The following is a 216,982-nucleotide window of genomic DNA, read 5'->3' on the forward strand; positions in this document are numbered from 1 at the left end:
TGATGCATGCGTCCTAAGAGTCAGAAAGCCACACCAAAGCCACGCTCCAGTCCTTAGGACTGGAGTGTGGCTTTGGCATCACTTCCAGACTCTTAGGATGCATGTGTCGTTTAAACAGCATACCTCCAAAGTGACCCAAAGCAGCTTTATTTTGGCCTGTCCGTATGGGGCCTAAGATAGGGGTGGGGAATCTTTGATCTTCCAGAGATTTTAACTTTTGGCTCCCAGAAGCCCCAGCCAGCATTGCTTATGATAAGAGATTGTGGGAGCTGTAATAAAGGCGGGGTACAGACCGCCAGAAAGAGGCGGCCAGCAGCCGCCTCTCTTTTCCACGTTACTGCGCCACAGCATCCAAATTGTGTGGCGCGGCTAGATGGAAGCAAAAGAACCGCTAAAAAGCAGCTCCTTTTCGCACCACTGCAAACTGCCTGCTGCAGAGCGAGGACATCGCTGCCGTACGCGCCCATCTGGAAGGTGCACGGCAGTGACGTCACAGCTGTGTGCACTGTGTATACGGTGACGTCCTGGTGACATCCTAGGGTTGTGGGGCATCTAGAAACGTCACCCCGAGGCAAACCTAGCACGTCGCCAGGATGTGCTACAGGGCCCATTTGTCCAGGGCCATAGAGTGTTTTTTAAGAGGGTTGAAGTGTGCAATGAGTAATCTTACCAGTTTTCTCCTCACTGTGAAAAAATGTTTGAAAATCATATAGCTTTAAAATTCTGGTCACAATTTGGGCCTTATTTTGCACAAAATTTTGCACAAAATATTGCCTTTTCTTCTAATACTCAGTGTCCACTTTGTTGAGAGTGCAGATGGCAACTCCAGAAATTTCTGTTAATAGTCCCAGAAGAAGGCTAATTGGTGACAAGGCCAAAATGTGTTGGGCTTTTTAAGATAATAAAGTTTTTGGACCATCAACAGCACGTGAGAACTTGTTTCCTTTAATTCTTCTACTGTGAATACAGGCGGCCCTCTGCTTACGCGTTCTGGATCCCCCCATGTAAGGGAAAATCCACCTATGCTCGAGCTCCATAGTAAATAATGGGGCTCGTGCATGTGGCGGAGCAGTGTGCGCGTGCCATGGGTGCACACATCATTGTTTTCCCTCCCGAAGCAGCTTCCGCGTAAGCTGAAAGCTTCATAAAATGTGTCCAAGCATGGTGCGGCACACTGTACAGGCCTTCCAGATTTTTTTCTGTTTGCAAAGAAAGCAGCCTTTTCTACACAGAAAATAATATCCCAGCATATAAATATTATTTTCTGTGTAGAAGAAGCTATTATCTGCACCCAAAGGATGCTCAGCAATGGCTCCTTTTCATCCTGGAGAGAAGTGACCAGTGGGGTCCCACAGGGGTCTGTCCTGGGGCCAGTGTTATTCAGCATCTTTATCAGTGAGTTGGATGACAGAATTGGGGGCATACTCATCAAATGGGCAGACAACTCCAAATTAGGAGGAATCCATAATACCCCAGAAGGTAGGATTCAAATTCACAATGACCTGAATAGATCAGAAAGCTGGGCCAAAGCTAACAAAATGAATTTCAACAGGGAGAAATGTAAGGTAATGCACTTAGGGCAGAAAAATGAAATGCACAGATATAGGATGGGTGACACCTGGCTGAACGAGACTACATGTGAAGTAGAGCACAAGTTGAACATGAGTCAACAGTGCGATGCAGCAGCTAAAATGGCCAATGTGATTTTAGGCTGCATCAATAGAAGTATAGTGTCTAGATCAAGGGAAGTAGTAGTGCCACTGTATTCTGCTTTGGTCAGGCCCCACCTGGAATACTGTGCTCTGGGCACCACAATTCAAAAAGGACGTTGAGAAACTGGAGTCCAAAGGAGGACAACTAAAATGGTGAAGGGTCTGGACACCATGTCCTGTGAGAAACGACTTAGGGAGCTGGGGATGTTTAGCCTGGTGAAGAGAAGGTTAAGAGGTGATATGATAGCCCTATTTAAATATTTGAAGGGGTGTGACATTGTGACATTTTCTGCTGCTCCAGAGAACAGGACCCGGAACAATGGATGCAAGCTACAGGAAAAGAGATTCCAGCTCAACATTAGGAGGAACTTCCTGACAGTAAGGGCTGTTTGACAGTGGAACACACTCCCTCGTAGTCTAGCGGAGTCTCCTTCCTTGGAGGTCTTTGAGCAGAGGCTGGATGGCCATCTGTCGGGGATGTTTGGATTGAGAGTTCCTGCATGGCAGGAGGTTGGACTGGATGGCCCTTGTAGTCTCTTTCAACTCTATGATTTTATGATTCTAGAGACATGTACGAGTACACATAAATTCTGCAGGTCTTACTCCCCCAAACAAGCATCTGTAGAATCAGATTTTGTATAGCTTGTACAGCAAGGGTCTAGCGTTTTGACTTAAGAAAATTAATGTCTTATTCCTCAGAGAACTAAGGCTACTTCTTGTCAAGAGTACAGTCTCCCATAATATTATTGCTCATCTCCAGAGCTATTGTCTCTAGAAGACAGGTGGACTACTATTGTGGGTTACCACCACATTGTACACCCAGGAGACCTTGCCAAGCCACATCCCTCACTGCACTGCCTACAGGGAGCATGAAGACTTTGAGAAATTTCACCACATGTATTTCACCTAGAGAAGATCCTGAGGTATAAAACTGTATCACTGAATAGAGGAAGCCCTAATTTTTCGATGGCTCACTTTTTGACACCTTGTTCATTCGACACTTGAAAGTTACAGATAAATTCCATTAATTTGACAAGTTTATAGCTGCCCCCTCCCCCAAAAAACAGTTTTTCACAGTCCATTATTCTTGACTAGAAAGCAGCTGATCCAAGATAGCAAGGAAAAGTTGTGCCTGTCCCATAGAGTTTCTTCCCTGTTTTTAATTTCTATGGAAACGTGGAGCATAGCACATGAAGAAAAAGAACCAACGCTTGAAAGCTTTTTAAAACAGCAATGGTTCTGAGGTTTATCTGGGCTGAAGCCAGAGACCTTGAGGGGCCTTTCTTTCCTGTCTCATTCACAGGAGTTCAAGCCTATAGCTGGAAGGAAGATCAGCTTTGATTTCCTAAATCCTCGTGTGAAACAAGACGAAAAAGCCTTTTATCCAGATTTAGGAGGCTGGTGCCTGGATTACTCCATGCCATATGAGTGTGTATGGTAAACCTCATTCTCCCTTATTTTATTCTCTCTTATTGTTCCTTTTTCTTTTAGGGTTCAGGTTGGGTGGTGATGTTTTTGACATTAGTCTTTACTACTGGTTTATGACTGGACTTTCCCTGTTGGTAGATTAAAACTACTAAAAAATCCAATAGTAGTTGTAAGAGGAAGAGAGTGACTAATATTATAGGTTCCTAGTCTAGACAGTGTTGGGAGGTTGTGGTATTTGTTGCTGTAGTTTTGTACATAACATTTCCCTACAAATCATATCTTCTCATGATATGCCCAAAGTAAAACAGCCTCAGTTTAGTCATCTTAGGCCCAATACAAATGGGCATGAAGCACCGTGCTTGTGCCGATTTTAGGGTTAGGGACCGGTGGCAACCACACAGTCCCCAACCCTAACATGGCATGGTGCCATAACAATGGCAGTGCCCCGTGTACACGGGTGCCGCCATTATTATGTAAGCACTGTGCAGTGTCTGCACATTGCCATGCGGCGCTTACATAATGAGTGCGCCAGTAGTGCACTCATTACGTCGACCCTGCAGCACAAAAAGAACCCGTTTTTTATGGGTTCATTTTGCTGCAAAGGGAAGCTGTACAGCTTGGTGGCTGTGGCTTTCCTCTGGAGGAAATTAGACTGCCGGCAGGCCACCCTTTTTGAGCAGTCTGTCCCTTGCCTCAGTTTCTAGGAGACCTCAGGTGTGATTTCCACTAGTATCCATTTATTTATCTTTTTAGCAGTCCATGGTATTTTCAAAATCCTTCTGCAGCATCACATCTCAAGTGAGGTGATTTCCCTTCTATTACCTTTTTCACAGTCCAGCTTTTACATCATCAAATAATTTTTGTTTGTAAACCAACCAAGAGTTTTCAGAAACTTACGCTGCCTCTTTATCTCTGCCTGTGCTATTTCAACAATATGCAATGAAGAATGATGTGTTTCACCTATCTTTACATCAATGCACAGTGCAGAAGAAACGTATTATTATTATTATTATTATTATTATTAACCTTTATTTATAAAGCGCTGTAAATTTACACAGCGCTGAACATACAATCTTTTTAATTGGACGGTTCCCTGCCCTCAGGCTTGGACCCATGTTGTTATTGTTGGTACTGAAAGTAAAATGGAAACTGTAACAGACTGAATCACAATCTTTCCAGCAAACACCTTTTATAATCCAGTTCCATGTGTGTGGTCCAGTATAATCAGGATGTTGAAAATTAAAGAGATGTAAATTGTTGCTATGGATAGGTGCACTGGAGTGCACTTCAGATACTGTCCATGATACTCTTCCCGGTGTATTTCTCCTTGGCAAGCAATAGAGGCAAATGCTACTCCTCTTAATCTAGAGCAGATGTCTAATCCTTTCCTTTCTTTCATTCATAACTTAATCAGTAAATTACAACTTCTGCCTCTTCATATAAAAGATCTGGCAGCGTCTGGTGCAGCCAGGCCAACAAGGCAGAGCTAAATAGGCCTGAAAACCTCCCTCTTCTATAATTCAGTGTATTGAAAATTCTTACCCTTGGTATCTCCTGTGGGTAATTGTGGTTGTTGTTGTGTGCCTTCAAGTCATTTCTGACTTACCGCAACCCTAGGTGAACCTATCTCAGAGTTTTCTTGGCAAAATTTGTTCAAGGGGGAGGCCTTTGCTATGGGCAAGTAATTCCCAGTGCTTCCCTATGGGCAAGTCATTCCCAGTGCTTTCCTGTGGGCAAGTCATTCCCAGTGCTTCCCTATGGGCAAGTCATTCCCAGTGCCTCTCTATGGGCAAGTCATTCCCAGTGCCTCCCTATGGTCAAGTCATTCCCAGTGCCTCCCTATGGGCAAGTCATTCCCAGTGCTTCCCTATGGGCAAGTCATTCCCAGTGCCTCCCTATGGGCAAGTCATTCCCAGTGCCTCCCTATGGGCAAGTCATTCCCAGTGCTTCCCTATGGGCAAGTCATTTCCAGTGCCTCCCTATGGGCAAGTCATTCCCAGTGCCTCCCTATGGGCAAGTCATTCCCAGTGCTTCCCTATGGGCAAGTCATTTCCAGTGCCTCCCTATGGGCAAGTCATTCCCAGTGCCTCCCTATGGGCAAGTCATTCCCAGTGCCTCCCTATGGGCAAGTCACTCCCACGGCCTCCCTATGGGCAAGTCACTCCCAGTGCCTCCCTATGGGCAAGTCATTCCCAGTGCCTCCCTATGGGCAAGTCATTCTCAGTGCCTCCCTATGGGCAAGTCATTCCCAGTGCCTCCCTATGGGCAAGTCATTCCCAGTGCCTCCCTATGGGCAAGTCATTCCCAGTGCCTCCCTATGGGCAAGTCATTCCCAGTGCTTCCCTATGGGCAAGTCATTCCCAGTGCTTCCCTATGGGCAAGTCATTCCCAGTGCCTCCCTATGGGCAAGTCATTCCCAGTGCCTCCCTATGGGCAAGTCATTCCCAGTGCTTCCCTATGGGCAAGTCATTCCCAGTGCTTCCCTATGGGCAAGTCATTTCCAGTGCCTCCCTATGGGCAAGTCATTCCCAGTGCCTCCCTATGGGCAAGTCACTCCCACGGCCTCCCTATGGGCAAGTCACTCCCAGTGCCTCCCTATGGGCAAGTCATTCCCAGTGCCTCCCTATGGGCAAGTCATTCCCAGTGCCTCCCTATGGGCAAGTCATTCCCAGTGCCTCCCTATGGGCAAGTCATTCCCAGTGCCTCCCTATGGGCAAGTCATTCCCAGTGCCTCCCTATGGGCAAGTCATTCCCAGTGCCTCCCTATGGGCAAGTCATTCCCAGTGCTTCCCTATGGGCAAGTCATTCCCAGTGCTTCCCTATGGGCAAGTCATTCCCAGTGCCTCCCTATGGGCAAGTCATTCCCAGTGCCTCCCTATGGGCAAGTCATTCCCAGTGCCTCCCTATGGGCAAGTCATTCCCAGTGCTTCCCTATGGGCAAGTCATTTCCAGTGCCTCCCTATGGGCAAGTCATTCCCAGTGCCTCCCTTATGGGCAAGTCACTCCCACGGCCTCCCTATGGGCAAGTCACTCCCAGTGCCTCCCTATGGGCAAGTCATTCCCAGTGCCTCCCTATGGGCAAGTCATTCCCAGTGCCTCCCTATGGGCAAGTCATTCCCAGTGCCTCCCTATGGGCAAGTCATTCCCAGTGCCTCCCTATGGGCAAGTCATTCCCAGTGCTTCCCTATGGGCAAGTCATTCCCAGTGCCTCCCTATGGGCAAGTCATTCCCAGTGCCTCCCTATGGGCAAGTCATTCCCAGTGCCTCCCTATGGGCAAGTCATTCCCAGTGCTTCCCTATGGGCAAGTCATTCCCAGTGCCTCCCTATGGCGAAGTATTCTCCAATGATTCCCTATGGGCAAGTACTGCCATTTGATTTAGTACATCCCCTTGAAGACACAACAACAACAACAACAACAACAGTGGAAACGACCTGAAGACCCCCCCTCCCCCCACAGCTGGCTCTCCCCGGAGCCCTTCCCTGCCACTTTCCCCTCCTCTCCTCTCCTCTGCTCTGCTGCCCCGAGCGTCCCTGGGTCAGTCCCTCCCTCCCTGAGAGTGGAGGCCCTTCCAGCCCAGCCCTCCCTGAGTCTCTGCTGCTGCTGCTGCTGATGCCTGGCTCTTTTGGCCGCGGCAGCTAGAGGCTCCGGAGGCAGGCAGAGAGAGAAGGCAGGGTGGCTGGAGCAGCCGGGGCTCAGTCTCCCCTTGAGGTACCACAGGGGCTGGGGCGGGGGTGGTTCAGGGGACTCTGCCAAGGGGAAGGGACAGGCAGCCCCAGAATGGAGGACCTCCCAGAAAAAAAGGAGCTCAGTTTCTGCCCTTTGCAAATTTACAGCCCTTTATATTTATTTATTTATTTATTTATTTATTTATTTATTATAAACAATAATTATAAATCATTATTTGTAGATGATTATTTATAAATTATTATCATTAAATATTATTTATAAATTATTATTATTACTAAATATTATTATTAATAATATAATAATTAACATATTATTATTAAATATTATTATTTATAAATTATTAATATTATAAACAGTAATATTATAAGTTGTTATTTGTAGATTATAAATTATTATTATTCAATATTATTTATAAATTATTGCTGTTTTTATCATTATTAAATATGATTATTAATATAATAATATAATAATTAACCTATTTTTATTAAATATTATTATTTATAAATTTTATTAAATAATATTTATAATATTATTGTTTTATTATTAAATATTATTAATAATATTGTAATATAATAAATTTATTATTAAATAATATTTATAAATTACCATTGTTTTTATTATTAAATATTATTATTAATATAATAATATAATGATTAATTTATTATTAAATATTATTATTTATAAATTATTATTTTGACTGTTAAATATTGTTATTAATATAATAATATAATTTATTATTATTATTAAGCCTCATTTATATAGCACTGGAAATTTACACAGCGCTGTACATACAATTAAAATAGATAAAATAAACCTGCCTATGGAATACACTCTATGAAAATAATTAAATATAATACATATTAATACTCGTTAACATTCAAACATTATTATTGTTGTTGTTGTTGTTATTATTATTATTATTATTATTATTATTATTATTATTGCATGCTGCTTGGTCCTCCCCCAAATGGGGGACATTTGGGAATTCCTCCTGGACATTAGGCTGCAATGGAGGGCCACATCCTGGAACAGGAGGCCCTCTGGTCACTCTGGAAAAGCACTCCTATAAAATATAAACTCATGCTTCTTAGTCATGCTCAAAATGGGGGACATTTGGGAATTCCTCCTGGAACGTAGGCTGAAATGGAGGGCATGTCCAGGAAAAGGAGGACCTCTGGTCATCCTGTAGAGGCACTCATATAAATATAAATTCATGCTGCTTAGTCATGCTCAAAATGGAGAGCATTTGGGATTTCCTCCTGGGCCGAAGGTGGAAATGGAGGCCATGTCCTGGAAAAGGCGGGCAGCTTCTCCAGTACTTTCCTTCTTTGGTTTATTTCTTTTCTAATCTACTTTTTCCCTAGAACTACAACTCAATGACCTAAATCCTGTTGTTCATCCTGACTAAAGTAGACTCATTGAATCAACCAGATTCACTTATGCGTTAATTCATCATTTAATAATTAATTCAGTGTCTCTGCTCTAATTGGGATTAACCAACAGCATTCTAGACAAGGAGGCTTGCGCTTAACTCATCCAACCTGTGCGTGCTCAGAGGCACTTTCTCATTTCTAACCACTTGGTGTGTCCAGGAACTAGAACCTACATCTAATAAATTGTTTTTATTTTACTTGGTTATTTAGCATAGGAGTCCAAATGATATGACAAGCCAGTTTGTCAGAAGGCCTCACACAAGGAAACCATATTCCCAGGAAAGTGTTTTCAATCTGGAAATAATTATCCCCCCCCCCCCCTTTTGTTAGAAAGTGTTGTCTTCACTCCTTAGGCTCTGCTTTTGACAATGATGGGTTGAAATAATTAAATAGAGAGGCAGCCACAAAACCTATTATTAGTGAGTAGTTCAGGATGGGCAGACGAATGGAGTTCTGACAAATGGAAAGAAAGTGCTGCTTCTGTCTAAAAAAATTGCATTATCTATCCATCTGAAAGTTTTTAGGGTCTTTTATGGTCGTGTGGACATTGCAAGCTTGCTAGGTACACAGATATTTTCAGAATCGCGTTGTGTGTGATAAGAATCTGGTTTAAACAAAGAGATTATTCAGACACTGTAGTTTTTTTTTTAAATGCAACTATCCAAATAATCTCACTCACTCATTCCAGTTTTGTTGCTCACACTATTTTTTTTTAACTGGGATCACATCTCTGTGCATCTCTGCATGTTCTGTTGGTCACACATGTCAGCAAATGATATGGATGTATTTGAAATACAGTGAAGGCATAGGGGTCATTCAGCTGTAGTTTTTGGCATGATGATGCAAATCATCTCATACATTCTGGGTTTCCACTCCACCAAATGCATCTGAGGAAGTAGACTGACGTCTACAAAAGCTCATGCTTCCAATTTCTTTCTTTCCGTTAGTCTCAAAGGTGCTACAAGATCTCTCTACCTACTGATTCTACAGACTAACACGGCTATATCTTTGAATTCTGGGTTTGTTATTCACACTGTGGAACTGCATGAATGCACATCTCTGTGAGTTCAGTTGCTCACATGTGAAAGCATTCAAATAAGCGTGGAGTCTGAAGTCAAAGATGTCATGGAGTCAATGATGTGAATGCATTCAGAATTCCTTTTTGGGTATGCAGCATTTTATCCTGGGTCTATTCAGGTCTCTTTACATTAGTTATTCACACTACTGTCAATGCAGATCTTTTTTAAAAACTCAAGGAAAAACCCAGTATCGGTTATCCCAGATGAGGTGGGTTTTTGGCAACCTTCCCCTCAAACTCAATCGGGTGCATTCAGGATGTGTGTGAACAATGGAGATATAATCTGATTCATCCTGGATTATTTTCACAGTGTGCATAATCCCCTACAGAGTTTTATCGCAGTTTATCCCAGGTCTATTCTCATTAGTTATTCACAAAGGCAACAATGCGAATCTTTTAGGAAAAATCAAGGGGTGGATTTTTCCAGGTTAAGTGGGCTTTTAGGCAGCCCCTGCCCAATTTACTCAGGTGCATTCAAAGTGCATGTGAACAACAAAGATTCAACATGCATTCTACCAGAATTATTTTCACCATCCGAATAACCCCAAATGAAGACCACTGGAGCAATAATCCGTCTTGACACTGCTTTAACTGCCATGGAATTCTGGGCATGGTAGTTTGTTGTGGCAGCAGAGCAAAGCTACCATGCCCAGAATTCCATCGCATGGAGCCGTGGCAGTTAAAGCAGTATCAAACCAGATTATTGCTCCAGTGTGGATGGACTCCAGGATTTCTTCAGGACCACTCCCTTTTTCCATGTTGCTGTCATTTGGCTGTTGCATTTCCTTGTGTGAGACCTCCTGACAAACTGGCTTGTCATATTATGTGGACAGTGATCCCCTGTGCTCTTGTCTTAAAAGCCGGAAGATGTTATCTGTATTTGCTTAATTCACATTTCTGACATTTGTAGTGGGGCAAGAAGGAGTTTGTGCTAATCACTGAGAAGCAAGGGAACATTCCAAAACCATGACTGAATGTGTGGTGCGTGCATATCCTCTCTCTTTCTCTCTCTCTCTCTCTCTTTCTGGAATCTGACAGTCTAATCCTTTCAGGGCAAGTCAGGCCCCTAAATCCTCCCCCAGCTTCTAAGAAAAACTCCAGTGAAAATGGCACTCGCTTTTTCATGTTACTTCACAGAGATATTTGTGATTGGCAGATGTTTTGTTTGTGCCATGGGGCTCACCCATATCTATTGGCTAATGAATAAAAGGCAAGCTTGCTCTCAGAAGTGAACTTTCTTTCTTTCTGTTTAAAAAAAAACCCAGCAAATTGAACAGTCTTTCCAAATGGACAGCTCCTAGCACTACCAGTCAAAAGGTATTGTGCCGCGACATTGCCTTTCTCTCCTTAAGAAAAAAAGACAGCAATAGTTATGGGGAAACCTGGGAGGGTTATAAGTGGAGAATGACATCATCTGTATCCCTCTTAAATTTGGTATGTAAGGCAGATCAATCACACAATAAAACTACCCAAAGCCTCTTTGTTTCCTGTGTTTTAAGTTCTGTTAAAGATAAGAAGTATGTTTTGCCTTCCAAAATGGTTGACATTTGGTAGATTTGGTTTTTGAGTCATTTGAGGCCACAGCTTTGGCACATAATTGTCAGGAGGTTCTCCTGCACAGCCCCTGTTTTAATTTCATTCTTGTGTAACTCTTATTCATTTCAATGGAGTGCGTGTGCAAGAGAGAGAAGCTCCAATGAGCTGTGTTGTGAAGAAATAATTTGACTTTTCACTGTGATGGCTCTTACCGAATTATTGCTCTGTCACTTTTAGCTATGTGGAGAATTTCTTTTAAAAAAATTTAAAATAATAATTTAAATTAAAAAAACAATGACATATATATATTATCTATATATCTGTATACACATATGTGGATAACAACAGAAATAAAACTATAAAAACTGCAAAACAACAAAAAGAAAGAATACTAACACTATTGATTTCCCACCCCCAATGAATGATTATACCGCACAAGGTACTATACTTCCTTTAAAGGATAATATCTCTATGCTTCTACATCATAGAAACTGTTTAATTTACAAAACCTAAAAAGATGTATGACTTGGACAAGAAAGTAGGAAAGTAATAAACAATTCCCAATATTTCTTAAAGTTATTGAAAGATTTCTCCTTAATCAGCACTGTCAAGTTCAGCAAGTTCAATTGTCCTCACTGACCAATCTTCCATTTTTGGGTGTAGACTATTGTTGCTGCAGTAGTCAAGTATTTTCAAGTCCTGCCATATTTCTGCTTAGTTTGTTAATGTAACATTCCCAACACAGATATCTCTTGCTTCAACTATATTTTGTTGCAAACAGAGAGAGGAGGGGACTGAGGGGTGGACAGGACAACTGTGTGCTGGTGCTGTCCACACTACAGAGTGTGTCACACTACATGATGTCACACCACAGAGTCCCACTACATGTTGTAAATGTTCCACAAATGTTATGCTGGGGGTACAATAGAATGGTGTGAACAGGGAATGTGAAATTCTGAGCATGTCACTAATCTTTTTTGTTCATGTTTTTTTGTTTTGTTTTGTTTGCACAATAACACAGAGGGCGAGCATGATATAGTGGTTTGAGCATAGGACTATGATTCTGGAGACTAGAGTCCATATACCCACTTGGATGCAAACCCACTGGGTGACCTTGGGCAAGTCACTTTTACCCAGCCTCAAGGCAAAGGCCCTTCTGAACAAATATTGCCAAGAAAACCTCATGATAGATTTGTCTTAGGGTCGCCATAAATCAGAAATGACTTGAAGGCACACAAGAACAGTGAAGTTGCAGTGATAGAAAGGACAGCATAATCTTAGATAGTCACCTTGAGCTCTTAGCAGGCAGCCAATCTTAGGAGGAAGGATGGGAGTACAGTATAAATAGGGAGGAAAAAAACACATTTTAATGAGCTGAAACACTTGTACATTACGTAATGTTACACAAACAATGAATTTTTAAAAAGCAAAATAGACATAAGGGTAGTTTAGTGCCAAGTAAATTATTATTTTTATTATTTGATTAGAAAACTATTGAAGTTGTGATAGATGTATAACTATAGTTCCATCCCCCACAGTCTATTGCTGCATAGTGTAGTGGCTTCAGTGTTGAACTAGGAACCTGGGAGGTTGGGGTTTGAATCCCTGCTCAACCATGAAAACCCACTTGGTCACCTTAGGCAAGTCACATTTTCTCAGCTTCAAATGAAGGCAAAGGCACATCCCCTCTGAAGAAACCATAATAGGGTTGCCATAAGTCAGAAACAGCTTGAAGGCACACAACAACATTGTTGCAGCCACACCTCTAAAAAACCAAAGAGTAGTGCTAAAGAGGCATGTGTTACAGAGATTGCTTTACAGTTCCAGTTTTTAATGGTAAAACTGAAGGATTTCCTGTAGGCTGAAAAGAGAGAGAGAAACAATGAGAAAAATACATGGATTTAGAAATGGCATAATCATGTAGATTTCCCACTGAAAAGTAAGTGAACAAAGTGTCACTGTTCTAATGTAAAGACCTACTGTAGTCTGTGGAAATACCTTCCAGCACAATTTCTTATACTTTAAGGAGGCTGCACATTGCAAAACAGAGAAATGCAGAATGAAGAACTGGAGCTCCTATCCCAATAAAGTCAGTAACTGGCAGTTAACAAACATATTTTGTAACCTGCTGCTTTTTATAGAAAAAGTAATGCCATGCAGTACTTGGAATATATTAAGTAAATATTGATTGATGCTAAGGCTGTAAGATAATGAAAGAAATAAAAATTGAATGAAATTAAAGAATGAGAATATATTCTTATATATGCTCCTAAACACGAGTAACTTGTAAGACATAGGGTAGACCTCTTAGGGGCTCCAGCATAAAAATAAGGGCTCCACAAGTCAAAAAGGCTGGGAACCCCAAACCTAGACAATTACCGTTTTTTAGGTACATGTCCCCATTTTTAAAAGATTCTCACAGCAATGCATGTTACTTAAATCAGGTCTCATCTTAAATCAGATGTGAGTGGCAAAACCACTAAACATTCTTTCAGGGAACTAGCAAAGTGTTCTTTTATGGAGTAATTTTTAAAAAGTATACTCCTTTCCAAAATAGTTGTTGCATGCTTATCTGACTATGGGGAGTGGAAGACTAAATGAGTGCTCTTGCATCTTTCTTGTACAATATCCTCTCTCCCTCTTCCTACTAGCTTATTCACAGGGAGGTGCTTGTCATTGCTGCCAAATGCACAAGGACAGGCCGAGCTGGCAAACCAATCTTAGATTGTACAGTACTGAGTCACACTGAGGCAGTACAGCAGAGCTTATTCTTCTTCCTAAAGATTTCTTCCAATCCAATGAAAGGGTCTAGATAAAGAAATCGATTGCAGACCTGGTAAGCAAGCAGTCTATCATTTCCCAAAGTAACTATCCTGCCATTCAGTTCTATTTCTGTCAGACTCAGGGGACAAGAAAAATAATCATCAGCAGCACTGGTTTGCCAAATTGAATGAATGTGGTCATTGTCCTCATTGAAAAGAAATTATTCCATAATCTGACTTGACTGTAAATCTGGTAGAGGTGGGGAAGGAGCTTGTATTTCGGTTGTTTTTATGACTTTCAGCTTATATGATATGATTTAGCTTTCAAAGTTGAGGTATACCAAATGAAAAAATTAAAAAATACCACAAAAGAAAAACTCCCTCAAAGCCATCTGCTTAGTTTGGCTATTCTGAAAAGCTAACTACAATGGATCCTTGTTATACGCTGGGGTTTGGTTCCAAGATCCCCCGTGTATAACAAAATCCGTGTATGCTCAAGTTCCATTAAGTATAATGACATAGCAAAATGGTGTCCCTAATAAAAAGTGGAACATCAAGGTAAATTTATACTTTTTTGGAACATTTTCAAACCGTGTATGCTGAAATCCGTGTATAAAAAATCCGTGTATAAGAAGGACCGACTGTATGCATTTTTTGCTCTATTGTGACACTTGACAAGAAGGCTTCTGTACTATAATTTTGAAGTTCACATTGTGACACACATCACCAAAACCAGCTGGACTAGTAGTTGAATCAACATTGGTGATGGCCAGTGTCCACCTCCAGCACACCTAAGGGCAGCAGGCTAACTTAGAGGCACAGAACTCTGCCTTACAGCATCTTGCTGCTATGCTCTGCCTCTCAATATCCAGTGCCTGTGGTGGCTGTCTCACTATTGGTGGATCCAGCCCTCATTACCACGTCAAGCTTATTTGTTGGTGTGATTTTTTTTATGAATGTTATGATCCATTCTGCATTTTGTTGTGTGGGCTGAACTTTAAAATTGCTTTTCCATGGAGAAGTGGAGAGTGTGTAGATTATTTTAGAAAAAAAAATCCATACTCAGAATACAGACTGAACAAGCAAAGTGTACAGCTCTCCAGGGTAATGGAATGGCCACAGTCTATGCAAAATATACTGGAATCAAAGTAGGTTTTTGACAAGACCTGCATCTGGGTACCAGAAGTGATGCTGAAACTTTAAAAAGAAATAAGTTTACTGATAGGGACATGGAGAGGAAGGGTTAAGTACTGTATCTTTTCCACTTGCTGATTCTCTCATCATGCTTTCTGTTCATATAAAGCAGCTGCTGCATTTCTAACTTATGATAACCCTAAGGTGAACCTGTCATGGGATTTTCTTGCCAAGATTTATTGAGAAGAGGTTTGCCTTTGCTTTTCTCTAAGGCTGAGAAAATGTGATGTTCCCAAGATCACCCAGTGGGTTTCCATGGCCAAGCAGGGATTCAAACCCTAGTCTCCAGAGCCCAAGTCAAACATTCAAACCACTATACCATGCTGTCTCTATAATTTAAACATGGTTTAAAGTTTTGATGTCTTAACAGACTTATTTTCGTATTTGATACAGCCTATTAGTCTCTTCTAGCATTGCAACAAATATGAAGATAAAAGATGGGAAATGTATACACATCCTATTTTTGATCTTGGACTGAACAACTTAATAGGAGTATAACAACAAGATAAATAAGAGGCTAGTTGTGTGGGAATTAACTGGAATACTTAAGAGTGGTCTTCTTTAGGATGCTTATCTGTGCAAACAGGGCTGGCAATTTCTTATCTTTTGTGTATTATGCTGTTTTTCTAGTTGTGTGCAATATATACCTAAATGGATCTACAATTACTTTCTTTGCCAAAATCACATCATCTAGATCAAATGTCTGCCACAGAGATCAATGCAAAAGCTGTGGAAGATGGGAACCATCATTTTCCATGTCTGCTGCTTTTCTTGTTTGAGTCAATTTGTCAAGCTTCCTGCTGACAGTATCTGAAATCCTAGATTGCGGTTCAATATCAATTTCTCTCCCCTGCCCCATTTAGAATGCTCTGTATATAATGTTTCCATTACCTGAAAATTTTTTGAAAAATTGAATAGACTTGGTTTAACCCTGTCTGCAGTGTCACAGTTGATTTCAACTATACAGTCCATTTACTGCTAGGGGTTGGCCAAGGACCTAGCGTCCATACCGGCCTCACCCCTAGCATGTGATGGGGGCGTAATAATGGTGGCGCCCTATATACATGGGCGCCACCATTTTGACGTATTGGACGCATAGCGTCCGTATGTCATGCCCCGGATGTGACGCCATGAGTGCATGAGTAGCGCCTCGCGGCGTCCCATCCGGGGCGCAAGAAGAAGCGTCATTTTGGCACTTCTTCTTTGCTGCATCCGGGAACCGCGCGATTTGGCTGCTGCAGTTCCCGGACGCAGCAACCAGCGGTGGCGGCAGAGCGCCGCTTTTCAGCGGTCTGTAACCCGCCTAAAAGATTTACTTTGGGGTGTGCTGTGTCTGCTCTAAAGAGATGCCTTGTTTGTTGCTGTCATATTTTTCTGTTTATAGCATCTTAAAGTGATACATCTTCACATCTGGGATTTTGGTATTGCCTCTGGACTGGCATACTTACGTTCTTTTCTCTATGCAGAATTTCTGTGAATACTCAGAGTCCTATTCATGCTCCTGTTCATTCATTGGAGTTACAGAGAAAGTGTCTTCTTGATAATCCTCTTGGTAGGGTTACCATGCAGCATTTACTTCTCACTTCCCTCCACCCTGATTTTGGGCTGTAAGACTGAATTGCTTCTCTGTCCATCCTTTTTCACAAAAGCTGCTTGACCAGTTGAAAATGATGCACTCTTTCATAGTTCTTAAATAGGTTGTGCTAATGCTGATTTGTATTCAGGCAGACACAAAAATGAGAGAGATATTTTCTCAGTAACTGGATGCGCCCTTACAACTCATTTTAATCTATTGAAATTAAATATTTAGGGCAGTTAAATGGCATCTCTATTCAAATCAACCAGTACTGCCAATGCAATATGCAAGCTTTTTTGAATAGCACAGAACTCTTCATCATGTTTAATTTTTAAACCATGCTAAATCTACTATTACCATCTTAGCACTGAAATAAAATCCAACCAAAGGCTAGATATCATCCTATTCATGTCCCCTCATATCTTCAGGAAACACATGTTTAAAATGATATTCTGAAACAACAGCCTTGTAATGCATTTGAATGCTTGTTGGTTGCTTTGTTTTCTAGGCCCAAGGAACTTAGTGTGTATTTGCCTGCTACTCTGCCCTAAAGCTTCCGTAGAATGAGCAGCAGCAGTAATATGCTTAATTTGTTGTTGCTGAATCGAGTCATTACTGACCTATGGTGACCCTAAGGTGACTCTATCCTTTGTGAGGCCTAAAGGCACCAGATCATGTCTGATCATGTCTGAAAACCCTATAAAATTCATCAGGTGACTTGATGGTACATAAACACAAGGTGAATGTATCAAGAGGTTTTCTTGGCAAGATTTGTTTGGAGTGGGTTTGCCTTTGCTTTCCTCTGAGACTGAGATTTGCCCATGGTCACCTAATGGTTTCCATGGCTGAGTGAGGATTTGAACCCTAATCCCCAGAGTCATAGGCCAACACTAATCCCATCACACCTCATTGGCTCAATATATTTAATTATTCTACGTAAATATTTCTCACAAGAGGGTCTTGAGCTATAACTGGGAAATATGGCTGGAATCTTAGGCCTGAGGCAGACAAGCCAAAAGGGGCATGGCAGCGGCAATACTAGGGTTCTGGACCAAGCAGCAAGCGCACAATCCAGAACCCTAGTATATAATGACGGCGGCCTGATGGTGGCATCCCATTCGCACAGCCACCACCATTTTCACATAACGTATGCATAGCGTCAGCATGTCATGGCACATCTGTTATGTTACGAGTATGCCATTGGCGCACTCGCGACATAACCCAGGTGTCAGTAAAAGAACACAGAAAAAAACGGGTTCTTTTAACTCCAGAGGGATATCACGTGGTCTAGCAACAGTGGCATCCCTCCAGAATTAAAATGGGTGGGTGCGTTCAGACTGCCATTTTCCGGCAGTCTGTACCGGGCCTAAGACTGGATAAATAATTACTGTAAATTGTGTTTTGCAGTCTTATGAAAGTTCACACTCAGGTTCCCTCAAGCCTGTCAATAGTTACATGAATGCAGTTAGTATGCACTCATGAAATATATAAATAGGAGCTGTAGGGAAGCAGGGAACCAACACTGGAGGCTTCTACCCTCTGTCAAAGCAGCTGATGGGAACATAGCTTTTATTTGTGTGGTTGCGATTACAGAAGCAAAAAAGGGTTAAACCTTACCTGCCAAGTCTCCATGCAGCTCTTGTCCCCTTTGCCCACAGCTATTTATGTTTTAAAACAACATGCACATTAATTGCATTCATGCATTTATTGTCACATGTAGTTTGGACCTTAAACCAGCACTTTTGCAATGCCTTCCTTCTTTGAAGTCCCACTGAAGCAGGCACTAGACTAGACAGAGATAATTTGAATTGATAGCTGCACAATGTAAGGCTTAGGAATTGTTTGCATAGCCAAGAATCATTGGCTGTACTGGTCAGCAATTAAGTGATGGGAGTCTTGGTAAAACAGAAGATAAATGTACACACTTTGCTACTTTGGCAGCTGCTGTCTGCATCCCAGATACAGACAGAACCTTTCTGACATATTTGTTACAGGGGCCAATTTTCCACTTCACAAACTGCACAAGGCCCCCCCACAACTGATTTTTGTCTCTGTGTGTTTCTATAAAATCCTTTTTTCAGAGGCAAAACAGTGTGCCCTGAGCCTTGTCTTGAAGGAGAGCTGTCATTTGTGAAGACACACCAGAGCAAAAAATTATTCTGGGGCCTGTGAAAACAATGTTGCATGGCCATATGAAGACCAAGGGTTACATTATTCCCACCTCTGCTTTAAATGCAGGACTTCCACTGAAACTCATTGCTGGTTTTCATGAGGTCAAACTGTCAATATTGCCTCCTAATATATAGTATTCCTGTTTACATCTCAAGAGCAGTGAAGGGCTCGTGCACTGTACTGATTATTTATATATTTATAGCATGTGTTTCTCACTTCTCAACCCATTTGGGCCCCTAAGGTGGTGCACAATGGATAAAAACATTGAAAAGATTCAGTGCATGGGCCCAGAAATTTTTTTTTAAATGCTCCAAAACTCCTCTTTAAAAATAGTTCTAAAACTTCAAAATGAAAAATAGCCAATTTTAAAAACCAAAATGTAAGAGCCAAAGGCCAAACAAAATATCATAGTCATGATTGCCCACTGGAAACTCAGAAAGGATGGAGCCAGCCTGATCTTCCCCAGGAGAGAATTCTGCTACAGAAAAAAAAAATTGGTTGTGTGTGCCCACTAGTCTAGCCTCATGAAGTGGTTGGACATGTAACAGAGCCTTAGATTTCAGACAGATTCCTATGGAAGGAGGCAATCTTAGGTCACAGATGACTCATGGGCATGCCATAATTGACACAGGGGATAAGACTATGTGGGAGGCAGGAGTATTATATCCCTAGCAAAGGTGTGGCACCACTGCTTTCTTCTCCTGTACTGCTTGACTATGTACCCCCAGAACAGAGCAGTCTATGTATCTTGCGACTCCTGCAGCTCTTCCAGCCATGCATTGGGTCCTGCTATTTTTGTGTGACTTCCTTCCTCCCTCTGAAGAATTCTAAGCAGTTAAATACCTTAAAGGCCCCAGATCCCTTCTGAACCTGAAAGCTAAGCATGGATGGGAGACCACCAAGGAATACCAGGTTCATTAGGGTATATTTCAGAGGAAGGAATTGGCAACACCACCTCTTACCTAAGAAACTCTATGAAATTTGTGGGGTCACCATAAGTCAGCAGATGACTTGAACATACATATGCACACAAGCAGCAAACCCAGGATGTTTATCAAGCTCCTGATGGGCTGGCGTTCATGGCAGCTGGATTGCATTCAGTGCATAGGGTCACACATTGACTAAGCTTGGATTTGAATTAAAACCACAGTTTGGAAAAGTAATGCTCAGATCAAAACCACTCAAAGCAGTGGGGATAGAGATTGCATATACACTATAGTGCACTTTGCATTATAGTAAACATGCTAACTCACATTTAGAAGGAAGGAAGGAAGGAAGGAAGGAAGGAAGGAAGGAAGGAAGGAAAATAAATAAATAAAGAAAGAAAGAAAGAAAGAAAGAAAGAATTGGCTATCACTGATCTTCTGTAACATACATTTTTCTTTTTCTTTTATGGCTCCAGGTCTTATCTATACAGTTTCAAGTAACATTGTTTGTTATTTCCCAATTTACTTTTCCAGTGTTGCATGTGAATGCTTAACATTCCAGAACAGTGTTGCCCAATGATTTAAGGCATGGTTTAAGGCAGGAAAAATTAGGCCTACACTGACAGCTGAAATACAAACATAGGTTGCCTCATTTAAAAAAAATGAAATTGAAATGAACAAAATATCTGACAGCAGTAATCCATGCACAGGCAACTTCATTACAGCATATATTTTCTTGTTTTGCAATATCTTGATTTTATTTCTTTCTCTGAAGTTTGGGGCAAGCCACTAAATGTCTGACCCAGGAATTAAGAATACTACGCTGCTCACAAAGTTAGCAGAAATTGTGCTTTTAATTCACTGGAGCTTGTACATATTTTGAAACATGACCTACTTCAGCATAATGGCTAAGAGCCTGAGATGTGGTTGCCAACAAGCCTTGGAAGATATTCCCCGGGACTGTTTTACCAAAATCCAAAATCCCCGGAATTCCCCAATATTTATTATTATTATGCAGTCAAAATCCCTGGAAAGAAATTAATTAAATTCCCCAGATTCTGGGGAATTCCCCAGAAATTGGCAATTTGTATTGTAGTGTAATATAGTAAGGTAAGGGATGTGTATGAAGACTGAGGGCTTTACCACACAAGTCCCATTCTTGCAGCAATTGTGTTGTGGGGGGATTGGAGACATACCATATTCAGAGCCCAATATCACACTTCTTCAGAATTATGCAACTGGGGCTGCTGCCACCATTGTGCTTTCTTCATGAGTCCTCTTTAACCCTGCTTCATGCCTCATTTTGGATTTTTTAAAAAAGAAATGTTAACTCATGCATTTCCAGAGCTTTGCTGCACCTGTTAGAAAATAAAAAAGTAAAATAAGACAGAAAGAAAAGAAAAGAAATCGGAATGCTTGGGAATAGCATGGGGGAGCGGGGACAAGGGGAGAGGAAGGTACATTGATATGACATTACTGGAAATAACATGACTGCCCCAACAGTGATGTTTCACACCTGGACACTTGTGTTATTGACAGTTCATTGATGAGTTTCCCCTATCAGGATCAGCCCTGGTGAATACTTGGATTGGAGATGGCCAATAAATATCAGGTGCTGCAGGTTATATTTCAGAGGAACAAGCAAAACCACCTCTGAATATTCCTTGCCTAAGAAAACCCTATGAAATTCATGGGGTTGCCATAAGTTGGCAAGCGACTTTAAGGCACACATATACACAAAATTGATTCAGACATTTATGCAAACACTGATGACATTCTTGTCTGTGTGTGCCTAAGTAAACATAGGTGAACTACCAACAGACCTGCCAGTGTATCAGAGCAGTGCAGTACTACTTTGCACATTCCATACTTTACAACTCTGGTAGCAAGTCAGATGTCTGCGTTAATCATTTACACAACAAAGATTACTCTGTATTCAGATATTGGAATGACTCCAAAGTCTCCAGAAATGACCCCTAAATCTCTCCTCTTCAATCTTTGTTTCTGTTTAATTTTAGAAAAGGACTTCTTCAAGGGCCAAAACATTAAGGCAACTTGTTTTTGGATATAGTAACTTATTTAAAAATGCATACTCTGTATATCTAGAACAGGTGTGGGCAGTTGTGAAAGGAGGCAGGTTCATTACCCCCACATTCCTCACATTTAATCCCATCATGACTGGAAGTGACATCACAACATTTCTGGCTCCAGGATTTGGTTTAGAAATGTCTGATTTTTGCAGTTTTCCCACGGTTTGGGTGTAGTGGTGGGCAAGGGACCCAAGCCACCCTATTTTCATAATGGTTTGGGGGTAGTTGTGGAGGGTGAAAATTTAGCCAGGGCTTTTGTTTGTTTGTTTGTTTGTTTGTTTGTTTGAGGTCTCTGGACTACAGGGGTCTTCTCGGGGGTTTCAGTGCCACAAAATATGATATTGGAGGTCACATGTGGACTTGGCGATCCTCTTCCCTTATTTGAGTCATTATCTCCAGTCTTCAAAGGCTGTGCCTGCACTGCAGAAATAATGTAGTTTGATACCACTCTGCCATGACTCAGTGCTATGGAATCCTAGGATTCGTAGTTTTGTTAGGTATTTAGACTTCTCTGTGGTGCCATAACAGATTACAAATCCTAGGATTCCATAGCACTGAGCCATGAAAGTTAAAGTAGTGTCAAACTGGATTATATCTGCAGTGCAGAGCCAGGTAAAGCCTTCTACACCACACTGGCTCCAATTTTATAATCTGTCTCTAATATAATTTGCTGAGAGACAGAGATGTCAGCTTGAATTTCTTGTACATATTTATACACATCTGTGATTTAGAATCAAATGTTATCTTTTAAATAAATGTCATATGATAATATTTAAGAGGTAATGTGGGGATGATGATGATGATGATGATGATGATGATGATGATGATGATTACAGGGTATTTGGCCTGATGTATTTCTCCCTCTCCATCCATTTTGCACCACGGGAGCAATATTGCAGTGTGGAAGAGATAAGATAATCTCCTTGCCAAAAGAATGTTTCTGGTATTTTGTGAATGTTGATCACAGATCCTACAGGAATGTTCATTTGACTTTCTGAAGATCAAGTAAGAAGAAAATCTGTATGTGAGGGGATAGAATTGTTCAGGCCACTTTCTTTTGAGATACACTCATAGAAGGGAGCTGCTCAGTTGCTGATGGTCTGATTTCCTGCCAATCAAAATAAATTTCACTAAATTTTGTTCTTTCTTTTAGAATAGGTGAATTGTAATTGATCTATCTATAACTGGATCAGATAGTCAAACTGATGAACATCCAGTGGTGGCTAAGACCCACTGGGACTCAGGAAGCAGAAAACAGGGTTACCAGAGGCAAAATCAAGGGGTCACCAACAGCAGAATTAACCACATCTAGTTTTCTGTTCAGTCCATTTCTTTGCAAATATTGTATAACTTTTTCTCTTTTTGGTTCTCTAGGACTAATTGTGAAGAATACTGCAAAAACAATCACAGTTCAAGTCCAATTTTTTTTAAAAAAAAACGAGACTAAAAATGATAGACTAATTGAAACAGATATCAACTGTCTCAGTAATTCCATGCATCCAGTAAGGTGCCAGAGTAGGACTTGATTGTAGGACTCGTCTACATGTACTGCTCAGCAGTATTGCAATTTTGGCTGCCAACCTTAAATAAAAGATTTAAAATAGGTATAAATACACAATAGAAATTCCACAGTAGTAATTTACCCTCTTGTCCCCTCCTAAATACATAATTGATAATTCTTCTACCTTATTCAAGATGAAAAGGGCCTAATCCTTATCCCTGGCAACTACAGTGCCTCGCCTCGCCTCGCCTTGCCTCACCTCTCCATCTCTCTTCTTCTGAAGAAGAAGAGTAAGTACAGCCCCTCTTTATAGGGTTTTCTCACTCACTGGGCTAAACCAATTCATATACAGCATTTTGTACCTTCACTCCATTGTGTTTGAGAGGTATGTTGGGAGATTAGGGGGCTTATCTTTCCAAAGAGTAGGACCACCCCACAAACACAAATAATTAGTAGCTATCCAGAAGACTCATTCCAAACTGGGCCATGGACTGAATTTTGTTGCTGTGTGCCTTCAAATTGTTGCCAATGTATGGGAACCCTATGCCATCATGGAGTTTTCTTGGCAGGTTTCTTCAGAGTGAGTTGGTCATTGCCATCCTCTGAGCATGAGAACCAGGCCTCAATAATTAACTACCATCCCAAAATGGACACTTGTTACCTAGGCAGTGCATTCAGGTCTTGAATATCACAGACCACCACAACATGGCATATAAGCACCCAATCATGTGGGCCAGAACGTTTGCAGTAATTTCACAGCAGGCATAGATACCAAATCCTGTCTGATCTTGGAAGCTAAAAAGGGTCAGCCCTGGTCAGTACTTGGATGGAATCATAAAGTCATAGAATCATAGAAGATTTTCACATGGCATTGTTATATCATTCCTTTATCATCCCAAAGTGTAGTGGAATCATCATAACAGATAGACGATTGCAAAAGATTTTCACATGAGGCTGTTAGTGTTCTTAAAACGTTGATATATCAGAAATCAGCAATAAATGATTACAAAACGATTTCAGAACAGTTGAATTGCTGAATTCTGATATATCAACATTTTAAGAACACTAACAGCCTCATGTGAAAATCTTTTGGAATCGTCTATCTGTTATGAATGAATGAATGAATGAATCTTTATTTGTATACCGCTATTCCAATGATCACAGCGGTTTACAATCAGTTAAAATATAATACAACAAATCCAATAAAAGAAATCCCCCCACATTAAGCAATAAAATACAACAATAAAAATATCCATCATTCAATCACCTTTTAAAACCATTAAAACTAATAACAGCAATAACCCCAAAGACATCCATTACATTACAATTACAACAGTTATGACGATTCCACTACACTTTGGGATGATAAAGGAACGATATAACGATGTCGTGTGAAAATCTCCATAGAGTTGTAAGAGACCACAAGGGCCATCCAATCCAACCCCCTGTCATGCAGTTTAAATCTCAATTAAAGCATACCCAACAGATGGCCATCCAACTTCTGTTTAAAGATCTCCAAGGAGCGAGACCACCAATGAATACCAGTTGCTGTAGGCTCTGTTTCAGAGGAAGGAACTAGCAAAACCATTTCTGAGTATTTCTTGCCTAAGCAAACCCTGTGAAATTCATGGGGTCGCCATAATCCGACAAGCGAGTAGAAAGCACAGAGTCAAGGCTCCAAATCCTTTGCATTAATTTTGAGGAATTGGAGCCACCATGTCATTTGGCCTAATGAACTGGGGAGGGGGGTTGGGGATTAGGGGAAAGGGTTGAGGTTTCCTAGAAAAGTAATCTATGTGTGTATGAAAGAGAGAGAGAGAGAGAGAGAAAGTATAAATCAGTGCTTTAAATAATGAATCAATATTTGGTTGCTGAGTTGACCCTGCTTTGGAAGTTTGACTAGTCAATGCCACTTTCTGTAAGATACAGAACATTTGATATGAACAACATATTGGAGGGATAACTGTCTTTTCCTATCTCATATACACATACTTCTGATATGATAAATATATCATAAAGTTATTTAAAAATTATTGACCTCTAAGGCCCCATTCCCACTCACCTATTTGCGCTAGATGGAACTGAGCAGATTCAGATCCCTCCCCCACCCCCACCCCGAATCCCTCCGGAAGCAAGTGCCCACTAGAAATTTACTTCAATCAGGGTAATTTAACCCTGAATTCCATTGCAGCTCTTGCGGAGAGTTCACATTTGTGGAACTGGTTTAAAATGAAGTCGTCTTTGCTGTCAATCAAATTCAGTTTTGCTTTCATCAAGGTGATGTTTCCTACAGCAATTGGGCAATCTGATGTGTGCTTTCCCCCCTCCTTTTAAAAAAAAAACAGGTGATAGTATCACATATTTTGTCAAATTTAAAAACCTGCAGGTGTGTGTGTGTGTGTATGTATGTATGTATGTGTGTGTATGTTGTGTGTATTTGGGTCACTACATGTTATGGATCTTCCCCTGCCTCTGTTTTCAACCCCAAAATGCAATCTAATGCCATCTCTGCATCCTCCCTCCTTGCGACCCCAGAATGCCTCATATACATACAACAACAACAACAACAATAATAATAATAATAATAATTAATTCCTCACCCCAAATGGCATCTCTGCATCCTTTGCTTTCCCTCAGCTACTCCTGAATTCCTTAGAGACAATAGCAAAAGCATTCTGTATCAATTTGCCAAATTGAAAGAGAAACATTTGTAACATTCGCATTGTAACATTTGCATATAAAAAATAATTTAGAAAAAAAGCCTCTTGCAGCACAAGCACACACACATTCTATTCCAGGTGCAAGGAAATGAAAGGGAAATGTAGTACAAGCAGACACATTCTATCTATATGTGTATCACCTTGTAGCAAAAAACATTTGCATAGTTTGTCCAATGTATAAAAAATAATAATAATAATAAGAGAGAAAGCTGCCTGGTGCGAGAGGGAAACTTGTTCGGTTCTGTGCCCTCCCTCTGACCTACCCTGAACTTGACCCTTTCTCCGGCTCCTTCCTCTTGCTCCGTCAGTCACCCTGATTGCCCTTTGCACCTTTCCTCCGGCTCCTTCAGCCTCCTCCTCCTCCTCTTCTTTCATGAAGGAGAGGAATGTTCTGCCCTCTGCCCTCCCTCTGCCCTAAATCCCTCCCCTGATCATAATCGGGGACAAGTTCGTATTCGCCGGACCCATTTCCCCCCCAAAAGATACAGCTTTTACTCTCCTTTCAAAAGACCCGCGCCAAGGGGCATTTGCCCCTGAACAGGTGTGGAAGCCTCGGATTTGATAGTGAAAGGATCAGGGCCAATATGAACTTCCTGTGGTTAATCCGGGTTCTGATCCGGGGTAAAAGGTAGTTTGAATGGCCCCTCTATTGCACCAGAATATGTTGCTTCATGCAGGGTCTCCTCCTGCCATATCCAGTAGCTAACTTGGGTGAGACACATGGAATGAGGACTCAAAATAAGGCAGTCTCCTCATGTGCACACTGTCTGATTGATCTGTTTGCTAGTATGAGCAGCTGAACTCACAGGCCTTCTGTCCATAGTATGTTTACTATGATGTCCAAATGCAGTGGTCTGGTTTATCTCTCCTTTGACAAGCTAGAGAAATAGCCTATCGTGTTCAAGGATTATTGGACTGACTTCTTGTGGAAGAGATAGTCCAGATTGCTAGGTTTGGACACCAAGTTAAACAAACCATTGACAGAAGATGGTGGTGAAAGGTATGCAGATTGTTCTTCCAGTTGCAGTGAGAGGGACAAAACAGCATACTGCCTCATCTTACTTCATACTCCCCAACAGTATGCTGATCTGTGCTGTTCTGTCCTTCCCATCTTATTTTGTCAGAATTCTAACTTGATCTGCTAGTGTCAGTTTGCTCAGTGAGGAGCAAAAAACCAATGGATCATCACCATAAATGAGATTTATCACTGGAGGTGGAATTTTTATTTGTTGCTCTGCATGAGTTTCAGAGAACAGATATTGAATTAGATATTGAATTATACTGCAGATCTTTTTTCTGTTTTTACAATTGTGCAGATTTGTAAAATGTAAGAACTTGTGTCCTAGCTGAGGTATCTTTTGTTCTTGTTTCTTTAACTGAGTTTATGTTGACTGACAGATTCCAGAAAGGTTACCAAATTATGGAGAAAACATTTCCTCTAATTGTCCTCTGATTGACAGAGACAATGTCCCAATTCTCTATCATCACACCTTTTCAGCTTCTTTTAAAGGATTCGAGTTTCTCTCTCCTCCTCCCACTTTCCACCTCCCCTTACTCCAAACTGAGTTCAAAGAGTAAAAGTAGTTTGCCCTCAGTTAACTAAGTAGTGGAGGAGAGAAGAGAATGGGATGAAACTTTGCTCTTTCCATTAGCTCAGGCAAAAGCAAAAGCTGCAACCTCTCCTAGCTTATGCGTTCTTCCTCTTTAATATTTGCCATCTTGACCACATTCTGATATCACCCAGCCACATATGTCCTGATTTTCATCTGTGAAATGTTGGAACGTATAAAAAACTAAAATCATAATGGCAACAGGAAGATCCACAAGGAATTTATTGTGGTATGTGATGTAATGGGTCTTGATCAGGCAAATTTGTGTACCACAATATATTCATTAATCTAATAGTGTTACACAGTACTCTTGGTGGATCAATTTTGGCTAGCCTTGCCTGCAGTTATGGATGTATGAAGGCTGCAGGGATGTATGTGGCTGTTGCTTTGTGCAAATAGATCTGCATGAAAAGTTCTCTTATCTTAAACTTTCTTTTCTCTGAGTTGCTTTCTATAATGACTTAATATGGAATAGTTTTAGAAATCATTTGGTCAGCTTTCTGTATGAGCAAGGGTTTAAACATATTGTGTAGATTCTGAAAAAAGGAGCCAGAGTCTAATCAAGGAACTTACAAGTCTGAGAGAGGGCATAGTCCACTTCTTAGCTGCATTATTCATGCTCCAAGTATTTTCTGGTACAAGGGCTGCAATTTTTAAATGAAGTCTTTGCACAGTAAGTGTTTCCTATATTACTTGTCTCCTTCTGTTTACAGGCACCTCATTTAAACCCTTATGTTTAAATGTTTGACACATGCTCTGATAACATCCCGTTTAGATTACTGTAGTGTACTCTGTGTGGAGCTGCCTTTGGACACTGTTCATAAACTGCAGCGGGTTCAAAATGCTGCATCCAGTGTGTTGACTGGGGATGGATACAGATTCCTTAGCATCCCATTTCCTGTCCCAAAGGTCCATTAAGCACTGGGAGAAAACTTTTCAGAGAATTGGTCATTATGCACCACATCCAGTTGTTAGTCCTAGCCACAGTTGACCCATTGAAACAATGGGACATAAATAAACATTGACTTAGCAAGTCCTATTCATCTACTGTATCCAGTCCATTCTAGTTGGGACTAACAATTAGATTTAGCATGTGGTTTGCAAGTGTAGGTTCCAATGATGTTTGAATTATAGGGTGTTCTCAAGGACTGATGTGGGGCTGAGCCACCTTCTTGCTACTTCTCAGCTGAAACCCTTCTCCAGACAGGCATACATTCCGGTTTTACTTCTCCATTTCCATTCATTTGAGAAGAACAGAGTTAGTAGGTTCATAAGTCTTACAGAATTAGAAAATAGATCCTCTGTGACAGGCATAGAGATCATGTGATCCTCCAAATGTTGTTGGGTTGGAACTCCTGTCATCCCTGACCACCAAGTTACAGTCCAACAACATCTGGAGAACAGCCCATTCCATATGCCTGCTTTGTGAGATAATGTCTTCTGTTAACTCACAAGACTGCTTCATTTCTGTGCTCAATTCTGTGTGCTTGTTATGACATTAAAAGCACTATATTGCTTAAGTCAAGACAATTTGAAATATTGTATCTCTTTGTTTGAACCTATATTAGTCTTAACCTCCTTGGGAGAGGCTTTCTGAGTCCTCCTACTGTTACGGGCCCATTTTCTGAGGACAAGGGAAGGAGCCTTCTTGGTGGCTGCTTGCAAGCTGAAGAATTCCCTTCCATGGGAGGCTACCCCTGGCCCTGTTTGCTCTCCTTTTGCTGGCAAGCAAAGACCTTTTTATTGAAACAAACATATGATGGCTAAATGTTTACAGAGAGTCTTTTCATGGTATGTGTGTGTTGCATTTTAAAGAGGTTTTTAAAAATGATTTTATGCATTTTAAAATGAATGATATTCTAATATGATATCTTGTTTAATTGTATTATAACTTTTTATTATCAAGTTTTTAGCTTTGTCTTGGTTTAGTCTTATTGTAAGCTGTCTTGGCTTAGGAGAAAGGTGGGATATCTATTCATTCCTTCACATTCACTGGGGTTAGGGGCACAGGATCCCTGTGAATGTAGAAAAACCACAAATAAGAAAAACACGATGTTTTTACCCTGAGAGAACTTCTCTGTAGGAATCTTTAGGTCATCCAGTGCAACTTTGTGGTCAAGATCTGCCAGACATTGACCATAGAATTGTGCTGGAGGAGCTACAAATGCCTACCGGAGTGTTCTCTCTAGGAATCTCTACATCTTTCAGTGTGACTTTTGGTTGAAGTTGACCATAGAGTTGCGCTAGAGAACATATTAATAAAATCCATGAATAATCAAATCTGCAAACTTCAAAGCTGCAAATGTCGAGGGATGAGTGTAAATAAAATATGATCATCCAATTAATCAACACTTCTGATCTCTCCTGTTCAATATATGAAATACAACTTAGTAAGGCAACTTTGTTCAGGGTTGTCAACCTTTGGAATGCTGCCTGGCCATCCCTAATTAAGGCCCATACCTAAACCCTGGAAAAAATTAGCCTTCTGGACTGCAGCAGCCAGAATCCCCCAGCCAGCATAGGGGCTATTTCAAGAGATCTTCCTGATTTACCATAACACAGTGGTACTCAAATTTTTTACCCTTGGAACTACCCTTTACATCTGTATGCAGGTGTTGCCTCCCTCCCCATTTGATGTAGTACAGTCAGCCCTCCATAGCCACTTATTTTTTATCCACAGATTCAAGCATCCACAGTCTGAAATTATTTTTAGAAACATAAATTCTAAAAAGCAAACCTTGATTCTGCCATTTTATATAAGGGATGCTTATATTTTACTATGCTAGTGTATTTAATGGCACTTGAACATCCACAGATTTTGGTATCCATGATATATTCTGGAACAAAACCTCAGCAGATATAAGTGCCCACTGTATATAAATAAAATATTTTGTTTATTTAATTTGTGTATTTTCATTTGCACATTCATGTATATCCATATTTTAATATTTTTAAGGAAATAACATTGTTCAAATTGGAACAGTTTTATTTAAATAAATTTAATATTTAACTCTACACGTGTAATTTTTACACATTAAAATTTTTGAGAAGAGGAGGCAGAGGAGGGGTCAGATCCTCAAAGTCTCATGTTCCCCTTGAGCAACTCTCACAACCCTCTGAGGGTCCTGCCCCACCATTTGAGAACCATTGCTTAACAGTTTGCTTCCAGAGACTAAAATGAGAAATAGTTTGGTGTCCAGAAGATTCAAGCCAAACTGAGCCATGGACTAAACCAGAGAGCTGTGAAACTCACAAGCCTCACATAAGTCTGAGTGTTCTATATACAAACTATATAAAACTTAAATAAAGCTGTGTTGGCTGGGGGAGTCTGAGAACTGTAGTCCCAAAGGATAATTTTCCCAGGCTGTAAGATAAATGTTGAACATGTCACACACAGAGCTTTGCTGTATATGTAGATGAGATCTGTCTGTAGTTTCCCATGCAGGAGAAATGCATGGGACACACTTCCCTTGGAATTCCCCATGACTTTCTCTGAATTCTTTTTGTCTTCTGATTTACTCATAATATCCTGGCAAATTAAGTTTGCCTCTCTTCCTCCCTCTCCTCTACTCATGCTCAAATGCCTTTAATAGCTGCCTCAGACTCAGAAATCCAATAGGTACAGATGTTTCTGTGTGGAACTGACATGATAGAGGAAATGCCACCTGCTGAATTCATGCCTGTCAAGCAGCTGTCACACAGAGATGCAACTGTTCAGTACATTTGCTGGGGGAATTTAATGACAAATGGTACTGGCACTACAGTTTTTGACTCAGTGTACACATTTTGTCTCATGAAGATGTATAAATAGTGAAGGCCAAGAGCATGATTGGTACAAGGCTTGTTTGTGACCTGTATATGGATTTGGAGAAGTGTGAGAAAGGGTTTGAAACAATGGCTAGAATCTGTTGATGAATTACAAAGCTGTAACTCAGACTTTGCACATTCACAACTAATTTTTTTGGTCATTGCAAACATTAGAATTTTATAGCACATGTTCAGTGACCATAATCTCCCCCAACATCCCTTTGAAGCAACATAGCCTCTGCAACACAGCCATTTCCATATCGTTGGAAAGTGGGGTGATCAATGTAGATGTATTCAGCTATTTTCCTGTAGTTGGATGCACTTCAAGGACATCGCCTGAGGGAACCTCCCAAGGATCTTAAGAGGTCCTTGTGGTAACCTGTTCAATCATTTCCAATCTACAGGTGGTGTTTCCACTGATTCCCCTGCTCTCCCGATGGCAAGGCAGTCTCTGTGTTGTCAGGTCTGTGTTGTTTGAAAAGTGGATTCTGATGGGGGTAACACTGAGTGATGTAGCTACAGAGATGCAACTGTGTGCCACCTTTATGTCTCTTGATGCAGAATTCCTGCCATCATTTATTTTCAAATGTAAAAAGATGGGAGAAACAAAAGCATACCACATATATTTTAAACACTGTTTTTATTGTTACAATTGCATGTATACCTCTCACTCCCACAATTTCTTCCTCAGTAAAGACTGCCTTCAACAGGACTGACTTTCCTGAATGTAGAATATATTGTTTTAACATTTTAGAAACAATCTGCAGCCTTATAGCTCACATTATAATTGCGTTTTTTAAAATTACATGCCATTTCTGTATGATCCCTAAGGCTTGAGTGTTGTGTTCTGCCAATGCATCTGGTAATCCCCAAACCCTCATGCTAAAATAAATTGATCACTCTCAAAGGTGCCACAGGAACAAGGACATAGTAAAAATCACAACAGATGTAGAGAAGGTATCCTTCCATTGAGAAGGCAAATCCAGAGCCCTGAAACATGCAAATAACAATTATTATTATTATTATTATTATTATTATTATTATTAACAACAACAAAACAAAAGGAAGTGGTGAGAATGAGCAGCGTCCTATCTTGATGACTGCTTAGGTTTTGGCTTTCCCTGTTTTGTTTTCCATTTATACTTATTTTTTGTAGCATGCTTCCCAATGTCTGTCGTGACACACAGTCTGAAACCAGTTTCTGTAGAGGAAATATTATCGATTAAGAATGAGAATATTTTGATGCACTGTGGGGTATACATGTCTCTGAATCATAGCTCATATTTACTTTTTCAGCAAATGAGTCCAGTGGGACAGGTTGGCATTTCCTGTCACAGAAAAAGAAGAGTGAAGGGAAAGGGAAACTGTCAGAATTGTCCCTTTTAGAATAAAATAATTTGTCTCAAAACAGGTGGTGATAATCTTCAGAGAGAAACATGCAATTTTTTTCCTGTGTGCCCCTGGTTTATGAAAATGCTGAAGATTGTTATTACTTTCCAGTTGCTCTCGTACAAGTTGCTGTTGTCTTGTTTGGTACAGTGTGTGATTTGGGCATGGCCTAAGGTTTCCTGCTTGGGTAGTTTTCATTGGGTTTTTCAGACTTCCTCTCGTATCCTTATTCTAGTTTCATATCATACTTTTTTTCTTTCTGCATAAAAAATCATACATATGTATAAAAATATGCATAAAATGCATAAAAATTCATACATATCTGGAATACTTTACCCTAGAAGTACAGCGTTTTTACACATTTTTCCAATTGTCTCAATTAAGACATAGTTGCCATTCTAATGCACATATGGACTACTAACAGGCATAAAGTGGGCAAGGCTAACTTACCAAGGGAATGAAACACAGAAAATAAAGATCATTCAAGCTTTTAACTCATATTTTATGTGTTTGCACTCCCTCGGTAAGTTAGCCTTGCCCACTTTCTTTGGATGCCTATTCTTTCTAAAAGCTAAAATGAAGGATTAAGCTACCACAATCCTAGAAATCTGAGGAAATAAAAAAAATTACTTGGGTGGGCATTATCATAGTGGGACAATGCCCTCCTGTTGTTACATTACTGGTGTAAATTAAATGAGATGTACACTGCTAGAAACTGTGTGGTCACCTTTAAAATGTGTGTGTTGGTGGGTGATCTGTGTGGAAAGGCCTTTGTCCTTTTATGGAACAGCTCACATTCATTCCAGTGGGAAATTTTCCTTTATGCCTCCTAGGGGTCCATATGTTCATTAGAATGGCAACTATGGAGTTTATCACACAGGATGAATCCCATGCAGAAATTGAATTTAAACTAGAAAAAACCAACAAGTGGGTAGATTTTCAAACGGCGTCAGGGGTTAACCCAAACAAAAAGCAGATGATAATTGTGTGAAGGTGAAATAATGAGACATTAACCCGAATGGAAAGTCATCAAACCCCACTCCTTTTTACTTTCACGAACTTCCAAAATTAAAAACGAGTGGGTTTTGGTGACTTTCTGTCCGGGTTAATGTCGCATTATTTTGCCTTTACCCAAACACGTCTGAAAAATGTTTTTTTAAAAAAAACTTTTAAATTCCGTTTCTGCATGGGATTTCAGCAGTTTGCCTCCATGCGATAAACTTCTATGTCTTAATTCCCTCCTAGCCCTCCCACCCTGATCTCAGACTCAAATAGGATTCCAGTGCTTCCAATGAAGTGTGATTGGTCCTGCTATGGAAGGAAGCAAACTCAGCTAGAGTCACTCCCCAATTGCTGACTCATGCAGAAGTGCTGGAGTACCTCGTACTGGAGGCATGTACAGTTGGCCCTCCACATTTTGTGGCTTTTACTTTTTGGATTTGATTATTTGCGGAATTGATTAATACTGTATGTTCTCTCTGGGAATCTCTAGGTCCTCCAACACAACTCTGTTGGAAGTTGACCATAGAGTTGTGCTGGAGAACCTAGAAGTTCCTAGAGTAAACACTTCTCTGTGCATATGTATGTTCTCCAACATGATTCTATGGTCAGTTTCTGGCAGATATTGATAACAGAGTTGCACTGGAGGACTTGGAGATTCCTAGAGAAGTGTTCTCTCAGGTAAAATAAATAGTGGGTTGTTTTTTTACCCCTAACCCCAGCAAATGTGGATGGACCACTGTAAATCTCTGCCAGCATACTTACAGGAAGTGGTGGAAGTTGTTTTCCTGGCCACTGCTTAACCCAGACTTGTTCTGGCTATTCTTAAACATGAAGGATGGGGTAGTCAGTCTGCCAGCATAGGGTTGCTCTTTCCTCTCAGGTGCACCCCACAGCCAAGCAGTGGCCAGAGAGATGGAACTCTACCTGGAACTCTCTAACCTACTGTTGCATTGTGAGGTTGGGACCTTGTGGAAAGAGATACCATGTACCTTCTTGTTCAAGGTTTAAAAAGTGCATAAGCAGGTTTAATCCCCCCTCCATTCCTACATGTCAGCAACAGGATACCAGTCTCTCAGTATAACTGAATGGTTCATATATTTAAAACACTTCTGAACTAAAATATTCTGGTATGTAAAAGGTCTGTCTTATACTTCCAACACAGAAGAAAAGTGTGATTAGCTATGAAAACCTTAGAAAGTGTTTATGCTAAATGCTTCCAAACTTCAGTCCTCTGGACCTTTCAGAAGTATAAATGCTTTTATAAATGTTGAATTTTGTTTTCATTGCATTCAACTAAAGTGAGTTTGGTTGGATTAAAACCAGCAGAAAGTCTTGCTTATAGTCATATTTCTGTGATATGTATAGTTTGATCCATATAGCTGTTCTGAAATGTAGCCCAGTCATGTTCTCCAAGGGAGGTCAATAAGAAGTTAAATAAACAAAAAGTGTAATGGTTTAGCATTGTAGGATGAATAACTTTGGAACTGAATTGAGATGTGGAAAGGAGTATGTGATATTTGTAAAATGAATGTTGGGCTTCATGGAACAAAGGAGTTTGCACCCTTTTTGGTGTCTAGATTTTTCCACTGGCATCGGTAATATACTGATGGCTGATGAAGAGTGCAGCCTTCTGTGATCCTGAGCATATTATTGTCCCTGGCCAGACATGTGCCTGCATTTCTCATGGCAAATTACTAAGGGATTAGCACAGAAAGCATAGATCACAGGATGTATATGACTGATGCATATGGAGCTCATCAAACAGGGAGAACGGGCTACAAAATGACAAATGAGAGCCAATGTAAGCAAGTGTAAACTGATGCGTATTAAAGTGGTGTAAAATTTGATTATTTCTGTAGTGCAGATTTAGCCTGAGTAGAGATTCTGGACAGATGAAAGAAAGAAATTCTTCACATGATGCATAGCTAAACTGTGGGACTCACTGCCAGAGGATGTAGTGAGAGTTACCAGTTTGGATGTCTTTGAAAGGGAATTGGAAAAATTAATAGGAGATGGAGAGTATCAATGGTACTACTAATTAGGGTTGGCCATATGCCAACTACAGTATCAGAGACACTATGCCTTTGCATATCAGGAGTTTGAGAATGTGAGATGTGGAGAATTTGAATACAGTTGGCCCTCGATAGCCACAAATTCCTTATCCACAGATTCAGCAAGCCATGGCTTGAAAATATTTTAAAAATATATAAATCCCACAAAGCAAACCTTCATTTTGCCAATTTATATAAAGGGTACCCTTTTATTATGCCATTGTTATTAATGGGATTTGAGCATTCATGGATTGTGATATCCATGGGGGTCTTGGAATCAATCAGCAGAAATCATGGGTCCACTGTACACTGATCTTCTTAGTGCTAAGAAGAGCAAACCAGCAGGTTGTGGGAGTAGAAATGTAGCATGGCTCCCAGCCTTCTTTATTTTCACTACATTACTGGATAAGTGTTATGTGCATACTTTAAATCTGTTTTATTCATTGTGAAGATATTAAATTTGACATTCTGGGAATGATTCCTTTCCCCTGCTTATTGCTCACTTTCTGTAATTAATTTAGGGAATTTACCTGTCTTTGATGCAAAAGGTGACATATTTGGCATGCCAGCATAGTGTAGTGGTTTGAATGTTGGACTACAGCTCTGCAGACCAGGATTGGAATACCCACTTAGCCCATGCAAACCCACTGGGTGACTCCTCACATTCTTGCACAAGTCACACTCTCAACCTCAGAGAAGGCAAGGGCAAACCCCCTCTGAACACATCTAGCCAAGAAAATCCTGTGATAAGTTCCCCTTAGGATCGCCATAAGTCAGAAACAACTTGAAGGTACACAGCAACAAACACATAGCCACAAGGGGAATTTATGGGCTCTCTGTTATATGCTGTAGCTCTCTTAACTCTCTAGTGAACTGCACTCCAAAGCTAACCTCCTTTCTGTCTCTGCAGCCATGGCAGCCATAAGGAAAAAGCTGGTGATTGTGGGAGATGGTGCCTGTGGGAAAACCTGCCTGTTGATCGTGTTCAGCAAAGACCAGTTCCCAGAGGTCTATGTGCCAACTGTCTTTGAAAACTACATTGCTGACATTGAAGTAGATGGAAAGCAGGTAATATTCTCTCTCCATGCCACCCTTCTGCAAGTATGCATGCTTTTATCCCAGAGCTCAGTAATTATTTCTGTTATCAGATTCTGTTGTGGCTTACCCATAGCTGCTGGGTTTCATGGCCTAAATCATATCGCATACTCTCCAACTGTCCCAGTTTGGCAGAGATAGTTCCAATTAATCCTCTGCTGTCCTTTTTCAGCTGCTTTTAAAATGTCCCAGTTTCCCTCTCTTTCTCCAGGTTTCCCCCTTTTGACCTCAAATTACTTCAGTATCTGAAACTTTGTGGGACTGAAACTCTTCTTAACTCTGGTGGTACACCATGCCTTCTGTTTTGGGGCAAGCTGTTCACACTCCCTTTATACAGATTTCATGCCACTATCTCAATGTGGCTGCACCACTTGTAACTTGCTCTCCAAAGTTTTTTTGAAGGAATGCTTCTGTATTTCATCTTGGTCATGAATACCAGGTACTGTAGGCTATATTTCAGAGGAAGGAACTGGCAAAACCATTTCTGAGTATTCCTTGCTGAAGAAAATGCAGTGAAATTCATGGGATCCCATAAGTCAACAGGAAACCTGAAGACACATACGCATATACACATACACATTAAACACCTTACAGTTTTATATCATCAAATCCAGTTTGGCTGTGTCCCTGAGGATAACAGCAGAATAGAGCAGTATAATGGCCAATTGTGGGATTAATTAGTGTAGATGGTATACCATACTGCCTTAAAACTGCTAGTTAACTAAGATGCATGATATGACAGAAATAAAATTAGTTGCTTTCCTGTTTGCTATAGTCTCTGCTTTTCTTGTCAGATACAATGATTGTGACAATTGTTGAAGTAACTTATCTTTCTGTGTAGGTAGAGTTGGCTCTCTGGGATACAGCTGGGCAAGAAGACTATGACAGACTACGGCCCCTCTCTTACCCAGACACAGATGTCATCCTCATGTGCTTTTCTATTGACAGTCCAGACAGTTTAGGTAAGGCTGAAACTGCTAGTTTTTAAGTAAAATGTTGAGAACGCTGATTCTGTACATTTACCATGGTGTTCAGTGATAAATGGAGGAACCACTGCTTGGTGGAAAGAATGAATGCTTTGTATGTACAAAGTTCCAAGTTCAGCTTCTTGGATCTCAAGTTGAAATGCCCAGATAGTAGGTGATGAGAAAGATGTCTGGAAGTCACAGTAGACAATACAAGACAAAATGAACCAGTTGTCTGTCTTCATGTGTGCAGCTTCATGTGTGTAAGCAGGGGGTGGGGTACTTTTGCCTCTGCAGTTATTTTGCATTTCAGTTCTCTGGTCCAGCTAGCATGGTCAAGGACAAAGGGACTATGGGAGTTGTAGTTCAAAATATCTGAAGGCTCCTTACTCCTAGTCTAAGGGGATCCTTAATGATAAGTGGTAATACAGTTGGGTATAGCATGAAGACCTAGCTCTGAATTTGTTCATCCTCAAACAGTTGTAAAGACAAGGATGGAGAGATTTCTAAGGCACTTAGCACCTAAAAATGCTAAAGAAACAATTACCAACCTTCAGTATGCTGTGATTGATGGGGCCTTGCAAGGCCCTCATTGCATGGGAGGTGTCCCATAGACAAGCCCTTTAACAAACTAGTTATCAGAACATCTTCCCAATAGTGATTGTTACTTGAGGAGAGTGACTTTTTTTCAAATGGATGAGTTTAGTTCAGGGTTTGGTCTGTGGCCTGTACAATGGAGAGGCTGCTCTGTCCTATCCTATCAAGTAAATACTTCTTAGAATCATAGAATCATAGAATTGGAAGAGACCGCAAGGGCCATCTAGTCCAACCCCCTGCCATGCAGGAAATCCAAATCAAATCATCTCCAACAGATTCTTAACCATCATCAGATGCTTGTAAGGTATTTCTTGGTTCTGAACAAAGGAAAACAATGTATTCTGTTCACTGATGCTTAGGAATGCGTTGTCTCTAATAGGAGCATCATTTCTTTCTTTGTTTTAAATGCATTAATTCACATAACATGTTGATTACATGGCCATGATATTGCCTCATCTTGGCAAAACAACAACAACTGGAATTTCAAAAGAAAAGAGCTACAAGCTCTGAAATACTGAACTATACCATGAACATGTGCCTGAATGAATGCAAGAGGTGGTAGAGGTTTTGGGATATGATTACCAAGAGCCTTGTTAAGAGAGTAGTCTTGTCCATTTGGTTAGATGTTGGGGAAGGAGCTTTCTGACTGACGATGGATTGGGCTCCTCCTCTGTATTCAAAACACAACAGTGATCTGGGGCTTTCTCAACTACAGAGCCCCATTGGTTCCTTTGGGGTGTACTTGGTATTATGATCCTATTAATAATAATTTAATTATAAATCATCAGCACTTGGCAATAAGGATTCAGTTGCTGCTTTCAGAAGAAAGGAATGAATGAATGAATGATTATAATTAATTAGTGACAGCAATATTGGTCATACCTGGATTGTGCAAGGATACGGATGTGGGTACTGCTTTGATCTCTTTTGAAGATCTCTTTTGTGGTCCTGATTCTCTCTGAAGCTTTTCTTGCACATTATTTCTAGGGAGTTTGGTGGCTGTGGCCTTCAGATTTGGATGGGGACTATCTCATGCTTTACCTCATCTTTTTTCTCCTTTTTTACTGCTCCACAGAATGCTTTGTTCCTGTGGGTGGTGGTAGATGTGTGCTGGCCAAGATTCTGGAAATAAGTCTCATCATATGCAGTCTCACTCTTGGCAAGAAATTGGAATTATTTATCTCTCTTGACATTATTGGGACTTTTGGCATCCCTAGCATTGTAGTTTATAACCATATAAGGATTATATAGGCATGAATCTGGCCCTGGGGTGTTGGAAGGGGCTTTAATTATATAGCTGGTCTGTTCAATTATATGTTCTTCTGATATCTTTTGCAGAGAACATACCAGAAAAATGGACTCCTGAAGTGAAACACTTCTGCCCTAATGTGCCCATCATTCTTGTGGGAAACAAAAAGGACTTGAGGAATGATGAACACACCCGCAGGGAACTGGCAAAGATGAAGCAGGTATGGGCCTTTCCTGTAAAGAAAAATAACAGGGTTAGGGACATCTCCCCTTCCTAGTTGTGCTTGCTAGTAGGAACCACAGCTGGAGGGCCATACATGTTTTTCTTAAGTTGTTTGAGCTTTTTTGAAGCATGGTATCTTCACTGGCATAGGAAATGCTGTATAGAAACTTTACTGAATGGCCTCCTTGAGTTGTTTCTAAAAGCGTTCCCACCAGCAACCACCACTGCTAGAAATAGGCAGCCAGAATAATAATAATAATAATAATAATAATAATAATAATAATAATATTTATTTATATTTCCAGCCTCTCCCTGTGGATAGAGGTGGGATTACATCAATAAAATAATACAAGACAGTATAAAAATATTGTCAATGAAATGCTAACATTAGTACAATAAAATAGCTAGGCCATCGTATAATTATTCAATAATCATACAATCATAGTCTGAAGTGGAGCATTTCATTTTAATAATCTCCTGTATGAGATTGGGTGGGTAAGCCCGCCAGAAGAGATCCATCTTAAGTGCCTGGGAACACTTCACAGCAGAACAGCACTATGGTTTGTACTATATGGCACAGTGCTTGTGGAGAGAAACTTTCATTTAGAAACAGTTTTATGAGCCTCTGTTCAGTGAAGATAATATATATGCTGGCCTTAAGCCACAGTTGAGAAATCTTCTTTCTGAGCTTGGAGGAATACAACATTCTTCTACCGTCCTTTCTACATATAGGTCTTCCACTATTGCTTTGAATGGCTTAGATCCCCAAATATACATCTTTAATTAAAAACAAAGGCAGACTTCATTTTAGTGACTCATACCTCTCTGTAAGTCAATCTTTTTGGTTGTTATGGAGATTGGAATTCTCTTCTGACCTTGCACAGTGAGGGACCAAACTCCTACCAAAAGCTCATATTTTAGATGCTGCAGCCCTCTCATCCAGAATGCCAGTTTACTGACTGGATTGGCAGAAAAGCATCCAGCTATGTTCCTATGCATAAAGGTAAAGGTTTCCCCTTGACATGAATGTCTAGTCGTAACTGGGAGTAAGGGGCGGTGCTCTGTTACTAATCTGAGGAGCCAGCGTTGTCTGAAGAAGACTCTGCAGTCTTGTGGCCAGCATGACTGCACAGAATGCTGTTACCTTCCCACCGAAGTGGCACCTGTTTATCTACTTGCATTTGCATGCTTTCGAACTACTAGGTTGGCAGAAGCTGGGACTAGTGACATGCAGCACTTGGGTCTGGAACACCCAACCTTCTTATCTTACGATTGTCAGAATTAGCATCTTAACCACTAAGCCACCATGTCCTATGGAGGTCCCCTGGGAGCTCCTGGGAATGCCTCATCACTGTGTGCTCAGCTATAGCAGGAGTGGACAAAGTACAGTCCTTGGGCCAAAATGTGGCCCCAAAGCCCCCAGAACTCCCAAAGATCACCACCCTCATTAAAAAAAGAAATTGAAACAGGTTTTTATGATTTTTCATCTGAAAACTTGTCAAACCTGGCCACAAATGTAGCAGTGGTATTGGAAACTTCCTTCTACAGTATCTTTAAAAATATTCAATGCTGAATTCTTCCTGGGAGTGGGGCTAAAGTCTAGACACAAAATGGCTTCTGTGCAGAGCTGTGCTTGCCTAGTCCACAAAAGCGTAAATATAGTGTTACCTTGCAGTTTTCTTAATTAACCCAGACGTTCATAATGGATCATTATTTTTGTGTTTTTACATCTTATGAAGGAGCCAGTGAAGTCAGAGGAAGGACGAGACATGGCAAACAGGATCAATGCTTTTGGCTACCTTGAGTGTTCAGCCAAGACAAAGGATGGGGTGCGAGAAGTGTTTGAAATGGCCACTCGGGCTGCCTTGCAAGTCAGGAAGAACAAAAAGCGCAAAGGCTGCCCTCTTCTGTGAAAGCAAAGCCTCGGACAAGGATCTGAATCTGCTGTCTGAAGTGTCTCTCTCCTTCCACACATCCCGTGGATGCAAGCGTGGGGTCAGGGTGGAGAGAATGGCTTGTTAGCTCTGCCTAGTATAAGAATTTCAGACCAGCTGTGCCTTCCAACCCTCTGTGCATTGTAAGGGTGACCTGGGGCATACAGTGTAGGAACCTTATGGCCTTTCCCTGTGCTGGGTGCAAGACTTTCCTCCCCAACTCACTCTGTGCTTGAGGGTCTTAGATAAACTCTGGATCCTTTCTTTGGTAAAGAATATCAATTTTTTAAATTGGGCAGGCAGTGTAGCTGAACTAACACAACATTGCTCTTTCCTCCCATTTATATTAACTCAACTGTTGTACACATTTCACCCTTGTCTTCCTGTTACTGCAAACAAGAGCCCAGATTTCTGAACTTTGGTATCTACATTCTCATTGGCCTCTCTTCAACAATTTGCTAAGACTTGCCAAAATGCCTGCCTGTATTCCTGTTGAGGAGCTGAGCTCTGCCACAGTCAGCAGTGCTGTTTGTGCTTCTGTTTGGGGGGCAGTGTCTTCTGTTTTAACTATACCATATTCTCTCACTTCATTCATTAAATTAAATGAACCTCAAACGTATTGGCTTTCTTTGTGGAGGGCAATGTATGGCTTTCCAGCTGCACACTGAGAAAACCAAAGCTGTGATGTTTATAATGAGCTCATCCCAGAGACTGAAAAAGTTACATTTTTATAAAATCTTTGAGTCTCCTAGAGCTGTTGTGTTCACAGCTGCCTTATGTTCTTCTCTGTATAGAGCTATGCATGAAATAGGACTTGTTTTCTGAGTGCTGAGGTCATAGATTGGACTGCAGCATTTTAGCTCTGAGTTTGGGATACCGTTTTGAACATATCCACATAAGAAGCTTCTCATAGATAGGAAACCTAGCACAACAGGGAGGAAATTCAGATTTAACCTTTTTCATGCAGTGCTAAATGCTTATCTATGAATAGGACACTGCATGAGCACTCTGAGCACTGGCTTGTGACTCTGGTTTGATCCCTGCTCCGGCATGGAAACACCCTGGGTGACCTTAAGCAAGTCAACAACCCTAGGCCTCAGAAACCCCCACAGTGGGTTCACCATAAGTCACAAACGTCTCGAAAACACACAATTTTCTACATAGAGATTAGGGTTTGAATCCAACTTGGCCATGAAAACCCACTGGGTGACCTTGGGCAAGTCGCATTCTCAGCCCTCAGAAAACTCTGATAGATTCACATTAGGGCTGTGATGGCAAACCTATGGCACGCGTGGCACACACCACCATTTTACCAAGCACAGGGCAAGGCATAAGGCAGAAGAGGCACGTGCGTGCTTGTTCCGCCTCCCTGCCATTTTCGGGCCTTCCAGCGGGAAGGCAGAAAATGGCACTCAGGAGGAGCCAGAGGTGTGTGTGTCTGGCTCCTCCTCCCAGCCTTCGCACGGCCTGTCCAAGACAGTTGGAGGCTGGGAAAATGGCGAGGGTAGGAGGAGCGACTGGCATGTGCCAGTGGCTCCTCCCCAGAGAGATAGCTGGGGGCAGGGACAGGTCTGTGAGGAAGAGGGATGGGCTGCATGCCCAGTCCATCCCCCCCGTCCAGCTTGCCTTTCCTCCACCCGAAAGAGCCCCATAGAGCCCGTTCGGACAGAGGAAAGGCCTGGGGAGGAGAGGCCTGGGTCGCGTGACCAGTCCTTTCACCCTGGCTTGCCTTTCTTCTGCCCGAAAGGGTCCCATGGAGCCTGTTCGGACAGAGGAAAGGCCTGGGGAGGAGAGGCCTGGGTCACGTGCCCAGTCCTCCCCCCCCCCCGGCTTTCCTTTCCTCCTCCCAAAAGAGACCCGCTGAGCCCATTCAGATGGTGGAAACACAAGCCGGGGAGGAGAGGCCTGGGTCGCATGCCCAGTCCTCCCACTTGCTTGCCTTTCCTCCACCCATTCGGATAGAGGAAAGGCCTGGGTGGCGTGGCCAGTCTTTTTGCCCCCTCAGCTTGCCTTTCCTCCACCTGAGCAGGCGCCAAGGAGTCCGTTCCGGTGGAGGAAAGGCCTGGGAAGGAGAGGACGGGTGGATACCTCATCCTCCTTCCCGCAAGGCTTTGCCAGACCTGAGTTGTCCTTCCAGGGACACCTCAGGGCTAGCAAAGCCTCGAGGAGAGGAGCATTGCTCCTCCCCCCTACAGGTCCTTACTGGTCCCCAGCTGTCTCTGAGAGACAGCTGGAGGCCAAGGGAAGGGCAGGAGGAGCAGGAGTGCTCCCGTCAACCCCCCCCCCCCCCCCCATTTTCCCTGGCTTCTAGCTGTGTCTCAGAGACAGCTGAAAGCTGGGAAAGGGCAGGGGGGAAAGTCCTGCCTCAGAAGCCCTGCCCCCAGAAGGCAGAAGCCCCAGCCCCACCCCCAGCATGCAGCCCTGCCTCTGGAGGGCAGAAGCCCTGCCCCCAGCACACGGACCCAAAAAGGTTTGCCATCACTGCCTTAGGGTATCCATAAGTCAGAAAAGACTTGAAAGTACTTAACAAGAACTTACCGAATAATAATATTTCAATAATGACATGTCCCTGACAATTTATAATAGTACAGCCTGTTCCAATAATGAGATTCTATCACCACTGTCACAATGCTCTACTATATATGTAGACTAACACATTCCTTTCAAAGTTATTGATTCCATGGTCCATGTCTAGGAAAGGAATGAAAGTGATTGGAGTCCTCCAAGTAGTTCTTTCTTTTGGAAGCTGCAACCATCAGTCACGAGCCTCTTCTCACCTCCCTCTGCCTTGCATTTTTGTACAGATTGCATCTCCCTTGCCCAAAATGCTTGGGACCAGAAGTATTTTCTATTTTTTCCGATTTTGGATATTTGCATACACATAATGAGAAACCTTTTTATTATAAAAGTTTAAAAATGTTTTTATCTGTGAGCCATCTTGGGTCCCTTTCTGGGAGAAAGGTGGCATACAAAGCAAATAACTAAGTCTCTGAGACTCCAGGATCACCCATACTTGGACCAAATTTATTATGTGTTTAGTTCATGACAGGGGAAGAGCCAAATGCTGGCAGTCCAGGCTGTACACTGTACCAGCTGCTCCATTAACATGCAGCTCTCCAAGGGCCTGCTGAAAAACAGTTGCTACTTGTACCAGTCACAGCTCTTCCTTCAGCAAACTGGAATAATAATAAACAAAACAGCAGCAATAAAGAAGATCTTTAATGAAAACTGCCATTTAAGTGGAGAAATCTGGAAATTAGCTTTTGCACTGGCCATATCCATGGGTAAATTTCCAGTGGTTAAGTGAGAGTTTCAAGGCCTGCGTGTAAACAAATGCAGTTACTTTACAGTTTTTCTTAGGACTGTTTTCCAAGAGTATCTCCTTTCAGTCTTGCAGGCAGTTTACTTCACATTTACCCTTGTTTAACAGTATACTGGGCCATACAGAGGCACTTGTTTCCCAAGGTCTGCAGTGATAAATGGAAATCATCCAGCTATTTGCACTGGAGATATCTGCATAACCCTACTTATTTGGGAAGTATATGGAATCAACATGCAAAGAGAGCATGCTAGCCCCCCTTTCCTGTCCAGTCCCCTCGCTCTTCTCATAACACACCTGTACAGGAGCGCTTCCCTTGGCTGCAAACATTGCCCCATAGGGGTGTGGAGAGGGTCCTCAATTCAGAAATTGAAGGCTGCAGTCAAATGATCTAGAAAGAATCCAGATTCAAACTAATCTGGACCCTGAATCCAAATATAGGTCTAGAAATGCAAATTGATAGCTCCCGCCTCACTTGACTTGCATTAGGAAACCAAAATGGTGTCCCCCCATACATCTACATTTAGAGATCTGGTAGATCCTAGAGTGGATTACCAAAGTGCATACAGGAGTTTCTGATAGAAGGCTAGCTGTTTTTTAAGAAGCCAAAAACAAATTTTAAAATGTGACTTGTCAATCTCTGCAATTCATTTTGCTTTTATCTTGGCCTACTTTCCTTAGTACTAGGATACTACCCTTCTCCAGCATCTAATGGTTAGCCAACCTCTACATTTGAAGAACTTCACTAAAGTGTGAGCATCAAAGAAAGCAGGAGGCACAAGAAGCTACACTGAACAGAAATGGACAGGAAAGGGGGGAAACATGTCTTTGTACACTCCTTGAGTTAGGATGGCAAGCAGACAGCATCAATCAATGAACTCTGTTAAAGTATAATTTATTATAAGATGTAATGACAATGAAATTGCAGCTTATTTGAGGAGTAAGTTGCCTGTTGACTTAATAAATTTCATAGGGTTTTCTTTGGCAAGGAATACTCAGAAGTGGTTTTGCCAGTCCCTTCCTTGAAATATAGCCTAAAGTATCTTTTTACCTATCTGTATTTTTGCTTTATTCTGGTGTTGTAACAACTGGTATAATGCAACATAGCAAAAAAGAAAAGGAAAGGGAGGACAAGAGGATACCTTATCAGTTAATGATCTTTGACAAATGCCCTTTATTCCCCTTTAAGTGATCTGGTTATACCCTTAAGGCGATCTGGCCCAGCACAGGAAATTTCCATCTTGTGTCCTGGACTTCACCCACAAACTCCTGATCCTCCCTTACTGAGCAGCAGCTGCTGTGAGCAACAAGGGTGTTCTCCTGTTGACTGGGAAACAACTGTTGTTTCCACCCTCTTCCATGATCAGTCCCCAGTGTGACAACTGGAAGCAGGGTCCCCATCACAAATCCCTCTTGTGCCAGAGGTTGCATGTGATGTGATGTGTAATATGTGATATGTGTGTGCGTAATCGACGGGAAGAGACCCATCACTCACAGCAGCTGCTGCCCAGTAAGTAAGGACTGGGGAACTTTCAGTCCCTATGTATTCCCTAAACTAGTGAGCATGTAAGGACTGTGAATATGAATCAGTCACAAATTTATAAGTAGGTTATGCACACCTGTCTAAATGAATTCCAGCCTAGATTCTTAAGTCGTAGAAGATCCAAGCCATTTTATATTCAAAATGCTTTGCAAGCAAGTCACAGCAAATTCTAAATCATTTTTTTCCCTTGAGGGCTTAAAGCTGTGTTCAGCAAACATCTATCATTGCTCTAGACACCTACTTCCTTGTTTCACTCCACAAGTAAACCAGGATACTGTATAAACCTCACCGGACAGAAGATGCTTAGTTGCTTGTACCCACTGGCAAACTTGCCTCTATATAGAGATAAGCCAAATACTGACAAAACAGCACCACACTTTGGCTCTGCAACTTTCTGAAAATGACGACACATCGACATCCTAAACCAGGGGCTGGCAACCTACGGCCCGTGGGCCGGATCTGGCCCGCTGAGGCCTTGGGACCGGCCCCAGCCCGGTCCTGCCACCCCCGCTGCAGCTTCCTCACTGCTATGGGCACCCGCGGGGCCTCGCTGCCCTCCTCCTCCTCCACCGCGCATGGCTGCGTGGAGGAGGAGGAGGAAGAGGGCAGTGAGGCCTGGGGCGGAGGAGGCGAAGGTGGAGGCAGCGCCTCCTGTGCGCGGCCGCGCCACCCTCCTCACCTCCCTGCGGCCTCCCCCTCCCTCTCGGTCTCTGTGGAGGCCGAAGCCTCCGCAGAGGCTGAGAAGGGGCCTGCCGGGCCGGTGGCAGCCTCCCCCTCCGTCTCGACCTCTGTGGAGGTCAAAGCCTCTGCATAGGCCGAGAAGGAGTGCGCAGGGCCACCGGCAATTGCCGGCAGCTTCCTCCCTCATTTAATTACTTATTTTTTGGCTTCAGCCCACCAGTTGTCTGAAGGACAACAACCCGGCCCCCGGCTCAAAAAGGTTGTCTACCCCTCTCCTAAACAGAGGAATCAAAAATGTGCTTTAAAAGTCATTTCTGGTCAAAATATGCACTTGTGTTCCTTCCTCCCCTGTTCTATTTTTCTTCTTCTGTACAATAAGAGTGAACAGAAAGTGAAAAATCAGGAGAATATGACTGTTTGCTCTCGTAAACTTTAATAAATTCAGTACAAAAAATACATGATGATAAAATCTGATTGTCTGGAAAATGGCAATGGTTTAAGAATATCCTGGCATCAGTTCTTGATAAAGGTTAAAGCTGGCTGAAATTTATTCTCATTTATTCTCATTTCCTGAAATATCAAATATGTTTTTTAAAAAATTATACAGGTGCTTACTGTCAGTTTCAAAACTCCAGACATGTGCAATAATCTTTTTTCAGCACCACAACACATATATTCTGTGTGTCACACACACATGTACATAAAGTGAAATGAAAAAGGTCTCAAAGAAATCAGTCTACCCTTATTGCCCAATTAAGATTTCTTAACCACAGGGATTTGAGATTTCTGTGCATAATACTAGGCACTGGCCTTTAACACCTGAGAACCAGTAGGTACAGGGCCCAAGTTTTTTAAAGTGGGTTATCATCTGCTTTTCCGTTAGACAACAGGAAAGTGAATTATTCAAGAATTCAGAGACCAGCAGCTACAAGACAAGGGCAAGATTGACCCTCAGTGTTCATGCCTCCATCCTGGTTCCACTTGTTGTTGGATGTGACTCTCTCCTAAGGTGCTTTCTGCAAAGAGACAGAGAAATGAATAGGCCAGGGGAGCGGAGTGAAAAAGTTGTATTCCTTTACCTTTCTTTACCCTCACAGTAAACTATCAAGGCTTCAGGAATTCTCAACAGATGTAGCAAGGTTTTTATTCTAGTATGAATCTTTCACACCATAGATCCTTATTCTTTAAGATATATTAAGTTACCCTGTAGCAACCATATTTTAAGACATGTGGGTTTTTTTTTAAAAAAAATACAGGAATAAAGACTTCTATTTTTTTTTTTAAAAAAATCAATTCTAGGTGAAAATGGGGGGAGGGTGTCAGTCTGTTGGATGCATACAAAGAAAATCCTCAGATACCCAGCTTGCAAAGTGGTTCCTGACTTTGCCCAAACTTAAGATTGCAATGCTGTAAAAAATGGGTGTTTCCCTTTCCCATTCAGGGATTGGTAAAATAGCTCCCTTCAGGCCTAGTCTGTTACACTGAATACAAGTAATAATGAAAAGTCTGCTCTTTTTAAAAAAAAAAAAAACTCCAAGAGGTGATTGGAAATGAAGCCTTGGCTTCAGTGTCACTATAGCCTCTTACCAGCTGGCTTTCTATCCAGGCTCAGAGAATGGAGCCCAGCTGCCAGCACTTCATCCTCATCATTCTCATCTTCCACATACTGATATCCTCGGTAAGCATTGTTTTCCCTGCAGTACTTGAGGAACCTGAAGATACAAAACAGAATGATTAAGATCACCAGTTAGAAGATCAAAGTAACCAGAATGTGGGCTGGACTTTGAAGGATGTCAAAATGAAGAAAAAGGATGCACTTGTGCTAACTGAAAAGCACTCTGTATCCAATGGGAGTCTCTGTCTCAACTTCTGATGTGCCATACATCTTTGAATTTCAACTCCCAGAAGCAAATGGTCAGTAATTTTGGAAAATGACATCTAAAGGACCAAATGGTGAAAAAACTGGCAACAGACAGTTTGTAGATGATGGTTTTAACAATCCACACTTAGTTCAGTCCTACATTAGATGAAAGCATGTTGCGGTGAACTGTTCACACAATTGCTCTCTTAGCTGGGCAAAACTCAGGAAAATTTAAGCCCCATATTTATAACAAGGAAGGCATTTAGGGAACTGAAGGACAGCACTTACTCAGCCCAATGGAGATCTTTGGCGAGAGTCATTGGATTTCCTACGATTATCAAGAGTGCCTTGGCTCTTGTAATAGCCACATTGAAGCGCTAAGTGGAGAAAATAAACCAGAAAGATAAAATGTTGTATGCTCATGTTTCCCGGTGAAAGAGCGCAGCATCCACTGGAGGAATACGCCTATCACTGCCACTTGGAAAGGACTCTTTGACCTACCACTGTTAACTGAAGCTTCTTGTTGCTTCTTCAAAAGCAGCAAAGAAGGTGGGGAGAAGGCAGAGACTGACTCATAGAGTCATAATTTGAAGGGTATATTATCCACATGGTGATAAGAAGGTCAAGCCTAAGCACATTAGGGTACCTGCTGTACAGAGGGACAACTGAAACTAAGATCATGCATTTTTACATATGTATGTGTGTGAGGAGGGATTTCCAGCAGGGGCATTGTCATCCTCTGTATCAGCTAAGCAGGACAATCAAAGATGGCAGTCTTGACATGATCCACAATGCAAGCCTCTGGGTATCACCATGTAGAAAAGAGAATTTGTTGATTTTTCCTGGGACATTACCCACACTTGCAAGGATGAAGGAAAAGGGACTACTAAAAGATACCTTTCAGATACAAATTACAGTGCCACCGCATCATATGCGGGTGCGATATATGCAGTTTTCAGCATATGCCAGAAGAAGCCTTGCCGCACTTCAGAAGGAGTAATGGCACATGCCTCGCCATGCCACAGGCATGAGCCCCATTATTTTTAATGGGGCTCAAGCATACGTAGAATTCCCCTTATGTGGGGTGGGTGGGCGGGCAGAATGGATCCCCCACATAAGGGAAGGGCCCACTGTACTATCCAGTTATGCCATAACAGCACAACCCTAGGAAAGAAACAATGAACTGGGAATCTATGTGCCCAAAGAAATCCTGGTGGCACAGTGGTTAAATGCCTGTACTGCAGCCATTCACTCAAAACCACAAGGTTGCGAGTTCAAAAGGACCCAAGCTCGACTCAGGCTTGCATCCTTCCGAGGTCGCTAAAATGAGTACCCAGACTGTTGGGGGCAAATTAGTTTACTTGCTAATTAGCTTACTTGTTGTTCACCGCTATGATCTTTGGAATAGCGGTATATAAATAAAACAAACAAACAAAGGGAAGCATGGCAAATCTCAAAGTGAAAGGTATCAGTTCCCTGTGTGATAAATAAGATACACATTGATTTATACCTTGGGGTTCTTGAGGAAGCCAAGTTTGAACTTTTTATCAAAACCTAAGTAATGATTGCTGCTCCGCACAGTTGAAATGAGCACCACACGCCGTTCTTGACCTTGAAATTCCTCAACAGAGCCCACCTGGGGAGAAAGAAAAAAGGTAATAGTTAAGTAACAGGGACTGGGATGAAAAATATTCAGTCTTCCAAGATCAGAATGCAGTGTCTCAAAGTGTCTTTCTCCTCCTAACAAATCAAGGATGCAAGTCATGAGTAGAAGACAAAAAAAAAATAAAAAAATAAAAAAAACCTAAGAAAGAAGCATCATAGCTGGAGTGACAATTTGCATCTGCACCCAAAATCAAGGGCCTTCTTTAGTGTTGTTGTTTGTGTGCAAGTATGTGTGTGTTTTCTGGTGGCTCTAAATTGAAATTGATCTTTTTGTCACTTCATTTAAGGTGAAATAATCTTATTTTGGGAGGAGCTGCAGTCCCTAGAAAGTCCCTCATGTTCAAAGCTGGGCCCCAGAGTTTGCCCATCTCTGTAGGAGAAGAAAGAGGGCACCACGAAGCTATCATGGCCTGGGGGAGGGAGGGGGTTGCAGCTGAAAGAATTGGCTGAGCCATGATATGAACTTTCCTCTTGGTACACTGCTGTCCTCTTACTGCAGCACTACAATCAGGTCCACTCACATAAAACTTTGTATGTGAGCTTTTCTAGACTACCTAGTTATCCCAGTATCCAGTTAAGAGAACCCAAGAGAGAAAAACCCTTAATTAGAAACATACAGATTTATCCAGAGTTCAAAAAGTTACTTCTAAGATGACATGCTGATTTTCAGAATGTCATCCTATCATGGTACATTAAATCCACTTTTCCTAAAAGTAACTTCCCAAAGTCTGGGCCCATCTATTTAAGATGTATCATCTAGACATGAATGTTTTATCACAATTGCATTTCTCATGTCACAGTCAGTAGAACCACCTCTCACCTTCAGATCCTTGATATTGTTGAGATTTTTGAGTTCTGTTTCTACATTAATAGCATATCTTATCTTTTCAACCTAGAGAGATGAGAAACAATGCCAGTAATTCATGAAACCCGATAAGAAATGTCACAGCCTGAAAACTGAAATAAGCTAACATATTTCTGAGCAGGGGGGCAGGGACAATCTCCAGATTTATTTTCTATATTTGTGGAGTACTTTTATACTACAGGACAATGCACTTGAGAGTCCAAACAATGCTCAGTGACTCTTGTTGGTGTCCAATATCTGATTGGGATCCATTGTTTTTGAAAATGGGCTAAGGAACCTCTGCTTCTTGGTTAATGAGGCTGCTAAGTTATGGTTCAAATAGTCAATTTACCCTCCACCCATGTTTCCATCTTTTTCTCATCTGTTGCTCATGGATGACCAATGCAGGAAGAGAAAACAGAAACAGGGGTGAGGTTTCAACCTTGCCTTTCCATAACATCCCCACCCCTCAGCAGATCTGTGGGAAATAGCTCAAAAGTGGTGGAAAAAGGACTGCAAATCATGTGTGTGAGAGAATGGAATATAGAAGAGACTGTTGTCTTTCCATACTGCCCCCTTGCTGCATGCTAAGACCTGAGAAAGACATTATTTTTACATCACCAGCTCACTGCACCATCTCTGTGCTATCTCCTTTTCTCTTTGAAAGTAGGTGGTGATGGTGGTGGTGGTGATAAGGTGGGGGTAAATGTCTAATCCTCTCTGTGACTATTTTAACATCTGTATGAGGCCACAAAAAGAAATCACTGATGGCAGAGTTTCCCAACAGGAAACTTTCCAGAAGGTTTGAACGACAGTTCCCATCTCCCAGCAAGAACCTGGGTGAGCGGAGATGGGGATTGAAGTCCAAAACTTCTGGAATGTGCCTGGTTAGAGATGGAAGCTAAAGTGGAATGTCATTAACATCCAACAATAATTTATTTTCAGCTTCAGTGGGCACAAGTCATATGTGTATGTGTGTACAGCCACAAGAGTTTAAGTAAAAACAGGATACAGATAAGATGTAGTTGTGCATGTCACACTGTCACCTGCATCCTGACCCCTCAAATTTAACAAGTGCATGCTTTTCTTACTCAGTTGAATACCTGGAAGAAAAACAAAATGCCTTTATCTGTAGGATCAAAACATAGTTCCTACACAGACTGTGCCAGTCCTGATTTATATATCTATCTGTACTGCAGCAGAAGGTAGAAGCTCAGGGCAAGACTGAATCTTGATGACACTACCCAACTACAATCCTATTTTTAGTTTCTACAAGAGAAGACCCATTGAATCAGAAAGATGAGTGTTGATTTATTATTTCACAATTAGTTCCATGGATCTTTTCTAGTTGGGAGTATCAACAGGATCATGGCAAAAGGATCCATGTGGAGAATGGAAGGTACAGTCTCGGACATTCATCATTTATAAAGTTACCAATAGCAATGTTTGTTCTTATAATAGGTGAAAAGGGTGATGAAGCAATTTCAGTGCCTCAGCTGTTGTCAGCAGATGGCCTATTCTACATATAACATACTCCAGCAGGTCATAGGCAGGTATACCACCCACTGAAGTTACGATCACATCAGGTGGAAGATGTTCTAATCTTATGATAAGGCTCCAAGTTATCACACCCCCTAGAAAGCAATCCAGAGCTTGTAAAAATGCATGTATGCACTAGTTTCCAAAATTTCCAACCAGCACAGGTAAGCAAGTAACAATTCCAAACTCTGAGAGAATCATAGTCAGCCAGAACCAGGAGAATATCTCACCTGTTTTCTGTATGGAGAGATGACACCAATCTCTTTCGGAAGAATTCGAGACTGGCCTTTCTTGCCTCGATCTTCTAGGAGTAGTTTCTTCAGGTAGTCGATCAGAACCGAAATCTCAGTAGTGTTAAAAAAGGAAGGGCTGTTCCCTTCACGCTGGTCTTCTCCACAGACTCCATGAAAGATGATGGGAAAACCCTGTAAGAAGAATTATATATTAGAGCCCATGTTTATACTACACGGCTAGTACAGTCTCATTCAAGGCTTACTCCTCCTCACCTGTTTGACCAGTTCTTTCCATTTACAGTAGGAATGGGTGATTGCATGGTCACCATGCTCCTGCAGCTCCCCATCATAGAACTTGTCATTGGGATATTTGAGAATGGCAGGATGGGATCTAGGGTGGAAGATGGTATCTTAGCACATAAACCAATACAAAGTGTCTGAGACAGAGAGTAAAGTCAATGCTTTCCTTTCTTTTCTCCCATAGAATGAAATTATTTTTCACTGTTCTGCGACCACAAAGCAGGATTGTACAACTTATGTTTGGTCTAGGTAGCTTGAACTACTTCTTGCCAGCAAGACTAAAAGTGCCTGATCACATGCAGAATACCTCTCCCATGGCACTCTCATTGCCAGACTCTCCCACAAAATTAAGAAAGGTGGCATAGTCTCTTACTGGTCTCTTTATGCAAATTAATCATCAACCTTCACCTCCGTGGCAAGTTAAATTACAAATAAAATCCCTGCCTAAATAATCTACTCCAGGCTTTTTCCAAACTCCTGCTTTGCAGGTCCACACAATTCAAATATTCCCCTTCTCCCAACTCTCTAACTCAATAGTAGACAAGTTGCAGCTTCTGAATTGGACGGTCCTCTAGTGCTTCTTGTGGTGCAAGCCCATTTTCGCACAGGAAAAACTGGAGTATTGGGTCACTTCTGGTTATTTTTTTCTCTGTGTTTTTTTAAAAAAAAAAGTTTGGCACAAAATGGATCCTCTGTGGATAGCAAAGGCCAACTGTATTTCCCGACTGCAGCCACTGAATTACTGGGTGGCAAGGATTCCAAATTCTTCTCTCAGTCTCAGACTCCACATACAAAACTGGAAGAACAATAGCAAGGGGGCTGAGAAGAAGATTAAGAATACTGGATGGAACTGCATACACTAAATCTGCTGTGTTATCTGTATCTGTCTTCATTTTTCTGAGATCATACTACCAAGCACACAAAGAAAAGGTTTTTCAAGTCCTTGAGATGACAGCAATGAATGGGAAGTGGCATTTTTTTCCACCCAGTTTGAATAATACATTTGGAGAAACACCAACCTAGCAATTTGCAAAAGTTTAAAAAAATCCACAAAATATTTCTCAATTAGTGATCCAGAGTTTTCATCTTAAACTGGAAGGAAAGAAGCCAGGGACCCTGCTCTTTTAACTCATGACACAGTGAGATCTCTTACAAACTGAAAGCTGCCTTGCAAGAAACAGGAGGAGGCACCTCTCTTGCTCCCCCTACTGGAATTGTGAGGCATAGCAGGACATTACCGATAGTTCCTCAACAGCTTGGTAACAAATTGTGTGTTGTAGCTGCCATCCTCCTTCTGGTACAATGAGTTGTGCTCCATTAGTCGCTCCAGCAAGGAAAGCCCTAAAAGAGATTGCAAGTTAATGTGAAGGACTGGATCTGTATGAAGGACTGGATCCCAGATTTTTACCTTTGGAGGGTACTCATACATGTGTGAAGCACTCTCACATTCTTAATGCTGATCTAATCACACTGACAAAATCTCCTTCGGTGAGTTTTTCTTGGTGTGCTTAAAACTACCTTCCCCAAATCACAGGTGCTGGACTGCAACTCCCATCATCCTTAGCCATGGTCATGCTAGCTGGGAGTGATAGGGATTACAATCAGACACATTTAGAGGGGCTGTGTTTTGGGGGCTGAATGGATTAAAATAATGCCAAACTGCATGGACCACAGCTGCACTACTGCTTCACTACATACTGAGCCCCGAGGTAGATTGTGGAATGGGGATACTTCCATAGACACACCATTTGAAAGAAACGTTGATCACATTAAAACCTGGAGGATATATAAGCAAAGGTGGGAATTCTCTGGCCCTCCAGATGTTGCTAGACTGCAATTGCCACTAGCCCTAGTCAGCACAGGTAGCGATGAGAAATGCTGGGAGTTGCAGCATCTGGAGGGACTCATAGGCCCGTTACAGATGGGCCTTTAAGTACGTAGTCAGTCTGTATTAGGGTTAGGAAGGTGCAGTGCTTCCGCACCCCCCCAACCCTAGTACGGACTGAGCCCATACAAAATGGCGGCGCCCCATCTACATGGGGGCCACCATGATGACGTCGCGACCGCACCGCCTCTATACGGGGCGGCGCGGACGTGACATCGTCGCTCCGCGTGAGGGCGCTTAATGCACCCTTTGCGCGGAGCAGGAAGGAGCTCCATTTCGGAGCTCCTTCCTGGTTTGCGGCGCTGCTTTGCATCGCTGGGCGCAGCCTTCAGACGGCTGCGCCCAGCAATGCAAGGGAGAAGGGGGCCAAGCGGCCCCTTTCTCCTCCTCCCCGCCACCGTGGGGTGTCCTTGGGGCTTGAAGCCCCAAGGACAACCCTTTCCAGGTTGCGAGGAAGCGGCCTTTTGCCGCTTCCCCACAGCCTGGAAAGCGGCGGATCGGGGCCTTGGAGGCTGCCAGTCTGGCAGCTGAGGCCCCGATACCCCGGAGAAAGGGGCGGGTACAGGCTGCCACTTTTCAGCGGTCTGTAACGCACTATAATTCCCACTTCTCACATAGGGTTTTCACTTCAGCGCTCTGATACAGAGTTGACTACTAATCAGTTCCCCACGAGGAGTATATGACTAATCTGCCACTGAGAAAAATGCAAGTCAGGTTTATTTGTATTACCTGCTGCTTACCACCGGCTGCTTCTCACTCACCTAAGCCATGCTCAGTAGCCAGAGGAGACCTCAGGATTGGCCCCAGTTGCTTGGGATCCCCTGACAAAACCAGCTGGCCACCTTTAGGGTTAGTATTTGGGTCCATCACTGATAGGATACCTAGAGTGGAGGAAAAGAGGGGACTCAAGCCATTTGCTCAGTCTGGTCTATATATGAGGTATATAGTCTCATCAGCCTTTGCCTGGGATTTCAGTAATTACACTTAGATCCCAAAAATTCACAAGACATGGAATGTGTTTTGGGAAAGACAGCCCAAAATCCAGCAGTAGAAATAAACAAGATAAGCCAAACTCTGTTTAAACATACTCAAGGACATTTCCCAGGGCCATCTGGGCTGGGGAGGGGAGGGAGGAATGAAATGCTGAAACACCTGGAAACATATTGACAGGGAGTAAGAACAAACATACATGATACCACAGAACCAACAATGTACAAATTTCTAATGTGTCAACCAAGTGTTTACTGTACAGGAATATAGTAACTCACCTGCAATAGCAACCAGACTCTCTGTCTCAACAGCATGGCCACTCTCATCAATGAAGACATGAGAAAAATGTCCTGGAGGGAAATCAGCTGAGACCAATCTAGCCAGGAGGAGAGATCAGAAGTGAGCAAGGGTAGAATATTCAACTGACCAGGTGAAGCATCATCAGCTGAAGGGTGGCTTCTAGGTGCTACTACCAAATGCAGAATCAAACAAATCACATTCTCCCCCTCTCTCTCTCACTCTCTCTCACACACACATACACCATCTCTCCTCTTGCCCTTTATTATATGGTTACATCATCCTTTCTCCACAATGCTCATAGCAGTATGCATTTCCTGCCCCCTTATTCTCAAACTCTTCTAAGCTGGTTTTGTCCTATCTGCCTTTTCTTCCTCAGAATGAAGTTTCAGTATGTCTCAAGGAATGGAATTCAGAGACATAGAGTCTGCATCCTAGGAATAGCTTATGGATAGCTTTCTGAAACATTCCCAGGCTTCTTCATTTTTCTACTCTTCTTCCTTTATATTACTCTCTTCCCCTCCTACTAAGTCTCTCCCATGACAAACTTCTCAGAACTCAAGACTCCTAGGCTGATTAGGCTGAAAGAATGAGTGCCTCAAGGCCATCCGGCAAGAAGGAATTCAAAGGTACTCTTCCATATAAAACCTATGCAAGATTCCCACCCCCATAAACACACAATAGTGAGAAGAAGGGAAGGATGTTTCTATAGTATACATTTTAATTCATTCATTCTTGAGGGGGGGGGAGCAATAAGGGAAACAGATTTTTTTATTATATGAATCTTTCAGAAATAAACAAATTCTTCTAAGCTACTATGCCTTTCCCACTATGCAAGAAAAAACTTTTCATCATTTTCTCATCCTAATTTCAGCTGTTATATTTTTACATAGGAGGATATCACACAACTGAATTTGCTTTTCATTTTTTTTTTGTAGGTTACATAACATATATGAAGTATAGATACAATGTTATTGCATTTTCCAACCAATTGGTATAAATTCTACTTGCATATCACTTATTTTTATACACAATTAGAAAAGCAAACCTTCTTGATTTTATGAATTCTTCCAACCTCTTTTGACTTACTCAATTTCTGATATCTCTCTTGTTCATCTTAAAAAAGAAAAATAATTCTACTGTTTCTTTCACCTATTCTTATTTGTTCTTAACTTGTACTCGTGGGTACAAATATAATTATCAGGGGATCTAAATCCCCTTTTATTTCTACTTCTATACCTAGCTACCTCTTCCCCGTTTCACAGTGAGTACACCTCTTTTCTGAACTTATTTTTCCATTTCCTCTACTTTCTATCTAAATCAAATATTTACATAATTCCCCTTAATTTTCTTTGAGAAAGATGTATGGGTTAAGAGAGTAAAGAAACATTCATTCTCAGATGCCCTGGTTATCATATTTACCAAATCACTTTTCAATATTTTATATTTGGAGTTTCTCAGCTTCATAAAATACATTTCCATTTACTCTTTAAGAATTTATAAAAGTTGTCCCAGTGTAGTTGTATGTATTCTTCCAACTTGACTTTCATCCAACAAGTTAATCTGTCCATTTCTGCCATCTCGTAGAGCTTAATTAGTCATTGTTCTGTTGATGGTGCCTTTGGATTTTTCCAGAACTTTGCAAAAACGATTCTTGCACAGGTCAAAGCGTAGAACAAAAATTTCCCACGTTGTTTATTAAGATCATTGCTAATCATGCCTAACAGAAAGACCTCAGGCACAAAGGGAATTTTGATTTTTAAATCCATACTTATACATTTATAAATGTTAATCCAAAACTGCTTTGCTACTTTACAGGTCCACCACAAATGAAAAAAGGAACCAATCTTTTCCTGGCACTTCCAACAAACAGGGTTTACATTTTTATACATATATGATAGTTTTTGGGGGGATAGGTGCCACCTGTAGATCATTTTGTACACATTTTCTTTAAGTTCCTGTGAAGTCGTGTTTTTTATACCCTTCATCCAAACTTTGACCCATTCTTCATAGTCCAGGTTATGGCCCACATTTTGTGCCCATTTTACCATGGAATGTCTTATTATTTCATCCTCTGTATCCCAGTCTTGTAACATCTTATAATATCTAGAGATCAATTTCTTTTTCCCCTTTAAAGTGGTTTCTTCCCATTGAGTTTTTTTATTTTCTATCCCATTTAACTTCTTGTCCATTTTCCATCTTTCATACAACTGTCTATGTAAGTACCAATGACATATTATACCAGCGTCTTTAAGTTCTGCCTGAGATTTCATTTTTACTTCGCCCTCTACCATATCTGTCAATAGGTCTGAATAGCATAGCCATTTAGGCTTTGCGATTCCTTCTTTAAAGAAAAATGCTTCATGGGGCGAGCACCATCTTGGAATATTCCTACATAGTCTTGTTTTGAGTTTCTCCCATACATAAAATAAGGCTTTTTTAATAATATGGTTCCTGAAATCCTTATGTATCTTATCTTTTCCATAGAAGATATAGCCATGCCACCCGAATCTCATGTCTCCACCTTCAAGTGCTAGAAGTTTTTCATCATCTAATAATACCCAGGTAGAGAACCAACATAATACTGATGCAAAATAATACAATTTCAGGTTTGGTAGCCCTAGGCCCCCCCTGGTCTTACAGTCACATAAGATTTTTTGGTTAATCCTTGCCCTCTTTCTGCTCCATACAAATTTTAGGATGTCTGATTGCCAATTTCTAAGAGGTTTAAGAGAGTGTAGGACGGGGATGGTTTGAAATAGGAACATTATTTTAGGCAGTACATTCATTTGTATTACTGAGATTTTCCCGAGAAAGGAGAGTTGTAGATTTTCCCATTTCTTTAAATCTAATTTAATTTTTCCCCATACTTTTTCATAATTATTATGATAAAGATCAGTATTTTTGTTTGTTATTTTTATACCTAGGTAATTTACTTCTTTTTCAATGCCAAACCCACTGTTTATCATCAATTCCTGTTCTTCTGTCTTTACCATGTTTTTTGTTATCATTACAGTCTTTCCTTTATTCACTTTAAGGCCCGATATTTCCTCGAAATCTATCAAAATGCGTATTAAGGGCTTAATTCCTTTCAACGGATTTTCTAATATGAAGACAATATCGTCTGCAAAAGACTTAAGCTTAAATTCGTGCCTCTTAATTTCAACACCTTGAATTGCCTTTTCGGCTCTGACTGTATTACATAAAGATTCCAGAATAAAAATTAAAAGAAGTGGGGATAGGGGACATCCCTGTCGCGTGCCCCTAGCTATCTTAAATTCATCTGTTTTACTCTGATTTATAATCAGTCTTGCCTTTTGATCATTATAGATTTCCCGGACCCATTTAACAAAGACAGAACCAACATCAACTTTTTCTAACATAGTAAACATAAAATCCCAGCTAACATTGTCAAAAGCCTTTTCTAAATCTGTAAATATCAGTGTTAGTTTCTTTTCATTATGGCTTTCAAAATACTCAATCACGTCTACAATAACACGGATATTATCCTTGATCTGCCTTTGTGGTAGAAAACCTGCTTGGTCTTTTGGAATCCAGCTTTTTAAAACTTTCTTCAGTCTTTCGGCAAGAATTATGGCGAAAATTTTGTAGTCTGTGTTCAAGAGAGATATTGGACGGTAACTCTTCATGTCTACTGGATCCTTGTTTTCTTTCAACAGTAGGGTGATATTTGCATTATTCCATGTCTCCGGCAGGGACGTAGCTAGGATTTTAGGAAGGGGGGGGTCCAGACTAAGTGCCACCATTATAATGGGGCTTGAGTGCAGCGGCGCAGCAGCACACACCATTCATTTTTCTAATGGAAGGGGGGGGTCCGGACCCCAAGAACCCCCCCCCCTTGGCTACGTCCCTGTCTCCGGGAATTTACTAACCCCAATAGCATTGAATGTCGATTTAAATGGCAGCATTAATTCGTCCTGGAATTTTTGATAATATTCAATTGGAAGGCCGTCAGGACCAGGGGTTTTACCCTTCTTGCCTTTCTTTATAGCCTCTATTACCTCTGCTGCCGTGATTTGCCCATTTAAGATATTTCTTTGTTCATCGTCAAATGGCCCTAGGCCTGCCTTATCTAAAAATTTGTCTAGTTTGTCTTTTGATATCTGATGTTTTTTATATAAATTAGAAAAAAAATTCTTAAATTCCTCCTTAATTTCAGATTGACTCATTGTTATTTTTCCTCCCTTGGTCTTAATCTCTGTTATGATATTTCTTTCCTTTTGTTTTTTTAATCTGTAGGCTAGCCATCGACCAGGCTTATTTGCCCTATCAAAAAAAATTGTCTCATATATCTAAGTTTATTTTGTAGCTCTACACAACTGAATTTGGAAGTATAATCCAGTGTCATCCTGAATGCAATCATGCATATTCACATTATTACATGAAAGGTTACCACACGCAATCGTTGGCAGTCTGAACGCAATCACACATCAATCCACAGTTAAGTAAATTCAGTGAACTAGCGAAGTCACAAATCCTATTCCTAGGCAACTTTGCATTCAGTGCGCTGTTGTTTGGTGTGATGTGCATGTCTCCTTCGGTTTTGGTCCCCCCCCCCCAAATCTGGAAGGCGGGGTTCCCATGAAGCCTTACTGCAATTCTGCTTCAATTTTGCTTCCACTTGTCCTTCAGCATTGCTGAGGGGGGGCTGCTGCCTGCTAATTAAGAGGGATGGACCAGGAGCTATTGGATAACCATTATATTTACATTTTAAGTGACAAGAGTGAATATATGCTTGTTTTAACGTGAATAGAGCATGTTCTTTCAACCATTCTTGCCGCCTCCCTCCAACCTCTTTTGTAAATTGTGGGGTTCCTTGGTTCCTCTCTCTCACTCGCCTAAATATGCTATGCTCCAGTTATCTGGAGTCTCATTGAGCATGTGCAAGGGTGCCAATTCGCAATTAAGAACCCACTGACTTACTTTGCACAGGATCTGGATCACGTTCGGGGAGGCCATTACAGCGAATTTAAGCTGTGATAAGTAATCACGTAATTGTGTGAATTTTTGAATTGACCTCGCTATCTTCTCTTCTGAAATTGAGAGCCTCCCATCCCGTTTGACAAACTCCATAGTGCCTGGCTCTTCATACCTTCCTGCTGTCACCAAGGTAGTGATGATGACCCGGTAGTTTTGCAGCTCCTTTTTTGGGGGAAAGACAGGGCACCTCTTTGTCTTGTCCCAATTACAGAAGGGCTAGAAGTAAAAACAGGTATCAGACAGAGCCTGGAAGTGGTGCTCCATTGCCTAGTAACCTCTTTCGTGTATTATTGTAAGAGGAGGAGAGTCTATCAGGCTATTGGTGTTATGAGTCTGAATTCAATTAAATTTATTAAATAATCTTATGCTCCACCCTTCTACCAGCATTTGAATACAGGGGAACATCACAGAACATCTCAGCAAAAACTATAAACCTCCTTAAAATCATTATGAACAATTAATGTCTTTGGAATCGAAGACTGAAAGTCTGAAGAAATAAATATAACATCCATCCGTTTGAGAAAATGTGGGGACAAGCCTGAAATTCCATGGGGAGAGGTTGCAAAGACAGGGCAACACCATACCATTAGACAGGCCCTACCATTAGACAGCAGCTCATCTTCAATGTCATGAAGAGGCAGCAAAATTGTTACTTTTTTTTTTTTGCTCCAGTCTTATTTTTTATTACCAAGAATAAAGAGGAGAAGCCTGCCATTTGCTGCTCAGCATCTTGAGTAGACTCTGGGGTCTGCCAATACAATACTCTTCCTCTGCTGATCATAAAAACAGTTGACTGATGTTTACTTGAATCCTAATTATTAAAGGCTTTAAATGATTGGGTCTATCTGAAGGAGGGTGCTCTCCCATGTGTTCTGAGAGCTCCTGGGGAAGCTTTTCTCTCAATCCCAGGCTTGTGTGGTGGGAGCAAGGAAGAGGACCTTCTCAGTGGTTCTTGCAGACTTTGGAACTAACCTCCCCTGTTCCATGGTGAGCCTAGAATGGCTCCCACTTTGCTATTTTCTGCCGGGAAGTGAAAACTGTTTTGATCTGACACACTTTCCTCTCTAAAGACACATGATCACATTTGATCTTGAAAGCTAAGTAAGGTCAGCCCTGGTTAGTACTTGGATGGGAGACTGCCAAGAAATATCAGGTGCTGTAGGCTATATTTCAGAGGAAGGAACAGACAAAACCACCTCTGAGTATTCCTTGCCTAAGAAAATGTCATGAAACTCACACCATGAGTGAACAGGAAACTTGAAGGCACATACATACTTTTGGAAACGGATAGCAGTTGGCTTGTAACATTGTGCTGTCTTGTTGATTTTTATATTCTATTGTAATGAATGTTTAAATAGCTTTAATTTTATAGATTAATTGCATTATAAAATAACTTGTGCATGTGTGTATACATTTTTGTATTTATTTTAATCTGTTTTGGTTTTAGTATTTTTGTAAGCCACTTTAAACTCCGTTATTGGGGAAAGGGCTAAATGAATAAAACAACAAGAAGAAATGCAGAGAGCTAGATACTTGATAGGGCTTGAAACCTTAGTGCATTTGGAAGCTCAGTCCATTGTAATTCTAAATTCAAGTTGCTACTATTTTGCTGCTCCTAGCAATAGTTGCTTCCCTAATTTCTGGAATTGATAACTACTGATCCACAGAACACTTATTATAGCAGAACTCAACTTCAGTTTATTGCCTCTCCACTCCATTACTGTTTCCAAACATCACAAGAAGAAGAAAGAAGTCCTGCCAGAAAAAGAAACTTGAAGAAAAAAACTAATACATACCTTGATATCCTCAGGGACTGTGCCATAATCCCTGCTGCTGGCATTCATCCTGTATATAGTCCTCTTTTCCAAGTGTTGTTTAAGCAGTTGGCAGAGCAGGTCACAGGCACTGTTGGAAGGGGCGCAAGCAAGTACACGGGAACCCTCAATGCAGTGCAGCACCTAAGGAGAATATAAATAGGAGATATGTAATTTTCAGAAAGGCCACACTTCCAGGCTTCACCAGAGAGATCAAGTGCTATCTTGAGAATGGCCCACATTAAGGAATACAGGGAGAATGCGCCTTGTACTGGATCAGACTGTGGGTCCATCAAATCCAGCAGTGTCAACTCTGATTGGCAGTAATGGCTCTCCACAATTTCAGGCAAGATTCTTTCCAAGCCCTACCTGTACATCGGTGTTCCCTGGTACTCTTCCTCTGAAGTCCAAGCACAGCTTTGATTAGCCCCTAAAATTAGGGACCCTTTCACACACTGCATAATCAAAGCATTATGATTCTACATTAATGGTCATGGTTCTATCCTACTTATTTGAAATTTATGGAGGGGCATTGAGAAATCTCAGCAGAGAGCTTTAGCGTCTCACCAAGCTACAAACCCAAGATTCCAAAGGAAATTGCCATGACAGTTAAAAGTGGAATCATGGTGCAACAACTGTGCAGTATGAATGGTATTAACACAACTAGCAGGATGCTAGCAAGGGATTATGCAAAACCAGGCTCTTGAGGCTCTCAATTGTTTTTTATTTTAAACAAGGCAGGTATCCAGGTCCCATGTACAAGGAGAAAGACAGGCAAATAAATAAATGAATAAATATTCTAAGCAAGAATGTCTCACTTCCCAAAACTCGAGCTTAGTAAAGTTACTTTTTTGGACTACAGCTTTCCAAAATACACAGCATAGTCACTGGGAAGTTAAAGTCCAAAAAAGGTGTAGCACAAAATACTACTTTCTGTAAGGTCTGCCCAAACTGCAGTGTATTTGAAGCTCTTTCCTCACCTGTTTGATGGCCTCCACCATGGTGACAGTCTTGCCAGTACCAGGAGGTCCAAATATAAGGTATGGGGCTGGTCGGGAGGTTCCTGCTACCACTTGATAGACAGCTTTCCTCTGTTCTTCATTTTTCTCAAGATTAGGATTATATAGACTTATGTGTAAGAAAAAGAGAGGAAGAGAGAAAACAGATAGCTAAGGCATGGTACAGACCGCCCAAAAACGGCAATCTGCCAGCGCCTGTTTTTCTGTCGGAGGGAAGCCTTAGCCGCCAAATGGCACGGCTACCCGCTGGCCGAAAAAGAACCCGCAAAAAGTGGGCTTTTTATGCCACAGTGGCGGTGTAACAAGTGCACCACTGGCGCACTCGTTACGTAAGTGTGTGGACACTGCGTGGCACTTATGTAACATGTATACAGAGTGACAACATGTGTGTGAGGGTTGTGGGGTGTGTGGGCATTCTGCCCCCCAGGAAACCCTCACACATGACGAGGGCGCTTGAAAGGTTGGTATGTACTGGGCCTAAGTGAGTAAAGTCAATGCTACCTCAGACCCCATACTCCTCAGAATTCCAGACAGATCTAATACATCCAGAGTATCTCTAAACCAGGGGTCGGCAACCTCCGGCCCGTGGGCCGGATGCGGCCCGCGGGCGCCTTTCTGCCGGCCCCCGCTCCCTCCTGCCGCCGAAATCGCCGCCGATTTCGGCCGCTCCGGCCGCCATTTTGCCTTTCAAAATGGCGGCAAAGTCTCGCGCGACCATAAAGGCCGCGTGAGACTTCGCCGCCATTTTGAAGGGCAAAATGGTGGCGCCCATTGGGAGGCCCGATGCGGCCTCTGGAGCCCTGAAACGGGGCTCCAGGAGCCGCACCGGGCCTCTGGGAGGCCCGATGCGGCAGCCGAAGCCCTGAAACGGGGCTTCAGCAGCCTCACCGGGCCCCTGGGAGGCCTGATGCGGCATCTGGAGCCCTGAATCGGGGCTCCAGGAGCCGCACCGGGCCTTCAAATGCGCCCCGCCCACCTCCCTCCTGGCCCCGCCCACCTCCCTCCTATAAATGGAGGGGCGGGGGGGAAGGAGGAGGAGGCAGAGAGAGAGAGAGGGAGGGAGGGGAGGAGGAGAGAGAGAGAGAGTGGGAGGGAGAGAAGAGAGAGGGAGGGAGGGGAGGAGAGAGAGAGAGAGAGAAAGGGTGGGAGGGAGAGGAAAGAGAGGGAGGGAGGGAGGGGAGGAGAGAGAGAGAAAGGGTGGGTGGGAGGGAGGGGAGAAGAGAGAGAAAAGCTGAGAGGGAGAGGAGAGGGAGGGAGGGAGGGAGAGGAGAAGAGAGAGAGAGAAAAGGTGAGAAGGTGGGAGTGATAGGGAGGGAGGAAGGGAGAGAAAGAAAGTGGGTTGAGACAGTGGCATGCATTTTTTGCTGTTTTGTGGCCTTGCCTAGTTGCTTCCATTCTTGCAAATATTGCTCTTATTATTGTTGTTGTTCTCCTTTGGTATTCTCTTTGTAAAATATCTCTGCACATGGACTTGCTTGCTCTTTTGTGGGTTGAGACAGTGGCATGCATTTTTTGCTGTTTTGTGGCCTTGCCCAGTCGCTTCCATTCTTGCAAATATTGCTCTTATTGTTGTTGTTATCCTTTGGTATTCTTTTTCCAAAATCCTTCCACATGGACTTGCTTGCTCTTTTGTGGGTTGAGACAGTGGCATGCATTTTTTGCTGTTTTGTGGCCTTGCCTAGTCGCTTCCATTCTTGCAAATATTGCTCTTATTATTGTTGTTGTTCTCCTTTGGTATTCTCTTTGTAAAATCCCCCCACATGGACTTGCTTGCTCTTTTGTGGGTTGAGACAGTGGCATGCATTTTTTGCTGTTTTGTGGCCTTGCCTAGTTGCTTCCATTCTTGCAAATATTGCTCTTATTATTGTTGTTGTTATCCTTTGGTATTCTTTTTGCAAAATCCCTCCACATGGACTTGCTTGCTCTTTTGTGGGTTGAGACAGTGGCATGCATTTTTTGCTGTTTTGTGGCCTTGCCTAGTTGCTTCCATTCTTGCAAATATTGCTCTTATTATTGTTGTTGTTCTCCTTTGGTATTCTCTTTGTAAAATCTCTCCACATGGACTTGCTTGCTCTTTTGTGGGTTGAGACAGTGGCATGCATTTTTTGCTGTTTTGTGGCCTTGCCTAGTTGCTTCCATTCTTGCAAATATTGCTCTTATTATTGTTGTTGTTATCCTTTGGTATTCTTTTTGCAAAATCCCTCCACATGGACTTGCTTGCTCTTTTGTGGGTTGAGACAGTGGCATGCATTTTTTGCTGTTTTGTGGCCTTGCCTAGTTGCTTCCATTCTTGCAAATATTGATCTTATTATTGTTGTTGTTCTCCTTTGGTATTCTCTTTGTAAAATATCTCTGCACATGGACTTGCTTGCTCTTTTGTGGGTTGAGACAGTGGCATGCATTTTTTGCTGTTTTGTGGCCTTGCCCAGTCGCTTCCATTCTTGCAAATATTGCTCTTATTGTTGTTGTTATCCTTTGGTATTCTTTTTCCAAAATCCTTCCACATGGACTTGCTTGCTCTTTTGTGGGTTGAGACAGTGGCATGCATTTTTTGCTGTTTTGTGGCCTTGCCTAGTCGCTTCCATTCTTGCAAATATTGCTCTTATTATTGTTGTTGTTCTCCTTTGGTATTCTCTTTGTAAAATCCCCCCACATGGGCTTGCTTGCTCTTTTGTGGGTTGAGACAGTGGCATGCATTTTTTGCTGTTTTGTGGCCTTGCCTAGTTGCTTCCATTCTTGCAAATATTGCTCTTATTATTGTTGTTGTTCTCCTTTGGTATTCTCTTTGTAAAATCCCTCCACATGGACTTGCTTGCTCTTTTGTGGGTTGAGATAGTGGCATGCATTTTTTGCTGTTTTGTGGCCTTGCCTAGTTGCTTCCATTCTTGCAAATATTGCTCTTATTATTGTTGTTGTTCTCCTTTGGGATTCTCTTTGTAAAATCCCCCCACATGGACTTGCTTGCTCTTTTGTGGGTTGAGACAGTGTGCATGCGTTTTTCCTGTGTTATGGCATTGCCGGCCCTAGTAGCTTCTTGCAAATATTATGCGGCTCCGCCCCTGGAGGGTGGAAACTCCGCCCCTGACATGTGGCTCCGCCCCCGGATAGTGGAAGCTCCGCCCTGGCATGTGGCTCTGCCCCAGAGGGTGGAAGCTCCACCCCCATGTGCAGCTCCGCCCCTGGAGGGTGGAGGCTCCGCCCCTGGAGGGTGGAAGCTCCACCCTCCGGCTTCGGCCCCCCAGTTGTCTGAGGGACAGCAACCCGGCCCCCGACTCAAAAAGGTTGCCTACCCCTGCTCTAAACCAAGAAGGAACTTCTGCCCATATCCATTCTTTCCCTGCCCATCCCATTCCCATTTACTCACTTGAGGTGCTGACTGGCAGAAAGTAGGGATTGCCCATAAGACAAAGATGGGAAAAGCAGGTGTTGCAGCTGCTTCTTTTGGGCAAGCTCAGCAGCACGATGTTGGAGGCGTAATGGCAGACGGTTGAAAGTGAAGGACACATTAAACTTCATTTTATTGATGAAATTAGATCGCAGTCTGGGAAAAGGAAGAATATATGAACAAGCATGAAGCTTTGCTGAACTTGAGTCACTTAAGCCTCAGCAATTCCTCATGCAGGGTACCAAATTCAGTATCACACTTTCTAACTATCAAATTGCTTACTTTCTCTCATGCTGTTTTTTCTACAACCTCTCCTGAACTTTGAACAATTACCATTTTGGGGTACAGTTCTCAAGATCCTTCAGTAAGCATGGCAGTCCAAAAAGTAACTTTTCCAAATCCCACAGTCAAGCTCTCTTACCTACCAGCCAACCAACTTCAGTACCATACCATCCTTCATCTTTAACTTCTTCCACTACTTCCCTTAAATCTCAAGGACTTCTGTTCTTAATCACTTCACTAAACAACATGCAAAACACCATCTGACTTAATTCACCTCTCCTACCCAATCTGTTTTTCAGCAGTGGTGACTGGCGGTTTTGATCTTGGTAGAGAGAACAATCTGCTCCATGCCTCAGTATAAATTTTACAGGAACTATCCAAAGTGTGGAACCTATCTTAGGGACAGGCTTTACCACCACTTTGGATCGCTGATTTAGAATTGGGGGGGGGGGGGAGACACTCAGGGAGGATTCAGTGCCATAGTAGCCACCAGCTGCAACTGCTTTCCAAATCAGCCTATAGTGTTACAGCCCCTTATATCTTTTGCTCTCTTTGGCAGGTGTTTGCCTGTCACTGGATGCTTGAACTCTGTCCAAGACATAGTGTATCCAAACATTTCATCATTTAGGCTTATCAAGGCTGTTCCCAGGCTCTTCAGAATTCTAAATGTTACCTTCTAAATTTCAACCCATCTCATGCCCCAAAATACAAGTAGTTCAGTTTAGTAACTGGCAACCTGAAACCTATTTCTAGGAATTCCAAACCTCAAGATAAATAACTCACTTTTCAGAGAAACCCAGCTTGACTCTGTCCAGCTCCACACCATGAACATAGCCTTTATACTGCACAACTGGCTGCTGTCGTTGCTCTTCAGCCAAGGTCACAAAAAGATGATCACCTTTCAGTACTGATGGGCGGTTCTCTGCAACGCCAGGTGCCTGGAGTAAAAGACAGGACCAGTGTGGAAAAATAACATTCATCCCTATGTCCCCAACAATTACCTAAAGGTGATAAGGCAATAGTTAGAGGACTTAGTCTATTCTTCATTCTCTCTCTCTTGTAAATACACACACATACACAGCTGTCTACAGCTAGAGCAAGAGTGAAAGAATTGTCCCTGGCCCGTAAAATATTCAAATTCCAAGTCAATCCTTGACTTTTTAAATATTTTTTGTTTTTTATACAAAATGTTCTCCATCCAAGAGGGGGGCAAATCTGCCTTGTTTTTGTTCCTTTTGGGTTCTGACAGATGTAGGACAGCCTTTTTTTTTTTGAAACCTAAAACAAGTCCTAGTTCATTTATGGTTTTTAAAATGTCTTCAACAAACCAAGGGGGGGCATGATAAAATTGCCCTGCAGTTAAGTGGTGCAATAGGGCATTTTGCACAAAATATTTTTAAAAAAATAAAAATAAAACCGGCATTTTCAAAAATAACTTTCAAAAATGACAAAAATGGAAATGGGATCAAGGAGGCCAAAGAAGATGTGGCTGCAACACTGTGAAACCTGGTGATGGGTGTATGTAGCTGTCCACACAAATACTAATATGGCTGATTTACCATGTATGTATTTGCCTATAAGTCTAAAAATTTATGCCCTAAAAGTGACCCCAAAATCTTAGGTCAACTTATTTATGGGTCAGTATGGTAATGTGATAGCAGCTTTCCCCATGCAGTTTCTTTCTGTCCTGAGCCAAGCAGATAGAGTCCTTGATAAATAGAGCCTCCCACCCATGTGCTTCCCTGTCTCTGGAGTGAAAGCTGAAGCCTCATATTGATTGCTGTTTCCCTCTTGCCACTGGCATCCTCCAAGTTTTACACGTGACATATCCATGGGGTCATGCCAAAATCCATAATTCTGGTCCGAAAACTTGCCCTCAACTGATACATGAGATTGACTTATAGTCGAGTATATATGGTAACTGAATTGTTTGAATTTGTGTTCACTGTAAAATGCTCAGGAGCTATTATGGCTTTGCTTTAGCTGCTATAGTTCAGCATTACAACCACCCCGAGAGATAACTTAGCGGTGAAACAGACCACCCCTTTGCACTGCCATCCGGGCAGCTTCAGAAAGCGGCATTTTGATGCTGCAATCTCTGAATCCACTCGAAAGTTGGCTTCCAGCTGCCCACATGTGGGCCAGCTTCCAGGTGTCTTGGAGGAGTAGCAATTACATGCTGCAAGCTCCTAACATGCTGTAAAGCTGCCACGGGGCTGTGGAACAGCTGCTAAAGGCGGATTTTCTGCAGCCGAAAAAGGAGTGGTTCAAAACCACTCCTTTTTTGGCCAGTGACATAGCAGATTGGAGCTATGGCATGCAATTGCCAAGGCAGCAATCCAAAGCTGCCCCTTTGGGGTGGTCTGTTTCACCCCTTAGGCAGAGAAACAGAAATGTACCCAAAGGCCACCCATTGAGCATGATCAGAAAGGTTTCTCCCATTCAAACATAGTATGCCAGCTCAGAGGTGGGCACACTCCAGGGCTTTGAGGATCATTCCTCCAAGACAGTGGAGTGATGCACAGCACAATTGTGGCAACCAGAGCTGACATTCTTTCACTCCTGGTCACTTTTGGGGAGGCATTGGGCCCTTTTTCACGGCCTTTGAAGATGGCCTCCTCAAGAACATCCTAACAAGGAATCCAGACCCAGGAAATATTTTTCAGCCCTAGATCAACATTTTTTTTTGACAGAGAAGAACCATACTGGATGTCCCAGTGGGATGCACAATTCTCACCTCTGCTCCAGCCATTACTCTACAAACCCTTGATTATATCTTGCTCACCTCCAGGACGAGAAGATTCCGATCAGCAACCATAGGAACGTTTTCCATATCATATACATGGATGTCCACCTCCATTTGGATCTCTTCCAGGTGAAGGAGTAGGCAAAACTTGTCACAATACTTGTCGAACTGAAGGGGAGCTTTCAGGTTACTTCTATATAAGTGCAAAATAACATCCTGTTGAGCTTAACTCACCCACCTTAACAGGGTGACTCTAAATCCAATCACTCTAAATCTACTGTCTATACTATGTGTAAGTCTAGAAATTTTAACTAAAAAATTGACCTCCAAAAAGTGAGTTGACTTATTCATGGGTCAAAGTAAGTACTGTAATTTAACCCCTTTAAAAAAAAGAATCCATCCCTTGGTGAAAGGCAAAAATGTAATCTCTCTTGGCAGCACTGACTCCCCCTTTACTCCCTCATCCATCCAGCCTTTAGTGTGAGCACAATTATACCTGCTGGAATTTTCTAAGTTTTTTGGCATTGTTTTCCTTTGCTTCATCCTTTAGATCCTTTGTTCATGACCCTAAATAGAACCCTCAAGTTATCCACAGGTCATATCAAAATCCATAATTTTGGTCCTAAAACCTGCCCTCAACTTATACATGAAGTCGACTTAAAGTCGAGTATATAAAATAAGCATTTGGGAGGTCCTGCCAGAATTTAACAGAGGACAGAAGAGGCAAGGGTATAACTTGCCCCTAGTTATCCCTTTCATGCCTTTTACACATCTGCAGTGAATACATGTTTCCCTTATTTTAGGACAGCAAATTATACGAATATTTCTAATGCCTGATTTTTTTTTTTGGGGGGGGGGGGATATGTGTGCATGCATCTGTAACACGGTGGTATCATAGTCAAAAACAAACTACAGTTGTCCCTTTGGTACTCGCAGTTTTGATTATTCATGGGTTTACCAGCTCCCCCTCCTCTCCCCCCCACTCTTTTCCACCCCCTTCCTACCCTCCCTCATTACCTCCTTCTTTTGCACCCCCAGCCTAGCTCTGCCTCGGGGGCTAGCAGGAGACCTTCCTTCAGTCCGGGGGCACTGAGCCAGGGTGCACGGTCTGCCAGGGCCTATAATCCGCTCCCTGCCGGCAAGCCGCCATGGCAATACCTTTCCTGCAGGAAAATGCCCTGCCACCCTTCCGCTCTCTCCTCGTCACCCTGAAGCTGGATCAGCTGAGCCTGTACCAAGATACAGGCTTCAAATGCATTCTTCAGGTTTCCTCACCAGTGCCTATGTTGGCTAGGATTGCTGAGAGTTGTAGTCCAACAACACCTGGAAGACCATATGATTTCCATTTGTGCCCTAGAAGTTCCTATTGATAAAAATTGCTGCATAAACTTGTGAATGGAATTCTAAATGGGTTCTAACTGGAATACAGCATATGTTTTCCACCTGAGTTTGAATAAATGGGAAGCAACCGTTCTTTTCCTGAAAGTATTATTTATATGTCTTGTGCAAGGATGTAGCCTTCCCATCAGCCAAACACTCTTGAAAGGGATAGATGGTAAGAAGGAAGTGAAACGAGTAATTTTCTATTTCTCAGGCACTTACCTGAGCTGAGCAACTCTGTCACGGATGTCATCACTGGGTGCATAGCCTGCAGTCAGGAACTTAACCAGATCCTTCAAGTCTGGTGGATATTTGTAGAACTTCAGTTTTTGTGTTAGTTTTAGTTCATATTCTAAAAAGCTGAAGTAGTAAAATAAAGAACAAGGTTGTGTGGCATCAAGGTGTTGACTAGAGCTCAGTAGAGCAGGGCAAGCAGTCTGCAATGGTAACAGTGATATTTCCTAATACTAAGAGAATGTTACTGCATGGGCATTTGGCACCCCTTGCCTGCAAGTTTCGTAAGGTCAATCCAAACAGCTAGAACAGGCTGCTACAACTAGGATCCAGGAAATATTAAAACTGGCATTCCAGACATGGGCAAAATGGAATGATAAATGCTACATTCATACAGGCCTGCTTATTTCTTAAGGATGGTATCACCAGGTGATGATGTACATCTGAAAGGCCATGCACAGTGATCAAATACCAGAGACACAGGCTATCTACAGCAGGAACCTCTGGTCTTTAAGGATTTTAGATTTCAACTCATACAGTCCCTTACTATTGGTCATGCTGAGCAGGCCCAATGGGATCTGCAAGCCAAATAGTTAGAAGGTCTAGAGTAGAGTTGGGCAGCTGTAGCAAGCCCATGGATCAATTTTCTGTCCCTCAGTACTCTAGGATCTGTACAGACTGCCAAAATGCCCCATTTTTCACTGGATAACCCCACCCCAAAAAACCCAGAAAACAAAATGGTTAGAAGAGCATTTCTGCATCTGAAAAAATACCTGATATGCTTAAATGTCAAACTGTGCATATGTGGAGCCTGCAAAACCTAGTTAAAAGGTGAAAAGCCATGAGGCTTCCAAGAAAAGCAATACACTTTTTGCCAGAAAAAAGCCAGCCAATCTGAAGGTGTTGAGGGCCACATATACTATCTCAGGAGCAGCATACAGCTCCACAGCCCTGCTTTGCATACCTCTATCTTAAACCCTGACGGTCCAAGGGTGTAGATTTTCCTCATGCAAGGTATCATATATATTTATCATCCACAAGCCTAGAGTCCAGCTGTAAAGTCCTTCTACTCTCTTCTTCTGGAGGGAAGACCCTGAAACCTTGACAATTCAACTTAAATTGCCAGGGAGCAAGAGATGGCAATAAATACAAATGTGTATATCAAGACCTGTCAGATCTTGCCTTGAAAAATAGTTGTGCTATGCTCTTTGCAGATTTATTTCTATTTGCTGTTTTATTACTGTGTATTGCTACTGTTTATGCCTTAGAGAAACATATAATAATGGAGAAGGAGATTGGTGGTAGAGTCAATGGGATTTATGGTTCCTTTGCAAAATAAAATAATTGCTTAGCTAGATGTGTGGGGGAAGAAGGTAGTACCATTATTCACCAAGGCCAGGTATGTGAGCAGCTTGAAAGGGTTTGGGAGAGCTGTCTGGGAAAAGGGCGGAAGATGAACAACATTGGCTGTAGGAATGGTTTGTGAACAAATGGCGGGGGGAGCCTGTGAATATCCATATATTCATTTAGTAGGGTACCCTGCTAACTCTGTATGCATCTGTGTATCATGGTAGTTCTTTCTGCAAAAGCCATACTGTTAACTTCTCTGGTCCCTGAAATAAAGGTTGCTGTTAAAATAAAGAAGACTGGTTTACTGAACTGAAGGGAGTGGGCAGTTCTTGACCAACTTGGCTGAAAAATAAATGTAATCAACAGATTCATACACATACACACAACACTTGACATCTTTGTAGACATTATACTATCATTTTCTGTGGCTGCCATTCACTTGTTGTGATTCACTGGATGCATAGTGGATGAAGTATATACATATATAAACATTAGATAGTTCTGGTGAAGGTGGAACATGTATGACAAACCTCATGGAAGATTTAGGAGGAGGAATAAATTACATTCATGCATAAGTGAGGGACGCAGGTTCCAAAACCGCGAGAATGGAGGGAGGACTGTACATATTTACAAATATAATATGGCCATAAAAAATAGCAATACTTCCAACTCCATCATCCTCCAGTCCTACTTATCATTACAGATTTATGATCTACCATTTACAGTCAGCTCTCCCCTTATGCAAGGCATCTGTTCCGCCCCGCCCCCCCCAGAATAAGGGGAAAACCCTATAGAAAACAATGGGATACATGCACGTGGCACGGCACACACACTACAGATGTGCATGCCATTCATTTAATTGTACTGTGCCTTCAGTGTAAGCTGAAAGCCACATGAGGGAAACCTGCGTATGGTGTGGACTGACTGTATTTGGCACTGATGAAGAGTAAAGTGTTCTATAAAAAGGTGACATTGGCAGATGTTTGAGAGACCCATATCAGCTGGGCAGGATATAGAGCAGGGGTAGGCAACCTGCGGCCTGCGGGCCGGATGCGGCCCGGCAAGGCCTTGGGACCGGCCTCAGCCTGGTCCTGCTGCCGATTCCCGCTGGAGCCTTTGGCCTCTCGCACGAGGGCAAGGGGCCTTTGGCCTATCAGGAGGAGGTGGGCATGGGGGGCAAGCGGCAGGCAAGGGGGGCAAGTGGCGGGCAAGAGGGGCAATTGTCTATAGAAGCCTCCGAAACATGCATTTATATTAACATTTTTAAAAAAATCAGCAATAATTTTTGCGTGTCCTCCACTTTTTATAAAAAAAGTGCCCTCCATTTGAAAATTTTGTCCTACATTTGTCCTGGTTTATTTATTTATTTAATTTTTTAAAATTTTTTAATTATTTATTTTTTTGCTTCGGCCCCCCAGTTGTCTGAGGGACAGCAACCCGGCCCCCGGCTCAAAAAGGTTGCCTACCTCTGATATAGAGAATGGAAATGCTGGTTCTTTCAAAATGCACATGGAGAGTTAGAGTGTATCTACATTACATGGCTCTATCCTGGGATTTGTAGTTTGGTGAGAGAATCAGTTCTCAGCTGGGGAGCTCTACTGAACTCCACTGAACAGTACTAGAAGTGTCTAGAAGATAACTGTATGTTGCCAGATCACACTACAAATCTCAAGATCCCACAAGACAGAGCCATGACAATTTAGGGTGCTATAGTACAGATACACTCTTAGAGGACATGAGGAAAACACGTAACAGATACATGCAACTATGTAGTACAGATACACTCTTAGAGGGCAAGGGGAAACAGGTAAGAAACAGCAAGGCTCTTTCCAGAAAGGAATTCAGAAAGAGTATGGAACTGAGTAGTTTGTGGAAGAAATGAGAGACGACTTCATACAAGCAGTGCAACAGAGAATATTGGAAAATCCTCACTTACTCATTTGGTGGGACACCATCTACTACTGTGACAACCTGAGGTTTGTGAAGTTTGGCTTGATACGGTTGGTAAGGTGCTGTGGGACCCAGCTGTTCTGCTAATTTGCTATTGGCGACAGCAGACATGAAACGTCCTATGGTGAAGGGTTCATTCTGCTCACTCATGAAATCAAACATCAGAGTGACAGGAAAGAAGCCATAGTCCTGTGTCAGACAGCTCACCAGGAACTCATATTTTCCCCCTGAAGACAAAAAAAAAAAAAAAACCCTCTTTACATTATAAGCCACCAGGAAGAAGGAGTGGGTGCTTGGTTGTTTTGTTTTGTTTGTCTTTTCAATATGACTTTGACAATAATACTTGAAATTAAGAGACAACAGCATATATCCCCCTCCACAAATACGTAATGCAAATTAAAAATTATCAATGGGTTGTATGTAATAAATGTATCAAGTAAATAGAAGTCATGCCTGTTTGGAGGTGAATTCTTTCATATTTTATAGAGTACAGTCATCCCTCCATATTTGCGGCTTTGGTATTTGCGGATTTGATTGATATGTTCTCTCTAGGAATATCTAGGTCCTCCAGCGCAACTCTATGGTCAACTTTAACTAAAAGTTGCACTGAAAGCCCTAGAGATAACTCTACTAGGCCTTTGTAGCTTCTCCAGGGCAGTTCTATGGTCAGTATCTGTCGGACATCAACCACAGAGTTGCACTGGAGGACCTAGAGATTCCTAGAGAGATGTCCTCTCAGTAAAAATATGGTGTTTTTGTTATTTGCGGTTTTTCCATATTCACGGGGGTCTTCTGCCCCTAACCCTAGCGAATATGGAGGGATAAGTGTAAAATATACAAATAACAATTATAGTAATTACTTTAGAGTTTTCAACATCACTGAATAAATTTGCAATATTTGTTCATTTTCTCCAAAATCTGGTAATATTTTATCCTTAGACATTAGGGGGGAAATGCAATCTTTAATGAGATAGTACACAATGGGGATGTGGAGTGATGGTGAGAAAGAAATAGGGTAGGTCAATGAACTTAACCCAGGAAATCCATGCCATGCTTAACACTACTCAGAGTAATTCTAACTCAGTTGCGTCTTTCCTGTAGTAAAATGCTTAATGCCTCCATCTCATCTAAACATTCCCAAAGTGTACCTGTACTGCACAATTACAGCAGTTTGTTACCAATTTACTGGTCATGACATCATCCAATGGAAACCTGTGATTTGTAGTCTGAAGGCTAGAAATCTAGCATAGTCTCCTGAACTACGGCAATAGAGCTCCCTGCCAGAACATTCTAAGTATTTCATCAGACTATACATCCTGGGATTTCATAGGACAGAGCCAAAACAGTTAAAGTGATATTAAAGCGCTATAACTGTATAGTGTGGAAATATCCTTAGTATCACCTGATTTCAGAAGCCAGACAGGGACAGGTTTAAGTGCTACATAGATGGTGGGAAACCACCAAGAAATACCAGGAATCTGTAGGTAGAGATATGAAAGAATCCAGAGTTTACAGTATTTGGTTATATTGCCTGAGTTAATATAAGTCAGCTTCATGTATAAACGTTCACTCACACTGAGCCTACCTTCAATTACTTTAGATAACATTATGGACAGTGCCCAAGGTCCCACTCAACTTTATACGTTCAAAGTTGGAACCCCTTCATACAAACTAATTGCAGCACTACATTTTCAATAAGAAACTCCAAGATACCTGTTACTTCTACTACCACTACTACTCTCTTCCAGTCCTTTGTGCCAGGCAAAGCTTACATAGGCCTGTCAGCTTCGATGGGAAAAACATTTAGAGAAAGTAACACCTCCAATTTGATCACAGTTGTGTGAAACTTCTTGGGTTGGGAGATATGCCAAGATTTAAGCTCTAGGCATCATTCATATGTGCAACAAAACCCTTTGAGCTTGTTTATGAGGTTCTACTTTAAATCAGTGAAGATGGGAGGAGTTTTGGACAATACTTCTGTAGCTGTTTAATTACTGATTGCAGTAAGATATTATTCACTTCACATACTAAGAAGTGGGCACAACTCAAGCAATGTGTTAACAACAAATAAATATACTGATCACCAGAGCCTGGAAAAGTTATTTTTGAACTACAATTCCCAGCACCCCCCACCTTGCAGAGAGTTGTATTCTGAAAAAAGCATAATGCTGATATTCAGACTTTACCTGGTGGTATTCTTACAGGTGTGGGTACAGAAGCTTCAAAGGTGAATTCATGCCGTTTAGGTAACTTTCTGTACTTGCACAATGTCACCTCATTTGTCCCATTATTCTTTACTTCAATGCGGATCCTCACACTCCGATTTGGGGACACATGGAAACTGATTTTACCATTCCCCACATCACACGTAGAAACTATGTCAATTCCATTCTTCTCAGAGACAAATTCAGCTCTGGAGAAGAGAGATTGCAACATTAATAGGAGCTTCCCACAATATCCCCTTGAATGTGAGCACCTGCAAGACTGGGTTCAATGGTTTTGTGAAAATGCTGATCAGATATGATCTAAAGCTTTTCAAATGACACTAATGATCTTCAAACATAGAACACACAACTGTAGAGCTGGGATACCATTAAGAGAAGGACCTTCTCAGTGTTGGCATACCAGATGTAAAACACTTTCCCCAGATAACTGTGAACCTCCCTACCTTATTGTCCTTTTGGCACCAGGAAGACCTTTCTATTCTCCAAAGTTTTTAGATACAGTTTTAATCTTGTTGACCATCTTAAGAGGATGGCAGAGCTCTAAGAATTCCGAGATTACCCAGTGTCAAAAGCAGAAACAGAAGCCAATGTCATTGCAAAGTTACAGATAGCCTGATCTTATTTATCTTTGCTGGTAATTCCAAGTTTAGACTGGGGCAATGCTTTATAATATACACCTGTCTTTTAAGAATATTCATGAAATGCAACACCAGTAACTGTACAGGATATTATCTTTACACTGTACCTGTGCTATGTCAACTATACTGACTCCAGGTCTGCTTTGGATCCAGTCCAAAGTGTTTGAAATCTTTATGACTTAGGATGAATTGCATGAAGAAATAACAACAACAACAACAACAACAACAATAATATTTATATACCACCTTTCCAAGGATCAAGACGGTTTACAAATTAGATAAACAAATACATAAAATAAACCATTTACATAGATAAATATATCAAATTCATGAACAATATCTAACATGTACAAACTAAAATTCCACCCCTTATCCCTTAACTGAAAACAATCACCATATTACCATTTAAATTAATTAAATGTTTAAAATAAATAAATTTTAAATAAACAAGTTCAACATTTTAAATTTAGATTTTAAAACAGGCAGGCATAGGAGGGACATTCGGGGCGAATATTGTAACTAAGATCGTCTGCCACCTGCTGTCCATTGTCAAAAACCTGCCCTGCCCCTCCATCTCTCTGCCTTGGTGGTTTTGGGCAGGCTGAAGGCTTGGAGTCAGCTGGCCAGTTTTCCTTGGGGCTGGAAGGAAAGCTTTTTAAAATTGCTACTCCTTACCACGCCCTTCCTTGCTGCTGAGCCTCTGTCTCTCTGCCTTGATGATTCTGGGGAGACTGAAGGCTTGGAGTCAGTTGGCCAATACCTTTCTTCCGATGCACATCAACTGCTCCACTGTCATGCTATTAAGCGAAGGGCCTTCTTTGTGTTGGAATATCATTGCTTTTCCTAGATAAATTTACTTTATTTCCTACCTTACATTCCTGTTGACATCAGGCAGACTTTAAAAAAAATCTCCAAAGCTTTATAAAGTTTTGGGTTTGTTGACTGTTTTACATTCTTGTTAAACACCACAGAGAATACCATTTTTGTATTTATATTTTAATTGTTTCATTATTTTGCAAACCACCTGGGGATGTAACTGAATGATGATATAAAGATATTGATTTACTGTATTTGTTATTTAAAAAACTATTTACGTATTGGCCTAAATATCCTTAGGCACTAGATCCTGTTTGATCTTGGAAGATAAGCAGGGTCAGCCCTGGTTAGTACTTGGATGGGAAACAGCCAATGAATACTAGATACTGTAGGATATATTACAGAGGCAGGAACTGGCAAAATCAATTCTGAATGTTCTTTACCAAAGAAAACCCAATGAAATTCATGGGATCAGTGTAAATCAATGGGAAGCCTGAAAGGACACACACAGTACCCCAAAATTGTAATTGCCAAAGAATCAACACTGTCTGATTACCACATTGAATAGGAAACAGCCATTCAAAGTGCCCTGCTACTTAAGAGTAATTTAATAAAAAGTGAAGGCAAAGCTTTGATTTCATCTTGCATGATTAAAAAAACTAGAAATAAATTATGGAGGAAATCAGACCCATTTCTTGACTGGTCATCCTATTTAGCGTTATATCTTAATAAACTTCATTTGGTGCAGCCTAATGGAGATGAGCAGGTAAAGGCTGTGACAACCTAGCCTTTCGACTTTACAGTAGTAATCTATTCTTGGTTTTCCTTTGGAATGTCAGTCAAAGACCCTTGGGTTCAAGGTTAACATTGCCATTAAACTCAAGGTCCATTGCTTGAAACAAGTACTTCTGGGGACTGCAATCCCAGCTAGTATGGCCCCCTCTGTGGTTAGTTTAGCACCAGTGAAATATGATCATAAAATCCAATCTAATTGGTAACTGCATTCTACACAATGTGAACAGCCTTCATGTTAACTGGGGCACTCTGGGAGTAATTGTCAAAAAGTAAGTTTTGCAAGCTCTGCCACAAGATGCAGTGTCAAGGCTCACAAGAGCCTATAGGAAGCCTGTCTAAAGCTCAGAGGCTGAAATCACTATGTTAATGCCACCAGAAAGAGCTTGTTCATACCTCTTCTGGCTGCAGGACTATCCAGAAAAAGCAATACTGAACAGGTGTAATGCTAATCTGGGGAAGGCAACTGCCAGAAGTCCACAGGGCCCTGGAGCACCACACTCCATTAACTGTTTTTAATAAACTTTTTAATTGACTTAAAATGACCCCTATAGCAATTTTGCCATGTTTCTGCACTCTCCCCAGGAGATTCTTTTCTGCAACAGGAAGTCAATGTGAAGACAACACCTTAAGGAATGTGATGGGGGCTTTGGGCAAGGGAGAAGTTGGGTGTAGTGGTGTTTCCCCCACCCAAGGGCCTTGGTCAATATGGTCCATGGTGGGCCACACTTTCCCCACCACTATATTAAGGTTACATTCCTAAACATGTTTATATGGGAGCTAGTAACTTGGATGGGAGACCTCCAACAACTATCAGGTGTTATAGGCTATATTTCAAAGGAAGGAATTGGAAAAATCATCACTGAATAGTCCTTGCCTAAGAAACCCCTACAAAATACATGGGGTTGGTGTAAGCTGACAGACAACCTGAAGGCACACACAGAGTAAAATCAAACTAGCGGGAGTTACTTCCGAATAAATATGAACTGGTCTATGATAATTTTTAGCGAGAAAATCTGTCTCTTTCTCTCTTTACTTTCTATTAGATTTATTTCCTTTTTCCAGATAAAAATGAGGACAACAGAATGAGTGGTGACTGATCATCTCCTGGTGCTACTTAGTCACTCTGGCCTTACATTTTTCAGTTTATTTCCATAACTGAAAAGGCTAGTACCATAGAATCATAGAGTTGGAAGAGACCACAAGGGTCATCCAGTCCAACCCACTGCCATGCAGGAAATCTAAATCAAAACATCTCCAACAGATGTTCATCCAGCCTCTGTTTAAAGACTTCCAAGGAGGAAGATTCTACTACACTCCAAGGGAGTGTGTTCCACTGTCGGACAGCCCTTACTGTCAGGAAGTTCTTCCTAATGTTGAGGTGGAATCTCTTTTCTTGGAGTTTTCATCCATTGCTCTGGGTCCTAGTCTCTGGAGCAGCAGAAAAAAAAGCTTGCTCCCTCCTTAATATGACATTAAAATAAAATGTCTTATTAAAAATAATAATTGTAAGCCGCTCTGAGAGCCATTAGGGCTGAAGGGTGGGGTATGAATAATGCAAATAAATAAATAAATAAATAAATAAATAAATAAATAAATAAAATGACATCCCTTCAAGTATTTAAACAGGTCTATCATATCACCTCTTAACCTTCTCCTCTCCATACTAAGCATTCCCAGCTCCCTAAGTCGTTCCTCATAGGGCATGGTTTCCAGACCCTTCACCATTTTAGTTGCCCTCCTTGGACATGCTCCAGTTTTTCAACATCCTTTTTAAATTGTGGTGCCCAGAACTGGATGCAATATTCCAGGTGCGGCCTGACCAGAGCAGAATAGAGTGGCACTACTACTTCCCTTGATCTAGACACTATACTTCTATTGATGCAGCCTAAAATCACATTGGCCTTGTTAGCTGCTGCATCACACTGTTGACTCATGTTCAATTTGTGGTTTACTTGGACTCCCAAATCCCTTTCACACCTTACTGTTTCTTAGCTTGTAAAGAATATGAAAACAATGGCAAGTCCAAAAAAAAAAAATTTCGCTTAGGTGGGAGGATGACAGACTTAGGGATCCCGAGATCCCTAAAAGGAATCATGAGTTGGAATGAAGCAGCAGAGCATGATTTACAACAATCATCCAGTCCTCTGTATCATATTCATTCCATACCTTTTCTTTGCAGGTGACCGACGGGGAGGTGGGCCACCACCTGAGCTCCGTTGCTGGGTAGGGTGATCTCCAGTATCATTTGGTGGCCTCCAGTATTGATCAGTAAGCTTTACTTTCTTCTTTACCTGTAGGATAGTAAGCAAGGGAGCAATATGATGACAGCTTCCAGCAGCTGCTAAAAAAGAAATTTCACAGAAGAAAGCAGGGGTACACAAATTAACCGTTTCACAGCTGGTAAACTTTCACAGCTAGTAAACTACAAATGTCACTAGATTACAGTATCCAACTGAGTAGATCCATGGACAGAATGAATCTCCCATCTCCACTATGCACACAAACACCCATGCACACACACCCATCCCAATCTGCCCTGTATAGCTGGGAAACCCTTCAGAGTCCATTCCCCTGCCATGCCAAGGACTACAGAGTGGGCTCCACTATGCTGGCACTGTAGTGTCAATAGAATGACTATGTGCTGTTTTCATTTCTGTGAGTGTTCCTCAAGGGAAATTACACAGCTGTACCCCACAGGATAAAAATATACAGCATGAACCCCATGAGTCCCCCACCTTTTTTTAGCATAATGCAGATTGATTGATTTTATAGCTGCTCCAAAGCCAGTTATCAATGTATATAGAACATGGGCTGTTATAATTCAAATCAACAGAGAGACATTTACATTAAGTATTTGTGTCAAATGAAAGAGAGAGAAAAGGAGAGATTGCCAGGAAGTGGTGCTTTCACTCACTATTCAGATTTAGTAGATTTAGTGAGTCTACTGTAGTCCCAGATACCAAAAGGATTAAGGCCAATATGTCAAGTGATTCATTGAGTTTGAGAGTAACAATAGCTGAAATTAACAATAGAATTCATGCCTTAATTGGCACAATATTTTTCTAGAAAGGCCTGATGGTATTTCATTTCCTTGGAATTCATGTTGCATATTCAAGGCAAGTGGCTTAAATACCTTAAGGGCACCAGATCCTGTCTCATCTTGAAAACAAAGCAGGGTCAGCCCTGGTAAGTACTTGGATGAGATGAGAGACTACCAAAACATATCAGGTTCTGTAAATTATACAGTATTTCAGAGGAAGACTAAGGTACACAGCAACTGGGAAAGCCACCTCTGAATATTCCTTTCCTAAGAAATCCCTATGAAATTCATGGAGTCACCATAAGCTGACAGGTGATTTGAAGGCACACGCACATCAAGACAAATTCCCCAAGAAGGGAGTGAAGAATCAACAACAAAACCATCTCTTACCTTTTCAAACTGCACACGTTCTTGACGCATTGTGGCACGGCCGTAAATGAATAGTGCATACAGTAGAGAGGAGAAATTGGGTCCCTTTGCATTATCTCTGCACACAAAAATAACAAACAGGGAGAAGACAACATTAGAAGTAAGTAGGATCATTCGGCTGAATTAAAGAGAAGAAAGGGAGGGAGGTAAAAAAGAAATGTGGCAGCATCTTTAAAACTGTAAATCTGTTTAACAGAATTTTTTTTCTTTGACAGATGAATACTAACTGACCACAGTAAATATCTGAAGGCCCATATCATCTTGCTTGCCCTCTGAAAAATTTAGGGCAAGGGAACATGATTTGCATCTTTCTGGATCCTATTACATTCTATTCCACTCCTACAACTACATAAATATACTTTATAACCTGCTTTAATATCACTATGTACCGCATCTGAAGAAGTGGGTTTATACCTACAAAAGTTCATGCTAAAATAAAATCATTTAGTCTTAAAGGTGCTGCCACATTCTTTTTTCTCCCCTCTCCCTCCCTTTTATGTTGCAAGAGACTAACACACCTACTTCTCTGAAATTATTCTGATGGATTCTGATGGGAAGATGCTGCTTTCTCCCACCCCACACAAAAAGACAGGAAGCTGATAGAGTTTGGGGTGGGAGAGAATTGCTGCTACTCTTTGGGTTACTTTAAAGCACAGATGCTCCATCATCTGTTGGATGCAAACTGATTTAGAAACTATCTCACCTGGGCAAATCCATTTAATGTACTTATTTAAACTATTTGAACCAGTTTTTAATCTGTCTTCTTTTAAGAGGTTAAATTGATTAATATCTGTGAAGTGCATGAAATCATTTTTTTTAATTTTTGCATTGTTTTAAGCTGATCTATCTAAAGATCAGCTTAAAACAATTTAAAAAAGATTTCATATGATTTAACACATATTAATCAATGTAACCAGTTAAAACACAGATTAAAAACTGATTTAAATCATTTAAATGGTTTAACACCATGCAGGTAAAAGTTTAAATGGTTTAAGACTGCACAGATATGCAAAGTTGTATGACATCAATCAAGCCCCAAAGGGTTTAGTGAACCACCATGTTTTGACTTGGCACTGGAATGACTGCAGTGTCCAACCCAATCAAACCTCTAAGGCACACCTCAGTTAACAAAGCCTGTGACAAAGCACCCAGACAGCCAAACTGAAGGTTATGGTAAGAGAGGCTTTGAGACTGGCCTGAGTGAAACTGAGAGCATTTCAAAGGATTGGCTTTTTTGATCCATTCCAGTAAAACAGCAGCATTGTGTGGAACCTTAAGGACTAACCAATTTATAGCATAGATTGATCCTCTGCTCCTCCTACCCCCCACCCAAACAGTCTTTCTTCTCTCCTCTTGCTGGAGAAAGGAAACGGGGAAAAAAATCTTCCTCAAGTCTTCTACTTGGGGGGGGGGATATATCTGAAGCAAGGTGTAAATAACGCCATTTTGGGGTTCCAAACTGATTTGAAACTTTTCCAAGAATAACTGAAGGCTTAATTTGCATGATGTTACCTGCACTTTTCATTCATAGTCTCCAGAATTGTAGTCCAAGCTCAAACTATTTATAATACTAACCTGGAGTGACTTTCCCAAGGTCACCCAGTGGGTTTCATGAACAAACGCACTCTGGTCTCCAAAGTTATAGTCCAACATGCAGACAGGAGTATTTTGTCTCTGGGTGGACAACCCTCCTACCTGGCATTGGATTGCCGGGTTTCTCCTAAGAAGGATTTACTAAGTTTCCTATATTTTCCCAAACATTCCCATATTTAAGGATCTGTTAAATTTTCTAAACTGGTTGACTTTATTCACGATCAGTCTAAGAGCCTATACGACTATACATGCCTACATTCCACACTTTGGACAGGTACACTGAAATAGGTTTCCAGAGTTGTTTTAAATATTGCCAACACAATAACCATTTCTCCCCTCATCACCTTCACATGCTTCTACTTCTTTAGTCTTAAAACAGGGCTCTTAACCACTTGACTCTATTCCTCCTTTCTATCCAACTCCAACACACACACCCTCCTCATCTTGAGGTATTTTCTATTTATTGGGGAAGGCAATTTATCTGACACAAAGATAAGCTGCACCCAGAGCTTGGAATAAAAAATTCCAGCTCCTAGAACCCTACAGCCAACAAGGTAAAAAGTAGCCCCCCAAAACGAAGTATTTGCAACCTCTGCCTTACATCTATTCATTTCCTTTTCCTTGCATCTCAAATCTGACCTAAATGGGCTTGACCTCCCTTCTTTTCAACAATCTTTACTGTAGAGGAGGTGAAAGTATGGCTCTTATTGCAGAGAACTACCTTTTACCACAAAACAGGCAACACTGATTGCGTTCGGACAAGCTTTTCCTTTAAGGAAACCTTACATGCATTTGTTAAAACCAAGGCACAGCTGGGGCCCTTCCAATTCAACCCATCAGCCCAATAACATATTCCTTCTGGAAATTGTAGCATGTGACCATTGCTTTTCACTTGACTCATGGAATTCCCAACTCCATAATCAAAATTTCCACAGCCACATTTCCAGCAGTTGTTCACACTGTACAACTATAGCACTGATTCCACTTTACTTGCCATGACTGCCTCTTATGGGTTTGTAGTTTAGTGAGGTACTAGTGAAAGTCAGCACAGAGTACTGCTTTGAGCATAGGACTAGGACTCTGGAGATGGGGTGGTATTCGAATCCCTGCTGGGCCATGAAACCCACTGGTGACCTTGGGCAAGACACACTCTCTCAGCCTCAGGGAAGGCAATAGCAAACCTCCTCAGAACAAATCTTGCCAACAAAATCCCATGATAGGGTTGCCATAAGTCAGAAATGACTTGAGAGCACACAACTACTTGAAAGCACACAATGAGGTACTACAGCTCTGTGACCAAGAGTTCTATTATAAGAAAAAAATGGGGTAAATTTGAAAAACAGGAAAAAATTAATTATGGAATATTTTATTTTAGCATGATTCAGGAAAAACAGGGAGGGGGCATTCCCACTGGCAGGATGAACCGCTTCCTGATTCAACCTTGCCCCAGTTTGGAAAGCCACTCTAAAAGGTCCCCTGTTTCCACCATAAAAGGGGATTTTTTTCCTTACCAGAGTGGAATCACTTTTTTGTCATCCCCACTGGGAGCGCCGCTTCAGAACCCCCGTCAATCATGCAGCCCAGCTTGGAAATTTTGGGGGGGATGGAGGCTGAGAGAATGTGACCTGAGGCTGAGAGAGTGTGAGGCTGAGAGAGAAGGCTGGGGCAGGCATAGCAGAGAGGAGGGGGACCTCTGTGGATCCCATAGAGCCCAATGCCATGCCTGGATCGCTTGAGGGAGGCAATGCTGGCCACTGGAGGACCCATGGCAGCAACGATGGGAAGAAGAGGAGGAGGAGGAGTCCTTGAGGGGGCTCCGGCCACATTCCTCCTCTCCAAAAGGCAAAGGAGGACAAGGCATCATGAAAGGGAAGACCGTCAAGGAGGAGGACAAGGCATGGGGAGGACCTTCGAGAGGCAAGGGAGGCCTGGTGTGAGGGGAAGGAAGAGGAAAAAGGAGGCAGGAGGAGGAGGATGGCAGCAGGGCTAGGCAAGGCCGGGGAACTGAGAAAAGCAGGACACAGACACACACATACATATATATATTATTGCAAAATCAATAGATTGGTCAAGCAACTACTTGAAAGTACTGTATATACTCATGCATAAGTAGAAATTTTGGTTAAAAAATTGACCCAAAAAACCTGAGTTGACTTATCCACAGGTCAATGTAAGTACTGTACTTTAACTCTCATATATCCATCCATTCATCCATCCATCCATCCATCCATCCATCCATCCCCTGGTGAAAGGCAAGAGTTTAATCTGCCCTGGAAGCACTGATCCCCTTCTACTGTCTCATCCATCCAGCCTTTAGTATGAGTACCAATAGTTATGTCTGCTGTAATTTTCTAAATTCTTTGGCATTGTTTCCCTTTGCTTCATCCTTTACATCTCTCATTACACGCCCCTAGGTTTAACCCTCGACTTATCCATGGGTCATACTAAAATCCATAATTTTGGCCCCAACACCTGCCCTCAACTTATACATGAGGTTGGCTTATAGTTGAGTATATACAGTAGTTGCTTTACCAATCTATTGATTTTGTGATTAGAAGGCAGCACTGGTGTCTGTGTGACATCTCTGGGGAGGGATGGGACACACACACACACCACCTCTGCCATTTTCCCCTAACCTCAGAAAGAATCTATACTGATCTGATGTCTCCACTTATTGGACACGCATTAGAATCGATTCTTCAGAAAAGAAGCACTTTGTAACTACTATCAAAAAAAGAACTAGAGATGTGGAGGCCTGCGGAAAAATGAAGGGAAAAAAACCCCTTTTTCTCTGGGGTCATTCCCACTACCATTAGCTCTGAATTGTGATTTGGGGCATATGCCCCTAGTTCCCACTGGAAATTGATTCTGATCCTCCTTGGATCGATTCCAGGGGAAATAAAGCGGAGCGAATGCAAAACTTCAGGTTTTTTGATAGTAGTTACAAAGTGCTTCTTTTCTGAAGAATCGATTCTAATGCGTGTCCACTCTTCCCTGGAGTGTAAATGTTGAGATTCCATAGAATGAACCATGACAGTTAAATCAGAATCACAGCACCACAACTGTGTAGCACGGAAGGGACTCTGTTGTTTGTTTGTTGTTGTTGTTGTTTTCGTTGTGTTCCTTCAAGTTATTTCCGATTTATGGTCTAAAATTCTCACAGCATTCTCTGACACTCTTTACAGCATTTCCCCCTTGGTTAAGCTACACCGCCACCTAATTTCACTCACTTGTAAATGTATGAACAATTTTTTAAAAAATTCTCCTTACACAAAAAACTTCAGAAGAAGGAAAGAAATTATTTTTTGATATTGGGGAAAATATTTCAAAAACTCCTGACCAATAATCTCTCTCTTCAAAATTAAAACAAACCAAAAGAGTTTTTAAAACTGTCCTCCGCCCCTGTACACCAGTCCATTTCTGGTTACTAGATTTCTGATGCAACAGGCAGATACATGACCATGATGAAAAGGCACCATTAGAAACATCTTCTTCTGGAAGACCTTTGAGCCTAAAACGATTCACAAGATACCATCAATGTCATTTCCGCTCTTACACACCACCAGGATCTCCCTCAATAGCCATTATTACCAGTGGCCTTGCCTTTCCCTGACAGAGGCCATTTTGATTCTCCAATTTAGAATGGAATCTTTCAGGAGCAAGAGGATAATAAAGACATCTTCCCATCTTGATTTCTCCAACTCTGCAGTTGCTACACTGGACCCCAGCCTTAAACAGCGGGTGATTTAAACACCAATAAACTTTTTTCCCCAAAAAAGAAAAGTGTGGCAACTTTTTGCTTTTTTAACTGCGGCTTCCTCCTATGTTGTTTACACACAGCACATTTAACCCACTCTTATGTCAAGGTGGAAAGGCTCCCAAGAATGGGAAGCGTTCATTAAACGCCAACATACTCCCAGTTTTTTAGCAGCCTGGGAGAGGGACTGGGACTTTGGAACCAGGGCTGTTTCTTCAGTAGAGAGATCTTGCAGCGCCTTTGAGACTCACTGAAAGAAATTGGCAGCATGAGCTTTTGTAGACTTCAACCTACTTCCTCAGATGCATTTAAATGGAAGTTTATCAGACAAGGGAAATTGGAAGTATAATCCAATGGCAATCATGGGTTTTCACGTTATTGCGTGATAGACTACCACACACAATTTGGAGTAATGGCAAGTCTGTCTGAACGCAATCATGGGGTTTCACGTTATTGTGTGAGAGGTGATCACACACTATTTCAGGCACCTCAAGCTATTTTCGGACAGTTTGAACACAATTCAAATTCACGTAAATGCGTCCTGGCCCTACTTTCTTTTCATTCGAAATTCAGAGAAATTCCTCCCGTGTGGTAAACCCTTGGTGTAGAGAGATCTTGCAGCGCCTTTGAGACTCACTGAAAGAAAGAAATTGGCACCATGAGCTTTTGTAGACTTTCAGCCTACTTCCTCAGATGCATTTAAATACATCTGAGGAAGTAGGCTGAAGTCTACGGTTCACTTAGTCTCAAAGGTGCTGCAAGATCTCTTTACGTACTGATACTACCTACTAACATGTCTATATCTTTGAATGTCTTTCTTTGAGTGAGTCTCAAAGGTGCTACAAGCTCCCTCACACGTGAAGGCTGTGATCCTGGCCATTCTGACCTGGCAGGGAGCCCCAGTGGGACTTACTGAGGAGGAGACCAGGAGAGGATGGCAGTCAGTTGCTCTGGTTGAATTTCTGTCTTTCACTGAGTCTCAAAGGCGATGCAAGATCTCTCTACGTACTGATTCTACAGACTAACATGGCTATATCTTTGAATATCTTTCAGTTAATCTCAAAAAGTGCAACAAGATCTCTCTTTGTCTGACTCTCTGCTATGGAATTCTGGGAGTTGGAGTTTGTTGTGGGGCCCAGAGGGGAGCTCTGCTCCGCTCTGGGCCCCACAACAAACTCCAACTCCCAGAATTCCATAGCCTTGAACCAAACACTGAGTTAAAGCGGGGCCAAACCGGGTTATGTCTCCAGTGTGGAGATGCCCTACCCCTCCAGCCTCCCCGCCTACCTGTGGCGGAACTCCTGGTTGTAGATGGCCTTCAGCTGCTCCTTGTGGCTCACATCTCCCCGGCCGGAGTCCTTGAGGAACTGGAGGAAGTGCTCTCCGATCTCGGCCGTCTCTCGCAGCGTCCTTTGGGGCATCCTTTCTGCTCCGCTCCCTCTTTGCCAAAGGCAACACTTGGCAACTAGGAGGCAAGGCCAGGCAAGGGCTGCTCCTCCTCCGCGATAATCGAAAGCGAAACTCACTCCACCAAAGTGGTCGGCCCCACACACCCCTGGCTTCTTCCTTGGGCCAAGCCCAAAGCCAGGACTCCTTAGGGGTTGCCTCTCTCTCTCCTCTGTCCCAAAGGGAAACCCAACCTGCGTCCGCACCACAGAGCGAATCCGGGTTGACCCCTCTTCAGCTGCTTTATTAGACCTGAGCCTAGTTCCTCAGATACATCAGGTGGAGTGGAGAGTTCAGAGAGTGATGACTGGGAGCACGAGCTTTCCTAGACCTGAGCCTAGTTCCTCAGATAACTTGGGTGCAGTGGAAAGTCCAGGAACAGACCAAAGATAGGGCGAGGTTTTGTAGATCTGAGCCTAGTTCCTCAGATACATCAGGCGGAGCGGAGAGTCTAGGGACAGAGCATAGGAAGCATTAGGTTTTGTAGATCTGAGTCTAGTCCTTCTGATACATTGGGTGGAGTGGGGGGTGCAGGGACTGACCATCTCTAGCATGAGCTTTTGTAGACCTGACACCTGAGCCTAGTTCCTCCTTACATCAGGTAGAGAAGAGAAGAACTGCTGGACCTGATCCCTTCCCTGGGGCCATTCCCTTCTCATTTTGTGTCATGTCTTTTTAGATTATAAACCTGATGACAGGGAAGTGACTGAGTCTAATTAACCATTTATAAGCCACTCTGAGAGCCTTTGTGGCTGAAGAGCAGGGTATAAATACTCTAAAATAATAAATAAAACCAGGTAGATCGGAGAGTCCAGAGAGAGACCAAAGGCAGCATGTGCTTTTGTAGGCCTGAGCCTAGTTCTTCAGCTAAATGGGGTGCAATGGAGAGTCCAAAGACAGGCCGTGGGGGGAAAGAGCTTTTGTAGACCTGAGCCTACTTCCTCAAATGCATGGGGTGGACTGGAGAATCCAGAGACAGATTGTAAGTAGCATGAGCTTTCCTAGACTTGAGCCTACTTCCTCAGATGCATGGGGTGGAGTTGAAAGTCCAAAGAGACCTATAGGTCTTTGGAATATATGTTTTTGAAATCTATACAATGAACCAATGCCCTTTATTTATTTTATTGTATTCCTTTCATCTGTATATCCTGCCTTTCCCCCAAAATACTGGGACTCAAGAAAAACATGAACAGAGAATGAGAGGGAGAGTATGCACAGTTAATCTATGGAATAAAACCATTTTAAAATTCACTCAAGGACAGAATACACCGTCATCAACACTAACCACTACCAGATCATGCTTTGATTATTTTAAACATTTATATCCCACTTGTCCCAATACAAAATACAAAATAATAGAATATCAACACCCAGTGTGATTGTTAGCTTTCTTGAACTCATCCTTGACTCATGGTGACCTGTCAATGAGATGTCTCCAAGACCCCCAACCCTTCCTCTCTGCTTAGTTCCTGCAGGCTCAGGCCCATGGTCTCCCCAAGTCTATCCAGCTCCTATGGGGTCTTCCTCTCTTTCTCCTGCCCTCTACCATCCCCAGCATCATTGCCTTTTCTAATGAGTCATGCCTTCTCATGCTGTGGCCAAAGTACAACAGCCTCAGTTTTGTCATCTTGGCTTCCTGGAAGAGATCAGGCTTGATTTGTTCTAGGACCCAGTTGCTTGTCTTTTTGGCCATCCATGGTAGCCTCAGCACTCTTCTCCAGCACTATTTCTCAGATGAATTCATTTACTTCCTATCAGCATTCTTCACTGTTCAGCTCTCACATCCATACATGGTAATGGGGAATACTATGGTGTGGACGATTCTAACCATAGTGTTCAGCTGTATATCTTTACTCTTTAGGATTTTGCCTAGTTTTTTCATAGCAGCCCTTCCCGTTCCTAATCTTCTTCAGATTTCGTGACTGCAGACTCTGTTCTGATCAATGTTTGAGCCAAGATATGGGAAATCTTTAACAATTTTGATTTCCTCGTTATCTAGGGTGAATTTACGTAAATCCTCTGTGGTCACCATCTTCAATTTTTTTCTCTCCTGTATGGTTTTTAACACCTTGCCTGATGAGGAGGCTACAGGTTTAGGGTACTTCTAAAAGACATCACACATGTCAATTGTTTTTATTGTACTGTATTATTAATCTTGGGAGGATTCTAACCCATCTCTGGTTTAGAAAGTCAATTTCTATTATGCAGCCCTCCAGATGCTGTTGAACAGCAACTCCCACCAGCATAGCCAGTACTGAGGAACACTGCATGCTTTCCAATCCTACTTGAGGCAAACCAGTTTTCTGCAGCTCCCACTTTATATATGTACCATCTGTACAATGGGAATAATAGCAACTGGACTCACACATATACCCCCCTTTCCCCTGTGCTTACTTCTAGCCACTCATGAAAACAATTAAATGAAATCAACAGCTCAGTAGAAGATTATTATTATTATTCTCAAAAAGAAAATTTAGGACTGACCATATCTGCCCAAACTACATCTAATTTTGACTTAGCAGTCTCAGGACTTTTAGATTTCTTTGTCAGTTTACACAAACCCTGACCCTCTCTTGACAAATAGGAGGGTTGGTTCCAGTGTCACCATGGAGTAGCAGCAGTTAAGCAAATAGTTATTGCCTTATCAGCATTTTCCCTAAAACCAAATGAACTTTCCTTTGTGAACAGAAACATTCCATGATACTAATAGAATTCACGAGAGCATTTGGCTGAGATCTGAAAGGTACAGTATTTTATTTTAAAAGTGGAACTGAACAAAATATGATAACGTTGCAGTGAGATATCTTTCTTTCAGAATGCCTGCTAGCCTTCCAGGTCTCTTTTCATACTATAAGTCTCCAAAACTCAAGCCAATCACACTGGATATTCAGGAAGTTGTCCAGTAACTTTTTCCACCTCTGTGTAAACCCTGGACTTTGTCCAACACTATTCATACCTGCAGATTGGTAATACGTTCTTTTGGCTAGAAGAAGGGATGACATTTAGAGAATTGGTTATCTATAAGATTTTGCAGACTCAGATTGCTAGTTGTAATGACTTGCATAGGAACAATAACAAATTAAACGTTGGACTCTTGTTACTTGCTGGCAAACCCTCAGAATTCTTGCTGCTTATGTAGGAATTAGCTGATGATGACTTAGGCCAAGCAGTTACTTTCTTCTTTACTCCTTACTTGGCATCTTCAGGACTCAGTCCAAAACAAACTATGCCATGAAAATTTAAAAAGTGTTTTACATTGTATTTTCACTTTTATCACTATTTGCAGTCATTTCATTCTCACATATTCTTTGGAATAAACGGGGGGAAACAAGTCTGTGTAATATTCACTGTATTGTTTAAGATTAATTTATATTAACTCCTGTGCATTCCACTGGCCTTGATCCCCCACCAGCAAAGTCAAGATCAGGAAAACTGTCTGTTTTATTCACATTTTTGCACATTTCAACATTGTAAAGAGCATGCCATATTAATTTGATCTCCACAATCTTTTTACAGATTTAAAAAAGTAATTATTTCATTTAAATAAGTCAATGTTTACATGGCGGTGGGAATTGTGTGGCCCTCCAGATGTTGTTGAACTGCAAATTCCAGCATTCTTCACTATCTGCTATCTCTAGTGCTCTGGGAGTTGCAGTTCAACAGCATTGGGCAGCTACTCATCTCTGTTTTACATCAATTATGGTAATGCATATTTAGTGAGAAGCTATTCTCCAACATTTTATCAATGTTAAACAAATGGTTTAACAACACATCCTGTCTTTTTAACAAGAGGTGACCCCAAAATGACAGAGAATTTCCTGTTGAAAAAGGACTACTGCTGGGTCTAAAGCAGCACTGAGAGGCCAAAACATTGTGAAGAATAATGGGGAGCTTTGAGCATCATACCCCTGATTTAGAGCAATAAAACTATAGTACTCGCTACAAGTAGGACTCCCCCAAAGAATGCAGTTTCTCTAGAGTAACTTGAATGTAGACCTGATATTGAGTCCCTCTCAGCAGAAACAAGACTGGATGGATCAGTGCCGCATCAAACCCCATGGATTAAGCATGTTGCAATGCAGCTTTTCTCCCTTATGATTCAGATAGATTTCTGCAAAATAGAAAGTACCACAGTCATACACCCTTGATACGTGGAGCCCATAACCAGGTGTGTGAGAAAAGGTGTGGTTACTCTGCAGAAAAGAATGCATTCCAAGCATGCCCAGTGTATAGCTTTACATATTCCAAAAGTAGCCTTGTTACTGCCATGACTGGATTTTATCAGAATTCTACCCAATGCATCCAGTATCAGTTAGGAGCATTAGCTGATTTCGATTCTAAGCTCCCCCCCCCCGCCCCCGCCACCTTAAAAAAAGTATATTTTCCTTACTGGAAGCTGAAGTAATATGCTAAAAGCAGAGCCACATTGTTTTGTAAGAAATGAGCTTGAAACAGCCTTTTAGTGCTTCTTTAATAAGGAAAGGGGGAACTTGTCTGTTGGTGAATTCTTACAAAACTGCCAACAGCCAAAACATAGGAGCAAATAAGAAGGAAACATAAGAGAACAAAGTAGCAAAGAAAAGCCAGACAAAATGCTATAATCGCATAATATTTATATTATTTAAGGTGCCTTAGACACTATTGCTTTTGCTGCAATTGTAATCTTTACTGGGTTTCTGGGATAATATAAACTCCATTTTATTTTCCCCAGCTTTCTTGAGCACTTAACTTGTTGCTTCCAGGTGGCAAAGAAGAGAGGAGAGAAAGCAACAGGAGAGAAAAGATGGAGGCTAGACAGAAAGTCCAAAGCTTATTGAGGTAAGGTAGATGTTTGCTATGGATCTTAGGTTTCAGATAAGTACTTTCAGATAATAAACAGATGGTGAGGTTATGTTGAAAAAACTAATTCCGCACTTCCTTGTCTCGGGTATATGATTAGACCTTTGAACCCTTTCCTCAGTCTTATTACTTACTAAACTAAATGGGTCTCAGATTGAAGTAAATATGTCCAGATTTAGGACTCCCATAGATGAATGTGAATGGTAGCAGAGTAACAAAGCAGCAGCTATAGGTGGATAGTTGTGTGGGTCAGATTTAATTTGATAAGTGGAAATAAAATATAGGGTGATGGTGTCAATAAGGAAACATAGGTCTGTTACATTAGATTACTTGCTGTTATGTGCCTCTAAGTGGTTTTTACTTTATGGTGACCTTAAGGCTAATGTATCTTGGGGTTTTCTTGGCAAGTTTCTTCAGAGGAAGTTTGCCATTAGATCGCTATTTCCTTTAAAAGCCAACATGGCGTAGTAGTTTGAGTGTTGGAGACCAGGGTTCAATTCCTCACTTACCCATGAACCCACTGAGTGACCCTAGGCAAGTCACATGCTCTCAGCCTCAGGTGAAGGCAATGGCAAACAACCTTGAATAAATCTTGCCAAGAAACCCATGATAGGTTCACTTTAGGATCTCCATAAGTCAGAAATGACTTGAAGGCACACAACCACAACAAAAACAACAGCAGCCATGTTAATGCACTGCAGAGAAAAACAGCAATGGAGACTTGTGTTACCATAAAAAGTAAGAGGCTTTGTTTAGCATTAGCTGTCACTGATAGCAACAGCCCAAGCTCACTCACTGCTTGCTAAAGGAGATGCCACTGTTTGCTAAAGGAGATGGCACCAGAGAGTGCCGAGGGGTGGGGGCAATTTGCACTGATGACACTTAGTGGCATTGCTGAAGTTGATGTCACCCAGTGTGTGTGTGTGTGTGTGTGTGTGTACTACCTGGCCCTTTCTCCCCCCTGACTACCAGCCACTCAGACTGCTGCTGAAGGGTGCTGTGGCCTCCAGAGTGCCCATTCAGGGTCCTGTGTGGCTGATCAGAGAGAAGCCACATCACACCCTGAAGGCACTGCATTCCTAGCAGCCACTGCTACTTAAAGGTGCAGCACTGAGGCCTCTGGAGGGCCCATTTAGGGTCCAGTGTGGCAGCTGGTCAGGAGAAAAAGGGAAGCAATGGTCTTTCTCAGTCCCCGAGTAGCTACAATAGTCCCTTCAGGTATTCCATCTCACTGGGTGACATCCCTCTCTGAAGTGTCACCCAGTGTGGTCCACACCTCCTGAGCCCCAAGTGGTGCCTCTGGTGACCCAGTGAGACCCTCTGCCCATTGCAGGTTTGTACAATGCTGCTGCCACCTGGCAGCTCCTTCTGGGTCATGTGGGCTCGTTGAGAAAGGGCAGTGCCACAGACTCCTGTCCTTCCTGCCTTAATTTTTGCCCATTTCTCTCTGCAGTTGCCACTTGGCAGCAACAGATCACTGCAGCTGCTGAATCTGTCCCTTCTTCTCTGCTACCTTGGCTCCCTTGGCCAAAGCCCACAGCCATGGAGCAGCCTGAATGGGTGGGGGCTGGTGGCTGCGGTGAGGTTATACATTCTTTATACATTCTTTATTACGGTCAAAGACCAGCATCAATATAAAATATAACATAAAAAATAAAATAATACACATAAAAAGATTGCTTGGGATAAAAATCTGCCAACTAGAAATGTAAATAATTCTTTTCCGTTACATTTAAGATAGCTTCATTTAAAATAAAATAAAATAAATAAAATAGAAATAAACCTTTTTGGGTTTCCACCCTTAAGACAGAAATAGTAAAGGTAGATTAGCAATATCAGGTTTTAACCAGACATACAGTATCAGGCATGACACAATATTATGTGTTTAACTTTGATCAGTTGTTCTTTTCCTACAAGTGATTGCTAGTGCAGAAAATTGTGTCACTTTATAAGTTATATGCAAGTTCCAGTCTGAGAACAGGTACAGATCTCCCAGGTACGTTCAAGAGTATAGGAGTGATCAAATCTCTGCGAGCATTGTCATAACAAGGGCAATGAAATAAAACGTGTCCAACATTTTTTACATCTCCTGAGTTACAGGGGCATGTTCGCTCATGAACAGGAGTCTTAGTAAATTTACCCTCCAGTAATGCTGATGGAAGAGCATTTAATCTAGCCAGTGCAAAAGCTATTCTATATCTGGGAATCGATAGGTTTGTGATGTGGTTTGGCACAGTAAGCGGTCCTATACTGTCCCAATAAGAAAAATAGTTTGCGGACTGAGTTTTATGGTTTTGGACTTCTGTGTCCTTTATGCGCTGCATAATGGCTGTTTTAGCTTTAGAATATCCCATAGACTGGAGGGCGTTAGTCGTGAGACCCAGATTTTGGAGTTTTGTAGTCAGAGAGTTTTTCCATTTAGATTGAAAAGTATCTGCCAAAATTAATGGCGTAAGTCCCACAGGAAGAAAAGTCAACTTTAGCCAGAAATTTACAGTAAGCATCAATATTCGGGCTTCCATAGAAATTTGTCCTGTCTCCAACCTGAGTATTACATTTGGGATGCATGTTGGGATCCTTGTAATTGCTCTTAAAAATTTGGTTTGTGCTACTTCAAATGAGTTGTAATTATTAAGCGTGTATACCTGACAGCCATACAACATCTGGGAAATTATTTTGCTAACAAATACTTGGATGGCTGCGGGGACATATTGGCCACCTTTAGAATAGAGAAAGGAAAGAAGTGCTTTGGTGCTTCTTTGGGCACTTGCGATGGCATGCTTTGTTTGCAGATTCCACGATCCTGTTGACTGGAAGGTTATCCCTAAGTATTTGATGGCCGTCAATCTGCCATTTATGTTTGGTCTTTTTCTTATTAAATACCATAACCTTTGTTTTGTTGTAGTTTATAGCTGTATAAACTACTGTAGCTGTGGTGAGGTTGTAACTACACCACTGGCATCCACCCCTTTCTCACCACTGCCTTGGCTCCCTTGGCTGAGTGACCACCACAGAGAAGTCTGATTGAAAGCCCTGGTCTCTCTCTGCCTTGTTTGCCTGGCCAGCTGCCTGACTGCCATCAGCCCCTTCTGGGTCTGGCCAGAAAGTGGGTGGTGGGGTGGCAGGCAAGCAAGACAGTGGAAGAGGAAGGAAGACAGTCCCCCACTATTCCTCCAGCACTCCTTTCTAGGCACCTGCACCAGGTGACACCAACATGTGATGCCATTGCACTCTTTCTTCTGGCTTTTTGTTATTTTTTTAAAAAGTGCTAGCCTGTTCGTACTGGTTTTGTGTAGGTAGAAGAGGGAAGAAGCAATAGTCGCCACATAAACAGGCAAGTAAGATGTAGTAGAAGGGAGGGCTGCAGCTGCCCCTACTGTGTAAGTAATAGATGGAGGATGCTATAAGCACAGTTGCAAGGAACAGCAACAGGGATTGTGTGGATGACCAAGGAGATGAGAGCTGGGGGTGATGGAAGGGTATCAGATAGGGAGGCAAGGAGAAAAGTCCAATATTCTGCAGGAGCAACTGGAACATGTTGTGGTGCGAGATAGAGGAACGGTGGGTGGACATCACACAAGTGTGTGGTGGAGTGATCTGGGAAGAAGGCAAGTTGAGAAAGCAGCAACAGGATCTCTGACTGTGGGTTACATTCAGCAGCACATTTCATCAATGCTTGCATCCCATTGCCTGAAGCAGTTGCCTCATTCTGAGCAATGACAGGAACATAATAATAATTAATAATTTGTTTTATTTATATACCGCTATTCCAAAGATCATAGCGGTGAACAGCAAGTAAGCTAATTTAGCAAGTAAGCTAATTAGCCCCCAACAGTCTGGGTACTCATTTTAGCAACCTCGGAAGGATGCAAGCCTGAGTCGAGCTTGGGCCCTCTTGCTGGTCTTGAACTCGCAACCTTGTGGTCTTGAGTGAATGGCTGCAGTACAGGCATTTAACCACTGCGCCACCAGGGCCCTTGTTTATGAACTGTAAATCGCTTTGTCAAGTGGATGGAATGTTGCTTCAACTGGCAGTTTATTATAAATATGTTTGACAGGGAATAACCAGTGAGATGAGAGGGAATTATCAAACCATGTCTTATTTCCTCCTCTCATGTCTGCTATTTATCTCATTCATTTTATCCCTGTCAATCAGATGGTAGGATTGTGTTGTAGTGTTGAAAGACATTTTTGTTTTTGGTATCAGTACAGAAATATCAGGAAAAACTCTTGTGCATAACAAGAATGTTGTTTTCATCTTCAGCATGATCTGTCCTGCAATATTATTTATTCTCACAAAAAAACCAGTAAGATATGTTTGGTTGACAGATACTGGCTGACATGAGGACACTGTAATGTAAATTATAGGCCAGAAACTTGGCCCATGGCTCACTTGCAGCTCCCCAAGGCCATTCCCAAAGATGCTCCGCCCATCCAAAATTGTTGCATTTTTGGAAATTCAAAGTACTCTCCCCCTAATACACACCAGTCATTAATGACTATAACATCTATATTCAGAGGTGCCATATATCTGATTATTGGATGCTAGGAACAAAAAGAACTGTGGCTAAAAGTCATATTCAGAACTAGATTATTAGCTCAGTTTAGAAAACTTTCTTATATTAGTGTCACATTTTTAGCTCCTCTAAAAATTTATAGCTGTGCTCATCCATAGTAGGTCAGGAGTTGTTGGTTATTAAACTACAATGTGCAGGAACCATTTGCTAGTGTGCCCAGTTCATTCACTTCCATTTTGATTCTGCTAATCAGAGGAGTCATAGAAAGGTAATCAAAACATAAAGAACCTAATATTTATTATATCTGCAACTGGAATTATGACTTATTGTGCCAAAACATGTCAGAATAAAAAAAAACATCTTAAAACAACAATGATTATTGATTTACAAATGCAGACTTGTTTGGATGCAATAAACTCTAATCCTGGATTAAGGTGCAATACTAAACTATCCATGCCTGCTTAATTTATCTGTTCATATGAACAGGAGGACCAAAGTAAGAGCAATGGACCATCTCTGTATGAGCACACTGATAATGATATACATTGACTTGCACCACATTCTAGTCCCAACTAGAATAGCAATATTAAGCCAATGGATATACCTATGTGCTGACTTAATCAATTTATGCAATAGATCTACTCTACTTGAGACTAACCAATAGGATTCCAGTCATGGTGTCTTAAATAAATCAGGATTGCTATTAACACATGCACAGTGAAACACGGTATTCTCTAAGCATGTCAAAAGAAACTGACAACATCAAAACATGTTTTGATGGAAATCTTTTATTGACCACTTAGACATGTCCATTTATACGTCTCTAGTACAAATGCCATCAACCTACCACAAAGCATTAAAGCACAATAAATCAAATGTTCCTTAAACATGTACAGCTTTTGATTTTTATAATTTCTTTATTTAAACAATGTCTCAGCAGCAATCAGAAAAGTATTTTAAAAAAAGAAAAACAGAGGACCCATCCTGTAAATCAACTGTATTTCCAGGAAAAGTCAAAAGAGAAAAACAGTTCACATGAAGAAAATGTGGCTCAAGTCTTTGGATTTTAAAAAAACAAAACAACCCTCTCAAAACCCACCATTCCAGAGGACCTGGCCTTCTTGGGATTTCTGGGAGAAGTATTGTAAACACCTTTCAAACATAAAAAGCAAAGCCTAGAAGATATTGCTAGGTGGCGATTGGCAGTTGTGGGAGAGGAGGGAGGACAAGTTATATCCTGTGCAGTGAGACACCACTGACACTGCCAGCAGTCTTACTAAATTGATTATAATACCTGGAGTGCTGCCAGATGTATTGGAACGGTATCCCAGTACTACCAGCCTGCATTTCTTAAGACTGTCACAGGTAAGGAGTTTTCCAACCAGTAACTGAGGACATACGGCACTGATCTCAATGTGGCCAAAGGCAAAAAGCCTACTAGGAGATGTATTGTTACATTTTGTGTAGGAGGTTTACATGGCAGGAGCACACAAAACAAGACAGGGGTATGAGTTGACAGTCCTCTCTAAGGCTAGAAAACCTGTTAACTCTGAAAGCCCTAGGCAAGTGCCAACATTTCAGAGAACCCACTTACTTGGCATAGGACCACCTTAGCTTTGTGTTTTTTTGTTTTTTTTTCATGCTAACATTTCCTACAGCACTACTGCTCTAGCTTTATGCATTCTGCATTTCTTTACCAATCTTGTAGCTGAGGATTTTGTTCCAGTCAATCTTAGTACGGGTAACAGGCAGCTGGCGGCGTAAGGCTTTGAATGTGGTGTCTGACATAGTCTGATAATTTTCACTGATGGCTGTCTGTAAACAAGCAAGAGGGTAACTGGTTAGAACTGTAAAGATTGCATAGACATTTCACTTTGTATAGACTGGTTACTCCCTAACCTACATTAACCTTATGTTTGTACACTCAGCCAAGTTGGTCAATGCATGATAGAAGTGTGGCCCTTCCAAAAAGATTTATTGTTTCACTTACTTATTCCAATTTTGAACTACCCATAAACAAATATTGCTGAGTGGCATAAAACATTTTAAATTCACTAATACCACAATAAAACAATAACTAAAGAAGGAGAATACAAAACCAAAATACAACTGGCAGCAGAGAACAACAAAGTCCAGTATATATAACCAAATTAAAGTCAGCAGGAGGGAATAAGTACAAAGGTACAGAAGCAATGCACGCTTTCAGGTAGAAGGTCACCTATGGAATCATACACAATTCAGAAAACAAAAGAGCACTGGAACTATTTTTCAAGGAATCCCACAATAAAAAGAGACCTAATGGTCCAGACCAGAAGTCAACATGTTTTGATCCCAGATCTTCTGCCATATAAGAGTGTGTGGGTGGGAAGGAGTTTCTTACATATTGGGGAGATGGCTGGAGAAAAAGAAGTTAGGGTGTTGTTGTGTGCCTTCTGTGGCTTCACAAAAGACAGACATTGTGGATCCCAAGAGGAGTTATTTTACTGCTGCTAAAGGGGTTTAAATTTTACTCTCCTTTGTCTTGATCCCCAGATGGCAAAAACAGGGGGAGTGGCTATCTGAGATGCCGTTAAACCAACTGAACTGCAACAGAAACAACATCTGATACAAAATGTAGGCTTATGATTCTAACACCATAACTTTTCTTGTCCTGTATTATCTTTTAAACATCTTTTGCCTAATAAAGAAGCCAGTGCAGATTCAAAAGCTTGCATGATGTGTTTTGCGCATTTTGGTTGGCTAATAAAGGCATCACTCTTTTGTAGATTTAGCTTTTGTTGTATTTTGCTATGTGCCAAACATGGGTATCCCTGAATGATTACTGGCTGAATGACAGTTGAATAATTATACCACGTGTGCAAGTGTCCTGTCTTCTCTTCCTGACACACAATTTCTATTGTTGCTTCTGTGCCCTAAGTGAGTCTCTCTCTTTCTCTCAACATCTCATTCAGTCCTAGGGACAAACTTTGGTTGTGAATTGTCTATTTCTTGTTTAGAATGAATGGTCTCTTATTTCTATGGTACATCTATCTCCTCTACTTTATGGGAGTTTCCAATGACCTCTGAACATCACAGCTTCCAACTCTAATTGCGTGGGGCTGGAGAAGTGTTGCTCATGGGTCACATGCAGACTAGGGAACAGATTTGTGCACCCTCAAAAAACCCTGGAGCACTGCCTTCAGCAAGGGTCAATCAGTTTAGAATCCAGGAAGTAGATATAATGGCAACACATCTTGCTGTTGGCATTCAGCAGCAACCAACAACACTGCAAACACACTTGAATTCTCTGCAAACTCCGCTTCTTTCCCACTCTCAGCCTGTACCTATCTCTCCTCTCTGCGTCTTTTCTTGTCTGTCTCCTGAAAGCTTCTGTTTCTCTCTCTCTCTCTTCAGAGTCCCCACCCACCTTTTGTCTCCTCTCTCTGCCCCCTTCCCAGTCTCCATTTGGGTCTGCTTTCCCTTCTCTATAATTCTCTCCGCTGTTTGCTTCCCTTTCTTTCTTATCTGCAGCCTGCTTGCTTCTCCGAAGAGCTCACAACACTTAATCATGTGATCGAGTATACAAACAAGCATAAAGTGTTTTTGGAGACTACACATACTTAGCAGATATATATCTGAATTTGTGCCATATACACAAAAGTGGGCAGTTGTGGATCACTTGATTAAAACCTACAATGCTGTTGTTTTTGGAAATAAGCAAATGTGCATATTCTTATTTTTAATTTAGTATACAGATTTCTAAACCACTACCTAAACTGGATTGGAAAACTATCCCATTGCTGAAATTTGAAGTCAACCATGAGAAAACAAGCATTTCATCTCTATAATTCAACTTCTGCTCAGAATTTATGCTTTATAGTTATGTTCACTAATAACTCTTGAGCCAAACAATTGTTGTGATAAACAATTCACATTATATATAATTTTATTCAATTACTCCTTCCCTCCAGCACAATAGTTTCAGTCAGTGGAAAAGACAGCCTATTGCCCATTCTCAAAATATGTGGGACCCTCTGAAGCATATTTAGGGAGTATGTAGTAGTGAAGAGTCCTGGTATATGAATGAAAGTCACATTACACTGGATTTTGCCTATAAATGCTGTAACCATGCATGGCTTTGTTTCTTTGTCAGGCATATGGTACAGCAATACCACCCACTGTTTCAAGAAACAGGGTAACGATATAACCCATCTGGCCATTCTCTTCAACTTGTTATGAAAGCCCTGGATGCAAGAACGTTGTTGAAGTTGAACAGTTATAGTTAGTCTTATCTAAGCCATCTTGAGTTCTATCACAGAAGAAAGATGGGACAAAAATATAGTAAAAGAAATATATGGGCAATGTTCTTACAAACAAAATATGGTTGAAAATTATTCCCCCACCAAAAAAATTAAATATATTAATTTAAAGCATATATTACAAATTTACAGAGTTCTTACCTGATAATCATTTTCTGCATGTTCAATGATTTTAATAAATTCCTTGGCTGTTTGAACATCATTCTACAAAGATGAAGTTGCAAGAAATTGTCTATCACCATATGGTGAATTTCAAAAGATTTCATATGAACATACTGTATATACAAAAGTGAGTTTTATAGAATGGGAAAAATAGACATCCAACTTTTCTATTAAACACAGATATCACAATTCCCAACTTCTGAATGGTAACTGCAGAAACAATGCTAATTTTTGTAATTTTTGCTAAATAATTTTTGCTAAATAATCCACTGATTTCTTTCTGCTGATGGAACGATTTTTGCAAGTGAAGGGCATTCTCCTTCCATGCATACCTCTCAAATTTGGATTCATTGTGTAAGTCCAATTAAATGGCACAGTCCAATGTGAGTGTTTTAAATTCTGAACTTCCAGTCTTTAACCAGCCACAAACATCTTTTGTTGTTATATCTGAGGAGTGCTAAAAATTAGGGAATATTTAAAGGTATTTAAATTTTAAATACTTTGCATAGAATTGAGTTGAGCTTTGTGCACTGGGGTTTACTCCTGAGTCAACACACACAAAACTGCACTGCACTTTGTATTCTTGGTGGAAACGTATACTAGTAAGAATTAGAAGTGGCCCTGCCCATTTTGCTTTGATCCCACAATAAAAATGTCTTATTAATGAAGAGCCTTCAGCAGTAACTGCTGTGTATTTTATTATTACTGAACTTCCTGTTTACTAGATCAATGCCACTGGATCTGATGTTGCAGATCGGAAATGGACAAATGGCAGCCTGAGTGGACTTGAGTGTGGCCCACCCTTTTGTACCTACTCCATCCCCAAAGGATTAAAAACAACAACAACATTTCAATAAAAAAGCCATCCAACATTCTCTAATGACTACAGAAGAGAATTTCAACAGGGGCTTTGTGGGTCCCCCCTCCAAACTGTTTTAGGTCAGTGGGCTTTCTAAAAACTTACAAGTGACTTCTGGTACTTTCCATCTGGAAAATGGCCTTTCCTGGCCCCAGAATAGGCCACGGAGATGCCAAAACCTGGTGTAACGAATAGCTTCCAAAGAAGATGAGAAATGCTTTCCAATAATTCTTTTTAAAAAATGGGTTGTTGGGAGAAGGGCAGGCTTGCTAGGCATGGTGCATGAGCCTGTGTGGCATCTGCAACCTCAGAATTTATTTATTACCCACCTATCCTGTTGCAGATTTTTAACTCATTAAGCAAGAAAAAATAATAGGTAAAATAATTAGCCTCTTTTAGATGCTATGTGTGAGAGGGGTGTTCAACATGATCAAAGAGCAGTAGAGACATGGTAATGACTCCACACACAAGGTTTCACTTCTGACATCTATAGCTTTACACAGGAGCTGACTGCACAGAGGTTTTGATCCCTGGAGAAGCCCACATCCAAAGGCTTTACCACTGTAGCTCTTGTGATAAGGCCTGGAAAAAGCTTCACAACATACCCCCATCGCCCTACATAAATATATGAAGCATAAAGAGGGATTTTGTCCCATAAAGGAAAGAGAAGGCATCTCAAGCACAGGATGACTCTGGAGAGACTACTCTACCTGCTGTAGTGCCCTTTCCCTATAGTTCATTCTTTGTAAGTAATTCATGGTACTGGTCACAGTAGAGATTTTCCATATTGTGGAAGGGCCATTTCAGTAAAAGTTCTCTTAACATGACCAAGGTTGGAAAGCAGAACTGCATGTATTAGGTAAACTTATACAACTCACCGAAACAGCTACAGAATCCTGTATATCTTTGTGACTAACCAGTTGCACATTACCATCCTCATAGTAATGCACCTAAAATTAAAATAAGACACATGCTAAGATTTAGGTGCACTGTTGTGATGGGATGGGATGATAAAATACATAGTATGAAAAAGTTTTCATGGCCTGCTGATTAAAGTACCGCTAAATTAAAAAACACAACAATTTTATGCAGATCCCACCTTTAAATTACCCAATGTGTTGTAAAGTATTTTTACATTCCCTTTTAAAAATAATTGATAATTAGGAATCACTATGGCAGTTCAAGATCTTTGTCTTTGGCCTTTGTTAAACATTAGTTGTTTAATTCTTACTAAGCTAAGGCAGAATAATACAGTATTCCACTACTTAAAGTGGTGGCCCATGGACCAGTGTCAGTCAATGAGCCACCAAATGCAGCTCACTGGAGAAGCAACAACTGTCGCCAATAGATGCAAATACTGTATGGTACTAGTCCCTGACAATTTGGGAAAGTATAACTGCTACTCTCCCACATCAGATAACTTTAGCACTGCACTAGGGAGCTTAAAATTTGCTATAGTTACAGTTAATGAGGGATGAAAAAGAAGTCCATTAAAAACTTGCAACAAATGTGGCAATTTTCTTCCTGAAACTTGCTGCCAGACCAAAACCAAAACAACCAGCCAAAAAACCCCACACATTTCTCTCACCATGACAATCTACACATTCATGGGGCTTGTGGGATGTTAAAGAGAAATTGAGTGCACACAAAAAACATATTTTAAAATGTGAATGTCAGAAAACATGTAAAATTGAAGAAAAAAAATAAGAAACACAATTTAGTCAATGGGGGAATATATAACTTTGGAAAAATATATAGCTGAAATCACACATTAGAAAAAAATGTAGAAAAATCTGTATGAATATCAGTGTGGGAAGAAAAAGAAAGTAATGCCGCTTAATACAACCAATGGTTGGGATGGGAGAGCAAGTAGAGTTTGAAGAAAAGGAACAAAATCAAGAATTAGTTTTACATTGCTACATCAAGTTGCCTTATCATACCAAGTTTATGTTCCTATCAGTTTCATATCAGAAACACAAGCTAATCAGCTCATTTAATTTTCAGCTTTGAAGTTTCAGACCATATTGTACACCACTATGATCATTGCGGAATAGCGGTCTATAAATAAAACATATTATTATTATTATTGTTATTGTTAGTGTTATTGTTGTTGTTATTATTATTATTATTATAGAATATGTCTGTCAATACAAGCAAAAATCACCAAGAAAAATTTTGGAGCATGTACTGGCTTTGTTTCCATGTAGATCAACTGACCTGAATTTTGAGCACTGCAACCACCTGAGCTGTAGGTGGTGTGATGGTAAATTTCCATTCTGACCTCCATCGCCCATTCCTACATAAACAAGGAGAAGACACTGGCATAAAGGCTCCTTTTACCAAGACAATGAATTGACCAAAAACACCCCACTCATAGACTTAGTGAAGCCGGATAAGATCCATCTTTCGGGGAGATTCACCTGGAATTCACAAGAGATGACAGACTCCCCAAACAGTTGAAAAGTGAGATAACCACACTTTTCCAGTCTATTGCTGTTGTTAGTTATAATGCCATGGGTATTAAGGTCACAGCCAGCTGGCTACCTCTCCCTTTAAGAGTCTGATTCAACAGCTTGTGACTCAAATGACTCTTTACACTGAACATTACGATTTTTAAAAAGCAAGCAAGAAACATCCTCTGCGATGTGATTGTTATTTACTGGGACCACACCAGGAAAGAAGATAGATTTATTCTCCCACTGCCACCTCATAGGGACGTTCTTCTCCCTATGGAAATGTCAGCTTCATAAAAGGGATTCTGATAATTATGTCTTCTAAATTTATGAGACATACAACTTAAAACACAGGTATATTTAAAATCAAAGGTAGTTTGGCCCACAGGACCTGCTTCTGAGGAATCTACTTTAAACATGGAAAAAAGGGGGGCCAATAAGTAAAGTCAGACAGTTCCTTTTTCCCAGCAGTAGTTAAGGACACAATGGACCAATGAGGACAATTTTGGGCAGAATACAAATTAAAGGTAATTATTATAGATATACTTACCAGAAGTTTTTGGGCTGAAACTGATGACTCTCAATACAAGCAATAACTGTTGGTTGTCCATCTATATTCTTACTGTAAACCTGTGCCCAGAAGGAAAAAAAAATTACAAAACCAAGAAAAGAAACCTATTCCAAACTCTACCTTTACAGCAGTAAGGGACTTATCTGCAGAACAAGCTGGTCCTCACCACTCCACTGATATCCTAATATCACAACATGGTTGTAATGAAATTTAGGATCTGGATTTGTTGGCCCTTTCTTTATGGTGATGGTCCTTTAAAGACTACAGCAACATCATCTGAGGACCGAAATATCCTAAAGGCACCAGATCCTGTCTGATTTTGGAAGTTAAGTAGCCCTAGTTAGTACTCTTATGGGAGACCATCAACAAATACCAAGTGCTATAGGCTGTATTTCAAAGGAAGGAAGTGGTAAAACCACCTCTGAGTATTCTTTGTCTAAAAAAAAACACCTATGGACTCCATGGGGTCATCATAATTGGCCTGGCAATTTGAAAGCATGTGCAGGCACACGTACACCTGTGTGTGCGCACGCACGCACCCACACCCATCCTCTGAAGAACCCTTGGAAAAACAACTCATATGTTACTGATCTACAATCTAATTGTCATGCCTACTGACCATTACCCCTTCCTTTTGGTCCATGTGGGAACCAATGATACTGCAAGGCACAGCCTTCAGAATATCAGAAGGGATTATGAGGCTTTGGGTAGGAAACTGAAAGAGCTGGATGCAAAGGCTGTCATCTCATCTCTTCTCCCAGCTGAAGGGCATGGGTACAGGAAGGAAGAGGAAAATAGTGGATGTGAACAGCTGGCTCCATGGGCGGTGCCACCAAGAATAATTCATATTCTTGCATCATGGGCTGTGGTTCCATGAGGGGGGACTTCAATGGGTTGTACCTCATCCCAGTTGGGAGAAATGTTTTTGCCAATAGTCTCAAAAATTTGATCAAGAGGGCTTTAAATTGAGTTATATGGGGGAGGGAGACAGTATTTTGGAAGGGAGGAATTCATCAAGGGCTGGGGATAATAGTCAAACCGTTATAGAGGGAACAAGGCAAATAGTGCAAGGACCCAACAATGGGAAGGGAAAAACATTACATAGGCAGTTAGCAGGGAGGACCCATGGTCTTCAGTCTCTCCACTAATGCACAGAGCTTGAAAAATAAACAAGATGAACTTGAACTCCTAGCACAATAAAGTAAATATAATAGGCATCACTGAAACCTGATGGAATGAGTCTCATGATTGGAATGTAGTAATAGAGGGGTACAATCTTGTATGGAGAAATAGGTCAAACAGGAAAAGAAGAGTAATAGAATTATATGTCAGGGATGTTCACAGGTGTGAAGAGATTCAGGACTTAAATCCTGGAAGCCAGGTGGAGAGCATCTAGATAGAAATTAAGGGGAGGAAAACAACAGGGATGTTATTGTATGAGTCTACTACAGACCCCCCAAGTCAGACTGAAGAATTGGATGGTGCTTTTCCAGAACAGATAGCCACACACTCAGAAAAGAGAGATGTAGTAGTGATGAGTGACTTCAACAATGCTGACATTTGCTGGAAATTAAACTCAGCCAAATCATACTTTAAGGTCTAGCAAATTCCTCACTTGTCTGGAAGACAATTTCATAGTCCAAAAGGTGGAAGAGGCAACAAGGGAACAGATAAAAGGCAGAATTACTCAACACCTTCTTTGCCTCAGTCTTCTCACAAAAGGAAAGGGGTGTTCAACCTGAGGGAAATGGAGCAGATGACACCATTGGAGAAATGCAGCACAGGATAAGTAAGAGGTAGTACAGGACTACCTGGTTAATCTAAATGAATTTGAGTCTCCAGGACCAGATGAACTACATCAAAAGGTATTAAAAGAACTGGCAAATGTTATCTCAGATTATTGCCATTGGTAATAATAGTTGAGAACTCCTGGAGAACAGGAGTAGTACCGGCACCCTGAAGGAGGGCAAACATTGTCTCCATCTTCAAAAAGGAAAAAAAAAGAGGATCCCATACCAGGAAAGATTCTAGAGCAGTTTATTAAACAGAGAGTCTGTGAACATTTAGATGAGAATGCCATAGTCACAAAAAGTCAACATGGGTTTCTGAAAAACAATCCATGCCAGACTAATCTGACCTCTCTCTCTCTCTCTCTCTCTCTATATATATATATATATATATGTATATATACACACACACATACATACATAAAATTACCAGCTTGATCGATGAAAGGAATGCTGTGGATATAGCATATCTTCATTTCAGTCAGGCCTCTGACAAGGTCCCCTGTGATATTCTTACAAAGAAGCTAGTAAAATATAGACTAGACAACGCAACTGTTAGGTGGCTTTGTAATTGGTTGAATGGCCAAACCCAAAGGGTGCTCACCAATGCCTCTTCTTCATCTTGGAGAGAAGTGGCCAGTGGTGTGCCACATGGTTCTGTTCTGTCCTGGGCCCAGTGCTATTCAAAATCTTTAGCAACGACTTGGATGAAAGAATAGAGGGCATGTTTATCAAATTTGCAGATGACACCAAATTAGGAGGAGTAGCTAATATCTCAGAGGAGAGGATCAAAATTCAAAATGACCTTAATAGATTAGAAAGCTGGGCTAAAACTAACTAAGTGAATTTCAACAGGGAGAAATGTAAGGTTAGGCAGAAAAAATGAAATGCACAGATATAGGATGAGGGACGCCTGGCTTAACATGACTACATATGAAAGTGATCTAGGAGTTCTCACAAGGTGACATGAGTCAACAGTTTGATACAGCAGCTAAAAAGGCCAATTCGATTCTAGACTGCATTAATAGAAGTATCGTGTCTAGATCAAGGAAGTAGTAGTGCCACTCTATTCTGCTTTGGTAAGGTCTCACCTGGAATACTGTGTCCAGTTCTGTGTCCAATTCACAAAGGATGTTGAGAAGCTGGAGTGTATCCAGAGGAGGGTGACCAAAATGGTGAAGGGTCTGAAAACCATGCCATATGAAGAGAGACTTAGGGAGGTGGGTATGTTTAGAGAAAAGATGGTTAAGAGGTGATATGATATCCTTGTTTAACACACTCCCTCGGAGTGCAGTGAAGTCTCCTTCTGTGGAGGTTTTTGAACAGAGGCTAAATGGCCATCTGTCAGGAGTGCTTTGATTATGTGTTCCTGCATGGCAGGGGGATGGATTGGATGGCACTAGTGGTATCTTCCAACTGTATGATTCTGTTATTCTAAATGATTATTCCTTGACACCACTGCTACCAAATTTCTTGAAGGTTAAGAGGTGATATGATAGCCCTGTTTAAATTTTTGAAGAGATGTCATATTGATGAGGGAGGTAGCTTGTTTTCTGCTGCTCCAGAGACTAGGACCCAGAGCAATGGATGCAAGCTCCAGGAAAAGAGATTCCAGCTCAACATTAGGAGGAACTTCCTGACAGTAAGGGCTGTTTGACAGTGGAACAAACTCCCTTGGAGTGTAGTGGAGTCTCCTTCCTTAGAGGTCTTCAAATAGAGGCTGGATGGCCATCTGTCGGGGATGCTTTGATATGGATTTCCTGCATGGCAGGGGGTTGGACTGGACGGCCCTTGCAGTCTCTTCCAACTCTACGATTCTTTGATTCTACCGATTCCAACCATCAGGATGAAAATCCACAGCCTGCTTACCTGATAATTGATGCATCTTGTCTGTTACTTGTGCTTTTTCCAGCATTCATGATCCCCACCACGAACAACACATCCAGTGCCAATGCATTTTAAAATATATGACAGGCACTTTATGTGATTTAAATACAAATCTATAAACATGTTTTATACATGTCCTTCTTGTGAGGAGAGAAGAGGAGAGATATGGGATCCTTTCTGAAAATACTGAGTGACTTTGGGCCCACAAAATATGTTTCATAGTTCTTCAATTCCATGTTTATATCTCTATGAGATCCTACATAAATGTGTCTGTTGTCTGCCATGAAATCAACATTGATGTAGGGAACCCTATGAATGAGGACTAAGAGCTCTTGTCATCAGCTGCCTTGCTCAGGTTTTGCAAAGTCAGGAGGATGGCTTCCTTTATGGATCAACCAACCTTTAGTGTGGTCCCCCTCTTTTCTTACTGCCTTTTACTTTAAACATTATAATTTTTTCCAATGAGTCAGGTCATTCCATTATGTCCAAAGCACAACAGCCTCAGCATAAATACAGAAACTTTTAAAATGTCCCATTCTAATACAGAAAAGGCAAGATACTAATAACTTAAGTATTCCTGCTCTCGGCATCCACTGCCGTAAGAACAACACCAGGTCACCAAATATGATAAGGTTAGATACTTAACAGTACAAAATCCATGTGGATAATGATCTTTCACATATGCTCTTAATGCACTGTCACAAGCGTCTCTCCATGACTTAAGTGCTGTGTCTGTGTCCTCTGGCTGGGGATCACTGGCTTCTTTCCTTAAATGATCAAACTTAAAGGAAAGCTTGTTCCTTGGGTCTAAAAATCGGCCATTACCAAGATCGCCATGTTCTGTGATTAAGATCTTAAAACAGAAAGACAAACCCACAATTAGAGTATAGACAAAGACAAGGGCACTTTCTTTCAACTGACTTCCTTAGGTTTTTTTCCAAGTGATATATATATATATATATATATATATATATATATGTGTGTGTGTGTGTGTGTGTGTGTGTGTGTGTGTGTGTATGAAAATAAAGGGTCTTAATAATTCCATAATTGTTCCAAAGTGACATAACATGGGCCATCCCAGGTAGGAAGTGCTCTTACTCCAAAAAAGATCCATAATCCAAATTGAACACTTGTTGCCTACTTTCCCTAGACCACAATTCAAAGGTATAGCCATGTTAGTCTGGTAAATCAGTATCGCAAAGGGATCTTGTAGCACCTTTGAGACTTACTGAAACAAAGAAATCAGTAACATGAGCTTTCATCTGAGGAAGTAGGCTTAAGTCTACAAAAGTTTATGCAACTAACTTGTTTTTTTTCCTGTTAGTCTCAAAGGTGGTACAAGATCCTTTTCAATACTGATTTCCCTAGAGCAGTGGTAGAAAGCACATGGGCCACCAGAAGTTGCTGGACTGCAACAGGAATCCAGGCCATTATAGGTAAGGAATGTTACTACACCCTACCAATGTCTGGAGGGCTGCATGATGATCACTCTGTACTTAGAGCCCAGTTTTGGCAGTTTTGCATATACAAATTATAAGAGATGAAACTCCCACATAACTCCTTCTTTAAATTAAAAAAAGGTAGAAAATGCCTTCTAGATGGAAACATCTGTTCAGTCTAGTTTAATGCACAGCTTGCCTAGATGAATCTTCCTAGCTCTGCAAATTGAAAAGACAATTTTTACATGCATAGTTTGCCTAGAAAACTCTTCTTAGCTCTGCAGCCTGATGAGCTACCTTTTAGAAAACATTATATAGCCCAACTCCTAAAGGCCTTTAGAATAAAATGCTTTCTCTAATCTTGAGAAGCACAAACCTGGATCAGAAGTGGCCACCTGAATGACTAAAATTCAACATCATGTGAGACAGCCTTCAGTGATTTCTATGAGAAAACCTATTTTCTGAACATAAATGGTAATAACTTTGTATCCAGAGTGAAGTCGAAAGCTTTCATGGCCAACATCCATAGCTTTTTGTGGGTTTTTTGGGCTGTGCAGCCATGTTCTAGAAGAGTTTCTTCTTGACGTTTCACCAGCATCTGTGGCTGGCATCTGCCAGCCACAGATGCTGGTGAAACGTCAGGAAGAAACTCTTCTAGAACATGGCTGCACAGCCCAAAAAACCCACAAAAAACTTTGTATCCAGACTTCTGTAGAAAGATGTCATAAATGTTTGGCTACTCACAAAGTTAAGTATATAAAAATGGTGTGTGTGGGAAGGAGAATTTTTTATTTACCTGATCATCATAACCGTCTATCTTCACAGGAGTGAACTGATCCATGTTATACTGGGCAAATGCACTGTCAGATAAGAGTAACAAGTAAATAGTATATTCTGATATCTAAGACACATATAAACTTAACTTCATTGTCTTCTATTGCATTTAGAGATATACAGCCTTGAAAGAATCCTTTCCTACTGCAGAAAGGACGTAACATATATACTTGACTATAAATCGACCTCATGTATACGTTGAGGGTAAAACTTAGGGGCATCTAACAAAGAATCTAAAAAATGAAGCAAAAGAACACAATGCCAAAGAACTTCCAAAATTCCAGCAAGCATAACGGTTTGTGCTCACAGTAAAGGCTGGATGGATGAGAGAATAGAGCGGGGTCAGTGCTTCCAGGACAGGCTATGCTCTTACTTTTCACCATGGGATGGTTCCCTTTTTTATAAGAGTTAAAGTACATTCACCCATGGATACATCAATCCAGGTTTTTTGTGTCAGACTTTCCAGACTTATACATGAGTATATACAGTATATGACTTTCATAGTTTGTAGGTTTATAATGAAGAGTTACTTTAGTACTGGAAATGATGATGTATATTTTTCCTCTTCCTGTTTCCTGGTTTACTGACCTGGATCATGGACAAACCACCTACTTTATTGACCTGCATCTTAGACAAACCACCTCCATAGATTTTAACACAGTATCATAATTAACCTTGAGGATTTCTACTGAAGACCCTGAGCAATCAGTAAAATTCATTCACAAGATAGCCCAAAGGCTGTCATTTAAAAGGTGTGGCAAAACGTCAAGATTTATTCTGTCTGTGAGAATTTTGAAGATGTTGTGCCTAAAAAGAGTCTTGTCAGTTGAATGTGTTTTGATAAGCATAAAAAGAGTTACTTTAGGGGGGCAGCTCCTTCTTTGCATGACATATCAAATAGAACATCATTATCCCTTTCAAGTTTCAGAATTAGTAATCTGTGAAGCATGGAAACTGCTATTAAAGAAATGTAACCCTACAATTTCAATGCTTACACAACTCTAATATGTTTTTTTCTGATTCTGACCTTTAAATGCATGCTTTTTGGAAAAACTAGAGCTTGCAATTCTAGTTATTTTGAGTACATTTATAGCAAAAAGCCAAAAATAAAACCCACACATATCTCTTGCACTTAGCCTATGCTGTCCCTGCTGAAGGTGAATCAGAAACAGGAGCAACTAATGCAGAATAATTCCAAGCTAGCATAATCTGACTACTAGAATCATTACCACCTCTTCAAAATTTACAGAAGTTCAAATAGTAAGCATGCTATTTAAAACAGCAGTGAAAATTTATTTCTTGTCATTAAAAATGAAGCACACAGAATTCCTCACAACAATCATCTCTCTCTCATTTTTTTAAAAAAATAATCAGTACTTACTGAGCTGCCCCTTCCCTAAGAAGATTGTCATTGTTAAGCAGCAATCGTACATCTAAAGGGAAACAAATCCACACAGATTAGCAACAGTTTCATTGTAGTGCTGTAATATTTACTGGTACTACAATAAATAACTATCTCTCTGGCATGTGTCACCTACAGATTTCTTTTACAGTATCAGTTTCCCTCTCTATGAGTTTGAAAATCTCTGTTAGAAATTTATGAAAAGTTAACACAGAAGCACAGAAAGGATATTCTATAAAGAATATATACTAACTAACAACTATCTTAAGCACTGTTTGAGAATGTTTTTTTCTTTACAGACTTCTTTATAGGCTGCCTTTAATACTGACATTTTTATCAGAGACTAAACTTTCCTTAGTATAGCTTATTGCCCGAATATTAGATTTTAAAGAGTAAAAAATTAATCTTTCAGAATGGGGAGGAGTCAATAAACATGCAAGCCTTGTTTCCTTACTAGTAAAATATAGAACTTGATTTTTTTTCTTTTTAATTAGAAATTATTTTACATTTTACCATTCTCCCAATATGGGACCCAAAGCTGCATAGTATTAAAAACAAAACAAAACCTCAAAAAACTTTAAGCCACCAATTACTTACCATTAAATACTTCGTTGAATTCCCCAGGTGGTGCATGCGTGATAAATTTTGCAGCTATACGTACCTGCAGAGAAATAGCTGGATTTAGTGAGGCAACATATTCAGTGGTTCTTAAAGAGGTATTTACCAGCAAATTCACACAGAATACCAATCAACAGACCAAACTCTGTGGCCCTCTGAAGGTTTTTGGTTGTTACATCTGAGTATTGCCAAACTAATCAGTTGCATTCATCATTTCTTTTAATGATGACCATTAAATTATTAACGAGAATGCTGTTAAGTTGGGCAGGAGAAGGAACAATTTAAATTTCAGCACATACATTTTTACTAACTGTGTATAGAGCTCACCTGCCTCAACCACGGGCTTGCCATCTGCGAATTTTGAGCATCCATGGGTGGCAAGCTAACGGCCACATGCACCTAGCGGTCATTGGACCTAACGGCCACATGCACAGCACATTAAAATCCACTGGACATGAGTTCCCATGGTTTTTGGCATCCACCACAGGATTGAAAACAGAACCCCTGTGGATATTACAGGCCGACTGTATATGGTGTAATTTTTCACCATACAATACAGCAAAAGATACCGTGGAAATTCCCTAATCTTCATAACCCTACAGGTTCATAGACCCATGATTCCAGCATTAAATAAACAGTAAATAAATTAATCTGATTTAGTGTCCATAATCAATCATAGACACATTTTAGGGACTTACATCTCTATTAGTTGTGTCCCAAAGCCTAGATTCACATTCTGCATCTAAAGCAGTGGTTCTCAACCTGTGGGTTGTGACCCCTTTGGGGGTCAAATGACCCTTTCACAGGGGTCGCTTAGGACCATCGGAAAACACAGCAAGATTAGTTATGAAGTAGCAACAAAAATAATTTTGTGGTTGATCACCACAACATGAGGAACTGTATTAAAGGATTACGGCATTAGAGAGGTTGAGAACCAGTGATCTAAAGCTATGGTATACTCATCAAATGAACATTATTCCCACAGAAATCTCTATAGCATCCATGGGATAGAACAAGTCATATAACAGTTCTGTTTGCTATCAGGATTTGATGAGTTTGGTCAGAGCTGATGTAATTGTGCCCAACTGGTGTTTTTGTAGAGAGCACATATAATCATCTGGAGTTTGGTCAGGATGTCTCAAGCTGAATAAAATATGATTAAAAAGAAACATTCATACATTTGTATTAGATATCTAATATCTAACATATCTATCTCTCATCTTCAGAACCCAAGGTTTCTGGTATCCTGGTGCCAAACAGGAAACCAGCCTACTACATGTTTTCGTTCTGCAAAAATGCCCCCAATCTATAGGCAGATAAACAAACAGAATATATTTTGCTAGTGCAACTGATAAAACATTAAGACACCCTTGTAAGAAAGATTACTCAAAATTACTGTTATAAAGACTGCCACTGCATAGTCTTCCCATTGACTCTTCAGAGCACTACCTTAGATGGCTGAAAGTCTCTTTCAAATTATAACATGTGCTTTTATTAGAAAGTGCATCTGTAAGCAGTAAGCATGACACTCTGGTTGGATTGAAGCACTGCTACAAATACGGTACTCAGAGAACATATTACTTTGTCTAATAAGCACAAGGATCCATTTCAAGAGGAGCAGTCTAGGATCCATCCACCCTGCATGCCACTTGATCCTCTTTAGCTTTAGTTTCCTCTCAGGGGTACGAAAATATGACAACCAGCCAAAGTGAAAAGCTGAAACACTGAAGAAAAAAAATCTTCAAAATAATGCAGTCTCTTTATAATTAAACTACAGTCAACCCTCTGTATTCACAGATTATTTATCCACAAATTAAACCATCCGTTCAAAAATGTAAACCTTGATTTTGCCATTTTATATACAGTAAGGGACAGCATTTTGCTACTAAAATTGTATATAATGGGACTTAAGCATCCATGGATTTTTAAAACCTAGTTGGCTCCTGGACTCAAGCCCCTGTGGATACCAAGGGCCCACGGTAATGGTAACTTACTTAAATACAGAAATGTTGTACACAGTTAGTGCAGACAAACTAGTACAGAAACAAAGAAAGTAAGAAGAATTTAAACTACGTTCTGGTGAATGGTTCCCCTTGTTTTATGATCCACATTCAAATATAAATGAAGAAACTAAAAAACTAATCTTCCTTATTGTATGTGTGTATGAAAACCTAGGGTTTTCTTGGCAAATTTCTTCAGAGGGAGTTTACAATTGCTATGCTCTGAGGCTGAGAGACTGTGACTTGCCCAAAATCACCATGTGGGCTTTCATGGCCAAGTAGGGATTCAAACCATAGTCCAACACTCAAACCACTACACCCGACTGGCTCAACTTCCTTATCATACTCCTGTATTCTAATTTCCACTCTTTCCAAAAAATAACTGTGGGTATGCACAGACTATACATATTGAAATTGACTGCAATCCATCAAATGTGACTGTCCTCAAAATGTTGAGTTATGAAAGTTTATCCTAGCATGTAACTAAAGGGGGAAAAGATTTAAAGAAGTGGACAACTTGGATTCTGCCTTGTTCATCTTATTTAAATAATATTGAATTACTGTATTTCTTCCAGAGACACTTTATAATGGTGATATATTAGGCCAATATTTGACAAGTTTGTCTTGCAACGTATTTTTGTGAGAAATTGGTCTTTTGAGCTTTTCCAGATCTCTCATTCTACAGCTGTTGCAGCCCATTCTTGGCGGATTTGTAACAGTGGTTTAACAGCACAAGTATAACTCAGTTAATAAAGTACAGGTATATCTCAGTTAACCATGTTTTTCTTCAGATGTCGTGTCCAGACCCCCCCCCCCTTTTTATTTTTTGTAGCTCCCTCCCCCCAGGATTAGCATTAGTAGGATGGTGAAGGAGGGCTGAAATAAGACAGCCTTTCAGTGTGTCTGCAGTAAACAGTGAAATAAAGCTTGACATGGAAAGGAATGGGATTTTACTCTGGATGATCTTACTGTAGCTATGTGCCACTGCAACCTTCCCCACAATGCTGATAGCACTAAAAAATACCCAGCTAGAGAGAGAATGAAGAGGAAAATAGGGACCAGGAGGATTAAAAACCTTCTGGAAAAAGGAGTTCACTATCAGAGGCTTTGTTAACTGAGGTATGCTTGTATTAAACTGTCTTATGATAATGGCTACTTTAATTTCCTTAGTGACAGGATGCTGAGATAGGAAAGATTTCCACCAATATATATTTGATGAAGACATATAACCAGGTAGATGGCTACATGTTATTATTTATGTATCTGGGGATTTCAAGTGGTCAAATTGGCTAATGACACCAGATTTATGTGTGTGTTCCCTTTAACATATGGCTAATATCAGTGGTTCTTAACCATTATTTTACCAGGCATCCCCTTTAAACATATTTTGTAGCTGTGGACTCACAAGACTTAACTCAAGATTTAAAACCCTGAAGTCATCAAATATTTATTTGAAGTTGCTTATCAGGGGTCTTCAAATTTGGAGTGAAGGGAGAAATAAGTAAATGCACACATTGCTATTATAATATTTTACTGGAATGATTCAATAATAATAATAATAATAATAATAATAATAATATAATAAAAAATAAATGAACACTAAACCATAGGCTAATTTTTTATTAATTTTAATTAATAAATCAGTGAGAAGGCTGGTACTGCATTTCAGTTGCAAGCCTTGTTATATCAAGCTTAATAACTGAAACTTGTGTTCAGAGTTCTGACTACACTTTTCAAATAGTTTCTTCACTTATTTTTAAGATAAAGGGAAGCGAGCAGAAAATGATTTTTTCACCCAAGTATGTTGTTACAAAATGCATCAATAATTTCATAGACCTTTTCAATAGTTCCAGAAAATCTGCTTGTAAGTGAGCCCAGAAATTTGGATGGGATTGTTCCTTGAACTGCAGAGTACCATCCATGGATATTTCTATTAACTTGTGTTCTTCTGCTACCATAAGCCCCTCTAGTTCATAAACATTAACTTGAAAATGGATCTCTAATCCAGTTTTTGCTTTAATCAGGAAGAGGAAAATATTCATGGAATATGCTGCAAATTCTTCAAATGTCGTACAATACATGATGTATATTCCTCAGACAACTCTTTGGAAGCAAGAACATTTATGAAGTTAAGAAATGTCTCATAGTTTTAGTTCAATAGTCAATAATGCCACAACTCCACCTTTTTTATAACTGCTTTGATCTAGTCTTAAACTTGAAAAACTGTAATTTCTTGAATTAGATAAGTTGAGCATATTTAAATGGGTGAAGATATCTGACATATATACACTAATGTTACTATCCAGAAAAATTTTGTCCAACGACTGCTGAGGCGAAATTGCCATCCCACAAGGACTAATCATATCTCATCTTTAAATTCCCCCAAAATGAAACAAAACTTTATATTCTGATAGCCAACAAACTTTACTGTGAAGCAAAAGTTGATAGTGTTCACTGGCAATATGTTTGCCAAGCTGCTCAAAAAGTCCTCAATTCAGGGTTTATCTTGGCTGGGCTTGACTGTACTGTACTTGCTATATACTTTGACTTGGGACACCTGGGGTTGCCTTTTACTGCTCTGTGTCAGTCAACAGCTGCAGCAACAATAACAAGTTTTAGATTGCCTTGGACAATTGACACAGATTGCAACTCCCATTAAAAATTATAGCATCCGTATAATGGTGGGAAGACTTTTCTTCTTCCTACCAGTTTGAAGCCGGAGCAGATTGAACAGCAAGGCACAGGTCCAGCCAACCAGTGTTTTGGCTCCTGTCGTGTGCATGCATGAAAAGGTAGCTTCTGAAGTCTGTACTCCTCAGCAAAAAAGAAAAGAAAAATAGTAATCCATGTGGTTGGTAGAACCGAATCCCCATAAACCATAGATGCAAACATGGGTGTGTGTGTATATGTCAAAACAAGTAAACAAAGGAAATCAAAGATAGCAACTGATGAAGAAACAAAAGAATATAAAGGGGGGAGAGCTAAGCATTTAAAGACTCTCAGAACATTATTTTTCTAAAGCAGGCGCTGGCTGGTTCTCCTTAAGAGCCCACCCATTTTCCCCAAAGTATTGTAGAAGCCTCTAAGTGTATCTCAGTTCCCAGATTCTATTTTGTTAAGGGGGAGGGGGTAGGCAGGCAGTGGCAGAGAGTTATGTCTACATGGCTCAGGTCCACACTATTTGGCAGACCATTTCTCCTGGTATGAACCGGCCTGGACTCTGAGATCCTCTGGAGAAGCCCTTCTGAACACCATCACAAACACGTTGGTGGGGACACGAGGGAGGGCCTTCTCGGTGGCTGCCCCTAGACTTTGAAACTCCCTGCCCAGGGAGATCAGAATGGGTCCCTCCTTGATGGCCTTCCGCCGGCAGGTGAAGACCTACCTGTTCACACAGGCATTTAAGGAATTGCTATAAGGACAGGCTGGGATGTTGGACCATTTTAAAAAAATTATCTTTTAAAAATAGGTTTTATTATTTTAATAACTGTTTTAATACTGTAATAATTTAATTTCTTTTTTTAATTGTACTGTTTTTAATGCTGTGCAGCCGCTCTGAGTCCCAGTCCTGGGAAAAGAGTGGGATACAAATAACGGGATACAAATATAATAAATAAATAAATATGTCATGTGTAAATGCCCTGGTTAACTCTGAATAGGTCAATGTTAACATCAGTGCTGAGGAGGGATGCTAGACCCTTTGCTTGCTTGCTACTCCGCCTGCTCCTTCCTTTCCAATCAGCATTTCTCATAGGAGACTGGACTGCTCCTGGCTGTGAAGCAGGAAAGGGAGAGAGAGAAAAGCAAAGGATGGTTGGGTATCAGTTCTACTCAGCTGCTCAGCCTGCCTCTTCCTTGCAGTGGAGCAGCCACATGACAGGCAATGAACAGTCCCAGTCAGCCAGCCTGAGCTTTTGTCAAGTGGCCACTCTGCTGTGGGGAGGAGGCAGGCTGAGCAGTCTTCAAGACTTCAGGAACCCCCTGCGAGGACATTGCAGCCTGAAAAACAATAAAAAAACTATGGATGTCTGCCATAAAAGCCTTTGACTTAACAAATCAGTTTCTTCCAACTCTCAGCTCCATATAAACCTAAGAACCTCTGGCTTAGGTCATTTATTTGCGTGATCTAGAGAAGTGCTGCTCAAAATGGTGGCCTTTAGACCAGTGTCTGTATGCCGGCCATCAGCTACCACTCTGTGGCAAGTTTCCTAAAAGAAAGAAACAATTATAGCCAATGGGTACAAATGTGGTACCAGTCCCTGGCACATTTGAGTAAATAAAAACTGCTGGTCTACCACATCAGAAAGCTTGAGCAGCATATATCTAGAGTAATTGGCTCATGTATCTTATCAGTCCCTGCCCAGAAAGCAAAGGGGTGGGGTGGGGGTGGGGATAGAAATCTAGTTGTACCTTTAAGACTAACCAATTTATTTTGGCATGAGCTTTCTTCGATTTTAATCACTTTTGTAGATAAAATGAATAAATGCATCTGAAGATGTCAATTGAAATCCCTGACAGCTTATGCTAAGATAAATCTGTCTTAAAAATGCCACAAGATCTCTCCTCATTCATCTTATACTGAAATAGACTAATATGCTTGTCTTTTTGAAAACAGTTCTTGATTATAAGGTAACTTGTTAAACAGCAAGAACTGCTAGGGAAAAATTTCATTTTGGAGAAATAAAAATATACCAGGTGAAAATAAAGGGAGAGTGGGTTAAGAATTTAAAGCCTCTCCGAACATTAAGCAGATTTTATTCCTTCCATTTCCCTATATGGCATATGAATAGTATATAATGAATGCTGAGCTGGGATATGAATGTACAGTAAGTTTCACACATCCAATGTGGGAGGCTCTATGAAGTTGCTGGTGAAACGTCAGGAAAAAACTCTTCCTAGAACATGGCCACATAGCCTGAAAAACAAACAAAAAACTATGGATGCCTGCCATAAAAGCCTTTGACTTCACAAATCAGTTTCTTCCAACTCTCAGCTCCATATAAACTATCTTGGATGCTTAGAAGAGATGTTTACTCATATCAATATGAGAAAACACATATACATGCTGTTGCGTTAAGATTATTTGATACTCCTGGACACTGAAGACCAGTGCCCACATTCTATTAACTTCTATCATCAGCTTTTATAAATCTCTATGTCATGAAACCATTGGTCACATTAGACTAGCCAAATCATCTAGTTTTGATCTTATTCTTATTTTGCCACCAATATTGTGAATTATATAATTGAACAGTCTTCGATGAATTAGAAATGAAGTTAGCAGAGCTCCCAGTAAGCTATAAAATTCAAATCTGGAGCTTATTCTATACGAACAGACAAAGTTGGATGTAGCAACTCATTTACTTGTCTTTAGGAGTGTTGCCACTCAAAGTAGGCAATATAAATTGCACAGATTAGCAGCAATCATTGATTAGAAAAAGGTGGTTTCTCTACCTAACTATGCCCTAACTATGCCCACCCAAGGCAGTTTGAAAGGGTCACTGATGAATTACATTTTCTCAAGATGCTCATTTCTATTTCCTGCACTTTGAGAAAGGATTTTTTTTTTAAAAAAAGAAATATATTTAATTTAGTGCTATGAAACCCATTGGGTGACAATGGACAAGTCACACACTCTCAGCCCCAGGGAAAGCAATGACAAACCTCCTTTGAACAAATCTTGTCAAGAAAAACCCATGATCGGTCTGCCTTGGGATCTCCATAAATCAGAAATGATTTGAAAGCACACAACACACACAACCCAGAAGTTTGTTATATCAGCAACTGTTTTGTGAATGGTTACTGTTAATACTTACCACTGTCAGTACTACCTGCACTTTACTTCCATCTAAACTTACTGTGCACAACCCTTCTCCTCCCATGTGTACATATATGTGCAGGTCAGAATAACATTTCATACATCAACAAGTGGGTACTGGTTCACAAAGTCTTATGCTACAATTTATGCTTCAGTTTTTAAGATGTCATATGACTGACTGTGATTTTTATATTGCATAGCTACATGTAATCTCAGAAGACTGGAAGGCAATACAGTATATTTATGTTGTTGTTGTGTGCTTTCAAGTTGTTTCCAAATTATGGTGGACCAATCACAGAGTTTTCTGGGGCTGACAGTGTGTGACTTGCCCAAGGTCACCCAGTAGGTTTCCAAGACCAAGCAATGAATCAAACCCTGATCTCCAGAGACACCAGTCAAACCACTAGACCACTCTGACTCTTACAGTGTACTTATACCCCTTGTTTATAATATTCTACTATCACACATTCCACAAACACACACCCTTTACATCATTCAAATCTAACAATATAGGAATGGGGGGGGGGGGTACAGCAACCCACAGGTGTCCCTCCACCAACCACATTTTTGCACACTCAAGTATCCATCAGCTCCTTAAAAGTCTGCATTTCTCTCCTCTCAGGGTTAACTGCCATTCCTGGATCTCTCCAGGACTGATGTCTTCAAGTGTGTATATACACTTGAAAAATATAACCCTCAGCCTCACTAAACCCTAGAAACGTGAAACCAAACTGAATTCTGGTAATTTCCTGATGCATATTAAGGATGCTGTGTAGCTAAAATCTGCTCTCTGCCACAGTTGCCCACATCCGACACAGGTTAAGGCTCCAGAATCAATCCAAAGGCAATCAAATGTGGCTGCCATTTAGAGGTGGGCAAAGTGCATTCTTGCAATTGTTGATGGGCTGCACTACCCAGCAATCTGGGTATCATGGTTGATGAGAGCTGATGTCCAAGCACATCTGGAAGGCTGCATTTACCCATTTTGCTGTAACTGAATACTTTGCATTCTCACTTGCTTGCAGAAGTCTGAATCAGCTCTTATGCAAAGTTAGAAGGATATGCTTGAAAGCCCTTGTTGCCTCTACACTGCTTTGCACACTTTCTTTCTCACACCTCTCATGTATGTTGCAAACCAATGAGATTCATGTCAAGTTAGCACTTACAGTCGGCCCTTCTTATACATTGATTTTTTTATACATGGATTCAAGCACACATGGTTAGAAAATATTAAAAAAATATATAAATTTCAAATATCAAACCTTGGTTTTCCATTTTTTATAAGGGACACCATTTTGCTATGTCATTATATTTAATGGGACTTGAGCATACACGGATTTTGTTATACACAGGGGATCTTGGAACCAAACCCCAGCGTATAACAAGGGTCCACTGTATTAGTATACAAATTGCACAGATAACATGTATAAGAACACAGAAAAGCAATTTTAAATAGTGTTGGATTACTGACTTCTGAATCAGCCTTCTTCAACCTGGTGCTTTCAAAATGTGTTATATTATAGCTCCCACCAACCTTACACACTTACGAAGAACAATGGAGTTTTAGTCCAAGACTTCTGGAGGGCATCAGGTTGGGCAAGCCTGCTTTTTGTGATCAGGAAATAATCCTAGCTAGAAATATATTATTACATTCCCCTCTCAACTGCTTCCACCTCACATTGCAAACACAAGCTTCTGTAAAATGTCATTTTCCCCTTATGGTTTGGTAATTCATGTGCTGCACACTGTACTATTATTTAACCAATGAAACCCCATAGACAGGATATAGAACTAGGTATAAAACCCTACATTCCCACCTGAGAGATGTGCAAATATTGAGAAGACAGCAGAAAATGCATATTGAGAAAACCACCAAATTTATGGCCAAATCATGTCTCCTAGTGACTGAAAGACATGTGAAGGTTGAAAACAAGTAACAGCACTAAAAGGTTCTTGACAGTTGAAAAGAAAGGATGTATAAATGCCTGCAGAGCACACACATTTCTTTCATTCCAGTATTAACCCAAGTGAAATCCTTTATGGTTTCTGAACTGTATAAAAATGTGCAAGAATTGATTTACCAAGTCAGTGGTAGAATATGCACTGCACATGCAGCAATCTTTCTTTCAAACTCCTTTCAGCAATCTCAAGAGTATCTGAGTTGTGCTCAGAATGAAGAAATTATTTATTGAAATGTGTTCCTACTATCTTCTATGGTGAAACTTTTACAAGGCAAGATCTTAATGTAAAATGCAATTAAAACTGCAGTTTAGAAAATGAAGATGGACATATATTTATTTAAAAGCAGACTGGAGCATCCACATTTTAAAAGCTTGCTAAAAAATCAAAACCTGCCACAGAGCAAACCATGTACATGTTTTATGGTATGGTATTCCACAGGGATGTGTCTACACAGAAAAGACTCTCTTTCATATACCAGTCAAACAAAGAAAGTGCAGCCCCTGAAGCCCCCTGACCTTTTCATGGGCAATTTTTCACCTCCTCCCAAAAGGCCACAAAGTAGAAGTTTTGCCCTCCAATATCCCACATTTAAAATGTAACTCCTCCTCAAAATTGTAATCCAGAAGTGATGTTACACCACTTCTGGTCCTTTTGGTCCACTCACATTGCACTAGAGAGGTGCAAAGCTAAAAATATGGCCCCTACTCCCTTTGCATTTCTTACCCCATAAAAGATTTTGCCACTGGACGTGTGCATAAGGTCTTGGAGCCTGAATGGGTTCATAATTCTGCAAGTAGTTCTACAAATAACCTGGTCATGACCTAGACTATTCTTTCCACCCAGACAGAACAAGGAGCAAAAGAGAAATGTGGTTTCAAGTCTGCTTTTACTAGAAGGGAATGCAGTATTATTAACAATAAAAAAGGGATTCCTTCCAACTGGAAAACTGGTTTAGAAGCAGAGACATAGTCCAACAAGTAAGAAAGCAAGCAAGCACGTGTTTACAGAATTTGCCAATTAGTAACCGGAGGATTCTTGCTCTTTCCTGTAGTAGTTGCTACATCTGGCTTATGAAAATGCACCCAGTTGCCTGCATGCATTTTCACATTCTTAGATGTATCAAGTGAACATGACACAACATGCCAGATTATTTCCTATCACTTGTTTCAAGTCCCTCCCCGAACCTGAAGCAGGTCTGTGTGCCCTGCAAATGTCCAGAAATGATGAACTGTCATTTTTAGGCAGCTCCAAAACAATTCTGGAGGGTGGGGTATAGGGGTAAAAAATGGCAGGGCAGAGTCCCTCTCCCAAATTTACAGAGAGGAAAGCATCCCTCCAAGCCTGACTATTGCCTCCCTGGCTATTGCATTCCCTATGCTTTTCAATATCAGTATTTGGGGAGGCATTCCCAAAAGACAAATTTGCAGGATTTGAAGGGCTCAATAAGGATCACCCAGTGTTAATTAATTATTTTCCGCAGGGAAAGGTAGGATGCATATAAATAAAAACTATTATTATTATTAGTAGTATTATTATTTTCACTTCAACATTTTTTCTTCCAAACAAGGTGCATGTAGACTTGAAGCAGCAAATACAGAGGCAGTACAGTGTGGGCCACCATGGCATCCTGGGGAAAGGGATGCCCTCCGTACCCAGGGAAATTACTCACTCCTGATGAACATGGAATTGCTGGGAAAGAGTTATTTAGGGATGTAGACAGAGATGCCACAAATACAGGGATAATCTCTCTCCCATTCATCTAATAGAGGCGAGGCAACTGAGGTTTTGAAACACTACTTAGACAGGATAATGGTCTGGATGAGGGCTGATAAAAGTAAATTCAATTCAGATACAACCAAGATCTTGGACGTGTCTCTGTTTAATCAAGTGGCGTTTGCCCTGTCCTGGGTGCAAAGTCCACAATGTGCAACTGTGGTCATCCACATGTAGCCTGGCGCCATGGTCCTCAAACTGACATAGTAACTATAGTCCCAAACAGACTGCAGAAATAATCCAGTTTGAGACCGCTTTACATGCCCTGGCTCAAGGCTAGGGCTTTCTGGAAACTGTAGTTTAGTGAGACGTTTAGCCTTCTCTGTCTGAGAGCTCTGGTGCCAAAGAAACTACAATGCCCAGGATTTTCTAGCACTGAGCCAGGGCAGTTAAAGCGGTCTCAAACCGGATTATTTCTGCAGTGTGTTCAGGACCTATGGCACTACTTGGGTAATGTAATAACATGATTTGCAGCCACGTTATCTGAAGGAGTGTCACTTCCCATGTCTGATCCTAAATAGACCAACAGCTTCCTACCTTCTCCTCGTCCGTCACCCGATCCTCAAAGTCCGCCATTTTGGCTTCTCTGAACCCAGGCCAGCCAGCCCCACCTGTCACCGCCGCCGCGCAAAGCGCGCTGGGAAAAGAGGCGTGGCCAGGGGTGGGGCCCGAGTCGTCATACCGCCAGGAGCCAATGGTTATTCGTCTTCCAGGATCCTCGTCGAAGCTGGTACGGCGCCATGTTTGTTATGGGCAAACATTGCTCTTTAAGGCAAAGCAACGCCGCTGCAACTGAGTAGCGTATAGAATGCCTGATAGAGTGGCGCCGGTTTGAGTGCCATTTTGAGTAAGGGCACCGCAGGATGGAATGTCTCTCCAGCCGCGTCCATAAAAGACTTCCTCAGGGTTCCAATTATGTTGGATTCAGATTTACTAGGTTACTGCACTACACTCTTATAGAGCTGCTAGTCCACGTTAACTGCTCCGTTTGCCTCCTGTTGCATTCTGGGATTTGTAGTTTATGGAGAGGCATTAGGCCTCACTGAACCACAATCCCCAGAATGCAACAGGAGGCAGCCAGAGCAGTCAAAGTGGAATAGCAGCGCTATAAGAGTGTGGTGCGGTATTATGTGGATAGGCACAGTAATAACTTCAGCATATATTGTAACCCTTGCTAATGTATTATTATTATTATTATTATTATTACTTATATCCTGCCTTTCTCCCAATATAAGGACTCGAGGCAATACACTGCAAATTTAAAACAATACAGTGTAAAAACAATAGGAAAGCATTCAAATGTATAGATATAAATTAGGGGGGGAAACAATTTTAAAAATCAAAACAATTATGCATTAAAACCAGGCTCTTAGGCCTCCAGGGGGGTTTGGACTTCAACTCCCAGAACCCCCAACCAGCTTGGTCAACGGTCAGGAATTGTGGGAGTTGAAGTCCAAAACCCTGGGAGGAGGCCCAGAAGTTTGGATGTTCCCTCACAAAAGCCTATGAAGAAGTCGGGCAGCCACGCGCATGCGCCCTGGCGTTTTCAAAAGTGGCGCTGAGGGTGTCGCGGCCGCTCCTGGCTATGTTCCTTTCACAAACGGGAGGGAGGCGAGCGGCCATGCGCATGCGCCATAGCGGTCTCCAGAGTCGCTCCTGGCTATGTTCCTTCACAAAAGCCATGGAGGGGAAGAAAGAGAGCGAGCATGCGCATGCGCCCTGGCGTTCTCCGGCGTCGGGGGCGCGCCCGGCTAAGCCCCGCCCCTCAGAAGGCTGAGGCCTCGGAGTAGAGAAGAGAGAGAGGCGACAGAGATGGTGGAGAGCGTCGGTGGCTCCTCCATGGAAGGGGACGGCGCTCCTTCGCCCTCCCCGCCGCCGAGCCAGTGTCCTGGGCAATGGGAGCGGCTGAGGCTGGCGTCGGGGCCCTGGGCGCGGAGCCTGGGAGCGGTGGCGGCCCTGGGCCTCCTTTACTTTCTCCGCGGGCCGCTCCGGCTGCGGGACAACTTGGCGGCAGGTTGGTGGGTGAGGGAAGGGAGGGAGGAAGGGGAGGCTTTGAGGGGCTTCAGCCTCCTTCCTTCTGGGGAAGAGAGAGGGCCGGGGGGCGTCGCGCTTGGGGCTGCGCTGAGGCTGAGAGAGCGTGACTCGCCCCATCTCTCCCAGCGGAAAGCCACGAATAGCGAAAAGGCCGCCTTTTTACCCGCGAGGAGACGCTCTAGGAACAACCTCTCTGGTCTCCATCTGCCAGACTCTGAGCAGAGAGTGGCGCTGGAGGAGCCTTCTCTCTGGGAATAATCCCTGGCTCCTTCAGGGCGGCTTTTGGTTAAAGAGGACCATAGAGTTGCGCTGGAGGACCTGGATATTCCTAGAGAGAACATGTCAATAACATCCATGAATAATCCAATCCCGCAGAGACTTGTGAAGCGCCACTACAGTGTGATCTAAAGGGCCAGTGCCACGGCTGACACCATGACATTGACAGACTCTTCTCTCCTTGCCCTCCAGGCTTCGTCCTCCATTTCAGCCTTCTGTCCAGGAGGAATTCTTAACTGCCCTCCATTTTGAGCAGGGCTAAGAAGCATGAGTTTTTACTCCCATTAGCCTCTTGTAGCTTTTATTTTGTAGCGTCCTGCGCTTTTCCCCTCGAGCGTCCTACGCTTTGTGGCGCCTTGTCCTCCTTGTCTGGCCACCCTGTCCTTGCCCCGCTTTTATTTTTCAGCATTCTCACGATTGTGAGAATTCTGGGGTGTGTAGGAAAAGAGGAAGGCCACATCGTAGTGGAGACCAGGGTTCGAGTCCTGGCTCAGCCACTGAATGACTTTGGACGAGTCACACTCTCTCAGCCTCAGATGGGGCCATAACAACCTCTCCCTCTGAAGGAACTTGCCAAGGAAACCCCCATGAGAGGGTCGCCTTAGGGGCAGCAGCCACAGTGCAGAAATAATCCAGTTTGACACTGCTTCAACTGCTTTCCTCCTTGGAGAAACATCTTGCCAAGAAAGCCCCATGACAGGTTTACATACCTTAGTTATTATTGATATGTTTGGTGTATTTATACCCCACTCTTCAGCCACAAAGGCTCTCAGAGCAGCTTACTATTTTATTTAATCAGACAGCCTGCCCCAGGCTTACAATCTAAAAAGACAGGAGACAAAAGGAGAAGGGAATGGCGGTGGGGAAGGGGATCCGGTCCAGCATTCTTCTCTCCCTCTGAGGCCTGGACCAAGGCAGATGGACTGGAGGGAGGGCTCTTCTTACTATAGGCCAGCGGTTCTAGAAAGAAAACATGCAAATTCATAATTAATTCATTAATAATAATTCATAAAAATAATAATTCATATAAAATTCACCAAATACAAGTGCACCTCAGTTAATGAAGCAGATGTGTTCCTAGTCATTGCTGAAACACAAAATTGTTATCAGAAGCAGAAATAACATGGAAAGAATAGGGATAGTTTCCTATAGGATGAAAAAGAACAGAAGTTAAATGTGTTTCAGCAAACATTTTATCCAAAACTTACAATATGCACATGAGAAATGAAATCACAAGGGTCTCGTAAGGCTTGTATAACTAAGGGCTGTATAGACTGGCCATTAAGGCCAGCATGTGGGCGGAGTGGGGCATGCATCCGCACAACACATGCCCTGACTCTGCCGACATGACGCCACACGCCGCACCATGGTGCTACTCTGGCACTGCGTCCAGATGATGCAGTGCCAAAGGAGCACAGAAAAGCCCTAGTGCTGGTGGCTACGGCACCCTTGCCACAGTGCAAAAAGGAACCGCTTTTTGCAACTCCTTTTTGTGCCACAGAAAGGCCAGATTGGGGGTGCTGCGTGTGGTTGCCACAGCACTGCTTTGGTGCTAAAAGGGATGGTCTGTACAGCCTTTAAATGAAGACACTGAACCTTCATGCTAATTCTTTAAGTACTTACAGGTTGGTTGAGGCTTCTTTTGTTGGCTAAAGAAAAGCTTGTTTACAAAATAAGTGCCCACATTCAAATTACAAAAAGAGAGATTCCTCCTAAACATTAGAAAGAACTAGAAGTGTTTGACAGTGGAATAGATTGCCTCACTGTATGGTGTTTAAAGACCTCCATTTTGATAGTCTTTAAACGGAAGTTGGATGAGCATCTTTCAGGAGTGCTTTAGTTGTGTATTCCTGCAAGACAGGAGCTGGGAGACCCTTGTGGTCCCTTCTAGTTCTATGGTTCTATCTGTAGTCAGAACAAATTGTCTTTCAGACCTTTCAAGAAGGGCCACTAGCCAAAGAGGAGATTGACTATATGTTCTGTATGTGGAAAAGCAGGATAGTCTGAAGCCAACCTCAGAGAGGCAAATGTATTCATTGACAGGACTATCTTTTTTCTCCCCACTGGCAGTGACTGTTTTCTTGAGCACATTGACTCCAAAATTCTACGTTGCACTTACGGGGACTTCATCTCTGATATCTGGTCTGATATTTGTAAGTAATCTCTGTTTCGCCCCTTACTGGAACATGTGTTCCTACAGAGCATGAAATAAAGATTGTGAATTTGTCAGACTGCTTGTGTTAACGAATTTAAAAGAGGGAAGCAATTACTGTATAGAAGTCTTCAAGTATATGATGTTCATAAAACATGATGTTCACAAAATAAAAAAAGGCCATTTACTACTCAGCTGTCTGCCTATGTCTATTGGATTTTAGAAAAGAGATGTGAGAGTTTAATGCAGGTACTAAATTAGTGAATTAGACCAGAAGTTGTTTTTAGTATTTAAAACCTAACTGTTGTTGGCCCTTGCTGATGTTGTTGCTACTTGTTGATTTTCTTACACATCACTAAAACGGAATCTTTTTTCTTTTACTGATATTTTTGGGCATATAGCAAGCAAGAATTATAGGTTTTGTATTAGTAGAGCTGCATATTATTATTTAAAAATGTGAACTTTGCTTGTCTGAATGGTACTTTTCTGATAATACCAATTGGACTCTAGATGGTGCACTTTTACAGGAAAAGATATACTGTATTTTAAAAGTGTAGCAGCAGGCATCCAGCGGCATTCTGGAGAACATTGCTGAGGATGGAAAATCATTGTGGCACTTTGCTAGCTATGTGCTTATGAGCTGTCACTGTTGAGATGTAATGCTCTTTTATTGGTTACAGCCCTAAGCAAAGAGTTAACAGCAGTTGAAAAGATGATGGAAATGTAATCGTTCTCTTATAGACAGCTTTTCAGGCAAATGCTTCATGGTATCCCATCTATTATAAATGTATTGAGATGAGCATGTTGTTCTTGTATGGCCTCATCCTCTGATATTGGGGAGAAATCACTTCTGACATGCCTGTACAGCTTTATGCCCACTGACAACTTGCATGTGAACCAAGCCAGTTTAGTATTTTCATTTTTGCATGCTAACATGTAAATTACAGCCCGTTCTTCTACAGTTAAACCTTTTTCAAATAATTACATGTCATTTCCTACAATGTATATAACATTTCGTTCTAGAAAGAATAATTATTTTGTTAAAATATTACCCGTTTACCAGTATGAAGTGATGTAAAAAAAGAACCATGGTTGAGAGCATACACACGCACCCACCCACCCCAGTGGAAAATAGCCATCAATCTTGACCTAAATCCAGTTGTTAGTCTGAAATAAATAAGACTCATGGAACACTGGGATTTGTTAAGTTACAAAAATTCCATTGATTAAGTGAATCTACTGTAGTTGTGTTTAACAATCTGATGTAGCTCTTAGAATCCAATGCAGAAACTGATTGCTAGTTGTAACCTTCAATTGTTTGCTCTGATCTTTCAGTGATCAACCTGATAAATTTTCCCACTGTGTTTTAAGCACAGGTTTTGTGTATAGGTAAAATATAATACATACTATTTTCTGTCATATTATATATGTGCAAGCTTTCTGCCTGTTTGGTGGAATGAAACTTAAGTAACAGTGGGGCAGTACAGACCACACCTTTCAGGGTAGTTGTAAGCACCTGTTTTTGGTCCACAGCATTGCCGTAGCACCCAAACCGCCTAGCAACGCTGTGGATCAAAAAAGGAGCCGCCTAGAGCTGCTCCTTTTTGGGACGTAACGCAGCCCTTACAACATCTCTTCCTTTGCATGACGATTGGGCGCTATGATGCCCACATGTCAGGAATACGCCCCCATGTGGGCAGGTTGATGCTGTAATGGCGCTGCCCGCACTTGGTAGGGCTGAAGGCCATGTGGTTGGTGCGTGGTCCCGAGCCCTACTATCACCGTCGGGATGTCACGTCCTGGCAATCTGTACCAGGCCTATGACTACTTTAATTAACTCCAGTTTGTAAGAGACTTAAATGACTGATATTTGCATACACAGTATATTGTGTTCTATTTATTTTGTTCTATATTTTGTTACAGATATTTGAATGGTGGTACTTCAGGAAATATGGCACATCTTTCATAGAACAGGTATCTGTGAGCCATTTGCGACCACTTATTGGAGGCACAGAGAATACTAATTCCCCACAAACAACATTCTCTGCCACAAATGGAGAAAATGAGATGAACAGACAGAGTCTGTCAGGTGACTGCTTCCAGTGTCTCACTTAGTGCACATGTACTTCATGATAGCTGGCTTTAGCTATATCATTAATAAAATATTATAATTAGTCTTTTGGCATACCTACAATTATCCAAATAAGATAAATGGTGAAGTAAACTAATAAGTTTTCTGTGGGTTTTTCGCATCATCAGAGAAGATGCCAGCCACAGCTGTTGTCAAAATGTCAGGGGAAACCTCTGAACACGACCTCATAGCCCGAAAAACACACAAAAAACTATGGATGCCGGCCATGAAAGCCTTCGGCTTCACATTAAACTAATAAGCTTAAGGAACTATGGCAGCGGAAAGGCAGGGTCATCAGTTTAGTATCTTAGGTATATATCTACACTACACAGCTCTAGCAACTACTTTAACTGCCACAAATCCCGTGATTTCATAAAATGGAACCATGATAATTAAACTGGTATAAAACCATTGTAATTGTGTAGTGTGAGTATGCTCTCATTTTCAGATTATTGCAAATTCCAAACTATTATTTTTATTGTAACATAATAGATGATCTGCCTTTAATCAACAGGCTTTTGTTGTGAATCTCTGTTACTTCACACATTCTGTAAATGAACTCTGCTTTCTTGAAATCAGAAATGACTGGGAAAATTAGAAGACACGTGTTCATCGTGTATCATCTGTAGCTTCCCTTTCTCAGGCATTCATCATACTTTACCATTATATCCAGACAGGAAACGTATGGGCATCACTTGACCCACAAACCACCCTCAGATTCCCAGTTTAGGTTATGGTTTATGATTCTTCTTTGAAATTCAAATGTCAGACATAATTTTCAGATTTGTACATAATGGGAAGTTATGGTGAGGTCTAAACAGTGAATTGGGGGGAGAAAGGTTATCAAGTGAGAAATGTAACAGTGTGCCATTGTCAATTTTTGAATCTGAAAACCCTCGTTACTTTGAAGTAGCAAAATTATATTCCAGACTAGTTCAGACTGGTACCTGCATCAGTGTATAGAAACACACACACACACACACACACACACACATATATATAAAAATGCAGCAGCGTTAGTTTAATTTTAGATTAATTTCTGTTTGTTTGTTTTCACAGAGTGTAAAGTATGGAGAAATCCCCTCAATCTCTTTAGAGGAGCAGAATATAGCAGGTATCTTAGTTCTGAAATCTTTTATGTAGCAATTTTTTTTAAAAAGGAACCTGAATTCTAATCCTTTACAGGTTTATAGTCCTGTCTCTTCTTGTGAATGCCATATATGTGGCATGGTAAGCACTTGTTTGGGTAGATATGTATTTTCAGTTCTGTTTAAGCTTTATTTTTTCACTACCTTATGGACGTGCCCATTCTAATGGGTACAGTAAATGTATCATTCCTTAAATCAGGCAGACCCAGCAACATCAGGGACTGTCTGAAGGAAGAGGCCCCTCCCTCCTCAACTGTCATCTCGGCCTCAGAGGGAGCCATCAGGCAGACCCAGCAACATCAGGGACTGCCTGAAGGATGAGACTTCTCCCTCCTTTAACTGTCACATTGTATTTTGTATTGTATTGCAATTTTTTACTGTACACTGCTATGATCATTGCAGAATAGCGATCTATAAATAAAATGTATTATTATTATTATTATTATTATTATTAAATGCAAAGAAAGTGGTAGTCATTGTGAACATTGGTGAGAATCTGTACTATAATGTTCCAGACAAGTTTGAAATTTCCAAATGTTCATCCTAGGGCTATTAGTCCATCTAAGGGAAGACTCAATAGTACATTTTTCCTTCCTTCAAGAAGCAATTCTTGTGCTTTCCAGGCTACTCATATAAAGCCAATCACACATCTCAGTTTCCTCTCTAAAAAAATCTTTATGCTGCAGTCTTAGAGATGCCTTCCTAAAAGTGAGCCTCACTGAGGGCACTACAATTTGCTTCCTAGTAGGCATTTTTAGGCTTACACTGTTAATGAAACCTCTCTCCCCTCTCTCTCTCTCAAAAGGTATACATGGGTGACTGGAAAAGAGCCACTTACATATTATGACATGAACTTATCTGCCCAAGATCACCAGACTTTTTTCACATGTGAAACAGACTCAGTTCGGCCTTCAGATGCAGGTATCAGTGGCTTTTTCTTTGTGAAATAAAAAAGTTAATGGTGATGTATTTCCTTCTTTGTTGTTCAAAATGTCCATTCTAAACCAAGCCTGAGCAACAGTTGTATTTTTTGTTATCCCAGTTTAAAATGAATTGGTGCTTGCATTCAAGTGGTGTGTATGGCTAGAACCATAAATGGAGTTGGACCATAACTCTTATTTTTGTTCAGTATACAAGGAGGAGGATGTTAGCTTCAACAATTCTGATTTCCCTTTAGTCCCTCCCTTTCTGTTTCCCAGCTATTGTCTTCTTCATGTATTTTAAAAGAAAAAGTAAACAGCATTCTTTCTTATATATTCCTCTATACATGATTTTCAAACAAGTCCACATCTCACTCTATTATATCCAGGAATTTCCAGTTTAATTCAGAGTCTATGTATTGTTTTCCATATCGAATCATCCTGCAATATTTTCATTTTCTTTTTAATGAGGGTATTTATCTTTTTCTCCTCCTTTTTGCTATACAGTTCTTCAAAAAAACCCACACATCTATAACAAGTTCTCTCAGTCACTGTTGCCTGTTTGTCAATCTCTTATGCATCTTATGAAGCTAACATCCTTTTTTAAAAAGTAAAAAAAAGTATACAAGAAGAAGGAAGGTGGCATTTACTTCCAATCATTCTTCATCCGCAATACGTGGAAGATATCTTACATGTGCATGGAAAACTGAAGCAAGATCTGCCTTTTCACCTGGGGTTACAATTGACGATACATTCTAAGCTGATAGAATGAAGATGCCACGTATGGCTGCTGCAGGTACTCTTGTCCACAGAGACAAGAAGAATCATAGAATTGGAAGAGACCACAGGGGCCATCCAGTCCAACCCCCTGCCATGCAGGAACTCTCAATCAAAACATCCCCGACAGATGGCCATCCAGCCTCTGCTTAAAGACCTCCAAAGAAGGACACTGCACTCCAAGGGAGTGTGTTCCACTGTCGAACAGCCTGACTATCAGGAAGTTCCTCCTAATGTTGAGGTGGAATCTCTTTTCCTGTAGCTTGCATCCATTGTTTCGGGTCCTGTTCTCTGGAGTAGCAGAAAAAAGCTTCTTTCCTCCTCAATATGACATCCCTTCAAATATTTAAACAGGGCTATTATATCACCTCTTAATCTTCTCTTCTCCAGGCTAAGACCTCCCAAGTTATGTACATGGTCCTTCAGGAAAAATGCAGCCATGTCTAGGATTGGTTGCAAACCTTCATCCAGAGTAGTAGGTTCCCCTTACTGTGGTACCTCCATTTTATCTGCTTTATATTTCATGTTGTTTGCTTTAAAACATCCCCAAAATAATTACATTTGCTATAGTATTTTTTATATTCTAGTCCATTTGTAAAAATGTTTTTGAGGTCTTGGGATGGACAATCCTATGCAAGAAGACCAGGCTGTAAATAATTATTTTCAGAATGTTGTGTGTCCATATTAATGAGTTGATTCTGTATCTTTCAACCTGTGGGAAGCTTGATGTGTCCATCCTACTTTTGTCTACATGTTAGGGAAAAAGATAGTCTTGTGTCACCTGAAAAATGAAAATATCTACTGTGGTGTAAACTGACTGGTCAGAGTCACTTAATCAGATGCATTAAGCAGATCCAAAGCCATAGAAGTATATGCCATGAAATCTTTTGGTCTTATGGCAACTTAGAAAACCTTGGATATTCCTCTGGAATGTTATAGAGTATTGCCCATAACATAGGTTGGGTGGGGAATGTGTAGAGCCTGCAGGGCCTCATTTAGTGGACCCTCAAGTCTCCAAAGCCCCCAGTTGCCCCAGGGTCTTTATGATTTTTTTAATGCCAAAAATGGCTCAAAACTGCCATCAATCATGACTGTTTTGTTCCTCTGAAAGCTGCCCAGTGCTCTGCCCCCCAACCCCAAGCCAGACCAAAGCAAAATCAGAAGCAGTATTAGGTCACTTCTGATTGTGTCAGAAGTGTCTGTATAGTTTTGGTAAAGGATGTAGAGATAAAAAATGACCCTCACACATTCTGCAGTGGCCCGTCCATGATATAAGTGAGGCATTGTTACTTTTTAATCTCTCTGGCAGATCAAACTCTAGCACTGATCTTTCAGAAACATTAAGTCTTGGAAGCTTGTTTGTGTGTTTTAAAAAGTTTATTTAAACCTTTAAAAAATCTTGAGACTTTACAGGTTGAGATCACCCTGAATCATTTTGATGTTTGCATATTGTCTGCTCCTGTTTTTAAAGTGATGTTTTAGTTTGATATATACCTGGCTTTTGTCAGATGGTATGTTAATGCTTACTGATGTATACTTGGCTTTTGTCAGATGGTAATGTCTGCTGATTTGTCTAAATCACCAAGAGCTAGCTGTATCCAGGCTGATCTGAAGATATGTTGTATGATATGAGCTGTATGTTGTATGAATATAGTATACCTAAGCCAAAACTAACATTATCTTTCCAGAAAAAATGTTCCAACATTTTCCACATTATTCTTGCTGGACAGCTGCAAATTTTGTTCCAAAAGAAACATACAGATTCTCTACTTTCCTTACGAAGATTGAGGAAGATCAAATATACAGGCTTAAATTTTAATAATAGAATCATAGATTTGGAAGAGACCACAAGGGCCATGCAGTCCAACCCCCTGTCATGCAGGAAATCACAGTCAAAGCAGCCCCGACAGATGGTCATCCAGTCTCTGCTTAAAGACCTCCAAAGAAGGAGACTCCATCACACACTGAGGAAGAGTGTTCCACTGCTGACCAGCTCTCACTGTCAGGAAGTTCCTCCTAATGTTAAGGTGGAATCTCTTTTCCTGTTAGCTTGCATCCATTCTTCCATGTTCTGGAGTAGCAGAAAACATCCTCATTGTGACACCCCTTCAAATACTTAAACAGGGCTATCATATCACCTCTTAACCATCTCTTTTCCAGCCTAAACATAGCTAGCTCCCCAAGTCTTTCCTCATAAGGCATGGTTTCCAGACCCTTCACCATTTTGATGGCCCTCCTTTCGACACTCCAATTTGTCAACATCCTTTTTGAATCATGGTGCTCAGGACTGGATATAGTATTCCAGGTGAGGCCTGAGCAAGGCAGAATAGAGTGACACTATTACTTCCCTTGGTCTAGACACTATACTTTGATGCAGCCTAAAATAGCATTGGCCTTTTTAGCTGCCACATCGCATTGTTGACTCATGTTCAACCTGTGGTCTACTAGGACTCCTAGGTCCCTTTCACACATAAGCTCCTTAAGACAGGTGCCCCCCATCCTATATCTGTGCATTTCATTTTTTCTACCTAAGTGCAGTACTTTACATTTCTATGGGTTGAAATGCATTTTATTATCTTTGGCCCAGCTTTCTAATCTATAAAGGTCATTTTGATTTTTGATCCTGTCCTCTGGGATATTAGCTAATCCTAATTTGATGTCATCTGCAAATTTGATAAATATACCCCCAATAGCACTGGGCTTAGTGACACCTCACTGGTCACTTATCTCCAGGATGAAGAGGAGCTATTGCTGAGCGCCATTTGGGTTCGGTCAGTCAGCCAATTACAAATCCACCTAACAATTGCATTGTCTAGCCCACATTTTACTAGATTATTTGCAGGAATATCATGGGGGACTCAAAAGCCTTACTGAAATCTAGATATACTATATCTACAGCCTTCCCCTTGTCTACCAAGCTGGTAATTTTATCAAAAAAGCAGATTAGTCTGACATGACTTATTTCTCAGAAACCCATATTGGCTTTTTGTGATTATGGAATTGCTTTCTAAATGTTCACAGACTCTCTGTTTAATGATCTGCTCTAGAATCTTTCCTGGTATTGATATCTGGATGATAATTGTTGTGATCCTCTTTTTCCCCCTCTTTGAAGATGGAATCAAATAACCTCTGAATATGTGTCATTGAATTCAGAAAGATTTTGAGTAGATAAATGCAGGATTTCCCTGTCAGTTCATAAGTGCTTCATAGCCTTTTAAGAATTAGTGTTTGTGTTTCTAAAAAATAGAATTAAGCTGGGTTTGTGACAGTAATATTAACTTACCTTACTTCTTTGGTAAGCGAGTAACTGTTGTGAGAACCTGACTGAGGGGAAGGAAGGAAAGGTCTGTCAATATTACTTTGGACAAGAGTTGCCACTTAACCATTGTTGTTCCACCCAAAATTCATCAGTGGCCCAATCCACTCTGAAGCTCACTAGAGAAAAAAGAGTGATGCTAACCTTTATGGCACTAAATATAGCCCTTGTTTTTTCCTGTTATCTACTCCTGATATCTCTCTTAAAAGAGTGGATGTAATAGAAAAATAAAATATTATATGAACTGGTGTTAAATTTGGTCTTATCTTGGTAAGAAGCAAGTAATGGTACTTTCTTTGAACTGATAATTTATTCTTCCTGAATGTATGTGTATTGCACGAATATTGTTTGTGACTTGCCATTTAAAAACATTCTTCTGTTCTTTTCAACAGTAATGCAGAAGGCATGGCGGGAGAGAAACCCTCAAGCCCGAATCAAAGCAGCATATCAAGCTTTGGAATTAAATAATGAGTAAGTCTGCTAGAGATACCACAAGTAGGCATCCACTTCCATTTCCCATTGCACAACCATTTGTGACTTGCATTTGTTGTATTACTGCATGTGCAATTATTAGATCCAGTGCAATTACTGTCAACTCCCCCCCCCCCCCCCCCCCCCGTGGGCATCATGTTGAATTTGGGCCCTACAGTCTACTATACAATCAACAAGATTTGTTGATCTTTTTCTGGGTGATTCACTTGAAATTGCACGAAGGACTGAAGAAAGCCCTATATGGTCTGCTATGACCTAATAGTCTGCTAAATATGATAGTTTTTGTATCTTATTTGATGAAAGTTTATTTAAGTGCAGCTACTGTACTATATTAAAATTTTTAATCATTCGTGTCATTTAGGTCTCTATACAAAATAAGTTGGCTGGCTTCAATCTGAAAGCCGTGTTTTTCTCTTTTAATTCCCTACCCCTTCTCTTTTTCAGGTGTGCCATGGCATATGTTCTGTTGGCTGAGGAGGAAGCAATAACTATCATAGATGCTGAAAAATATTTTAAGCAGGCTCTACGAGCAGGAGAAACAATTTATAGAAAGTCTCAGCATTGCAGTTTTCAAAGTCCTCAGCATGAAGCACAGTTTAGTAAGCATTCTTTCACATAGTGTTCATGAGGCTAAATACATTTGGAGTTGGACTTATTTAATTTTTTATCAGAACTACTAGCAAACTTGAAACATAACCCCTGCACCTTTCTGCTCATATAGTTAAAAGTACAGTTAATTGTATTATATGTTTTGCACATTAGGACAAAGTGCTGAATGCTTTGTTGTGTAGTCCTGTACATATTTGCTCAGAAGTAAATGAAATTGGGTTCAGTGGATTTTATACCCAGATAAATATGAATAGAGTTTTAGTCTTAGTCATGTTCTAAAATATTGTGGGTTCTATCTTAGCATTATTATCCTTTCATGAAAAACAAGTTGGATTCATAGGAGAAATCTTTCTTGTCATAGGTCAGCAATTTGGGATAAAGCCATATATTAATTCCAAAAGGCACTTGTGTCAACTAATGCACACCACTAATATGACAACTTGATGAGTGTATTGAGAGATACTGTATGATAGTACTTCAAAACACTTCTAAATAATGGCTTGATAAATACTCACTTTTGGTGGGTTTCCTACACCATCAACCAATAGTCTAGTGGCTTAAAAGTTTTGTTTTCTAGTATCTTCTTAATAATTCCTTTTAAGCTATTCTCCAACTCATGATCAATGATTCAATATCATGATGTCCTTTTTTGCCCTCTGCACCCTCCCCTGCTTTCTCTTTTATGCCATGGGATGTGGTGTCTTAGTTCTGAGGCCACAAACAAGTTCTCAATCTTCAGTTTATGATTATAATGGAGAAACAAATATGTGCTGAGGCTGTGGATTTATGACTGAATGAGAGGGTGTTAGTGGGTATCTTGATTCATATCCTTGAGAAACCATGGATTTTATGTGATTCATACTAGGTCAGTCAAATGGAAACACTTTCACTACCAGACACTTGTGTTCTATAAAACCAGCTCCATCTTTAGTGATAGTTTACAGCCAGGATAGGGAGTCAACAGAAGATAATGTGCTGTTACTCCCATGTTGGTCTGGCTGGGATTGGCTGATGAAAGTGATAGGACAACAACATATGGATGGTTACAAGATCCTCACCACTCTAGAAGATTTGTTGTAATTGATTGTAAATTGTCCCTAATGCAAGGACATCGTGAAGAGTTTTCTCTAGTTTAATGATATTCCCAAAGACAGACTGGCACAGCCTAATATTGTACACCTGTTATAGAAGAGTTGGAACACTTTCTTAATTTCTTTTTTCAAGGTCACATCAGTAGATGATAAATCTACAGATTAGGCTTTTGCGAGAAGATAAAAAGCTTTCACTGACAACAGTTTTATGGATATGCTTTTATCATTTAAGTATTAGTCGCTTTACTGAAACAGGAAAAGTGAGGTACACAAATGAATGAGTTAGAAGAAGTGTGACACTTTAGATATCACTATATGTTTGATGTAACTTTTTTTCAGGAAGAGATACCAATGTACTGGTTTATGTGAAAAGGAGACTAGCTATGTGTGCAAGAAAACTTGGAAGAATTAAAGAAGCAGTGAAAATGATGAGAGATGTAAGTATTTTAGAAATAAAAATATCTGGGTAATAGGTTCATTTAAACAGTCTAATCTCCATAGCCAGTAACTAATCAGACAGATTGCAGTTTATCTTGGTAAACTCTGTATTCTTACTCATCTCTTTGGGCCAAATATTAGAAAAAATAACAACTTTTTTATATTTTTCATTTTTAAGGCTTTTATTAATTAATCACTTAATTGTTATTTCAAATATATATACCTTAATATTTTACTCATATTAATGCATATTATTGTACATGAAAGACTTTTACTTTTAATATAATCTTAGATAATCTGTATATATTTTACAATAAGTAGCATTTTTTACAGAATGTAAAGCTTCTCCTAGAGTAATAATAATAATACTAATAATAATATATTTGTATCCCGCCTCTCCCTGTATTGGATCGAGGCAGGTAACAACAAACAAAAACAATAAAATCAAACATGATTATCAATCTCCCTCCCATCCTAAGATACCATTAAAAACAATTCCCAGTAAAATGGTTAATAAAATAAAACGAGATCAAAGTCTGGTGGGTATGGCTAAACAAATGGAGTAGAAATGCTTTGTGGCTGCATGTTTACCAAGTTTAAAAATTTCTTGTTACATTAACCAGGGCCACATTTTTAGGTGCTCTATATTGATCTGACTGGCTTGCCATCATGGTATTTTTCTTAATCTAATAGTTGGTTACATAGGCACAACAATAAAATCTATGTCTTAAATGAACATCAGATTCAGCACTTCATTTACTAATATGTTCACTTTATTTAATCTCTTGAGAACTAATAACTGAAATTGAATGTTGTCCATTTTGTTTTATAATATGCCGACATTTGGGATTTGTAGCCATCTGGATGTGTTCTTAATCTGTTATGATTTTCTGTGGCCCGTTACAGATGGGCATTAAGTACGCGCTCTGCGCGTACTAGGGTTAGGAAGGGGCGTCACTTCCTGACGCCCCTAAACCTAATACGTGCAGAGTGCGTAGAAAATGGCAGCGCCCTAAACACGGGCGCCACCATGACTATGTCACGACTGCGCCGCCTCCAAAAGGGGCGGCGTGGAAGTGACATAGTGGGGTCACGCGAGGGCACCTGGAGCGCCCTTTCCGCGGCCCCGGAAGGAGCTCCGTTTTGGAGCTCCTTCCACCTTTGCGTCACTGGGTGCAGCCTTTACATGGCTGCGCCAGCGACGCAAAGCAGAAAGGGGCCAAGTGGCCCCTTTCTCCTCCTCCCCGCTGTCGCCGGGTGTCCTTGGGGCTTGAAGCCCCAAGGACACCCCTTTCCAGGCTGTGGGGAAGCGGCCTTTTGCCGCTTCCCCGTAGCCTGGAAAAGAGCGGATCGGGGCCTCAGAGGCTGCCTTTGTGGCAGCTGAGGCCCCGATTCGGCGGGGAAAGGGCCAGTTACAGGCCGCCCCAAACGGGTGGTCTGTAATGCGCCTATGTGAAGTAGTGGGATGTATACTTAAACTTAAATAACATGATGCATATGTCAGATGTGGGACTTTTCCCATTCACATCCCTGTGAGCAAGATGCAGCTTTGCTTTAGCTATTTCCTCAGATGATCAAATAGCATCATCCATCAAAGCAAACAACATAAAGTTGCATCATTCATTTTATGCTGTTGATGGAATTAGATTATTCCCACGAATGACAAAGAATATCAGAAGAATGGGTTTTAACTTTCCCTGAGTTTAAATTATTGAATACCTCAATTTATTATAAAATCACCAGCTTGTTGGAGAATGGCTTGACCTCTCACCTTGCTGTTTTGCATGTGTATGTATGTGCCTTTGTTGCCTGTTTATTTATATTGACCCTATGAATTTCATAGGGTTTTCTAAGGTAAGGAATACACAGAGGTGATAATTTGTTTTCCTCCTTCACACCTTTCTAACAGTTAATGAAAGAATTTCCTCTCCTAAGTGTATTGAATATCCATGAAAACCTTCTAGAAGCACTTCTGGAACTACAAGCTTATGCTGATGTCCAGGCAGTTCTTGCAAAGTATGATGGTAAATATAAATATAAATATAAATGTCATTGTCATTGAGATGGAAGTTGCTTAATACATGTTGTTATCATTGAGATGCTAGTTGTGTGTGTATGCTCTAACAAGACAGTTTAATAAGTAGATTCTTGTGATCGCAGGCTGCCCACAGTACTGTATTATTAGCAGTAATTGTTATCCTGGACTGAAAAGACTATGCCTATAATTCCACATGGATATTTTCTTAGTCCCTGTCATTTTTATGTTATGTTAGACTTCCCCTTGTTAGGCTACTGTGCTCCAAGTTGGCAGCTGATATAAATTAGATGAAGCTGCTTAATTCTCTGCAATATTTTGTTCACAAATATTGCTGCCAGTTGTTTCTCTGACCTAAGGAAACCTAAACCTAGAATGTCTACACCACTGGAACCATTTTTAAAAGGCATTTACACATATATAAGTGAACTGGATAGAGAGATATCTTTTCTGTAGTCATAATTGTCAGGAAAAAGCAACATGGGATATATAGTCACAAGAAATATAATATGTATGAATGTATTTGAAAGTAACATGACACAGCAAAAGCTATTGAAATGGCACATAGGTGTTGCATATAATGTAATTAGAAGTTCCTAAAAGCCAAGGACACATGTAGCAAGGACAAAGTGAAAAGGTGCAAATTGATATCACCTGAAAGTCATTGAGTGGACAGCAATGTATGATGCAATGTGAGGTAAAGATTGAGCCAAGTTTGATATGTCAATCATAATGTATGTACACGCCCAGGAGGTGGCAACTGTGTAGTGAATGGAGAGACAAATGCCTATATAAGCAATAATGTATGGCAATACTTTTTGTGGGTATTGAAGGAGTATAGTAGTGTGGGTATTGAGGAGTATAGTAGTGTGAGTTTTGTGAGTAGTGAATTGTTTTGTGCATAGTGTATATATTAGAATAAAAAGTAGATCTTTTATAGAAGACTACTGTGTTGACTGGTGTCTTGAGAGCTGAACAAGAACCAGCGGACTCCAGAGAAGATTGGAAAACATCTTCAGCCAATTCTCAGAGCTACTGGTCAAACTGGTTGTTCTTCCGCTGACCAGGGGGGTGAGAGTGAAAGCCAGGAGAAGAGCTGCAACTCCCATCATCCCTAACAATAATTACCCTTTGGTTTTTAAGTTGAAATATAGCTTCTGGCCTGCTCTTGTAAAGGCCCTTTTCCTTAAGTGGATCACTTAAACATAAACAAGTGATAGTTTTGGATTGTGTTTGTTTTATGCTCAGCATGTTCACTTGTTTATAACAAACATTTTATTCACAATATATATACTGTATTGATAATCCCCAGTGTTAAACTGTTCAGAGGAAGTGATTTTGAAATGTTTCTTGATTTAGGATCTACCACTTTATTGTTCTATAGATATCAGCCTTCCAAAGTCAGCAGCAATATGTTATACAGCAGCACTCTTAAAGGCCAGAGCAGTTTCTGATAGGTAAGTTTACTGTTTATACACTGACTATTATGATATCAACTTAAACTGTATTTTCTGGCTATAAGACTACTTTTTAACCCAGGAAAATCTTCTCAAAAGTCGGGTGTTGTCTTATATGCCAAGTGTCGTCTTATAGGGCAAGTGCTGAAATTTCCGAGCCGGACTGGAGAATCTGAGGTCGCCGCATATGGTGGGGGGAGCTCAAAAGCGGCCATGGCCGCATCCCTGCCGTATGCGGCGACCGTATAAAAGCAGCAAGGGTGGCGCTGTACAAGTATGGTAGAAGAAAATTCACTCACAAGGATTCGTGGAAAGAAGTGACTTAACGCTGTCCCATTGATGAGGTGAGGGGGCGCCTCACTGGGAAGGCGTAAGTGAAGGGCGGAGCAAGCTGCAGGTGTCCGGGACGCCTGGGGTATGGAAAAAAGAGCGGTGTTTGCGCTACCACTCTGATAGTCTTGGAAACAAGGAGGGCTGGGCAGGCAGGGAGAGCTGACCAATCCAAACAGGCTTTGTATACAACAAGTTTTCCTTCTAAGTACCTGCATGTCATAAGCATTTGAATTAAAATTACCATATTGAAATCAAATCTAATGTTTTTTAAGTTTTTATTTGATTTGCATTGGAAGAAGGGTAGTCTTATATGCCCAGTCGTCTTATATGCCGGAAAATATGGTATTTCTTCGGGTTAAAAGCCTATCCTAATACAATTCTTAATAGAAGCTGACTACTGTAGATTTCAGCAAAGACCCAACCATTGCACTGACCAATGCATACTCAACACACCCAAGATACTGTTCCTTAGTCCCATTTTAGGAATATGCTCTTTTCATTCAACTCTGTTGAATGAAGAAATTAGTTTTTCAGCATGAACTATTTTGTACATTTATTGTTCTGTCATTGTTACTACTATCATTTTGAATATGTCAGTAAGCCTTCCTTAAGAAGTGTACTCATTGCAGCCACAAAATAGCACAGTCAGTTGAGTGTGCCTATTTACTTGTTTGCCTAGGTGGGATCCACAATATGTACACTTACCTGTCTTTAAAGGTTTTATGAGACAAGGTTTCATAGTTGAGCTTTGAGGCTTTGAATTTGTGGTCATTTCTGCAGTTTCAGATGAAGTGGTAAAATTCAATCTTTGCACAATTTCTGCTTCTGCATATAACACCCCATCTTTATTTGAGGAACTGGAACCTTGATCACATATAATGGTAGGAAAGTCCACTTCAGTACCTTCCCTTTCAGCCACCACACCTTCCTCATCCATGATATTAATTAAATTAAGCTCCTTGGTACCGATTGCATTGATACCGTTGGCTTCAGTATAGAGGACTTCTTCAGAACAGGTACATTGATCCAACACTGGACAGGAGATTACCAGTCTCTTTATCCTCACCTACTCTTCACTGGTTGTCTTCTCTTCACAAAGAAATGAATAAGTGATCAGGTCAGATCCATCACCAACACTCAAAGTTTCAGGGGTCCTGTAAAGAAAATAAAAGACAAAATTAAGGATAAGTCATCAAAACTTTGCATGATCTTCTGTTAGAAGGAGAAGTACCAGATCTTTTCAGTGTAGTCTTGACTGATCAGTAGGTGAGAAATCAGGACCCGCCTGAAATGAATGGGTCATGACATGTTTGCTATCAATTTTGATTTGTACTTAAGCAAACTGGTGCATGTAATCAATTTTAACACAGGATTATCATCATAGAGAACATTCCTCAAGAGTTCAGTCTCTTATGTGAATATGGATAGTGTTGGGAACCCACAGGGAGTGACATACCTCTAAGCTTGTATTCCTACTGTTCATCCTACAGATGCTATCCATTGTGTTGATCATATCATCTTTCTCCTCAACACTGGGAATGGTCTATGTTCCATTAATCCCCTTGTGATGGTGGCATTTTTTATAGGCATCGATTCTACTCTTGCTGAATATGGATATATTGGGAACCCACATGGAGAAACACTCCTGTATTCCTACTCTCCATCCAAAAATACTGTCCAGTGTGTTGATCATACGAGTATCACCTGTCTCCTTAGCGCTGAGACTGTTCCATTATGCCACTTGGGATTGTGGCAGTTAGGCCATGATACTACTCTTACTGTGGAAGATTGCAAAAAAGAGGACACAAACCTCTGATTTTTCTCTCTTTTTCTTTGCTCCCTCTCTTCCCCACCAACTTTCCCAAGGCTCATGGCTTACAAAAATGGAATACAAACCTCTTATTCCTCTCCCTTTATTTCTCTCTTCCCTCCCTTACCCCCTAGCTTTTCCAATGCTCATGATATCGGCATTGGAGCAGTATTGCCATATTGACCCATATATAAATCAACCCAGGAATTTGGAGCCCATTTTTGGGCTTAAATTTTTCCACTACTACTACTACTAATAATAATAATAATAAAAAATTTTATTTATATACTGCTTTTCCAAAAGATCAAAGCGGTTTACACAGAATTAAAACCAGTTACAAACACATCATAAAAATAGATAAAAACCAGTAACACAATATACACTATACAAATCTAAAACAGTCATTCAATAGGGTGAGGCAGAGAGTCGATGGGATCAAAATACACAGCTTTGTTTTCCAGAGGGGAAGGCTTGACAGAAGAGGAAGGTTTTAAGCCTCTTTTTAAATGTTTCCAGGGGGGTGATAAGGCGGAGCTCCTCGGGAAGACTGTTCCAGATTTGTGGGGCCACTACTGAGAAGGCCATCTGGGATGTAGTAACATATATTTATTATTATTATTATTATTATTATTATTATTATTATTATTATTATTAACCTTTATTTATAAAGTGCTGTAAATTTACACATTTAGAAGGTGGGATTTCCAGCAAGTTCTTCCCGGTTGTTCTGAGTGTGCGGGGTGGATTATATGGGGAGATGCGGTCCTTCAAGTATATTATAGACAAATATATACAGCAGCTCCTTTTTAGAAAGTAATGTTCTGGGTTTCTTCTTTTCTTTCTTTCTGGTAGGTTTCTCTTTTTATGGTGTTTCTAGCTATTCAGACCTTCTTGTTCAAGCAAGGGACAGGTTTTGCCACCTATGCTTTCACACTGTTTATCTAACAATTTGGGGACTGTACTTCCCTGCCAATTAGATATTGTTTGAAATGACTTATATAAATCTTAAAATAGACCATATGAGTTAAAAGTAGCACCATACCAGTGCTCTGTGGAAACAAAGGGTAAGTTACCATGGTCTGAGTACTGAGTGCTTGGAGAATGTGGGTGAAGTTTCTGTCAAAACCCACACAACTGTAGTGTGTTCCACAGTTACAAGCAAGTGACCTGTTCTCAATACAAACAATCTCATATGAAACTTTGGCCCGTGGTGATGATCATGGCATCAGTCAATAATGAACTTTGTATGCAGAATGAAGTGGCTTTCAGATTTACTATATATCCAGATCTTCAACTGGTGTAGTGTGTTATAGGGTGGGAAATAAATTGGTCATCACAATGTTTGCTATCTATTTTGATTTGTACTTAAGCAAGCTGCTGCATGTGATCAGTCTGCCATATGGAGCAGATGCTGCATGATGATTGGAAATAATGTCTTCTTCCAGATGTTACTGGACTGCAGATTCCAGCAACTCCCCATATAGCCAATACTAAGGAATGCTAGAAGTTGTGGTCTAAGAACATTTCGAGGGTTGCATCTTTCCTATCTGTGTCATATGAATTTAATTTTAAATAGCCAGTTTTTGACTGATGGGTTACTTGAACTTTCCAAATGATATACTAGTCTCTTGGGAAGCATTTGTTCTTATTTCTTTAAACTTTAGGTAAGACTTTTCTCTGAGTTTGCAATGTACTGCATTTTCCTGGTTGAAGCCCAGAGTAGTGTACATTCAGTTATACAACTTACATATTAGATGAAAGGCAAATTCTTGTGTTGGTTCAGAGGTTTGCTTTCATTTACCTCTCCTTGATAGCATATTTCAGATTGAAATATAAAATGATGAGCACTTTATTGTTTCTGAAAGACCATATTTTTGCTCTTACCCATGGACTGCAGGATCAGATTCCTGCTACCTCAGGATATCAGCCCAATTAATTTGAGCTTTTGTTCTCAGTTGTTTTCCTTGTCAGTATATGTTTGTGAAAGGCTAGATAATTCTTTGCCTTGCTTTTATTAATGTAACCAGGTTATGGATATTGTTGTAGGTTCTCACCAGAAACAGCTTCTAGAAGAGGTCTTAGCACAGCAGAAATCAGTGCTGTAGAGGCAATACACCGAGCAGTTGAATTTAACCCTCATGTTCCAAAGGTAAGTGTATGCTTGTTTCCCTAGACAACACAGGTAGCTATTTATGCATGATGCAAGAGGTCCTTATTTTGAATGCTTCTTTACATATGCTATATTTAAGACTGAACTTCACATGACTAAGAAACCATTGGAAATCCTGTGTTGTGTCTGTCTTGTAAGACAAGTGTGGTGACAGACACTTGCAGAGCAGAAATGATGGTTGTGACAGAGCAAGCATACATACCTCACCCATATTCTTAATACTCTGCATGGGCTCTAAAACTGGAGTGCAAAGCAAGCAAGCAAAGTGCATAAATTTGCATTGTCTAACGTGGTATAGATGCAGATTATTACAGTTTTAAAAAACATAATGGAAGGTGAGCCAATTAGTTTCCTGTCCAAATAATTTAAAATTATGTATTATTCAGTTTGCACTTTTTACAAGTTCGAGGAAGATTTTCTCTACTGTAAAGTCCCATCATCTACAAGGATTCTCCCCAAATAAATTATAATAGGCTGTTAACCATTCAGGCTGTACCTCTTACCACATCTTAGTTTGTTCACATGGTTGGGGACTTTCTCAGCCCTCCTGTTAAGGCAATGCTCCCTACTACTTAACACTAAGGGGAAATGTTTTTAAAAGAGGAACATATTTTGACTTTACTTGTCAGAGCCTAGAAGATGTAAATCATGAGCGTTCCTAGACTGTTTTAATAACTAAGTCCAAAACACACTGCAGAAATAATCCAGTTTGTGACCGCTTTAACTCTCCTGGCTTAGTGCTAGGGAATCCTGGTAATTGTAGTTTGCTGTGGCACTAGAGCTCTTTCTGATAGAGAAGGCTCAATGTCTCACAAAACTACCATTCCCAGGGTTCCCTAGCACTGAGCCAGGGCAGCTAAAGCAGTCTCAAACTGGATTATTTCTGCAGTGTGTCTTGGACCCAACTCAGGCTGCATCTTCACTCCAGAGACAATCCAGTTTCATACCGTTTTAACTGCCATGGCCCAGTGCTATGAAATCCTGGGAATTGTAGTTTGTTGTCACACCAGAGTTTGCTGAGAGAGAAGGTTAAATATCTCAGAAAACTAGAATTCTCAGGATTGCATAGCACTGAGCCAGGGCAATTAAAGGGTTGTCAAACTGGATTATTTCTGCAGTGCGGTTGCAGCTGAACACATTTCTATTTGGCACAAAGCTTCCTGGACCCCCTTCATGTCAAAATAAGTATCTTAAAAGTATTAGAAGGACTGAAAGATTCTTTGGTTGGTTGTAATGGTAATTTAGAGAGTTGAAATAAGTTACAATTATTTTTATTCAATTAAGATTACGTTTATTTGCAAAAGATCTGCCATATTAACATTACGGGGACTTTTTGGGGATTTTGACTGAATATTTTGTGTGATATGGGGAATTCGGTGTGTTTTGGTCAAACGTTTGGGGAAATATCTTCTAGGCTTGTTGGCAACACTGATGAAGAGATACACAGGTCTAACTTCATGTTGCAAGAAATATGAGGTAGAAAAGGTAGTTTGCATGCATCTTAGGAAAGATGCTCCCTCAGCATGCATGCATCAGCTCCGGACAAAAGGAAGGGAAGATAGTAATGGCGATTCTTCTTCAGGGACAAAAGGTGAGGTGTGCTTTTTTTGGGAAAACAGGAAATGGGGAGGGGCTGTTAGTAAGCAATAAACTACCATAGACATGCGTTACTAGAAGGTCTCAGCATGCGAAGTTGCTATATCCCAATAATATAAGAGTATAATGCGGTAATCTGGGCAATGATTCTATGATTCTGTGTGCATAGAATTTCACATAAAACAAATCATTATAACTTACCTCTTTGACACTATGTAATTACAGTGATGTGCTTCCACTATAACTGCCGTGGTTCAATCCTTTGGCATCCTGGGATTTGCTTTTCAGGGAAGAGTATTTTGCATTCTCAGCCAGAGGGCTTTTAGTGCCTCACCAAAAACTACAGGCCCTGGGATTCCATAGGATGCAGGCATGGCATTTAAAATGGAAACAGTGTCAAAACTGTGTAGTGTGAAAGGGCCCCTAGTTAAATGGTATCGACTTAAACAGTATCTTACCAGTAGGTTTCAGAATTCCATGTTTTGTTATTAGTGTCAGATAGAGTACACCTACTGAATCTGTAGTTCCTTGGTGAATTAACGTTTACAAAAGTTCTACTGATTTAGAATAAAAATTAGATCCAGGCCATAGTATGTGCTAAGGGCTCTATGGAGAAAATGGCTATGGGAGAATGCTTGAGTCCATTGAAGCCATCTTCTTTGTGGAGATGGACTGGTTTATCTAGTGATACAGTATGTTCCATTACTAATGTCAGAAGCCTAGCCAGACAATGTGGCCATTATGGAGGCTAGATCTGCCTCCTTAAGTACTTTGCACATGTATGTCAAAAGAGTTAACTGAATCAGACTAGATGCAACTTTATGAAAAAACAAACAAACATAATTTCTGGATGTTTATTAAGAGCCAAAACTCAAAATGTATGCTTATTCAAACTTCCCTGAGATGTATAAAGTCACAGGCACTCTAGATGGCACTGCTGAGTTAACTTCAGAATGTAGCATATTTATCCAGTTAGTTTCTCAATGAGATCCTGTTCCACAATGAATTTTCCTTTAGCTTATTATTCTATCACAGAGTCACAGATCTCCATATGAATTTCATAAAGTAAATGGACTATAAAGTTTCCCTCTCATAATAAGATAGTTCAGGCAGCAGATAGTTCTTAAAATTTTTCTTGTAGTTATAATACAGTTGGCCCTCCGTTTTTCTGGGGGATCCGTTCTGGACCCCCCCAGCAAAAACAGAGACTCGCATATATTCAAGCCCCATAGACTTGAATGGGGCGAGTGCAAGCGGGGCATGTGCTGTGGGGACATATCCCATTAAAAATAACGGAGGTCGCCCCTCCGTGAATATTTAAAGCCACGGACCTCAAGTCAGTGAGTAAGGAGGGGCAACTGCACTCATAAACAAAAGACTAAAATTCAGAAAATCTGTAGGTTGAAAATGACTACACCAAGCTGGACAATTATTTATTTTTTAAAGATGATTTTATTATAAATTGCACTGATACCTTTGGATAAAGGACAAAACATACACATTTTAATAAATAAATATTATTTGATATTAAAAAGTTAGCAAATTGTAATGCTGGCTTTTAAATTAGTTTTGTTTGTTTGTTTCATTAAAAAAACTTATATCCTACTCTTTAACACAGTGCAGTGTACAACATAAAGAAATTAAAACATATCCAGGTTAAAAGCATAAATAGCAACCGGTAAAAAGTTTTCAAAACTACAGCAGTTTAAAACCATGGTTATATATGAAATAAATTACTCTTTCAATAAAAAGCCATGTTTTAATTTAGCACCAGTGTTGGCACCAGTTTAACCTTCAAGGGGCGGCCTTACTCCAATCGTGATATCACAAGCAAGAAGACCCTCCTCCATGTTCTCCCGCTTCATATTGCCCTTACTGGACACAGAAGATGGCACCCCCTGTAGACTTCAATTTTGCTCCTTCAAGTATCAAAGTCCCAAGCCATTTAGAACTTTAGATATTACAAGAGCTTTGAATCTAGACCTAAAGTGATGTTTGTTACTGTAATTCTCAGAATCTTTTTTAAAAAAACATACAATGTTTCTGGTGTCATAGTATTAGTTGCAACATTAATTACAACATTTTATTCCCACCCTTGAGTTCAGTTGCATCAGTGAAATTACATTTTGGTAGTATAAAATGGGATGCGGTGTCTTAGTGGTTAACATTCAGGTTTTCTGCCAGTTCTGATACTCAGAAGATTGGAAGGTTGACAGTTTGAGGTCCGAGTGCTGCTTGATGGGGTGAGCTCCCATCACTAGCTTCTGTCAACTTAGCAGTTCAAAAGCATGCAAATGCAAGTAAATAAAAAGTACCACTTAGGTAGGAAGGTAACAGTGTTTGGTGCAGCCATGCTGGCCACATGACCACCAGAACAGTCCTCGGACAATGCTGGCTCTTTGGCTTAGAAATGGAGATGAGCACTGCCCGCTACAGTTGGTTATGACTAGACATTCATGTCAAGGGACTACCTTTACCTTTACCCATCACACTGTAGGTTCTCTCCAGAAACAGCCTCTAGAAAAATAATTTTTTAAAAAGAGACTTTGGAAAAGCCCAAATATTGAGCCAACAAATTAAGAAAGCACACAAAGAAAATGTAAGAATAAGTGGACATGGAGAAGGCAGCAGTTGGCAAAACTTTTGGAGCTATATTGTGAGGACTGAGGCTTCTGTAGAAGCTAGAAGAGGCCATTGTAGAGTTTCTAAGAGATGAGTGTCCTTAAAACTGTTTTCATACTAACATGTTAATTGGCTCATGTATTTGTTTTGTAGTTGCTCACAAGCTGTAAAATGGATTTTCAGACCCATCCTTGAGGTTGCCTCCCTTTTGTTTTGCTCCTTTGTTTTTTAGCACCAAAAAGTCTGGGTTCAGTGTCCCTTAGGAAGCACATTTTCTTATGTGAAGCCCTCCCTGAAATATGATATGCTGGCACATGTATTGCTGTAGGTGTTCCTGCGTTTCAGTGATAGTATTCTCATCTAGCAACAAAGTGCTTTTTTTTTGGGGGGGGGGGGGAGGGCTTAGGCTAGAACATTCAGATTTTCTGCCAGATTTTGATTTGAGCAAATAATCTTTTATTTCTGAATAGCTAGTTTTATTTCATTTCAGATTGTATTTATTTTAAAGCTGTATGAAATTTATTACATCTCTATTGCTGTTTTTCCAAACTGTCTTAGTCTCTGGCTTTGATGGAAGATTTCTTATAAACCAAACATATTTAAGAGTACCAAACATAAACACCTCTGTCCTATTGGATGTTTTTGAGTTCCTGAACTAATGATAAAGTTGGTAGGCCAAAGCAGTTTTAGGGATCTTCTTACAAATTCCCTGATGATTCTCCAGCCAGAGACACATGCAAGATGTATTTATATGGTACCCTCATTATGTAGTTACATCTTCTTTGTTGATTTGTTCAGGGATCCAATGATGGGGTGTAATTTTCAAGCCTGATTGTTGCATTCCTGTTTGAAGCATGCTGATTGGTTTTCTAGTACAGAGTTCGGAATTTTGTGGCACTCCAGATGTTTTGGACTGCAACTCCCAGCATTTTTCAATGTTGGCTATATGGTAAGAACCACTGGAAGTTGACAGCCAAAAACAAGTGGTAGTCCATGTAATCAGTCACATCATATCTATTCTGCATGGCAAACCCACCCCTATTGTAACTTAAAGTATGTTTGTCGCTGTGTGCCTTCAAGTCATTTCTGACTTACGGCAACCCTAAAATGACCTATCATTAGGTTTTCTTGGCAAAATTTGTTCAGGGGAAGTTTTCCATTTCCTTTCCCTGAAGCTGAGAGTATGTGACTTGCCCAAGGTCCAGTAGGTTTCATAGCCGAGCAGGAATTGAACCCTGGTCTCCAACACTATGCCACAATGTGTGATCCCCTAAATTAAGAGAAGATGTTGGAGGTTTTTCAGTGTAACTAAATAAAAGCAAATGTTTTTGCTTGGGTAGTGGCACTTGTTGTCAAAGCTCTGGTTGCAATATGAGCTCAGTTATTTAAAACCTCATTCAGATATGGATTTCAGAAAAATAATCTCTGGAAAAATAGCAAGTTGCTCTGTTTACTATTAAATCTTCAAGAAATACAAATGATAGGGTATGCAACCTGTGAGGCTGTTCTCATTGTTTTGGTTGTGAGGTGAAATGAAGGGGCATGGGACAACTAACACTCCTAGTAATTTGCTTCCCTCCTTAGGGAGATCCATCTACTAGTTTGAGAACCATGAGAACAAAATAACTGGCTAGGAAAAAGTGATCCTATCAGCATTATTCTGGACAGCTTTATCAGTAGGCAGTCAGAAATATACTGTTATTGTATATAGAAGTAGGTTAAAAACAAAAACTCCACCCCTCTAGGGAAGAACTTGTTTTTCTGTGTGCTTTTATTAGCTTTTTACAGAGTACAGTTATTAATGGACCAGCTTCTTGATCTAGTAGGAAGTGAAAGCTTTTTCTAAATGTCTGAAATGTAGAATTTTATCCAGCTGAAAATTAGATGTATCAGATAAATTAGCCAATAAGAAACAGATGGATTCTCTGAAATGCACTTTAGTTAATAAGTTATTTCCATCCTTTTGTTTGTAACTTTAGTTCAAAATGAACTATACACCATTTCTCTTTGAATGCAAATCCTGAATGGTAGATATTGGTGAGGAGGTGGGCTGCTATGACCAGCTGAAATCCTGAGTGTTTTTTCGTTTCATAAAGCCATCTGATTTAAGAAGTGACTCAAGGTGCACAGTCACTCCAGGGTTTAGAATCTTATGTAAGAGGAGATTGCAGAGTCAAACAAAATTGGAAGGAAAAGAAACTTTTGGCACCACACTATGTATGGGCATAGATGGCTTTTTAAGATACTGTTGTTGTTGAAAGCAGCTTTGAACATTTTGAAATGGAAAGGCAGGTTATAAATCTTGGACAGATGTTTATGTATTAAGTTTGGAGGTAGAGTGGAAGGTATTGCTTATTACAGAATGTTATTGTTGTCTTCTTCCATGGAGAATAAAACTTCATACAGCGCGCCTGCGCCATACGCGAGTGCGCCATACGCGGCCTTGAGCATACGCGCTCAAGCCGCGGGGCGGAAGGGGCAGCGCGTCCCATTCAATTGAATGGGCGCGTGCGCCCGCGCCACCGCGCACGAGCCCCATTGTTTCCAATGGGGCTTGAGCATAGGCGGAATTCGCCTTACGCAGAGGGATCCGGAACGGATCCCCCGCGTAAGGCGAGGACGGACTGTAATTAGTTTCTTTCCTTTCCTTCATATCATGTAGATACAAATACCACATCACATTGATAGGAAGTACCCAGTTCTCCAGCTTTCTTCTTGCCTGAATTCAGTAACTAAGTTAGTGCCTATATTCCTTAGTGGGGAGAATTTAAAGCAAGACCAGAGGAGAAATTTGTTTGATTGTTTATTTTGTGGAAGAGCTAGATAGCCACAAAAACGTGTGCTAAAATATAAAGTGCTGCTAGATCCTTTCCCCCATCTCTTCTCCTTTTCCTAACAGACTAAGGGCCAGAACTGACTGGAAAGTTAAACCACTTTCTGGGCAGCTTCAGGATGTTCTGGGAGTATGACATTTACATGCTGTATGCCGCCGGAGCTCCCAGAAGCCGCCCTGGGGTTGTGGCTGGGCCACTTAAAGCGGCTTTTTACTGGCCCAAATAGGAGCAAATCTTTTCTGCTCCTATTTGGGCTGCTCTAGGGTGGATTGGGGCCACGGTGTGTGGTTGCTGTGGCTCTGGAGCAAGTAGCTGTGGGGTGGCCCTGATTCATCCTTTTCAGGCAGTCTGTTCTGCCCCTAACATGGTTACTTCTTTGAAAACCTGACTGAGGAGAATGCAGGAACATGGGTATGTCAGGCATGCACAGACTTTCCCATTGCCCCAGATGATCCAGTTTAATGCCTGTCTGAACTCACTTACTTCCTGTAGGGGCCAGCCACTCAAGGGATGTGGGAAAAGTTTGTTTAGTTCACTTTTTAATGTTAGCTTACCTGATTTGCATTTCTTGAAGCAATAAGTGAACTGAAATTCAGTTCTTCCATCAAAAAAAGTATAGGAAAAATGTGTGCCTTCAGGAAATGTGCACACAGAAATGCCTCAGTGAAAATAACCAACATTATTTTCCTTTAAGCAAGCCTGTACAAAAATACAAACATTAGAAAAATGTGCATAAAATACACATATTACAACACGCACACACACAATATACATTCTATCTCAAAGAAGAATGATGCAAAAACAACATTGAAAAAGAAGAAATGGAGTTAATCAAACTAGCAGTTTCGTTCATTCTCATTCATTTGTATGACATTGGTCTGAGAAATAATCAGGCTCATAGTGTGCCTGAAAGGCAGAGGGGAAAGATTTCCCTTGTTATACTACCCAAAAATAATTACCAGAAATTGGCATAAAATTGCCAAATGGAGTAAGTAAATGAAAGATTGGATACTGTATTCTTGTAGGAATTGATTGTTTGTACGTTTTTATACAGTGGCCATAGAATGGAACTATTAGTAGTTGTATGTTTTGTCTGTACTAGTTTTCCAAAATTATTAAACATTATTTTGAAAAGTACTTCTATCTTTCATAATATTTTCCTCTGTAAATAATCAAATAAGAAGACATATGAAGCTGCTTTAATGGACAAGGATGGTATCAGCACAATAACTATGTTAGGAGAGACTTTAAACATCATTTGTGTTCAGATCTTACTTTAGCAGGATATTCTTCTGGCAAAGCTGGGAGCTAGTTCTAAGACCATAAGAGGAAGAAAAAGTGTATGATAGTCTTGCAGACAAGTCAATGAACTGTGGGCTCAATAATATTGCAGTAAGATGAATCTTTAATTTGTTGATAGAGCAAATCCAGAGGGTGCTCATCAATGATTGCTCTTCGTCCTGGAGAAAAGTGACTAGTGAGGTGCTTCAGGGTTTTGTCTGGGTCCTGTGTTGTTTAATGATGCAGTATATATTATTATATAAATGATATAAATGATGGAATACAAGACATGCTTGGCAAATTTGCGGTTGACACCAAATTAGAACAGTAGTTAATACCCCAGAGAACAGGAATAGAATTCAACATGACCTTGACAGATTGGAGAAATAAATTTCAACAGGATAAATGTAAGACAATCAATAATGGTTTGAGTGTTTGACTAGGATTGTGGAGACCAGGGTTCAAATTCCTGATCAGCCACAGAATCTCACTGGATGACTTGGACAAGTCATACTCTCTCAGCCTCAGAGCAGGGCAATGCCAGCCTCCCCTCTGACAAATCTTGCCAAGAAAACCCCTTGATAGGATCATCTTAGGATTTCCTTAAGATGGAAATGACTTGAAGGCACACAGCAACAAAATGTTCCCTGCTATGTCTAGGCTGCAAACATGAAATGCACAAATATAGCCTTGATGTGGCTTGAGAGCAGCAAGTGTGAAAAAGTTCTAGGGATCTTAGTAGACCACAAGCTAAATGTGATGCAGCAGCAGGAGTGCAGTGTCCAAATTGAGGGAAGTAGTAGTGACACTCTATTCTGCTTTGCTCATACATCACCTGGAATACAGTGTCCAGTTCTGGGCATCACAATTCAAGAAAGCTATTGCCAAGCTAGAATTTGTTCAGAGAAAGGTGATCAGTGGTCTGAAACCAACCTTTATGAGGAACGCCTGAGGGAGCTGGGTATGCTTGGGGAAGAGAAGTTGGAGTGGTAACTTGATACCATCTCCAATTATCTGAAGGGATGACATTTAGAAGATAAAGTGAGGGGTTTTTTGTTATTATTTTTGTTTGCTTCAGAAACTATAACACACATGAATGGATTCAAATTACAAGAAAAGAAATTCCACCTAAACATTAGAAAGGATTTCTTCACTGTAAGAGCGGTTCAATAGAATACCTTCTATATCTCTAGAGGTCTTAAAACAGAGGTTGGATTGTCATCTTTCAGGAGTGCTTTAGTTGTGTATTTTTCATGGCAAGAGGTTGAATTAGATGGCCCTTGTGATTTCTTCCAACTTTGATTCTATGTTCTGAACTTTTTATTTAAATATTAATTATGACAATGTTTATTTTTTATTACTTTCTCTTCAGCCAAAGTCCTTCAAACAATTTATGGAAAAGTAAATGATTCTTTAAATGATGCTTCATAGATTTAACCCGTTAGATTTCATTCATACATTACATTAACTGTGTGATTTTTGTCTTAACATGCTTCTGCATGAATATTTATTGCTGATAAGTACCTCCAAGTCAGCTTTGATTTAAGGAGATCCTATGAATAAGAGACTTCAAGTCACCCTGTCATCAGCCTTCATGAGGTCTTACAAACTCAGGGTCGTGGCTTCCTTTATTGTAGAAATGCAGTATTCCTCTTTTTCTACTGCCCTCAACCTTACCAAGCATTATTGTCTTTTGTAGTGAGTCATGTCTTCTCATGACATGTCCAAAATGCAACAGTTTCATTTTAGTCATCTTGGTTTATAGGAAGGTATCAAACTTGATTTGCTCTAGGATCCATTTATTTGTCTTTTAGCAGTACGGTGCACCCTTGATATCCATGGGAGATCCGTTCCGAACCCCTCCACCCACAGATAGAACAAATGTAGGACCTTAAGTCCCATTCTTAATGGGCATGCACTCCTGCTCGCACCACCACATGCACGCACATCCATTCAAAAAGCTGGGGCTTGCCATCCACGGAGGCTTAAACAGCAGATGGCAAGCCCGCACTTGGCATGGGTGCACTGTATATATTATCCTCAACATTCTCCTGCAGCACCACATTTCAAATGAGATTATTTTCTCCTTACCAGTTTTTTCCCCACTGTCCAGCTTTTACAACCATACATATAGCTCAGAAATACAATGTCATGAACAATCCTGACTTTGATATTCACTGTTACATTTGAAGATGTTGTCTAATTTTTTTGTTGCTGCCCTTCCAAGTCCTAGTCTTCTGACCTGAGTTCAGTCTCCATTTTGATGATGACTGAGCCAAGGTATAGGAAATGTTTGACTATCTCAGTATCTTAATTGTCTCCTTTAAAGTTCTTTGGTCATTATTTTTGTTTTCTTCATGTTGTTTTTGCAATTTCTTCCATAATCATTCCAAGACTTTGCTATTTTCTGCTAGTAGTATGGTGTCATCTTCATATCTTGATTGATTGCGGGTTTTTTGACAGGAGCAGGTGAGACCCTCCATAGTCTCCTGAGGGCTAATGCAGCCCTTTTCACAATTTCTCACACCTGGACTAAACCCAGCCTATGTAAGAAACAGAGTTGGAGCCCTGACAATATGGAAACATTTGCCAGTGTACTTTACCACCACTGTAACGTTTGAAACATGCTGGAGTAGAACTGAGTGGTTTAAATGCCCAGCCATACCACAGGTACATTTCCAAAACAATTTTTTGGGGCAATATTAGCAGGATAACTACAAATTCTGCTAGCAAAAATTAAACTTTACCTGTGCAAAAGCCTTTATTTTTTTTCCATTTGACCTGCTCATTGTAATTTTTTTTATAAATATTGCGATAGTAGGGTCTTAGCTATTTTTGACATCGAAGATATTTAGAATACATTTATTACAATAAATCCATAAATAAAGTGTGAAATATGTCTGGTAAAAGCTAGTAACTTAAAAGCATCCCACAGGGTTAGTTAAATGGGCTATCTTGAAACACAAAATTTTGTAAGCTGATGTAATTGTCTACTTTTTCTCCCTGAGCACCATACCTCCAGGCTAGATTTTAACAACATATTTCCATACCCTTTCATTAGTCATAATATGTAACAATTAAAGTCTTCCTGGTACTCTAGTAAAGTCTGCATTGCCTATTAGAATAAGCCAGGATGAGAAACTTCCTCCTCCCTCCACTTTCTCCTTAAATGAATGTGTATAATTGGAACCTCAGCCCATCCAGCTCTGCACATTCCTGACGCTGATGATATATGGCCCTTGCAGTCTTGATAGTAGAAGGATGGCTTATCCCTGCACCTAATCCTCTTCTGATAATCAGAGCATCCAAATGGCTCTTGCCTTGAAGGTTTGAATTTATCCATCCAGTCTTCTGTCTGCCTGTCCAGTCTGATAGAATGTGCACTAAGAGAGCTAATTGCTGAGAGAATTTGCTCCTTGCCTGCATGACTGATCAAGAGCACAGAAAGTTTATTTCAGACAGTCTCAGACAGATTTTTCTTCAGCCTTTTGCCTTAGGGGGAGAAGATTATGATGTATTATCATTATCTAAGAGTTAGGTATCTCTTAGCTGCTTCAGAAGGCCTGTGTCTTGAAGGAGTTCAATATGTTTGGCTTGTCTTTTTCACTAGCTTTACATTTTGTCAAGAAAATTAGTGCTGCATGTTATCAATAATTCTATCTTCCTTTATGGTAATTATATCTGAAAGAAAGCATTGTAATAGTACAGTACTACTCCCCAGGCAACAAGAGATTGTAGGAAAGGAAAGAGCATGATGTACTTGCCTGTGTTACATGCAGACACAATTTCTTCACCTTAGGATAAGAGGTCAGTCTTATTCCAAGTTGTTTTCTCAGTTTTAAAGTGATCATGACTAATGCATTTTAATATTTACCATTGCACTGATCTATACTACCTAAGATTATCTTTACTGATAATGTGTGCTAAACCTGAAAGTTACATATTCAATTGAAAAAAGACAGGAACAGACATTGTTTTAGACATTTATTTTTTCTCTCTGCTTAAAATAGTCAGAACTAAACTTTTAAATGAGAAATGATTTTTTAAAAAGCTACAACCAAGAGATATAACCTCATGTGCACCCATGTATGCATATGTTCTTTCACATCACTTGTTGATTTATGATGACCCTATGAATTTCATAGGGTTCTCTAAGGCAAGGAGATGGTTTTGCCAGTTACTACTTCTGAAATATAGCCAACAGCACCTGGTATTCATTGGCAGTATTTCACCCAAATACTAATCAGAGCTGATCCTGCTTACCTTCCAAAGTCAGAAGGGATGTGGTGCCTTTTGGGTATTTAAGCTAAATAATAAAATCACTGCTAAGTTTGTATAAGATTGCTAATGAAGATATAGGTGAATTCTAAATTCTAAATGCTTTGTTTGCAACTTAATAATTGATTAGAGGTCTAAAGGAGGTAGAGGGAAGCTGACCTTAGATTCAAAATTTCACAGCAAATACTGTGTCTGGCTGGAAATTAAATTAATGGGAAATCTGCAAAGGGTTATGTTTTTAATATCTTTCACTTGGTTTCACATTTCAATAAAAGTAGTGACGATGAGAACAAATATTAATGTAGATGCTGAGAAGTGACAGGATCGCTGGAACTATGTGGTAGAGAGAGACACAACTTTGGTTTTGGCATTTACATTTCATAACTAAAATATTCAGGTTCAGTGAAGACAAGTGATAGCTAAGCAACAGCTTTAAAACTATTTTTCCTAAAACTTTCATTGGTTTATGCTGAGTGTTTCCATGTCTTAAAACTGAAAGTCAGACAAACTTTAACCCCTGAGTTGAAGTGATTCTACAAGTTGATATATTAATTTAGTTCAAATTTGACCATTGTTGCAACTTTACCTTCTCATATTTATGAAAGCTAGCTGAACACCAAACTAGTAATTGCACAGACCATGAGGACTCATGTCAGAGGTCAGATATTTAAGACCATTTTCCCACAATGGCCTTGTGTGAGTGATCCCTTACTGTGTTAAAAAATTGTCAAAGAGGATTAAATGGGATTAGTAAGAATATTGCCCTCCCAGAAGTAGCCCCAAGACACTAGCCCAAGAACCTAGCCAGGCAGTAAATGTACTTTATTTGACCAGGGCACAACCTTGGCTACATTCCTTCAAGAATCTGAATAGGAAAAGTTAAGTCTCCTAAACTGGATTAGTAAATAATCTCATGGTTTGTGGCATCTGCTGAAATAAATCAGCAAGTTGGGTGCATTCTTACAATTTGGGGGAGAGCTGATGGAATTATTGGCTACAGTGATCAAAGATAGGATTAGTTCTGGCCGTTATTGAGTGGAACAAACCAATTCATAAGCAAGTTCTAGAAAGTCATTCATTTAATGTTAACTGCCTGATATTTACCTCAAGGAATACTCAAGGAGAGTATTTAATAATCTTATGTGTTTGGGAGAAGGATACAGAATGAGTTCTCAGTCTGTTTACTGCATAAGGCAAATTACCTGCATCAATCAACTCCTGCTACACTGTCATTGAAGGCAGAGCACTAACCAGAAACCACACTTAACAATTCTGAATTTTTTGTTCATTGTTTTAAAAAAGTTAAAGAATTTGCCAATGAAACTTCCTGTATTTTGGATCTTCCTGTCCCTGTGAAGTGGAGACTTCCCTGTTGTATGCTTTCAAGTCATTTTCAGTTTATGGCCACCCTAAGGCAAACCTATCAAGTGTGGTTTATTTGGCTAGATTTATTCAGAGGGGGTTTGCCCTGTGCTTCCTCTGAGGCTGAGTGAGTATGACTTACCCAAGGTCACCAAGTGGGTTTCCATTGTAGAGAAGGGATTTGAACCCTAGTCTCCAAAGTTCTAGCCTAACACTGAAACCACTAATCGTGTTGGCACTTACCTTTTCATAAAGTATAATTCTTCAGCAATTCCTGCTGACAGTCAAACACATTGCCTTTCACAATTTCGATTTGCTCCTGGACTGAGGTTTGAACCTGGAGGACCAGATTTCTGTGATGGCCAGGAGTGCTTTTTGCACATTTAAAGCTTGTGCACCAATTGCATCCATTCCTTGAAATGTCTGATCTGTTACATCCCATTTGTACTACTGTAACACACTTTACTTGGGGCAGCCTTTGGTAACACACTTTACCTTGGGCTGTTTTTGAAGTGTTTAGAAACTTCAACTGGTCCAAAAAGCTACAGAATAGAATGCTGGTTATGAGTTATAAAACCCTATATTGGTAGAATTCAAAGATATAGCCATGTTAGTCTGTGGAATCAGTATGTAGAGAGATCTTGTAGCACCTTTGAGACTAACTTAAAGAAAGAAATTGACAGCATGAGCTTTCGTAGACTTCAGTCTACTTCCTCTATATTGCTTTTTGTCAGACTATATCTGCCTCTGTTAGCTGGACCAGGTTCTGCGATCATCAGGAGAAACCCTTCTTTCAGTCCCACCATCATCACAAGTGGGGACATGAAAGAGGGCCTTGTTGGTGGCTGCCTCTAGTTTCTGGAACTCTCTTACTAAGGGGGCCAGAATGCCCCCTCCTTGTTGTCCTTCTGTTGTCAGCAGACTAAAAGGTTTTTATTCAGACATGCTTTTAAAACAGAAAACTTTCCAAGAACTGATCGGTGGCGCTGTACTGTTTAAATTGTATCATTTTAAGCACTTTTATCTTTTTAAAATGAATGTTATTCTTTTAATGTGTGATGTGTTTCATACAGTAAACTATACTGTAATAGGTTGATTCTATTTTAATGTTTACTTTTTGTATGTTTTTAGTTATGTTGCTCTTTTAAATTGTGAGTCACTTTGACTCCCAGTTTTGGAGGGAAAGCAGGACATAAGTAAATCTTCTTTGACTCTTCAGCGTCCTTTTCCACCTCTTGAGAACAATTTCCTCATCAGTCCAACTCATTGTGGCTGTTTGTTTCTGCTGTTCTAGTCCTATCCTCTGCACACAAATGTGGGAGTTAATTACTTTGCAAGGATATTATTTTCCTCTGGCATTTATTTTGCTTTGTGAACGCTATGACTATTCTAGCTGTATTTGGGGAGAGTAAAAAATTCAATGGTAGCTTTTTTGCAAGTCTAGATTCTTTCATTTGAGAAGGAATTGACATCAATGAAAAGGGGTGAAAGGAGCAACTTGGTATACCTACCATATTTACTGTATTTGCTGAAAACTGTTGAAATTTGCTGAAATTTGTTGAAAGAGTGTCTGGAACCCTGGGTACCATTGCAGCTTTCATTGATTACTCCTAGGTTTTAATTTTCTAGTGCTCTGTAACGAGACTAAATGTGAAAGGGATCTAGGAGTCCTAGTAGACCACAAGTTGAACATGAGTCAACAGTGTGATGTGGCAGCTAAAAAGGCCAATGCTATTTTAGACTGCATCAATAGAAGTATAGTGTCTAGATCAAGGGAAGTAATAGTGCCACTCTATTCTGCTTTGTTCAGGCCCTACTTGGAATACTGTGTCCAGTTCTGGGCACCACAATTCAAAAAGGATGTGGACAAGCTGGAGTGTGTCCAAAGGAGGGACACCAAAATGGTGAAGGGTCTGGAAACCATGCCTTATGGGGAAAGACTTAGGGAGCTGGGTATGTTTAGCCTGGAAAAGAAATGGTTAAGAGGTGATACGATAGCCCTGTTTAAATATTTGATGTGATGTCTTATTGAGGATGAAGAAAGCATGTTTTCTGCTGCTACAGAGAACAGGACCCAGAACAATGGATGCAAACTACAGGAAAAGAGATTCCACTTCAACATTAGGAGGAACATCCTGACTGTAAGGGCTGTTCGACAGTGGAACACATTTCCTTGCAGGGGGGTGGAGTCTCCTTGCTTGGAAATGTTTAAGCAGAGGCTGGATGGCCATCTGTCGGGTATGCTTTGATTGTGATTACCTGCATGGCAGGGGGTTGGACTGGATGGCCCTTGTGGTCTCTTCCAACTCTGTGATTTGAAAAATAGTCCCCAAGACTTGTTTCTGTTAGAACCCAGAAGAGTAGTTACATCATATATAAGTTAAACATTTTGATGGTGTTCTGAAAAGGTCACTCAAGTTTTGGGGCCAAAATTATGGACTTTGATATGACCCATGGATAAGTCGAGAGTGAAATTTAGGGGCATGTAACAAAAGACCTAAAGGATAAAGGAAGAAAACAATGTCAAAAAATTCCAGCAGGCATAACTGTTTATGCTCACATTAAGGCTGGGATGGTTGAGAGACTAGAGTGGAGACAGAGCTTCCAGGACAGATTGTATTCTTGCATTTCACCAGGGGATGGTTTCTTTTTAAAATAAAAGTTACAGTACAGTACTTACATTGAGCTGTGGATAAGGTGACTCAGTTTTTTAGACTACAATTTCTAAACTTATACTGTACCTGAGTATATGCAGTAATACAAAACTGTTATACACAAAGAAAATGCGCGTGCACACACACACACACAGAGAGAGAGAGAGAGAGAGAGAGAGAGAGAGAGAGAGTTTCAATTGTCTATATAGTTTCATATCTGTTTCATTTTCTTCCAGTACCTGCTAGAAATGAAAAGCTTAATCTTACCCCCAGAACACATACTGAAACGAGGAGACAGTGAAGCAGTGGCATACGCTTTTTTCCATCTCCAGCACTGGAAGCGAATAGAGGGGGCACTTAATTTATTGCATTGCACATGGGAAGGAAGTAAGTATTATTTTGTCAGTTGCATGAGCCTAGTTCTTCTCTCTCTCTTTACAGCCAGCATTTGAAGTGAGTGCCTGAAAATTACAGTTACTGTGTTGAGATGGGTAATCTGTGAAGCTGCCCTGAAACTATATTTAGGTTCCCTCTGCACTTCGTATAGACATATAGCATTGAAACCACGGCTATGTAGTTCAGTGTGCCCTTACTTTACGAGGAGGATCCGTTCCAGACTTGCCCGCGTAAAGCAAATACTGCCTATGCTTGAGCCCCATTTAAATAAACGGTGGCATGGCACGGCAGGGCGCGCGCCCCATTCGTTCCCATGGGATGCGCCGTTCCTTTTCCCTGCGAGGCTTTCAGCATATGCTGAAAGCTGTGTAAAGCACACCTGCGTATGACGCAGGCACACTGTATACACATTTCTTATACCTAGAAGGTGCAAGTAAGGGGGAGCTGTTGTGCCTCTATCTTCCATGTGATTGTGAACATAGCAGCTGATGCATGAAGACTAATAGATGTGCTGTAGGTAATGCATTGTTGCAAAAGGTTGTTCAGCACCACTTTTCTAGCTCAGTTGTTTGGAAACTGGAGCTTATTAAAAGTTTTCTGTGTCCTTCCCAATGGAATATGCTGCCTTGAAGGTTTGTTTTCTTGTATTTCATGTCAGGGTAGAGGATATGATAGCAGAACCTGCAGCTATCCAACACAAGTGAAACTTTAACCATTGTCAATAATATTCACTCTGCACATCAGTTGATCAATGTGTGGAATCAGATGCTGACTTTAACATATATTTCTGCATCATCAACAACTTCCAAACACTATCTGTGCTCCTTAAAAATAATTTTAAAGTCAGTCCTGGTTTTGAGGACCAAAGGCCATGAATACCAGAAATTTGTATAAGACAGAGACAGCTTGACTTCCTTTGGGAGGGTGTTCTATAGTTAGGAGGCTACTAGAAGGAAAACCCTGTGATGTATACCCATCATCTACTATCATGAAGTGTTGAGGCAAGCAACAGGATCTCTGCTGAGGACATCAGTTTTTGAGCAGGCTCATTTAGGAGGAAGCAACCTCAAGTTATTTTCACTCCTTGCTGTGCAGGCTTTTATAGATCAAACTGAATTGTTTGATTCTAGGTCACCTTTCTGGAATAGGACTTGGGGGTAATGTTTTACAGTGGGTCCAATCATCCTTGGAGGAGAGAGCTCAAAGGATGGTGCCAGGAAATTCTTGTTAGACACCTTGGTTGTTGACCTGTGGGATCCCTCAGGCTCAATTCTGTCACCTATGCTGTTGACCATACACATGAAGTCACTGGGCGAAGCAGTTTTGATGTTAAGCTGGTGTTTTCTGTCAGTAATGGACTGGATGAGGTTGAACAAAGAACCTAAATCCAGCCAATGCAGAATTTCTCTTGGGCAGTCAGAAAGCAGATCAGGAGTTCAGCCTCTGCTGAAAAGAGTTACAATCCCCCTGAAATCACAGCTTTGTACCTTGAGTACATTCCTGGACTCAGCCTTGAGCCTAATTTTGATATTAGCCAGGAGTGTCTTAGCAGAGTTAAAAGTAGTACACCAGTTGTGCTTGTTCCTGGAGATGTCAGGTCTGACTACAGTGAAACATGTTTTTATTTCATCCTGTTTGGACTACTACAATATGTTGTGTTGGGCTGCCTTTGGAAACTATTGGAAATTTCAAGGTGTCCAAAGTGTTGTAGCCAGAGTACTTAACAGGGACTGGATACAGGAAATTTATAACTTCCATGTTGAAGTGGATTCACTAGCTATGGTGTCATTTCCATGCACAATTCATTGAAGTCCTATATGACTAAGGCCCTGACTGCCTAAAAGACTGTCTCTATGAGCCTGCTTAGGTTTTAAGGTGCTAAGGGAAATGCATTCTTTCAGTTCCACTTCTGTCACAGGTATACTTGAGGAGGACATGGGAAGGAGCCTTTTTGGTACCTGTTTCCAGATTGTTGTTTCTCCCATAGGAAACTAAACTGGCTCCCTCTCTCCTCTCATTCAGGTAAAGACAGATAAAATCTTGTGGTCTTGGGTACCAAGGCAGGATGTAAATGAAATCAAATAACAAATACTTCATTTTGTTTCTAAAGGAGAGGCTAAATTGGAAGTGACTTTTACTGAGTCTGAGAGAGGGAAGGTCTGTTTGTTGAAAAGAAGCCAATCACAGTCTCCTTCCAGAACCCCAGACTTGTGAGACGATATTTTCATCATTTTCTGATCTTTCATTTGTATCCATAATGGCTGTAGTGCCACTTCCCATGCCTTGTGTTCTGCTTGATTTGAGACTTAGACTGTAATACCATCTTCTTGTTCTTCTAATCTTTATAGCCCTATAACACTGAGTAGTAACTTTTCTATACCTGTGCAATTCACAAACAGATATATAGCTGTGTTGTCCATAAAACAAATTATCAAAGCTGTATTGTAGTAGTAACTTTAGCTGAAACCACAATTTTCTTCAGTGGACAAAAGCATTTTAAAAACAAATGCAGGGAAGGGGGAGGGAGTTAAGATGCTGAAGTCATCTTGTCATCTTGAAGTCATGCTGTCTTGAGATGACATGTGAGAAAAGCTCTGTAGACTATCAAATTATGCTGATTATGCCCCCCCCCCCCAGCACTATGGTGTTGAGTCCACTGGGAACAAGAAAGGCAATCAATGAAATAAAATCTGCTTTTCATTTGAGAGCCCCATCCCTTCAAAGTTCAAATTGCTTCTATGTGTTGCAAAACCCTAGATTTAAGATAGTATACACTCCTCACTTTTCATTGTAGCATCCCACTACGGCAGGGGTAGGCAACCTTTTTGAGCCGGGGGCCGGGTTGCTGTCCCTCAGACTACTGGGGGGCCGAAGCCAAAAATTTTGTCTCCAAACCGGGACAGATGTAGGACATTTTTCCAAATGTAGGATATATTTTTAAAATGGAGGACATGCGGAAAAAAGTTGCTGCTATTTTTAGGCATGATCAAAATGGAGGGCATTTTGGCATTATTCCAAGACAGATAGCAGAAATGTACTTCCCTTTCTGGCCAAACCACCCCCCTCTTCATTCCAAAACACACATGACAGCACATTTGAGCATTTCACGTGGCTTTATATACCATGGGTTCTTGCAAATTTCATAGAATCATAAAATCATAGAGTCGGAAGAGACACAAGGGCCATCCAGTCCAACCCCCTGCCATGCAGGAACTCTCAATCAAAGCATCCCTGACAGAGATGCTTATTGCATAACCAAACCCTTTGGGTTTAATACTTAACATGGGGTAACATGGCTATGCATACTGAACATGTCAAGGTGGTTTAACAAGAAGTGAATTTGCCCTTGGTTAATAAGAATACAGAAAAGGGAAAATAAATGCACACAGATGGGGCCAAGAACCCACTCAACAACCACAACAACAATACACAGGGCAGGAAAATAAAAAGGCACACACACAGATGGAGCCAAGAACCCACTCAACAACCACAACAACAATACACAGGGCAGGAAAATAAAAAGGCACACACACAGATGGAGCCAAGAACCCACTCAACAACCACAACAACAATACACAGGGCAGGAAAATAAAAAGGCACACACACAGATGGGGCCAAGAACCCACTCAACAACCACAACAACAATACACAGGGCAGGAAAATAAAAAGGCACACACACAGATGGGGCCAAAAATCCACTCAACAACCACAACAACAATACACAGGGCAGGAAAATAAAAAGGCACACACACAGATGGAGCCAAAAATCCACTCAACAACCACAACAACAATACACAGGGCAGGAAAATAAAAAGGCACACACACAGATGGAGCCAAAAATACACTCAACAACCACAACAACAATACACAGGGCAGGAAAATAAAAAGGCACACAGAGATGGGGCCAAGAACAATACAGGAGAGGAAGATACATGTTGGAAATGGCTACCTACCTCCTTTTTCTTTTCATTTTCGGCGCCAAACCGCACCCGGAAATGGCCCTTTTCCCTCCCGCTCGCCCATAAGAGGCTTGAGCTCAGTGCTCCTCCTCTTTCTCCTCCTCCTCCTCCTCCTCCTGGGAAGCCATACCTTCCCATTGGGACTGGCCAATGGTCAACTGGGGCTGGAAACAGCCCTGTCCCCAGCCTTTTCCTATTGGCCAGCCAGCCTCAAGGGAAGGAGCTGCTCTTTGTGAGCCCCCTGCGCGCGTGCGTGCGCACACACACAAGCTCGGCAGGCAAGGAATTCCCGGGGGCTGTGGAGGCGGAGGAGGTGGGTGGATGGCTGGCCACATAAGCAGCCAAAGGCGCCGCCGCAGTTATGGCGGCGGCAGGACTGGCCTGGGGCCGGTCCGAAGGCCTCAGCGGGCCTGATCCAGCCCGCGGGCCGTAGGTTGCTGATGCCTGCACTACGGTGTGGCAAACATTGGTATTCTTCAAGTCCTACAAATACTTAGGTAGCCATGTTGACTCTAAGACGTTCTATAGACCATATGGTAGTCAGTGGCATCACTGGGGTGTGTGTGTGTGTGGAGCACACCAGGTGACACCACAGAGGAGATGCCACCTCCTCCCGCTGCAAGGTATGTGTGGACCTTATCACTTCTCTGAAGGGAGCCAAGGCTGCTGAGAATGAGGGAGGAGTGCACACCCTCTCTCCTTCCCCACTACTCTGCCACTCAGAACCCAAAGTGGGGGGGAAGGAGGGCCAAGCATGCATGTGTATGTATCCTTCCCACCTAGTCCTGGTGCTTTGGCTGGGTTGCCTCAGCCAGCCAAAGCACCAAGGAAAGAGGAGTGCACAATGCCAGGGCTGGCGGTGCAGAATACTTCAGATTCCTACGGATGCACCCATTCATTGCCCAGTCACAGTGCCCATGCCATCCAGTGCCAGTCTGCCTGCGTGCTGGCCTAGTCCAGTCAAAAAGCCGTTCGTCTGCGCCCCTCTGTTAGCTGGCACTTGAAGAATGCCAAACGAGCAGCCTTGTTTGGAGGGAGTTGCGGGGAGGGGTCACATGGAATTGGGAGATGGAACGCCATTACTCCCCCCCCCCCCCAGTCAGGGCAGACTTGCCCCAAGGGCCCCTCTAGCCAAGTACTAGCGGCTCCTCCCCAAATAGATGGTCCCAGAGGCAGGCCCACTGGATTCTTTGTGGGGACGTTTCTTATGCTGCTGAGATGTCCTGCCCAAGGGAAACAGGTTGTGAGGGTTCACCACATTGCGCAGCAGGGTTGCCTGAAGGGCCCAATGGGAGATGCTGATGTGGACCAGCAGAGCCTGAGCCCTAGGGAGTTCCTGCTTGCCAGCCTGCTTGTCACTTGCCATCTCCCACCGCCCCCACAACCTTGGGTGGATGGCTGGGTAGCGACCCCCCCCAACACCGCCAGGCTCCCACACTGAGTGACACCAACATTAGGGATGCCACCGATGGTAGTGATAGTCCACCAACACAATGACCATCAGTGAAGTGAATTTCACATGTGCTTCATGTCTAAATCTCTTATTTCTTCCTCTTTCTCAGCATTTAGAATGATCCCTTATCCATTAGAAAAAGGCCATCTATTTTATCCCTACCCCAGCTGTACAGAGACAGCAGACAGAGAGTTATTACCAAGTAAGTGACAATTCAATTTTCCATAATTGCTTTATCTACAGGTAATCAAGGTTAGTTATTGTTTCTGTTTTCTGTGCTTAATTTAAGCAGGTACATTTTTTATACAAGCACATAACAAAAATTCTACACACCTGTACACTAAAATGAATTTACCTTTAAATATAGGAGCTAGAAAGGACAGCAATAATCCAATTGTGTACACCATTACAGCTCCTTCTTTTTTCTGATTTATGTTGCTGATTTCCTGCCTCTCCTTGTTGTAAAGTGCTTCTTTTCTTCAGTAGCGGGCACCAGATCCTGCCTGATCTTGGAAGCTAAGCAGGGTCAGCCCTGGTTAGTATTTGGATGGGAGACCGCCAAGTAATACCCAGTGTTGTAGGCTATATATCAGAGAAAGGAACTGGAAAAATCACCTCTAAAGATTCTTTACCTAAGAAAAATCTATGAAATTCATGGGGTCATAATAAAGAAAGGGGACTTGAACACACACACTCTGTTTGGTTGAAGATCTGCATCAGTAGGGAGTGTAGATTTTATCTAAATTGTGTTAGCTATCTTATAGAATGTGTTGTAGAAAGACATTAGAGTGGGACCTTGTTATCTGCTGGGGTTTGGTTCCAGGATCCCCCATGGATGACAAAATCTGTGAATGCTCAAGTTCCATTAAATAAAATGGCAGAGCAAAATGGTGTGCCTTATATAAAATGGAAAATCAAGGCTTGCTATTTGGAATTCATGCTTCTTTTGAATATTTTCAAGCCATGGATGCTTGAATTCATGGATAAAAAATCCTTGGATAAGGAGGGCCGACCGTATAAAAATATTAAATGAATAGACTTGTATATGTTTAATTAACATGTAATTCAAGGGAATATTTGAAGGCTTTTATTTGATTTTTAAGAAGTGTCTGCTCCTTCCAGTTTCTAAATGGCCAAGTTCACATGATGAAAAAGATGAATTGAACCAAGGATAGGTAATGTTGTCAAGCATAGGTTCACACTGTGAAATGTACAATACAGATACTATATATGTTTTAAATACCTAGATTTGTACTTGCAATTGTATGTGCTAAGCATTATGGGTAATGCCTTTTGTGTTTCCCTGTTGGTATAAGAACTTTCAGGATTTTTGCATATATGCAAACTTTACATTGTAAAAGAAACTTGAATTTAAGTGAACTGATCATTCAGGCTCATTGGTGAACAGATTTGCTCAGAAATGTGTCCTGTTGGTTAATAAAGGTGACTCATATTCACAGAATAACTCCTGGCATAAAATAAAGAGTTTCATTCAGTTCTATCAAATAAATCTCTGTGTACCATCAGATGGTACATATTTCTATACAACAAACATTTCCCTATATGAAGAACTATGCAAAATGACATATAGAAGATTGCAATACAGTGCGCCCTTGGCTTACACGGGGGATCCGCTCCAGACACCCCCCCCCCCCGCATAAGCCAAATACCACGCATGCTCAAGCCCTATTCAAGTGAATGGGGCTCGTGCATGTGGTGGTGCACAAGCGCATGTCCCATTCATCCAAATGGGATGCATCACCCCTTGCGCCCTGTGCGCTCCCGCGGGGTTTTGCACATATGCTCAAAGCCACGTACAGTGCACCCACGTATAACACAGGCGCACTGTATATGACTTAAGATGGATGCAATGGTAACTGTTGCATGGTGTGGTCTTCCATATTTTTCTTCCTTTTTTCTTTCATAGAAGCACATTCAGCAAAAGAGATGTATAACATCTGAAGCTCAGAATTTGTTTGTGATGTTGAGCTTAAAACTAGGTCACTTTAAAGCCCTAATGAGTGTGAAGTTGGCTATTGGCCTTCTGGAAGTTGACCCTTTGGAAGACACTACTGTTACATGTTTTTCACGGTCACTATAATGACTAACAGCAAATAAAATCTGAGGATATGTCTTATCATGAGAGCCTTTCAGCCCTATTTTTTTGGACTATGTGCTCTAGCTGCTCCTTGTTAACAATTTTGAGCCTGCCAAACATTGCCAGATTATATCACGGAGCTTTTATTTTTATATTACCAGTTGCCTTTCTTCATCTTTTACATTTCTAATGTGTAGGTAGACTCAAACTGCATATGCCCAGATTGATTTTGAGCATATCTTAGAAACCTCTTTTTAAAAGTGGTCTGTAAAATCTTTCATATCAGCTGCCAAATTTATCCAGCCTTCTCCTAATAGTATATTTTCAGGTTTCATTGAGGGTGGTTTGTTTGCCACACTGATGAGCTCATAGAAGAAGTATCCTTCTCCAGTAATCATAAATTAGGCTCTTGATAGTAGTCCATGAGTGATCCTTTGTCAAACAACATGAAAATCTTTCAAACTTCTCAGTTGCCAAATGGAAGAGTTTTGGTACCCCACTCCATTATAATGAGGTTTTGTTTTATGCTAGGTGCTGGTGAGATTCCATTAAGTGTTAACTTCTGCATCTTGGGGGTGCTTCACTTGTAAAGTACATGGACTATTCATAACTGAAGCAGCCAAGGGGCACATCTGCCACACAAGCACTTGCATATATATAATTCAGTAAAAAAAAAAATCTTGAAAAGCTCTATTTAAAAAGCAATTAAAATCTGCCCCCAGACTGCTCTAAATTACTCATTTCTCACTCAGGCAGGATATTGCTCAAGGAATGCCTCGGCTAGTGACTAACCCTAAGCTATGCGATTCCCGGTATAATTAAACTGTATGCATGCAGACATTTCAGCACAAATCATTCGCGCATTCATGTTAATTTTATTTATGAATAGTTTTGTATTTAAAACTTACCTTAACAATTTTTAATGCTAGAACTCTTGGACAGTTTTCAGATTTTAAAAATCTGTCACTTTGATCTGTTCTTAAAATGAATGAACTTCTTACCCCATTGAGGCTTTCACTGTTATATGTCTTGCAAAATATGATTTTCAAAAAACCTTTGTCTGTTCAATGTCCTTGAAAGACTTTTTCATATTAAGCTTATAGAGATTTGTTGCTTTCAGGTTACTCCTATTTTCTTTTGCTTTTAAAAAAATGATGGTAAAAACATGATTTAGCTATACAGGTTAAGTATCCCTCATCCTAAATGCCAGAAGTATTTTGGAATACCTGTATTTTCATATACATACATGATGAGATATCTTGGAGATGGAATCCAACTCTAAATACAGAATTCATTTATGTTTCATATACACCTTATATTCATAGCTTGAAAGTAATTTTACACAATATTTTTAATAATTTTGTGCATGAAACAGAGTTTGGCTACATTGAATCATCAGACAGCAAAGGTGTTACTTTCTCAGCCACCCATGAAAAAGTTTTGGTTTTGGAGTATTTCAGAATTCCAGATAACGAAGACTCAACCTGTAATTGCAGATTCTGTGAAAATAGGTTATTGCTATTTTACAAGGGCAAAGGTAGAATAGGCATTATTGTAAATTTTGTTACTACCATGACAGAATCTTCAGGGCACTATATAAGTTAATAAGAAATATTAAGAAGAGGGGAAAGAAATCATTTCAGAAATGTGAGAACAGATTTAACCTCTTATTTGAAAACCAGAAAATGATGAGTGCAATGTGAATTTCTTCACAGGGAATGGAGTTATAGGGAAATTTCTGAAACCTCTCTAGGAATGGAGTTCCAAAACGCGCTTTGTTCTGCTCCTTTGTTGGTGGGATATATAAGGCATATTCATATCTTACACCTGTCCTGGCCCCAGTTTATTTAACATTTTATAAGGACCAGCACTAATAATTGGACCGAAAAAAAAATCAGAAGCCAGTGCTAAAAATATGAGTGGTGGAACATTGTAAACTGTGAGTCAGCCTTTGAATATGCAACAGAAAGCATCTTACATTAGCTGCTCTTTCCAGATGCTCAAGGACTGTTCCACCATATGTCATGTGTCTTCAAGTCACTTCTGACTTCACAGCGACTTTAAAATGAACATATCATGGGGTTTTCTTGGCAAAATTTGTTCAGAGTGGGGTTTGTCTTTTCCTCTTCTGAGGCCGGGAGAATTTGACTTGCCCAATGTCATCCAGTGGGATTCCATGGCTGAATGGGGCTTCAAATTCTGTTTTCCAGAGTTCTTCAAAAAAAGAGCGTCTTTGTCAGAGACTTTGTTGTGTAAGGTATGTCTGTAATAGAAAATATCTGAATCAGCCTGCTGTACATTTTGTATACATTGTTTTATTTTTGAACAGGAAATGGCCACTGACCAGTCTGATTTCTAGGGAGAAATATGTATCTACCTTACCAACTTCCCTAATTTGACAACTTACTCTTGTTTGACTGACAATATGTATTTTGAGTCTTTGAGCACCTTTGAGAACAGCTTAGATTTTGAGAACAGCTTAGATATGTTGGTCATTATTAGAAGTGTTCTGTGTTTTACCGCTGGTCAGCAGTTTCTTTTGTGAAACTTAAAATTTTATAAATTCAGGTATATAAATAAAACTGTTCACTCATAGTAGATTCATCTTGGAAATGTCTTTTTTTCTTTGTAGAATCATTACTTTTATAAAATTATCTCTGAATATTTGAAATATCAAATATATATATTTTTTTCTTTTCAGCATTTCATGATGTGTCTGTGTATCCCCAAAAGGAGCTTCCTTTTTTCATCCATTTTACAGCAGGGCTGTGCTCCTTTACAGCAATGTTGGCCCTCCTAACACACCAATTCCCTGAACTCATGGTCATTTTTACTAAGGCTGTAAGTATTGTCTCTACTTCAGGGCCTGCTTAAGATTTGTGAGTACCATGTAGAAAATAAGAGCCCTATCTGCAAACCTCTAGAATCCAAAATCCTGATTCAGCATAATTCACAGCTCCTTGCATTCCTTTAAGACATTCCTTAAAGATGTTAAGTTTTCTTTGATGGTTGATCTGTGTCTGATTAAGATGAGCATTTGAGATACCCCATGTTTGATCTTAAAGTGCTTTGCTTTAAACCATATGCATGTTTCTTTGATTTTAAGAATTTGTTAAGGATTTGTGCTCTGGGGCAGGGATGAAATTCTCAGTATCATATGCAGCATACTGCCTGCATTTACAGACCATAAAATATTGTAGCCTATCTTTCTTGAGAACTAATGTCACTTAGATACTCACTAAAGAAAGTCTTGTGCTTGTACTGAATGGAAATTTAATGTAGTATATGACACAATATGATCTAGAATCATTGCTACTCAGAATGGTAGTTCATGAATCATTATTGGTCCCTGAAAAGTGTTCAGGAAAGAAAACAACATTGTATACAACGGACACAAATATACTAGCAGTCCTTGGAGAAAAAAAATTCTAGCGCTTCACATTATATAACTTAAGAAGGACTGGTTTAGATGCTGAGTATTGTAAGGACTCATTTACTTGCCTACTTTTTTCCAGCTTCTTCCCACATCCGTAGTGATTTTTATTTTCATAGAAAAGAGAACTGTATACATGGTAAAACCGAGACCTATGAAAAACTTGTAGGATTTTCATGTTTTATTCTACTTTCAGTATCTCATGTGTTCAGTTTTTGGAATCAAATTAGTTGAGCCCAAATGAATAGTGCATTCATTTGGGCTCAATGTTTTAAAGTTATACAATTCATTCAGTGTACATATATGATTGTACAATATAGATTAATCAAAGTCCTTATGGTAATTTATAATGTATGTAAAATCAAATCAGATTGACAAAGGCTACAAGGAAATGTACACTGTGTACACATTTCACCACCTGTCATCAGATGTTTCGGCTGAATCTTTGGGCGACAAGTCTCAGAAGAAATGACCCAAAACTGCAAATGGCTTTTAGAGCAGGCACATGCAAATCCCTCCCAGGGTACACTTCCTTCAGACTCCAGTCAGGCAAAACAGATTCTTGTTGAAAGTGATTTTAAATACTCATTGCTAGAAATTGGGACAGTTTCAAACATGAAATTAGCTCAAGTCCCCTTTTTATTGTGCATGTTATCGCAAGCAACCATTATGGTCAAGTCTCTGTCAGGAATAGATACTGATCCATGTAAACTGTTGGTTTGACTTGCTGTGGTTATTGTGAGATGAGATAGAACATCTTCCCTACAAAGTGCAAAGCAATCTGTGTACTACTCTAAAAAGTTCCGATATTATACTAAAAAAATTATCTGTGAAGTTTTGTTCGGGATTTCTATAATTAAACAGTATTGTCCCTGTCTTATTTGCACACAAAGCAATTAGTTTAGCACTGCATCGAGCAAAAATAAATCAGTTATAATATGAATTGTAACAAAAATAAAAAATTTCTCTTCAAATCATGCTTGATAGGAATTGTATAGTTTCAAACCATGCCATTCTATTTCTAGCGGTATTCATGAACTGAATTATATCTTATTTTCAACTTGATCTCTTTGTCAGGATCATTTCATAACATAGGAAAAGATTTGTCCTGTTCACTTGATTTATGAGCCATTTGTTCCTAATACTGGAATTATGTGGCCCCTTTGTAGAAATCAAGTCACAATAATTGTGGCCTGATTTCATAACAGAAGTAATCTCTAATTCCAGTTTTTAACAGATCATTGCAATAATGAGGTTGTCACAAAAGATAAGGAAATTGCCACCAACAAGATGCAAGCCTAAGACTGTGTTCCACTGAGCTTTTGCTCTTATTTGCTTGTTACTTGTATAGTAATTACTTGGTGACTTCCCTCTTCATCTTTGCATATAAACACTGCTATGTCCTGTATAAGCTTCTTATCTTCTAGTATTATTAGTCAATGACATAAACTGAGATTCTGTCTGAAACACTTCAGCTTTAGGCACAGGAGGATTTAAGTCCTGGAACTGGAAATGCAGTTCATAGTGCATTCCTGTGCATATCTGCTCAGACTGCACTTTGAGTACAATGGGAATTAACTTCCAGATAAATGTGTGCAGGATTGCAGTCGGTGTTACTAATGTTTTGATTGAATTATCTGTTTGATGAAGTCATAAGATTGTTGTTGTATGCTTTCAAATACTTTCAAATTTGTGGCCACCCTAAGGTGAACCTATCATGGGTTTTTCTTGGCAAGATTTGTTCAAGGTAGGTTTGCTTTTGCCTTCTTCTGAGGCTGAATGGTGTGACTTGCCCAAGGTCACCCAGTGGATTTACATGGCCAAGGGGAGATTTGAACCCATTAGTGTTCTCCAATGCTTAGATCACTACACCACACTAGCTCTGTCATAAGACCATTACAAAGCATTTAGTAAACAGTATTTTTATATTTATTAAAATACACAAGAATAGATGTTAACACAAACCCAAATTGTATAAAACGAAAGTCTGCATCTCTAGCTGAAATAAAGGAAATGAACAGAAAACTGTAAAGTAGAGGTAAATGACAAACCTTCCTATCTTTGGCATTAAAGTCTAATATACATATTTATTGAGCATAACTGTATTATTTGAATACCATCATGTCACTTAGTCTGTTTCTGGCATTTAGGCCTAAATGCTGTTTTATATCTTGACACAACTATTCATATACAATAAGATCTTGCAAAATAAAAGAAAACTGGGGAGAAACCCAAAATCAACTGTCTAGAGATGAGGAATTTGGTAGGAGGAACTGGAATAAAGTGTTTTGGATAGAGGTTATTGATGGCTGAAACAGAGAACAGATAAAAGTTTGCATTTTAATAGTCAAATTTCTGTTTTGTCTTAAACAGGCTGACACCATATTACAGTTTAACCTGTCTCTTTTTGATAGTTGGATAATTTTCCATATGTTTTACTAACAGCCTTAAATGTTCTACAATGATTATAGGAATCTTTCTTTCAAATATAAACATTATTTTCCACTTCCCCTAATTTATATGGTTTCCTCCTAGTAATTCACTTATGGTGCTGTTTAATTGTTTAGTTCACTTTCTACTTGAGGACATGGGCCAGGTAACAGTAAATATATTTGCTCTCTTCTGCATTCTCAAATGAAATTATATTTATGTTATTCTCTTGTTTCCTAAATTTCATAGTTGAATAGCAGTCCAAACAGACATGTTTTGTGGAAAAGTACTCAGTTTATAAATTTGACAGACCTAGAGAAGCTCTCTAATTAGGGGACCAGCCGCTGGACATCTCTCTACATGCCCAGGCTGTGTGTACTTGGCATGTCAATGTTTACATGTCCTCTATAATTGTAATGAATATGTTGTACAAAAGAGGGAGGTTAGTGTCTGAAACATGTTAAGGGTTAAAATCAGCTCTTTGAATTGTGCCCAAAAGTCGTCATTTCCTGTAAGCGGTATGGTCAGCCCAACTCCTAGTAGACTGAAACTATGACAATTCTCTGTGTTTGGGTGGAGAAAATAAAGGTCTTGCCTTTTTTCTAACCTTTTCTTATCTTTAAGGAAAAGGATAGGATTGGTTTTTGGCCTTGATTTACTTTAAAATATGGCAGGTCACTGAATAACCATGTAGTTGAAGCTTTCTTAAAGTTTTGAGCAAAGGACCGTGAACTTGTTTCTAGGCCCAGTCTGACATTTTTAATCTATAAGGTAAACAGAATATTAACCTAGCTATAAAATAACTTTTCTTCCTATTATTTTCAGGCTTTGCCTTGTGATCTCTTTAAAACAGATTTATTCAGTTTGGATAGCATATTGTTTGGCCTGGATATTACATAGATTGCATTCATGTTTCAAGAAAGAGAGGGCTTAGCTATTTTGTTTTTACAATTACGGGGTAAAATAAACCAGGCCTAGTTAACTAAATGGGATGGTTTTTATTTATTTATGACACTTCTATCCCACTGTTTTTCCTAAGAATGCAGTACGATATACATGGTTCTCTCACACTCCTAGACCCCTTAGCAAACGTATGAGGCCAGTTTAGCCAAGAGACTGTATGACTAGTCTAAGAGTAGCTCATTTAGGTGTGGAAGTTGATAGGTTATAATGCCTGTTGGTGCAGTACCGTAAGAATGTGTTCCTACTTCCTGCCTTTAGTGTTTGGTTTAGGCTCGGACTTTGTAAGCTTACTAAGCAACAGGTCTTATGCTTCATATATACTGCAAAGAGATGTTAGATGTTCTCAGTTGTCTAATCTGTGTTGTCATCTATGCACTTACTTTAAAAACTGTATCTTAATATCATTTATTTAGGAGAATAACATTTGCGTATGTATTTTCAGTGGATAATATTTCACTTGTTTCCTCTGTAATCAAATTACCAGACAAGATTCTTGCCAAACTGCAAAAACTTGTTGTGATGCCAAAAACCACAGAGGATCTTTTAATAGTTATAGTGTACACACAATGGAATATGCCAACAGCAAAAGCCCAGAACTGGCATATTGCCATTAAATTGAAGTGAATGGAAGTTTTCCACTTAGTCCATTGGGGCACCAGGATCTTGGTTGGCTTTTGTTACAGCTGGAAAGGTTTATAGATTCTAAGCCCTGCTTTCCAGAAGTGTTGAATGTCCCAGTGGGAAATAGGATTACTGTTATCTGAACTTGTTTATGTAGTTGCTTAACGTGAGGAGATAGAACTGGTTATATGGTAATTTTATATTTCTTTGCCCCAAAGGGGATAAATCAGAAAATAAAGTGTATGCATAGCGTAAAGTGGTTTACAATCTCTAAGCCAATTGCTCCCAACAAGCTGGATATTCATAAATGGATGCTCTTTTCTCTCCTTTGTCTCCATCATATGTGACATTACAAGTTACATTGCAGATAATGCAAGCAAGATAAAAGGAGAATGTTCCATCTGATGTCTCTGCTGTTTCTGCTTTCTTATAATAAGAGTTCTGCAGATGGTCCTTCCTTACAGCTGAAGTAGCAGGATTAGCTGCATTACGAACAATGTGAAAGAATCACTTTAGCTGGCAGTTTACAGAGTGTGCAGTATCTTTGATCTGTAGTCTGAATTTTCTTGTAACTTTTAAGAAGATACAGTCTAGAAGGGGAATGGGGAGAGCAGAGAAGATTTGGCACTATAGTTTCAGATCTGCAGATAATTGAAGCTAAGATAGCAATAGCATTTACATTTCTATACCACTTCATAATAAACTCAGCACTCTCTAAGCAGTTTACAATCTGTAAGCCAATTGCCCCCAACAAGCTGGGTATTCATTTTACTGACCTGAGAAAGGAAGGAAGGCTGAGTCAACCTTAGAGTCCTGGGATTGAACTCACAATGGAGGTTATCACACAGAGGTTTACCGTCATTAAAATGTCACTAAATCGTCCCTAAAATGCGATGGTGTGACTTGTCTCCCATTTCTCCCATCATTAAAGTGTCATTTCTCCAATAATGGAAGTTCTCATTATTGGAGAAACGGTTGCTCTGTGAATGCTTTAATGATGGGAGAGGTGAGGGGATGCCTCTCTGATGATTTAATCACAGGGGACAAGTAGAACTGGTAATCACACCACTGTGCTTTAGGGATAATTTAGCAACGTTTTAATGATGGTAAGCCTCCATGTGATAATCTCCAATGTTGTAGCTGTTATTTTATGTTGTAAAATTCCAAGTAGCCTTTAGTGCTACAATAATAGGCCAAATAATTCCATGAATCCCAGCAAATAATCTATGATTGTATTAACTGGTTTTTAAAAACAGGAATAAATCTTCATACTGTGGTGTTGTGGCTTAATAAGTGACACAAAAAAATTAAGTTACTGCACAGCTGCTGAACATCTGTTTTATACGCATTTGAAGCTTTTGCTTATCTGAAAGAGAATGTATATAGCTTGGAAACACGTAATGAATAATATTGTGCATTTAAACCACTTGAAATAGTCTCATACAAGCTGGATGTGCAGAAATAAAAGGAAACCCTTTCTTGCTTTACTAACCTGTGTTTTAATTTATGGTCTTTATGTGAAAGATGTCACTCTTCGTAAAATCCTGGAATATAAAGAACATTCATATGATGAAAAGTACTATTAACATAGTATTGGAACATGAAGCTGATTCTGTCTTAAACTTCAAGGCAACAGAGAATAATGTTTGCTTAGGTATCAGTAGAAATAGAAATAGTATTTCAAAATTTTAGTTTACTGGAATTTCCTGATATGACAAATGGCAAAGGGTCTCAGCATATTACCAACAATAGTTACAAGAAAGAATGTTCTATTATATAAAATAGTATTAATATAAAATTGAAGAGGTTTGAGCAAGGTTACTAGAGTCTATAGTACTTAAATTATTTGTAGATTGTGGTTTTCCCCCTGCAGACTTGAGGCAAAGATGACTTGGGGCCTGAACAGACTTGCCAAAATAAAGCTGCTTCGGGTCAGTTTGGAGGTAAGCTGTTTAAATGACACACACATCTTAAGAGGCCCAAACCTGCACTCCGTTACTTAGGACTGGAGCATGGCTTTGGCGCGGCTTCCAGCCTCTTAGGGCGCATGCAGCATTTAAACAGCATACCTCCAAAGTGACCCGAAGCAGCTTTATTTTGGCAAGTCTGTTCGGGCCCTTTGTTAAGTAAATACTGTATTTCCAATAGTTTGAAAACACAATTTCTGTCCTATCTCTATCAGGATCCCTTATTTTATTAAATTTTATTAAATTTTCAAAATTTTATCTGCTGCCTTCATAACATATTCCATAATTTTCTTTTGTATAATAAAGGTTTCCTGAACCTTTATTATATAAAGAAGATCATAAACTGATTGAATTATTCTAAGAAAAAGATGGGTGAAAGATATCATTTAAAAAAAAGCTAAAATTATTTGCCTGTTTGCTTTTATTTATTGCTGATAATAAATAAAAACAATTGAGGAAGATTTTTCAATCACTTTTTAAAGGGAAATATTTGCTACAGTTTACTCTGCCAAGTAAAATCACAATTTTTAGTTGGATTATAATTTTTTCATATATCCATTGAAGTTTAGTTATAGTAGTAATACACACAGAGAAATGTTCCTTGCCAGTCAGATATGTTTGGGTCATGTTCAGCATCAAGCTTTATTGTAGCTTTCTCTTTTCTTTCAGTTTTTTGGAACTCTTTTGTCACCTTTGAGCTTCATGATGGAGAAGATTGAGCGCCTCATGCCTGCTGGTCTCTGGCATCAGCTGTCCCAAATTTGAACGGACCTCAGTACTTGTTTTCAGAAACTCCTGTACCATCACCATCTAGTGCAAAAAGACATGGGGCTAAGGATGTGAAGAAAGACAAAATTCCATGGCTTAGTTTTGTTTTACATCTTACTGCTGGTGCTTAAAAATTGCTGTACCCTTTGTTAAGCCTTAGAACCTGTATAAATTTATAAACACACAGTATAGTGTGTATCAAAGTGCATGGGAGGTACTATGTTCACTGGAACATTAGCTGTACAACTTGAGGCTATTGCTTTCTCTCTTAAGAAATTACAGAAAGCAACAAATCTGGCAGATTGTGTGTTTGAAATTTCTTTCTGAACTGCAGATACACTTAAATATTTGTTGGCTGATAAAATTTAACTTGCAGGGCTGGCAGCATTGAGCACCTGAGAGCCTCCTGATCTTGGTGGTATTCTTCTCTCTGAACAGTTTCTTGGTTGTTTATCTATTTTTCTCCTAAGCAGGTGATCAGACAGGGAAACAAAATAAAAGGAACAGCAGCATCTGTATGGTTTTTCCTTCCTCCCTGGACCCAACTGTGCAGATTGGTGTAAAGCAGGGGTGAGAATCATGTAGGTTGTGGGCCACATGCAGTCTTTTGAAAGTCTAGTATAACTCTTAGGGTTCCTGCTGACACCAAAGCCCTAGCATTCACACAGCACAAATGATGGGACAGTTTTTCCCAACCAAAAAAACCTTTACATTAGACTAAGCAAAAAAGGAAAGGAAAGGAGACCTGTCTCCAAAAAACCCAGACAAGCATCCATGAGTAACATTACTTCTGGTCATTCAGAATGGCAGCCATGATACACTAAAGGAGCTGGAAATCAGGCTGTGTGGCTGTCCAGGTTGTGGAACATGCCCACAACCACTTAAAATGAAAGGACAAGTGAATGGGAAGCTATGATAGCAATGATGTGGAGATGAGTCCCCTTGAGGCAGAAAACTCATTGGGGTTATCTTGCCCATAACCTCTGAAATTAGCAGAAGAGCTGCTATATTGAAGCCATATTCCAAAGCATGCCAGTTTTTATGGTTTTTCCAAATATGGTCATCACACTCTGTGATCTTGGAGGGTTAGGAGAATTACAGTAATGTTGTGGGCTCCATGATTTTATCTCAGCTTTCAAGATAGGGCAGGATATAAATTCATCACACTTAGAATATGGTCATCCAGTTGTCATTGACTGCTTACATGTCTTCCAAGGCATTCTGCTGTTACTAAAAAGCCCATCATTGCATCTGTCCAACCATCAAGAGATTAAATGAGCTAATGTGTTTTCCCCACATTTACCATTCATTGAGACATAAATCATGAGTTTAATAAGTGGATTTTGTCACTTGCACTTGCAACTGTTTCTGGAATTGCTTAACTGTTCCTAGTGCTTGATGGAGACTGATACCTTGGGAAGAATTTCTTTGAATTGCAGCAAGCAAACCTGACAACTTGCCTTGGCCTTTGACCTTGTAGAATCATTTACACAGCTCAGGTTTTACTCCATACCCCCTTTTCCTTTTGATTTCCTTCCAAACAGCAGCTATGTAAGGAACCTAAATTTCAGAATGATAGCAGTGCTTCAGCAAAAGATGCATACGTCCAGTAGTAAAAAAAGAAACATTTAGATCTGCTTTCACAAAGGATCATAATATGCTTTGTATGGAGGCTAGATGTTATACCACATCCTAGAAAATTACTTGACTCTTCCCTGTTCATATAAAAATTTGCTTTGACATTTGATCTCTCATATTCTGTAATTTAGTATCAGACAGCTGAAATTAGCTCAACACTCCAAGCCCATCCTTGGTTTTACTTCATGATCTCCATTTTGGATATTTTTTCACCATGACAATTTTATCACTTACCACGCCATCTGTACAGAAATTTGCATTCATTTATGACATCACAGGAAAAGGAGAGATACAAATTGCTGGAACTATGCAGCTACCAGGAGGTAGCTCTCAAAATTTTCTTCCAAATGAACATAAGCCAGGGGGGCTGTTTCTCACGCTGGTATCACTGTGATGATTAATAGACATGTTGTGCTCATGCAATTTCACTTCACCATCCACAGGGGCCCATAAGGTAAGCGATATAATGCTTTTTAAAGTTGAACCTTTTCCAGCGTATGTGTGGGGTTATAAATGAACTACAGCCTCCCATGTATCACTCCCTAGAGCTGGTTTCTCTCACTGTCTCCTCCTTGACATGAGTATACTAGTATGAGTTGGGCTTGTAGTATATGTAGAGCTGGCAGTGTTCTATAAGGTCTAACACTGTCAGCAGTTCTTAGCCTATGTGGCTCCCATGAGAAAAAAATTATATACACATCATACATACACACTGTTGCTTACATACATTTTCTTCTATTTATCTTGTAAAAGCTTTTGTCATATTGGAAGTAGGAGCCTGTCCAACTTCTCTTCTGTACTGGAACACTTATCTTGTTAAGCTCTTCTGTAACACACTAATTACATGTATGGAAATGTGAAGCAACTGTCCCAATTGAACAACTTAGACCACATGAGTTCATGATAACCAACCCATTAGCCTTTTTGATAAATGTTCTACAAATCAGCTCCACTGTGCATTCCGGTTTACTGACAGCTCCCAATGCTTTGGCTGCAACAGTCTGGTCTTATGCAGACTTATTCAGAAACAGACACTAGTTAATGCAGTGGGAGTACTTCACTGCTAAGTGTGTATAGGACCACAATACATCCTTTCAGCGTTTCAGTTCCTTTCACTGCTTCATATTAGTGCCTCTGATTGTTGAAAAATATGTTGAGTTCACTACGCTCCTAATAGAATGAGGTGGGATCCATTTTGGATTTTTTGGCTTTAATTTTACATTCCTTTGATATTTAAGAATCTCCTAACTCAGTGGTTTTCAAACAGTAGAAAAAGCGTATGGCAGTTGCTCAAGGTTGTGTGTGATACTTGGAGTCCCTGATCCACCCTGCTCCTCTGCTTCTCAAACTTTTCTGTCCTGGAGAGGAAGACAAAGATGAGGACACTAGGAACCTCTGCCTGAAGGAGGATGAGAACTGTTTTCTTATAAGATGTGAAACTATGCATATACATTAATGTGTGAACAAAAATATGCACATTAATCATAGAATCATAGAGTTGGAAGAGACCACAAAGGCCATTCAGTCCAACCCCCTGCCAAGCAGGAAATCTAAATCAAAGCATTCCCGACAGATGGTCATCCAGCCTCTGAAGACCTCTAAGGAAGGAGACCACTACACTCCGAGGGAGTTTGTTCCACTGTCTAACAGTTCTTACTGTCAGGAAGTTCCTCCTGATGTTGAGGTAGAATCTCTTTTCCTGTATCTTGCCTCCATTGTTCTAGGTCCTGTTCTTTAGAGCAGCAGAAAACAAGCTTGCTCCCTCCTCAATATGACATCCCTTCAAATATTTAAACGGCTATCATATCACCTCTTAACCTTCTCTTCTCCAGGCTAAATATCCCCAGCTCCTTAAGGCGTTCCTCATAGGGCATGGTTTCCAGACCCTTCACCATTTTAGTTATCCTCCTTTGGACACGCTCCAGTTTCTCCACATCCTTTTTCAATTGTGGTGCCCAGAACTGTACACAGTATTCCAGGTGAGGCCTGACCAAAGCAGAATAGAGTGGCACTATTACTTCCCTTGATCTAGACTTCTATTGATGAAGCCTAAAATCACATTGGCTTTGTTAGGTGCCGCATCGCACTATTGGCCCATGTTCAACTTGTGGTCGACTTGGACTCCTAGATCCCTTTCGCACTCAGGTAAATAGAGCTAGCAGACAGTTAACCCACAGCCTGCATCTTCAACAAGACATATTCAGTGGTGTACCTACAGTCAGTGTCACCTGATGCAGTAACTCATGGTGTCACTCCCCATTCACTGCCTCCCATGTCACACCATACAGAATTCTTAGTAATGCTTTTTTGCTCTAATGTTACTCGTTAATTGTAATTTCCATATGCCACTGAATGTAATGGCAATAGTGATTAAAATTATACCTTCAAATTACAATATCACATTCACAACCTAAATGTATTTACACATACATAGTGAATATTTGGTTAAAATGTGAGGTTTTTAAATAAAATTTAAGAAATTAAAATTAAAATTTCAAAAATATTTTAAAATTATTTTAAAAATTTAAATCTGAAACGTTAATTAAAAAAATATGCTGTGGTTTTATAGTTTAAAAATATCTCGAGTTGTATCTCAAGAGCAATAAGAAACTACTGCAGATGATAGGACATTGACATTGTAAGCTCTTAGGCAATTATCACATGGAGGCTTACCGTGGTTAAAACGTGGCTAAATCATTCCCAAAGCACACGGGTGTGATAGCCAATCACATTTTGGGAATGATTTAGCCACGTTTTAGCCACAGTAAGCCTTCATGTGATAATCACCTTAGACTTGTTAATTGCCATCAAGGCTACTTCAGCTATGAATGAGAGATCTCCAAATCACCAACAACTCTGCTCAGGTCTTTCAGACTCTTGAGTGATGGCTTCCTTGATTGAGTCTATCCATCTTTATTGTGGTCTTCTCTTTTTCCTTTTATCTTCTACTTTAGCAAGCATTTCTAGTGAGTTATGTCTTCTTATGGTATGCCGAAAGTATGACTGTCTCAGTTTAGTCGTTTCTCCTTCCAGGGAGAATTCCGGCTTGATTTGCTCTAGGACCAATTTCTTTGTCTTTTTAGAGGTCCACAGTATCCATAGGGCTCTTTTCTAGTATTTTCTTACTGTTGGAAAATATGACAGCATGGCATAATTTTAACTTGCATTCCATGATATATTTTTGCACGTCAGGATCTTTTCTAATTTCTTTGAAGACCTGAAACAGGCAAAAAGCACTGCCTTTGGGCCAGTCCAGAGGCATAGCATGCAGATGATGCACACCCCTGGATTGGCCAGAAGCTGCAATAAGCATGGCTAACATGGCCCAATGCCAGCCAAAAAAGGAGTGGAGAAAAAAAGCTCCTTGCCGGCGGTCTGTTCTCGACCAAGGCAATGGCTGGCCTCTGGATGGCAGCGTGTAATCGGCATTGTCCCGCACCGATCAGGGTTTGATTGGGGCTGGAGGAGCCTCTAGCTGCTCCAAGCTGCCGGTCTATTTGACCCCATAGCTACCCTTTCAAGTCCTTGTCTTCTGATTTTTTGACTGCAGTCTCTGCTCTGATTGATGACTGAGTCAAGGTATGGAAAATCTTGAACCCTCTATCATCTGATTTAAAGTGAGGTAAGTCATCTGTACAGTGGACCCTTGCCTTATGCGGAGGGATCCGTTCTGGAACCCTTGCATAAGGCAAATTCTGCCTATGCTCAAGCCCCATTCATTGAGTGCATGTGCTCAAAACCGCATATAATACAGACACCCTGTATCATGCCTTTGGTGTTCTTAATGTTCAACTGTAAACTTTTACACTTACTTGCTTGACTTTCTTCAGTAATTGTTCCAAGTCTGCTATTTTCTGCTAATAGTAGTAGTCATCTACATATCTTAAATTGTTGATTTCTCTTCCTCCAGTTTTCACACCTTCTTCTGCCAAGTCTAATTCTACTTTACATGTGATATGTGCAGTTTACATGTTAAACAGATAAGGTGATAAAATGCAGCCTTGCTGACCCCATTGCCAATTGGAAACCATTCCATTTCTCTTTATTTTGTCTGGCCAGTCACCTCTTGTCCTGAGTACAGGTTATGCATCTGGACAATCAGATGTGGCTCATCCATTTCTTTAAGAGTGAACCATCTAATTTTTCATGATCTTCTACACAAAGACTTTGCTATAATCTAGTTTTTCATGATCTACAGCAGAGGTTCTCAACCTGTGTTCCAAGGAGCCCTTATGACTCCACATGCACTTCCAGAAAAATGAAAATAAATAAATAAAAATTGAATGAAATTAAAGAATAAGAATACATTCTTAGACATACTCCTAAACACCATTATCTTGTAAGACAGAGGGTAGGCCTCTTAGGGGCCCCACCATAGAAATAAGGGCTCCATAATCTATAATCTTTGAAATTCTTGGTGCACTCATAAGCTAACATTTGTTTGCTATATGATCTCTATTGCCTCTTCCTTTCCTGAACCCAGCTTGGCTATCTAGCATTTCTTGCTCCATATATGGTAAAGGTCTTTGTTATAGAATTTTGAGCATCATTTGGTTTTCATGGGAAATTAAGGCAATGTCTGAGCATTACTGCAATCCCTGATGTCCCCTTTCTTGGGGATTGGAATAAATATCATGAAAGCATGAATTCTGCTTTCTAGGTCAGTCTAAAAGAGGATCATGGCAGCCTCAACAAATGACAGCTGAAAAGCACTTCTAGCCCATGGTGTGTGGTTTTCCAAACATAGGATTGCACTTACAGTAAATTAAAACCTATTAGAGGAAGACTATTTTTTAAATTAAGTTGCTGTGACCATTTGATGTTTGTCGCAGTGTACAGAATGGTGTAGTGGTTTGAGTGCTAGGACTTTGCTCAGACATAGAAACCCACTGGGTAACCTTGGACAAGTCACACTTTCCATCTAAGTGGAAGGCAATAACAAATCTCCTATGAATAAATCTGACTAAGGCCTGAAACAGATGGGTTGAAAGGACAGCACAAGGACCGTGCTGGCACTGTTCGCACTGGGACTGCCGGGCTTGATCCTGATCTGGGCTTCTGCCACAGTCCTGAACTGAGCCACTCCTTCTTGGCCCAATTCTTCTTGTTTGGCATGGCATGAGTGCAGCTTCAGACCATGTTCGGGGCATGCGTCATGTGAACAGCACAAATTTTTATATGCTGTTACCCGCCTTGATCGTTGGAAAGGCGGGCTACAAATAAAATTTTATTATTTATTTATTATTATCCCCAATGCAGCCTGACACAGCGTAATTTTGCCTGCATGTTTTTGGTATAAGAAAACTTTAGGGTAGTGTACTGTGCCCCTCCTCTGCCATTATAATCGGCATTCTAACAAAAAAAATCTTTCTGGGCTTTGTGGCATGACATCTATGATGTGGACTTCTCTTTCATGATAATACTACTAACTATAAAGTGAAAAATATAGATCAGGTTAATATTCCACACTCCCACCTGTGCTGTTTGCTCATACCCTACCTAGAATAATGGTTCAGTTAATACCACAAATGTCACCTCCCCCATCCCTGTGGATGATGTTACTCTATGAAAGAGGTTCCTGATGTGGTTTTGCTTGAAACTAAATTCTATTCTATTGGATATAATCTAAAGTTGGACAGTTTTATTTATTCTTCTTCTGCATTTAGGAATTATTGCAAAGGTGCCAAAGCTTGTGGATTCGTGACTCCAAGCAAGACTGAGTTCAGAGGTCACAGTCAAGACCATTAATAACAAGGTGCAAACGGCTGGTTTATATGTAATGTGAAGCTTTTTACTTATTTCATTTATGCACTTCTGGGGCTCTGTTTGCTTACGGAGCACTTGGTGTCTGGTACTTATTTAGGAGATTGGGTTCATACAGGCCTTTGAAGGAATGCAGCAAATTGTTCTCCAGTGTTGTAATTCTGCAGTGGTAGCTGAACTTATTTGTCTCTCCTTATTACATATGTGCTTAGCTCAAAGATTATTCTTCACTTAGGAAGCAATTGTTGAATCTATAGCAAGCTAAAAGAGTGCATTGCATCTCTCCATCGCTCTCGTCAAGAGGATAGCAGGCCTTCAGCACTGAAACTCTGAAAACCTCAAATTTGAAGAGTGCCCTCCAGCGATAAAACATTTGCAGGAGTTTTCATGGACATAAATGAAAATTATCCATAATTGAGATGAAAGCAAGAAAGTAATTTTCTAGGATTTGCTAGAAGGTGGCTGTGACTGCATTTGCATATTGCTCCAGTGTGGAGGTTTATATACAGGAGGGTAAAGGAGTGAGCTTCAGCCTTGCACACCATTCTTTACTAAAGTTTTTTGAGTCTGCACAGGGATCTTATAGCACATTTAAGACTCACTGTCCAAAAGGTGTTGTAGCATAAGCTTTTGTAGACCTGTGACAGATGAATCTGAAGAAGTAGACCCAAGTCTACAAAAGATTTTGCTACAACTTCTTTTACACAGTTAGTCTCAAAGGTGCTACAAAACCCATTTGCATATTGATATTCCAGACTAGCATGGCTATGGCTCTAAAGATTTTTGAGTTACAAATTGTTTGAATTATAATCTTTCAGGCAGGTTACAAAGATAAAACAATAGTAATATAACTATTCTATTAAGGCCAGTGCTGTAGATATCAGTATAACCAGGAGAACTGGAACCCTCATTGCAGAACCTCAGAACTGTTGATTTTTAGAAACCTTGTGTAGGAGGGAGAGGAACATTCTAACCAGATCCTATTTCTATTCCTCTTTTACATTAGTTCCATAAATTGCCTTGTGTATGCTCCCTTGAGGTATTCATCTGTGATGTCCTTCAGCAGTCTCTCAACTCAGGCAGCAGTATCACTAGTTATATTAACTGCCTTTTATGCTGAACCTATTCTTAAATTTGATGGAACTGAGAGTAGGAGAGTAGAAGACCTCTTTGTCATATGGAGTCCCCTGTAAAGAATCCTGAAAGTCTGCTGCCATAGGCTTATCCTTGTCTGATCACTCCAGCCTACCTAGATACTTGAAGAGTTTCTAAGCCCTGTTTCCAAGAACCTCTCCCTTCGGCCCAAGAATAGCAGAAAGAAAGTGGGAATGAGGGGAGAATGTACTTTCTTGATGCCCAGAGGATAAAAAAATCTTACGAAACATGTGTACTATCTCAAGAGTACAAGGAGGCATCTAAACCACTGAACAGTTGGTGAAGATTTTAGTGACACATTCCAAAGAAACACATTATTAAAGCAGTCAAGAAAAAAAGTGTTATTTGAGGAAAGGTGTGAGGCAAAAAGGGGAAGGGGAAATCATGCATAGACTTGCAAATAAAAACCATTTTATTTTTATCTGCTTGAGTTGAACCCTGGATTTCAGAGCATAAATATAGAGTTTCTTGGAGAAAAGAGTGAACAAGCAGTTTTGGACTGTTGAATGAAATGGATGATGTCAAGAAAGCATAATATAGAAGTGATGCTTCAGCTATTTCTGGGAATCTCAGGCTTTTAAAAATCAAGATCTTTGGACAGAGAAAGTTACTGGAATCAATAATGAGTGAAGTACCATCTCTGATGTAAATGGTTTTGTCAGTCAAACAGAGGCTGCTTCTTTGTTGTTAATGGTTTTGAACAACTACCAACATTGGTGATGGCTCTTAAACAGTGACTACAACAGCAAAGGGTAATCTGTGGACCTCTAGAAGTTGAACTGCAACTTGTATTCTTTCTCCCTTTGGCTATGCTGCCCACACAAGGCCCACACAATCCCCATCCCATCTTTAAAGCTCAGAGAATGAACTAGCAGTATGCATTCATTTCACTTTGTTTAGCGACCTAACATTGCCAACGATTTATCTACTTTCTTTTCTTTTTCAAATAATGTTTGACAAAGCTCAAGTTTCCTCATTCCTGGTATACATCAGAAGAACATAAGAAGGGCTGTGCTGCATCAGACCAAAGCTCTGTTTCATTCAGCAGTCTGTTCCCACACTGGCCAGCCAAGTGCATATGGGAAATCTGCTAGAAAAACACTCATGTTTCCTAGTATCTGGTACAAAGAAATGTACTGGTACAGCACATGTGGTATTGTCTATGTGGAGAGATACTGCTTCTAATACTGGAGGAAATATAAAGCCATCATGACTAGTAGCCACCAGTAGTCTTTATCTTCAGTGAATTAGTGTAAACCTTTTTTAAAGCCCTGCACACTGATATCGCCATAACTGAATGTAGCAAATTCCATAGTGTAACTACTGGTATGTGCCGTGTGAGGAAATATTGTCTTTTGTCTGTCCTGAATGTCCTATGAGTCAGCTTCCTTGGGCTCTAGTATTTATGGCGTAGGTGATAAAATATCTTATTTACTGTGTCTCAGCTATGTATAACTTTAAACACCCCTTCCATGCCCTCTCCTGTTACTTTTTCTCCTAAACTGAAATGCCTTGGCTGTTGCAACCATATCTCATTTGGGATTTGCACCAATCTTTAATTATTATTGGTTTCCCTTTTTTTGCACCTTTTCAAATTTTACGAGATATTTTAGAGATGTAGTGACCAGAACAGTATATTCTAACTGTGGTCACACCACACATTTGTACACAGAATCATGATATTGTTAGTTTTATTCCTTTCCTGATAATCCCGAATACAGAACCTACCTTTCTCATAGCAACTGCACACTGTTAACAGTGTTTTTAGCACAATCCTAAATCAGTCACTACAACCGTAGGACCTCGTAGTGTGCATCTAAAGAATATCCATCACTTACATCTGCTTACTTTAAATTATATTTGCCATCCTAATGCCAAATGCCTCAATCTGGAAAGATTCACAGAAAGAATGCCTAATGCCACTTTAACTGTTCCCTTGCAAAAACTCCAGCATTTTCTACTATAGGTACCCTAACATTCTCTCTCTCTTTCATTCTATCTCAAAAAAATTGGGGGAGGCTCAGAATGGCTTCGCTAATATGGTTGCAGTGGTGATGCAACCCACAATTTACCTAGACAGAGTGAGAAGAAATAAAACCTTCTCTCCTCATGCTGTTACTATGGATACTGCTTCTAGTAAGAAAAGTGTAGCATAGTCTGCCATTCACATTACAAGTGTACCAGATTGAAATAAAACCCAGCCCCTCTCAAGCCATTCTACATCTTTTCCCATGTACACTTTTGCATAAGCCACACTTGTCACCAATTTCATGATGCCCTCCCTGAAACAGGTGGTACCACCACTAGCCCAAGCCTTAATTTTTATTGTACTACTTCATGAAACTGCAAAAGGTCTGATATGGTAACACACAAATTCATTTATGTCTCAGAGAATTTTCATGTATTTGGCAATTCAGGCTTATGTGTATAAATTGCTGGAGTGGCAGGCCATGATCCTGCAATCTTTCTGCATTGAAAATATCTCTCTGTCTGCCTGTCTCTGTGTGGGGAATTACTTCTTGCCATCTTGGTGCTGTCAGCACTGCAGAAATAATGCAGTTTGACATTACATTAAGTACCATGGCTCAATATTTAGCCTTCTCTGTCAGAAAGCTCTGGTGCCATAACAAACTATAAATCCCAGGATTCATTAGGATGAAACTATGGCAGTTAGAGTGGTGTCAAACTGCATTATTTCTGCAGTGCAGATGCAATCCCTCTATCTTAGCTTCCTAATAGAATGCTACTAGTTAATCATATAGAAGAAATACACATTCTGTCTGACCTGATCTTATTCCCAGTTGACGCATTAAGTATTGATACAGTTTCTAGGGGGTTGGTGTCTTTTTCACCTGCCTTGAACACTTCTGTTTTTCCTTTCAGTTTTGCTGCAGGCGCTCATCAGTTACACAATGGTCTGGGTGACTGTCACATTCCCCTGCCTGAAATCATCAGCCAAGATTTTAAGGCAACAACCCTCTCCCGCCCCGCACTTTCCCCACCACTCACCGCCTCCGGCTGCTGCTGCTAGCTGGCTAAGCCTGGCCTGTCTCTTATGCAGTAATAATGCACTTGAAGGCCATGTCTAAAAAAAACCTCTCCCACACAGGTTGTGGCAGGCTAGACAAATATTAGTTCAAATGGCCCCATAAATTGTCCCCAGGGGCCAGGCCAGCAGCCATCCCTTTTCACTGTATGTAACTAACTTTCCTTGAGGTGGAAATTAGTGGCTCTTCATATGTGTGAATTCCTGACAGGTCAAATGAAAAACCTTTAAAAAAAAAAGCTATTCATGCAACTCTGGAATGTGATAAAAGTAATGAAACAGTTACAGGATGCAGTCATGAAAAAGGCAGAAGTTCCTTCTGTTAACCTATCTTCCTTATCTTATCTGAGTTTGGGAGCCAAGGAGGGTCAGGCCTGTTTAATACTTAAATGAAAGTACATCAAGGGGTATTAGGGTTCTCCAGGGAGGGCCAGGAAAGGCACCTGTCTAGAACTGAAGAAATATATTGCTGGGGAAAGTTGTATGTGATGCCCCAATCTTCTCAGACACTTTCTGCAAGGGCCAAATAAAATGTCCTTTTGGCAGGGAGGCTGGACAGTGTATGGCTCAAACCCCGGTTCTGGTGTGAACAGTTTGGATGATGTCCTGCCTGTTCAGAACCAAACTTGGGGTGTATCCCCCTTATAATGAATTAAAATAACTCGCCTTTTATCTTGAATCTTTCTAGAAGATCTGGAGCCCTCTGTTGTGACACCGGTCAGCTGTTTGTAATGGCTCCTGCTGTGCTGCTCAGCATGGCCACCTCTGCCACAAGCTGCTCACTCTGCATTCAGAACAAAGTGCCCAGCCCTGTGATTGATGCTGGGTACTATGTTCTGGCTTCAGAGCAAGTGACTCACCCATGGGGTGCTTCAGATTTGTTTGAACAATACCCGACTTCCCAGTGGGAGTGCCAGATAATGCGAGTGCCCTATTGGGGCAGCTTCAGAATCAGAATATTCCAGGCTGCATCCAGAGTATTCTGGCCCAGGCAGATAGGGCCACAGTTAGTATAATGGAACTTCCTGTGTTAGAATCATAGAATCATGGAACCAGAATTGGAAGAGACCACAAGGGTCATCCAGTCCAACCCCCTGCCATGCAGGAACTCTCAATCAAAGTATACCTGACAGATGGCCATCCAGCCTCTGTTTAAAGACCGCCAAGGAAGGAGACTTCACCACACTCCGAGGATGTATGTTGCTGTCTTATGGTTGTCAGTCATTTTCAGAGTTTGAATACGAGTGGGATTCTAAACCTAAGTAAATATATTTTGGAGGTTAAACAAAACTAAGAAGTACAGAAACAACACGTGCAATCCTATTTATTTCTTTGGCAGGCAATGCCATTAAAGTTAATGGGACAAACACCTGAGGGGACATGTACAAGACTACACCACACATTTTTCTGAATCAAATAGAAACAAAACTATCTGCCAATTCATATTTCCCTTCCAACTTTAGAAATCTTTGTCAACAGATATTAACATTTGTTTTGTCGTATTATAGCTTTTCTTAAATGGTGTGAAAACCAGTCTTTTGGTGAAGTACAGGTTATAAGACATACAGCTTCAGATTTTTCTTTAACAATACAAAATACAGTGGCTTTGTGGAGTCATCTGTGCAATATTTGACTGTCTGGTATACATTTAGTTCACTAGATTTCCTCCATCTATTGCAACAGGGGTGAGGTATATGTGGCCCTTTGGTTTTTGTTGGACTGTCACTTAACTGTTGCCAGTGTAGCTAATGGTGAAGAATGATGAAAGTTGTGAGGCCCACCTATTCCCCAGACTTGCTTTAGAAACTTGGCATACCTGAACTTTATGTAACTGCTGAGGTCACTCATTGCAGAAACAGTTTGTCTTTGTTCTGTTATTTCAGTGACAGCAGTTCCTAGCAGTCTTAACCAACAGATCTAATAGTTAAGGATAATGGGATTTCCACATAATTCCAATCTCAGTTATATGATTCCAGCCTCTGAGCTATTTCTTTTTGCTGCTCTCCAACAAAAATTCAGAAGAGCAAACCAGCACAGGAACATAGGAAACTGCCATATAACTGAAGTTGGCCATGAGTCCATCTAGCCCAGTACTGTCAGCTCATGGCTGTGCCGGGTTTCAGGCAAAATTCTCTTTTAGCTTTATCTGGAAATGTCTGCTATTCCCCGGTAGCCCTTCCCTTCCCGCATTCCAAGTGCTAAGCCACTCAATCCTTAGCTTCTGAAATGAGATGAGATCAGGTGTGTTCTAGGTACTATGATGGACACCTGGAGTGCAAAGTTTTTGCTAGGAGCATAATCTTAAAAGAATGCCTGCCTTGATTATGTGAACTAATGTAACCCTTATGATTACTGGTTTGGCCCAGTGGATAGGAAAACCCTAAGGAAAGGTCTGTCTTTGCTGGTTGAGTTCAGAAGGAGAGGGAGAGCTGGAGCTGGAGTGGAGGTGCAGTTGTTAGGGCTAAGGAGTAGACCCATTTCACTTGGAATAACGTAGTTGGATTTTCATTTACATACTTAGGAAAGTATGTCTCTCATTCATAGTGTTGCTGGAAGTCAATGTTGACTTGATGGCAGTTAAAAACAACAATTTTGGGTGGGGGGGACAAAAGTGTAAATTCTTTGTAATTTAATTTCTGTATTGCATTTTGCTTCTATTTATATTTGTTATTTAGGGCTTTAAGGTTGCATCAAATATTGGAGTAATACCGAGCAGCATGGGCAGAAGAATCCTACAGTCAAGTCCTATATTGGAACCTCATTGGATCCATCCACAGAACTTTTGAAAGGGTCCATATGTGTCAAATATAATACATAATTTATTGTATTGTTGTTAAAGATACAGTACAGTGTTACCTCGGTATCTGTGGACCTGCCATCCATGGATTTGAGCATCCACAGATGACAAGCCCATGTTGTCCCCAATGGCAGTAGGTGCACATGGTCGTGCTGCCATTAGAAGTAGCCCCTATTGTCCCCAGTGGTGGTGCGTGCCCTTTAGAGATGATGGGGTTTCACAAGAAGTCCTGTTGTCCCTAATGGTGTGGTGGTGTTGTGTACACATCACCATTGGGGACAATGGGACTTGAGCATACTCGGAGTTTGGTATTCACAAGGAAAGAGGGCTGGAATGGATCCCCTATGGATACCGAGGTCCCACTGTATATATTTTGAGATTTAAAGTGCAATTGTATTTACACATGTGGGCATGTTGCTTTTTCAAGCCAGCGAATAGTTGCCTATGACAAGACTTGGGATGTGGTTTCCAGTTTATAGTTACTACCTTATTAATGGTCAGAGCCCCTCTGCCTTTTTGGCTGCTATGTGCAATGTTTTATCAATAGCAGAAGCAGAGAAGCGTGCAGAGAAGTAGTGATGAAGAAAGCCTCTGATTCTGATATTTGTCTGTCAGACTCTGTGCCTTAAACAGCAGCATATGTTTTAAAAGAAGTCAGAAATTATATTTCATGAAGAATTGCCTGTGGAAGAGCATCTATGTTTGGTTTCACACATCTTAGAGAGCTTGCAGCAATACATGTAACTACTTGACTGTATTCCACACCTTTTACTTCTGATGGAATTGGTGTAAATCGTTCCACTTGTTCCATCCCAGTTCTCTACTATCCATCCTTAAACAAATTAACTCTGCTGCCAGCCTTCTATATCAGACACAGCGGATATAAAGATTATTGGAACATGATCTTCTGTAGAGATTCTTCTGGACACTTAATGCACATCGTTTAGAAAGGCTTGAGAGTGGAACAGAGAATCCCTGACAAGGCTCATCCCCTTTTAAAAGCTCCACTGGATAGAAAACATCTGCTTTTTAAAGGACAAATATGTACACGCAGTGGAAAAATGGATAGAGCAGATAAAATTATGTAAGAAAGCACAGAAGGAACTCTGAATGTTATTAGAGTTACCAATTAAGAGTATTTTTTAAAGGGATGGTTAATTTGTCCCTTCTGCCTCTCTTTTCCATGACAAGAGTTTAAGCAAATACTTCGAAGATGTTAGCTCATAGATCTATGCCTCTGCCTTTCATTGTTGGTCCACTGGCTCATCTCAGCCAGGTGCTGTCTACTCTCAGGGCCAAAGCAGACATGTGACTGGACTTCCCATCTCTCCATGTTCATTTTTTAAAGAGCTACTTGGGAGAGAAGGCAATTTGGACTGGTACTACAGAATCGGAAGATATTCACCAGAAAGATATTCATTTGCTTCCATCCCCTTGGAAACTCACTATTTGAAAAATTTAATGTGATCTGGAACAAGCTGCTCGGAGACTTGGCCAGGGGTCTTTCCCTTAGCCTGCTGCCTAGTATTCTTTTCACTGGTGATCCATAGGGCCAGGAGGGAAACCCTGTTCCTATACAAATGGCTTAGGCTACAGGCCCCATAATTCTTGACCATTGGCTATACCGCCTGAAGTCCTGGTACTGGTGGGAGCAGTATCCTTGACATTCAGAGATGGTTAAACTCTTAGACAAACTAGCCATTACTGAGCATATGCCTGCTAAAGCTGCTGCCTCCCAACAGTACTTTATAGTGTTTTGGGCACTTTTCCAATCCTGCACGGAAAGCAGATAAATATCCCAGGACTATTGTGGAGCAAGGCAAATTAATGCTCCTATGCCTATGCTCTGTCATTCCTCAGGCCTGGAACACACACAGAGACCCAAGTGTTGCAATTTCTGCCTGAGAATTGCTCCCACGATCTTGCAAGCGGAACAGCAAGTATTCATCCAATTACATGGGGCTCCTCAACACTTCCAGCCTCTTGTGTGTGTGTGCTTGCTGTGATGTGAAAGTTTTAAGTCTTAAATTGATGGAAGGTGGGGGCAATAATGAAGATAAATGAAGGGAGCTCTTCTCAGTAGATTAGATCTCTGTGTGGCTGATGAACATGTCTGTTGGGGCAGGCTTGAAGGGCTCAGGCTGAGTTCAACTTCTCTTCTCCCCTTTCACCTGTAGAAATTCCACTAATGCCATTTGGAGAGAGAACAGCAAGTTGTGAGCAAGCATTGTGATGTATAGATGCCAGAGGGATTTGGAAGGCCTTCAGTGAGGAGGGCACCTGAACACTTGACAAAATTCACAGATGAACTTTAATCATGTTGCTGCAGAATCTCAGCATGAGATACAGTAAGAAGTTGATGACATTTGGCATTCACATAACAAACTGTTCACATTTTAATCTCAGTTATCAGCACAACAACTAAGGAGAATAGGTTAATTTTTTTATTCCCATGCTGCAGAAATGGAGACTGGAGCTGAGTGGTCTCAGGTTGAATCGACACAGGCTACGTAAATGAGTCCTTACTTCAAACCCAGTCCTTTGGAACACATGACATTCCTCTATTTCCATTGTGAAAACACTTCTTTTCAATGCCTAAGGGCTTTAAGGTGATTAAAGAAAGAAAGAAAAACCCTCCAGTTTACTCTGCTGTTTGGAAGAAGAGATGGGTTTTTAAAAAGTGTAGTTTAACATCTGATTTGGGATTGCCAGGGAGTTGGGGGTGCAGGAAGGGTGGGGCCAAGTTGGGGGTGGTCATCTAGGTCACTTGATCGTTTCCACCATGGAACGGCAGCTCCCACACTTGATCTTAGTCAAAAGGCTGAGAAGTGCAAGGCAGCTGCCATGTTTGCATTGGTATCCAGAAAAGGTGGAGTTGTCTTTTTTTCCCTTTTCTTTTTGATGGTGTTTGTATGTCTATATGTGCAGGTCAGCATTTCTCCTCCCACGTCTCTATCAGCTTCACTTAGTAGAAGTGCATATGGGCAATCAGAACTAAGAGAAAACAAAAGCTGTTTGATTAAGCAAATATGCAAATACGCGCATGTGTTGCAGGAATCAAAAAAGAATCCCATCAGCTGCTGAGGTCTTGTGACCAGATATAAAACTGATACAGAAAACAAGTGCACAATAGAAACACCTCTTGCCAAGCTGATTTCAGTTTGGATTAAAACTAGTGTGTGTTGCAGAAAAGGAGCCAAATGGGAGCAGAGATATTACAGAATGGTGTTGGGATACAACCCTGGATAGGTCCAGCCAAGACAACCAAGTGAGTTCAGGGTGTACCATATTTGATGTAGGTACTTCCTGATTGATGGCTCAAAATGGAAATCTTGCATATCTATAATTCAGGAGGGTGCGTAGCAGTATGGTTTGCAAGGTAAGCAGACACTGAATAGCTAAACTTCCAGAAATCACAAGATGCCTGTTGTCAGCCTGATTTGGCTAGCTCCTTTGCCAATACAACATCCAATAAAATTAGAGTAGGGATAAGAGTATAGCTCTCACTGCTACTTTTCCAGTCATCCCCCCAGGAGCCCTTGTGTCCCCCTTTAAAACTGGGATGATTTTCCACTCTCAAATAGACCAAAGTGCCCCCAAACTGACAATATCAGTGGCATGCTTGGTTTACCTTGCTCACCTCCTCAGATCCTCCCAAAGCCGTGAAAGCACTTCCTTGCATGAAGAAACAACTGAAAATGACAATGGAGTTTATCAGACAAGGGGAATTGGAAGTATAATCTGATGGCAATCTGAACACAATCATGGGGTTTAACGTTATTGCGTGATAATCCACTACACACAAATTCGGGCAATGGGAAGTCAGTCCGAATTCACTCATGTGGTTTCACGTTATTGCGTGATAAACTTCCACACACAATGACATGCTATTTTCAGGCACTGGGAAGCCAGTTTGAATGCAATGTGTATTCACGTAATTGCGCGAAACTAGTGACTTTAAGTGAATGCGTTCTGGCCCCCTTTTCTTTTCATTCAAATTTAAGAGAAATTCCTCCCATTTGATAAACTCCACTGTGACTTCGCATGCACTCAGATGGACTGTTGCTGCTTGCAGGGGTGGGGAACTCCCATGCTGAAAGAGGATAGGATCCCCACAAGGGTATTGCCATATATTTGACAGTACTGGTGTTATGGAGAACTTGATCCAAAACCAACTATTACTGCACAGGCAACATTTAACAGCAGTAGGAGTAGGAATTGTCCATGGGGTAGTGAATCCTCATGGGTTAGTATTGGAGGGATAGTGATTCTGCATGGAATAGTGTCAGTCGGGCAGTGAATCTGCTCCAGGTTTAAGTTGTTCTTCAGTGCCTTCAAGTCGGCCTCAACTCATGGTGACCCTGTGAATGAAACACCTACAAGCCCCCTGTGCCTCCTAGTTGAGTCTATCCACCTGGTATGTGGTCTTCCTCTCTTTCTACTGCCCTCCACCTTTCCTAGCATTATTATCTTTTCTAGTACCATAATCTCTTTTCATGATGTGGTCAAAGTATGATAACCTCAATTTCATCATTTTGGCTTCCAGGGAGAGTTTAGGCTTGATCTGTTCCAGAAACTATTTGTTTGTCTTTTTGGCTATCCATGGTATCCTTAACAGTATTTTGTACACCACATTTCAAATCATTTGATTTTCTTTCATTCTTCATTGCCCAGCTCTCACATCCATACATGGTGTGATGGGAAATATGATGGCTTGGACAATCCTAACTTTGGTATTCAGCTTGATATTTTTGCAGTTTAAAATCTTGTCTAGTTCTTTCATATCTTCCCAATCCCAGTCATTTTTTTATTTCTTGACTCCACTCCCCATTCTGATCAATGATTAATCCAAGGTTTTACTATCTTTTACTATTTCTGTTTCCTCTTCATCCGTATTGAATTCCTCTGTTTATGTTCAGTATCCCCCCCTTGCAGGGTAAGATACCGGACTATTTTCAAACCCTTTCACTGCTGGTGTCGAGGAAGGCCTTTTTGTTTGCAAGACTGAATGTACACCCTTCAAATGTGACCAGGGGCAGATATCTGCAGACCCCATTTTTGAATCATATATGTCACTGTGATCAAGCTCCAGATGTTCTCCCTCACATTGTATTGCTTTGTCCATTGTATATAATTCCGAGGGAAAAATTGTTAAGAAGGTTATTGGAAATGAATATCTCTTTGAATGGGTTATCAGTGGAATACCTATTGGAAGATCGGAACCCACATATAACCAGGTTAATGGTCAATTTTCTGGTGGAGGCAATAAGACTATGGCTTAAATTTGAATCACGATCCTAAGGTTTTATTGTAACTTTTTATTGTAAATTTTATTGTAATTTTTTATTGTAAATGCAGGTTGTTTTTCTATGCCTAATAAAGGTTGACTGACTGACTGAATTCCTCTGTCTCTTCCATGGGGATTATTTTTGTTTTCTTAACATTCAATAGGAAGCCTTCCTTGGCACTTTCTTTTCTGAACTTCTTTAGTAATTGTTTCAAGTCTTTGGAGTTTTCTGCTAGTAATATGGTGTCATCTGCATATATTAGTTTGTTGATATTTCTTCCTCCGATCTTTTCCTTCTTCCATGTCTAAACCTGCTCTGTGTATTATATTTTTTGGATACAAGTAGCATAGATAGGGTGACAGAATACAGGTTTGAGACTGAACTTTAAACAAGATAGCTAAGGTAGTGAACTATATCTCCTAAATATTTTTCCACCTTTGATAGTTCCTTTAAAGTTCAGATTGAAATCCAATGTGGAGACACAGCCTCACTGCTTTGTACTTTAAACCCTTGTAGAGCAGTAGGATCTGATTGGGTGGTGTCAGCAACAAAAGCAAACACAAATCAGCTCCCCAGAAGTGTTTACATCAGTGCTGGGAGAGATGACATACTGGCTGGGGGATGTGTAGTATGAAAAGAAACTTTCCCAACCTTTGATTTATAGAAATGTGGACTTATATAGTCTTGTATATGTTTTCCTCAAATGTTGAGAAGCTTTGGGTGAAATAGTAGCAGCTAAGAAGACTAAACCACAGCATGGCATGGCATGGCATGGCATGGCATGGCATGGCATGGCGTGGCATGGGGTGTCTTGGCTGAACCTGCATTCCCTTTTGCATGGATGTTGCCATTTTTGCTGTATGATAGAGAATGAGTTCCTTGTTCTCATCATGACAAGGGCAAGCAAGGTGTAGCCCTCATCATTAATTAGACTGAAGGAATTTGCTGTCCAGCAACATCTAGCCAACTATAAAGGAAGTTGTAGTTGGGCTAATTTTGTACTGTTTTTTAATGTTGCGAAGCCACTCTGAGCTCTAGGAAAAGAGCAGGATACTAATAATAATAATAATAATAATAATAATAATGCATGAGCTAAGAGATTGAACAAGGTGGCCAAGAGGCTGAATAGGGAAAGGCAGTCACAGTCTTTGGACAATTGCACTGTTACTCCTTCCCTCTGTTTCAAGCTTGGGGAAAATGGGGATTTCCAGATGTCTTTGCACTCCCGTCAGTCTGGCCAATTATGATAATGGAAGTCCATTCTAGTACAGAAAGTGTAGAAATTTTCACACTAAATCCCTGGCAAATTAACAAGAGGTAGTTTGAAGCCATGTTCCAGCTCACTTCTTTCCTGTCTAGGCTTGGAGCCCATTTTAAAGGTGGTGGCCACAGCACAAGAAACCATGGGTAATACTGAACCCTTGTTGCAAACAAAGGAATGGACATTTGGCTCTCAGCCTCAATTTGAATAGGTGTTTAATTTAACAAGATCCGTAGCAGTGACATCTCTTGACTCTGTGATGAGGCAATTAACTTTTCCATGGATTCCTGCAGGCATATGATTGATAAGAAAGTTTATATTTCAGACAGAAAATACTATACCCGTTTTGCTTGGGAGTAAGTCCCACTTCATTCAATGTAGTGTTTGGAACTTCTGAATATGAATGCATAGGTTTGTGCTGTAAGGCTTCCTAAATAGTGACTCCAAAATAAACAGGTTTTTTCCCCCTTCAAAATCTTTGTTAAACATAAATAAAAGTGGGTGTTCCTAAATAATATAGAAGAGGTACTGGATGTTCCTCCAAATCGAGATAAAGCACGAAATATCTGAGCAAAAACACTTAATGATGGAGTACATATTGGGAAGAGAACAAAAACATTGAACACAGTAATCCAACCAATACTTGGGCAATAGATGTTACTTCAGCTTGAATCAGAAGGGAATCCATTTCTATGAGTCATAGAATAACAAATCCAAAGTAGAGACAGAGTGGAAACCACAGTCTAGAAATGATATCTCTTTCCTTGTTTTGGTCAAAATTATTCCAGGGTTCATACAATCCCAAGAAGGTCAGCAATATTTTCCCAGATCTCTTCAGTAGTTACTGGGCCAAGAACAGTTTCAGATCATGTACATGGATGCATGACATTGTTTTAGGGTCTCTCCTATCATTTCCTAGAATGATGTGGTCACCTCTGGTGGCAAATGTTTGAAGATGGCAGCAAGCTGTTGGCAGAGGGAGCTGTGCAGGATGTAGCTGTTCTATATCTCCTAAACTGGCCTATAGCCTTCAGATGTGATGGTAGATTGTGCCCCAATCACTAGTGCTGAAGAAAGATTCATTATTAATTTTACCTACTTGGAGGTACATTTTTGCAAAACAATGAAAACAAATAACACATTGGATTAAAATAACAATGATGAGCAATTAAAGCAATCTAAAAATCTTACTACCATGTAGGCAATGACAAAATAATAAATGAAATGTTACAAAAATGAATAAATTAAACAGATCAAGCAAAGGGAAAAATATGTAAGACCCTACATTAAGTGAATGTAAAGGTGCCTATAACAGATTGAAATATACCCAAATCCTCAAAAAAGTGATACCTTTCTTGGTCAACCAAAATGTACCTATGCTATTACCTGCCCTCAAGTTGGCCCTGACTCATGGTGACTCTGTGAAGGAGACATCTCCAAGACCTGCTATCCTCCACTCCCCTGCTTAGGTCCTGTATATACAGACCCAAGACTTCCCTGCCTGAGTCCATCCATTCGACGTGTGGTCTTCTTCTATTTTTACTGCCTTCTAACATCCCTAGTACTATACTTTTTTCCAGTGAGTTATGCCTTCTCATGATGTGGCCAGAGTACCACATTTATTTTTTTAATTCCCGCCTTTCTCCCAATATAGGGACTCAAGGTAGCATCTTGGCTTCCAGAGAGAGTTCCAGTTTAATCTGTTCAAGGACCTATTTGTTTGTACTTTTGGCTGTCCATGGTATCCTCAGCACTCTTCTCCAGCAACACATCTCAAACAAGTTAATTTTCTTTCTGTTGGCTTTCTTCACTGTCCAGCTCTCACATCCATACAAGGTGATGGGGGTATAGTGGCTTGGGCAATTCTAACTTTAGTTCTTGGCTGTATATCTTTGCATGTCAGGACATTGATTCCCAAACTTTGGTCTTCCAGGTAATTTTTGACTTCAAGTCCCAGATGCCTCAGCTAGCATGGCCAACAGTCAGGATTTCTGGGAATTGAAGTCCAAAACATCTGGAGGACCAAAGTTTGGGAACCACTGCTTGAGGATTTTTTCTGGTTCTTTACAGTACTTATACAGTACCAAAACGTTTTTTCCTGATGTAGCAGAACACTGAATTCTTGAGAAATTCTGTGTTCTCTGCCTAAGAAAGGAGCCTGTGCCTTCACAGAGGACAGAGACCACCTGAATCCCAAGGGAAATTACAGTATTGCTGCTAATGGAGTTTCAGTTTTACTGTCCTTTGTCTCAGACTCTATGGTGGGTTACAAACCGCCACTTTGCGGTGGTCTCCCGGCACTGCTGTTTGCTCCGCGAGGGAGCCGCAGCAGCCAAACCGTGCGACTCCCTCGCGGAGCAAAAAAGAAGCTACGTCTGCTACGTCAATATGGCGGCAGCCGTGTGGAACGGCCGCCGCCATATTGTACATATTGACTACGTATTAGGGTTAGGGGGGTGCAGAAGCACCGCCCCTTCCTAACCCTAATACGTATTCAATACGTATTTTTTGGCGGTTTGTAACCCGCCTATGTGGCCAAGAAGGGAAGAGGCCTTTCCAGACTACAACAGAAACTACAACAGAAACAACATCTGATACAAAATGTAGGCCTGTGACTCTAACATCATCACTTTTCTTTTCCTCTATGGTTTTAAAAAATTGTTTGCTTGATGAAGGAAACCAGTGGAACTTTGAAATCTTGCACAATATATTTTACGCATTTTAGTTTGCCAACCAAGGTACACTTGGCTTTCTGTATCCACAGATTCTTCATTAGCAAAGTAACTCTTAAAAAGAGAATATATGTCTCCTAGGACCATTGAGGACAAGACATTCTACCTCATGCTGCAGTCTGGATTTTTTATTCAGATGATCACAATACCTATCATAGCACCTGGTGCCCTGAAGGCACAGTGAGGGCAAGGACAAATTCTCTCATTCCATCATCGTTTCATCACACTGCAATGAGAAGACTCTTACAAACACATTGTGTACTTAGAGGTCTTTTCTATGTGTTCAGTGTAGTTTATTCCCAAGGAGGTGTGCATAGGACAGACTGCACTTAATAGTACACTTCTGATAGACAATTCTTGATGGAGCTCGACTACACTGTAGCCTCAGGGTTACTAGTCAAATTTTGTCTGATCATGGCGGCGGCGGGGGTGGGTGTTCAGTCCTCCTACCCAAGTCACAGGGTGGGCACAAGCCTCCCTCCCCATTCCAGGCTTCATGGCTTCAAGCAGCAAAGTGCCATGGGCCAGCCCCTGATGGCCTACATAAAACCTTTGTTGCACTAAGTTTTGAAGACCACAATGTATTTCTTGGAAGGGCAGCACGTTTGTTGACAATGTTGCTCAGAAGCAACATAAATTTCTGTCATTATACTATGTCTAAATCATACTGGAAGACTGTGTGGGATACCAGCAAAGCTTTTGTTCAAGGATTCCTTTATTCAGTTATCAGCTTTTCCAAATAAAAAGCAAAATAAGAACAAGCAATAGCTGGTACAAGAGATAAAGGTTTTAAAGTTAATATGTGAGAACCAATTTAATTCCAGACTCTTAAATTAATTAGACCTTTCCAGAAGGCAGCTGGGCTTGAGGAACACTCCTGAAGCTGTGAAAGCTTAAGCGTTGCCAAAAAACTTTTGAACAAGGAAAGAAAACTGATAAATGGTTGGCAATGTTATGCAGCTAAGGAAGCTACAATTACTAACACATACTATGACTGTTTTTATTCTGTGGTTACCAAATGAAGAGCTGATGAATCAATTTTTAATGAGACACTATTATCACTCACAGAGCTTAGAGAAGTTACCCTTTGGATTACAGGGTTGTTATTATTATTATTATTATTATTATTATTATAAAATATAATTATTTTTATTTTTATAAAAAGACAAATGAGTAAAATGGAATGAAGAGAGAGAAAAACTGGGACATTTTAAAAGAAGTGGAAAAAATACGACTGTCTCTGTCAAATCAGACAACTGGAGGGTATGAAGAATGGGATCAGATTTTGGGGGTATATATGTATTCTTTATTCAGACTCAAATTCTAGCATAAGATTCCCAATCCTATGAAAACTTTTTTTTCCTACTAAAAAAAGGAAAATTAAAAAAGGAAAGGAAAAATCAGAATAATTCAAGAGATTAAGAGACAGACAGAAAGGAGGCAAGGACAGGAAAATAAGAGAAGGAAAGAAAAGGTTTTCTTCTTTAGGATAACTGAATTTGTTGTGGTTGAATTCAAAGTTATACATCTGAGGAAGTAAACTTTAATCTGCGAAAGCTCATGCTGCCAACTTCTTTCAGTTAGTCTCAAAGGAGCTACAATATCTCTCTACATTACTGAATTTGTTGTTCTGTGTTTTTAAGTTATTTCTGACAACTTTCAGAATATGGATATTAAAAACATTGCTCAATTCTGTTTCCCACAGATATATATCCCATACTGAATTCTAGCCAAATGTTTTCTCAGCAGATTCTTTCAATTTATTTGCTGACTGTAATACAGGTGGAAATTTTGAACTAGAATGGAAAAAGATACCTGGAAGTGCCATAGATGAGGTTGACTGGTACAATATATTTTAGCACAGGCAATTCTACTACTGTAAAGTTGAAGTCTTTCATGGCCAGCATCCATAGTATTTTGTGGGTTTTTCAGGCTAGAAACTCTGCTAGAACATGGCCACATAGCCCGAAAAACCCACAAAATACAATTCTACTACTGTTTGTGTCAGTAAGAGGGAAGAGCCTGTGTTATGGAAGTATCTTGTTATTAGTTGTCACCATTGAGTCAACCCCAACTCATGGAGACCCTGTGGATGAGATATCTCCAAAAAACCCTATCCTCCACTGCTCTGCTTGGATCTTTCAAATTCAGGACTGTGACCTCTTTGATTGAGTTGCTCCATCTGGCACGTGATCTTCCTCTCTTTTTACTACCATCTACCTTTCCTTGCAATATAGTCTTTTCTAATGTGTCATGCCTTCTCATGATGTGGCCAAACTACACCAGCCTCAGTTTGATCATCTTGGCTTCCAAGGAGATTTCAGGCTTGATCTGTTCAAAGCCCACTTTGTTTGTCTTTTTGGTGGTCCATCATATTCTCAGCACTCTTCTCCAGCACTACTTCTCAAGTGCACATTTCTTATCAGCTTTCTTCACTGTCCAGTTTTCTCATCCATACATGGTGATGGGGAATGCAATGGATTCGATGATTCTAATTTTCAGTGGTATATCTTTACTCTTTAGGATCTTGTCTAGTTCCTTCATAGCTGCCCTTCCTATTTGTATTCTTATTCTGATTTCTTGACTGCGGCCTCCATTTTGATCAATGTTTGATCCTAAGCAAGGGAACTCTTGAACAATTTCGATTTCCTCATTGTCTAGGTGGAATTTATGTATTTCTTCCATCGTCATTATTTTTGTTTTATGTTTGGCATTCAACCTGCCTTTGCACATTCATCTTTAACTTTACTCAGTAATTTTTCCAAGTCTGTGATGTTTTCTGCTAGTAGTAGGGTGTCATCCACAAATCTTAGATTGTTGAAGTTCCTTCCTCCGAGCTTCTCCTTCTAAGTCTAAACCTGCTCTTCTTATGATATTTTCTGCATACAAGTTGAACAAGTGATAAAATGCACCCTTACCTGACCTCCTTGTCAATTGGGAACCATTCTGTTTCTCTGTGTTCTGTTCTAACAGTAACCTCTTGGCCTAAGTACAGATTTCTCATCAGGACTATCAGATGTGGTGGAACTCCCATGCCCTTCAGAGCCACCTGTAGCTTTTCATGATTTATGCAGACAAATGCTTTGCTATAGTCTATAAAGCACATCCCGATCCCCCCTCCCCCCGGTATGTTACCTCTCACAAAATTAATCTCATATGTAGGGACAATAAACAGAAATATTGGATTTGAGACCACACTTTGATAAGGTTCATCCACATGTGGTGGAACTGTTCACAGGGGCAGGAATATCAGATTAAGACTGAAAAAGAAAATGAAGCAATCAACCTTTCACCTGGACTATTCTTAGAACATAAACAGAGTCCTGTTGAATCTGACCAAATATCCTGTTTCTCACAGTGGCCAAAAGGAAGCCCACAAGCACAGCATGACCACAATATTTTTTCCCTGCTCTTGTTTTCCAACCTCTGGTATTCAGACATGCTGCCTCTCCAATCCTGAAAGTACCCTGCTTTGCAGCCATTTGGATGACTAGTAGACTCTTCTATTGTTTTCCAGTGTGGAAAATGCATTCTTTAAAATAGTACATTACTCTAATCTGGCATGTTGCCAGAATCTACTGATGCCATAAAGCTAAGAGTGAAAGCAAAAGACTTAATAAGTTGTTTTAACATGTTGTGTCCATTTATTAATTTTTATCAGCTTAAATATAACATTGGCATAAATATTAATAACTGCTTTTCAATTTTGTAATACTAATTGAAGCTCATTTTGTTTCATTTGTAATGCAAAGCCTAACTTGCATCTTTATTTTAAATATAATAATCAAAATCTTATGGGAAGCTCAGAACTTACCACCATCTTGAACCTGGTAGATGGCCCTAGGCAAGGGGTGAGAGTCATGAAACCCTCCAGCTGTTGCTGCACCCTGCAGCCTTAGCCAGTCTTACAGACCAGTATCTGGAGGGCAACATTATTCCCATCTTGCCTTAGGTCAACCACTCTCAACCTAGATTTCAGCCTGAGAGCCTGATCTGTACTATGGAGATAATAATACTGACTGACCTTTTGTTAGGTTTGTGGGGTTGACTGAGATAATGCACGTAAACTGTTTTGGGGTGTTCAGACTGCTTATTATATTTATGTGTAGGCAGGCCAATAAGAGCAGGCAAAAGTTGGGTTTCAGAAGTCATTCACATGTCCAGTATGGAATTCAGGAGTACACAACAGAATTCAGTGAAAATAATGATACAAGTAGACCAAGGATTTATGGAGATATTGTATATGATATTCTAAGAGTCAAAACAAATGGTGAGGATAGAGAGACACATATGCATATATCAACCAAAAATCTGACATCATCTGTATTTTGCTGTGTTCTCCTCCTGCTTCCCTGTCCTTCCTATTGCCTGATACTGAATAGTTCTCTCATTAAAGCTTCTTTAAGCCAGTGGCAAACTGTGCCAATACAATAAAAAACAGAGAGACAGAGAGAGATGACCTTCTTGTGAAGGTGGGAAAGTTTCAAAGTTGAGCTGCTTGTTACCATGGAAGCTGAGAACCATGTTCTTAGGTCTGTGTTCTTTTCCCAACCAGACAATGGAAAAGCTGGGGGTCGTTAGTTTTCTTTATTTCTTAGACTTGTTCCATTCTTGCAGAGATACCTATTCATACACACAATAAACCTTGGCAGCCTTTCAACAAAACATTTGATAAAGAGATGATCTAATGATGATCCAGTTTTATTTCACCATTAAAAGGGTATTTTAAAGGTGTGAGTGCAATTTAGAGAAGTCTGCTTTATGTAGACTTGTAATTTAATCACTATCAGCTGGCAAGAGCTTATCAATTCCCCCCCCCCCCCCGCCCCCCAATTTGAGCATTGAGAACTTGGATTTCTGTCATCAGCGCCCTAAAAAGTGGACTGTTATTCACTTCCCATTCTATTGGATTCTCTTTTTTGCCTGCTGCAGATATGTGTGTGTGTGTGTACAATGTAAAGAGGCAAATTTTGAATTTGTGTAGAACCACTGTTTAGCAAAAAATTAGGACCTTGCCCCAGATATAGACATTGATAGGTACAGCTAAAAATCGATACATTACTGATCGCTGTGGTTGTCCCATGGTAGGCAAAAGGCTACTGTGTTGTCTAAAATCTGTAGGTTATCAAGGGCCATGATCTTCAGCTCTAATCCTTCATCAGAGAGCAAATAACCATTTAGAAGTCCAAGGACCAGAACACAGAAAGCTCTCATAGGCCTGTTACAGACAGCCAAAATAAAGCTGCTTCGAGTCACAGTGGAGGTATGGTGTTTCAATGATACATGTGTCCTAAGAGTCCAGACGTCACACCAAAGCCACACTCCAGCCTGGAGCATGGCTTTGGTGTGACTTCTGGACTCTTAGGACACATGCATCATTGAAACACCATACCTCTACTGTGACTCGAAGCAGCTTTATTTTGGCTGTCTGTAACAGGCCTTAGACTGGTTCACTTCATTTCTTTGCCTAGTTCAGTTCCTGATTATGTAGGGTTCTCCAAGGGTTCAAATAACAGCTTCTCCCATTCCTTTTTGGAGATGCTGAAGACTGGACCTGGGACTATTGGAATACAAAGTGTGTGGTCTACAATTAAGCCACAGTCCATGCTAAAAGAATAATGTGCAATGAAGAAAGCATTGAGTTTGGACATGAACTTTGTGGGTTCAAACATCTTTTAAACTCATGGAATAACCTGTCATACAGTATTAAAGGATAAGCTAGAAGGAATGTCATGTGCATTGCACTTTCAACTGTTCCCCAGAAGCTATTAGCCATAATGAAAGGTGTCATTTATACTGTATTGCAACGCTAGTCTGGACATTATCTTGAGTATGACTCATCTAGCTCATTAGAACCTACTTCTGGAAAAGTGCATAGAACCAATCAGCATGAGCACCATACTGTTGGGTCTTTTCTAGGCAAGCATTGTTGCAGAATTTTCAAATAATGTTGGATCTGAAGATAACATACAGATTGTAGAACAGGAGTGAGGAAACTGTGGCCCATGGGTCAGGTGTAGTCCCAGAGATTTTTTTTGGGGGGGTAGCCTCCATGACCTAAGAGTGTGGGAAGCAGCTTTGCTGTGTTTCTACTCCTGATTCCATTTTAGGCCTAGGAAAAATCTTCTTTTTTAACAGTAAGTGACCAAGACATCAACTAAAATGTGATGAAATTGACCATATGCCCCCTAGTGAGCTTTGGGAGAGGGCATTAGAAGAAAATGAGGGAAGTATGTGCAGCACTCCAGCCTTCAACAGTTGCTTACTCTTGTAGATACCAGAGATGGGTAGTGCCAACAGTTAGATTTTCATATTGATGTTGATTGAACAAATATGGCAATGCTGTGTAGCATAGGCATGCCATGCAATGATTCTCTGAATTCATTGACAAAGTCCATCAATACTATACAGTAGTAGTTGCAGTAGTAGCAGTGATAACATTTTAGCTGTCATAATTCTATCCTATGAAATCCTGGGATTTGCAATTCAGTGAGATACTTAGTATTATCTACTAGAGAGATCCATCCTGTAGTTTAGGGGGAAAGTACTAGAGCATTCTAACACAGAATTCTAAATACCTCACCAAACTACAAATCCCACATATCAAACTGTTATAACTGCGTAGGCTACATACGATCTTGACTCATTGTTTTCTGCTGAGCTTCTGAAAATTATAAGAGCACTTGGAACTTCCGTGGTTGCATCTTGGGAAATGTTGTTATAAAATTTACTCAGCTATCATCAAATTGTGAGATTATGTGGCATGAAACACTGATCCCTGGGCTAGTTTGTACCTTTATAGCCAGGTTTTCAAAAGGGATTCTCACACACCCATTTTCCCAGACCCAAATACTCACTAGTGTGAAAATATGAATACTGTATTGGATGAACAGAAGAGGCTGTGCATTCTAGAGGACCACTCTGTACTTGGCTCAACAGTTGGCTTTCTCTGTCAGATGGGATCACCACACTTTAGGTGTAAAACTTGGTTTTTGTTTTTTTTTAACTAAAATGACTAAAATTTTCTGTATTGGCTAGAAGAGTCTGGAAATTTTAATCTGAAAAAAAAAAAGCAAACTAAAGCTCAGCAGCTTTATGTGATTACAGGAGATGTCCCTAGTGATTATGTATGCTTTTTTGGGGTACATTAGAGATTTGATTTTGCCTGGTCCACAGAAAGGACCTAGGAGGGACAATGAAGCTGGACAGAAACAAATGGCTGCAAACTATACAATCTGACTAGAGGCCCATCTCTTAGAATTGCATTTCAGGCTGGTGAAAAAGACAAAAGTTCAAAAGGAAGATGATGTCACAGAAAAGGGGAAACAAAGATTGTGCACAGGGTAAGTGGGAAGGGAACAGTTGCAAATTATACAACTAATTT

At 40.6% G+C, this 216,982-nt stretch overlaps 4 protein-coding genes across 7 annotated transcripts; 2 read left to right on the forward strand and 2 right to left on the reverse strand.

Annotated features, from left to right (window-relative positions):
* The first annotated feature begins 6,757 nt into the window (after positions 1 to 6,757).
* RHOC (ras homolog family member C) lies at positions 6,758 to 42,347 on the forward strand. Of its 2 annotated transcripts, none has more exons than XM_089514399.1 (5): positions 6,758 to 6,850; positions 36,587 to 36,744; positions 37,613 to 37,733; positions 39,672 to 39,802; positions 41,544 to 42,347. In XM_089514399.1, exons 2-5 carry the CDS (start codon positions 36,589 to 36,591, stop codon positions 41,715 to 41,717), a joined length of 582 nt encoding a protein of 193 aa, XP_089370525.1. In that variant the 5' UTR covers positions 6,758 to 6,850; positions 36,587 to 36,588; the 3' UTR covers positions 41,718 to 42,347. The 2 variants fall into 2 exon arrangements, with proteins under 2 accessions (XP_089370525.1, XP_089370526.1); XM_089514400.1 differs by lacking the exon at positions 6,758 to 6,850 and adding an exon at positions 13,692 to 13,712.
* A 5,073-nt stretch (positions 42,348 to 47,420) lies between these two features.
* LOC149315903 (RNA helicase MOV-10-like) lies at positions 47,421 to 90,773 on the reverse strand. The gene is made up of 22 exons (XM_089514401.1): positions 90,637 to 90,773; positions 83,961 to 84,057; positions 82,697 to 82,821; positions 78,243 to 78,469; positions 76,043 to 76,283; positions 72,745 to 72,882; positions 71,182 to 71,335; positions 69,180 to 69,334; positions 68,094 to 68,270; positions 64,691 to 64,838; positions 63,693 to 63,854; positions 62,009 to 62,112; positions 56,877 to 56,974; positions 56,370 to 56,489; positions 54,962 to 55,064; positions 53,697 to 53,814; positions 53,421 to 53,615; positions 51,628 to 51,699; positions 50,653 to 50,778; positions 49,431 to 49,519; positions 48,869 to 48,993; positions 47,421 to 48,297 (listed from the first exon to the last, which is right to left on the reverse strand). The coding sequence occupies exons 1-22, from the start codon at positions 90,768 to 90,770 to the stop codon at positions 48,233 to 48,235; spliced, it is 2,973 nt and encodes a 990-aa protein (XP_089370527.1). The 5' UTR covers positions 90,771 to 90,773; the 3' UTR covers positions 47,421 to 48,232.
* A 10,150-nt stretch (positions 90,774 to 100,923) lies between these two features.
* On the reverse strand, positions 100,924 to 128,655 carry LOC149315904 (F-actin-capping protein subunit alpha-1). 2 transcript variants are annotated; one of them, XM_089514402.1, is made up of 10 exons: positions 128,552 to 128,655; positions 116,441 to 116,504; positions 115,823 to 115,874; positions 114,404 to 114,467; positions 112,815 to 113,021; positions 108,474 to 108,553; positions 107,688 to 107,766; positions 106,349 to 106,420; positions 104,591 to 104,653; positions 100,924 to 101,966 (listed from the first exon to the last, which is right to left on the reverse strand). In XM_089514402.1, exons 1-10 carry the CDS (start codon positions 128,588 to 128,590, stop codon positions 101,826 to 101,828), a joined length of 861 nt encoding a protein of 286 aa, XP_089370528.1. In that variant the 5' UTR covers positions 128,591 to 128,655; the 3' UTR covers positions 100,924 to 101,825. The 2 variants fall into 2 exon arrangements, with proteins under 2 accessions (XP_089370528.1, XP_089370529.1); XM_089514403.1 differs by lacking the exon at positions 106,349 to 106,420.
* A 1,136-nt stretch (positions 128,656 to 129,791) lies between these two features.
* LOC149315905 (suppressor of tumorigenicity 7 protein homolog) lies at positions 129,792 to 186,860 on the forward strand. 2 transcript variants are annotated; one of them, XM_089514404.1, is made up of 15 exons: positions 129,792 to 130,028; positions 132,395 to 132,477; positions 134,400 to 134,565; positions 135,667 to 135,721; positions 136,561 to 136,676; positions 141,161 to 141,239; positions 141,705 to 141,859; positions 143,300 to 143,397; positions 145,308 to 145,422; positions 146,818 to 146,890; positions 151,080 to 151,182; positions 168,040 to 168,217; positions 173,748 to 173,840; positions 178,438 to 178,577; positions 185,820 to 186,860. In XM_089514404.1, exons 1-15 carry the CDS (start codon positions 129,827 to 129,829, stop codon positions 185,913 to 185,915), a joined length of 1,752 nt encoding a protein of 583 aa, XP_089370530.1. In that variant the 5' UTR covers positions 129,792 to 129,826; the 3' UTR covers positions 185,916 to 186,860. The 2 variants fall into 2 exon arrangements, with proteins under 2 accessions (XP_089370530.1, XP_089370531.1); XM_089514405.1 differs by having other exon boundaries at positions 168,067 to 168,217; positions 185,820 to 186,859.
* The last annotated feature ends 30,122 nt before the right edge of the window (positions 186,861 to 216,982 follow it).

This window comes from Sceloporus occidentalis, unplaced genomic scaffold, assembly GCF_023333645.1.
Source record: "Sceloporus occidentalis isolate IW3139 unplaced genomic scaffold, rSceOcc1.0.p SCAF_3, whole genome shotgun sequence".
Taxonomy (NCBI): domain Eukaryota; kingdom Metazoa; phylum Chordata; class Lepidosauria; order Squamata; family Phrynosomatidae; genus Sceloporus; species Sceloporus occidentalis.

Excerpts from the sequence above, each read along its gene's own strand:
- RHOC (XM_089514399.1), top strand. The coding sequence starts at position 36,589 with ATGGCAGCCATAAGGAAAAAGCTGGTGATTGTGGGAGATGGTGCCTGT. Across the intron at positions 37,734-39,671 it reads TGACAGTCCAGACAGTTTAG|AGAACATACCAGAAAAATGG; the intron begins GTAAGGCTGAAA and ends TATCTTTTGCAG. Across the intron at positions 39,803-41,543 it reads AACTGGCAAAGATGAAGCAG|GAGCCAGTGAAGTCAGAGGA; the intron begins GTATGGGCCTTT and ends CATCTTATGAAG.
- LOC149315903 (XM_089514401.1), bottom strand. The coding sequence starts at position 90,770 with ATGCCCCAAAGGACGCTGCGAGAGACGGCCGAGATCGGAGAGCACTTC. Across the intron at positions 69,335-71,181 it reads GGAATCTTCTCGTCCTGGAG|GCACCTGGCGTTGCAGAGAA; the intron begins GTGAGCAAGATA and ends CTTTTACTCCAG. Across the intron at positions 50,779-51,627 it reads ACAATATCAAGGATCTGAAG|GTGGGCTCTGTTGAGGAATT; the intron begins GTGAGAGGTGGT and ends CTTTCTCCCCAG.
- LOC149315904 (XM_089514402.1), bottom strand. The coding sequence starts at position 128,590 with ATGGCGGACTTTGAGGATCGGGTGACGGACGAGGAGAAG. Across the intron at positions 113,022-114,403 it reads TAGACGGTTATGATGATCAG|ATCTTAATCACAGAACATGG; the intron begins GTAAATAAAAAA and ends TTCTGTTTTAAG. Across the intron at positions 106,421-107,687 it reads TTGCAGTGCTCAAAATTCAG|GTGCATTACTATGAGGATGG; the intron begins GTCAGTTGATCT and ends TTTTAATTTTAG.
- LOC149315905 (XM_089514404.1), top strand. The coding sequence starts at position 129,827 with ATGGTGGAGAGCGTCGGTGGCTCCTCCATGGAAGGGGACGGCGCTCCT. Across the intron at positions 141,860-143,299 it reads TCAGCATGAAGCACAGTTTA|GAAGAGATACCAATGTACTG; the intron begins GTAAGCATTCTT and ends ACTTTTTTTCAG. Across the intron at positions 145,423-146,817 it reads AGTTCTTGCAAAGTATGATG|ATATCAGCCTTCCAAAGTCA; the intron begins GTAAATATAAAT and ends ATTGTTCTATAG.